General features: G+C 41.4%; 1 protein-coding gene and 2 long non-coding RNA genes across 7 annotated transcripts; all 3 read right to left on the minus strand.

The window, feature by feature from the left end:
- Window positions 1-24,474: 24,474 nt before the first annotated feature.
- On the minus strand, window positions 24,475-228,971 carry APP (amyloid beta precursor protein). 5 transcript variants are annotated; one of them, XM_062622139.1, is made up of 17 exons: window positions 228,747-228,971; window positions 192,037-192,204; window positions 166,733-166,862; window positions 135,727-135,839; window positions 134,103-134,296; window positions 117,165-117,370; window positions 106,977-107,144; window positions 92,772-92,905; window positions 84,025-84,099; window positions 82,899-83,048; window positions 72,376-72,504; window positions 70,222-70,321; window positions 53,806-54,027; window positions 47,302-47,355; window positions 36,570-36,670; window positions 33,412-33,558; window positions 24,475-25,730 (listed from the first exon to the last, which is right to left on the minus strand). In XM_062622139.1, the coding sequence occupies exons 1-17, from the start codon at window positions 228,801-228,803 to the stop codon at window positions 25,629-25,631; spliced, it is 2,250 nt and encodes a 749-aa protein (XP_062478123.1). In that variant the 5' UTR covers window positions 228,804-228,971; the 3' UTR covers window positions 24,475-25,628. The 5 variants fall into 5 exon arrangements, with proteins under 5 accessions (XP_062478123.1, XP_062478122.1, XP_062478124.1 ...); XM_062622138.1 differs by having other exon boundaries at window positions 82,899-83,057; window positions 228,747-228,970; XM_062622140.1 differs by lacking the exon at window positions 47,302-47,355 and having other exon boundaries at window positions 82,899-83,057.
- Window positions 39,200-45,059, minus strand: LOC134165405 (uncharacterized). Its single transcript, XR_009965513.1, has 2 exons — window positions 44,138-45,059; window positions 39,200-44,063 (listed from the first exon to the last, which is right to left on the minus strand). It is a non-coding gene; the product is annotated as an uncharacterized LOC134165405 (long non-coding RNA).
- A 29,877-nt stretch (window positions 228,972-258,848) lies between the features above and the next one.
- Window positions 258,849-259,661, minus strand: LOC134165406 (uncharacterized). The gene is made up of 2 exons (XR_009965514.1): window positions 259,594-259,661; window positions 258,849-259,088 (listed from the first exon to the last, which is right to left on the minus strand). It is a non-coding gene; the product is annotated as an uncharacterized LOC134165406 (long non-coding RNA).
- Between the last annotated feature and the right edge of the window lie 28,697 nt (window positions 259,662-288,358).

Consider the following 288,358-nt stretch of genomic DNA (forward strand, 5'->3'; position numbering starts at 1 on the left):
TGGTCTTTAAGGTCCCTTCCAACCCAAACCATTCTGTGGTTCTAAAGTACAATTGCTGCCACCAGAAGGACAAAAAATCCCCAAACATATCAAGCAGCCAGCCCTTCGGTATGGTAATGGCTACCTCTGGCCCCCACAACAGCTGGTTCTAAAGCTTCAGTCCTGTATAACTGAAAGAGAACTCCCCACTTCATGCAACTCTGCCCTTCAGCAAGGCTGGCTGCATCATCACACTCCAGTTTCCTCTTCCTCGTTTCATGTATGCAGAATTTACAGTAACTAATTAAAGTACAACTTTGTTTTATATTAACTGGGTAATGTTCTTGTAGAGGGAGGTCATTAGTGGCTTCCAGATTATGGGAAGTTACAATTTGGCCAGGATTCTTGGATTTCAGAAGAACTGAGGTGTTCTCCTGCACAACATGGGGCAAACTTGCTACCGGATGGCCAGAAACTTCTTTAAAATGAAGTTTTGCTCCAGTACCAGCTTTTCCCAGCTGATGTCACTCTGACAATGAATTCAAGCACACCAGACAAAAAAAAAACAGCACTCTTCATACAATCAAATGATGCTCCTGAACAGAGAGGACACTCATTCTGGGGGAGTAGGAAGGAGATGTATTAACACACTTGGTGGAGCTGAAGGCTCAGCGTGGGCACCAGGGGCCAGCTGAGCCCACAGTGTCACTCTGCAGCTGCAGCCTGGCCAAGGGAAATGGCCTGGGGCATTCCCAGGGTGATGTGGCCACCACCTGGGGCTCTGCCCTCGCTCACAGTGCCGTGTGGCAGCCTGGCCCTCACCACTTCAAGCCTGGGGCTGGGTAGAGATTCTGTCACCCAGCAGCCTGGCAATGTCTTTCCTGCAAGGAACAGGAGGGGCAGCTTGTGATTGCCGCTGGTGCTTGGCAGCTTGGCAGGGGAAGTTTCTTCTTGTTCAGATCTCAGTAGAGTCATCAGGCACTTGTATCCCAAGTCCACTATCTCCAGCCAAGAAACACATGAATAATGCTGTCAAGGGTGTGGGGAAATTGAATCCAGAAAGCAAGTAGTGATGAATACGCTCCAAGGATTTGCATGTAACTCGGTTGTATTTCACATCAGAACAAAGCCCATAAAAATCTAGGAAGATTATGTGCAAATGCACAAAGGGGCATAAAAAAAAAGAAAAGGAAAGCAAGTGGAAAAGATTTATAAAGTCAAAAGCAAGGAAACAATTCAAAATGGGTAGGCTTAGCAAGTCAGGTAAGCATAACAGAAGAGTGCCAAGTAATGGCAAGTAGCAGGATGTTTAAAAAGGGGAAAAAACCCTTCATCTTCCATAACTTTTGTCAAAACTCTCTCTTATGTTACCAAAATAAGACCATGTCACATGGCAAAATTCTCTGTGAAGATAGCCTCCTTTTTTTCCCAGTGAGGAAGATGTTTGCATTGGTTAATCCCCTAACTGGGTGCCTAAACAGCATCAAGGAGATGGGGGCTGCAGTGACAAAGCACTCTCAGGGCTCCTGGCCTGAATTTGCAGGTTCTGGCAGAACTGCACTGAAAGGTATGAACCCCTTGTTTTCACTAGGTTTGCTTGATGCTGCTTCACACCACTTTGTCACATTTGCTGCAGCTGCACCTTTGCCCTTCTGAAGCTGCCTGATTGGGGTGCCCCTCCCCAGGGTGCATGCACATCTCTCCTCCTCCCCACCACCACCTTCTGCTGCTGGCTGTCAGCACAGAGCTTTTGCCTTCCCCACTGCCGGTGAGACGTGTCCTCTGAGGCAGCAGGTAGCAAATGCAATGAATCAGCTGCAAAATGGTTATTTTCAACCCAGGCTTTTTCCACACATACAAAAATTACTCCCATCCTTTCTAAAGCAGCACTTTGGCTGTCTGCTATGACACACCCTGCAGATGGTTTGTCATGGTGTCTGAGCTTTGAGATGAATTAGAGTGAGGGTGGTTCCCAAAATAGGACTAAAATCTCAACACCTCTCCCTTCCCTAGGGACAGTATGTCAGGCAGTAGCATTGTACCAGCAAAACCACTGCAGACAGACACGAGTGCTGTCCCTCTCTTCACTTGATATGGTGATTACATCAACAACACGTTCCTCTCAATGATATTGATTTGTTCTCTGACATTTTCGGTAGCATGCTTGAAGAAGTTCAACTGAAGCAGTGCAGAAGGGGGGGAAAGAAAAGGTGTGAAGCGATGGGCCCTGCGTGCCTCCTATTTAACAGAACTCTATGTTGATGTAGCTGCTGGAGAGGCACTCCGGTTTCCCTGTGACAGTGGGTGTTGCTGCAGCTTTCTCTCTAACAACCTTGGCTTGTTCTCTCAGTCTCCTGCTGGTAAAATCCTGGGTGTTTGTGCCTGACAAGATGGATGGAGGGTATATATTCTCTTAAGTGCGTACACAAATTATAGGGAAATTAATAGACAACTGCAGTATCAATAATTTGAATGAAAAAAATTAGAACATAATCTTTACCATTCCTACTCACTTCTGCATAATTCCAGCTTTTTAATGAGCTGTTTCTAAGGATTTATGATCTTTTTACCTCTGGCTTCAAAAGTGGGGCCTTTTTTATTAAAAAATCCTTTCTGTTACACTATTGTACAACTTCTTAATGTTTTAGAACCAAGGAATGGGAAGTGGCGGTAGAAGCAAGGGACTACTCTGTGGCTGCAGCTCACACAGCAGAAGAGACACCCCTGGCCTGGCTGGCCAGTGGAGAACCGCTTCCTGAGCAAGACAAGGCCCTTGCAAAGTGCATGGGCACAGCCCTTCAACCTCCAGCAGCCTGTTCTGCCAGTGTTATTTTTCAGCTCGATCAGTTCAGTGATGCTGTCACTGAGGAGTCCCTGTAAGCTGTTGTATGGACTCAACAGAGAAGACTGCACAGGCATAGAAGCATGTACCTGCATGTGACAAGGGCCAGCCCCTGCTCAGGCACTGGCAACTATGCCCCTGGGATGAGAGGTGGCACAGGGCTGATGCTGCAAGGTGCTCCTAGCCCTGATCCCTAAAATCTTCCTTTGTCAGTTTACTGCAAGTGCTATTTTTATAGAGAAATGAAGGATCAGCCAACACTGTTACGAGATTTCAGCATGCGCAACACACAACTGCCCGCATCTCCCGAGTGCCAGCAGCTGCTAAAATTACACTTGGACTCCAGTAACTGGCCTAGCGATGTTGCTAGACAATTGGAGGGGATCCTTCTCGCCTGCAGCTTCATGAGAAGTGGTAGGTGGCTCGTTCTTAGTGTGTTGGCACCAAGTCCTACTCATGTTGTCTTAGAGGATGCCATCCTGTGGCATGTACAGCGTTTGGAAGGAAAAAAACATCTTTCTCCCCTCAAATGCTTTCTCCTGCCGTTTTTTTCCCCTCCATTTTAAACTGCGGCTAATTTTTGTTTGTTATAAAATGTCACTGCGATGGTGCCAGAGCCTATAATTCAGTGGCAGCCACTTCTTGCATTCAGAGTCAGAGCAGAAGGCTGAGTTAGTGGATACCTAGCGAGGAGTTAAAATGGGATAGCTATTTGCAGAGATTGATTCACTGAAGTGCCTCAGTAAGCAGTAATTTAAAGACACAGGAGTCTCATGTTTGTAACCACTGTAATTTAGCAAGATAGAAGGTCCCCCCTTCCTTCAACCACCATATTAGTCCTCTGTCCTGCTAAAACGATGATATTTTTAATTTTCAGAGACCTCCTACTGGTGTCTGCAATCACGCTGAACCCCAAGAGCACATCATGGATTTTCAAGAATCCTTTCTCTTGAGACAAGGAAGGCCGGCAAACCCAAACAGATGAATGTGTGCTCTCCTGACACTGCTGCTTTCTGTTGGCTCATGTCAGCAGTCTGCTACAGGATCCAGTGTCAAGCAACACCGACAGACTGAGCCATGCGTGAAGGCAGCATGCTGCAGAGAAACTGATACCAGGCGAGTTCTCACAGCATCTGTAGATTTGGGCTGCTTGTGTCGAGGTGAAGCTCATTCCCCTTCAACTCTGACTGGCTACAGGCAGCCACTAAGGCAGTAAACTGGTGTAAAATGCTGGCCTCCTCCCACAGGGAGGTAATAGATCCTTGTGGTATCTTTTGGGTTTGGGTGGGTTTTTTGCATGTGGTGACATGCAGGTATAAATTGCTGCCCTACTCAAACCTGAAATAGGAGGCAATATCCAGTCAAGGTTATCCTGATTTCCTACAGGTCTATTATTTCTGACAAATTACATGCATAAATGAAAGTCAGCAAGCCCCCTAAAGCCTTTCTGAGCCTGAAATGCTCTCTGGCAGCAGCCTGGAAACGTGACTAGGGAAAGTTCCTGAAGGCTGCAAACAGGTTTTCAGGCAGTACCAAGACACATGGCTGCAGCAACCCTCAGCTTAAGGAGGGACCTGAGCAACATGGACACCACTGGCTGCTTTTGTGCCTGGGAGCTCTGTGTCCTGCCATTCCATTATCAGCATTGAGGAAATAAAATCAGTAGTTTTGTAAATAAAAGGATGCCATCAGGAAAACCAAAGCAATTCATGGATGTCTTACCTTGTGCTGGCTGCTGCTTTTCTCTCTGTTCTTCACTCTGATGTGAAACTTGGTAGCTGTAAGGTAACCCTTATAGTGCACAAATGAGCCTTGGCTTGAACTTTCAATTACCGTTTAAATGCCTGCTGGTGCTATGCATGGGATTTAACCAAAGGTGTTAGCGAGTTGTTAATGACAGCAGCAGCCTCCAATGGGTGTTTGTGTCATTAATAAAATTGCAATGCAGTTTTTTACAATTGCTGGTTTCTGGTCACAAAAGGCCCACTCAGGACTGGAACATCAGCACTGCACTGTGACAGGTCAAGGACTACCATGTGCTGCTAGACGTTGTGAAAGGGAATTAATGCCTGATGGTAATACATCCACTTGTCTCCCCATGTTCATGATCTCCAAAGTCCCCTGCAGTTGTTAAGATACAGTGCAATTTTTTCTTTAGTGTGTATTTTAAACTCAAGTGGGTATTATGGGCTTCCTGTGAAACGCATGATTCCACATGCACACTTATCTGTGGAAACATATGAAGTGTAAAAGGGTCTGTTAAATAAACCTCATTATACATCTGTCTGGTTGAATTTATTCAGGCCTTCAGAGTGCAAGAGACATCCTGTACCTCATTTTTCTGAGTTAAAGGATAAAAGGACAGGACCAAAAAGGAAAGAAGAAACATTTCCATGTCAGCATCAATGCTGGTGGAGGTTTCAGCCAGATTAAGGTTTTTGATAACTGAACTTTTGTTCTCTGAAGATAACACATGGGTTTTGGGCTTGTCTGACTTTCCACTGACACCTCTGAGGGACACTTTTTTTTTGTTTTCCGAAAATGGAAATATTTTGCCTGAAAAACCTTCATCCAGACTTCTCAGTGGAGGAAAAGACATCTCCCACCTACGTGAGTCATTGCCAGAGAGGGAAAGTTATCTTGGGCTCACCTCTCCTGCTCCTAAACCCACTCTGCAGCAGCCAGGGTGGAAAGGATGCTGCTAATATAAAACACAAAGGCAACTCAGAGCCCTCACAGCATAAGCAACACTGAATTCTGTTGTCCAGAGGACAAGAGGAAAATCCTGGTTCTTGCAACAGCACCATTCGGTAGGACCTGGGCTGCAGCTGCTCGGCTGCTTGCAGCTTTGCCTGTGCCAAAAGCTGTGCCTGCTGAGCTTGTCCATGGGATTTTCTAAGTGTGTCTTGTCTAAGCAGAAAGAGCAGGCAATATATGGAGATGGGAAATAGGATCAAGGACTGAGAGGCCAGCAGGACACAGGAGAGGTTTGCCCCATATATATCTGAAACACATGTGTAACATACACAAAAGTAAGCCCTGGGTTCCAAGGTCTGGGGTGTGCGACCTCCTGTAGTGAAACTCAGACAAGTTCTTTTGCTTCCCTCCAGTGTTATGCTTTGTTGGAGGAATATTTTTTCCAGAGGAAGACAACACCTGATACTGCATCACCAGTTTATTAGAAGTGACGGGTGAATTACCAGGGAGGTATTTTCTGAAGCTTATTCTTTGGAGGGATTTATTTTCTTTCCAGTCTGCATAAATGCATCCCCTTGGCTGCAAAGCCAAAGCCAGTGGGCCTGAATTTTATGTCACCATATTCTGCCATAGCAAAAGAAGAATCTTTCTTAATTTGTTGTTTTAATGTCATATGATCATGGAAAGAATACCAGAAACAGTACTCACATAGGCATAAAAAACAGTTTCCCTGCCTCCCTCAGGCCTTCGCTTGCTCTGCTGAGGCTTATCTCTAACTCTGCTATAGCTTTTGCCACTTCTCTGGGGTGCTCTAAGATATAGGGAAATAGTATACATCACTCAGTATCAGAGGTAGCAGTTAGTTAGGTGATACCTTACACTCAATCCCATGTCCCCATTAGCACCTTCTGCAGTCACGCACCCTGCTCTGCCCACCCTTCAGTTGTCACAAGGACCAGTGATAAATGATAAATGATAAAATTCCACTAAACCCCAATTTTTCTGAGTGCCTTGCTAATGCTGCTCCCATGCAGGAGAAACCGTGAGGCTATTTCATGCCAAAGTGAACCCCTCTGTTAAGTACCAGGGGATAGACTACAGCTGTTCAGCCTGAGCATTTGTCGTGTGTGCTTTCACTGTACCTAAAAGCCTTCCACCACGCACAATTTCAACACATCAAGTGATGCTGCCAACACTTGTTCATACTCAGTGTCTGGCCGATGGGTCTCCAGCAAGGGGTGTTCCACAGGCTACAAACACATGAGCTTGTTTACCTCCTGGAACGCAGACAGAGGTGGAAATTTGGTGCAAAGCTTCCTGCTTCAGTAAGGCTTGTGATATTTAACTCCAGAGATCACCAGGTAAAGCTGGAGAGACCCAGGGTGTAGGAGAGCTGACTCTTGTCAATGGCAGTTACTCGTCTGTGTCGCTATTTCCTTTGTGTGTGATTGCTGGAAGCTGTCTCTCTGAAGCAGTTTAGTGAAAACTCTATTTTCAGGTGCTCCCTGCTTACCTAACAGATACATTAGCCCTCTGCAGGTCTGTCCTCACACGGTCCCATAGTGTGTCATCTTGACCCTGGGATCAGTGAATGCATTGTAGCCCACATGTTTTCCTTGACCTGCTGCCTTTTCTTAGTCAGAACATCACCCACTGCTCCTGAGCTCCCTGAAGCCTGAGCTTGCTGATACTCCTGTTTTTTTTAAACTAAAACCTAAACCATGTTAAGGGGGTCTGTTTGCTTGAGGATACTGTGCTATCCTCCCTATAGGTGAGCTAAGAGACAACAGGCTTCACTGGGTTTGCATGGCAAGGTTTTGGTAGCGGGGGTGCAACAGGAATGGCAGCTTCTGTGAGAAGCTGCCAGAAGCTATCCCTGTGTCCAATAGAGCCAATGCCAGACAGCTCCAGGATGGGCCTGCTGCTGGCGAAGATCAAGCCCATCAGCAATGGTGGTAGTGCCTCTGGGATAAAGTATTTAAGTAGGGGGGTGTTACTGCACAGGAGCAATTGCAGCCAAAGAGAGGAGTGAGAATATGTGAGAGAAACAGCTCTGCACACACCAAGGTCAGTGCAGAAGGAGGGGAGGAGATGATCCAGGCGCTGGAGCCGAGATTCCCCTGCAGCCCGTGGAGGTCCATGCTGGAGCACAGGGATGCCTGAAGGAGGCTGTGTCCCCATGGGAATCCTGTGCTGGAGCCTGTGGCCCCATGGAGAGAAGAGCAGGTTTGCTGCAGGGCTGGTAACCCTGCGGGGGGCCCACTCTGGAGCAGTCTGTGAAGAACTGTAGCCCATGGGAAGGACTCACATTGAAGAAGTTCATGGAGGGCTGTGTGCCATATGAGAGACCCCAGGCTGGAGCAGGGGAAGAGTGTGAGGAGTATCCCCTCAATGAGGAAGGAGCAGCAAAGACAACATATGATGAACTGACTGCAGCCCACATTTCTCATCCCCTGCACTGCTGGGGAGGAGGTAGATAATTCAGGAGCAAAATTGAGCAGGGGAAGAAGAGAGGGTTGGGGTAAGGAATTTTAAGATTTAGTTTTTATTTCTTATTATCCTATGCTGATTTGATTGGTAATAAATTAATTTTCCCCAAGTCAAGTCTGTTTTGCTCATGATGGTAACTGCTGAGTGATCTTCCTACCCTTATCTCGACTCACGAGACTTTATTACATTTTCTGTCCAGCTGAGGAAGGGAGTGATGGAGCAGCTTTAGTGGGCACCTGCCATCCAGCCAAGGTCAACCCACCACACAGGTACACTGCCAGCCACCCTGCCTGCCATGGGCAGTCCTGCTGAGAAGACTTAAGGGAGGGAAAACACCCTTGCATTGTGGAAAGGAAATCCCCCTTGATGTTCTATTTCCAGGGGGATGTTCCTGCAGGTTCCCTGCAAGGATGGCTCAGATGGTGCCCAGCCTGCCAGCTGTAAGAGACAGTAATGTTCACCCGACCCCAGAATTCCCCATACTGCATGATGCATGAAAAGCAGTCTACTGTGCCAGTACTTTCTGTTAAGGACAGCCCAGTGATGGTTCTCTAAACCAAGCAGCCTGCCTTTTCTATTTCAAGCCTGCTGTCATGGTCTCAAGTACAGTGCAGTTGCAACCACCAGAGCCAGCAGACCCCAGCTGTCCAGGGATGTGAGTTTGGTGAGCAATGCCCACAGGGGCTGCCTTTAAAGCAGTCATGGGGCAGCCCAAGGCAGAGCCTTCAAGGCTGTAGAGGATTTTCTTTCAAAAAAGTGTAGGAGATGCCATAATGTTTTTAACCAGTCATAGCAAACCATGGTCCTTGCATAAGTAGTAATGGTGCACGACACAATAATCTGCTATCTGCCTCCTCCCTCCCTGCCCCACATGTGGAGGGGTTTTGTAACACTGATAACCGCTGATAAAGCAATTCATAGGGAGTGTTATAAAAGGTGCTGACAGAAAAGGCATGCACAAATGTCACCTTCCTCTCCTAGATGGTGGCAGCAGGGTCTGTGGCTCTCTGTGAGATAGAGCTGAAACTGCACACACAGATGCCTGCCTGTGGGAGAAGCTCTCACCTCCAAGGTCTGTGCAAAAGGGGTGGCAGGATCCTAATTGGAAGTAGAGAGGCTGTACAGCATCAGCACCTTTGTAAGTTCCCTGGTGTTTATCCTCACACACAGGATCTTCCTTCCACGGCAGGCAGAGGCAGCGATGATCTCTGGAGCTAGGCTAAGCTTTCCTGTTCCTTTTCTGCCTTGTTTTTGCACACAATCTCTCCATTCCAGCATTACACAAATGATAGCTTTCACATTTTTTACAGATTTATTACCATAAAAGCCAAAAGAGACAAATAAATTAAACCCAGGGGCGGCTGGGCTCTCTCTGTAAGCGGGGGAGGAGTGAGTGCTGGCTGTATGGCCGCAGTGCCCAGCACAGAGGGAGGTGAGCAGAAAGCAAAGGACAAAGGAGAGAGGTAAACAGCCCAGTTTAGCATCTATCTTCATCCTCGCAGGAAAGGTTAAGGGGTATCTACAGTGTTAAGTCATAGGATTTGGTTACAGAATTTTTAAGTTAGTTTCTCAGTAATGATCAAGCCTTTTTTGGTTAGTTTTGTTTTGTTTGTTTTTCAGGAAAAAAAAAAAGAGGTATTTCAGGTAGTCTGGCAAGCTTGTTTTGATGCCTACCTCTCACTGGCACAGTTTGAGCCTACAGCTCCAGCATCCTTAACAGTGTGACCTTGTGGAGACATGAAAAGGAGAGAAATCCAAAAGACTAGTGAGGAATTCATCATCTGTAGGCTTCTTGAGCCTTCCTGTGCTTCCCTGAGGCTTCCAGCCTGCCTATCTCCTTTCAAGACTGGAAAGCTTCCCCTGACAAATCCACTGGGTAAAGCCCTAAGAGAAGATAAGACCCATCCATTGCCAGATAGCTGCAGGTAGCATCCCACTGCCTTTAGGTAGAACCAGCAAAAATAACTGTGGCTATCAAAAAGACTAAGTTATTTTTTTCATGTTCTTTTTATAAAGCTGCCTTAGTCCTACTGACTAGAAATCTTATTAGAGCATGGAGGTCCTAACTGGGATTTGAATGTTACATTACCATAATGATGGTGCAAAAAAGGTAACCCTGTATTGAAAGGCCCTTCACTGCGAGAAGGCACCTGCTGGTAGGGAGAAAGCATGTACACGTACAAACACAGGTATGAAGCAAAAGTGACAGTATAGGTGGCTTTATCACACAGGTGAGCGCTCAACAAGAAGGGTGCAAGCAAAGAAACGAGGTCTGCCTTGCCACGTCCCTGATGGCTACTTGAAGACAGATCTGTTAATCTCTGGTCTAAACTATAGCATCACAAACCCATGTGCAACAGATGAATTCAGCAGCTGCTCCCCAAACTTCAGTGCAAGCTTGCTTATTGTACATTCACAGCGATCTCCACTTTACACCCATCCACTTCAGCACCAACAGAGATCAGTCTTCCCTGCACTGTGTGGTGGCCAAGTGATCCAGGCCATGGCAATTTACCCATCTCCCTCCCTGGCTCTGTACCACTGTTCCCAGTGATACACGCCTTGGCTGTTGCAATGACAAGCTGAGACTGCATGGCATGGACTTGCTCTGCATAGAGAGGAAAAGCAAACCGTTAGCTCAGCAATGTCTGAGGCATTGCACCCTAGTGTCGATGTTAGACACTCTCCTGAATTTCCCTCACTCCCTGCACCGTTTGATTTAAATGTGATCAGTGAAGGGAACACCAACCATGCATACCCCTAACTTCTCCCTGGTCAGAGTTTATTCTATATCAGCACTGTGGTGTTATTCTTCTGTATCAGTACCCATTCCCACTCCAGAATTGCCACCTTTTGAATTTTCATGTTAATTTTCTAATGCACGTAGAGAAGGAAAAGAGAGCAGCAAAATGACCCTGCCAGTGATCTCTGCTGTCAGTTCATCTGAAATATTACCCCCACTGCTTCTCCAGTGCTAGCTGGCTGCAGAGCCCCTGAGGGAAATGGGCTTAACAGTGTAATTAAGCAGCTCCTGAGGTAGCCAGCACTGCTGAAGCTCCCGGGAGTGCAAATGCTCTCTTTGCCTCTTTCACTTTTTACAGTCACGTGGAAAAGCTTTTTATTTTTTCTCCCCCTGAAGGTTATTTGTAACATGACAAATGTGCTCCTGAATCAGATTAATGGGCCATCGCAGCCGCCCGGCATCTTAACTCTGACAGGACCAGCGGGAGATGCCATTTAAAGTGAACTTGTGAGCCCAGCTACCAGTGGCAGTCCTTCCTTTTCACTCTCCATACATTCCCAGGCACTGTATTTGGGCTGTTAGAGGGAACATCCTTGCCTGGCCCCTTTGGCATTTATTTATGGACCTGTTCTTGAAGAATTTTTCTAGCCCTGTCTTGCACCTGATGATCCTGTCTGCCCCCTTGAACTCCTGAGGCAGTGAATGAAAACTGACTGCCTGTGGTGTAAAGATGTACTTACTTTCTCCTACCTGGGACTGCTGGCCTGTGAGGTTCCGCAGGTGCCCTCAAGCTCTGGCCATGCATGAGGTGGTGGATAACAGTTCTGCATGAGGCATCACAACTTCAGAAATCTTAAGCCACACCCTGCCCCAAGGCCTCTCCAAATGATGCTTTCCTTGCTTTTTTTCCAAGCAGTTGATGAGCTTTTTATATTTCATTTGATAGAGAAGGTTGTTGGCTTGTTAGTGTTCGGAAGAGATTATGTAGCTAATGTGTGGGATGTGTAAATGCATTTTTTAAGAGGTTAAAAACAGTTTCCTGAAATGGTGGCATCTTAAGTAAGTTGTGCATATTACCTTTTCTTTTGTCTGTCTCCTTACTGAGGTTTCTGTAAGTTGCCACGTGACTATTTATGGTTTAGTTTCATCATTAATAGCCCAGGGTGTCAGGCTATCTTGTCTATACTGTTTTTTTTGTAAAGAAAGGTTGGACTAGATGATCTTTGAAGTCCTTTCCAACCTAGTATTCTATGAGGATGCTCTGATTAATGTTGAGTAACAGTGCCTTAGTCTGAAACTCTTCCTCTAATGAGCTGGACAGCCAAATGTGGATGTTTTAGACAGGCTTTATTTTCCAGATGTGTCTTGATCTGCTCAAATGAAAAAGAACTTATCTCCATCCCTGTCTCCACATCTGTGCATCACACTGCTGGGTGTAGGGTTTGCCTGTGGCTCATTCAGAGACAGGTACCAGCAGGCAAAATCATTTTGTAGTACAAGGTAAAATTGTTGTGGATCATCAGCTAGCTGGGATGTCTTGGGAATGGCAAGTCAGTCTCAGTGGTTTCTTCTCCACTTGTGTTTCTCTCTGCAAAGCTACAATCAGGGTTCCCTATGAAGGAGGAAAACCCTTCCTGGCACTTCCAGCAGTACACTGTTAGTAATCTCCAACTCTCAGTTTTCATTTTGATTATCCCTTCTTTCTGCCTTACCATTTTATATCCTTATATAAAGAAAGATGCCCACTTCACATCTATTCTGCAAAACACAGCACTTCTCTTCCTGCATTTCTAAAATGCAGGTACTACTTAGTTACAACTGGGTTATTTCTGAGTGAGCGACAGAGCAGAAGCTGTGCCTGCCTGGGACAGTTTTGGCTCTAATCTCCTCTGTGGCACCCAGGCCTGAATGCTGTGGAGCATTTGAGACTGCCTTCCCTGACTCACCCCAGAAGCTCTGTCTCCTTGCCCATGGAGGGAGCGTAGGACAGCTGGCTTTGTAACTCACACCCCAAACTGTGTGCGTTGCCATTGCTCCTCCGGTGTGACTAGCAGCATCCACACACCAGCTGTCGAACTAATCGTTTGTAGGCATAGAGGTGAAGGTGGTGTCTTACAGTCAGAATGGAAAAGAGGAAAGTGTTGTAGCTTTGCACCAACAGCTATTATTGTCAAGTGAAGCTTTCTGAGGCAGCCATCAAAAAAGCTTTAAAAAGCCCTCACTGCCTCAGGTATTTTGAGCAAAAGGTTTTAAGTAAGTGGTGCCTGTAGGAATTCCTGCTTTCTTCCTCCCTTGAACTGAACTTTTCTGTCAATAAATTTCCCTACTGGCATTCCTTTTTGGCCACCTGGTGAATGAATAATACATTTACCATTGTTTTACTAAGCCTATGGTTTTGCTAGCTGCTGTGCTCTAATTTGGTACTCTTGCTCCCAGTTTTGAATCAGAGTCCTTGTTGTAGAGCTAGTGACCCCTTCAGTTAGCACTCTTAATTACTCCACTTCACCTTGCCTCATTTTAAAACTCTTATCATGTAGCTATAACAGTTACAGGGTGAGTCCCTAAGAGCCATGATAGTCAATGAAAAGGCCACACAGAAGCAGATGCCTACACTTCAGATGGATAAAAGCAAGCAGGAGGAACCCAGAGAACAGAGAGAGATGATTTTCTCCCATTCAGACCAAGGTTATAGTTCCCTGACTGGGATCTTTACCATTTGTACTGCCACGAGACATGTCTGTAACAGCTACAGCCTCCCACATCCTACCATGCTGGCTGTCTCCTCTCTTATTTCAGTCAATGGTGATCTAGTTTAGCATGCAGTTCCTGTGAACAAATGTATAAATTCTGGGTTGAGATGAATAATTTGCTTGACTCCACTGACCTTAATGTATAGTGTAAAAGCATAAAAGCATTGAGAGACTGCACAGCCTGGACTCACAAGACTGGATAGCAGTAAGAAGACCCAATGCAGCTTTTGCTTTTTGATGGTGTGTCTGGTGAATTCAGAGGTTGGCCCTGTACACTTGTTAGATGGGGAAAGTAGTTATCATCACATTAACTACAATGAGCAAACACAGGCAAGTCCAAAAGAAAAAAAATATCTGTAATTGTCAGGCAAAAGCAAATATATGTTCCTGCGGAGCTGACTTGGGTTCAACTACTTTTAGCTCGTTCCAGATTCAAGACAGGAATAGCTGAAAAATCACTTGGCATTTTGAGGGTAGCGCTAACATTTCTTACCGAGTGGGAAGGAGGGGTAGAAAGAGAGAGGAAGACAGGAAAGACTGACTGTCTCACACTTGAAAAAGAGGCATTGTGTTGACTTGAGTAGTATGGTTAGGAACTATTGTATGCAGGTTTGCAACAACCCCCCTGAGAGCCTTCATTTCCCCCACGGACATGTCTGTTTCTCAGAGGGGGTTTAGTTCATATAATATATATCCCTTTCAGAGGACATGAGCCTGCAAAATCCATTTCAAAGGTACACCAGTGCCTGACGGAGATGTAAGGGGCCAAATCACAGAGGGTCAGAGAAGGTGTAACGCAAGGGACCCTGTTTGCTCCGTGCCTGTAGACTGAACGTTACTCAGGAGTGAGAGAGTGGAGCAGCCTAATCTTAGAGAAGGATGTCAGAAGGCAAGAATAAACCTCTTGTAAGGATGGGCAGTGGGGAAAGATCACAGAGACAAACATGGGGAGTCTCTTTGTATTGACATTACATTAACTATAATGACAAAAGCATGAGTGATTAAACATATTCCTCTGCCCTGCCATGCAATCCACTCCTGGTGATCAGTGTGTTTGTAGATCTCAACAATAACAACTATTGGCTCCATGTGCTGGATGCCATGGGAGGACTGGTACCCCATCAGTCACACAGGGCTCTCCTTCTGGCAAGGAACAGCCTCTCACAGAGCAGAGAGCCTCCCTTGAGCTAAGCTTGGGACAGAAAGGAGAAAACAGCCAGCAGGTCCAACTGTGATGGCTCTCATGGGGAGCAAAGGCCGGGAGGGTCACATTATTTCAGCAGCCTCTCCCACTTGCATTGCTCAAAGGAAGTGAGCCTGGAGGGTTGTCTCACAAACCCTGGCAGTCTTGTCCACACCAAACTGGGTAATGGTTGACTATCAGGACTTGCATGGTGAGATGCCACAGGGCAGTAGCTCCACTTCTGGTCCCAGGGTTAAGCTCCCAAAAGGTGAGATGGAGCACTGGATTCCACTCATAGCTGATGGCCTTGTCTGTGGCCACTTATACCAAGATGCTGGATGTTTGACAGGCTGCCCAAGGGTGATGCTGCCCCATGTGTCCCTAAGGCCCTGGTCATACTCAAGCACGGTGGCCACTCAGGAGGAAATCCTGTCATCCTCATCCTTTGGGAAAAAAGCATCTCAGGACAACAGGTATCAGTGTCCTCCCAGTACTACCTCAGGTCTAGACTCCCACCTTCAGCCCTTGGCCCACAGCCCCTTGCAGATCACACTGTCCAGATATGATCCAGGTAGCAGATGGAGAAGCTGGCTTTGTGGTACCACTCAGGAGCTTGTACCAGGAAAGACAGAGATTTGTTGGCATCAAGCCTTACAAAGGAAGTACAAACTGATGTGGGCAGTGACACATGGACAGAAGACAGACGAAGAAAGTGCGGTTCTTTCTGGAAGGAATGGAAAGTGAGGGAGATAGGGTTTGGTGGGGTCACTTGGCTCCTGCAAGTGCCAGACTGTACGTGCAGTTGAATTGTTTAGCCCTGAAGGCAGGATTATAGATACTCTGAAATAAACACCTTGAATTTAGGTCGTAATGGGGACGTGGGATGCCTCAGGCCCAAATGCTTTGATCAGCAGATCCACACTTATTACACTGCATTAACTGCTAAGGTAGGCTGAGCCAGATGTCACACCAGCTTTCTCTTCATCAAAAGCAGCAGCAGCATGAAGTTTTCTATGCGTCTCAGCACTCATTTCCTGCAGCACAGCTTTTATATCTCATGGTTCCCTTGCTCTCCTTTCCCGTTGCTTCAACAGCTTTGTCTAATTCAGCCCTGGAAGAACTTGCATTTATTTTGCAATACTGAGACCCAAACACTCCCCACTTTCATGAAGCCGGAGCTGAATGCTCCTAGGCTGTAAGAGATACAAAATGAAGTATGTTACTTGTTTACAGAGACAATACCTTGCCTGCTTTAAAACTTATTACGATTTTTCCTTACAGATAAGAAAATGCTAACGGTGCTTATTGAGGTCTAGTTATTAATTATTGAAGAAACACCAATTTTGGCCCAGAGTTTCCTTCAGCTGAGTGCCATCAAAGGAGATTAAAAATGGACACTTTCAAAGAGTTTACCATTCAGGCAGTCTGCAGCCAGGATGGAGAAAAATAATCTGAGCAGATTAATACACAAATCCATGGTTTTGTGTTAATGAAGCCAGTCTGTTCTTGAGTTGCGTAATAGTTTGCAGCACTGTAAAACTAAGGGAAACATTATGCAGTAGCAAAATGTTGAAAAATTTATTGTGTACACTTACAAAGTAGTTCAGTCAAAAGCATATGGAGGCATTTAAAATGCCATTTGGCTAGTACTGACTTAACAACACTGTGTGTATATTTAACATGCATTATAATTAGAGGTTCACAGAGATGCATCTACATATGTGTATGCTTAGTGTAGTTGACTATGTGATAGAGGCCTTTGACTTTAGAACATTTTCTGAGTTGTGTATTTAAATTTGTTTAATAGAATCTTATACATTTTATAAAGCTACAGAACTGTGGACCTCAATGGGCTTGCAATTACTTCAAAATAACACCTTCTGGTTTTCTTCTCAGCAAGCAAGAGAAATTGATTCATTATTAGCTGTGTTTGTATTGCCATATACTATTGGGCTAAGTATGGGGAAAAAGTGAATCTTCAGGCTTACTTCTGAGTCTAAGCCCCTGACTCTTGGTGTCTTGCCTTGCATACAGGCACTGCATTTTGAAAAGGTATGTATTTTAGGTATGCTAACTTGGCAAAATTTCCTGACACAAAATTGCTTGCTTTCGCAAGCATGTCCCCCCCCTTTTTTAAGGGCAATTTTATAGTCACAAAAGGGCAATATAATCTTCTGCTCTGTGTCAGTCTCAGCAGCATTAGGAATTTAATTTGGGCTGATGATGGACTGGACTGATCTCAGAAGCATCTCATCTTGTGCTTTAACCACAGCATCACAAGCAGGCTGTGGTCCATGTGAATGCAGCCAAGCGCTTAGAAGTGAGATGCAAGTATGCCTTCAAGGCCCTGAAATCAGGAGGCAGATAAGAAGGCATAATATATTCAAGACTCAGGATCTTGCATTGCTCAAGCACGTGTTTTGAATGCATAGGACTGCTCATGCTGCAGAACACTCCTTCTTTCAACTAAACTTGTTACAGCTCTCACATGTGGCTATGAAAGCCATATGCCAGGGCTCATGAACCTAGGCAGAAAAATAGAAGACTGATGTAGATAAAAGCTGTGCTGTTGGGATTTTTTTTTTTAACGTTTGGTTCCCAACCTTAGATGAGATTTCACAGTCAGGATAATGATTGGAAAGCCCTCTACAGCAAACCAGCAAGAAAAACTGAAGATGTGGGTATTTATTCTGTATCCTTCAGGCTTCAGAGCTCTGTCTCTGCTTCCTGCTGAAGTAGGGCAATAAATCCTTCCCAGAAAGTAGGTTTGTTTGTCTCTTCCTTTCAGAAACTGTTCAAGGTTTTATTCTTCTGCTCATAAAATACAGTTGAGGTTTTTGCCCTTGTTTGTTTTATATTAAAAAATATAAGGAAAATATGAGTGAGGCATGGCAGCTCTCTGAATGCACGTGTCTTGAGCCTCGACCAGTGACTGGGGCTTAAGTATACATTAGGTGTTCTATTGTCAGCCATCCAATAGATTTCTAATTGCGCATAGTGTTTTAACATGGCATTTCAGAAAGAAGTCCAAAATGCCACTTACCCACCTGCCACAGTACTGAGACTACTTTTCTGTCTGGAGTTCAAATTTGAAAGCTGAAACCACCTTCAATCTGCATTTATATTGTTTAGCTTAGCCATGAGCTCAGCAGCAACTTCAACTAGAATCATACCAAATCCCAATTCCCTAATGTTGCCAGAAGGCTAGAGAAGGTGGGAGTTCTGAGGAAACCGCAAAATTATCACTCTGATTTGCATTGTGTTATTTAGCCATTATGTTTAAGCATTATATTTTTTGATCCATGACATGCTCAGAATGATGATTCAGTCCTTTGGTGGGACTGGTGTATGTTCAGCCAAATTAAAGAGAGTTTATTCTCAGACATGTTGCTTGACTAAAAGTGCTGGGTTTTATTCTAATGATTCTATATCACAAACGTGATTCTGCTTTAAAATGCCAATATAAGCCAAGGCAGTAGCAGTTGTCTTGACTACACACACTCTGCTGTGATATTTGCATTATAAAGTGGGCCAAATGCCCACATCCCATCAAAGCCCCACCTTGCACTGCTGTGTTCCAGACATGCCCACCTGGACCAGGCACTGTGGATGCTACATGCTCTCCAAGGTTTGCACCAGTTACCGTACACTCAGCCACTAGCTTCTTTCAAGGAGTCCTGACACAGTGAGATGTGTGGTGAATATCTAGGAATCTCTTACACCCTTCCCCAGCCTTCTGGTTTTGGTCACCAGCAGGATGCTGGGCTTACATGGACCTTTGCTCTGAAAATGTATATTCATTTGTGTGCTTCTGCTACTCCTTATTCTTTCTATTATCTTCTGGGTGGGCTTAGGACAGCCTTGGTCATGCCAATACAGTGCAAATCAGACTTTTCTCTCTCTGTTTTGAGCCTCCACTGGTAAGTCCTACACGCTTGGGAAAGTGTCCTCAAGTTCCTACTTAGTGCACTGATTATGCAATGAAGAGAGTCAGGGTGGGGGTGTGGTTGTTTCCTGGATAAACCACAGATCATAAAGTGGGATTGGGATCATGGAGAAAATCTGTGGCTCCAAGTGTTTCCTTCTCTCACAAGAGGCTGAGTTGTTCCACTCTCTGTGGGCACGTGAACCTCTAGTGTGCCCCAGCATCAACAGATTTGAGAGAAGACAGGCTGACACCCTCTCTGCACCAGGCCAGCCAGAGCTGGGGATTCAGGGCTGTCCTTGGCAAGCAGCAAAGGGAAGCTTGGCCAGGGAAAGCAGCTCTTATTTGCTGCCTGTCATCAGCTTGCTCATCCTGACTTCCCCTTCATTTATGGGGTCTTTTAGGGATAACATCTCCCCTGGGGCATTGAATAGAGAGCTTCATTCTCTATATCTAGTTTTTATATATGCTTTTTATGTCAACCGTGTAAAATTTAGACTTTATAAAACACAGGCTATTGACTGCTAAACTATTTTGGTTAATGAATTTAGGCTGCCCACAGACTTTCATAGCAGATTTTCTAGCAACCTGGTTGCCACAACCAGCCAAGTGCCTTGGCACTGCAGGTTTTCTATGCCATAAGAAAACAAAAGACAAACTGTATTATAATTACTCTCTAAGTAAGTCATGGGCACAAATGGTATTTTAAAAAAGACTGGGGTAATGGCAGCTCAGTCTTCTGTTGCTCATTGTTTATGTCAGTTCTGGGGGGATTTTATTCTGTTACACATAAGGGGTTTCTAATGGTCATATCTGCAAAGCAGATGATGGTCATCTTTTGTAGTGCTGTGTCAGAGAGCACTGGCAGCAGACCAGGGGCTCTGTAATAACTGCCCACAAGCTAAAGTCAGTTTGGCTGTGGGTCGTCTCCCCAGATCCAGCCCTCAAAGTGCCAGTAAGCAGAGTCCCTGCAGGTGGTCATGAGGCACCGCATGTGTATGGCATGGAGCAGGATTTTAGCCCTCACTAGTGCTATGATTTTCATAGAATCACTGAATGCTTTGGGTTGGACAGGACCTTAAAGCTCACCCAGTTCCAACCCCCTGGCATGGGCAGGGACACCTTCCACTAGACCAGGTTGCTCAAAGCCCCATCCAACCTGACCTTAAACACTGCCAAGGATGGAGCAGACACAGCTTCTCTGGGCAACCTGTGCCAGGGCCTCAGCACCCTCACAGGGAAGAATTTCTTCCTAATATCTAATCTAAATATGCCCTCTGTCAGTTTAAAGCCATTACTTTTTCCTGTCCCTACCTGTGCTTGTAAAAAGCCCCTCTCCAGATTTCCTGTAGACCCCCTTTAGGCAAGTGGAAGCTGCTCAAAGGTCTCCCTGAAGCCTTCTCTTCTCCAGGCTGCACAAGGCCAGCTCTCTCAGCCTGTCTTCATAGGAGAGGTGCTCCAGCTCTTGGAGCATCCTTGTGACCCTCCTGTGGACTCGCTCCAACAGATCCATGTCCATGAACGCAGCACTGCAGGTGGGGTCTCATGAGAGCAGAGTATAGGGGAAGAATCACCTCCCTTGACCTGCTGGCAATACTTTGATGCCCAGAAAGTCAACCATATTCCTGGCTGCATGAAAAGAAGCATGACCAGCACATTCGACTGGGGTGGATCCTGTCTAGCCTAAAATGCCTGCACATTGCACATAGCCCAGCTGTGCACCTGGGGCATTAACAACCTGCGAAGGAGCAGCATGTTCAACACGGCACAGGCACAGCAGCATGGCAGCCCGAGGCACAGCCTCTAGGCAGCCCTCGGGGGGCACCCTGAGCTACCAGTTCCATGCTAGCTGGGTGTTCCTGTGACACAGTGACAAGCCGCTGTGCCAGCCATGTGCCAGAGCCACCAGCCCAAGGGCCTCAGTGGCTGCTGCCCTTGGGTGACCAGCACAACAAGCAGCAGGTCTGGCCTCCTCCTCCCCAAGGGCCAGCCAGCTCCTTCACATAACAAGGTAACCATAAAAATAAATCTAATGTTTTATAAACCAGGCTGGGGGACGAGGCTGTTCAAAGGAGGACAAACTCACCTGATTCAGTGTTTGCTTGTTCTAGGTTGTGGGGTGTTTTGCTAATTGCTTCCAAGGGGTTCTAGACATCAAATTATGTTGCCGGAGCTCAGCCCTGTCCTGACAGCCTGGCAGGGACCACTGCTGGCCATAGCTCTGGTTTGCTGCCATCTCTGGCAGGGGCTGGAGGGGTGCAGAGCTCTCTCCACAACCCCTTTTCAGAGGAGCAGCACATGGGGTAAACAGGATTTTGCCTCAACGTAATTAAATGGAAAAAGGTCCCGCACTTGAAATGCTCCCCAGAGCTAGAGCTTAGGCACAGTTAGATGGACTCAGCGTGGCGATCAGGCACTCAAAATAGCCCTAATTACCACGTCCTGTTTTGGATCAGCAGCAGAGCTGCAGCTATTTCAAGGATCTGCTTCCTGCAGGTGCTGGTCGGGCCCTGCTGAGCGGTGTCTGCCCTGTGCCAGGTATTTTTCTCTCTCTTTTATTTTTGTTATTTACTTATTAGCAGCATTTAAACAGGGTGAAGTTTTCCTTTTGATCCAGGTGATATCCTCCCTGAAACCGGGGTGGATGCTTTATCCATTGAGCTACCTTAGAGAAACAGGGTTACAAACACAGGAAGGTCTCACTGGGGAGACTAGTTCTGTTCCAAATTCAGCTTTAACTAAGAATCCCATTAAAGCCAGAATATTTTATTACTTCTGTACAGATCACAATGCTTATGTTTGGAACATTTAAGGATTTTTCTGGGTAGTCAGCCAAATAAATTTCACAGGAACGTAGGAAGTTGCAGGGAAGATTTAGAGCTTGCTGCTTCTAGGAAGAAGGTGGAAGAGAGAACTACTGGGAAGCAGTCAGAGAGAGGACCTGGCCTGGCCTGACCAAATCGAGACCTTCACTTTCAAGTGGTGGAAAAATTGCAAAGGAATGCAGCCTGGATGCTGCACACAGCATTATTTGTAACCTCTTCTCATATGTCATTAGGGTGTTTTCAATCTTGCTGCCTGGAGACATTTTAACAGCAGCTTACCCACCACTTGCAAAATCCATTAGTTCAAACAATAAAAATGAGTCCTTCGACCAGACAGCAATGGACCTAAAATTGCCCTGGTAAGTGCAGATATAGTGAGGATGGAGATTTCAGAGCTATGTGAGGATCATGGCAGAGCTAATGGAAAACAGCCACCGTGAGCTGTTCTCTGCAACGGTAACACCAGGCCTCACTTTGCTTCTACTAGACCACCCTATAGCCGAAGAACCAAGTTTAGCAGCAGGCAGGTACTGAATGCAGAGCACTGCACATAGTTTAGGGCTAGGGTGTTTTTTGGTGTGGCTCCTCTAGTAGGTGACTGATAACATCTGAAGCTTCGCCTTGGATCTGGTACTCATTGATCTGAGTAGGCCCATGCAAACCAATCAAGAGTGGGACCGCCAGCATCTTCAAAAGCCATCAGGGGTGTGAGTGGCTGAGGAGGGTGGGGGTGGTCCACATCCCTACCCGGTACCACTCTCCCTTTCCAGGGTCACCCTCACCAGCTCTGCTGACAGACCTGCAGTGTTAGCGCTCCCTAACCCCATTCTGCCGAAACAACTTTTCCCATTAAATGCATCAACACAACAGCCAGAGCTGCTTTCATTTTATTTATTCCCCACTCAGAGTAATTTCCTTGGGGCTGGAGAGGGGAGTTTTGTTTCCAGCCCATAGCTGCACACAACCTCCCTGCTTGGTTTATTACTGAAGTGGGTGATATCCAATCCATCCCACACTTGGAAGTGAGGTGCTTAGTGACTGTCCTCTGTCAGCTTTTCTACCTTATGAACCTGTCAAACTGTTTTTATTCACTTCTAACACAATCTTCCCACAATAAGGAGCTTGCATGGCTAGCGGAGGCTGATGCTATTACCTGAGAGCTGTGGTAACTGCTAGGCAGCTTTCAGGGTTGCAGCAGCCATGGGAGTGTTCCTCTTGAAGTGCCAGGAACTTTGCTCCCCACTGTGCTTTATGTGCATGTCACGGTGTGCACTTATTGCCTGTCAGGAACGTGCCTTTGCAGAGGGAATCATAACAATGGATTACTTAATCAGCGCATAAAACTCTGAGTGATTAATTAACAGGTCATCCATGAGCAGCACCACTGTCTCACTGGACAAATAACCCTGCACCAGGAAGCTTGATATCTGGGAATTTTTGTTCAAAGCACTAGCATTTTCTATAGCTGGGATTGCATGAGATTATGGTATTATCAACAGGATTTGCTCTAAAGGCCAGTGGCCCTCTGTATCTTATGGATTACAGCTCTCCTAGAAAGAATTTTCATAAAGCTCCATTAATGAGACCATGCTAAATTGAATTATGTCCTGTCTTCCGCTCAAAGTGGGATTTTAATATGATACTGGACGTGCACACAGAGAAGAGTCTTATGTATTCCTTTCTAGGGGTATGCATGACCTGTACAACAAGACCTACACAGACAGACACGGACCTAACCCTAAATATTTGTAAATTAAAAACCAATAATTTGGTTGTTCTGGATCAGTTTGGGACTCCTGCTCACCATCACTCATTATTCCGGCCCAAACAGCCCAGCTTTAAAATCAGAGATAGTAAATTCTCTGGGGACACTGGTACTCCAGGGCTCTGACCCCTTGAACTGACTTCCCCTTGATACAGCAGGGATGGGAGAGCAGAGGGAATAAACACCCGACTGGTGACAGGCAATGGGAAGCTCTGCAGTTTTTCCTGCTACTGGTTCAGAGTAGCAAGTGCCACTTCATCATCCTGCATCCTTGCAGGTGGCTTGTTAAGCTACCTGCCCTGGCTGTCTCCTTGCTGAATGACCATTCCTCCTGCTCAGCCAGCCAGCACAACTATGTCGCAGGTCAGCAGAGTTTTGTGGGAGGACATGGATGGGGAATGTAGAGTCAGTGCAACAGGGCTGGAAACTGCGGTTTTCTCTTAGCTGAGACTCAGCTGCTCACCTGAGGTGTGCAGCCTCACAGCTGCCACGCTTCATCTTCTTGTGGAGAAAAAAGCTGCAGGCAATGCTGGAGAAGAGGCTGCCACGGTTTGCAGACAAACTGAGTTAACAAGAGCCTTTCCCTGGATAGATACTGCTATCTTTATTCTACTCCTCTTTTCTAAGTCCTGGTTTATCTAACTCATTTGCTGCAGAGAAAGAATAATTACCTTGCTTTCTCATGCAACACGCATCTCCAGTTTTGCTTCATGACCCAGCCTGCAGCTGTTAGCTGACCTCCAAGCTCAACCTGAGGTGTAGAGGCCACCTTGAAGATCAACAGGTCCACTCACCCACCACAGTCTCACCTCTCAGCAGACAGGCCCTGTGGCACAGGTTGCTGTGCTGTCCCTCACCTAGAGGGACAAGCACTGAAGGAAGCTCTCAGCCATGCTTCCAACCAGCAATGAGCAGAAGGTGCCAGGCTGGGGTTTATGCACCACAGCTCACCATCAGCTCTGTCCTCTTCCTGCAGCTTTTGAGACAAACTAATGGTGGTGCTGTTCAACCCTCCCTAGGCACCTGCAGTCATGGCTCAGTACCGGGCTGGATGGTCGTGCAGCCTGCGAGGCTCTCCTCCACGTGTTCACCTATCAGGCACATTGCAGGGCATTACCTTGCCAGAAAGCTGGCAGCAGCAAAGCAGCAGCGGGGTGGAACTTGCTGACAAGTTGCTACTGGAGATGGATGGGGAGGCAGGTTAGTCATTCACACCACGCTCCTGCACGAGCAAGGGTGGCTGGTCAGCACAGAAACACACCACCACAACAGGGCTCCTCCAGGAATGTATTTATTTACATTAAAAGACTATTATACAAACTGAAAGAGAGGAAAAGGAAAAAAAAAAAAGAGAGACAACACCTTAGTGGGGCAGGAGTGCTGAAGTCAGCGCCCCTCACTCCCCACCCCATCTTGCTGCCACCTTCCTTCTGCTCTGGTCTGACTGTGAGTGCCGCAATCCTTGTAGGAAAACCCCTTCCCAACCCTCTCAATGTGAACATCCATGTTTTCTGTTTAAGTGGCTTTCAGAATCATTTTCTGCCTCCAAAGAAAACTCTTGCCCAAACTTTTTTTCTTAATTTATTTATGTAACACAGTGTAGAAAGCTATCAATTCATAAGCAATGGTTCTGTACAATCATCCTGCAGAGGATCCCTGTTAATTTTCGACCAGCAGGCACTTTCCCCCCCAAGAAGTGCTCACAATTAACAGGGATTCTTTTTAGTATTTTTTTTAGATCAAAAAGATACATGGAAAAGAAAATAAAGTTTACCTTTCAATGCCTAAAGTGTGCACATAAAACAGGCACAAAGAAACGAATGTGTATTCCCATGATTCCTACATCACTAATACAGCAGAGGCAACAATCTGTACAATAAAATGCAGCTGCAGAGGAAAGGAATTTCAGTAACTCATCTGGAATACTTTTTAAAAAATGTTGGTTTACTTTAAAATGCATAGTGATCAGAAAAAAATGCTCAGCAAAGAGAAGCAGCTAAACCCCCACAGACACAGAAAGCATCCCCCATCAAGTCTTAAAGCATATTTCAATTAGGACTTAATTTTGTCACAAATCACAAGAATAATATACAACTGGCTAAGGAGCTACATGATAAATAATTGGGAAAGAGAATCTATCCATGCACTAGTTAAATACAGCTAACCTCTTTACAGTACACAAAAAACATTCATTAATAATGTAGTGTAAAGACTGAAATGTAAAGAGAAAGAGAGAGAAAATACATTACTGATTTTATTAATTCAAGTTCAGGCATCTACTTGTGTTACAGCACAGCTGTCAAAAGGCGAGAATGAGTAAATAATAAAACAGAGTGTTTTTCTTTCTTTCCACATTATTCTATAACAGAACACCGATGGGCAGTGAAGCAATCATTCTGCTGTCCAACTCATGAGGCTGCTGTGGTGTCCTAATTCTGCATCTGTTCAAAGAACTTGTAGGTGGGATTTTCATAGCCGTTTTGCTGCATCTTGGAAAGGTGGCGCTCCTCTGGTGTCACTGCAGCATCCACCTGCCGTGAGAAGAAACCACCACCATCAGATTCTTGCTTCATTCACAACATAGCCCACATTTCCCCACGTCACAGCCATCCAGTGTACTTCATATCCTCCCCTGTACATTTGGGCAGAAAGCACTGTATGAAACACAAGACAGAGTTTGTTTGACAGGTTCTTCCCCACCCAAAAATAAGTTAGATCCTGAGCCAGCTCAGCCCAAATATCACATGAAAGTCTAAATAAAAGTCTAAAATAAGGTGGCTGGCAAGTGATAGGGATACTTCTCCACTAAACCGAGTATTAAACCTAAAATCTGGAGGCCCTTGTTTTGTCTGAAGAGACAACTGTCTCCGAAAGCTCTTCTCTCGAAGTTACACAGGACTGTGAGCAGCATCATGACAAAATCAATAGAAGGCCCTGCACCCAGCAACAAATGAGAAACCAGCAAACAGCTCTGAAGAGCAAAAGGTGTCCTTTCCAGCTTGGACAGTCACGGTTCACTTTTCAGACAGAGTAACATGCAGGAGAAGATAAGGCAAAAGGAACAATTCTGCACAACAGCTGCAGGACTTCAAAACCAGCTGACCAACTCATCAATGCCAGCTTTGGTTTCTGTTGTCTGGCTCAGGAAGCATGCAACTCCACCGACAAAAAAGGAGGTATGTTTTGCATCTCCCCACTAGTCTCTCATTATTAGGTTTCTCCCCCCCCCATGGATATATATCGGTATCTATACTTAGAACCAACAGCACCTCAAAAGAAAAGAAAAAGCCTGCTTCTTAGCTGAAGGAAGTGGCTTGAAGCTGCCTTCTGTCTGTGTTGCGCTCTCAGATTTGTGGAGGGGCTGTGATCTCAAGACCAAAAAAAAAAAATTAATTGGGAAAAATGAGGGTCACAAGGAAATGACAAAAGTAGCCAGGCACAAGGTGAGCAAAAGATCCCATTGCACTCATGGAAATAGAAATCCTCTAGCTCCAAGGCTGAGCTTGGTTCAGTTTAGTGACAAAAAGCTTGATGTGTCTGCACTGGTTTAAGTATTTCTACTTAACAAAAATTGACCTTTCTTGATTACTTGGAATGCAGGCATAAAGACAGCTCAGTCCAGACTTCTCCACTGAATACCTGTGGCAGCTCCACAAATTATTTTCTTCCTTCACTGAACATTACAGTAATACAAAACTCCATCAAATTAGAGAGGGCAAGAACAGTCTCTAAATGTTAATGAGGTATTTTACCTCTGCCTTACAAGCTCAATATCTGTTGTGTATTCAAAATCTACCATACCCTGGCTATCTTGCTAACCACCTATGAATGCAGAACTAAGCAAGCCTGCTTGTCAGCTATTTCACTTGCTATCTGGTATCTCCAGTGTTTGACAGCTCTTAAGAGAGAAGATAAAAAGCCAATTTTACCTTGTTAAAATTTAACATCAGGGAAGTGCCTAAAACTCTAGGTATGCACATTTTCCTTTGGATATGTAGTGACCTTTAGGAAAAACATCCATTTACATTTAGCATGAAAATAGCCTTTTAGATAATGGAAAGTGTATTATCTCAAGAAGCCTTACACAGCAGTCTCACTCCTATCTTTAAATAAAAAAGTAAAAGAGAAGTACCTATGTCTGATACTTATTTAAAATCTACTCTACAATATTGGAAAGAGCTTAGTGAGGACAGACCTATGACCTTTGGTAAGTTGTTTCCTGATTCCCTGGAGAAAGATTAAGGTTAAGTCCTTCCATTACTGGGACAAAGGCAGGCTGTTCAGCTTATTGAGGTTGGTTATACCACAGTAGCACTGTTCCCACAGTACCACCAGAAAATGGCTCCTGTCAGAGCCATCTTCTCTCCTGATGGTCTTTTGTCTGTTTCTGAAGAGAAGAAATAGCTCTGTGTGGCACATGTATTGGACTGCTCAGATGAACTGCTAACCCCAAATCTGATCCATTTTCATATCTGTGTCCCTTCCAAATCGCCTTGCCCATGTTTCAACTCTCAAACTGCATTTTCAATCAACACTCTTTCTTCCATCAAATCTCTTTTTCTTACACAATAATTACACATTTTTGTGAAATGCCCACCTTTAAGGGCCACATACTGCTTTTGCTTGCAAGCTGCTGTGAAACTGTAGCTGGGAGTCTTGAGCTTTCCAGCAAGCCCCTGACTCTTGCCGGCAGGAAGCAGGATGCCAGGCAGAAAGGATCACTGACCTAGGCTAACACTGTGCTGTGTTTCTGATCCTGCAATGTAACTTGACCTTTTTTGTTGTTAAAATGCTCCCATTAAAGGCTGTCTTCCCCCCCCTCCTTTTTTTTTCAAGTTGCATTTGTGTGGAGTAATTCTCTTATGCAACAAGATGCAAATCCATCTATTTCTTCACCTTCTGTGGCATGCTCTTAGGCAGTGAGATCCTGTTTATAGACAAGTCACTCTTTAAGCTGCTCTTTATAGATTTCCCTTTTTTAGACATTTGGGGGGGGGGGGGGGGCAGGACAGAACCCGTTTTTCTTTCCCTGCTCCCTCCCTCTCCAAAAGTAACAAAAGACACTTACTTTCCTGAAAGATGCAAGCTCTTCCTAGCCAGCCCACATGAATGGTGAGTGCTCAGCTTGGCTGTCTCACAATCATTGTGATCCATCAAGGACAAGAGAACCCCAGGGAATTTCACAGCCGGTTTCCTCTTCAACCTCTACACCCAAATCCCCAAGACATTCCTGTACAACAAGGTGCTCAGCAGCCAGCATACAGCTGTGCACTCGCATTTTAAAGACTTGTCCATGTCTGCCTCTGAAGCCTCACCTACGCCCAGCAGAGAAAGCAGTGGTGGGGCAGGGTGAGAAGTAGTGAGAAATGCTATTGCTGTTTGTCAGAGCACTTGTTTTCAATGTATGTCATCAGTGTAACAGCAGTAGGCCCTAACAAAACGACTAATCCCTGCCCTGAGGATCACGCAAACAATGATGTGACAATGATGCCATATGCCATCTGCTGCTGCTGGAGTTGTCACTAACTAACATGGCTGCAAAAGGAAGTACAAAGCAGGGAAAACAGCAAACGTCCGTGTAGCCTTTTTCAGCACTTACAGAAAATAAGAATACAAAGCAAGTGCACAGGAAAAAGCCACCCTTCCTTTCGTTCTTGAAGGGGCTGCTGCAGCATCAATTCAGTCCCAGTTCTTGTGCACAATACCATGCTACTGAAGCGTCTACTGCTTCTCCAAATCAAGAAGCAAGACCTTCACTATTCACAAATAAACCCACTGACAGATTCTCTTCTAGCATGAAATTAAAGCACAGTATGAAGCTCTGGGGTTGAAGAATCAGGAAACTCTGTGTATTGCCTGGGAGCATCTTCCTTTCTGGGAGGCTCTCCCACTAGTATGGGATGCAGAGGACGGGTATGCCAGAACCTGTGCTGTACTTCATATTTAAGCTCCAAACAACACAGTATTGAACTCTGTACCCAGTTAGCTTAAGCCTCCCACTCAGCACTTGTTATTGAAGGACCAGAAGACATGATAAGCACACAGCATAAACCTGCTTGTGGGAAAGAAATGGGCTAAGACAATGTTGTGGTTTAAACCTAGCCAGACAGCTCGTTCACTCACTCCCAGTGAGTGGTGCCGGGCTGAGAGCAGTCGAGGCCCGCATCCCCGCTGCGGGGGCTCTCCCCTTCCCCGCTCCCAGAGGGATGGGGAGGAGGATCGAAAGAGTGCAACTCCTACGGGTTGAGACAAGAACAGTCCAGCAACCAATGTACAACACAAATCACCACCGCTACCATCAACGACAACAACGATAAGGGAAAATAACAAGGGAAGAGAATACGATACCACCGGCCAAGAAACGAGTCCCACCTGGAAGCCTGCGTCCTTCCGGGTAACTCCCAGGTACCCCCCACCCCGGGCATGACATGCTGTGGTATGGAATACCTCTTGGGCTAGCCTGGGTCAGGTGCCCTGTCTCTGCTTCCTCATGGCTTCCCCTCCTCCCTGGCAGAGCATGAGCCTCACAAAGTCCTTGGTCAGGGTAAACATCACTTAGCAACAACTGAAAACATCGGTATTATCAGCACTGTTCCCAGGCTGAAAGTCAAAACACAGCATTGCACCAGCTACCAAGAAGGAGAAAAATTGACTGCTACTGCTAAACATAAATAAAAGAGAATCAAAGGAAGAGCAAGGCAGAAGAGACTAAGGAATTGACGAGAAACTAGAGAAACTTGGAAGAAAATCAGGGAGGAGAAAGACATTATGATAAAATATGAGGAAGGACAGTAAAATTAGGCTGAATTTTTAATGCCCTTGCACAATATTCCATATTAAACAGTTTCACTTTGATAAAACCAGTTTGTAGTGAAAGTCCAATAACCTCTGAAATGCGGCATTTATAGATGAAAGGGATTTACTGAGGCTCCTACTTGCAGTCAATTTTTTTCTTTAAATTTCCCCTTTAGCCTTCAAAATGACTAGTGCTGGTACTTCCTCTCCTTCCTGCAACTATCTGCTGCAGGGTAATCCATCTAGCCGCCAAACTACGTGTGCTATCGCTCATCCTCAATGTCGCCTTTTCTACTCCCTTTTACCCATTTTGACTCTGCCAAACTCTTCCTCATGTTCCTTACAACCTCTGTCCTAGGTATTCCTCTGCCAAACAACATGCCCTGAACCAGATTACCTCCTTGTCAGTAAATCCCTAAAGCCCTTCATCATTTTAAGAAGCTTTTTGCATCCATTATAGAGGTGACAGAACTTGAACACAGCATGTAAGAGGTGTGGGTACTCTGGTGCTGCTGAGAAGCAGTCTTGAGACTTCTCTTTTCTACAACATGATGCCTCTTGAGAAAACAGCTCGGATGGGTATATAACCTCTGTTGAGACTGTTTGTCCATCTATCCCCTTCTGCTCCATCAGCCTATGGATCTTTCACAAAGAAAATCTTAACATTGAGTCAGGAAGATGGCAATGCTGCAGAAAAATTCACATGCTGCCTCTACACACATGGGGTATATCAATAAAACAGGCAAGACATGCTGGCGGCCCTCAGAGATTCACTGAACACAATGGTAAATGGATGTTGCCTAATACACACCTGCAGATCAGACTCTTGAGAGAAGGGCTTTGGAGAGTACTACAGCAATTTTAATATCATCTCTGCTACTGCTGTGAGCCCTCCCATTGTCACCTCTCCCCACGTACTCCTGCTGGAGGTGCTGCCTCCATAACAAATGAGCTTCAAAGAGAAGATTCTCACAGAAGACAAGCTGAGACAGTAAGCCACTGTCCAGAGCACAGGAGAGGTGAGAATCTTTTGCCACCTGCTTTCATGGAGTAAGTAAACTCCTGCAGACAGCTCCTATGTGCACACATAACAGGCAATGTTCAAACCCTCAGTCAGTTATTTACTTAGTGGTGGAAGTTTTTTCCTTGAGGAAGCTGAAACACTTTGAAACATTTTTATTCTCAGTTGTGGGAGAAAATCATTATGACCCTTTTCAAAACAGGACAAATATATTCCTCCTCAGAGCTTCAAAAAAGGCTGATTTTTAATAACATCTATTGTTACAGAAATCATAGTGAAATAAGAAGCAGTACTACAGAATTGACTTTATGGAAGACAAGCATACAGGTGGAATAGGACCTCTTTTGTAATCTTGCATCCATTATCACAGAGTTAAATTCTCACAGTAACTTCTGACATGCAACAAACATGTTGGAAGATTTGTTACCATACTCTCAGCCAACCTAGATCTCACATGCAGTTATTTTTACATCAAGTGATTTTGCTCTTTCATGCTTTTTGTGCATAGCACATTAAAGGTGTGCTGCTGCTAAATAGATTAATCCTCTCTAGAACGGAACAGCTTAATTTTGAAAACATTTTATGATTAAACATTGACTGTATATGGAACTTTGGATGGATTCCCTCCCTCCCAAATAACTACTACAAAATTTTCACCAACCTAGGAAAATACAGATGTTATGCCTTTCTTGCAGGCGAGAAGCTCAGACAGTGAGGTTATGCAGTCTGCCAAGAAAGACCACAGAGCAAGTCTGGCAGAATGATGAATCCTGCCTGCCAATGCCAGACACAACGCAGCAAATCTACAAGGCAAAACCATCTACAGTGTGGTACTATAAATCGACTAATATCTTGGTACATCCACAAGCTATGGCTTTATGGTTTTATCTGTAAATTGTTTTTTATTCCCTAAGTGATAATGTCATTTTGACATGAATTACTTGTTCAGCTTGTGCATGTTATTTCTAGTCCAACATTTCCAAATTCATTGTCACAGAAGAAAGTCTGTAGGAATCCAGGATTATCTTTGCCATGCTGTTCTATCAGGTGAAGCTCACCTGAAGTTTTAAGGTGTTACTGCAGTAATGGTCTGTCTACATTCAATGCTTGATTCAGGCCTTTGGCCTAGCAAGCCTCCTGGCCTATTCTGTTGTCACTTAATTCAGCCAAAGAAGGGTCTGATGTGCAACTGCTGGCAGCAGCTATCAACTTTATCGTTTAAAACCTGTTAAAATTTTCTACAAAATGAGCTGGAAGCTTTCATACGGAAAGTTAAAGCTGAAATTCTTGTCTGCTATTTCCTGTCTCTTGGTCCAATATTCTGCTATCCACTCAAATCTCACCCCAAACAGTTGGTGCTCTTCTGACCATGTCTCTTTGGAACCTTTCAAACCACATGGGCAACCACAGCATGGATGCAGGGATGCACAAGCAGTGTGCAAAGGCTTACTCAAGTATTTTTAAGAAATATTTTTAAGACCCTGCATTGCCCCAAACAATGGAATACATGCATCAGGAAGCATGTATGTCTCTAGCAAGACATTTTGACTCAAGGTGAAATCAACATAACAAGACCTGGAAGGAAAAACACGCATCTCTAGTCCTTGCTAGCACAAATACTATTCACAAACCAGACACTCACACAGTAAACTATGCACCAATATGCAAGAGGGAAAGTTATATGAACCCCCTTCCAGTTTTCATAATTGAATTTTTCTACTTACAGAGATCTTGTCTTAAATCCAAGAAACAGATGAAGCATTTTAAGTTGCTGCAAACTGACCAAAAATTTACTTGCTAGTTTGGGAAGACACAAGGGTTTTCACTTTGAAAACCTCATATATGAGTCTATGTATTATTTGTTTCTCAAACCTATGAGTTTCAGATTAGCCATAAATTAAAAGCTGTTAGTAGCAAAAGGAAATTTTGTTTACAGAACAAAAAGTAATAAGGTATCTGTATTGGGAAAATCCTTGTCATGTACAGCACAATCCACAGAAGAGCTGCCTCAAATGTTTATTTGCAAGCTAAATACAGAATTCTCTGCATGTGAACTCCCAACAACAGTAAACCCAGATTTTTCCTCTTGTGCAGTATCTGTTCATTGCCTACTTAAATTTCCTATAAAATGAACCTTCACATTATGTGGTAATTGGTCTGGGATAATTCCAGAAGAGATATTTGTGGTTTTACACCCAACTTAATATGGTTTATATTGTGCCTGCATTTACTAAATAAGGCAATTTGATTACGCTCTGCTAGATGCAACTACTCCATCTCTGAACACGAGGCTTGCCAAAACCATGGTTTCTTCATTTGTAAATGTATTTAGAGAGAGAGCAGTGTGTTGACTGTGGTACATGTGACACCAGTTGCGCTTGGTAGTCTTTTCTTACCTCCACAACTCCATGATGAATAGATGTGTACTGCTTCTTCTTCAGCATCACCAAAGTAATGACAATGACTGTTGCTATGACAACACCTCCCACCATAAGTCCGATGATGGCACCTTTATTTGAACCCACATCTTCAGCAAAGAACACCTAAAAAGAAAAATAATGGAAGGTGGCTAATAAATAGCTCACTGAATATTTGGTTAACCTGTTCAGCAATATAAAGCCTGTTGAAGTATCAGTAATTAAACACTACTGCACGTCATTCCAGTAATTCAAAACTGGATTGCTATACCACAATGCTTTCACAGCTGGAGAAGAGCGATTTGTGAAATCTGGATTGCCTTTGGTGTAGCAGCGCGGTGACTAAGGGGAAGACTCATCTCTGTGTTTCTGCATCACACAGGTCTTAAGATAGCAGCTGCTTTTTTCTTGGGGAAGATAGTCAATATAATTGCAAAGCATATAGAGGAGTAACCATAAAGCATACAGATTTTTAACTTTTAGAATGCTAATGGTTAAAGTGCTCACAAATCTACATCTATGTGGCTTGTTTGGACCATGCTGCGTTTATTTTATCGAAGAGTAGTGAAGACCTGTAGGACAACAGTGGAACTTGCACGCAGTTGAGGGTGCAAGAAGATTCTTACACCAAAGAGACAGAGTCCAATCATGCTGATTTAAGTGATCATTAAGGGATGCTTCAAGATTTTGCAGGGTAAAGGGAGACAGGTGATGACAATGCTCATGTGAGACCTAGATGAGGTAACAGTTGTGTGAAAACACAGATCACCTGAATTATACATACTGATGACAACAAGGACAGCAAGATGCTTTACCATGCATCCAGTAAGACTGTCTTTCAGCAACAGGAGCAGGTACAAAAAATGGTGCTTGTTTTCACTGTCCTGTTTTGCATTCAAGCAATACGCTGGATTAGTTCACATCTATGCATATTTTACAAACCTTTTATCCGCCTGTCAATAGCAGCCTTTTACTATTATTATTTTTAACCAAAACGGGCAAAAAGGATTACATTCACAGAATTGTAAGACTACCTCACTCTGAAAGACTAAATACTTTGACAAGTATTTAACAAAAATGCAGAGGGAAGCAGGAAACCAGCTGAGAATTACAATCAGCTGTATAACATTTGCACTTTAAGAAACACAACCTTCCTCAGAGAGGTATTAAAGCATGCAGCATAAATATTTATATTGTTCCTAGTCATAGGCAAAAAACGTGTTTGAATAAGGTTAAGAATTCACTAGAACATGCACACAATGGACAGTGTTGGCATAAGCTGAAATGAAGTAGTAATTTTTTCTGACAATTTTACGTGCCCAGGACCAAAATTCTGTTACTGTACTATTTAGGAGAACTGTTGAAATGTCCCAGCTAATATACATGTGCAACAGAGGAAGGTCTTAAGCACTTTGAGCCATGAATACCAACTTAATGTACAGTTAAAACATGAACATCCATAAAGGAGAAAATCACCGCAATTTCAGCTCAATTCAGAAGTTTGTGTGCAAAATACAATGTGCAGCTGAATTCAAAACTATATCCTAAGGAGATCGTTTCAATAAATCCTACAGAGGAGGAAAACATAGATGAAAAAGTATTTTCTGTTTAATGCTTTTGAGTTAAAGCTAATGGAGAAAGGCGTTGGCTAGGATATAGCATGTAGTAGGCAAGCAGTACTGTGTAAGGCATCACTCACTACTTTCTCAGCGATACTGGTCTCCCTGCTCAGTTTCAACCAAAAAGGCAACCTAGAGGACAGCTTGCCAATATTTAAGTAACAGCTGTACCTATGAATAAGAAGTATGGCATAAAATGCTTTAAAAAGTTGGAAAGATCCTATTTTAAGCATAACACAGATTACCCAAGTGCAGGGATTGCAACTCATTTCCTATCAGCCACTATGGTTAAGGGCTGCTTCCAGCATCAGACTGCTCAGGATCAAACCACTTAAACATTAAAGGTTACTGCTGGGAAGTGCATATGACACTGGATCAATAACTACTGTGTGTGAAATACATTCCTGCATGTGCCTTCCCTTCAGTAAACTGAACGGATTTACTCCATCAGGATGTTTAACCCATCTGAGCAAGCATGTCAGAATTTCCCAAATTAGTGCTAATGCATTTTGGATTAGCTTGTCAAACTGGGAATTCTCAGTTCTCAGCATCAAAGAGATGGCAGAATATCTGTTCATGCAGTGATTGCCTAGTTCAAATGCAAATTTGAGTCCCACGTTAATTTTCAGCGCTACTTAGCTTTAAGAATATATTAAGAAAAAAAGCTTTCAAGTTTAATATCTGGATAATGAAAGTCATAGAACTGAAATCTCATAATGTAATATGCCTTTAAAAAAGAAGAAGTTGGAAAGGTTTGTAGTCGACATTGCTGTATGTGTTCTTCATTACTTATTAAGGGATTGAAAAAAGCTGTTAGGAAATACTTGTTCTAACTTACATTATTTTTGGTTGCTACTTTTGTGCTCATAAGAAACACAGTTCAAATGGGCAACATTTTGCTCCTACCTGCCCTTCACCTGTTAGCAATTTAATATACTTTAAGGAACAAAACACACAGATAAATCCAAGTATAATTAAGGCCAGTAGAGAATCTCCTCTTATCCCAAGCAGGCAATACTGTGAAAAGTTATGCTCCATGGAGTTCAGCCTCCTTCATGCACCACCACCACCTGTTCTGACAGTAAAGGAATCTATTCCTGAAACAGTGTCACTCTATTTCTTGCTGCATCATGCTGCGGGTCCCCACAGCACTTCTGTTCTTTAAACTTACTTACCATTCTCCTCCCTCTGTATACCTTCTCTTAAGTTACAAGACCATGATGGATGAAGGGTTTGACAAGCATTGTCCGTATGACCACATACAGTCACATGGCAGTGCAATGCAAGTACTATCAGAATTTCCTCTCACTTGAGACTTAATGGCTTTCTGTCCTCTCTGCTGACACTATTCCAAGTTTACCCTCATTTAAATGAGAACCAGAAAAATCACCATCTGTTCACTTGAAATCTTTCAGCATCCACATCACTCAGAGGAAACATGGCCATAACTGAACCTTAGTTCAAGACCAAACTGGCAACTCAAAATAGACACGTGGAAAGCACCGTTTGTTCACTCACCAGCTTCTGATGATGAACTTCATATCCTGAGTCATGTCGGAACTCCGCATCCATCTTCACTTCAGAGATCTCTTCTGTTTTAACATTGGTCAACCCAGAACCTGCATTGCACCACAATGATAATTCATTAAAGTCATTGACTGAATTACATTTTGCTCACTTCCACCATTACATGAGCAGACGGCAGTCATTCACGTGGAGGAGGTGTGGTGCAGTGTGAGAGGGAACTAGGAGGAAAGTGAGGTATATTGGATGCTTCAGTCCCACTGAGGTGACACAGAATGAGCTGGTAAAATTTCTCCTCTGTTGAATGTTCCTTAATCCACTGCAGCTATGTTGGCACAAGCATCAAAGTCTTTCAGCATGAAACAATGCAAGAACTAAGCTGCAAGGGACCAATAAAAGTCTCCTGAATTGGCTCACAGGATGCAGACAGATCTGCTCTGACAGCCTCTTTAACAATGTCAAGAAAATTTGGTATTTAGGCTGAAATCTTCTTCCTCCCTAAACTCAGGCTGATGTAAGGAAAAACAACACAGAGCCACGGTGTAAGGTGGGAACCCCAGATACGACATTTTCGTGCTTCCTGTGGGTCTGTACCTTTTATGCAAGCGGGCACAAATAAGGGTTATTAAAATGTTCAAGTTTACACAGTTCTATCTTGTTTTTGTATTTTAGACTGTTCAGAATTAACATGATTCTAGTCTCCACTTCTGTCTGAGGCATGGGCATTGTCCTTGATTAGAAGCACACTGTAAAGCAAGTAAGCAAGGCTTGCAATCATTTTTAATTGTAGATAATTTTCAGTCCATTCTCCCCTTATTGGTGTAAAGGGGAGATGCTACAGCTGTCTAACTGGAAAAACCAGGATTTTCTCCTAGAAAATAGCCTGAGGAAAAGGAACCAGCCTTAAAGCAGCTAAGCAGTACATCCTGTATGTGTGTCCTGAATGAATGTTTTGTCCTGAAAAGCTGGCTCTGGCTTATAAAGAACATATGGGTATTCATGTAGCTGGTTATTTTCCTGCTCAGTACCAGCTGATTGACATTTGCATTTCTTGGAGGTACAAACATGGCAGAATCATGGTGTTTATGAGATGTTATTTCCTCACCCTATTTAATACAATAAGAACAAACTGGCTCTAATTCCTCATCTATATTTATTTTAGCATTTTAGCACCCTGCTAAGACTTCCTTCTTAGTATTTTGGGCTGACCTTAGACTCTGACGCAGAGGAAGAACCTCTTTTTAAAATTCTCAACATTACACCTGCTCTTGTGCTCCACTGTGTCTCTGGACTCTCAATAAATTCTTGAATACTTCCATGTGCCAATGAGCTCCACAGTCTGAAGTAGCACTCAAAGAAAGAATTATTGCCCTTTTATTGCCTTTGAATGTGCAATTTCTTTTTCATTAAATGTTGATTTATTTGTGTATTATGAGTCAACAAGAACAGACCTTTCCAAGAACTTCTTTGGCCTGTACAGACAATTGAATTCAAAAGTTCTGATCTTTCTTTTCACAATAAACATGCAAAGGAGAGAACAAGAATCATCTTCATGCAGTGAAGTATTTATGGTTATTTTCCTGAGCAGTCTGCCCATAAATTCTACCTTATGTCTTTTTTTTTTTCTTTTTTAAGGAATAAAGCCCTTACTTAAAGATCTCAAATTTCTTTATTAAGCATCTGATTTTTGATGCCACATTACTGTACTGACACAAGTATACTTTAACATTTATATATGAGAGCATTTCTAAATGTAAGAACCATAAAGTACATGAGGAGTTGCAGTTTGAAAACAAACCATCATGTTCTGTCAATGAAATGCAGGAGAACATGGAGGTCAAGAAAATAAAGCCCAGGTGGTACCTGAAAAGAGGTTTAACATTCTATCGTTGAAGCAGTTATGGTTTTCCAGATTAAAATAGGAATAAAATTTACTCTCCTTTGCACATTGTTTCAAAATAGCCTCTACACCTGCATCAGTGGGAAGTGAAGAAAATGAAAACGTGTTTCTGGCTGCACGCCTCTTCAACCCTTTTTGTTTTTAGGAACAAAGGGGATAGGGAAAAACTCAACAGTAGAATAGGAGTGTCTTGCACCAATTAAACAGCTGGGAGAAAGGGCTTTCCCAGGACTTGGTTCACTGCCCAGACCTGTAGTGGCTGATGAGGCGGCCAGCTCCAAGCTGCTTGCCATCGTTCATAGCCACACTTGCTGCATCTTTGACATGCTGGCAAAAGCACCACATGGAAACTTCCCCAAGGCAAGAGCCTGGGGAATTGCACAACACTCCTGCTACAACTGGCAAATTCACTGAAGCTATAAACATTGATTAGAACATATACAACATAAATCGGTGAAGAATCAAGTTGTCTTTTGTAGAGGGAAGTCCTGCCTCCCAAACCTCCTAGAGGTCACTGGAAGAGTTAGGAAGCACATGGGAAACAGTGATTTGGCTTGGATGACAAAGATTGAAAGGGAAAGTCCTATGTGAGTTTCCATAACTGATTAAAAGACAGGAAATGAAGTGTAAATACACAGCCATTTTAAACAATGGAGGAAGGTTACCAGCAGGGTGCCACACGGATCTGTGCTGTGCTGTTTGTAAAGTGATCTGGATAAGGGAGTGAATAGTGATGTGACAAAGTTTGTTGACAAGTAAGAAAAACAGAGGATAGTCAAAGTAAAATCAGCTGCAAAGAACCGCAGAAGGATATTACAAACTCTGAGTGCACAATAAAAGGGAAATTATATTCATGTTGATATAATGTAAAGTGGTGCTCGCAGGGAAACACAACCCTGATACATACACAACAATAGGCTCTAAATTATCTCTGTTCCACTCAGGACAGAGACCTTGCAGTCACTGTGGGTAATTCTCTGTGGGCAGTTGGCTCAGTAGCAGTCAAAAAGACAAAGAGAAAGACAGGCGTAATTATGAGGGAACAGAGAAAACAGAAAACATTGTTACAGTGCTGTATAAATGATGTATCCTCATTTTAAATCTGGCCATCCATTCTGACCACCCCACCTCAAACGAAAGCAGAACTAGGAAAGATAACAATGCAGGGAGACACAGACAATCACTGGTATGGAATGGTTTCGGTACATGAAGGACTAAACAAATTTTGAGTCTTCAGACTGGAACAGACAACCCAGGGGTAACACTAGAGAGACCTACATGACTGTGAATGACGAGAAAATCTACACAAATGGTCATTCATTATTTCTTCTAAGAAATTACAGGTCATTAACATGGCTATGACACAGCAGATTAAAATTTAATGAAAGTATATATATTGGCATAATGCAAAATTGGACTGTGGAACTCGTTGGCACAAATCACAAGGATGTCAGAATTCAAAGGAACACAAGCAAAAAGAAGAATGCTCCATCCACAGTTACTAAGAACAACAGTGACAATACCATTTCCAGTCCTAGAACCTATCAAATGCTGGCTGCCAAAAGCTCAAGCTCAGTGGATGTGCCAGAAGTGTAAGGCAGACATGAAGTCTGTAAGTATCCTGTATGCACCACTGCTAGAGGCAGGATAATGGACTTGGGTACTTCTGCTCTTGGGGTCTGACCACTTTTACTAAAAGCAAGCAACAATAGCTCAGACCATATGTCTTTGTTAGCTTCCGTTAAGCAGAGTCATACGCAGGAGTTACAACACCATTTCAGGGGGCTGAACAGGTCAGGAGCCTTCACATCAATGAGTGAGTGACAGAGGGTAAATTCATCAGTAGTCTCAGCTGCTGGAAAAGTGCAGGCTCAGGCTTCCCTAAAGCCACAACTCTTTGAGGGCTGAGTTGCCCCATCTAACAGCAGCAGTTGAGCTGTACTTCCAGCATGCAGTGGGTTAAACAATCTTTTGCCTTGATATCAGGCAGAAATATTTTGCTTTGGGCCAGGTGACAAAGGTCTGGTGGCCTACTTGGCCTTACCAATCCGTAAAACCTCCAGGAGATCTGAACACAAAGTAGGACCTGCTATTAGGAAGTTAATGACTAATTAAAACTTAGTTTTGGTAGCTAGCACAGGCAAAAGGTCAGAAACAGAAAAATCTTCTGTTGCACTAACAAACTTGATGGCGATTTTTTCCTTCCTCTTATCTCCCTGTGAGTTGAGGAAAACAACTTTTAGAAGTATGACTAGGGTAAACCGGCAGTCTCCTGAAAACAACTGATTACATAGTAAGAGAAGCAGGACTGTACTGGAATCTATTAAGTACCTGGTATGAGACAAAAATATGTATCTGGGACTATAAATGCCTTTCCACCATGTTACTTTACAGAATTTAGACTTTCTATTTAACAGGCTTCTCTCTATTTCCAATTAATTCACTTTCTTGTCCTGGTGACTACATCTTTAGAGCTACATGGTAAAATCAAAGAGTTATTTTTCAGAGGTAGTTACTGAAGAAGGAACCCTCATCAGAGGTGTGTGAATCAGGTTAAGATTCAAACAGGTAAGGGCTACTACCTATACCACTCTACTCTTGTGCTGAAGACAAGCATACAAAGAAAAGTTAACTATAAGAACTTTAATTCTGACACAAAATAATGTTTTTCCACTAGCAAGTCTAAAGTACCCAAACACAAAAGCCAACCTAAGGCAGGAAAACCGAGAGCAACAGCCTCACAAATAATGATAATTATTAGTGCTTTTCCTCATGAATTACATATTATCTTTAGGGAACTGTGCTCCTAAGTACTTCAATTTAAAAATGCTACAATTCAGGTGGCAGAAATATTAACTTGCAACTCCTTAGAAAAATTGACAAAACTATTTAGCCATCAAAAACACAGGCTTAAAAGCATCTAGTAAAATCCAGCCAAATAAGCTATGATGGCACATAATTCTATTGCTGCCAATTAGCAATGTTAACTGCTTTTATACATACATGTGTACACATGCGCATGTGTGTGCACACACACACATTTCCAAACATCAAAGAGAGCAGCACATGGAAACCTTGTTGCTCCTTACCCTTAAAGGAAAAATAAATCGAAAAAAAAAACCCCATGGAGTTAAAACCTACTCATATAAAATAAAAAAAAAAGTAAGTAGCTACTTTAGTGAACACCTTATTCGTACACAGAGAGCTTTTGTGTTTGTGTAACATAAATTTAGGCTTTAAGAAGAATAAGGGTATAGAATAAATTCCAGCAAGGATGCAATTAGGTGTTCATTATCTACTACACTACTTGCTAACACTAGCAGTTAAGTAACAGCCTAGCTTTTGTTTTGCAAGGATTTGAAACAGTATTTAGCTGTGCCTATGGTTTTCCAGTTACTTTTAGAGTTAAAAATTAAACCTCCAAGTAAAGCACAGCTGAAACTACCAGACCTGGGTGGTCTCTACATAGAGAAAATGAAAGGTAGCATGTTTAAGCAACAGATGAAATGACTGCATTCAGGAAAACATTTAACTCCATGTCCATGAACTGTCTTTGAGTTATGGCAAGAACAAGAAAAGATTTGTTGAATCAAGGCCTGTTACAAGCGTAGTAAACAGCTTTATCTGGGTAAAGCTTCATCTACAATAAAAGGGTGGATGGAAAGGAATTCAGTGTTTGAACAATTACCTGGGTAGATACCTGCATGTTCTTCCAACTATTATTTCCATATGACTCTATGACTTTGTACAGGCCATTTCACTTTGAAATGAAAGAAGAATGAAGGTTATATACTCAGTTTTGCAAGGACAACCCAAATATCCTTGAGGACTAAGTACCTGTAAGACTGCATGGAACTAAAACTTCCTGGTCTTTTCTAGAAGTCCGTGAGTGGTGGTTTGCTTTAGCTTTGTGGATGACTACAGGGCTCTCAAATTGGAGAAAGCAGAACATAAGTGCAAAAAAGAATGCTACCTTTTTTTAAAAAAAGAATCTCACTGGACCTTAGTATGAGATATCCTTTCTAAGAATACCAGAGATTATTTTAAATGTGTGTAAAAATGAATAATCCAAATAAGTAAAATTTGGTAATCTTTCTGGTATGTCAATGCAGATGCTGTGCATATGCAGATAATTGCATTCACAGTTAATAACTATCTGATTTATAAAACAAAACAATCTAACAGAAAAAATCCATTAATGATTTTTACTTGGTAGCTGCAGACAACTGGTTTAAGTTAACCGTATCGAACTAATATCACTAAGAGAGGAAAAAACCCCTGGCCATTTCTGTCAAGAAAATCATAAATAATTCACTAAGCTGCTATATGCCTTCACCTCATACAGATTGCAGCAGATGTGCTAATGATTCTGCAGAACAGCTATCGGGCTCAGAGCCTCTGCAACCACATATGAAAAAAACACCCTCAGCTTTCTATATAATACAATAAAGACGGACATATAATGATTTATCAGCAGAAGGGCAAGAGACACAGAAGCAGCTTTATGTGCAATGTCTCCTCAAAACTGTTGACTGACTGCAAAAACAACCGACGAGTTGGGAGAATGTAAACCAACCCCCAAACTATACTACATGGAAGAAAGTAACACAGTTAATATAATAAAATCCTTGCATTGTGAATAGTGGTCATCCTGAGAGTGATACCATTACAGCTGCTAGTGGAATAATTACAGTTGCAACTGTGCAGCAGATGATAACATGATCAACCCTGAACAAAGCACTGGTTGTTTGCTTTATCACCTTGAATTTCATAAAATATGCTGATGCTAAGCAGCCTCCATTCTGATGCAGGTTCTCTAATCTTCACTCAGTTTCCAGAGATCAGACCTGAGGAATTAACATGAGTAAAAAGGATCTTGCTTATGAGTATTAAAAGATACTTTTGTATGTATCTTTATGTGTGTATATACATAAATATATGTATAAACTAATCTCTATATATACACACAAAGAGAGGAAAGTTAATATTAAACCTAGAATTCGGCTGCAAGAAATTAAATGTTTGTCCTGAAAAAGCAACCTCTGGGGCACAGGCGATAAGAAAACACTACTGAAAAAAGCTGTTAGAGTTAGGCTATCAAGGAAAGAGGTACTTCTATTTGAAGCTATTCCTGTGGAAGTTCTCAGGCTGGACTGAAGCTTTCTAATGTCTCCCTGTACACAGCAGTTTTTAAAGAGCAAGAAACATTATAAAGCTCTTATTTTGTGCTATATTAAAAACCAGCTCAGTGATGACTACTTAGTACATCTATTTTCCTTGCCTTTGACCTTTTTCAGGAAAGAGACAAGAAAGGGATTTAAGCATAATTCTTATTTTTGTTCCCCTATTTGTGTATTAAAAAGTAGAAGGACAGTATGTTGAAGCACTAGCCTCCTTTTTAAACAGCGGTGTGAATCATACAGCTGTTGTGTCTATACTAGGAAATGGAGGTCCCTCTGACAGTACTCTCCTCCTGGGACTGATGTAGATCAGATTCACGTTCAATCTCTGACTGCTGACAGCCAAGGTGGAGTGCAACAGAGGTAGGGGTTGGGACAACTGGCTTAGATTTTACTAAATCCTTTACACTTGGCCTTTTCCTATAAGCTTTTCTGCTTAGATTTTACTTCTTCTGGCTTAGATGTTACTAAATCCTTTACACCTGGCCCTTTCCTATAAGCTTTTCTGCTCTATGGATTGCACAACTCTACTTTTCCTGACTTTACTCACAGACTTGATTTTCTGAAGGAGAACCATGTGGTGAAATAAGAAGACCCTAGTTATCACAAACACTACTAAGAACTGAGTATTTGCTCTTCTTTTCCGTACTGTGACCAAATTATCTCTCCTGTGGGAAATGCACAAAGGTCATCTGAAAGATTTTGATCTATTAGTAAGAAAAATGTACTAATCATTGTAAGAATGTTGTATGGGTGAAAAGTGGTAAAATGAAAATGGTAAAGATTAAAAAGGGTGCTTGTTTCTATGTTTGCCATAGTCCTTTCAGAACTGACTTTCTTCAAGGGCTCCGAAAACCTACAGGATATTCACTTGTTCTTATTTCCAGGCTTGGGCTGTTGCAGGTTGACATGACACCTGTTTTTTCACCCCAAAGAACCAGGTCACCAGCCTGTTCACTTGAGCAAATCAATTAGAAGCGCAAACTGGAAAGTCAGGACTACAAAAAGGGCAAACCTTTTGGAAAAACAAGAATCTAGGCAATTAAAACAGAAAGTTACAAGCAGCTGCATGCATTAATCTGCTTCCAGGTCCCTCGTTAATGCTTTTTCATTGTAAAATAATATGCTCATTTTCCTTTCTTCTTTTTTTTTTTTTCAAAATTAGCCTCAAACCATAAGAAAAGATACAGTGACTGCAAAACCCTCAGTATCTCTTCTCCCTTTTTAACCTGTAACATAGAAGTTTTATCTATAATTAGCAAGTAAAACGAGTTTAAAGCACACAGTTTTAAACTGTCAGAATCCTTTTTGTATTTCACAGTTTAATTGAGACCTCACTTGCAGTACTGCATCCAGCCCTGGGGACCCCAACACAAGGAGGACATGGACCTGCTGGAATGAGTCCAGAGGAGGAGGCCACAAAGACACTCCAAGGAGCACCTCTCCTATGAAGACAGGCTGAGAGAGTTGGGCTGATTCAGCCTGGAGAAGAGAAGGCTCCAGGGAGACAAAATTAGGTGGACATTTATTGCCAGTATTTGTATCAGTAAGGACAAATTTGTAGAAGTCTGGACATGGTGACTAAAGGCATAGGAACTTAAGGTCTACCAACATTGAAGAGAAAATGTTTTGCTTATTGTTACATTTAGCACTATTGTAAAGAGGCAAAATCCTCATTTCACAAGCCCATGTAATACACTTTATGCTGTGAAATTCGGAATGCAGGCACAGCAGTGAGAGATTCCAGTCTCTCAGGGAAGCAAGCATTATCTCTCTGCAGAGGAATGTAGCATGCATCCTTGCCAGGCTGGAGGGGTTCAACTCTGTGCCAAAAGCAGAGAATGGGCCTTCACAGCACCTAAAATCTGTGCTAAAAGTGATAAAGGCAGCACAGGCCCCTGGACAGTACTGCTTTTGCACTTGAGCAGAGAATTGAGGAAACAACCCATGTGGTTTTCATAGTGCAAAAGTTACTGTACCTGCTGGAAATTTCAAGCCATAATGGTCACATGCTAAAATATTTTTTACCTCTCCATATGTATTATTCAGAAAGATCACTCATGACCTATGCTAGCCATACTTTCAGTATTATTTATATTACCCCAAACAACAAAGCACCCTGACAGAGCGGACTAGAACACACAATTTCACTCTGAAACTAGAGGGTGGCAGTGTGAGAAAGCCTGTTCTCTAGAGAATGGACACCAAAGGCTTCTGGCATGTGTATGTATGTGTGAGGGAATAGAAGGGAGGAAGGAATAATCTTTAGCAATAAATAAGGGCCTCATAACAGGAGATTTTTCAAGACTGAAAATTTAAAAGTTAACAGTCTCAAACTTCAATATTACAAGAAAATTCCTAGATTGAACTAATATTACAAAATTCAGATTAAACACACTCGGTTTCATTTGTGATGATATTTTCACTGCTCTTGGGGAAGAAATCTAATCCAGAAGGCAGAGATGTTCCCTGATGCCATGATTTTTGGCACCGCTGGAGAGCTAACTCCATACCTGTTTCCAGGCTCTCTTCGTGGAATGAACTAAGACTCTGAACACAAGATGTCAGACTCCTAAAACAGTGCTAGGAACACATCACCTGGCAAACCTTGATACGGGTGAGCTTTCAGAAAGGCATAAACACATTGGGAGGGTGCTGTCCATACACTATCTAACGGACATTTGTGGAGGGGAAGATGAAGGGAAAAAGAAGAAAGATTGATCAGTTTGATCTGATCTGAAGAAAAAAACATAACGATGCTGTGACACTAAAATAATTCTGACCCTAAAATACACCAATCTCATCTCACTATGTGCTATGTGCTGGAGAGCTCTTCTGAAATGAAAGGCTGCTTGCTTTCAATGGAATCTGCCATTTCAAGATAATCCTAAACAAATGCAAGAGGAAAATCAACCTAAAAAGCAAAAGAAGTTAGCATGAAAAGCACTCTTTTACTTTGAAAATCGGATTTGTCCCATTTACTTTCTCCAAACATTTGCAGCCTTACGCACCAAACTAGTCATCTGTTATTACTCTGAAATCAAGAGGAAGATACAGGTATGACAGAGGGCAAATAATCACCCTTCTCCATCTTACAATGGAATGAATAGGTGTACAGAGGTGTCCTTAGAGAATCCAGAGGGAGCATATATGTATCAATTTTTAGATACCTGGCGTTAGCCAAGAAAAATATCACAGTAAAAAACATCAATGCCCCCTGCATGAAGATATACATGAGTTCTTTATTAGCCCCAACTTCAAGAAACTGTATGTTCTACACAGAGGATTCAACATTTCTATCACACATTCCCAAATTAAAAGTACTCTCTGCACTAGGGGGTGCCACGTCTACCACCTTCTGCACCTGCCAATGCATTATTGCTAGAAGGGATGACAACTTGATAAGAGTATCAGTTCTGAGTCTCTGGGTCCCACTCCCTCTGCAAGTACACATCTAGAACATGCCTGGTACAGACAGCACTCACACAGGTTCACAGAGTTTGTGTGGGAATGCTTCCCTGGTTCAGGCACAGCATTACATTTTAAGAGAGGGTTATACAAAAGTAAAGGTAATCATTTCAGCACAAGCAGACCACATGCATGCGGGAAAAACACAGGTTAGGTAAAAGCCATGCAAGTTATATACCTGGTCGTGTGGTGAGTCCTCTGTCTGCGGCTGGGCGGGCATCAACTGGCTCAACTGGGCATGTGCAGAAAAGAAACAGAAAAGCAAACAAAAAATAAACAAAATCCCCCAAAATGATAAAGTCAACTGCTCTTCTACTGGGACAGTGCAGGAGACACTTACTGCATAGACAAAGTTACCAAAGCAACAGCTTCAGTTAATCCTGGAAATAAAAGGAAGGGATGGACATGATTTCTAAAGGAAATCACAGCTGATGTGTCAATTTTACCAAAGTTACCAAAGCAACAGCTTCAGTTAATTCTGGAAATAAAAGGAAGGGATGGACATGATTTCGAAAGGAAATCACAGCTGATGTGTCAATTTTACATTATATCCTGGTTACTGCTTAAAGTGAAAAAACATCCAAGATAAAAATTTCTGTCTGCAGAGGGAAGCTATATTCATAATGTGCAAACTTTTTCCAATTGATGATCAGATCTGGCAGCAAGAATGCACACAATGAGCTCTTGCGACTACTCTTGATCAATGCTGACTTATAAACCCACTGAACGCCAACTCCTTTTGCCTTTCAACAGGGATTCTTACAGCACTAGCCATAAGGTCTGAAAAAAGTAAAGTGGATTTTGAAAGTACGATCAATACTTCATTGCAATGTGCTCAGATTTGCAGACAGCATATTTGTCTTCCAATTTTTTACAGGGAAGCAAAAGGAAAACACCATTTTCTTCCCAATTGTGTGCCATACATAGTTTTACAAAACTCTTGTATTCCTGTACTAAGGCTTTATCAGCTGAAACTTAAGGTTGATGGAACCCACTGGCATTAACAGAAAAACAGGATTTGCAAAACTTAGGAGTTGTTTAAGTCATTACCTACTATCTCAGTTAAGTTCAAACATACTAGAGAAGTTAATTAAAACATTCAGATTTTCCCCCTCTTTTTTTGTTGTTTCTCTCTTTTGCTCCAATACTGTTGCCTTCTTCATCTACCCAAATGCTGCTGTCAGAAAGAAACTAAAATTCAGAAATAAAATATTATGTTTTACCTTAGAATTCAGAATTTTAAGAATAAGGTATTCTCATTCATTTGAATTCTTGAATTCGAGTATGAACCTTCTAATCAGCAGTAAGGAGCCACAATAACACAGGAAACCTGACAAACCACAGTTTTCAATCACTAAGAACTGCTCATCGCATTTGGCATCAAGAAATCACACAAACCTGATGATACTGCTGATTTAAGTAACAGGATTGCCCATCTTCTCAGCAAGTCTGTGTCACTTGCTTAGTGCTCCTATGGGTTTGACAAATAACCTACTATGCCTATGTGGCACCCATGTCCTTTGTACATAGGACATGACTGCAATAGCTCCTCCCTCTGGGAAAAAAAAACAGTAAGCTTTATAGTGGCTGCAGACTAAAAGTGCATCCTCGTATCTGACTTGCTTCTGTTTCCAGAAGGGCAAAATTTTCATAGGGCTTGCTGGTCTGGTGCTGCAGAGACAAGCCATCAAACCACTCTTCTTCACAGCAGTTCAGAGTGACACTAGCAGACCATGTAATTGCTTTCCTTACATACTGCTGTACAAAACCCAATTTCCATCCTTAAATAAAAACTACATTTTTGAGTACTTTCCTATTTCAGTCTTTTGCTAGGTTTTCCAATATTGTCAGCAACAACCCTCAGGTAGGTCAGCTGTAAATCTTCAGTGAAAACATCTGAATGGAAGAAATAACCAAGGTCCAACATTACTCAAACTGCTCCTGAAGAACCCTCCTCTGTCGCTCTGGTGTCTGCCTCCTCCCTAGAAGGCTAAGGGGTCTTATTTCCCTCTCGCTCTGTAACCCTACATGCCCATAGCTATGGAGAACTGGGACAGCAGGTTGTGGGTAGCAATAAAAATGGGAGAAGGTGAAAGCAGAAAAGGATGGAGGAAATTTCTGTTGTACAGTAGCACGGACCTGACCTCAGCGTAATGCAGTATTTGTGGACTCTAGTGAAAGTATTAGTAATAATTCTTCTTGCCATCTATAGTTTTGGAAGCACTCTACAGAGGAAAAGGCAAACATCATTGGCACATTTCATAACTGACACAAGAACTAAATCAACCTTCTCAACGTCACAAACCAGCTGCAGGGGAAAAACTGAAGGCAAAAGATCAGAGCAAAAGGTCTTCCAAAGCAGATCGTGATTCCAGGCACCGAAGTACAGTGTGCCCCAAGCAGCACGATACAAACAAAGGCTGATTTCTGGAGAGCTGCCACCTTTTGAATTACAGCTGCATTTCAAAACCTGCTTGCTCTTGCCCCAGTACTGACGGGCAGTTAACTCTGAAAACCTTGTCTGTGGGTTTCCTCACTGCCTCCCCTGTTGGACCACAGCACCTCTCAACAGCTGATATAGAGGGGAGAAGTTTAAACCTACTACAGCTTTCATTAACAATCGAAACTGTAAGATGTGCTCTGTATTATTATGAAAACTGCATTCATTTTGATGCTCCAGAATCGTATTTCTCTTCAACACACTTCCATGTGCACAGAAATACACAGAATTAAGACTGAAAATTTTCCAAACAGCCTCGCAATTGGTACATTATCTGCTTACACTGACTATGCAGGTTTCATACGGGCTCTACAACCCACCATGTATCTAATACTAATGCATCTCAAGAGAAAGACCATCGTTGCTTCTCTTTTCAAAAGTAAAATAAAGGTGAATCAAAAAGCTCAAATTTAGTACAAACCAGCAGATGAGGAGAGGTATATGATGCTCACCCACCAAGAAGAGTGTTGAAGGGAGTAACTGGCCCAGTCTTAAAGACAAAGACAGTATGTGTTGTCTATGGTGTAGTGCTGTGGATTCATCTCTGTGGACATTCACTGGGAAACTACAAGGAAGGAAATTCTTTCAGACAATACTGAGCTACCTACATTTTCAAGTTCTTTTTAATTTTAGACTATTTTTCACTCATTCATCAGAAAAAGCAATTTGAGTAAACTGCATAAACCTCATCCTTTTACCTAAAAAGATGCAGTTTAGAAGACTGGAAAATTTCAAATTGAGTTATGAAGCCATGAGATTATATGGCAATGTACCAATCCAATACACTAGTAGTATCCCTGGCTGAAGGCTGGGTTTAGATCATGGCCATGGCAGAAAAAAGGCATGAGAACTAATGACAAACCTAAGGTATTTTTTGTAGTTTAACTTCATCACTTGTATGCAGAATACTGGATACTCTGAAACTAAGACTTAATGGCTGCATTTCCTTCCACATTTTGGTTTAAGCATTTCCTGAATGGCTTCTTAAAAACAAGGCCTGGCACTGTGACTGTGCTGGAGGGGGTGGCATCCCAGGTCCTAACCCAGCCAGCTCCAGGATTTGTTTAGTTGCCTCTCACATGTCAATGGTCCCATTAGAAATCTGTTTTGACAGTAATGCAGATTTGCAGTGAGGTGAATGATTTACTTGGTGTGCCTGCTCAGGACTGAACTATTGCTTATCCAGTGCAGCAGCTCTTTGCAGTGAGGAAGTTGAAGCTCTCATTCTACCTAGAAACCTATCTGCGTGCTTAGCTGTTAGCACTCTGGATTTGTGTTAAGCAGAGTTTAAAACAAAGTTGCCTTCAGCTTTCATACTAGACCAAAACAGTATTAACAAATGAACGGGTAACTTGCTTGACATCTGAAACTCTGGTAGTCTCTGATATCTGCTGGACCAACCACTCAGCAGATTTCCCACATACCACCTTGTCTGTGTGGAACATGCTGTGATTTTCTTGACAGTGGTGAGCACCCTCAGCCCTCACCCAAGTAAATGGGAGCTGAGGTGTTCAGTTCTCTTACCTGTGATGGCATGCTCAGCATCTCTCAGTAGCAAGAGACTGTCACTAATACTGCAACAGTTAGTCACATTACAGTATTTGAGGTTTCCCTAGCATACTGTTTCTGAACTTACACCTTTTTTGATGAACTGTTATTTGCTAAGAAACAGGAATGACTTGCTCTGAATGACTGCATAAAATACAAAAACCTCACTGCACAAAGGGAACTTACGTGTGAAAGACTAGGCAAAAAGACCTTCAGTGGAGAGGGAAAGGAGAAAAAAGGAGAAAATTGTGTCAAGTGTTATTTCCTTCTTGCTACTTCCAAATATTATAACAAGACACACAGATGTTTTTGGAAGCAATTTAGACAAAGCCTATGATTAGACCATGGCCACAGAAGAAAACAGGCATGGGAAGCGAGGACGAATGGCACATTTAGTCCTGGGTTTCTGGAACAAAGGGGTGGGAGACAAAGACAAAGGAAAAAGACAAGGCTGTGAAATTTCCCTTTGATACTATGGGCAAGGGTGTAGAGAGGGTATCTGAAGAGAGAAAAAAGGTATTGTAGGCATGAGCACGTTAACAACGTTGTGGTCTGGGTAGTTGAAAGAGAAGGGCAATGGGAAACAAGGAGGACTTGAAGAAGTTTAAGTATTCAAATAATTTCTAGCTGTGCAGACTTAAATGCTGATAATGGTTGGCCCAATAGAATTGTTTACTGCAGTAATTTTATGACAAATACAACCCTAACATCAAAAATAAATCCCAACCTGAAACCCCAACAATTTAAAAAGTATGAAAGTTAAAAGATGTTCCCATAGTAAACATTAAGAAGTGCTGCAAGAAACCATGCAGTGCATTAAAATACACAGGATTAATAATTAAACAGTATCTTAATCAAGGCAGGAGAGGTTTTGTTTGTTATCTGATGTCATACATTTTGAAAGAACCATACTCAACATATTTGCCTCTGGGAATTCAGTGCCACACTAAAGTATGTACTTTTCATTATTAAACTCTAGGCTTTGCCAGGTTTCTGAAGGATTATACTGTGGGTATGTCTGGGTGCACCTGTCTACCCAATAACTTCTGAACTTGGTGACTGAAATCAGTACATTTTGAAAGGTGGGAGGACAGACTTCAAGAGTAATTAATCGTCATAAAGTTTCATGAAAGCAGTCAGTGGGTATAGAAACTGATGCCCTGCATGCTTCCGCTATGGGAGAAACAGCAGCCAGAGCTGTAGTGGAATACTCCCGCAGGACAGACACCACCGGCCAGCCGGGTCAGCCATCTGTACTACTCACCAGCACCTGATGCAATCCAGTCAGCTGCTCTCAGACACTCGGCACATCACTTGGTTGCAAATGCCCTGCAGACATATCTGGAGTCCTTGTCATCATTTCCTGCCTTCTGGTTCTTGCTGCTGACCAGTCCGTTTAGTTTGCACCAGCTCTCCTTCTGCGCTTTCACCTGCTTCCTACCTGTAGTGTTGACCCCCTGGCAGTCTGATTTTAGCCCCACTCCTGACCAGCCTCTCCTCCTCAAATTTTGCTTCACTGACTTGTTGACCTTTGCTCAGATACTCTTTTACTTCATCTTGGCCTTCTCTGACTCCTGGGGATGATCCACTTTGATGACAGAACTGGTTCTGACTCCACTGATTTCACCTGGCATCAACCTGAGATCTGGCAAATCAACGTCCCATGTTTCGTCTCCCAAGCACCCAGCTGCCAACAGTCACATGGTGTGCTGAGTGAGACTAACTGCCAACTAAGGCTGGTATCAAAACTCATTCTGAGAGCAGGTACAGGCTAAGCCAGTGATTTCAAGAGATTTCTGAGGGAGGTTAATGTCTGTGCAGTTCAGTTAGGAATTACAAATTTGCCTGAAAAAAGACTTCTGTAGATCCAGCCTCTGTGAATCTGCTGCTTTGCAGTAACAAACTTTCACTAATGTGATTAATTTAGCACTAATGACAGCGGAGTTGAACTGATAAATGAAAACAAACACAATGGGAGAAACCTTAACAACAGGATCGAATTCCCTGAGGTTTCTGATTAATTGGCTCTGGCACCTAAATTAACTACCAATTCCAGATTATGCATAAATTATTAAAGAAGTATGCAGCCACTTCAATAAATTAGTCCGTGAGCAACATGAAATACTCAGGAAAAAAATTTTCACTAGCTAGTTGCATTTGCGAATATGCAGGAATATTTCTGCAGTACATTCCAGACAACCAGTGTGTGTGTGGAAACAAAATAAACTCTCATGCTAGCATTGTGCAGGATGTGTAATAATTATTATACCAGCAAACAAAAAGCTTTTCTTTAACTAAAACACTGATTTCATCATGGCACAAGTCTAAAAACTTCCTGAGCTACCTTAGCTAATTGCCATGTATTTTGTAAGACTGTCACTCATAATTTCTGCTAATTTATTTTGATTTGCTTTTCAAGGAAAGTAAGCTCAACACTGAAAGCTACTAAATCTCAAATTTTAGTTAGGATTTTCTGTTCCATCGAAGGGACACAGCAGACAAGTTCTAAACTTACATCTGAGGAACTCTATCCTGCTTACATCAGAAAGACGTCAATTTTCAGGGAACAATGTGAAGAGAAACCACAAAGCTCAACTCAGAATACTCTGTGGTTTCTTCCCTTATTGTACATACCTTCATTTTCCGTATTGGCTGGAACAGAATCAACACCAAATGGATGCCATGGCTGAAGGTCATCTAGGCTGAACTCTCCATCCACTGGCAGAAGTTCAACTGTAGTCTTAGTTTCTGTCAGCGAAGGCATGAGAGCATCGTTTCCATAGCTGATTCTGGGTTCGCTGATCATATTGGCCAAAACATCATCAGAATAGTTTTGCTCTTTCTGAAGTAATTCATCTGCAAGGGAAGGGATTTTCAACACAGAAATTATCTGAAAGAGCTGGCATTTCTGAGGACGTATTTCCAATGCTTTTGAAGTAATAGTTTACTGTTACAAGATTCTGTTTTCTTATGATAAAAAAACGCATAAAGGCTTACAATAGTCAAAACTATGTGATAAGCACTGCAGCTAAGCAAGGCATTTTTTTTGCAACATGAACCAGAATTGTTCAATACTGTTTCCCACCCCCATTTCCACCAGAGATCACATGTCTGTGCTTTGCGAGTCCCTGGACTCTTCCCCACAACTTTTAAAGGAAGCACAAATCGATTCCCTTCAACTCAACATGTTGCTTTAAGTCAGCAAATGCCCACAGGAAGCAATGTCTTTGTTATTTCCCTTCCTCTTACATGCTCCCTATCAAAGCTCTTTAAATCCTAAATCACTGTAAAAGTTACTGTATGAAATTTGGCTTACAACAACAAACTGAATCTAAAGAAGCAGTTACTCTTTTAACATATATAACTTTGCCAAAATACTGAAGTAGTTCTTTGATAAAAATCTTTAGTAGGAATAGACATCTGCAGGCAAATTATTTTACAAGAAACCAGGACCTAAAGCGGTGCAGTACTATTTAGGCTGTGTATTTTTTAATTTGAAACAAGATGAGATCAAGCACTTTTAGCTCCATCAGGTGTATAGGATAGGTTGTCCAACTCATAAGTTCAGAGGCAGCGTGTGCTTCATTATTCCAACTCCCTTCTCATATCGACGTTCATCTACTCTCCATCTCCCTCTTCACTGCCAGTTTTCTGTAGGAACAACACACTATTTGGAAGTACTTTGAGGGAACTTGGTCCACAACGGCATGTTCAAGTAAGCAAGCAACCACAATGGAGATAAATAACTGCTAATAATGCACCAATGTAATTAGTAAGAAGATGTTACAGAGCTAAATTGTTCAGAATCAAAGACTGTAAAGGTTACATTACTAGGGTTTAAGTGCTTGCACACATACGCACATCCATGACAGCAGATGATACAAGAGCTTTTACTAAGAATGGCTTCTCTTCACTTGGTTAAGGGTCCCCTGACTGTCAATGCTTCACACCCCATCTGAACTCTGTAGCAATTCAGGGACAGGAGTTGCCATGCTAATGCTAAACCTTTTCTGTCACTCTGTATGGGCTTGCTTATTTCCCAGTATCAAAAGTGAGAAAGAGCATCTAAATTTCTGTACATGCCAGATCTTTTAGACCCCTCAGTAAAATCTTTTGAATGCTATGGTACAGGCATGCCTGACAGAGGGGGGGTACCCAACTCCCATCATGACACCATAATTATATCCAAGTCCCAGGAGGCTGGGAGGGATGCATACACGAAGTCTCTCTCTCAATGCTACCCAACTGGGAGGACGTCACTGCCAGCACTTGCAGGCTCCATTGTCTCTCATTCAGCTGTGGCACAGAGCACAGACATTAACCGACCCACACAATAGCTCAAATGAGGTGGACAGCTAGTACAACCAACAGATTATTATGATTGCATCCATTTTACAAGCAGGGAAACAATGGCCAAAATGAATGAGCCCATCTGATGTGATGAATCTGACACTGAACGACAGTGTGAAACTGGAAGTGCCTGGCTTAGAAACCATGCTGGAGTCCATCAGACTGAGGCAGCTGTGTCTGCACTGAGTAAATCATTCGCAAACACTGTTTCAATCTCTGAACTGCTGCTAAAAAAGTTTGCCCTAGGGTGTCTGGTTATCCACACCAGCTGGCAAAGTCCAAGACCAATTTTTCAGTGTTGATTTTGTTCCAAGTATTGATAACTACTTCAATCATCAGTTACACTAATGGAAAGCCATATAGCCTGGCTGTTACACAGCTATACAGTATTCGCTCTCCTTTTCACAGTTGCCAACTTGAATTCCCCCACCCTCCAAAAGACAATTCTCTAAACAAGGAGAGATACAGACACAGCTGCAGGCTAGGACATGCATTCAAGACTGTTTCAGGAGTTTTCTTTGTGTGGTGAATATCTTCATGGTTAGGTGCTGAAAATAGAGGGATTCTGGGCTTGCTCTTCAAAATTTCATCTCCCATCAAATCAACAGGACAAAAACTTCATGACAATCGTCCTACAATAAACTTCTTGTTGCCTGGCTTATTATCTCCTTGTAGTGTCTTACTATGTCCTACATGTCCTGCCATGGAGAAGAAAAAGGAGGATGCTGAAACTTTTTGTCCCTCTGAGAGCATGTGCTCAAAAGCAGCCATAACCTGGGGAAAAACCTTTGGGACCTTAAATCTCATTCTTGGGCTCACTGCAGGCATTTCCCAATGAGTCATCACAACTCAACAACAGCATCTAGAAAAACTGAAGTGAAACACATGTAGTGAACTAGACAGGAGGGCAATATGACTGCAAGCTCCTTTCAAGACTATTCTCTTATCCCAGAGACACACAGAGCCAAAAGCAAAGAAGGAGTAGAGGAAAAGAAAGAAAACTTATTACAGAATCTTCTGGTGGGCACTGGACTGTTACAAGCCAGTCGTCCACAATGGCCCCTAGACTGCATTTTTACTCGGAGAGCTCTGCAAAGACCACAATACTAGCAAATGTACCATGATGAATCCTAACAGAGGTGATGGGAGTCTTAGAGTGGCAAAACCCATGCTATTTTATAACTTTATCTACTTTTTATTGGCATACAACACTGTTTCCAGTGTTGAACTCTGGGGCATACTTACCCCAGCCCTGAACTGGCATAGCTATAATGACAGAAATTTAACCTATAACAGCTCCATTTATTTGTGTTTTCTTTACAAGGGGCCTGTTTACTAGATGGAAAGCTCTGCAATAACTGCTGTGTGTAAGACTCTTGAATTTACTTGAAAATCAACTTTAAAATTGGCAATTGTAATTTTGGAAGTTCTATAAAGCAATTTAAGATCTTAACCAGACTAAACAAAGTGCACCTCAAACACATCTAATTAAGACACTGTCAAAGTACATGACATAGCTTTGACACAACACCCAACTTCCTTTGTAAAACGGTATCTACATGACAGAATGCATATTGATTCAAAGACAGGTTTGAGAACCATCTCAAACTGGTACAAATGCAGAGTCTTACTGCCTCATATTCACCATCTTATCAATGACCATTCAGTCTGAACTGAACATGTGTTCTTCCCAAAGTTATGGTTGCTTTTGAACATGTGCTTTCAAAAAGACAAAATTTAAGTGTCAGCAACCTCACTATTCTTAACATCAGAGATTAACAAGTGCCTGGGTCATAGCGCTGGCCTCATTTGCAGGTGCGCAGATATTATAGCAGTTTGAAGACAGTTTAAATCATGCAAGTGCGGTATATCACAATTAGGATTCACCAAGAACATTTACACAATCATTTATTGCAGTGCATGTGATAAGAGGTAACACATTTAGATGAAGCTTTCATGATACCTACTTTATGGGCTAATTCAACATGTCACAGCTCAATCTTCAACATGATCATGTGCCTAAAGGAGCTGCACTGATGTAATGCAGTCAGGTTTTAAATAAATTTGAACATCTGCATCTGATCAGCTGTATGAATCAAAACTCCCCCAAACTGGTAAATTTGAAAACAAAGCCTCCTTAAAAGCTTAGCCTTAGTGAATACTTAAACCCAAAACATTATTTACCTCTACATCTGCATTTACATTAGAGCTCTTACATAATCTGACAGTATACCTGTAAGCCACTTATGTGGCAGCACGTCCAAATGAACAGATGTATTTCACACTCAGAAAACACTTTCATTTTCCCACAAGTCATTTCTACGGAGACGTGTTGTAAATACACAGTTTATGTAGGGAACTCCAAAATACAAAGTATTAGTAGCGCAAGTAAGGCGTTTTAGAGAAGTAACACTTAAGGGTCAAAGGACTTTCTGTTCTTGTGATGAATGCAAATTCTACAGAGTCGGAAAGGTAGTTAAGTCACTTGTATATCCTGTGGGTTTTATATATATAACTTTCTGCATCAAGCTAGAGTTCCTCCTCTGAGGTCAAAGGAGAGAACATACCTGAAAATACTATGGGTATTTCCTCCAGCTTCTGCCCAAGTTAGTGGAAATTTCAATCATGTGCTTAAATTTAATCACACTGAAGTCTGTGCCTTACCACAGAGAGTTAAGCCCCACTGAGTTTCAAGCATATTGTTATTTTAATATGCTTTGCTCAATCAAGCATGTAAATTCTTAATGTTACATACTACTGGGTGCCATAATTATAACATTATCAAGCTGCAAATCACAATTATGCGGCATTCAGTGTTGAACTCATCCATTTATACAGTACAAGTCAAATATAATTTAGAGAGCAACTCTCATGACACCTTTATTGAAAGTGACCAGCATACTGGAAGGTGTGAGTGGTTTTGCTGCCTGCACTCTTTGATGATGACAACAGAAGAGCAGTATGCTAGATAATTACTGTGAAATACTGGAAACAAGCCTAACCTGCAATGCTCAGATCCATACTGACAGAGAAACGTGACCACTCCGTCAGATTTAGGCTTTCTTCTCTTCTCCTGCCTAGCCTGTGAAATTACGCCACAGGCTGTCTTATCTAGAAACTTTTACAGTGCAGTATGTCTCTCTGGGTTAAACTGAGACCGAAAGAGGAAGAACCATCGAAAACAGTATTTCACAGTTCTTATTTTCTGTCCTTTAGAATTTTCACCATTATGGCAAGAGTAAGTAGCAGCAGTAGTTTTTCAGATTTCAGAAATTTCTTATGTGCCTCAAAATCTTGTTCAATAAGGTGAAAAAACTTTTCCTTTTTCAGCTCCTCAGGAAATAAACGTTTAAGGTATTATGAAGCAGCTCACCTAAGAAATTTTCCCTAAAGTTAGTAAAGGAATAATCATCCCATAGCCTTAGACAATACCCTGCTGCCCAAGAACCAAACTTCAGAAGAATGACACCTCTGAACTTAAGAATAGCTGCCATATTTAGAACCATACTAAAAATAACATGCTTCTGGTATTTTACAGAAGACCACAACTAGATCCCTTTCATTTCTTTCCCACTTCTTGCTGCTTCTTCGCTTCTGTCCTATGTGCATTTCAATGTTTCCCAAATTGCATTATAAAAGCAACCCAAGTTGAATCTCCTCTATAAGCAGGTACATGTAATAATGTTCCAGTTGGATTTACCTTGCAGACTATTCGTCTGAAATTACAAAAAACCCCAAGGATGTTTAACTTCTATACATAGCAACTGTCCTGCAGATAGACTGTGATATAAGCAATTTTCTGGTATTAAACAGTGTTCAAAGCTTGGATGATCCAATTCAGAAAAACATTTTCTACCATGTAACGATTAATTCCAATATGACCTAGGTGTCTTACTCATTAGGGATGGACTTTAATGCAAATTTAGTTTTGTAGAGAACTATGCAATTGCAGAGAGCTTTGAGTAAAGGTTCACGAAAATTTCCACACTGCTTCATCAAGGAAGAACCACAGCCACCCTCTCTCGTTTTTACAGCATGCTGCATGAAACTCAAGGTCTTGATATTTTGTTTAATTTTATAAGAAGGCAGCTATGACACTCTTTGCCTTCAGTGAAAGAATATCAGAATTACTACAGACCCTCAGCTACCTGACAGCTACATATATCAGTTATTAACTAAAATTAAAAATCAACACATGGCTACAGATGTGTGCACATTTATGATTTTTAAAAATTTATTGGCCAGTCTTCTGATTAATGACTGCATTCCCCCCTCAGTTCAAAGCAGGAAGTATTAAAGCAAGTTGATGGGATAAAGTTAAGTCCAAAACCAGAAGCTTGTGCCAATTAAAGACCCTGTTGAAACCCTATACCATACTCAAGAATATACATTGTATGTCATCATTCTGATCCACATAAGGGACTGTAACAAATTCACAAGGTTTAAATTTAACTCATTTAATTCCAAATTAACATATAATTAAGTGCTTTAAAATATGCTGAGGAGTCTAGATTAAAAGAAATAAACAGCTTCCCCCCCCCCAATCACTGACATTTCTGCCAGATGAATCAGCATTCATTATTCCCCCTCAGTCTTGTATGAATTAGAAAAAGCCAAGTACATTTCCATCCTAAATAAGGAGGTTACAGGGCTTGTAAATTAAACTGCCCTTCAAAAAAGTGTTTATATGAAAAACTGCTATCAAGTTTTATTACCTTATTTTCTGAAAATATACTTAATTTACTCATAAATTACTTATCAGTCTTATTTACAGATTAAAATGATCAGATTTACTTGCCAACCTTGTACTACACAGTAAAACTGAAACCTGCAGTAGAACCTAAAATTCTACCACTTTCTAACCCCTGAAAAAATGTCCATTACCCATCATTTCTGATGAAAACTTCTAAAGGTACGAATCCCACAGCAATTTTTGATGTTTACTGAACTTGGAGGCAACTGGTGAACCACTAAACAGTCCATACAAATATAAAAATCTAGACATTAATCTGTTGCACCTGAGTAACCCAGAGAGCATTTTCAATCTGAATCACTTATAATAGTTTAAATCAGAATTTACCAAAACTGAATCGTGCAGTATCTGCTCAAGATAAAATATATTTTGCCTACTTATTAAGTGCAGTTTTAGCACTTGATAGGCCAAATGTACCCTGGTTGTCAGAGTATTCTGAAGAGATGAATTTATTTAATTTAACAAATATACCCATTAAGTGGGATATGGTCTGTTTCGATGGCTTTTATGCTGCTTTCATATGCATGATCTGATAGAAGGAAACAGAACAGTGAAAGGACTGGAATCCCAGCTAGGTAGCACTATTCAGGAAACCGCATTTTTCAATTAAAGTGCGCCCCCTCAGATACTTGCCCATAGTGACGCATTTCAGACTTCAGTGTCTGGATTCCCCCAAGTAACAATTCCAGAAACTGCTGTGGGAATGACAACTGACACACTAGCTCTGTAATATATAATATATAAAGCTGTAATATATAGCTTGTGCAGACAGTCTAACTGGTTCTCACTGGACACTTAGAATCTGCTGGCATGTAAGAATTAAGATGATTACTTTGCTTCTTTCACAATCCACCACTCCTCCCTACTAGAAATATGATCTCTTAGTGACTCACAGAGAATGATGTAACTGTGTTTCCAAACCAAGTAACTGGGAAAAGAAAACCTAAATGGTCAACAGTAAAGTGAAAGCTGCTGTAGGTGTGTCTGTGCTCCCATGATTTTGGGCTGTTTCAGTACTAGTGGACATCATTAACTTGATTTAAGATGGTAAGATGACATATTTATGAATTATATTACACATATATTCAGTGCACCAAGAAGATTTTCAGTAACTAAGTGCAATGACATTTCTGTAAGTGGGCAATGTTTCACCAAGCCAGTGCCTTCCCGTCTGAATGGAAGGTATGCATTCAGGAAGTCAAGCTCATCTGAGCTAACCTGCCCCCACATCATACATGCAAGCTGGACAAGTGCAAGATGTTTTCAGACTTCTGTCATCCATCCAATAAAAGAATGACATCTTAAATTTGGCACATGATGAACTAATTTATTAGTTTCTTAAAATATAATGGTAGAAGCAATTATCAGGAAATACAAATGAGAAAGGCTGAGAGAAGTCATCCCCCCTCATAAAACAGTAAAATCAGACTTTATGACAGCTCCAGCTTTTCTTTACACTTACACCAAACATGCAACAGAGCAGGGAATCAACTAAAATACTGTTTACGAACAAATGTAACTATGAGGTAATCCTGACCTACAATGCTTTTAAAAATAAAACATATCCAGTATACTGATTTAAAACAATATACACACTCCTATATTCAACTTTTTCACACAACTGTAACCCCTCTACCAGTGGAAATAATACTCTTCAACCAGCTGCCACTGTGAGCTCAGCGTCGTCTTTTGGTCATTAACTTCCTGTGGGACCTTAAATAGCACGATAACTTGCTATTTAAAGAGAAGTGTCTATGAAAAGGTACTTCAGGCTAGAGTAACGGAAAGGATACAGAATAGACTTCAAGAAGGATCTACCAATACAGGACAGTGTTCTAGCTATCAGCTCCTGAAGAAAATCAAGGCAACACCTTTATATCTCCCCTGCTAAAGGATAGATTATTTAGAATGAAAGATTTAAATAGCCATTGAAATAGCAGATGTCCAAAAATTAAAAACAACTTTGTTTATAATCTACGAGTCCATCATTATTATCAGAAGTTCCTGGTTTTGTCGAACACATGGATCATGAGATTTTCTTACAGGTGCAAGCAAAACAGAACAGTGTTTTTCAAAACAGAGGAAAAAATAATAAAACTTCATAAGACCTTTTTATTCTGACAAAATTTCTGAAGAGGGGATGGAAAACAAGATGTCCTATCTCTTTCCGTGATGAAAAGCCACCCCAATCCAAAGTCATGTGAAGCCATTTATCCTTTTCACAATATCTGTAAGATTGGAGGAAGCTGGCTCTTTTACTGACTGAAGTCATGTTCACAGTATTTATGAGATTAAAAGAGTGCTTGTGCGCACAAAACTCAGGATTCATATCTTTTCTGAAGAACATTAGTGCCCGTGACAAGACACAATAGACCATTTAGATACAAAAGATGGGGAGGATACAAAATGCTGCTAATGAAAGCATTTGAGAACATCAACGCCAATGAAGTACATTTATATCTATTTTAATCATGTGCTATTTTCTGCCTATTTTTCTATGACAGTTAAATAATCGGGACCGAAATAAGAGATGCTTAGAAGAGGAAAACATTGTATCTATTTCCACTTTTTTTTTTTCCTTCTCCCCTATGCTGCAGCAAAGGACGTAGAGTTTTCAATCCGGAAAAGTAACTGAGGTTCTTCAGCTCTTCCAAGATCCCGAATGTCATTCAGAATTTACAAAGCAACATGAAACTGTCCTTCCATCTGGCAACTATGTTTGCCTATTAAAATACAGCACACTAAAGGAGGACAGTAAGTTAGTTGCACAAGAAGTGCTAGGTCCTGCTCCTGTACCTGGAGAATAACCATCTCATGCACCAATAAATGCTGGAAAGCAGCTCAACAGAAAAGAACCTGGGGGTCCTGGTGGACACCAAGTTGAACACATCCCATTAACACGCCCTTGCTGCAAAGATGACTAATGGTACCCAAAGCACTGCCAGCAGAAGGGAAGGGATTCTTCCCCCTCTGCTCAGTGCTGGTGAGGCCACATCTTGAGTGCTGTTCCCAGTTCTGGGCTCCCCACTATGACTTGGAACATGCTGGAGAGAGTCCACAGAGGGACTGGATCATCTCTCCTAAGAAGACAACTGGGAGAACTGGGGCTGTTCTGCCTGGAGAAGAGAATCAGGGGGATTTTATCAATGTGTACAAATACCTGAAAAGAAGGTGCAAAGAGGACACAGCCAGGCTCTCTTCAGTGGCACCCAGTGGCAGGACCATAGGCAATTGGAAGGAACTGAAACACAGGAGGTTCCCTCCGAACATTTAACGTCTGTTAAATTGGTGGCTTAGTAAAGACCATAAACTTGTGATGATTTTAAAAAAAAACAAACTAACTGAAAAAAAAAGGCTGAGGTGTGTGTATATATATTAACAAGCCAAATACTTAAAAATGTCCTGGGTGGAAGAGGTCTTCATTGCTTACTAGGTAGTCCACCTGGCCCACGCCATGTCTCCATCTATGTAAAAGCTGCTATGTGAAGCTTAACAGAGAATTCATTTGCTTTTGTGGGAGAACCCCCTACTATTTTTAACCACTGACTCTGCAATATATTTTTTAGTAGAGTTCTAACAAATCACCTATTCAACTGTGGGGAAAAAGCACCGGCAGAGCTAGTGCTGGAAGTCACTCCAGGGTACCTGTGCAAATATACTTTTGCTGAAGGCTGCTTTTGACTGCTTGTTCCAGTTGCATTGTTATCCTTATGGGCAAAAAGGGCAGAGAGGAATGGGAAGTCTGTATGATACAACACAGACACACCAATGAGTCTCTTGAAAACAAGAACGTAGGTTTTACAGTACCTTAGGGTAAGACCTGCAAATAACTGTGCTACTTCCAGAAAATCTGTTTAAAGTTTACTGAGGTATTTCTGTATGGTATAGATATACCCATCAAATCTGAATCAAGAATTTCTGCCATGGAAAAATATGTTGTTTTTAAAGCAACAAAGGCAGAAATTCAACACTTTTGGTTTGGCAAAGATGACATTCCCTTGTGTCCAAAATTGAAGATGCTCCCTCTCAAGTACCAACCTAGTGCCTGGGGCAATTGAGAAACAATTCTCTTGACCTCCAGAAAACTTAACAGGAATTGTCTAAACTTTCTCAGGTAGAGATCTTTTGTAACTAGCGCACACTGGAACTGTGGCTGTTTATCTTACCCTGGGCAAAAAGTTCAACTCCATCTGACTCCTTTATAAAAGGAAATACCAACTGGAAAGTATGGATAACCAAAACCAGAGAGGAACTGCTTTTCTTCATAAAGGAAAGTATCTAGTTTTCCAGTCCTTAGTGTGCTTCTCTGCACCTCCATCTACTGCTAGGAAGTGCCTTTATTTAGCAATCAAGTGGACCTCCCCAGTGTCTGTTCTCAAGAACAGTCAGAGCCTATGCTTACACTAGCAAGCTGTGAAGTGGAACACTGTAAATAGGGACAACAGAGACATCTGTTACCAAACTCTACTCCCATGTGAGCCAAAATGCTACTGCAGACAGAACCAGGAGGACTTACATTGACTAGATTAAGCAGGTTTGTCAACTGGTGCAAAACCAAACTGTCCTGAGGATGAACACCACTGATGGCAATTCCTCATCTTTCTCTATGCTGGTTCACTAAACTTGGTCTCTCCCAGTACAGATAGATCCTAGAGTCCTTATTCACTTACCCATGCTTCAACATCTCTGTTTTCCTTCACCAGAAAAAAAATAAAAATTAAGGCATTATAACCACTCTGATACATGACATTAATTGCATTAAACAACTGCTACCAGGACTTTTGCCGCTAGGCTAGGAAGAAGACTACAACTGCTTCCCATGAAGCAGACTAAAACCTCCACCTCCACGACCAACAAGCAATTTCAGGAATTTTATAGTGTAATGTACTGAAATTGAGTCATAATTACTGTTCCTACTTGATATAAACTATACTGTTCTGTTGATGCCATTCCAATACCCTTGGTAACCTTACAATATCCCTGTAACACGCTATTGACACGTTTAACAGACATCAACTTTGTTATTCTGACACCTTAATACAGCAATCGAGCTTCAATAAAGGTGCAGAAATTCTAAGCATCGCTTCCTGATCTTAAATATTTTTTGAAGGTAGATCTCTTCCCTTCAGCTAAATCTTCAGACAGAAAGTATAAGGAAGAGTTAGAGAAAAACGAGACACTGAGAAGTCCCATTACAGTCTGAAAGACATTGCTAATTACATACTCATAGCATTTCAAGGGAGTGGATGAAGAAAACAATCACAAAAGAAATGGCACCAAACAGGACAGACAGAGAACTGGTTTTTGCAAAGCCCCCAACAGTGTACTTCAGTTTTGGAACATAAATCCCCAAACCACAATAGCTGCTGCTTTGGACTGTCAGCCCGTGGCAAGCAGCTAATGCCCTCAAAACTTCCTAAGAAGGATACCATGGAATGAATGGAGAACAGCATCCTAATTCAACTCTTGGCAACAAATGCAGCAAGGCCATGGATTGACTAGAGGTCAAAATTAGCAGCTAGAAACAAGAAATCAACAATCAGTCTTATCAATGCTGAAGGGCTGGAACCAGCTAAGGTAGCGCTAACTTTGCCCTCCACAGATGCGGACTGGTAGGTATAGGGACCTAATGGTTCAAAAGGAAAGGTTAAAAGAAAGCAAGTCTTTGGACATCTTTAGTCTGCAGCTTATCCTATATTTACAGTTTTTTCCAAATACTTAAAAAAAAAAAAAAATCTTTGCAGGAAGTTGTGAACCAAATGTCAAGAGGCAAATCTCTCTTGCTCAGACCTCGTCATGCTAAGCTGGAGCACACAAATACTTGAAACAGCACATGACCCATGGCACACCATATGCATCTGAATGAAAGCAGTGATGTAGGGTCTGCTTGTGTTTGGCCTTTCTCCCAGGTATATAATGTGAGTGCGGCATGCAGATCATGCTGCAAAAGAACGGGATAGACACAGTGGAACAGAATAGTAAAATAACAAAAGCTTGATTTTATTTGTCAAGAGATGGATGAAATCATATTCTCTTACTTACTGCTCATCACTGAATGTTTCAGAGCTTAGTTAGGATACTCCTGCAGTAGGCAATGCTGAATATTTCATTGGTGGGGCTAGAAAACATGGAGCTGAGGACTTCAATATGGAAACAGAGCAGCAAAGACAATTAAAAATTCAGCTCACTGCCTGCCCATGTGACTGATGCACAAAGCTCTGACGTTGCTTGTGATTTAGAAACTGTGCCACTCCCAACAATAAATTGCCTTTTACATACACGGATAAGCAGTCTAATCAAATAAGGATTTAAAGCAGGATGCGCTCAAAGGAACTGATTTCTCTTAAAGCCTGCATTGCTCACTCTGAGCTACTGTACATACTAAATAGTGTACGAGAATTATCAGAGAGAAAAGGTGACTACAAATACCTAGGTAACCAAATAATCTGCCTACCTGCATTGTGCAAATAAGTATCTCTTAGATATTTTTGTGCCATTGTCCTATCTAAGGGGCATACCCCTGCCGATGAAAAACACTATTTCAACCCAAGAACTACATCGGTTGCCAAAGAGTGACCTTGTCTATAGCACATTTGCATCAGGGCCCCTTGAAAACACATTTGAAGCCAGAACGGCAAATGATCTCCTACACAAATGACCTGCTTATGCCTTCCAGACTTGTCATAACAGCCATAGTAAGAAAGACCTCTTTCTGCATGTCAATACACTGATCCCTCTTCTCCTGTCCTAACATGAATAGACAGCCACAGTCTTCTTCCTTACACATCTGGAATTTGATGCTACAGCACGTGCCTGTTACCCTAACGGGGCATTTGTACATCACACACTGGGCAAATGCTTTGCAAAACATCCTCACTTCACGCAAGTGCTGCTTTCTACCCTTAGGAGTGCTGTAGGTCTTCCTCTGTATCTGTAAACTAATCCCAAGACATCTTCTGTTTAAGCAAACAGACATCAGCTGGTGATGAGGACTACAGATGAGCTGCAGGTAAAGACTACAACTCTTTTAAATTCTACCCTAACTTCCTGCCATCATCTCTATGGAAGTTCTGAAAATAGCCAGACTCCAAAAATAGCAGACAAAAATTACAAATCTACACCCTATCTTCAGGCCCATGTATCTTTCAATGACAGACCACCACCTATTTCTCACAGATGAACCTTTGGAAGGGGACTGTCAGGAAGACATAAGGGACATATTTCTAGTACAGTACCTAAAAAAAACCCTAAATCCCAAGACCTGAGATTCAAAATTTTCAACAGCATGAAGAAATTGTGCAAAATAGGGCATAATATTTCTAGCAGTAAGAAAAATCTAGTAAAACCCCAGGATTTTATTAGATATAAGAGGATTAAACCCACAGCACAAATTCACAGGAAACTAGATGTCACTTATTTTTCTGTTCACAGAACTATTTGTTCATTTAAGGGAATAATTATGTCAGAGCTGTGTCTTCTAAACCAAAGATTATTAATTCCTCGAGGTGAAAACTGTTCATGAAGAACTCTGCAGTAAAGCATGGAACTAGAAACTGAAAGTATAATGAACAAAAAACCTGAGCTAAACCATTAGCCATCTAACTTGCATCCCAGCCTAAGAGAATAGCTATATCCAACAATGCTTCCTTATATGTAACTTATAATTCTGACACTGCGAGTGTGAGATGTTCTTACCTAGGTCATTTTTCAGCTTCTCCACTTACTCAGACTTTCTAAGTCAATGGTTCTAACAAAATGTGTTTTAATGGAAGTTGCAGTTTTTCTTGGTAATGTTATAAAGTGCAATTTTAACAGTATTTTACTTCATAGATTCTGCACCTGTAAGAGATTTGCTTTGCCATGGGTTTAGGAAGAGTACAGAAGCAAACAAAAAAAAAATCAATCATTTCAGAACAGAATTTGAAACAGATCAGTGTTCAGAGCTAGGAAGATACTGTCTCCTTTAACAGATGGCAATGACTTCAACAAACTTTCACCAAAACCAGTGTGTAAACCCCAGTATACAGGCAATGACACCATCAAGAACATTGATACTGAAAGAAAACAGGCTTTCCTCTCATTACTGAAAAATATTTTATCTAGTACAGCTCAGATCTGATAGTGCTTTCTTTAATTTTTGCCACCCCCAGTATGAGAACTTACTTTTCATTGCTTCAAACCCTGCAATGCTTTGAAGAATTCTTAGTATACAAAAAACCATAAAAACCCCTCCACAAATAAGCAACCTTAAAGTAGCGAAAAAGTACTCAAGAGACTGTAACAGACTTTTTCTTTGAGATATCTTACTTTCTGTCATCCTATTAGGAAATAATATCCCACTAACTTTAGGCTCTTCCCTCCCCCCCCCCCCCCCCCCCCCCCCCCCAATCAGTATTACATTTGAGATTTGGAGTGAGATTTTTCTAAACTGCTTAGCAGACTTTTTCTCCCATGTCACTTCAAAGCCTCTGGAATTCCCATTTCATTTCAGTATTTAGGAGGGAGAAGAAAATTTAGAATATCCTCATCAACAAACATTACCATTACTAAGAACAGATGAAATCCAAACTTCAAATAAAAAACCCAAGGGAATGATAGCAAACTGACATCTCCAGGACCTAACAGTACCAGCATGTCCTTTGCTACAGAAATATGTTTTCAAATGATCAATAAGGTGTTTTTTCTGCACAGCCACAGACGGAGACTGTTGATTGTGCCTTCTAATTGTGGAGCATAGAAAAACATGGTGAAGATTAGTTACTACTTCAGCTATCTTTTTGTTTTCTCCCAACCCCTTCCCCAACTTTGCGATCTCATTCCCAGACCTCTCAAGTAGAAGCCCATCTCCTTCCTAACCTGTGCTTTGTGCAAATGACTACCACTACTCCCTTTCCATCCCCTCCCTGCATCCTCAATGCATCCTAACCCTTACTGCAATGGCACACCTGCCTCCTTTCCTTGTGTTTTAAAGAAATCAATAATTTATTTAGTCAGCCCAAGCTGGTTATATGCGAAACTAATCCATTAACTGCCATTTGGCAGAGTATTACGTCTTGCAAAACAAACCTGTTTCAAAGACAATGACCATCCTATTTCCAGTCTTTGCATTCAGCTATGTATTATTTTTTTTTTACAGAAGCACATTAGCAACATGTGTCCAGAGCTGTGGCTGTATCTGAAATTAATACAGGCTAAGTGAAGTTGCCTTGGTGCAACAGCAGCACACAGCAAAGGCCAAATGCTGTGACAGAGGTACCTCTGTTGGAGGTACTCACAGCCAGGAGCTCTGAGTGGTAGGAAAGACCATTCTCCCTCACAGTTAATCTGCTGTGACAGCACTTGAGGAAGATGCAGCCATGGAACTGTTGCTACCTGAGTAGTCCACAGCCTCACCCATGTGCTGCTAAAAAAAAAAGGCAGGAGAGAACCATTTGACCAACTAACCAAGAACTAAATGGATGACCAGTAAGATACTGCCAAGCTGCACTGAGCAATTTCCAGCTGATACTTGCACTTTTCTCAGATGCCTGTGTCTGCAACTGATTTTTTTTTGTTGAGGCATTTCCAAAATATCTACATCAGATAATGTAAATACTTGCCATGAAAATTAAATATCCAAACCCAGGATTTGCTAAATCTCACTGTCAACAGCTGTGTCCCTTTAGCATGGAGGTTCCAAATGTAAATTAACATATTTCAGGGAAGACATTTACAACAATATGATGACGCTGCTGCACAGATTATAAAGGATATGTCTCCCAAGGATTCATTATAATTTACTTTATAATTTAAGATCATTGCCATTACTGTCCTGTTTCTCAGCTGGGACAACATACTAATACAGGAAGTAAGAAGTATTCTATGATTCTATGCTGTATTTTAGCTTTTGGTGATACTTTCTCATCAGAGAAATATTTTCCTTTTTTCTACATTAATAGTTTGCATACCGACTTCATCCTGGATCTCTTCTGCCACAGCAGGTACATTGTAGAGGAAGGAGAGAGACTGGTTCATGCGTTCATATATCACACGTAGATGTGTCATGACCTACAGAAATAAAAGTATTTTAATAAGGGGAATACTACTGTAAATGTGACATTATTACAAATTGCAAAGGTTATAGAGAACAAGACAGTTTTCACTTGTGTAAGGTATAAGATTTCAGTATGCTCTATGTACCGAAACTGTCAAATCCATTGCAAAATTCACCTCTCCTACAGCTGCTACAAAAATAGTGCTCTAGATCCTCTTCCATAGCAACTATCTGAAATCCCATGGGAATGCAGTTATTTAAACTAGGGGTCTATAGCTGCTGTGAGGGAGAGCATGTACACAAGCAGCTACTGTGGCAGAAATCCATAGCCTCATTTACCTTTTAACAACATTTATATCCGCCCATACCTGTAAGTTTTTACGTAACATGCAAACCAAGTGAGGTGCAATGATTGCTGCATCAAAATGTTTCAGCTGTTTGGGTTTTTCCTTCCTTTATCCTAATATTGCAGAAAGAAACAGCTCTCAAAAACCCTTCAATCTTCTTGGTAAAAAAACATTTGCAAGCTTTTTCAGCTGAAAACAATAATATTTTCACCCTGCATTACTGCATTATCTCATGATTACAACTCTATTGCCTCAGGTTCCTGTACACTGCTATGGGTCGAGTCATAACGTCCCATGATATATGCACCCCCAGGGTACTCTCCACAAGTATCAACTCTCTTCAGTAGAAAGGGAAATTGAGGTGCATCTTAGAAGACTGACAAGGCAAGTAAGCCTAAAAAGGAAAATGGGTTGCAGACAGCAATTTTAATGAAACAATGGCATGATTTCTTCAAATCCAAATACAGTATTTATGCTTTTGAACAAAATATTCTGTTTTCCATGTTCCACTGGAAACAATTTTCACAAAGAGATCCTTCAGTCTAAATTCCCCCAATCTTCTGACCAATTCTGGAAGCAAAGACAGTATACTCATTCCTACGAAAACATACTAAGCAATACACTGCACTTAATCAGCTTCTAATCTTCACCTGTGCTGCCACACAATTTGTAGTCTGCAGAATTTCACTGTGTTTTGTTACAAAGTAGTCTAGAGATATAGAAACCAAAAAGTCATGTTAGATGCAAAAGGACATTTAATGTTAACATTTAAGACAAGGAAAAGACAACAATCACTGCAGAAGAATGTTGGAAATGTGCATTTCTAACTCTAGAAATTTCATGACAGCACAATCTCAATGTACAGGTCTGGCTGGAGTAGATGTTTGAAAAGTCTAACATGCAAATTGTGCCATTCAGGGAGGCATATGGTTTACATTTGGTTTTTGGCAATACCAGTCAGTTCAAGAACTGTGGCTAGATCAGTGCTTCCCACTGCATCCTGCAGAGGGAACAGCAGCAGATTCAGCAGACTGCATTTTTTAATCAGATTATCCATTGTGCTTACAATTTTAATTGCTGTTTTGAAATACACCTACATCAATCTTTTTCTTTTTTCTTCTGCTTTCTCGTCCTCCATGATTTATGAAGGCAACATAAAAACTGTTCCAAAACATACACATTCAGGACTGCAGTAACATTCAGCAGTTAAAATGCCATGAACTAGAGTGTCTATTTTAAAAGAACACATTAAACTCCAGAGCACTGTAGTAATCACATTTATAGACACTGCAAGCACCTCTGCAATGACTATAGAAAGGCTGGTTGCAGTGAGACGGCTACACCACTTCTGGTTCTGCCACTTCAGCTGAGGGAAGCATAACCATGTGTGGTCACTAAATCTATTACTGACATTTCCCAGAGCGCTAATAAAGGCTCTGGGCATTAATGCTCTGGAGGGCTCCTCAGGAAATGCTCACAACTGACTCATTGTCTGGGTAGATAAAAAAGCTGTTTGTCAGTTCTCAGAAGACGTATTATACCCACCCTACTCCTACATCACTTTGCCCTGATCTTCTGGCAGAAAGCAGATTATTACTGCATGTAAAGCTGTCCACAGAATGGACTCAGGTTTGTCTGGTTTTGTTTTTTTAAATAGGTTGTCAGAAACTTCACAATGGTTATGAAGAAATACAATCCCATTAACCCTCAGTGGGGATTACCTGAGATCTGATTTGGGCAGCTTTCTTTGGGTCTACCATGCGGACATGCTCAAAGTGTTTGAGAGTATGCTGTCTGTCCTTCTGCTCAGCACGCACATACTTCTTCAGCATGTTGAATACATGACGAGGCTATGGGGAAAAAATAGGTGGGGAAAAATCAGTTTAAAGCAACACGTTTTAGTTCCTTGCATTAGAAATGTATCCCACACCAAAACCACTTGGCCAGTGGTGCCTGCAGTTAATCTTCTGAATGCATAAGGAACATTCACTCACTCAACCCATTCAGCAGAACACACCATTAAACAGTAGTTGTAGGTAAGCAGATAAGGTCCCTGGGGAGAGCGTTCAGATTTCCTCCCCAGCCATAAGGAGAAGTTTGGCTGTGGCATCTTCTCATGTAACTGCTACACTATCAGCCCAAAAGACAGCAAGTGCCATCTTAGCATGATATGTAATGGACACCCGAGATCAATTTCTTTTGGGCTTTGCTTCCGTCCTCTCCATCAGAATTTACTTCTCCTCTCCCCCAACCCCGGAAGCCCCCACGGTTCAAGCTCCCAGTTTCACAACCTTCAACACCACGAGGAAAATCCCTCCCAGAAATCTGGACACTCCATTGGAAGCATTTCAAAGATTCACCATGTATGCTCTACTATGTTAAACACTCAACCAGTATCAACATCTGTCAACTAGAGTTGACTCTGGCAACTAAAAAAGATCACAACTGGTAAATTTTATCAACAGTAAACTGAATGCACCCATAGAGATTCAAGTACAGAAAAGTAACCTGCCCAAAGCTGCACAGAAGACCAAGTGAAAAGCACTGCTCTATCTAAGCCAAAGGATAATTATCAAACTTGACTGCAAAACATAAACCATAAAACCAATCAAACAAAACCAAACCCCAACCCCTCCCAAACAAACTGAAGACACTCCTGTCACTACTGGTACGACACCAGGGAGAAAAAAAAGAGGAAAGGGACCATTTAGCTGAGGTACAGAAAGTACACATCCAGAATACATAACTGGTTGAAAAGCTGCAAGAAAAAACGGGCACCTACTTGGTTTTTCTGAACATACTCAGTTTGGGTGCCCGATTTTGTAAAAATCTTCATCTTATGTATACATTGCAGGTGATTTTTCTAGTAAAACCTATCAAAAACATGCCTTAAGGCATACAACTGAATGCAAACATAGGAAAGGTCTGTAGCTGAAGGGAACTTGAAAATATACACACAATGATAATGGAGCAGTGAAGACTAAGAAAGGTGTATTTTTCCTTACTCTCCTATGCCATACAATAATACAGTGCCAAAACAGGTAAGAATTCTCTAGCATCCAGCTAAGACATTTATTTTTAACTGAGTGTTTATGATGGATTCTCAACATTCTCCCCCCCGGATTGTGCTGTTGTGTTTGCACATCCTGCCTGGAGCTGCTGAGCAGTGAAAAGGATAAAGCTCAGGCAGGTGAGAAGAAAGGGAAAGGTGACCTTACTGTGCAGCAGATTCAAGAACGAGCAGAAGTGGTGAACAGCTGGTCTGGGCACTGGCAGGGACATAGGGAAAAGGGTGGGGAAGTGACAAGCATCACAGACTCCATGCACATCTTTCTGAAGCAGGAAGGACCGTGGATGAAGTCAAAGTTTTCTTAAAACTTATGGACAAATATAGAGCCTAACCAAATCTAACCTTTACACAAGACATGAATACTAAGCTACAGAGCTCAAAGATTTAAGAATCATTTCAGCTAAGAGAAGCAAGAGATTTTAAAATGTAAAGAAAAGTAAAGTAGAGGTTATTTGAAGATTTGTCAGACAGAAATAGAGAGATGTGAAGCTATTCCTTGCCAGAGGATTAAACTTAGTGGCTCCATGACTGAAAACTCATTCACAAGGAACATAACCCCAAGTCCCCAAAGACAAGCAACCTGGGATGAAGTTGCAAGGAACTGTGGACAAATGTTGGAAGGTAAGTAATCCTCACAACACTGGGCAATGGCCAAACTAAAGTGCCAACCACAAATCTTTACAGGAATCAAGGACAGAAGACCAGAAAGTTTTAACAACAACAATAAAATTCTGAAGGCAGAAGATGTTGTTACCTTTCCTAACAATTCAGCTTTCCTTGCCCCCAAAACACATCAAGGTAGCAGGTTAAGGCAGACTAGAGAGAATGGCTTAATTTCTATTTCTTCATGAGATATTTCAAGTGTAATGTCTAAGACCAGAAGGACACTATTTTTGTTTTCCTTTAATGTGTCTGCATTCACTGTAATATGTCAATGAAACTTTAAGAGTCACAAGTAGACATGTTAATAGGATAATAATCTTGAAAATACCTCTCATATACATGGGTAAATTTGCAACCTACCTTCAGTGACTTTTCTAACATTGAGAAATGTCCCAGACTTACTGCTATAAAGAAGAAATGGATGTGCATACCTCTAGCACGTCTGCTCAAAAAAACCCCGTGATGGCAGCAAAAACTGTAATTCAAATTTAGGACAATGCAGAAAGAATATTAAATGCAAGATGTTTCCTTACAGGGATAGAGACTTTGGTTTTTCTCAAGCAAAAAACCCCAATCAAACACTAGAAACTCCCTGCATGTAGGTATACAAGCCTAGAGAGTTTGAGTATTTTGTTTTTAAAACTAGCCATATGCACATTTTAACCCTGATGGTAACTATTGGTCTAGCGATCTCACATTGCCTAAAAGCTTGTGACATTAACAGCAAGTGATTCAAAGCTAAGAAGTCCTTGTGAAGCATTCAGTCACCCTGCACAGATGCACAAGGCTTTCCCAATCAGCAAGGCACTGCTCTACATGCCAGGTTCCTAGGGTGGATGAATAGGCATCTATGGAAACAACAGTATTCCATGAACACAATATCGAGACATGAGGTACAGATGTAATCAGGCTCCTCTGAAGTGGAAGCTGAAATGGATTATAAGTCTTAGCATACAGACTTGTTACCGCCAAAAATGTCTTTACTGTGACCTTTAGGAAACATGCCCTGCCTCTATTGTTAAGGTAATATTATACTTTACATATAGGATATTATATACTATATTATACTACATAATATAATTCTTATTATATTATAAGGTCATTCCTATACTGATCAAAAAACCTCAAAAGGTGATAGTAATCCCTTGAACTCCTGACATACACTACACCAGCTCTGCTTCCTTGCTGGAAGTCCTATTCACACTGGATCAGGTCATACCTCCAACCTTAGCAACAACTTTACAGGGCTACTGCCACACGGCTTCAGGGCTGCGGCTGAAGGTGGAATTGCCAGAGCTGGTGATGGCCAGCAAGAGCTTTCCACTGGGCTTTGCATACCTGAGTGTGGATGACCAAACAAGGACCAAGGTCTACACTGAATGCAACTTAAGAAGTAAAACACCCCAATAGTAAATTAATTGATCGTTTTTCTCCTCAATGCCTAGAACTGCAGACCTACTGCTTGCAGAGTTTTAACAGATTTTTGGATCAGCAAAAGTACCCCAAGTCCCACCTCTGTATTTTATTTCATACACATTTTCTTTTAAATGTCATTACTGAATGAACTGGTTCTGCTCAAAAATGCCACCCATGCAGGCAGTTTTTGCAGAGATACTCGCAAGCACAATTCACCCCCAAATCTGGTACACTGAACAGTGATATGAACTCTTGTGATGGTAGAGCAGAGAGGCCACAGTGAACAGTCAGGCACAAAGGTGAGGAAAGGCTCCACAGGCTGAGATGAAGACAGACCCTCTATCTAAAGCTATTATATCCACAGCCATCTATTACTTCAACCCTAGGCAGGAACCTTCATATTAAATTATAACTGAAAGTGATGCTATTATCAGCTAAATTAAGTTCCCAAGGTCTCAGCTCTGACACTGTCTTTGGCAGAAGAACAAATGGCTGACATATCCCAGGGCCAGCTTGGCACCTCTTGCTCTTCATAAATCATGTACCAATCTCCAAACTCCGTTACAAAATTCTGGGTTTAGTACTTGAAATTCTGCTGTGTGTTTTGCCAGGGAAAACTCAGTGTGTTCATGACAGTAGTCACCTTACCAAAAAACACGTCACAGAATAAGTAACTTGTATCAGCCACCAGGGGCTACCTAAACCTCATGAAATAATTCCACTACTTTCAGTTTTCTGTATTTGTTTGCCGGCTTTTTTTCAGTCTTCCTCTGAAAACAGACACAACTCCTGTTATGCCCATGTTTTTAGTTACCTTGGCTGATCCATCTAGTAAGGTGTGCAGGGGGCAACGCAAGGTAAAGCAGCGTGAATGCTACCATTACATGCTGCTTCTGACTATTTCAAGCATACGCTCTCAAGCCGTTTGCTTCCATGAGACTCATTCCAAAACTCCTCTTTCTCAGCAGATTCAAACACCTGCTGTTTTTTTTTAATCTCAAACTAAACACAGATCAATCATAGCCCTTTTATCAGCTATTGCGACAGGCCAACAGATGTACTGGTGTTTGTAGGTATTTTAGTTGTTAATTTAAAATCCTCTTTATACTAGAGAATGTTCTCAAAGTATTATTTGTTACAGTTTTTGAGAGCATGTTGGGACTAGCATGTGTTCAATACATTTGGTACAAAGTAGACAGGTCCACAGACTACACCTATGGTCTCCGTAGACTACCTAGGCTGACAATGCAGCATTAAAAAGCTAATTTTCTACCTAATTCTGTAGACAGTATACCTTGTCTCTTGTCTGGAAGGCAATGTATTCTGTAACTAATTGAATTATCTAACTATCTATCTATCCACATACACACACATACATATGCATATATATGCACCAGGGCAGAGTTAAGGACCTGTACTGCAACCCCCTGGTTTGAAAGCTTAACCAGACAGTCCAGAGAGCTGGCTAACACATTTCCAGCTGCACAAAGCGTAAGCCCAAACAAAGCAGAAAGCACTGATGGCTCTTGGCTACCTGGTGTGAGTTCCAGCCCCACTGACTCTAGTCATCCAGGGCTTTTATTTTGGGTGGCATCAGCATCAAGACAAGGTCACCCCCATAAAGGAATCATATATGAGAACTAAACTGCCCCAAAACCAGATTAAATCAAATATTATAAACAACATATAAATATGAATATATATGCATGCATATAGTGTGTCTGTTGTCCCCCCTCCCAGAACCCTATGGTGATCCTAGTCTACTGTTTCAGATTAAGGGAGTGATGAAAGTGCAATTTCACTGGGCTCAGAAAATGGAAACATCAAATGTGGTTCAGATTGCTACAAACCTAACTTAAACTCTCCTCATGGAAATCCAAAAGACTTACTTCGGAGAAACAACACAAAAATCATATTAAAACACTTCAGTGTACTTAAAATACAACTTCCTGGTTCTGTGCCAGGGAACTTCCATGGGAAATTCTGAGCTGGCTTGTCATTTTGCTCAAAATTCTCTCTAAATGGGAAAGTTTCACAATGCTATATTGTGCTATTTAATCTTGCCTTTAGAGAAAAATCAATCACCAGTCCTTTATGACTGCTGCTCCTGAAATGTGCAACAACTGCTTCTTTTCATTCATTTATTAGGAATACCTTGTATACTGTATTAGGTATATATATTTTATCTGCTGCAATATTAAATTGCAGGTCACGTTTGACACAGGAGTAGTAGTTCATTTTAGGAACATTCAAGAAAGACTAATTAGGATGAATACACAACTTTTACTCATGGGTGAGACAAAACCAAACCCCCACCCAGCTATCTTTCATGTGGAGTTAAAGATGCCTTCTACAATCTTTGCTAATTTGTAACGAAACATGTTACCCCACACAAGACAAACACATGGCTATAGTGGTACTCAAACCTTCCCTTTGCCTACCTTCCCAAGGGCTTTTCCTGGGGCAAAATCTCATTATTTGCCTTTCAGGATTTGAATTTACTCAACTTGGACAAATTATGGACAAATTTTGTTCCTGCTCATTCTTTTAAACCTTTGCATTTTAAATACAATGAACCTGCCAGAGTTTTGCAGAATTTAATACAGATATGAAATCATATCTTCTGTCTTCAATTCGCTTGTACATAAAACTACTGGCAAGCCTAGGTGTATGACCGTACCATTTTGCTCAGGCCCACAGACTGGGGAGAAAACATGGCACTGATTTTATTCACATAAAAGCCTCAGAAGCTGCTAGAAAACGGAGTTAGATGACCATGTTTCTTGAAGACTGACATGGTTTAAGAGCAGAACTGAAATCCATGCTATTTCACAAAAACCCACAAAATTAAGTGTATGTGAAAAATTCCACAGCAGTAAGTTTACGGTTTTGGAGGAGCAGAGCTAGAGGGTGGAGTATTAGAGCTGGACTGCTCTTTCCTGCTGCACAGGAGGATTTTTATCACTAGATCAGCAGCAACACTTTGGCCTGCCTCCAACTGCATATTTCCACAGCAACCTCACTGGACTCAGGAAAGGCTTAAAGCTTCCCAAACACAGAGGCACTAAGGGCCCCTCCGCAGATTCCTCTTTCATGGCCAAATAGCCAAACTGGACTAGTTTCAGCCTGCACTGTGCTCTCTTCGTATGAACAAACACTGCTTCCATAGCACAAAAGGTACCAGAATGAATTCTGAAGACAGCAACAACAGGGGAAAAAAAACTGCAACAAAAAATTCAAACAGACTGCGCACATGCTAAGGCTGACCTTAATGATCCTGCTCTGCTCAGCAACAAATTACATTTTGGTAACATAAATTACTGAAATGTAGTTTAGTTATTTCAGTAAAATAGTGCCAAATTAGAAGAGAAGCTTTTTAAAGTGATTTTAATGATATATGATCTCTTTGATCTATGTGCAAAGTACGTAGGTTAATTAACTACCTTTCAGAGTTTTCCTGTATGTTTCCTTGCTCTGAAACCCTTTATTTCACTGCTAGGAGCGGGATTTCATTCCTGCTTCTCTTTGCCCCCTGTCACTGGCTTCCCACAGGAAATGTGACTCTCATATCAACAAAGATTAAACAGGGAGATGTAAATCCAGCAAAATTTGACACACACGTGAAAGGGGGAATAGCAGCAAATTACAGAATCAATCTACTCACAGAGAATGATCTGAATTCCTCTATTTAACTTGCAAAATGAAGGGGAAAATTTCCAACTGTTTTAAAAACTACAGGCATATTGGTTCCAGCTGCCACTAATCCTTTTCTGTAGTAAGACCATAGAGCAGGATGAAACAACGCAGTATTTTGACACTGGATAGTGAACAGCTGCACCCCATTTTCAAAGGCAACACAGTGCAGAAGCACAGCTAAGCCGCATCAGGAACCAGGGATAAGGATCAAATGTGAGTTTTCTGGGCAGCCCACACGAGAGTGCTCTGAGAACAGAACAACAGTACAAATACTGGTTGTGCTCAAATCTATGTCATAATAGACTTTGGAGCTATGGAATTTTGTCTCTGCACAGTCCTTGTTTCCCTTGCTGCCCAGAGTGGTACTCTGAGACATGCCTCCAACACCAGCATTAGGCAATCGTCTGCTTAACATGTGACGAAAACCTGCAGTGGAAGTTTCTGGTCTGATACATAAGCTATGGATTCCCAGACTTCTGTAGTTTCAGGTAGGATGGCACTGAAAACAGCTGGTTTTCTAGGTGTGCACAAGAACATGACTACCCTACTGACTCAGAGCAAAAGTTCTCCTAGTTCCATACCTTGCTATCCTACAAGGAAAGCCTCATCCAAAGGAGCAAGTAAATGACGATACTGGTTCTCACACAGACAGCCTCCCTCTCTATAGCTCTGCACCTTTCGAGGCAGAGGAAGTTTCCCTTCAGCTCCCCTGAAGAGCCCACCCTTTGAACAGAAGTACCACGTAATCTGTATACATGCAGAACACAGCATTCCCAGCAAATCAGGATGTCACCACTCACAGAAAACGGTGCATCACATCCCATGATCAGTCTGATGACACCAGGAGTGCCAGACTCACTGTACTCCTAAGATAACCGATCTGCAGGCAAAGACTGGTCACGGATTACTAGACATCCAAGAGTGAAATGAAATCATGCTGCTTCAAGTGGCCTGCCAGAAGTCCAAAAAAACCTTGGAAAATGTTCAAATTCAAGTACAAGGCAATATGTCCAAGCAATTAAACAGCACATGGAAAATACTTTTTGCACACACACACGTCTATGTATGTATCTATATACACCAGACTTAGGGTGTATACAGATACACTCACTAGCTGTGTGCAGAAGACATGAACTTCAATAAAAAACTCTAACTTATTTTTCAATTTAAACCCAAATCCGGTCCTTACAACACCTGAGGAAGAGACTCCATGGCTTTAAATATGCAGAATCTAGTTTTATAGTAAACATACTAATAGCAAAACATGTAATTTGAAGCAGGCTTTTAAAAATATTTGGGGGCAACTCCAGAAAAACCTCCCTTTTGTAAGATTACTTAAAAAGTCACCAGTAAGTTACGACTTGCTCTTCCAAAGACAACACCGTTGAATCAGATGTACTTTTAGTGTACTAGGGAACTGCCAGAGAGAAATTCAGCTAGAATATCAGAGTTGAATTTTCCATTACTCCCCATTTTCTCTTTGTTTAGGCAGCCAAAGTTTGGATTCACAGTGTATTCACATTTCTGGCTCCATATCCTGCAAAGCAGTCAGTAGAGTGGATTCATTCATTAGGCTGTTCAGCTATCATCGATCACTGTTCAAGTTTCACCCTCTACCCCACAATAAATCCAGACAAATCTTACTGCTGAATTCAAGGTCAGGTTTTTTCCTGTGCTTTGGCACACATCTGACCAGCAGTTCAGAGGCACATGCCTGCACTGTCAGTAACTACAGAACACACAACCAAAAAATGCTGAGGCAAGGACAGTACCATCAACATGACTGGCAAAAGAACCATTTAAAGATGTTATTATTTAAACTTTTCACCCCCATTAGTCTTGAGATAAGTCCCCATTTGGTAGCAACACCAGCTGATGTTACCACCACGCTTCTGCTGTTATATGTGGTCCCCATCTTCACCTTCCACAACCTCAGATACCTGCAGAACCAAGCTGTCAGCCTGATCCACACACAACTTTGCCCAGGATACATTTCCGGCAGGATTACATTTGCGTAAGGCTCAATGTCACAGCAACGTAAGGCTCAATGTCACAGCAACAGCTGATGGCTGAAGCCAGATGTGAAATCCTACCTCAGCTGAACCACCCAAAACCACACTGCAAGAAAGCAAACTCGACCGGCGCTCAGTCTATGCACTCACCTCATGTCACTCTCAGTTCTGAGCCGCAGGCTCCAGTTTCCTGAAGGAAGCTGCACCGCAGCCTGTAACTCTAATCCGTCTGCTAGTGAGCCCAAGCTCTTCACTACCTTTCTCACAGCCAGAGCTTACAATATGCATCTTGTACTCAGAGCAAACATCCTCCTCTAACAACTTAATAGACTAGCTTAGTTTTCCACAAATTATTGTGTCGCAAAATACAGATTAACTCTTAACAGAAATACTCTGAAGTCTCCCCATGACACACCTAAGTAAAAGATTTTTCTTTTATTTAGCACACACAGTAAAACCAAGAGTTTTGCACTATGGGGTGGAGAAAAGAGTTTGATGATGACAAAGAACCAAGGTGATTATCACTTTTCCATGCTCACTAAATATGCAGATCCCTCTGCAGAAGGAAATTCATTTAAAACATATAATTTTACCAGGTTAGCCTTATTGAAGTAACTCCCTGCGAGGCCAAATTCAGGATCTAACGGCTACATCTTACACTGCTGACCCCAAAGCCTTTTAGTAACATGGCAGTTTTTCCACCTAGGAAGTAACTCGAGGCAAGAGGTATATAAAACATTTGACTTGTCTTCCCCGGTATTTTGTGCAGATTCTGTTCTGGAGGTCACAGATCAGTTATTCTGGTATTGAATACAAACATTACAGATACAGAGATTCTACTCAATACACATTCTCAGCTTGGTGTTTACACATAGCAATAGCCATCACTGCATCCAACACAGACAATCCTGAATTGCGACTGTGCTGTCTTCATGCCACCCAACAATCCTCAAACAATCTTTCATCACACACATTTCAACAGTTCAACAAACAAAACAGAAAATCACAACCACCCTCACCCTTAAGCTCCATCTTGACATGACGAAGTATCCTATTGGGCATCACCTGGAGGGATACTTCATCATCCTTCTGCAGAATCTGTGAACAGCTACAATTTCTGACAACCAAATCACTTCGACATTATCTGCTTCAGTGTATTTATGGATGTATCTACCTACCTATAGGCATGTAGGGGTGCGTGTGCTTGTGCCTACATTTATGAACACAGTCTGAACTTTCAAACTAGCTGACTGCTGTAGTAGCTTTTGCATGGGGAACACGCACTCACTGCTCCACAGCTGGACTGTACTTGGGCACACTTTATTTTTCCCCAGGATGACTACAGGGATTTTGACACAGCTGACACAGCGTGTGGTACTGCACTCACTCTGGGTGGGACAGTCTGCAGGGCTGTGATATAGTTCTCCAGGGCAATGCGGCGACGGTCATTCAGCATGGCTTCCACCCGTGCCATATGAGTCTCCACCAGCTGCTGTCTTTCGTTTGCTGCTTCTTGTTCCAGTGATTCCACTTTCTCCTGGAAATGCTGAAAAAAACATCCATCACAACAGGAACAGCGAAGACATCAGGAGAGAACAGCGGGCATGAACACCTCCATCTGCAAATCACCAAGATCTTTCCCCATGTCAGCCTAGCTTGGCTCCCAGGAACTCTCCACTGAAGGCACTTTTTACTGATTTCAGGGGGAACTGCTAATGCGCTCTATTTCTTAACACCCAGCCATATTTTATTACTCTAATAAAATAATCCTGACATGTTCAGCACAACCACCAGTGAATCCTTCATTTGCCCCTCACCTCCAAGACAGTGATTCAATGCTAGAGAATTGTGCCTAAAGGAGGGTGGAGTTTGCCTACAAGGAAGAAAAAAAGAGTCGAAACTTATTCCAATAAAGGAAAAGACTGACTGGGTAAAATGCACAGAGAGCAAAGCTGTGGGATCTGATGTGTGAAGCAATCCTGTTCTGAGCACCACTTTTTATAGTTTTGCACTGAAATCGTTCTAGCAGTACTGAGTAACACAGGCACTGTGAGATTTAAGGAGTATCTGGCTTGTCAGAATTTTTGATTTATAGCATCATTTTGGATAAAGTACTTCTTGGCTGAGGGTTTCTTTCAGATAAAACTGATGGTGATTCCTTCCTTAAATTACATTTTCCATCTCTGCTTTAAGCTTAGGTCCTGCAGCTTCTAAGACTTTGTCATGGACTAAATTCTGAAAGGGGCCCATGGGAACTGACTTGTCAGTTCTCACTGAAAGCAAATCTGAATTCAAGAGAAATTTACACCTTTGTGCAGTTAAACTATGCCCTGCACTGATGTTCCAGGGACTGGCTGCAAAGTGAAAGGCACCCAGCAGCCACTAACAGCTGGAAACAAAAACAGCAATATTAAATCCCCATAGAAATAGGTTTCAAAGTTGTATCACACCCAGCACCACCCGCATTTTAACTGTGACCCCAGCTGATAAGGTTGTGGTGCATTTTCCTTTACCTGGATAACAGCTTTCTTGTCAGCCTTTGGCAAGTTCTTAGCTTGGCGTTCTGCCTCTTCCCACTCTCTCATGACCTAACGAACAAAACAAGAAGTGTGACTTTCCCATTTTCCTCTCTTGTCTCAGGGCTTAGCAACAGCCAAGCACAGCAGCTCAACAGTCATCTTTTTATATTCCTCTCCTCCTTTTATCTCTACAAAAAGTGGTTATAACATTTCACAAAGGTATGATCCTTTTATTAAACTAAACAAAGAGGCACTTCTGCGTCTGAACATCGTGCCAAGCTCTCACAACTCCAATGTGAAACAGCCACTCTTCAAGCGAGGGAAATGGAGGTAACTATTGATGAATACACAACCCCCTTTTCATCTCAGACTGAAAGGAAACCACATCCATCTACTGTACATATTTGGTCAAAATGAGTGCGTATCAACTTGTTCTAACAGACACGTTTTTGGTACCACAAAAATGCTTAGATTTTTTCAGATTACACTGGCCTTTGAGTAGGACAGATCGAGAATTACATGCAATTTGTGCTAGTCTGTCCAGAAATAAGTGTCCCACATTTCAGGAACTGAATATATTTATATCTCGGGTACAACACTGACAGAAAAATTATGTAGGAGAACTTTCAGTAGCATTCCTTTCAGCAATGCGAGAGGCCACATCCTCTGGTAACATAGGGCAGTATTTCAATAGTCAGGGAATGAGATATTCTTAACTTGCTGTCCATGACATCTGAAACCTTCTCTGGTCTTTCTCAGGGACTTTATTCATCTCACACCTAAACAGCAATCTCCTCAGATAACACATTTTATGCAGGAACAATTGGTCTCATCAAATGCAATGCACACAAGTGACTTGTTTTTTGCAGGATTAGCACAATGTCAAGAGATGACAAGAAATACAGAAGCAATAACTCAGAATGTGCATTTTCTTTCTTTGTCACAAAACCCACACTTTCATCCTGTTCACTAGAAATAGCCAAATGCACACTTTCTAAAGTAGATTTTGGTAAAGCTCAGTCTGCACGCATGACTGAAATTTTACCAAGACTAGTATCAAGAGGCAGGGCAAGTTAGACCTGCTGTCTCTCATATGTGCAAGTTGAGCCTCTACCACTTGACTCCTGTCTCAGGCTCTCCAGCTCTCCCACATACTGCACACTGCTGACCAGGTTCCTTGAGGGACAGACTGGAGAGCACTGATGGTGACTCAGGGTATCTGCTTGAGCCTGTGCCTTAGAAAACAAAGAACCAAGCCTGGGCTCAAAGAAGACTTTTACAAGTCCCAATCCTTGAAACACAATCCCCTCTCAGTCCTATGTAGATTAACCAGCATACAGACACCTACGTTCAAGACCGACTCTATGGGATTTTGTTGCCAAGTTTTCATCTTTCTCTTAACCCTGCCATGTATTTCAAGACAGCAATAAATCAGTTATAGTAAAAATAGGTCAACTCAACGTCAGTGAAATTATTTATCCATAAGAGATTCTGGCCTCAGTAACAGCCCAAGAGAGTGGGGACACATATTTTGGAAAGTTAATGTGATGCTGAAAAGTCTAAAGTGAGAAATTGTTTTTCCTGCTTCTGGTATCCAGGAGGAGAATGGTTAGCAGCTGTGAGCACAAAGGCCTGAAGTCAAGTTTTGACATCAGTCTTTTACTGGGAACTGTAAACTGAAACTTAAGTCCCAAGAATCGCACTGCAACCTATATGAACTGGCAGCCTAGAAGTACCTCTTCAATTTGTATTATCTTTTCATTGGACAAATACACACTGACGTACAAATTGCATCCAAGCTCTAAGGAGCTAGGAAACCAAAGTTTACAATGGGACATGAAAATTCATTTGCAAGGGGTTGTAGCAAGCAGCTGAGGTGAGGAAGAGAACATGATGTACTGCGCACTGAAGTTACAGATTGCCCTACCACCAGTTACTTTCCCACTACTTGGGCACAGGAGATTTCACTGCTTCCCCAACAAAGCAGTACTCGAGGACATGAACTGGCGTAATAGAGAGATCCTGCTGTGTTCTGGTAAAAGCGTATTGAATACACAGCAGCACTCTAAGCATAAGTGATAATATTAAGTTAGGTATTCACCTCTTTATATATATGCTTAGGCCATATGACTCTGGTGGCTGAGAAAATTCATGTATACAGACAGCACCTTTCTAGAGAGCTGACGTGTCACTGGTGCCAAGATGTGAGCACTACAGAAGACCCAGCAATTATGGCATTAATTCAAGTAATAAACTACAGTGACAGAAGTATTGGCCTAGGTTAGCAACTTTCTGATTTTCTTCTCCCTCTTCCTTCATGTCTTCAAATCACATCTCTGACATCTGCCTAATACTCTTTTTCACTCTGAATGAGCAGTTGATGGGTTTTCAGAACAACAGTTCCCTTGCTGTCCTTATCCCCCAGACTAACCCTCTGCTAACCCACACTGTGAAAACAAGTACTGTGGGTAATGTGATAAGGCGACCTTTGGCTAGATCAGGTGTCTCTGCTCATTTTATTTCTCTAAACCTTTTAAGGCATGTAAGGCAAGATGACAAACTGACAACATACACAGCTAGTTGGGAAGGATGTAAATTACGGGCTTCAGAGTTCAGCTCTGGTGCAATGAGAGTGAATGGCTTGTGAAAAATACAGGACAACATGGCTGTTTTCAGAAACAATATCCAGCGTAAAGATTGCTGTTCTTTGAGTGCCGATTTTTGCAACTGAGAAGACTTCAATAGTTGAAAGCATCTCTGCCATGCTAAGTAACTGAACATACAGCTTCCCTACAGTTATCTATGGGTAGCCATGCTACCACCCAGAGAAAACTTCTGCCCTCACTGAAGATCACAGCTTTAAAGAATTCTGAGTGACTAAGAAATATGCCATAGCACTCTAGGGATACAAAGAGCAAGGAAGGTAAAAAAAATCCCCAGATATGCATGGGCAGAAAGAGGCTGAACTTGGCCTCTATGCACTCATAAACCTACTCTCCTTCACTGACAGCACAGACCTATCAAGCCATACAGATTTATGGCTCTTCAAGGCTTGGTGGATTCACGTGGGGAAAATGACAACTTCTGGTTGAGATTTAAGAAGCAAGCCATTTCAAAGTCAGACTTGTTCAGAACTCAGGACTTACTGCCTGGCAGACATTCTTTTGAAACTGGGCTGCAGAAGACAGCAAGAGGGAAAAAGGAAGCATGAAAAATGTCATTCATTATTAAGAGAGATGCTAAGTACACAAATCTCATTATATTGAAAACAGCAGAATTTGCTCCCACAGAAGCATATCTGCAAGAGAAGAATTTATGACAGACACTTGAGTTACAGCAATCAGACCAGCAGAGGAGCTTGCCTGAAGGTTTGCTTAGTTAGAAGGTCAAAGTCATGCCAATAAGATGCTTAACATTTGTCAAGGGCTTCTGTTCCACACTCAAGTCTTGGCCCTTTTTTCTGGTAATAACACCATTAAACCTCTCCCAAGAGCCCTGACTGTAACTGAGAGGGGCGTTCCTACTAACCTGAAGATTTTAAGGAAGGAAAGAGACCTCCCACAAACAGTAATAGAGATGGTGGGATCTGGGGAATGCATGGACCAGTATTAATTAACGTATTTGTCAAGGACATGAACAGTGGGATTGCATATATCCTGTGGATGATACCAATCTGAGTGATGTGGTTGATCCTCTAGAGGGAAGGAATGTCATCCAGAGGAACCTGAACAGACTTAAGATGCAAGCCTGTACAAACTTCATCAAGTTCAACAAGGCCGAATGCAAGGCCCTGCCCCTGGGTCAGGGCAATCCCAGGCACAATCACAGGCTGGGTAATGAGTGGATTGAGAGCAGCCCTGAGGAGCAGGTCCTAAGGGTACTGGTGGATGAAAACCAGAATGAGACAGCAGTGTGTGCTTGCAGCCCAGAAAGCCAGCCATATGCTGGGCTGCATCAAAAGACGTGTGACCAGCAAGTCCAGGAAGTGATTCTCCCCCTCCACCCTGCTCTCATGAGACCCCACCTGCAGTGCTGTGTTCAGCTCTGGGGCACCCAACACAAGAAGAATGTAGACCTGCTTGAACAAGTCAAGAGAAGGCCACAAAGATGCTCAGAGCACCTCTCATATGGAAACAAGAGAGTTGGGCTTGTGGAGCCTGTAGAGGACAAGGCTCCAAGGAGACCTTAGAGCAGCTTCCAGTGCCTAAAAAGGGCCTACCGGAAATCTGAAGAGGGACTTTTTACAAGAACATGAAGTGACAGAACAAGGGGGAATGGCTTTAAACTGAGAAAGGGTAGATTTCGATTATGTGTTAGAAGCTGTGGCTGTCCCATCCCTGGCAGTGTTCAAGACCAGGCTGGACGCGGCTTTGTGCAACCTGGAAAGCATTCCTGCTCATGGCAGGGAGGTTGAAACTAGATGATCTTAAAGGTCCCTTCCAACTCAAACTATTCTGTGATTCTATGGTGCCAGGGACACTAAAAAACAGCTGAAGACCTCTCTGGGATGTTAAACTAGTGGCATGCAATGGTCCAAAAAAAGTCTTGGATTTAACACCAGCCCAACTGAGGCTGGCTGGGGACTGCAGTATTTGCAGATGCTTACTTTGGAAATGAACTTCCAAGAAGCAAGACTATTCTAGGAGACAAGGCATCATTAAATTCCTATAATAAGTAGTGTACTTACTATGATTCCTAAAATATTGTAAACAGCCAGAGGATAAGTAAATTTACGACACGAGATAAATTTAAGACATGTTCTTTAGTCATGAGATGTTTGAGGAAAGAAATGGATAAATGATATTGCTCCTCTGAGCAAAGTTCAATACCTGGTTCCACCAGGCTATTTAGGAGCAACTATTAAGTGAGGGAGCTGTACAGGAGTTAAAAGACTAGAAAGAGGTAAAGGGGAATCACACCAAAACAGGAAACAAGAATCACAGCATCCTGCAATCAGTTAGCATAATTTCTTCCTTGTTTGCTATTCTCTGACATGTACATTTAAAGGTTACACATGCATGGCTGAATGGCTATCTTGTTTGCATGGGAATGTAGCTTTGCTGTTATCTGGAGTTGCATTAATAATTCCTGGGGAAAGCTTAAAATTGTATGCTAGTACAATTCTCTGCCTAGAAAAGTTTATGAGCCTTGCTGCTCCAGGTGCAGCGTAGTTATAAAGACAGAAAAACTTTCATGGTCTGTAGTCTAAAGGGACGGACACATACGAGCAGAAGGGATTAGAACAGACTGAACCAGAAGAGCATCAGGTCATCGTATAAAAACAGCAGAGACTCCCCTGCCTGTGTGAATATCTTAATGCGCAAGAAAAAGAAATACAGGTTGTCTGAATTTCATGGTAAACAAAGGGAAATCTCAGAAGAGTATCTGCATTTGTCCTGGTGACATGTTTAGGTTAAAATGTTTAATTTTGATTTATTTTTTCAATGATAAACTTCCGTGCTTCTTAGGTGATTACATTTTATATGCGAACTAGAATGCATCTGGTTTCTTTTTTATTGATTGGCTGTTGCAAAGTAAAGTGTGCATTGAATCAAACACTGTTTCAATACTAGCTGCTTTATTAAAGAAATACCTGTATTTTGTGAACAAACCAATTTACTTCAGATTATTACATTTACCAAGATGAAAGCGTTGAAAGAACTGGACTTCGAGCTAAAAATAAAATAAAACAAATATTCAGTGCAGGTGGAGCACTTGGATACTGACTCTCACTTGTTAAGTTTAGGGTTTGTTGTTGTTTTTTGTTTTTTGAGAAAAACACTGACAGCAAAACTTACTGATTTAATTTACTTATCACTGTTCTCTGTTTTTAACATAGCAAGAAACAGCTTCAGATTAATTTTTCATTAACTATGTATTAAAACATACCTGATTATAAAGAAAATGTAAAAAGCAGTCTTTAAGTAAATTGCTAGAAAAGGACACCAATGATATGGGACACAGAGATACCAGTTCATGTGAAGAAACACTGAATGTAAACTAGTTGGCTTTTCTACTTCCCCGTAAGATCGTACATTTTTTAAACATTTGAAATGTTAACCAGGAGAGCTAGTTTGGCACTATACAAAACATTCATGGAAGGGAAAACTAACTTTTAAAAACTTAAGCTAACTCTCTCCTACAAAGCTCTGCAGGGCTTCTGCGTATTTCAAGATATATGTACTTTAAGATGTGATTTCATAAGCAGCATAAGCAAATTAAAGATCAAAGATCTTTCATTCTTGATGTCCCTATCGTGCTGCTGCTTCCCAGCATCATGCCGAAGTGGCCACAGTTGATTATTTTTATGTGTTTTTTGGAAGAACAGCACTGCAGTGAGATGAGAGAGCTGACCTACCTCACCCTGCAGCTGCACACTCATTAGCACTGCCAGAAAGGATGGCTGGGAACATTCTAACAAGGGCAGAGCACAGGCAGCACCAACGTGATCTTCAGTCAAACCCCTGAACCACAGCCTTCATTTCTGCGCGTAGTAAAATGTGCAGTGCATTTACCCACGAGTTTTCTGAGGCTATGGCTCAGTGCTTTTCCCAGTTTATTCTTTTAGTCTCAAGCACTGATGCTGTGGGGTCTCTCTGCATGATAATTTCTGGGTGCCTGTGCACTTGGTTAGCTATTTTTCACAAGCCATCATCTCTGCAGAAAGCAGAAAATAAGTGGTTCACCCAAATACTGCCCTTAATTACTCACATGGACCTTTACATATTGGGATTTTGGAGACAAACCTGAAACTGTGGTGAGAATTTGAGGACTGTTACAGGGAAACCTGCCTTTTGCACTGAGTTGTCCTTTGCTTTCAAGCCACCCACCCCTACAGTGTCTTTGATAAAAAGGGCTATTTCAAGGGGAGGCAATAACGCGGTGATGACTGCATTACCTGCCAACCCTCTGCATGCCTAGCCTCCCTGCCAGGCAGGATGCCTGCCTTTTTTATCCTCCCAATTTCCAGCTTACTCTCAAACTGCAGGCACACAGAAGCCTGTTACAAAGAAGACTGGAATGATACGCTCCCTGAGAGAGCACCTACCTTGCAAGCCACAGCTCACCATGCTCACCTCCATCCAGATTCACTCCGCAGCCTCAGGCCAGCTCTGAGCTGGGTGCTGCATGCACCCACACTCGGCAACACTTGCACCTTGGCCACTGGTTGTTTTAATGAAGTTCTTCAATCATCCAGAGGAAAGGAAATGATAGCACTTTAAGGCTGAGTTAGGCTGGTTCAGCCTGGAGAACAGAAAGCTCAGGGGAGACCTCCTAGCAGTTTTCCAGTACCTAAAGGGGGCCTAACAAGAAAGCTGGAGAAGGAGTTTTTACAAAAGTGACAGAACAAGGGGGAACAGCTGTAAACTGACAGAGGGTAGATTTAGATTAGATATTAGGAAGAAATTCTTTACCATGCAGGTGGTGAGACACTGGCACAGGTTGCCCAGAGAAGCTGTGGCTGCCCCATCCCAGGCAGTGTTCAAAGACAGGTTGGATGGGGCTTTGAGCAACCTGGTCTAGTGGAAGGTGTCCCTGCCCATGGCAGGAGGGTTGGAACTGGATGAGCTTTAAGGGCCCTTCCAACCAAAACCATTCTATGATTCCATTTTCTCTATTTAAGGAGACAGCTTTCTTCTGCTACATTTCCCAAGTGGAGGCAGATGAAAAGCACCTATCTTCCTTTCTATTAAGTGTCATATTCTCAGTATGTGATTTGTGCTGACCATATGACTGCTTCAGGTAAGATGCCCTGCCCTACTTATTAGAAAAGTGCCAGGCATAGCTGTAATGCCAACAGAGTGGGACTTACACTAACGGCTTCGTTTCAGGCTTACTCTAACATTTGAGCACAGAGCTAAAGGTTAATGTGTCAGAAACACTGAAAATTCAACAGGGAAACAAAGTTACAATGAAAAACTATAAAAGCTATAGTAAAATACCTACACAGATATATGCAGCACATCTGAATTGTACTAAATTCATTTTGGTGGTTGTTCCATCCTTAAAAAATATGCACCACAGGCTTTCCTCTAAGCCTCTTATATTTTTTCTTTGTTATTAGAGCATAACTGTGAAATTTTTTTATTGGCATTGCTATTATTTCTCAGAGAGTGGATAGCTCATCTCTTAGTGTTCAATAGGATTAAAAACTGTATGGTTTCAGGCTACACAAATCTTTTTGGTTGAATGAAAGAAAAGGGTTGATTAAGCTGGATTTTAATTCAGTTCAAAAGAACTATTTTTTCCTCTTTTCTTTGGCTTTAGATGCATTTCATGTTACCCTGAGGCTCAAGACCATTAGATGAACATATGCGATCGTAAGTTACCCCAGGGCCTCACCATGTATGCGTATACACAGAAGATGAACCTAATAACAAGCTGCAGCAAAGATGACTAATAAAATGGTCAAGTTCTTCACTTAGAAACAAGAATCATCTCACAAACCAAACATTCTTCCACAAAGATGAGAGCAATTTTTATCAGACTTTTCTTCCCTTTTTACCAGCACAAGTATCTGCGGTGATTTATGATCACAGCTGCCACTCAACCACAAATGTGTGTCCCAAGCAGCCGAATTCCTAGGTAAGAGTCAGAAAAGCAGTAAATGGTGTATTTACAGCATTGCAAATAAGCAGGCCAGCTGGCTGAAGCCTTGGGAAGTAAGAAGATGAAGGATTGCAAGCATCTTATGACTCTACAGACAAAACTCTCTCTTTTAGGAAGAAATCTCCCCTTACCTGAGACATCCTTTCACGATGCTTAGCTTCGAGTCTCTCCTTGGCTTTCTGGAAATGGGCATGTTCATTCTCATCTCCAGGTGTCTCCAAGTATTTGTCAACAGCATCAGGAGTGCTAGCAGCTGTGGTAGGGACTGAGGTGGAATTTTGAGGCAGGGAGAGGGAAGGGAGGGGGAAAAAAAAACCAGAATTTCGACTTTAGTACAGGTAAAACTTTACTTGGACCAATCACGAAACATCTGTTCTAATTTCCTTGGAATAAATCCAATCCATTAACCTCAGAGGAAGATTTAAAAATGTGGTTTAAGTGGATATGTTACACATAGCAAATATATATAAATATACAAGGAATTCACCCGCCCTCTTTTATATACCAGGAGAACTCCACAGAGAACAGGTCAGAAACTGCAGCCAAAGCCAAAATTCCAAGCAAAAAAAGACTGGCAATGACAAGTACATAAGCCATCAAAAAGCCCTTTGCAAAGCTATACACTTTGTATATTAGTTTATTTTTAAAAGATAAACTGCAATAACACACACGGAGTGAAATGCAAATATGTTTAAAGCACCTATGGACCCCATGGTACGGTAATGAAATGCCTCAAATCCTCCCCTTAGTGACAGTTTGGTCTCACAAACATTTATTTGTAACAAATTTGATTAAGAAAACCCCTCATGGATACTGGAAATAATCAGCAACCGTTCACTAACCGCCAACCATTCCTGTCGGATAATTAGGCAATACCTATCACACTATTAGTGGAAAGATTTGTGTCTGGGGTAATTCAAGCGAAGCGAGCAACAGCTCCCTCACTACACAGTGACGTCCAATGACCCCTGCATTAACTAGAGTAAGAGTTCTGTTGTAGGGCCATAACAACCATTTAAAAAACTCTCCAGCTATTTCATGTGAACTAGACTGCTCCTAAATATTTTCTTATATAATTAATTTCATATTCCTGGTCACATTTACTTCAATAATTGCAAAGTTAGTCTAAAAAGTCTGACAAACAAAGGCTGTACAAATAGCTGTGCAGGATTTTTGGTTTTAAATACATTTGACTTCATGTACTATGGTTAACTTTACATTTTAGTAAATAGACCAAAACAGGTAGAGAAAACCCAGAACTCTCCCACACCTCAAACACTTCTCAATGTCTTCAGCAAAAGCAAACTTCAATTTGAAGGTCAGACTGAGTAATAACAACAACAGTATTTATATCTGACTACTTTCCTTAAAACAAGCGGAAATATAAACACACGTAAGCTAAATTATTTAATGAGAAATAAAAAAATCAGGTTTGAAGTACAACATGTTAGTCCCAATGAAATACATCCTCAAATTTTAAGAAAAACTTAACCCAAAATCCAAACTTTCCCTCAAATTTTACTTTAGAAGTACAATCCCCAAAGCAAAACAAAATAGCCCCCAAATGAACAGAAAGCCTTTGGCTGCATTTGAGGTATTTCTGTATGTTCTCTGCAATAGGTATGAATGGTTTTGTCTGCTGTTGGTGTAGATTGCACAATGGATTTTGGAAGTTACTCACTGGATCAAAAGGAGAGGCCCTGTTTATCTCAAAATAAACAAAAATCTACCAGCAACCAAAAAAATTCCAATTCACAAGTCCTAGGCAGTGTAAAATTTCACACACCCCCCACTATTTTCAGATTTGGTTCAGAAATATTTCATGTCAAACTTACATATTGTAAACTTTGTCACTGAAGTACTGTAACAATCAAGCAAGGAACAACTCAGCTTCCTGACAAGTCACAAAAATGACAATAATGGAATGCAACGCTGCATGTTTTCAGTGGTTTCGCTTACAACTTCAGACCATTTGAAGTCTCTGATACTGTTAAAAGCATAAAAAATTTCTTTCTTTTTAAATATTGAATGATAACAACCCATCTACAATGATAATGTGGTTTGTTCAGGGGTGTAGTGCTGCCTGCAAAAAGGCTACATCCAGTGACAGCACATTCCAAACCAAACCACCCAAATTTCGGACTGAAAGTGAAAACATTTCTGTAATGCTCAGAAGTATTTCCATATATGTTCACCTTTTAATCTCTGAAGCACCAACTGAATCTTTATTATCTTTATTAACGAGTATTTACAGTTAAGTGTAGTTCATTTTAATTCTGTTTAGAAAATGAAAAGAAAATTTATTTCAAAGCAGAAAATTTAAGTGTCAGACTGAGCAAAGGCCATCCCCTAACAAGCTCCTGTTTCCTGACAGGGGTTCACCAAACACCCCCAGGCAGGAGCAGTGAATGCTCTTCTGCAATGTTTAACTGACCTTGCTGGCATTTTCCTTCCATGACTCTTAATTTTATCCCCCAATCCCTAGACACCTCCCTGAAAATTGCATGAGATTTAACATTCACAATACGGTGTGGCAATGAGTTCCACAGTTTCATCAGCTCAATGTGAGGAGCATTCCTCTCTGCTTACACCTTCCTTTTGCTGCCTCTGCAGGACACAGCATGGTTTATCATGTTCAGATGGAATGGGGAAGAGCTCTAGTGCATTTGCTACTCTCCACCACCTTTTACAGTTTATTTTTTTTTTTTCAAAACTTAAGCCTGTACAAATGTGAGTGGAAAGAAGTGATGATCTAAATAAGTGTCCAATAAATTATGCAAATTTAACCTTTAATTTATTGAACTGGAAAAAAGGTCACCAGCATTTGCAATGGGATCACTTAAGCCACCTGTACATTTAAGGTCTGATTTTCCAAAGCTCTTGTCTCACACACATGGCCTTTACAGCTAGGTTTTCAGACAGTTCCCTTTCTTCCCACTGGGATGCTTGCTGCTGCATTTCTGAATGGGTGAGAATAGCGGGCGCTGAGAACTGGAAAACCTGATTTCAGTGCCTGGTGCTGAGGATGTCACAGCACTAAGGCCTCTTCGAAAGCTGTGCAAACCCGTATCAAACAGTGAGTAGGCATTAAAGGCCACAGACTTGGGTGCCTAAGGCAGCCAGGCTGTGTCCAGGAGCATGGGAAAGGATGCAGTGAGTACACTGATATCTGACTTCAAACTGCTATCTCTCAAGCCAAGCTGAAGAGGGGAAAGCTACCAAAGAGCAATACTGCATAGGAGGAGAAAGCTGCTATCCCTGACCTGGTGCAAACGGCTAGTGTAATGCCACATGTGGCTCTCCACTATATGCTCTCAAAGAGAAAGAAGGCTTCGAAACAGGCATGTGGGCTCATGGGAGCTTGGGGAACCTGCCTCATGGTAAGAAGCTCAATCAGTTACACTCACCCACCAGGGAGCACACTACTAATTTGATTTAGAAAATCTCTGCTGAGAAAAGATTTTTGACAATAGCTTTATCAGAAAGAAGCAACTAAGGTCTGATGGTCGGAAACCAAAGCTAAGCAGAAAATAAGCTGGCAATCCAGACCAGAAATAAGCCACCCACTTTCGCAGTACATGCAATTAAGTATTTGAACTGCTTAGGCAAATATATGCCCATTTGCCCAAAAGCATCCTTGAAAACATCTTGCTTCAGCATCTCCTTCCAAAACCTAGCCAATGAACAAGTGGGAAAGCAAAGAGTAAAATGGGTGCTTTCTCCCAGCCTGCTTGCTGCTCACAAGAATCTGCAGCCTGATCTCGTTTTATGACCCCATCCGCTCTTAGAAGGAGGTTTCATTTTCTATGCATTGCTTGTTTTATTAGGTAAGTCATTCTAGTATGGTATGATAACTGATAAAAAAGTGTGTTTAAACAGGTGTGGAAGAAATGCAGTATCAGATGACATTTTCTTCACACTTGCATTCATTTTACCTGTCAATTCCCAAACAGTTGTGGGTGGGGTTTTTATTTTTTATTAAGATTTAAAATCCTAACCTTCCTGGAGACACAGGTTCAATAATATGGCCAAATTATACTTTACATTTTTTGCTATTTAACAGCGATTTTTAATAATCAAAAGACCAGGGAAAAAATAAAAAGGAAGAAAAATGCAACAATAGGCCCCCAGATCCTCTTCCATGGTTTTGCATAAAAATAAATAAACCATATCAGCATCTCCAGTGGAAAAAAAAACCAACACAGTATCAGTGGCCTCTCACCAATCTCATACAAAGTAAAAGGATTAGTAGATGCCCTTTTCCTGAACGAGACTGGCTGTAGCATATAAGATGGGAAACCATTTGAAACGAGAGCATTACCCAACTACAGTTTAGTATTCAGTGGATACATTCATTGCCTCTAAATTCCACATATACAACTGCCTCATTAATGAAGGATTAAAATCAAAGCTTTCAGTTGTTGACTAAGATCACAGCTAATTATAGCACTTCTGGCAATCACAAGTGCATATGGAGTATCTTTAGAAAGAAGGACTTCTATTATTGCTACTGCTACCTTATGAAATAAGCTGTTTTTACAAGATGGTATCCCCATTCTTTTGTGAGTAAGCTACTCTGCTTACAGCAGGGTGGCAAAATGAGTGAACAGAATTAAACAATGGGAAATGAAAATAACTATTCCCTTTTTATTACAAAACAGACAAGTTACCAGCTGAATGATACGAGACGAATGAAGGCTGGAAAAGGTTTATGTAAGATTGTAGCAAATTGTTGGAGCAATCCCAGGCACAGCTACAGGTTGGGCAGAGAAGAGATTCAGAGCAGCCCTGTGGAGAAGGACTTGGGGGTGCTGGTTGATGAGAAAATGAACATGAGCCGGCTTCAGTGTGTGCTCGCAGCCCAGAAAGCCAACCGCATCCTGGGCTGCATCAAAAGAAGCGTGACCAGAAGTTCAAAGGACATGATACTCCCCCTCTACTCTGCTCTCATGAGACCTCACTTGGAGTACTGTGTGCAGTTCTGGTGTCCTCAACACAAAAAGGACATGGAACTGTTGGAACAAGTCCAGAGGAGGGCCACGAGGATGATCAGGGAGCTGCAGCACCAGCCATATGAAGACAGGCTGAGAAAGTTCAGCCTGGAGAAGAGAAGGCTGCACGGAGACCTCATAGCAGCCTTCCAGTATCTGAAGGGGGCCTATAAGGATGCTGGGGAGGGACTATTCATTAGGAACTCTAGTGACAGGACAAGGGATAACAGTTTAAAACTTAAACAGGGGAAGTTTAGATTGGATATAAGGAAGAAGTTCTTTACTGTGAGGGTGGTGAGGCAGTGGAATGGGCTGCCCAGGAAGTTGTGAATGCTCCATCCCTGGCGGTGTTCAAGGCCAGGTTGGACGAAGCCTTGGGTGGCATGGTTTAGTGTGAGGCGTCCGTGCCCATGGCAGGGGGGTGGAACTAGATGATCTTAAGGTCCTTTCCAACCCTAACTATTCTATGATTCTAAATTACCACAATTTTAAACACAAGGAAATGGATGTACCAGGACAGTTTTTACATAAGAAGTTTTAAAGTTTAAGATGATTTAATTACTTGGAGAAAAATGTGTGCCCAACTGATATGCTTTCTAGTAGAGATCAATACTGTAGCACGGAACAGTAACTGTATTCACGTACTACATATAATACACTGCATTAGACAACTACTCTCATTCCTAGCACTGTGAGCTGCATGACTAGCAGGCTACCATTCCTTTTCACTTTTAATTACTTTCTTTTCATACATGCTTTGACCAAGACTACTTTCCGAACCTTGTCTAAAACTGAAGAATAAATGGGAGGACAGAGTTCCTCTCAGAGTCAACAGCACCACGGAGACCGCGTGAGAATGAAAGTCAGACATGTCCCCAGTTTTATCATTTTACCTGTAAGTAGCAGGTTACTGCTGCTGGTTTCTTTTTCGGGTTTTGGTGACCAAACAGACAGCACTGCTGTGCTCCAAGGTTTGGCATCACCCACCTGGGTTGGCAGGAATTCTGGGAGCCAGACCTTTCACCTCATGGCTCATCAGCACACCTCCCTTCTTGGAAGCTAACTGCACAGCAGTGAACTGTGCTCATAAAGATCAGAGCGTGGCACTCCTGTCCTTCAGCCACTCAACTCCAAATGCCCATTCTCTAATTTTCAGCAAAGATGCTCAATAATGTGAACTCCCTTTAAGTTACTGATGGATATTAAGGCTCATCCATTTCAACTACATATTTATCACTCAGCCTGACCACACAGCCACTCAGCTGGGTTTTACTTATCTTCCACATTTACTTTATCCTCGTATTTTGACAATTATCTTTAAGACACCGAAAAAAGTCTTTGCAAGTAAAGTCTTCACCATAACAACTGAAGAATTCTGACTACAATGGTAGGGACTCTGAAAGCACAAAACATGGACTAATGGCCAGATCAAATATATTCTGTCAGAAAAAGATAGCATGCACATTGGTATTGACTTAAGAAAAAAACATCCCCTGTAACAGCAGTGGTTGTATGCTCAGGGATCATGTCTGAAGCAGTAAAAAGAATTGCCAGTTCTGAGACTTGACTTTTCCACCTTCAATTTCAAGCTGCCTCTTAGCTCCCAAATTCTGATAAATTAGATGAATGTTCCTAAAGCAGATCAGAAAGTACATTGTTTAAAAATGTCCACTAGTTTAATTGAAAGAGATTGCAGACACAGGTGACATGAACAGAGTTAACACATGAAAGAGAACTCAAGTGTTCCAGAGGGATGCTCTTTCCTTTCTTGTCATCAAGTTCCAGAGTAAAAAAAAAACCCAACTGCGGTTAGACCTGACTAAAGAAGTACAGCAAAAAGTGTCTACAATAATACATTACATTAATAAAATTCCTAGTGCTTGAAATTATCAGTACTCTAAATTTTGTATATGAAAACATTTGCATCTTTTTCCCGTTGAGCCTTAAAGTTTACCCAATTGCTTTTTAAACAGGCCCAGTCCAACACTGTCTCCATATGTGGTTCAAGGGTGAAATGTAAGTGCAAATCTATATAGATGAAGAAACTGCTGAAACAGAAATTAGTCACTTGCTTCCACTAAAGATGGTAGTAAAAATTAACAATTTCAGTAGATATTAGAACACATCCCGTTTCATGTCCTAGGCACTGAATGATGTTGTCCAGCACTCACAATGAGTGAAGAACTGCAAAAATGCTTTTCTTAAGATTTCACCTACACTATTTGAAGCCGGCTTCAACTTTACTGAAATGTATAATACAGCTGAGCTTTTATGCTAGAGAAAATTAAACCCAGCAAATACAGGCAATTCATGCTGGAGATAATGGGAGAGGGACACATTCAAGTCAAGTCTTGAGAGGTAATGCCCCTTACTGCTAATTTTGGGAAACAGTAGGACAACTGAATATAAAGAGCCTTTGTGATGAAGCAACAGGTTGTTCTAATGTGACTGGCTTTGGCAAATGTGCAATAACTTGGGGGTTTTAATTCATTCAAATTTGTAGTTCTTATGCAAAATGTTTCCTTGCAATATCACTACTTATGAAGGCAGACTTTTAGGATTTGAAATGCCATCACTAGAATTCTGCATTTTAAATTACGCCTCCTGTAGTATCTCCATGACAAGTTAGTACTGTAGCTATCTGCTGCAATGAATATTTTCCAGCACTAAGTACATTGTCAAAAAACTCGATGTCCAGATGCACATACTCTAGATGTGGCCTGGTTTCTGTCTCTGAGACTCCTACATGACTTCAAGCTCAAGCTGGCTCTGTGGTTGTACAGATAAAGTGAGCCATCACCCAGTAAGTAAGACTAAGGATTAAAATGTGCTACCTAACAATAAATTTGGTATACTTTACCATTCTGCCTACAGGAATGCACTGCTGTTCTTTAATCTGTTACACACACTCTGGAAGTGGGCATGCAAGTTTAGGTGCCAAAACACTTACTTCCTGCTAACTGGGGAGATGTCAAGATCCCTAACAAGTAACAAATGGACAAAGCAAATTATTGACAATGGGAGTATCATCTCATAAGCTGCTGCTTTTAAAAGATACAGCTCATTTGCCTTACCTCTGAAGAGAAATTAAACTGGACACTGCAAAATGCTAGGTCATGAATTTTCCCCTCACTTAAGAGGGAGGTTGTGAATGCTCCATCCCTGGCAGTGTTCAAGGCCAGGTTGGATGAAGCCTTGGGTGGTATGGTGTAGTGTGAGGTGTCCCTGCCCATGGCAGGGGGGGTGGAACTAGATGATCTTAAGGTCCTTTCCAACCCTAACTATTCTATGATTCTAAAAGCATGATCCGGAAACACACTGAGACTGATCTCATCAATTATCAGGGATGGACGGATACTAACCTGTAGGGAAGCTGAAGTTAGACTGTATGAAAAGCAGTGTCTTCTCCCTGTTAGTATAAGCCTTGTGCACAATTTTAATCCATATTTAAGTTGCTGTGAAATTTCACCTATATTATGAAATTGTAGCTTTTATTGTGTTTCTTCCATTTGAAATTGAAATAAAGTATCTGACACTTAAAAATCACCAAAAGATACAGCAAGTTTGTACGTTTACAACATTTAACCTAGAGAAGAAATACTGTTCTACCTAAATTCAAAGACTGTGACAGTGCTCCAGAATGATGGGAGATAAAATAAAGCGTGTTAACATTTAAGCTTACGATTAGGTTTATAGGGTTTACACAAGGAAGGAGGGAACAGACAATACTGAACCCTGTCGGTTCCCTCTTTGGATAGCCACAGGAATTCAGTACAATGATAAAGCCCCCTATTTTATAAAAAGTCATTTTAATGATACATCAAAGTTTACAAAAATTGACTGTGCCACCAGAGTACAGTTCACTCCCACTTTGGATGCAAAACAAATGAAAACTCGGTGGCACGAATTCATTCCACTCTGCTCTGAAAGCACCCTGAGACCTGTAGGACCTGCTGGGAGAGCTTTCTCCTATGCAACAGCTGACAAATGAAGAACATCTAAGAGAATGAATGATCTCAGCTTGGAAGTTCCTTGTGTCCCCAAGTTAAGGCTTGAACATCAATGTAATTTCAAAATAGTGCTTACTAAAATAATCTGGTCTTTTTTAGCTCCTTCTATAGTTTTAAGGATGTTTCACAAGCAACAATTAAGAGACAGGAGAAACAAGTCATACAACAGATTACTTCTTAGTGTGACAATAGGACAGAAATCATTCCTTCAATAACAGCATATTGTGCTTTACTTCCAGTTGGCAACTGAGTACCACACAGCTGCTTGCTTGCTTCCCTCTCCCCTTCCCCATGAGATGGGGAGGAGAATCAGAGAAAGGTAAAACCTGCAGGTTGAGATAAGAACAATTTTAGTAATTGTAAAGTAAAATATAATAATTATAGAAAGAATGGTAACAGGAGAAAGAGAGAGGAATAAAACCCAAGAAAGACAAATGATGCACAATTACTCACAACCCGCCGACTGATACCCAGCCCAACCCCAACAGTGATTGGTTGCTTCTGGGCAACACCCCCAGTTTATACACTGGGCATGACATGCTGTGGTATGGAATACCCCTTTGGATAGCCTGGGTCAGGTGTCCTGTCTCTGTTGCCTCCTGGCTTCTTGTGCCCCTCCTCACTGGCAGGGCATAAGAGGCTGAAAAGCCCTTGATCAGAGTAAGTGATACTTAATGACAACTAAAAACATTGGCGTGTTATCAGCGCTGTTCTCAGACTAGAGCCAAAACACAGCTCTGCACCAGCTACTAAGAAAAAAAATTACCTATCCCATCCGAAAACAGGACACATCAATTTATCATCTTCTGCTTATTCTTGTCAATATGCACCAATTCTGAGATCATTAAATTCAAATTAACTGCCTGATAGATCCTAATGATTTCAAAGAAGTCATTATGGCCAGTCACACAATAGAAGCTTGAGTCCTTATATTGAATAGAAACTTCAGATAGTATTGAACATCCTTATTAAAAATCAATAGAGAGCGAGCATGTGGTCTGGCAGGCTGAAGGAATCAGTAACAAGATCCTTAGAGCCTTCTACTTCTGGGCAATTACATTTCAATTCCCATGTAGCTGGGTGATGAATGGAAAAACCTGACAGTAGCAGCTCCTACCCAACAGACATGATTTTTGTCAGACCTCAGAGAACTGGACAAATTCATTGACAGTGTAGACAGTTTAAGGCTTAGAGTGACCGGACAGACCCACCTCTTCAGATCAAAGCAAAGAGACTTCAGTAAGGAAGCAGAATAAAACATGATTTTTTTTTTCTTTTCTGTTGATGGTGTGTTCAGGATATTAGTATTCAGTGTTCAGAGTATATGAGTATTTCTAACAACAGAACATCCTCAGGTCTTGGTTCCATCCAATTTCAATGCATTACATGAAAAATAAAATCACATCCCACCCTTTCATCCTTTGCCCACTATTTAGAAGAAATGCAACTGCTATCCACAACTTTGTATTACTCTGTGTAAAATCTAACTAGTTTTTCCTGCAAAGCAAAGAACAGCTAGACAAAGGAAATACATGCTTTTAGCATCCATCTTGTCTCCTGCTTAAGAGAGGCTCCCTTTTTTTTTTTATCTAGCACACAAGGGAGCAACAATAATGTGAATACTGGAGAGAAAAGGAATAAAGAATGGAATAAATAAGTAAGTATGAATGGGGGGGAGGCACAAAGATCAAACAGAAAGATTAAGTTAAGGGTGAAGCGTGACAGAAACTCTTCTCCACCATTTTTCTCTTCTTCTGCATGACTGGGGTGAGTGAGGGTGGCGCCTGTGCTACAATCAGATGAAAAAACCTCTTTCAGCAATATTTGACCAGTACCAAAGACAGGATGTCACTGAAGTGCTAAAATATATAGTATTCAGCACTTTAACTACTTTCATTACCATTTCTATTCAGCAAAATGATGAAGAATAAGGAGGAACATCATGGTGATACTGAGACAGTAGATGAAACCCGAAGAAAACAAAGTTATTTTTATTTTCTTCTTTTCCAATGATAGAAATAACAGGTGTGTACAAGGTACAGAACAGATTGAAATATCACGAAAATACAGGAACAAAAATGTAACTAAAGTAGCTAGAAAAATGTACCCTATAGATGCAAATGTCTGAGAAACTACTGAAGGAAAAAAAAAAAACAAACAAAAGAAACTGGAAACAGGAAAAAGCCCTCTGGGAGATCTATTTTAAAAGGCAAGACCAACTCTTCCTTTCCTCAAAGCCAGTTGTGCAAATGAAGCCAAGCAGCTCAAGTACTCAACCTAACTCCATTTTCCCTAAGGAGAAAATGACTCAAACCAAATAATGGGAACCCCGAAGTAAACCAAGATAACTATGGAAAGAATACAAATGGTAATGTTCTTGGCATTGTTTCACTGAACTGAACCTAAGGAAAAACAAAATGAAACAAAACAAACTTCCATGAGATAGAGAAGACTCTGCAGGGCTTATCTCAATATCCTAATGAATATGACACACAGCAAATTCAGAATTTCTGGTTCCACACACTGCAAGAGAATTGCCACTTTTAGAAGAGAAGATTGTTTCTCCTCCCAAACAGCATAAGCTGAACAACTGCTGCTGCCAAGAGACAGGTCTTAAGAAGGAAGACAATTTATTTCCAACTTTCATTTAATCCATAATATTCTTTTTAAGATCATGGCTGAGGTCACCCCTTTTAGCAGAGCATTTCCTGCAAAAAGATCACTAGGTTGACTGGAAGTGTAACACAATAAACTCTGCTGGCTTGCTGTTACAAGCAGTCAGTGCTATGACTTCACCTACAACCTGTGTATGAAAGACAACACCATTGCATTATCAAAGTGAAAAATGGGAATCTCACCCCTCCAAGTTTTACCGTGTAGAGTATAATTCTCATGAAGTCTGTTTTCTGATGTGACTGATCTTTTAGTCAGCAACACCCTTCCCTATGTGTAATAACTCTGCAGCACTATACAAGCCAGAAATGAAACTCTCAGATTTGAAGTGGTGGGTAACTACAGCTCTGTATGCAACATACACAGTCTTTGGAGATCTCCGAGTCTGCATACAGTCCCACTGCAGAATTTGGAGAAAGAGATGCATTCACATGGCTCAGCTTGAAGGGCAGGAGACAAAACATGCTGTAAAAACTGGATGTTCAACAAAATTGCAATCTTGCAAGAGTCCAGATCTACAAGTCCTTATTTATGCTGCTGTCCAGCCTTCAGAAAAATACATGTTTTAGTAATGCTGACAAAGGCAGTAATAATTCTTAATTCCTACCAGCTATGTGAAAAGGCTGACTTTTTTAGTCTTACCTTGTTGGACACAAAACATAAGGATGAAGCATCCCGTCCCATGTCCCCCCCCCGCCTTTTTTTCCCGTTTCTGGGGAAAGGAACAGGCACTGTCACAAGAGGAGTACTATCAGAGATAGGTGATGCTCATTTGCTTCATATAGACCAAGGCAAGCACCTCTGTGCAAGCAGATCGTGTTCAGTCCTGTCATTCTTCCTCTGCTAAATGAGACTACTTCCAGGTGCAAAGCAGCAAAAGGTTCTGTTTCTCAGCTGTTTTCCGTTAATTAGTTTTGACGGCCATCATCATGTCTGGATCCAATCACCACTTACGCATGATAATCACCCATGTGTGACTGAAAAAAGTAACTGCCCTTTACAAATTCTCTGTTGGCTGTAACAGTAAAGAATAAACACAGCCTCACCTTGGTCACCTGAAACTAAATGTACAAGAGCTGAAGCAGAGTCTAGGCTTATTGTTCAACATCTCTCTTGCTGCAGTGCTTTTTCTATGATTCCAATCTGCATCAGCCAGCTATTTTCAGTTTATTTTTCTTTCCTCCTTCCACATCTACAATATCAACTGCTCGTCAATATCACATACCTTGCATTTTTCATGGCATAAATACTGCTTCTTTAAAATACTCTTTTTTTCTACTACAGCCCTAATTTGTTATGAAGTCCCAGTTTTTCTTGCCTGTCATAGGGCACGCAATCAGATACAAACCACATTTTGCATCTGGCAATGTCTCACCTTCCACAGAAAATGGCTCAAAATTTCATTCTTTAGCAAATATATTACAGACCTCACTCCAATCTACTGCAAAGTTCTTTCTCTCTTCACTACATCTTCTGTCTTGTTGCAAAATCTGGTCACTACCTAGGAGGCATCCCCCATACTCACATTGTGCTAGTTTTTCTCTATGTCCCTCCATGGAGCTGTGCAAAGAACAGCTTTAAAAAGATGCCAAGATGAAATGCAGCTGGAGCACCAGAGCAGTAATTCTGCCTCCATGTCTGCGCCTGCTCTAAAAAAATACAGGTTGGCTCCTTTGCCGAGCACACACAGTACACCTCGCTAGGGCACTGCATGTGTTTGTCTGCATTTTTATGCCTTCTACTTACTGCAAACATTCCTAGACACAGATCAGAAAATATTTTGCTAAAAGGAACCCCAACATGGAACTTCTGCTCTGCTCCTCTGTGCCCTGTGAGCTGGCAGGGCAGTGAGATATGAACTCACTACTTCATGTGTCAGATGTAAATTGCAGCCAATACTCTCCCAAGAGTACATGCTGCTAAGGCAGACAGCAGGGGAGTGGTACCAGTGGTTCCCAAACCAAAACCCAGCTGATAAATTCAGCATCTGATTCATCAGCTTCAATACTCTGTGATGGAGAAAGCCATCCTTCTCAAACCGAAATTCACAGTGCAAACACTCTTTCTTCAGGGAAAATGATCATTAAAATATATGGCATGTTAAAGTAAGTGGGAGGTGATTCGCATCCATGTGCATCCTCAGGGAAACCTAAAAAAATCAATGTTATTTTTCCCGTTCTTGCTGCAAACACACACAAAGTATTCAATCAAACTGGAATGAAAAAACCTCAAAACGAACATTCTGTTATTTTAATGATTTAGCTTTGATTAAAAAAGGTCAGTTAATACATGGAAATACACTGTAAAATCTATGAGCTATTTTTAAACTTACCTGTGGCTTATCTAATGTCTGTGTTGCTTCCTGCACATGCACTGCACATGCCCACACAGACATACACAAAATGTCAGTACGCTTTGACAGAAAATTAAGAGAAGGTGAATGCGAAGGTCTTGACTAAGGAAGTGTTAAGCTTTTAGCTAACTACTTGCAAACCCCCATCTACAGCACCAAGAAGACACCCACTACCATGCTGGGTTAGTGAGAGGCTACTGAGGATCTACTGGTGAGCAGAGGCTTTGGACAGACCGCGGCCAGGGGTTAGTGCAAGTCCAGGCCCACTCCTGCACAGCAGGAGCAGGGGAGGCACGGAGGGGCACTTACTGACGCTGCCACAGACCGCCATGCAGTACTCCTCGGAGTCAAAGTTGTTTCGGTTCCCACCGCAGCCGCCGTAAAGGAAGGGTGCGCACTTTCCTTCGGCCATGTCAAAGTACCAGCGGGAGATCATCGCGCGGCAGGGACCAGTCTTGGCTTGCTCAGAGCACACCTCTAGTCACAGGAGACCCGGAGGAACCACATTTAGCATGCAATTGGTATTGCTTTGGATTCTTAATTAGGTACCTTTCAATGTCCACGCACACAAGCGAGGAAGGAGATGCACCAAGGTGGTGTTCTGGGGAACAGCAAACCCTTCCCAAGAAAACCACCCCAGAGACAATTCTGAACTGACTCAGATTGGTGCTAAGTCACCTTAGCTTGCCTATATTTTTATGGTTTTAGCTACTTCATCTGCATGCAGTGAGGGGTGTTGCCCTGAAACAAGCTCCAGCATGGTAGCAATGGTGGAACTGTAAGCTTCACCTGCTTCCAGGCCAGAGGGGTACAAACACTGCCTGTTCATGGGGTGTGTCTATGGCCCCAGGCAGATTCATACCCAAGCAGCACACTCAGTGCTAGAAGGGTGTCACCCGTCTGGAAGCGGAACATCTGAAAGCACATGAAGCCGTATTTTCATTTGTTGTTTTTTAGCTACATACTCCCTCCCTGCCCAGCCTGAGAAGTTTCCTACCTTATACAAAAGAAAAAACAAACCCCAAATATTTATGAGTTATAGAGGAAAATAAATTCTCTTCAGACACCTATTTATATACTGTCATTACTGAAGAAACTCCCTCTTGCAAGCTGCCTTCACAGGGTTTTTAATTCACAGTTCGAATATATATTCACATATATAAAATTGCTGCCATAGCTTTAACTCATTCACCGTAGGAAATCTCATCCCTAGTAAATATATACTGGGTAAAAAATTAAAATGGTCTGCGTCTGTGTTCACTGTGAGCTGCCACAGCCTCTGCCTATATCCTGCAACACAAGAAAACCTGAGGGAAGAACCAAACCACATAAATTAAAGGAAGACAAAGCAAATCCTGCCTGCAATTTGGAATTCAGCCAATTACACACGTAAACGTATAGCCCTTTACCAATAATGTTCCAAACAGACAAAACCAGTTTTATCTTTCAATGTGCTGTATAAGTCGTTTCCAATCTACATAACGTTCGACACCAGCACACCTCTCATTTGCTTTCATCACACGCACTGCATTGGCAGAAAACCCCCTATGTTCAACTACAGGCTTTTAAATTCCCTGCATCTATTTGAGTTTTGTGGAAGGCAGATACCTAAGGGTTGAAAGGTATGAAGAAATATCAGTGCATTAGCACTGAAAATCCCCTGCATGCTCATCACCTCTTAGATGCTGGCTACAAAGAATCATGCTTTTCAGAGTCTGTCCTGATACATCTCTTCACTCTCTCCAGGAGCACAGCTATTTATAAATGTCAGTACGCTTTGACAGAAAATTAAGAGAAGGTGAATGCGAAGGTCTTGACTAAGGAAGTGTTAAGCTTTTAGCTAACTACTTGCAAACCCCCATCTACAGCACCAAGAAGACACCCACTACCATGCTGGGTTAGCTGTTCAATTGTCATGGGCAGTCAGTGTATACCTATAATTCCTTAAATAAATAATAAAGGTGTAATTTGACATGTGTTTAACATATTCACATATCATATCTGTAAATAATGTCAAGAATCAATTTCAGAGAGCATGCATTTGGTCTAAGAGAAACAGAACCAAGTGTATGCAACCATCAAAAATGTGCTACAAACATTCCAATTCTGGACCAAGTAATTAGGGGGGAAGAACAGCAGAGGGTGAAGGAGTACTATTTTTTTTCTTTAAGAAAAAACATAAGGAGAATATTTACTTGTAGATGACACTAATTACAATTAGTTGAATATTACCATATGATTAACTATATATATAGCACATTCAGTATACAAGTGTTTCTTCCTATTTATTTTAAATCAAATCCAGCCCTGCTGTCCTATTATCCTGTCAAATCTTGACACAAAGCTAACTTTGCACAGCCTTGGAAGAGCTGCCACATGTCAATTAAAAATGAATAGTGACTCTTGACATTAAAGAGACAGGTATAATCAAGAGAATTTTTGCTGACAGGAAATGTCATCTTAAAAACCACAAAGGTCTCAACAACCCAGTCTTTCTTGGCTAATACTGTGCACGGGCTGAGCTCTACTCACACTGTTAGCGCCTTCTAGGTTTCCCCCAAAATACCAGTTCTGCTATAAAGACTAATTTATTTCATTTTAGACTGTTCAGTGTTATCAGTATGTTAACAGTTCACAGATTTAATCTGAAATTTTCTATAGGTATCTCTCTCACAGAAAGAGCAGCAGATATTTTTTGCATGAGCAGAAGCAAAGGTAATTGTCCATCAAGTAACAGATGCTAGTGATAACACAGAATTGTGTCTTTGGAAACTGCAGTAATTTATACACATGAAGTTGCACTAGAACAAGCGTTTCCGGTAACGGGGTAAAAAGAGTGAGCCTGAAGCACTGCAGCCCAGTGCTGCGGCCAGGGACCTGCCTCTACCTCCCACCAGGCTGGTGGTGAGTGACAGTGCAGGGCAGTGAAGGGACTTTAGTCCCCTCCAGCTGACACAGGCAACCAACCGTATGATACTGGTGACACCTAAATGGTTATTATTTATCACAGAGAGAAATGGTCTACTGCCATAAACAGTTTATGACCTAAATGAAGATTAAACAAGAGATAGGAAAAATGCTCTAGGTTACTGTTTCCTTATTGCTCTGTTTGAGGGAAATGTTGCTGGCCCAGTCTAGGAAACTTCTCACTGCTGTTATCCATTTCCCAGTGTCACCACCACCATCCACCACTTGTGGATGTCTCCGTGGTCAGCCCAGAGAGGCATTCCTTCACCCCTGCTTTGGGGTGAAGGTACATTTTTAAATCAGCTTCCATGCCTGGAAACTGGTCCCATTGCTCCTGCTGGTGGGCCAGCTGCTCCTCCCATGCCTCTACATCACCTCCACATCACCTGTCCTTACGGAAGAAAACCACCACATTAATCCTCACCTGTACCACGTCATCTGAGAAGATGGGGAAATGATGTGTAGAGATGGGAAATTCAACAGGTTTTCTTGGGCTTTTAAATCAAACATCATTTCCCCTTCCACTGCCACCAAGTGTAGCAACTAATGCCTATGACAGATGAGCTACAGTATTTTCACAGATATTAGCAGCAGGCAGGCATCATATACTGCTAAATAATTCGTAAAAAAGTTAAAAACTGTCTTTGCTTTATACATTACTCTTGTTGCTGAAAACTGATTAAAAGATGAGTTACTTTTTACTACTGCGTAATTCAGTTTTACTTAGGGTATTTATTTAGGGTATTTTAATACCACAAAAATTTGCATGCAGTACAGCATTAATGGTGAGAGCTCTGTTTTGTTTAAGGAACTTGCTCACTCTTCCCCCTCCAAAGATGCATTTTTGCTTTTGGATCCATGAAACTGGATAAAATTAAAGAGGACAAGCCTTTGCCACAACCCATGTTCATAAGCAGTCTAAATTCTGTTTTCAGACACAGTTTTAAAACTGTCCTTCTTAAATACTAAAATTTCCCTCATCTTCTCTGTGCCACAAACCAAAGATTACAGTTGTTGATATCTTCCTTCTCTGAAACCCCAGATATGGCATATTATTTCTGAGATATCAGGAAAGTATAATTCAACTTTCCTCATTCCAAGCTTCTTGTACTTATACCAGCCTCTTGATGCAAAAGGAGTTGTTTCTAACCAAGCAGGTAGATCATTCTCTGAATGACAGTGCTGTTTGCAAAGCTTTTTGATTTACTTTTAAATTAACAGTTAAAATGATATCCTGAAAACTAATCAGTTACACTAAACATTGGTACTGACTGTGTTATTTTTTCTTTGAAAAGCGCAGTCTTCAGCGCTCCAGGAAACACAGAGTCTTAAAGCACGTGGACATTGATTTACAGTGCCTATACACAAAGTACTTCCATAAACACTCATTTACCAAAATGCTGTAAGTAGACCTAATTAGAATTTATGTGCAAACACTTTAGATATTTTTGATGATCAATTTTTACAAAGGCAAACATGAAATATGGTTCTGAATGGCATTTTAGAGGTTTTCATTACCATATAAATTGTTTGGGTTGATTTTTTTTTTTTTTTTTTTACTGTTCCTTGAAGAAAACCAATTTTAAATCAAAGTGAAATTATAATAGCTTTATTTCAAAATCTCAGCTCCATGCTCTTTTCCCCTCATGAGTAACACTCTGTGAACATCAACATTTTCATTAGAGGAATCTGAAATAAAATTTAAACTTCTAATGGGGGGAAGGGGGGGAGAATTAAAGCTACATTTACATACCTCTATTGCTGCAAGTATCAGGGTTGCTCAGTATTTTCTTTAGGATTTGAATTTATTTACATGATGGTGAGAACTAAGCTCATTTAAATGCTGGCACAATTAGTCCCAAACCTTAAACCTTAAATTAAATTTGAAGATATTTAAGGAAAAAAGGACAAACAGGAGGAGACAGACTACCAGGTCTGGCCTGTCTTGGAAGTTGGGTCCTCTGTTGAGTTTATACCTCTGAAAATCCTCTTAACGCTACAGCAGAAAGATACCATCATGTGGACTTATAAATAATACAAGTTCTTTAATTTAGCCACAGTAATTATATATAATATTACAACCAGAGTAATTCTGGCTTCCGTGTCTTCAGGAACTGAGAGCTATAGTTTGGGGATATTAATACACATGTATCTGTATTAGTCTCCATTTTCTAACTAGCTGAGAAAAATGAGACATCAGTAAATGCACTGCTTTAATTTTAGTTATACTGTTCATGTTCCAAAAAGGCACAATACTGTTTTCCTCAATGAATTAATCAAAAGGAAATATTTAAAGATAATTGCACTGAAACAAAGCTTCCTCATTCTGAATATATGGTTAGAAGAGGCAGCCAAATTTTAGTTTCAGTATTCAAAGACAAAAGCTAATTTCAGAAGGGGTTTCTGGAATTAGGAGAAGACAGCTGTGAAGCTGGCATATACTGTAGGAATAAAGTTGGTGCACAAGCTACACAACTGCTAAAATACTTCCTACACAGAAAGTTAAAAAAGCAAAATGATGACTTTTAAATGCAACACTGAAGAACAGCTCTTCCAAAACTGTTAAATACCCTAAAATTGTAATTTCCATTCTGTGCAATTAAGATTCAGTTTCTCTGTCTAATGTTTATTCTTCATCTACTGGAAGGGGATATTTGAAATACAACAAAAAAATTAATTGTATACTTGGCTAGAATACAAAGCCTTGTAATTTTGAAGTGGAACAAAGACATGAAAATACATTTTCTATTTACTTGTGCACAAAACAACTACATTTTAAAGGAAGGTGCCATGTAGTTATCACTGATGGATAGAACCCCAGCTTGATTTTAAATATATGCCAATAAAATGTCATGACTTTATGTGTATTTTAGAAAAGATAATCATTCCTACATATCATGATTATGCTAACATGGCAAGACAGTGAATATGACGATTAGCCCAAAAGTGCATTCCAGTCTTTTTTACAGAGCAAACCAACACATTCAATATAGTAAAATGGTATTTTCTCTAGGGATACAGATTCTTGGGGGATCTCTTTTGGCAGGATATGTTTCAAATGAAACCACTCTCCAACCTTATGTAAAACATCACTATTACTGTGTTTAGTACTTCAGTACTTTGCCCTTGACCCAAAATAGTAGTACTACATTGCAGTCCATCAACAAGATTACTACATCATAAAAAGAAATTCTTCCAATGGCAATATATCTTGAAGTATTATATCAGGGTGGAACAGCAGAGCTTTAAATTATAATGCCTAATTAAAAGCTATCGGTTACTTTAATGCAGATGCATTAGGTTAAGTTTATCAGCTCTTGTCCGTATGTTACAGTAGGTTATCATTCTTAATGAAGATCTCCTAACAAAACCATAGTAGAGTTATAGTGTGTACTAGCCATATAACAACCTATCGATGTCTTCATAATATGGAATACAATCAGAAATTATCACTTTCCAACTACAGAGTACTCCGTAGCCTTGAAGCAAATGAAGAACAAGAAGGAACTACTACTTTAAAAGAAAGATAGTAACCTTTCGAACAAGAAAGTGGGGCAAAGCTACAGAGATGAAAAAAAGCCCAATCAATCTAGCATATGTTACTAATATTATCCCAAAATTTACAGTTAACAGGTCTAGTAATCAGGGTTAACCTCCCTTGCTTTAGAATAGATGGTCACTGTCACTAAATGGATTTAAAGTCTTTTAGACCTAAAAGTCTTCAGCTAAAAAACTCCACATGAGATCAATAAAGCTAAGAGCTACCATACAAACATCAGGCTGCTTTTCTCTTGCTAGGAAACTACCATATGGTCTGCTGCTTGCAACTCCAGATTGTAAACAGTTAAAATGTCACATCAAGCAGCACTGCTTAAATTTTTGCATAACTGTTTAAAGAAACCCAGCCGAATTAGAGAAAGCAAAACCAACTGCTAAAGAACAACACTATATGCTACATGAGGCAGTCGGGCTCATGCTGCTGAATCCCCCTGCACCTGCTGACAGGTATGCAAAGAAGCTACCAATTGTTTTCTGCCAGGCTGCTGCGCTGACCCCACTGCTCTCCCTAAATGAGACCTGATTGACTGCTATGTTGACAGGAAGCACTAAGCTGAAATCACTTTTTTGTTGTTGTACGCCAGGAGAGACTGATTTTTCTTGTCACCTACTGTGCTGAAGGAGAGCAGAAACAACATCACAAACAATTGCAGATGACGGAAGAGCAGTGCTCCTGCTTGCTTTGGTCATGTGCTAGAACCACCACCTGGAGCCTGGATGCTTCAGGAGCAGCTCTGCAACACCCGTGACACTGCAGCAGTGACGGCAGGTATCAAACTGCTCCCTTGCTTAAATCCTGGCCAGCAGAGAGTCACTTCCTTGCTCCACATGGAGACAAAAGTAAAGAGTCACATTTTCCTGCAGGGCTTCATAAATGAGCCACAATTAGGGGCACAATTTCACAGATTAGGTGATAACGTCTCCCAGGAACTAAGGTGAAAATGTACATTTGACATTAATTCCACTGTCTGGATCCCTGGATCCACAATTGGCTGGATTTAACATCTGAAACCCAGCAGGAGCGTATCTGAAAGTTTAAACTCCATATGAAACAGAAAGTAAAGATGGTCTCTCACAAAAGGTAGGAAAGTGCATACTGGCAAATACTGTCCTATGGAAAGTATATTCACATTTTTGATAAATACTATAGCTCATAGAAATATGGTTGTTGAAGAAACTATCTTCCTGCCAATGACCTCTCTCATTCTCTAGGCAAGACTAACTTCCTTTTCACTGAAAATAAGTTTGTAAGTCGTTCTACGATTGCTATTTTAATCACAATTCATTAAAATACGCAAGGAAATAAAACTGCCTAACAAATTGATTCTTTAATAGCTCAAGTGTCCTTAAAGCATAACATTACATTTATGTTTTCCAATTATTTATGGTTGAGGGCAATCATCCCACTGATCTGGGGGAGAAAGCGCTCAGTACAGCCCACAGTTAGATCCTAATTTATGGGTTGGTTTAGAACAGTTGCTCCTTGCTGATTTCACATATGAAAAACAACTCCTCTCAAAGTGGGCAAAACCACTGTCTGAGCTCTTTAACGCTAATGACAATGTTAGTTACAGCTTCATAAAGCATGTATAAAACTGGCTGTAAAGTACCTGTGAACAGCATCCTAGGCTGCATTTTATGAACTGCACTGACTAATGCTTGGGAAAAGTAGCCTGAATGGAGCTCATGTCCACAGGAATGAAGGTCCAACACGTAAACTCATCTGAAGAGGCTTTCAAGGTGTCTCCATAGTATGGACCACTTCTTAGTATGTGTATCACCTACAAGGTACCTCTGCCTCTTATATTTGTACTGACTGTGACGAACTTTTCTGTGTGCAACAGCATGACAACAGCAGATGCTCACCACAGAAGTTCCTATGCTGGATCTGCTGGCTGCATCAGGAGGGTGGGACCCTGTAGGAAGCTTTCTCTCAAGTGCAGCAAGGGAAGCAAAAGCAAGGGCCAAAGCTCTATGTTATCCGGACACTTTTACATTTACAAATAAACAAACATTTTGTAATAGTGCAACTCTGTCAGACACCAATTACATACTTGGGGACAGTCTCTGCAATCCTGCTCTCCAGGAGGGCTGGAGGTCAGAAAGCCCAAAGGGCTGTGACACAACTGCACCAAAAACTTGTGCTGGTAACAGGCTGCCCTCACCTCACTTGCAGCAACTTGTATTCCAATCAGTCATGCAAGGTGGGAAATAACATGGGAAATTCTATACTTGGGAAAAACAGGGCAATAGCATTTCATTATCAGCTAGCGAGTGTGTATGTTTCTAAAGGACTTTAAAGGGTGGCTTCAATACTTGCCTCATCTCTTTTGTATTTTAGATTCCTATTATTACACACTACTTTCCTGAAGGCTAAACATCTTAACCTGTTTGAAACGTCAACCTCAGTAAAGAACACGTACTACCTAATTCGTCCTCATTTCCACTCATCCAAAATCCCATTAATGTCAAGTGTACTTCTTTTTTTTTTCCCTCTCAATATGCAGCGAGAACAGGGCGTTTTATCCCCAGGTGGTGAAAGCTCACATATGGAAATATATTTAATTGGTTTAAAGATTTAAACATAATCTCCTCCCGCCCCCTCCTCACTGAAATGGCTCTCCAACAACTGAGCAAAGCACTCAATACTGTTATATAAGGCAGAAATGCAGAAGACTATGTTACCACCCCTTAGAAAGAACCAGTTGCAACTAATTTTAGCAAAGCATTAGGGCTTTTGATTAGCAAGCTTATCTGCACGGAGACTTGAACAGAAGAAACTAAAGGACATAATGCTGCTTTTTCCAAAGCACTCCTATGGCACTCTGCTGTCCCCAGCATGTGTGATGAATTGTAGCCATCAGTCCTCTGCTCCATACCTGTTCTGCCATATACTGGCACCAGGATTCAAGAGAAAAGGACACTGCCACACATAAAATGGGGGACCCTTCTGGCACTTCAGTCCCAAGCATCCCTAGATGCAAGGGATGCAAAAGCAAAGGGAGAGGAAAGGAGCCAGGCCAGAAGTTTTCTGCCTCCTTTCATGAATGCCCCAACCACTGCCATTTTTCCTCTCCCTCCTGCATATCCCAACTCCTTTCTTTTCAGCTGTAGCCTTTCATCTCATTTTCTGCCATTATCTCCAGCACTGACTGGTAGAAAAATTGGCATATATCTTACCAAGATTTACATCATATCAAATTGTAGTTACTAAAATTGAAACATAAGGATAATTCATTCAAATACGTAACAGAAGAAATGTGGCATTTAAAAATATTATGTTGCTATATTGTCTATGGACTACAGTAAAATTCAAAATTTAAAATGCAGTTAACTACAAAAGATAATGAAAAACAATTTTAGAAATAAAGAGCTCTCTCTCACTTCACTTTTTCCTTTTTTTGGCAACTCATTCCTATTTCCTCCTCCCCCCACCACTACAGCTCACTAGTTAGGTTCACGTTTCTGCGTAATTATTTCTAAATTCCTGCAAATTTACTGCATTACTAGTTCATGGAGAAATACGGAAACGAGTATGTAAAAGAAATCACACAAAATGACTAACCACTGCTGTTCATGTAAGACACCAAACCAGCTAGTGCTACCTCCTGCTTTGAGCTGACGCTCCCCATCCTGCAACCCACGCACATAACCCACACACATACTTTCCCTGTGTTGTTTGTTACATATGGCAGTCAAATTTTATTTAATATTGTTTTAAAACAAAAACAACTCTTCTGCTTCCATACACATCATACACAACAGCCACACTTCATACACAGACACCTCTAAAGAATACCTGTAACGAGAAAGGGGAGGGGATTCAATGTGCAAATTACAGAAGACAAAGCATAGTAACAATGCTGTAACTTAGGATATTTTGCTGTTTGGAACATTTTTTGTCATAAAGGGCAAGCATGCAAAACAGCAGGATCAGTTTTCCAGTCCCAAGCAAAATGCCCACGAATTTACCTCTGACAACCTCTTCCACAGACTCTGTAGTTGTGGTGGTAGTTGTTGCAATACTGGTAGTTCTTTCAGTTGCCTCCTCATACTCTTCCTCTGTCTCTTCTTCAATTTCATCACCATCATCATCATCGTCATCAGCATCTTCATCTTCCACAACGGTTAGCTCTTCATCTTCCTCTGCTCCTTGTTCTTCTGCTACCTTATCATCACTAAATGAAGAAAAAGATAATGACGTGTCAGCAACAAAATTATTTCAACATTTTAATCAGAAACTCTGCAAGGACAAGAAGTTACCTGTTTGTCTATCCTCCTTCTCTTTAAATAAAACAGAAAGAATCAGGGACTCTGGAATATCCCAACAAGTAAGAAATCACAAATGCTAAAAATCCCCCCAAAGTCATCATAAGCAATGCAGTGAGAAAATTAGGAAGACGGAAGACTGGAGGTCCTCCTTTTGCACAGGGATAGGAAAAGAATCCCCATCAGCAACACTGTGTTTTGACAGCTAAATAACACTCCAGCTTCTTTTGCTTATTTTGAAAGATGCTCACATTAGCTCAAAATGCACAGCGAAACAAGAGCTCCTCAGGACTCAAACAGGAGCCATCTTACACAGAGGCTCGCTGTGGACTACTTGTATGCCTTTCATGGAGGACTACCAAGTGTTGAAACAACCTGAAACTGTCCACACTGACTGCTGAGTTTTTGTTCTATTCTTAAGTGTTCTGTGTGAATGGAAAAGCATACAGGACACACTATGCAATTCCTACACGCAAAGAATTGGCACTGCGCACAGAGCTGTCTGTTTTCACAAAGGACAGGACAGAGACAGTGGACGTGCGATGCAACTGATACTTAGCTGACTGTTGACAGTTTTTCATCTTTGAGGTTTTGTCTCCAGCACAAGCAGCTCAGCCCAGATTTCTGCACTCCCAACACTGCATTGATGTGTAGGGCCTCCATAAAAAGACCCATGGTACCAACCTGCATTACGACGGCAACACGTGCACCACTACAAGGAAACCTCAAACTACTGGCCTAAATGTTATTATCCATCACAGTGCTTCAAATTCATATATTCGCCTAAAATCCTCAGGACTTTTAACTGGTCTTGGATGAGAGGAGGAACAGTGAAGTTGACTAAGTTTTTATGTTTCTTATAAAGAATTTCACCTTTTTATGAGTATGAAATAAACACTATATGGACACCTCTCAACTGCAAGAATGAGGTGGATTTGCAATGTCCAGTAGCTATTTCTGATCTCCAGGCTTCTAGTCTTGGCTAATTACAGACAACTAAACTAGGCATACGGAGTGTAAAATCCAGATTTTGATCTCGAGCATCAGCGACTATACGCCTTTCAACATTAAAGAAAGCTGCTCTCTGTATTTCTCTCACAAACATGGCATGCTTTAAGAAAAAGCACAATTATTTTTCCTCTCCCTTTCATGTGAATGATCATTCTCAGATATCGGCCAAGCTCATAAAAGTTTAAAAAGGACAACAAAAACAATATAATGAAACAAAGGAAAGTCAATTAGTCACATGGAAAGCCACTTCAAAAGTAATTAGTATGTGTTCATCAAATATCCGTTTTTAGCTACACAAAAGCAACAAACTCGGCTATGTCAGTCCACAGTGTTTTGCTGAGAAATTCTCAGCATCAAGGCTAAGATTTAATTTTTTCCTTTCCCTTTTTTCACTTTTTTGAGGGGGAGTGTCACGGTGAAAGGCGCAGGATGAAAGATGACAGATTTCTGTGTGCACTGGCTGGCTGCGCCTGCCATTATAGCAGTCCCTGGTTTCCTCTCCAGTAACTTACCATAAGTAAATGCTTGAAGGACAGCCCTCACCTGCATCCTCTTTATGACTTTCTGCTTGCTGAAGAGCTAGACATCTGAGAACTTAAAAAAACCCATAAGTGATGGAAGACTACATCAGTTTATGGGATCAGGCTCCTGAAAATATTCTAAAAAGCCAGCACAAAAATGTACTAGAATATTCTTTCTACTATTTTGATCACTCCTAGAAAAACTATTCTGCCAGCAACATATTCTGCAAGACTCCATCACAAGGGTAGTAGCTTAAAAAAAGCTTAAAAGAAAAAAAAAAGGAACAATAAAAACAAAAGAGAAGTGGTTTTGCCTTAGATTTAGGTACCTAAATGGAAGTGAAAGACTTGCTATATACTTAGAGAATTAAGATGTCTGAAATTAGGCTTTAGAAGGTCATTTCCCTATTTAACAGGTTTTTTTTAGGATCTCATTGTACAGAAGTGTGAAGCTCTACTCAGGTTCTAAAGAAGCACTCCACGCTTTCTCTAAAAATAATTATTTTTCCATCTGTCTACTTTATTTTTATTTATACAAAGATGAGTTAGTCTCCTCCCCTACTAGTAGTGTCTTCCAAAGACAAGGGGACAGGGAGATGACATGCTTTATGCTCTCTTAACAAGTTTCTTCTTGAATACCAGAAACTAACCAGACTAGCATTATTCTGATGGTTTAATCATGCTCAGCTATACCGCACAGTGTAACAGACCAAATAGCATAAATATGCAAGTCAGGGACGTACCCTAGAAAAGCCTGACAGTAACAACAAAAACAACTTTACTTTAGATACCAAGGCTACCCACTAAGTCATGCACTCCTAAGCCTATCACAGCAACCACGCTCTGCAGTGGAAAGAGAAGATGACCACGTCTTCTCAAGAGGCCATGGTTACGGCAGGCATGAGAAAACCAACAATGCCAAGCAGTTCCTTTTGCAGCACTCCTCAGGGGTCCAAGGCCATAGGGAAGGAGCAGGTCTCCCAGCATTTGCCTGTTATCAGAGGACTCTGAGCCTCAAGCTTGATACAGGTTTAGTATAAACAACACTACATATTGATGTTCCCCTGTTGCAAACAAAGACAGCGGGTAAATTTCACATACTTTTAGTGTTAGCAAAGGTACTACATCTTGTAAGAAACATGAAAAAATATGCTTGCTTTTGCTTCCTTGGATTTAACCACTGTTGTCATCCCAGCTCATCTTCACAGAGCACACGTGAGAGGGATGACAGAGAACAACAAAGAGGGAATGAACTTTACTACAAGATCGAGAACAAAGCATCAACTTTTCAAATGGGGACAAAACTCTTCAGTGCTGCACAGTCTGCAGGACTGTTTCTCCCTGTCATGCTAAATGCTCAGGTACCATTCACATTACTCAATTTGCACCACCGCAGTGTTGTTTCCCAGACAATGCATCTAACTTCTGCACACCTTTCACCTCGCTAACCACCATTTCAAACAAACACTTACTACCAAATGAATGTGGATACTGACATTTCCCTTAGAAGTCTGTGAGTTTTATTTAATACACGTAGCAGGTGTGTTTATTTCCTGGTATTATTATTGCATTTTACCTTCTTCAGTAAACAAGTATGACTCGGTCTGTTTTTTCTTGGAACCATGACACCTTGACACTTTTTTCTATATTCCCTTGACACTGTCCCAGCCAGGGTTTTATTAGCACCACAGACTGCAGCGTCTCGTTCACAAGAAACTGTTGACATTTTGCCTTCGCACAGTGGTGCCAGTGACAGGACTGTTCAAAGGCTGCTCAAAAAAATACCTGATACACTGACAAGTAAAAGCTGTATTATCACCATCTGAAATTGCCAATTAGTCATTTGTCAGGTGAGCAGCTCCAGAGAGGAGCCTTCAACCCCAGAGCGGGGGGAAACCCTGCATCCAGGAGCCTCAGTTCTGCATGGCGAGAGCCACTGAGGGAGCCTCCAGTCCTCGCCAGGCCTTGCCCAGGAGCAGACAGCTCTGCTGAGGCGAGCAGGGACTCACAGGGCCCTGGCACAGGGTGCCCGGAGAAGCTGTGGGTGCTCCATCCCTGGCAGTGTTCAAGGCCAGGTTGGACACAGGGGCTTGGAGCAACCTGCTCTAGTGGAAGGTGTTCTTGCCCATGGCAGCAGGTTGGAACCGGATGAGCTTTAAAGTCCCTTTCAGTCCAAACCATTTTATGATTCTACATCTGATGCCACAGACACCCCTGGGTTTCAGGCAGCCTTAAGAAGTCACTGATTCCACTGACTCCAACAGAAACAACTGACCACTCCAGTGGGTGTATTTCTGGTTTTAAAACATGTAAAACTGTACAGCTCCTGCTAATATGCACCTAAGTGCATAGTTACAAGCAATGTTTAAATTATGGATCTGTAGTGTGTATCTAAAAACTTCCTTTTCATAATCCTTCATAGTCACTTCAGTGAGAGCTGGCAGCAATTTATTCCCTTCACTCAGAAGCATGCATCGTTCTGCTACTTTGTGAAGGTAAAGGTGAAGGAGAGGTAAAGTGAAGAAAAGCAAACTGTACTACCTCTTGCTGTTCAAGAAGTAAGAAAACATTAGTAAATTAAAATTTCCCTTCTGTATTCCAATAACCTGCAACAGAGATGGGCAGGACGCAAATGACAAGAATGATGAGTCTTCTTTCTAATGGTGTTTCAGAACTCATAGAGCCACAGCATAAACTACATTTTAAGAAGAGGCTTTTGTCTTCAGCTATTAACTTCAGACAAAAACATGGCAACTCTTCCAATTTAGGGTAAAATATAACTATGGACTGATTACTTTTATTGGGAAGCAGATCACGTTTTTCTGCACTAAATGCTCATCCACTTGGATGTATTTAAACTGTGATTTTGCCAAGTAACAAGCAAAAACATATACTCTATCAGTGTTTGAAAAAGGTGCTCCAGACAGATGTTTTAATATCTGGAAAGATTAGCATTCCCTACACTTTGCAACTGTATTTTATCACAAATAGATTCCATCTGGACTGTGTTTTTTACCAACCACCAAGCCTGAACAAATAGCTGGGGAAAAGCTAATTCAAGAGAGGAACCAAATCAACAGTAAGTAGCAACAAGCTGCTGCCTGCCTACAGAGAGCAAAGCCACATACGGTGGCTCTAGACAGCTTCACTGCAGAAGCAATTGCTGCACATAAGTTGCAGCCTGAGCTCTTTCACCCTAACAGGCCAAACTGATGGTAATTCATACATCCATAACCTTTACTACTGCAGGTGCCATCATCCCAGTTTCCAGTCTCTTATGCTTCAGGTTCCCAAAGGCACAAAAACCCCCACCCCTCAACAGCCTCTACAGCATATCAAAATGAACTCCAGGAAACCTGTGATGGGACTGGATTGCCAAGTATTCAGCCTGGGTCTAGCTTTGCTTCCAGAAATGATTAATGATGAAAACAGATATATATATATTATTCCCCATTTATAGTAAAGCTCCAGAGCACAAAGTTCTTTAACTGTGGGACCGGAAATGGGCAGACTCAACTGTGAACCTCTATATGCCTTAAGAGCCAATGCCTTAAAGAAAAAAACAAAAACACAAAGCAAAATACAAGAGCAGGACACATGCTTGGAATCCAAACAAGAAGATTAATGCATTTGAGATTGCCTCATTACCAGGCTTTTGATTAAGGGCAAATTGGAAAGCTAACAGGCAAGTAACCAAATTCTCCCTCAACAGCTCTGCACATCGGAGGCCTGGTTATTTTCCACCTAACATTTTTTCCAAACCTTGCACGCTAGAAAAAGTTCTGACCAAAGGATGAGATTTCTCCAGAACCTGGTCTGATCCCAGCACTGCACTCCTTGAACGATGTCCCTAACTAAACATATGAGTCAACACAGGAACTACTTAAAGCTAAACCCTAAGCCAACAGTGCACTTTGGCACATGAGCACTCACCTCACTGTACTTTCTCTTATTTAACTTTGGCACACCAGCCCACTTCAAGACAAAGCTGAGCATAATAGCTATGTGAAACTGAGTAATGTAAACAAGAACTAACAAAGTAATTTTGCACAGCATAGAAAGAGGAAAGAAAGTCAAAATAAAGTTGACTCGGTTTTGTGAGATTAGGCACAGAGCCAGGAAAGAAAAGCGTTGTGCCAGACCTCCAGTCTATGTAACTGATCTTTTAAATGGCCTATTGGCATCAAAGTCTGGAAGATTACAGTGATCTACAGAACTGAAAAAGTCTGAGCTACAAGATACCTCAGCTGTTTCTGGTCTGTGTGTTAAGCAACTACAAAAGCACAAATTGCTTAAGAACTGCCTCAGTTATTTTCATTAGGGCTGGATTATACTAGGTTAGTAAATCAGGTATCTCACAACAGGAAATAATGTGATATTCAGACACACATAAACACCTCCTAAGAGACAGTTAAACTTTTAAAAACTCACACAGCCACCCTCCATTGCATGGCTAGTCAGGACAAGCAATTCATGTTGCCTAGTATTTTTCATACATTCATTTTGTCACTTCTAAGCATTTTCCTATTTCTTTTCCTTCTCTGGGGAGGTTGGAAATATGTTTATTTTCACATTTCCTAATAGAAAAAGCAAATAAGCTATTTCAAAAAGCGCTACATAGGCTGCTTTTCAGTTCTTAGACCTTACCCAACAACTGAATTATGTGCTTTGGACTACCTCTCTGCTTTTACAGTATTTAACCTTTTATACAGAAAAAATACAAAAAAATGTGCCTGGTTTCATTAACGTTGACAGAAAACAAGAAAAGTCGCACTAAAAATCTTTCAATTCAATTTTTAAATAGAACATTTACAAAAAACCAAATATGTGTTCCTTGTCCTACTGCCTCTGACAGGTACAGTTATTTTTAGCCCCCACGCTTAAACAAGAAGGTATACTTTATACTGTCAGAAACTTCTTTCCACAGCTGATCTGCTCAAAAAGATGAGCGCACAAGGTGGCGTGTAACATTTGATCTCATGTTTCACACAAGGTACCTGTTGCCTGATACGCAGGAATACTTTTTTCAAAACTGACCTAGTTTTCTCTTGGAAACAAAGCCCTTCCTGGTGCCACTGCTCTGACAGTTTTCTTTGGAAGATGGAGGATTCAGCAAGAGGTATGAGAGGACAGAGTAATAATGTATTTAATCCATGTTCTTTTTCACTTTGATTATTTTTGCTGAAGATAAAAACTCTGAAAGTAAACACAACCGCAAGTACATAAAATCACGCTCTGTGAACCTGGTGACAATGAATAAATACCGAATTCAAAATCCCAACATCAGACATGCATTAAGACTGAATGTGATGGAAGAGGGCAGACTAAAGGTCACTTGTGCAGCCCTATTTCAACCAGCTCAAGGATCACTAGAAAAAGCTCTGTTATAACATATTTGTTTCCACAAAACTTCTACTGTGTTTGGAAGGGAGTATTCAGTGCCTCTTTGTCCAGCCTGCTATCCTACAGCTCATCTGAGGCAGCCAGTGTGAACTCTGTACCAAACCAAGTACTTGCCATGTTTGTGGAATTCATCATCTTGGTACGCTCACACAATGATGACTGGGTAAAACTGGAATAACAACTTTGTTTTGCAATTGGGAAAGCAAACAAAAGACATACCAGAAGCATGTAGTAACTCTGGGTGTTCAGGACACTGAATAAGATTTTTCAGAGAATATGCCATCTTCAACTTTTTAAATACAGCTGCCAGCAGCTGTTAGAGGCCAGGACTTCTACAGAGCAGATTATGTCCACTCATGCAGCCAATAAGAGGCATCTTTTGTCCCAAGTGTTTTATGGCAGCCACAGCATGCTAAGCCTAGTAGAAGACTTTCATGGCAGAAGCAAGCATCGATCCAGTTCTCCAGGTCAACATTTTACTGTTTTAACCTTTTCTTATTCACGTAGGTCAAAAATGAGTGTTATTCTCTTTCATCAGCAGTGATCAAAATAGAAATCCCATGTGAATAAATGGCTTGTTATTATGCAACCAAAGCCAAAATACTTGCATTCAAGAGCTGAAATCTTTTCTATCAAAAAAAGAAAAAATTCAACAAACCTATATGGTTTTGCTGTTCCACGCATTCAAAGTGTGCAGCCTTAGTTAGAAGGCAGAGGAAAAAAACCTACTTACTACAGAAAATGCCTTTTTATGTTTTTTTTTGTTTGTTTTTTTTTTTTTTTCTACTACACTATGCTGTTAATAGCACAGCCTCATGAGAGGTGGAATAATTTAGATTTCCACAAACCACCCCAATGCTGTGCTCTTATTTCTAGAACATGAATATCACTGAAATGTAAAACAGCAGCAGGAATTGCTGGTTAACTTCATGGAGGGATACCCAGAATGCATCCACCAGTGCACAGTCACGCTGATGTGACAGTATGTGTTGAAAAACCCAGCTGTAAATTTCTCACTTCCCTTTTTTTTTTCCATGCCTTGTAAGTAGTATAGAGCTTGAAATGGGCTGCATATATCATGATGTCACAAGAACTTAGAACATCTCACAGACACAAACCTTTCTCTCCCATACTTCAGTCAACACAAATCACTGCAAGTGATGACTTAAAAATTTTGCTCATAAAATTTTTGCCTATTACTTAAGGAAAACACGGCAGCTGATGGCTCTTTTGTGAGGTCAAAAAAAAGGGAACCCTTCTCTGTGAGTTAACCTTCTACTAAATGTTCAAGTTTGATGCCATTAACCTCCTGAAACCAGCTTAACATTCACTGGAGTCATATGAGCAGCCTGCACAGCTAGCAAACTGCTTTCACCAGGGGTCATGAAAGCCTGGCTGTCTTCTCCTCATCACCTCCTCAATTACATTCATTCTCTCCACCCATATCCTCATCCGTCACTTCAGTTAATGCTTTATACTCAAATGGTGATTGGATTTGCCGGCTCAGCAGTGCTGTAATTACCTCTCACAGCAATGCGATTTCATCAATTCCATTCTAACTTTACTTGTTCCAAGAAGAAATCCAACACTTTGGTCTTTCTAAAATCATTAATGCTTGTGTTTCTATCATAACCTCCACATTAAAAAAGGTTAAAAAATGTTATTAAAAATACATGATGAACTGCGTATTAAGTAACAGCCAACATGAGACACAAAACAAACTGATGTAAGAATATGAGGTACAATATGCTAATAGCATATAAAACCTGTGAATAAGACAGAATACTTGGAGTTATTCAACAGAAGCAACATTATCCCTACATTTGGTGATGGCTTAGTTTAATTTATAAAGAAAAGCAATTAGGTTTTATCATTAAAATACTTAAGAATTCAGTTTCTCTAACAAACCAATTTAGTGATGGACAAATCTTTTACTGCAAAATTCACCTGTTCCAGTAACTGGTGTTAATCTATACTGAAGGCAAACTGCAGAGGAGGGAAAAAAGCAAGAAAAACTTACCAAGTTTGTAATTCCTGGTGTTCATTTGAGGGCACTGGCTTGCAATTAGGAACAATTTGTATTAGGACAACTGATGAGAACACTGCCCCTGGCTGCACCCCTTCCTGCTCCTGTGTCACGGACGACTGAGCTCCCCACCAAGCAGACCCTGAACCACTGCAATAGCACACCATTACTGGCACAAGGTTCAGTGTTCCTTACATTTCCAGAGGTTATGAACAGACTGCAGCTCAGTCAGCACAACATGGGAAAAGTGCACTCTTTTTAGCCATCCAAATGCAAGTCATTTCCTGCTTCTAAGTCAGAACCTGCAGTACAGACTCTTCGTCCAGCTTCACTTCTGGTTCAGCTTTAACAGTTCAAGTGCTGGGAATCAGGGGGTGGATTTATTTTTTAAAAGAATCATTTAGGAGATTCCCACTGGAGCATTTCTCATTGAAATATTAGAAACTGACTTTCCAATTTAATGAAAAAGCTTACATCAACAAGAACTCGTTGTTAAAGATGAGTAACAAGATGGCTTGAAAACAGATGAACACTCTACAGAGACAAAATTTTAATTTTCTTTTTGCTCCACTAAGCATGTTTCCAATGAAGAATTTAGCCTCAGCATCTTCCTTTTTGATTCATCAGTAACTCTTTTTTTTTTAGCTTTAGAATAGTCAAAACATCAAAAGGACTCCAGATATCCCATTTCTACTTTTTTTGGACAAATCTTCTAATTAAGGCTTGGATTTTTGACTCAGTGCTGGCAAGACAATATTAACAGTAAGACCAATAGAAGAGGAGGAGGGAATGGTCAAGAAACACAATGTCACTACATACTAGATGCAAGTATGAGGAAATAAACAACAACTGAAGAATTTAAGTTGTGAGAACCTCAGAAAGATGTGCCTCATGTGCCTCCTGCCTCATTTCTTCAACACCACCACTTCATATCATGACAAGACTCAGGGCCTGACCCTTCCTCAGCAGTGTAGAACTTCCCGACCACATGGGGACTGACACCCCAAGGTCCACATGGCCGAAGCAGGGGCTTACTCCGGGTGTCAGAAATGCGACCTCCCTGCAGGTGTAATTAAGGAAATGACCCCCAACTCCTGACAGCCAACACTAATCATATGGTCAAAACTCTGTTCATTCAGATGGGATGTCCATCCCACCTGTGGATGCAACACAGAAACCTATCTTCAAAATGGGAAGAGACAATACATACCAACATCATACAATACATATCCTTTTTCCCTCCATGTTCAAGCTGCCTTTCTTTCTTCTTTGTAGCTCAAACACCAAAGAGACCAGATTACCCATCAGAGCAATAGATAAGGAAGATTACAGCATTTTGTTTAGTTCTCTTAATCTTTCTGTTTAGTTAATATGCAATGGCCAAAAATACACTCGGGTCAAACAATTCCTTAAAGACTTTTCTTTCATGCTGTATTTCCAAATACATCTTCTTGGGAGGAAGAGGTAAGTAGGGTAAAAATAAGGGTGACAGGAACACAAGGAGATGTAATCAGGAGAGATGGAGCAAGAGGGTTTCACATTTGGGACAGCCCTTTTTTGATGAACACTGAAGAACAGCCCCGCTGGGTTTACCATCTACCTGCTTTACTCGCATTCACAATTAAAACATCAGCAGGTCTCTAACTCTTGCCTACATTAAATCCCCACTGCTCTGGCATGCAGAAACCCAAAGAGAATTAAGCAGTAGGAAAAGGAAAGAGAATTTCCCATGTATAGAAATGACTAAACCCCATTAAAGTTGGCTTTCAAAATTCTTATACTGACTCTTGTATACTACCAAATTTATTTGCTTATGTGTCACAATTTAGACTTCAGCATTTTTCATAAATATGTGGCACAGACAGACACCCAATTGCCTGTCTGCCTACTTTGTGTCAAGGCAGTAGTGTGACACACCACAAGGACTCGGTGTGCTGCTTTATCAGGCCAAGGCACTGACCATGGCCAATTTAAACACACCTTGTGACAGCCTGATTTAAGGAGAACACTCTGGGGAATTTCAATTGTAACTAATTTGATGTTGAGGTTAACCTACAGACATTCCTGAAGTGAAAACACTAGGCAAAACGTGTATTGACATCTTTACACCACTGAAGGCACAGATAAAAACAGAAAAAGAGCTAGAGAGTGAAAGAAATGAGTTGTATGCTTCCCACATGTCAAGTGAGGATCTTTAACAAATTACTCAGCAAAACAGTTCTGTTGGGCCCCTGTGACTCCTCTTCCCCAAACACTAGAATAAGACTGATAATTACAAGCATAAGGACTCACCTGGAAATAATTCAGTATAACAGGCACATATACAACACTGCTTTCACCATTAGAAAGAACTGACAAGTTTTAAAAGCCTTTCAGGATTTCTTTGATTAGAGTTGGAGGAGGAAATTAAGAAAAAAGTAAGTTTTCCCAGGTACCATTGACAAAAAACCCTAAGCTCTTTATGCAGTCAAAAACCATACAGCACTTTAACTACTTTTTTTTTTTTTCCAACATCTGGGAGATGAGCACTCATCTTTAAACTCAGTCTGGTACAGGGTTGCAAAAAACAGAGAACATGATTACCATGCTATGCAGCACAGATTTATTTTAGTTTTACTTCACAAGACGCCTAATTATAAGCACAAAGTGACTGCACCCTTTTGTATTATTTATTGTAGTAAAAAACCTACCGTATTAACTATTCTATAAAACAATCACTTGGCAGAAGTTTATGAGGAAATGTAAACCAAACTCTTATAAAATACACTACTCCCTGTAACGTGACATTTGCAACACTATCCAATTTTTACATCAGCCCCAACATACATTTTATACAACAAACAGACAAAATTAATTTGGCCTAACCTGCTGAGGGAGCAACAATGGGAACTGAAACCTCCTATTTTAGACCTTGAAAATATGTTCAGATTGCCCAGGAAAATGAGACTCGGCTAAAGTTAAGGCATTATCTTCTTTTTGCTCCTGAGCTATCGGACTTATTTGATATAACCCTCAACAGTAAGACTTATCATGCCTCAGTTTTCCTGCTGTGAAAGAAGGAAAATGACCACAGCCTGTTTCCCTGGTGGTAAGGAAAGCCTGGGAGGTCTCTCACACAGTGAGAGGACAGGCACGTATGAAACAGATGTAGACAAACCCTGGAAATTTCCAGCTTGGCCATCACTCCTAAAGATGTTCAACCTTGGACACCAAGGACACCAAAGCTTCCAGCAAGTGCCCATGTCCAGGCAGGAGGGCCACCAGGCTGTGCTGAGTCTCAAGGACAGCCAGAGCTTGCAGGTCACTTGACTGAGCTGTAGCTATGCAGGGAGTTCTGCAGCTATATTGAAACCAGCACCTGTGTCTGGCTGCCCCTCAGGCAGTCTTCAAGGTAAATTTTAATTAAAGGTGGGGATAACAAAGAACACCACTACTGAAAAGTACTCGTGACCTCTTAGTCAGTTAATGCTTTTTCAGGACAAGCATGACATGATGCAATTTCAAAAGCATGGGCAGATTCTACCTGTTGGTCTCAGGAACAAAAAAGGGGTATATTATACCGTCAAAAAAATACAGCCTCCCTCCTTCCCCCAGGTGCTACAAACAAGCCACACCACGAGGCAAGCCACATCCTTTTATGCCCAGACCAAGGTGGTGGTCAGACACCAGGTAGGAAGAATGTCTGCCTATGACGGCACCACAGCTCAAGCTCCCTCCACCTGCCCCTGATGGCACAGATATAAGGTGCTGCTGAGCTTTGTTTTCTCCTGTGCAGAAGGAAATACCCGTGACAAAATGAAAAAGAAAACACAGTCCTCCAGAGACAAGTGTTGGGGGTAAAAACACAACACAGTCTGGAAAAAGGCGTTTACAAAATGAAGGCTGCAGTGTAGTTTCCTCTAAATAGTCAGAATCTTAAATGCAAGTATTTAAAATTCAGATCTGAATAGTCTGAGATACAAAGTCACTTCAAAATACATCACCTGCATTTGTTGGCTTCTGCTTTGTCACAACCAGACTTTTGAGAAACAAGGATATAATCATTTGCTTTTCAGGTTGGCACCTCCACTTCAAACACCTTCACTTTGACTTGGGCATCTCAAAGCAGTCACAGCCCTTTGAAGGCTCACATAACAAGGCACACAGCAGTCACCCTGCTGCTACCCACTGATGGGGAGCTGGTTTGTGCACAGCGTTTTTCAGTGTCGTTTGACGGAGATGGGAGCATGAAGCAGCCAGCCTGGAGGTTTCACTCCCTGGGAGTAGTACTGGGCAAGGGCAAGGTGAAAGACAAATCGCATCTGGCTGTGGAGAAGGCTCCAGACGTGAGAAACAAGGAATGTGAAAATATGGAATCTTGCAGCTGAGGTAATTTATAGAAGACTGGTTTCTACTTATGCGCAAGGAGTGGGTTATGTTCTAGCTGGCCCACCTGGAGATTCTACATACTGAAGACACAGAGATATGCATGGCAAAAGCATCTATAAGGCCTTATTTGTACGATAGAACCAAACCTGGATTTTAATGAAACAAAAAAAAAACCCAGAAAAGTAATTACTGAAGTACTCACATGGTACTGACAACTGATTTTAGCCAGAAAAAGTGCCTTCTGATTAGAAACTGCCAAAAAAGGTCAATCCCGTAACTGCTGCAACAGAAATGCTGTGGAATTCCCACCACAAATCTGTGGCAGATTAACAGCATGAAATCCTTCCCCTAAAGATAAGATAGTATCTTCTAATTTTCACATATTGGCACAAATAAAAGTGCTTTCCATTACTTGCAGCAAAATGCCAAAAATGGCAGAGCAAATTCAAGTATTCCCCAGGATTAGTGAGTGCCCCGCTCCCTAAAACACACAGCATGATTTGGAATGCTCCCAGTGTGCTTTAAAAGCCATCAACTGGAAGACACTGACAATTTGCACCTTGCTGATCGAACCCCAGTACAAGCTATTGCTGAATGAGGAAAATACTTTGATGGTGTTTTGCCCAACTGATCTACTAACAACATACCCACTCCCTGCTCAGACAGAGGCTCCATGAAGAACCTAAACTCCTCTGACAGGGTTTTACTTCAGAGCTGCTAAGCAGTGGCACTAGCTTTAGCCAGTGCACAAGCTACCAGCACCTTCTCTTCCTTTCATACAGTGTCACGCTGAGGACGTATTTACACAGAAAGGGATGTTGAACTCTTTGAAGGCTTCAAGACAAAGCAAACATCGTCAGTGTGAGATCATCCATGCAAGGTGAAAAATATGGACTTTAGTAAGCACTTGAAACAGAGGTGCACAGCATATTGTGAATTTAGCGTTAGGTAAGTGTCCCCCTACTTCTCACTTCCTTTTTGCCTTACAATCAGCTTAGGACTAAGGCATATATATATTTACATTCACACAAACATATGGTCATACATATATGAATATACACACACAGAATCTTAACTACCACCCACTGCTGCATAAAAAAATGAGTAATTATTTTTTTTTTTTCATATGACTAAATTGCAAGAGTATTTCTGGCACCAGTACACATGGTTAAAATGAAGTTGGGAAGCTGAAAAGACAGCAAGAAATATGAGTTAGTCAGTGTAAAAGACCTGCAAATTGCTTGGCTCTTCATCTGCAGCTGAAGTGCCCTATAAAAGGATCTTTTAATTTTCCTTTTGCATGCACTTCTATGGGAGGAGAAAAAAAAAAAAATCAAAAATCAAAAAATCAGTATTTGCTTGGAGCTTCAGAAATAGATTCAAATGCAATTACAGCTTCTATTCCTAGAGGATACAAAATTTATGAAGTTATTCTTGAACTCATCTCTTCAGATACTAAACTGCTTTATGAGGAATAAAATGGGCTAGAGTAGTAAATTAAACATTCAGTGACAAATATGAAAAAGACAGAAATGGGCTGTCATACAAACAGAGGTATTCTATATATACCCTTGTGAACTCTTATTTAAAATATTTCAGGAATTTTTGATCAAATATATGAAAGAAAAGCTTTTTATCTATGTATTTTATATATATAGCTATAAATATATATAGATAAGACATTTAATAGGTATATAAGACACTATCTTTTGTATGTACATATATATACATATATGATACATACATATACATACATATATAAATATATACACACACATACATATATATATATATGATGAAAAAAGGCAAATTTGCCTCAATTAGAACAAGGTCTGCACTCAGTTCTTATGTGTTCCAATCAATATCTAAATGAAATATACAGAAGTGACAAAGCAACAATCCAAAGGCCGTGAAATGGTTATAAATTGTGACACTTTGACAGCTGTTGGAAGCACAAGGCAGAAAAAAGCCTGAAGGTGTCAAGGTGGAAGATGCAATGTTGCTTGATGCCGGTTTCTTGCATCAAGAAGTCCTGACCATCCACTCCAATTTATGAGAGAAAACTGGAAATTACAGTGTGGAAATACGTATTTTAATTAAATTTATTCTGTTATCTACAAAGAACTCTTCCCTGAACATTTGGTAATGCTTTCTCAGGAAAGATTTAGATGCCCACCATGACACAGTTTCTAATTTTTCACTGTTTTAATGTCATCTATTTGCACCAAGTTACAGCAATTCAATCTCTGTCCTTCATCTCTACACTGTTCCTGAACTTGTTTCCATCTGGATTATTTATTAACTTTCCACATTATTCACTTGATTCAGTCCTCATTTATTTTCAGGGCTCTCCCTGAAACCACTAGTAATCAGCCTGAACTTCTGGATTTTGTATATTATCTGTAAAAGATGCAGTATCATAAACTAGGAAGTAGAAACACTGCATTAGCACAGTATGAAGTGACAGAAGTCTAGGGAGCATAAACAGAATTGGAATGTAGATCTTAGTTTTATAAAGGAAAGCATCTTAAGAGTTGTTTGAATTCAGCTGCAAGAATGTAACACTATACTCTGTTCTCCTAAGTGCTGTCTAACACGCTCAAAAGAGTAGTATGAAAAGGCTTTGACAGCACCAGACCACTCAGTTAAACACAGTCATAACCTGTATTTGGCTCAAAATTAGCCTATGTGCATGGGGGATGTTAAAGGGTGAAGACAAGCATGGTATTTTCCCATTCACTGCTGTCTTGAAAACTCCATACTCCATCTTCACAGCAGCGTATTAGTGAATCTGTCGGAAGGTAGATATTAAAACAGATTTTCTTTTAAATCACATTTAGAAAGTAACTGTCAGCAGAAAAATATTCTTACAGTAATAACGGCACATGGTTAATACCTATTATGAATGAAGATGTTTCAAAACCTCCAACAGTTCTGTTGGCTGAATACCTGAATATGTTGGCTGAGTACCCTGGACTGCAAATGAAGCATCTTAAGAGTACAGCACTTATCATTTAGTTGTCAGAAAGTATGCACTTAAGCATTTTTGTTACTAATATGGCAATATTTCTCATTGAAAAAAATGATGAGGGCATCAAAAGCACATGAATGATATTAACAAAAAGCTTATTAGCAAAAAGCTGGTCTGTAGCAAGTAAAAAATAAAATGAGAACACTGATGTTTTCTACCACTGTAGCTGCCAGTTCACTTACAAGGAGCAGTGACTCTTACACACAGAGGTCTTTTAGACAGATTTTTGGCATTTTAATAGGATGATAATAACAAGTTGAAGGATAGAAAGTCACTCTAACCTTCCATCTGCATAGTCTGCATCGGCACCTCCCCACCAGACATCTGAATCATCATCTTCGGCATCAGCTGAATCAAGATTGTCGCTTTCCTCTGCTAACGGGCAGCAAACAAACTCCACGCCACGAAACTTGTCAATTCCACAGGGCAGCAGCATGCCATAGTCATGCAGATTCATACTCTTCTCACTACAGGACTATAGAAAATAGAAAGCAAACAGCAACAATTTTTTCATGTAAGAAGCTAGAAAAAATGTCACAGATCTTAAGAAAATGTAAGGGGTCGTGTACTGCCCTAGGAATTGGAAGCTGGTGAACTGCATGGTCTCTGGATTTTGAGAAACAATTTAGGATAGCCATGTATGCATTCACTACCTGCATGTTAAGTAGTTCCCTGCCTTTATCCACATGACCACTGTAAGCAACAAGCTCTCCCTTTCCCTGCCCTTTAACCTTTCCCATTATAGGAAGACTTGTCTCCTCCCATATACAAATCAACACCCTCTTGTGTAAAATCCTCACAGGCTCTGCCCCATAAACAGCAAACCTAAAGGCAGAATATTGTTTAATTTGATGTATTAATCCTGATCCTGATGTATTAATGCTACTGAACAGATCACTGCAAGACAGGTTAACATTTAAAATGCCTATCATACTGGAAACACACTTTATCTGCTCTGACAGCTTCTAGCCTTGCTTGGAAATCAGTAATGCATAATTATACCTTAAAGAAATTGTGATGTAGGACAGAAAGATGTAGTGATATAGGACAGATGAAAAAAGGAAAATAGTTCAATGGTGCACAGTGATAGTGTTCTTCAGTGCTATGCCATTCCAAATTTGCATATACTTAAGACTAGGATTTGCCTGCACGAAGCTTGGTGCCTTCAATACTTCATTTGAGGAACAACAGTATGATTCAAGCAAAAACTGAAAATCTGAAAAGCTTCTGAGTACATTTCAATTTTGATCTCCAGAAGGTGGGATAACACACAAACCAAGAGGTTCCAATTAAGAGCAGCCAGAAATCTTGTAGCTCATCCCCATTCTTACTCCTAAAACCTCTCTGCATAAGGACAAAAAAAATGTCCAAACGCATTAGCAGCAATAACATTAGGTTTATTTCTGTTTTCAGTAAATCACTGGTGATTTGTAAAAACTGTGCTTGGCTGCAATATGCGTTCAGCTAGTCCTATATGTTATCAGCTCTCTTACCCTTTTACACTGAATTTCATATATCACATTCTTTAAAGCCTGTTTCATCTCTGTGAAGCAGCTGGCATACCAATATCCATACTGAGGACAATGATAAAGGCAAAGCCCAGGCATTAGTAATCAATCTTCAGCTCCAGAGCAGCACTAACACAAGAAGCCAAAGGAGGCAGAAAACATGGTGGGTTTGTGAGTGGACGTGAATTAAAAAATCCAGTGCTATGAAACAGGGTCAGTGTTCCAAGTGTCAGAGTTAAATATCCAGTAGTGGTCTGGTGTGTTCAGGAGACTGCCTTACAAAGCAGAACAAAATACCATTCGCTCAAACATTCATCACAGTTTTTAAACTCATCCTCAAAAAAGTGATACAGCTCTAAAGAAGGAAGGTGGGAAATATGAAAACAGATGAATATACCTCTTTTGCAACAGTGTGCCAGTGCAGGTGAGTTTCACACACATCCATCCTTTCCTGGTGAAGGAATTTGCACTTGTCTGGTACAAGAAGAGCATCACTCACAAACTCGCCCACTGAAAGAAAAACAAACCCAAAAATGTTAGTTTTGTTTCCAGTACCTCATCTTGTTAAACCTTTAGCCAGACACAGGGCAGCTTCCATGAATGAGTGGCAGGGTCTGTTAGCAGAGAATGGAACAATTTCTAAATGGTGCTTCTGCTACTCCCTTCTTTAAACCTTCCATTTCAAAGTAGCTCCTGTCTTTGATCTCAGTGATGTATTACATAATGAAAACTTTATGATATCCAGTGTGAAACTTGCAGGACCCACTGAAGACATATATGCCGTGCAACATGAAGTTAGGTGCTGATGGACCCAGCTCCTGGAAGGGGAGTGCAGGGACAGGGAGAGACAATTACATTTTGCACCCGAGTAGAGGTAGGGAGAGGTCTTTAAGTGTTTTGAAATACTTAGTTTTTCCACACAAAATGAATATGACACCAACACATTATTTTAAACAAGCTGAGAGTATTTCTACTAAATTACAGCATGAACAGCAGTACAGTCCACTTAGCTATTTTAGTTGATGCAGCCTCTTTATTGCAACCTCATTTCATCAGCCAGACAGACTAAGGTTAGTCCAGAAGGCTGATGAGCGAGTGGAGCTCATTAGCCAGAGAACAAGGTGATTCATGGATCACCTGAGTATCTGGACAGGTTGAAATGGGGGGAAAAAGGCTCTTTACCAAGGACACAACGGACTAAAGAGATTGTGCTGTCTTCAGCAGTAGATCAAAAATTTATACAGTAATGAAAAATACAATGCTCACAGCTTTAGTACTGACAAGTAAGAAGAAACTCAGCTGATAAGTAACACAATTTATTGGACTAAAATCACCATAATTCTGTATAATTCTGGCATTGCAATGAAATAACCTCCAACACCTTTGAAGATTTTTCTTTTTTTTAAATGAAAAATTACAGAATACCTTCAAGACATCGATACACTGAATGAACACTAGATTTGGAAAGCAGGTGACTCAGCTGGCAGAAATCATCAGCTCCCTGAAGCACGTTTTATCCATAACCTCCAAAAAACTGCTGCCTCTGTGTGTTAAATGAATGAACCAAGGTGGCCAGTGCCTGCATGGTTGCAGTAAAGGTTAATTAATCAAAGTAAGATGACTACGAGTTTACTGTTTCAGCAGTGGGCCATCTCAGGAAGCTGATGAAGTGGCCCTTGAGGCTTAACAAAGTTTAAAAAATAACCAATACCCAATGCACTGGGACAAAGCTGGGTTCAGCAAGTACTTGTATATACCTCTGCGAATCACCAAGATGTGTATTTCACACGGAATTCCTTGCTAAAGTTCAGTGCTTTTGATCTGAAGCATTTAAAAGCCAGTCAGTTAGTTCACTAGGATAAAAAAGATTCTGTAAACTTTATCCTCCAGTGACAAGAAATGGCTGCAAATTATTAACAGAAATAGCTTCTAAAGGTTCCAAAATAAACTTGCAAAAGTAGTGGGTTAAAACACTTTCCTGTAACCCAAAATACAAAATCTGCAGCTTCTGTTAACAAAGTATCTGCTGCCAGTGATATCACACCCAAATCTTGCCCTGAAATTTGAATAAATTTGCAAGGCTTTTTTAGCTGCACTTGTCTTTGCAGGGGACCATCCTGCCGCACCCGAAGTCAGTCAGCACGTAAGTAACTGGCAATTGCTACTGCTTCAATTTAGTCAAGTACCTGAGCACTAAGCAAGCACATGGGTGTTTTGCTGAAGACACACAGAGTACGTTGACTGATCTCCTGGGACGCAAGACTGCATACAGAATTGCAGCTACACTTTTCTGGCTGTTCAGGCATGCAAAACATTCAGTCTTTAAGGCAAACATATCTATAAAACAAACAAACAAAACAGATTCCTGGAGTGCATTTTACTCCAGCAAACTACATCCAGTTTCAGAGGTGTCCTGGGTTCAGCAGTAGCAGTCATTTTTCTCCTTCTTGGTAGTAGCTGGTGCAGTGCTGTGTTTTGACTTTCAGCCTGGGAACAGAGCTGATAACAATGATGTTTTGGTTTGGCCAAGGACTTTGTGAGCCTCATGCTCTGCCTGGGAGGAGGGGAAGCCGGGAGGAAGCAGAGACAGGACACCTGACCCAAACTGACCAAAGAAGTATTCCATACCACAGCACATCATGCCCAGGATGTAACTGAGAGTTACTCGGAAGGGCTGGGAGACTGCAGGGTTGGAGGAGGTATCGGTCGGTGCTTGGTTGGCCTTGGGGGGGGGGAACACGACAACAAGTTATCAGTTGGCTGGTGGTGAGTTGATGTATTCTCTTCCCTTGTTATTTCCTTTATCATTATTATCATTGGTGGTAGCAGTAGTGATTTGTGTTATACCTTAGTTACTAAACTGTTCTTATCTCAACCCGTGGGAGTTGCATTCTTTTCGATTCTCTTCTCTGTCCCTCTGGGAGCAGGGGGAGGGCAAGAAAGGGGGGGAAGTGAGCGAACGAGTTACCTGACTGGGTTTAAACCACGACAGTTCTTTTTGGCGCCCAACGTGGGGCACGAGGGGTTGAGATAACGACAGATCTGACTGGACTAATAGTCACTCGTCACAATGCTGATTTATTGGCTCTCAGAGTTGTTCCTCTTGATCTCACAGTTTCAGAATGCAGTACATTACTTTCAGCCGGTATTTGCTGTGTTAGTGTTTATCAAGTGCGGGGCTTGGGCTAAGGTTCTTGTCTCACTGTGCTTTATGGCAGTGGCTTGTAACCCGGGCGGGCTCCAGCAGCAGGGCGGGACGGACGTGGCCGTGGACTTGTACCTGGCCGTCCGGCTGCTCTTCACCGTCCTGGCCCTCGCCCTTGCCTCTGTCTTGGTGAGGCTGCGGGGAGCCGAGGGGGAGCAGCCCCGGGAGCTGGCGGCAGCTGAACCGGCCCGGGAGAGCGGCCCCGGGGAGCAAGCAGGAGCGGGGCTGGAGGCCGTGAGGGGACGGCTGCCGGTGGAGGAGGTCAGGGTCGTCGAGGAGCGGAAGGCGGCAGCTGCAGAGCAGCGGGAGAAGGCGGTGGAGGAGCCGAGCCCCGCGACGGCCGAGAGCATTCCCCAGCAGCCGCCCGCCGAGCCCCAGGAGGACGCAGGAGACCACGCAGCATTTCCCAGCAAGGCAGAGGAGGAAGAGCTGGACTCAGGAAAAGAGAAGCTGGCGGTGGGAGAGCCGGCAAGCACAGCAGCTACACCAGCCCCAGTGACAAGCACAGCAGCTACACCAGCCCCAGTGACAAGTACAGCAGCATCGTCTGAGAGTTCTGAAGGTTTTGAATGGCCTTTGGGTATCCTTGGGACCTGCCTGCTGATTGTGATGGGGATCAGCATGTTGGCACACATACAGGCTGTGTTTTACCCACAACCATTTTGTCTGATCTCAAAAGTTAAGCAGAGTCAGGTTTGGGTCTTGTCTGGGGTTAGACGACGATGCAGAGGGACCAAGAGATTTTCCCCAAGGCTGGACAGTCATGAGTGGCAGGGCATGTGGGACAGTATGGGCGAGTATATTGTTCACTGGGCCCCTACAGTACTTTGGAAGCATCGGAGATGGAAGGCAGCTGTATGGAGTCCCCAGCAGCAAGCTGCAGAAACTGCTGAAGGGGACAGTGAATTATTTTGAGCCTGGTGGGCCCATGGCACTTCAGGCCACCAGAGCAGAGATGCAGCACAGAGATGGACTCATGATCAAGGGGTGGACTTAGCAATGGACACTATTGCCCAGGTTATTCACGAGTGTGAACACTGCACCCAGCCTCTCCTGCTCTAAAAGACTGTTACAAGAGATGGAGCCCAACATCATGGACCGAATGGACTCAGCAGGTTTATAGGGATTGGTCCATGCACTAAGAAATGACCTCTTTCTCTGTGTGTGTGTATGTGGATGTATATATATATATATATATATATATGTATCTGTAAGAGCGATATTGAAAATGTGGGATCTGAGCATGACGTGAATGGTATGGAATAAGGGGTGGATAATGTCCTGGGTTCAGCAGTAGCAGTCATTTTTCTCCTTCTTGGTAGCTGGTGCAGTGCAGTGTTTTGACTTTCAGCCTGGGAACAGAGCTGATAACAAGAGTGTTTTGGTTTGGCCAAGGACTTTGTGAGCCTCATGCTCTGCCAGGGAGGAGGGGAAGCCAGGAGGAAGCAGAGACAGGACACTTGATCCAAACTGACCAAAGAGGTATTCCATACCACAGCACGTCATGCCCAGGATGTAACTGGGAGTTAGCCGGAAGGGCCGGGACTGCAGGGCTGGAGGAGGCATCGGTCAATGCCTGGTTGGCCTTGGGGGGGGAGGGCGAGTTATCGGTTGGCTGGTGATGAGGTGTTGTATTCTCTTCCCTTGTTATTTCCTTTATTATTGTTATTATTGGTGGTAGCAGTAGTGATTTGTGTTACTGGGCTGTTAGTTACTGGGTTGTTCTTATCTCAACCCATGGGAGTTGCATTCTTTTCGATTCTCCTCTCCGTCCCTCTGGGAGTAGGGGGAGGGCAAGAAGGCGGGAAGTGAGTGAACAAGCTGTCTGGCTGGGTTTAAACCACCACAAGAGGCTGTGCACACAAGCATGTGTGTGAGCTGGCATCGCCTATCTGACTTCTGACTCACACAGGCACACAAGTCCAAATGTGTACACATGCAACAGATAACCTCTGAATGAAGCTACTGCATTGACCTTAACTCCCTGCAGTATCATCAGAATATTGTGTGCCTGAAGTTAGAATGCAATTAATGGTATACCTCATCACTGACAAAAATAACCCCATGTCATTTTGGCCAAAGTAACGAATACAGATGTACCACTGAGTTACAGCCACCAAATGCAAGATGGAAAGCTGCATGTCCAAACTTCTGGGCAATGCAGCCTGGGCTGTGGTGTCATTAAACAGGATGCATGAGTGTGTAAGTAAATTTAAAAACAAAACAAAAAAAAAACCCTCACAAAAAAAAAAAAACCACCAAAAAAACCCAGAACACCCCCAACACATACACTCCCCCCCAAAAAAACAACCTAAAAAAAGATCCCCAAACCACCTAAACAACAAAAACTTCCCACTTTCTTGAATGGCTGTACACTAAAGAAACACAAGACATTTGGATATAATTGAATGTAGAGTATTAGATTTGACTTTTATACACAAAATGTGTATCTGCTTTATAGAATCAGATTCCTTGAAAATAAGGTAACAGCATCCCAACAGCAGCCCAAATTCTCATTTCAAATGAGGCTCCATTTTGCAACCACTTTCTGAATTTCAGACAAATAAGCAATCCATTGGATCAAATTCCCCTATGGTTTTCAGAAGGAAAGAAGGAGCTGGGGAGAAGGGTGGTTGTTTAATCTAACCACTTCTTTATACAGAATTCTAATAAATTATTCAGGGTTGTGAACATCTGGGCAGCAGCAATCACTTGCAACTTTGCATGTGACACCTTCTGCCTTCAATTCAATTTTTTATTACAAATAAAATCTAATTCTACCCATTATTTACACATGCAAAGAGTTCATGCACTGGAAACTTTATTCATTCATTTCATTATAATTGTTACTAAAGGTTAACGCAAAGCTTTGAACTTTTGTTCTATTTTGGTTGTTGCTTTAAATAATTCAATGTTCACGTGGCAGTTCGATGAACTAAACTGAATTTACTTGACAACTGCAACATTTATTTTGCCTGGGCTAGTCTAATAGAAACACAAATCCAGCAGAAAGAAGCATGTCAAACACTTTTGATTTGCATAGAAGCTTCTACCTGTGTCATTCCAGTGCACATTTAACTTTCAATGCTGCTGAATCCTAAGACTTTGGAGATTCTTTGCTTTCTTCAACAAGTAACCCACAGCATACACAGGGGGAACAACCAATCCCGTGCCTCCTAAGAGGAGAGGGCAATGTGCACAGCTCCAAAAATAAGGAAGATTTAAAGTAGTACTTCTGTTTGCCAGTATAAGCCATGACTGAGGTAACTGTGCATTTTTCTTGGCTGATGAATCATCCCAGCCCAGCACTGGTTGTAATTTCACTGTCAGGTGCTGAGATCACTACACATAATTCAACTCCAATATTATTTTTTATTCCAGTACAGCAACATACCAACTTGCACCCCACCACACTGTCCTTCACACCCTGTCTGTGAGGCTCAAGTTGGAGGAGCATTTCCCTAGGTAGCGGCACTGCCTTAAAAGCCTCCCTGGCCCCATGCTGCCTCCTGGTCCTTACCAGTACCTTACCACCACTGCCCTATCCAGCCACCAGTGCACTATGGCTAAACCACAACCATGCCAGGGATGGAAGGGTCTACAAAATTTGTACCAAACCCACACCATGCATTACCACCACCACTGGCACTACTTCTGTTGGTCTTACATTTATCACTTTTTCCTGTACTCTTCTGCCTTCTTCAGCATCTCTTGTATTTGATTACAGCTGTACATCTGTGCTCTGCTGAGGTACTCCAATAATAAACCACCATGGCACAATTTGTCTTGTGGTGAACTCATAAATCAATAAACTCCCTCAAGTGATCCAACACACAAGTGTAAGAACTACTTGTTTTCCAGTACCTGTTTACCCACTCTTGCAGGGAAGGGCTGGACAAAACCAGACTTCCCTGGCTTGCGGGTTTCTAACCCGTCTGGCAAAAACAGTCCTGAAGGGGAATTCTGGACAGAGATCACTTTACCACATCAAAAAACACCATCCTGTGCCCACCATTCACTTAGCTGAAGGCTGACAATCCATTGCTTGCCCTTTTGATAAGTTCCTAGTTGCTAACTCAAACCTGCACCTTCTTTTACTGCACAGCAGTAAAACATGAATTGTGCTAACACAGTAAGTCACAGTTTAATTTCATTTTATAATTCTCATTATTTGTTTCCTAATGTCAGTAATCCCCTTCCTGATGCTCAATTCTTCACTGCATTTGTAGCATACTTCTTCATATCACCCCATCCTGGTGTATTACAAGAGGGCAGCAGTTTACATTTTTCAAAGACAGTTTTGCTAAAGGTTATGATGCTACATTTTACTATTAAATAATTCTATTTTGGTCAAGCACGTCCTATTCTCTGAAAATACTCTTGGAACAACAGGTTTTGGGCTGTAAGACCAGAAGTTCTGGTTCAGAAATGTCATTTTTCAACACAGCAAAGACTAAGATTCTTGATGTAATGCTTTTCTATCTCTAGCAAGAATTAATATTATAGTGAAGGCAACTGATCATACACTCTTTTAAATCTTCTCTAGGAAGAAAAAGACTCATCAAGTGGGCACACTCATAAAATGACTAAGTTACCTGTTTAATGGCAGGTACAGTATCAGTGAAAAGTAATTAAATATAAAAATACTGTATCCTGAGAGAGAGACAGTCCTGATCATCAGACTTTCCATGCACTGCATAAACCAGATGGGATGTGAGAATCCATCCACCATTGCACAGAAAAAGATTCGATAATAAAGGTAAATAAACCAAAATCCATGACATTGGATGGATGCAGATGGTTAGGACCCCAACCTACAAACAAGCATGTGCAAATTATATTCCGAGGAGTACTTTCAAACAAAGCCTGTGCTAAATTTTGCATGAGGCAGCACACACACTGAGGCTCTAGGACTCGAGGCTTCATTTTCTGTGTCAACAATAAGAACAAGGCTCTTGCTAAGCATGTACAAAGCTCAAGTGCTTGCACCACGCATATTTGAGAACATTCAGAGATGTGTCTTTTCACTGTGACTTCACATAGATTACCCCGAGCCATCACGCGCTCAGCACAGTGCAGCAAGGAGCAGGTCAGCCCTGCGCCTTTCCCTGTCCCTGGCTTTGCTCTGCTCTGCTCCCCAAGCACAAGAGCTCAGCTCCCCACAACATCTCTGCTAGTTCTTGTGCCTACCCAACATTTAGTTATTACATATTATGTTACACATATATTATTACATTTATGTAAGCAGCCATACAGCTTTAGTGCTTTTATTAAAGGTGATGTTTATGTAAGTCTTTCCATATGATGCTTGCTTTTATTTATAACATTGGTAATTAAAAGTTCACTGCAATCTGCATCAGAGTGCAAGCCAAACACATTGGCTTCCAGTGCAAAGAAGCAACATTTTATTGAAAAATGCTTTTCCTTTTCTTTAGAAGTCCAGAAAAGCTGAGAAGATGCAAAGCACCTACAGATGCTTTATGTTTTTCATTTCTCAGTAAAATGATTCAGTAACATACAGAACCAGTGTAGTTCACTATTTTATACTTGTTATCTACAGATCAAGAGGGAGAGGCTGTGCCTATCAAAAGCCAATCTGAATGAGGGTTTGCTGCCATTCCAAACTCTCTGGGCATAGATACCTGCCCTGGCCCACAGCACTGCTTTCCTCTGAACTTGGGCATGAGATATGTTAAGCTGGATCTTAAATTAAAGATCTTCAGTCTAGTTTACAGGATTTTAACACCCTCAACAATGGTTTTGTAGATTTCTCCACTTTCAAATTTAATTTTAAATGAAAGTTCAAAAGAAGCAGTATTCAGGAAGTATGTAAAAGCACCCACAAAAGATAATTTCTACCTATACTGTTACCTATGAAGAGCTGCCAATATTAATACCAGTACCCACTCAGGTATCAAATACCACCCTAGTGTATGTCATCCCCCTGTAATTTACAAGCATTGAGAGCAGCGTAGAACAATGCTGAACCCTACCCCAGGTACTCACTAGTGAAAGTCACACTTCAAGGGAGCTTGGACATGGGGACACCAGCAGGGAGGTGGAGGGACTGGTTTTGCACCAAAACCCTGCAAGCCTTAAAAGCTCAAACCCACCTTCCTCAACCCCATCCCAAACACCAAGGTTAGAGGCCTCTACCTAGCCCCCATCCATCAGCCAAGAGAAAGGCATGGTGGCGCTGATAAAACATGGATCTGTGGCCTGGCAGCTTGGATCATCTATATTTTTCTGTTGAGTAACTGGCTTCACTCTTGCCCATAAGACTGTGCCCAAAAGAGAGCTCTGTAAAAAACCTGTCCCTACTCCACTGTTCTATCTGAAACCTATAGCATGAATTTCAGTAAAAGACCCATGGCATGGCAGATGGACAACAACGCAGACCCCCACATTTGAAGGGCAGGAGGCACAAGTGACAGCACAATCTGCACAGCCACCTCTGGCTGGAACAGCAGCTCTTCCATCTTCCAGAGACTCGGCTGAAACCAACACCAGTCCCATTAACTTGTCTCTGTATCAATCCTTTTGTCTTCATAAAGTTCCAAGAAGTTATTTGCCATAACTATAGCTGGGGTTTTTATTATTTTTTGGAGCAAAACCATCCACTATGTTTTAAGCATCTAAAATAAGGCCAATGGTTCTCCAGACATTTTTGCACCACCAAAGCAAGTGCCTATTGCTTTAGTATTTTTCTGCTTCAAAGCAGCCCTTGAATATCCTTGTATTCCTGCTTGCAAAGAAACTTGAAAATGTAAAGAGTACACCCTCTAAAAAGTGGTTTATTGTTCTGTTACTTGGCAAACATAGAGACAAATACACCCTGATGCAAGTACTCTCAAGTAAACCACCTTTACTATTGACAACATTTAGCCATTTATTAGGCTACAAAATTCAACTATTTGGGCTGAGCAAAGCTCTTCTATTAGATTAAAAACTGAATGGCAATTCTAGCTGTACTACATCTTAGCACCTTGATGCTCCTAGAGCCATTCTGAGAAAACGATTACAGTACTTTTCACAAACATATGACCTTACTTGGGACATAAGATCAAAGTAAAAGAAAAGCCACTATAATGAACCCACTGACATGGAGTGCTACTGTTGATATATCATGTGCTCTACTGTGATTATGGGAAAGCCCAAATAGCTCACACAAAATTCTGGAGTTGAAGGGCTAAAATCCCTTATGTACATTTGTCTGAATGAAAATAATGAATAAGCCTGTATTTCATGGTTTTTATTATGTCTTCATTTTCATAAGACACCGTACATAAAAAGGGGCTATTCTCAAACCTTTCTCTTCATTCCTTTGTAGCTCTTTGATCATAGACATAAATGGACTTTCTGCTCACTTCGCTACTTATTTGCCTGACAGAATTTTCTGTCTTACTTTCCAGGCAAGAACACAAGCATCATTCAGATTTGACGCATTATGCCAGTAACAGATACATCTGTTTACACGCAATAAGATTCAAATATACATCATCACACATTCTGGCATCTTTATAGACAAAGCATATAAACATTCCTCAAAGGTCTGCTGTACCTCCACGGTTCACTGAAGCATGAAGTTCATTTACTTCTTTTTTCCACTTGTCATTCCTATCTTCAAGGAACAATCTTGCTGAGAGTACAGTAAGGTGCCTTTTCTGTCCCTCTCTTACTCATTAATGCAATATAACAGAACTGTGCTTAAAGCCCATTACCCAAGCATCATGGGTTATGCCATTACGGGTTATGCTGGGATTCTTCCTCCTGCCCCATCTTCCTAAAAAGCCCACAAAGTAAAAAAACATACTCCCAGAATTTACCAGTGTGATCAGCAAGAAAGGTCCCCCAAAACAGACTATCTGAAGGGTTTTCCCTTCAGTTTACTTTCCCTATGCACCAATCACTCACACTAGCAAACTTTTTTTCTCCACACCACAAGTCAGAATGCTGCCTCTTGAACATGATTTCTGAGAAACAGGCCCAAAAGCAGGCTGCAAAGTCGAGCTTGGGAGGTTGACAAAACTCAGGATTGAGTTGCTCTCCCTCCCAATTCCTCAGTGCACTGGTTATATCTGCAAAGCTTCTGGCAGAAATTAAGAGTATTAGCTGCATACATAGCCCCCTCCCTTCCAATTATACAATCCTCCCTAGTTTCTTGGAAATAGTTAGGAAACTGCATGAATAAAGTCTAGAAATGTCATTCTGGATAGCTTCACTGTCCTGCCTTAGTCACAGAGCTCCTAAGTGATACTGCCCAAGTAAACACCTTTTCTCCTCCTCCTGCACCGTGCTTAATTGCTTATTGCTTCCTTCGCCTCTCTTCTCTACAGCCCCAACAGACTTTCCAGATAGACTTTTCACTTCGACTCCATCATTGCAGGAGCCCTGTTCGATATATCTGTATCGGGACATGATCAGCTGCTCTGGAGAGCTGGCAAATGCACTGGGGATAGGAATCTCGCTGCTTACAGCGGGAAACAAGATTATAAAGTGAAGGATGTCACCTGTGGGTGCTTGCCACAGGGTAATTTGGTGGGGTATTTCAGTGTTTTTTGGAGCAGAGGGGTTATGTGGGGGGAATTCAAGGTCCCAGTCTAAACTAACAGCAGTATATCTAGCTAAAACAGATTTTCCACAGTGCTATAAAAAGAACAGGCAATGAAAATCTGGAAGGTGCTGGAAGCCAAGGTAAGTCAGACAAGGCTGATTCTATGTACAGCATAACAGAGGGAACACTACTGGGTTCCTCAAACTGGAGGGAAAGAATAACCCAAGAACTGATTGGAAATTATTTGATGTACAAACAACAGTTGGTAAAATTCACAGAAATGAATAATCCTGAAGAAAGAATACTGGAAAACTCTAAGGAACAAACTTGAAATGTGAAAGGCTTAATTAGACCATTTGTGAACAATTAGTGAGATTCTGTCAAGAATACCGGGACAGTGGACATTATTTCAAGTATCCTGGGCCACAACTGAGTAAGGAGAAAAAAAATCAGGAGGGAAATAGGAAGTGATACTTTCAATGACAACAGCACTTTTACTCCACAAGGAAGTATGTGCAGGCTGTTTATGCAGAACTGTCGGAAAGATGCAGTTATATGCCTGCCATTACATGCCAGCTGCCATTCTTTTTGGCAAACATCCTGTCTCTGTGTAGCTTTTTACAGCAAGCTGCAGTGAAACAAACACAGAAATGTTGTTCCTCAAAGACCGACCAACTCAGTCTGGAAAGGAACTGCAGGGGCAAAAGATAAGAGTATCTTGAACTACCTGTGCCCCTGAAAGTTTGCATGGAAAACAACGCCCCAAATGTTTTTTTTTTTCCATAAACATTTCTCCTCGAAAACAGTTGATTTTTTTTTCTCTTCCACACTGAAGTGCACACATCCTTGTCAAGTACCAAAAGCAATGTGTGGGGTGCAGGGAATAGGAAATGAAAGAGAATGGAAAACCAAAATATTTCTGCCCCCCCCCCCCCCCCCGAGGACCTATTACCAGAATGATGCTGCAGAAGAGCCTCCCCGAATTTGCAAATGCTTCTTTTAGTAAGGTAAGATTCCCTTAGTAAAAGCAGCATTGGTTTTAACTGTTTTCAATCTGTATGCTAAATGATTTATCTCAAGAAGGAACGTCGTCAACCATTCCCAGGTCTATTCAAGGCAACACTGACTCTCCTCTATACTCAGCAAGATTTTAATGAAGCTGGTTTTCCAAAAATATCAAAGGAGAAGAAAAAGTTAGTGGCTTTTAAAAACTAAAACCATTCCTAAGAACCTTTTCAGAAATTATTAGCAAAACTGCATACCATGATTTGATAAATAAAGATGACAGATACTGCAGGGCCCATTTTAACGCTCTTCCTTATGTTTAACTATAAATATCAAGTATAACTTAATATTTCTCAAAAGTGGATTTAACATTCCAAATCTTAAGCAACCATATCTCTGTGAATCTTATTTTTCCCCCATCTGTCTTGATTTTTTTCCACGCTATAAGATGGGTGAATTGCAAACAGATTATGCTTTATAAATGCTACCAAAAGCATGATTTTTAACACTCCAGCTATTAACATCATGTTCTGCTGCTGCTGAGATGCATGACAAGCTGCACGTCAGTTGCCACTGTTTCTGCTCACTCTCTCACAGCAGGCAGCAGATATGTTTTGCAGCAAGATCTGCAAGTGCAAATCTCCAAGCAGTTTAAACTCATGCCTCCCTTCTGGCTGAAGTGACACTTCATGCACTTCATTAGGCAAGACATGCTTGGAAAACAGGCTCTGATATGGAAACAGCATACAGGAAAAAGTAATTGGATTAATTCATTAATAACTTATGTATGCATACTAGTGACTTGCTAAAGACACCTATCAAACAGTAAAATGGCATAAAGGTAAGATGCTTGGAAACGATTCAGCACAACTGGGACCAGTAATCCCACTGCTTTTTGCATTATTATACAACGAGATCTTGGGCAATTCTTAGTAACTGTGGTAAAGCATCAGGAATCAGGAGTAAGGCTAGCAAAGGTCCCACTAGTCACTGATGTCTAAGAGGGAGTAATGACCATAAGCTTACACATAGGTAGGAAGAATGAAAATCCTACAGATGCCTTGAAGGTTTGTCCATTTCAAATGCTAGGAGTCCAATGAGGAATATAAAACATTTCAAACAAGGGAATGTTGTTAAAATAAAACACTTTAAACAAGAAAATCTTACTTCAGTAAGATTTTAGGTCTGGTTTATTTGTTTGGTAGGTCATTTGTCCATCCATCCTTCCTCCCAAACACCTTCACACTGCACATTTCTGTATTAAAAAAAAAATATTCTTTTTACTTCAGCAGTAATTTAATTAAGTTGTTGCTCACTCTCTCTCTTCTGGCAAAGAACAGAAATCACTGTGAAATCGAGTTCAGTCAGTAATTGTTTCTTCAATGCCATCTTGTGCAAAGGCTCTGATGAGTGAATAAATACCCCCATAAATAGCAGCTGAAGATCACCTTAGCAAAAAATATGTTGCTGATTATTAACTACCTAAGCCATCACTTTCCATAATACTGCTGAGCCCTAAATATTCTATTTGCCAAGACCAACCTTCCACTCAAATTGTCACCACTTCTGGGCAAATGACTTTGCTGTATTACCAGCCAACACACTTACCAGCAGAGCTGCCGTTCAGAAAGGCTGGAGGAGTGAGCTGATAGGAAACTCAACACCAAGTCCTGCCCCTGGGAAGGAATAAGCTGTTGGAATAATACAGGCTAGGGAGGAACTCTGCAGAAAAGTCTCAGCTGGGTCCAAGAGCAAGTGGAGCACAAGCATGTTCTGACAGCAAAGATGGCCAGTGGTGTCCTGGGCTGTACAAACAGAAGCATATATAGTAGATTGAAGGAAGTGACTAACCCCTTGTACTTTGCACTCTTTAGACTGTATGCAGGATACTGTGTCCACTTCAGGACATTCCAGTACAAGAAAGATACTGATGAAAAGGAGTGAGTTCAACAGGGGACTACTGAGGAGACCAGAAAACTTGGCCTATGAGAAGAGACTGAGGGAGTAGGGCTTGTTCACCCTGGAGAAGAAATAGCTTCAAGGGAGTTAGTATCTGCCTAATCATACCCATGAAGACATCATGAAGACACAGTGGGCTGCTTCACAGCATTGCACTGCAGGAAGAGAGAGTGGCCATAGTTTGAAACAGGAGAGATCCCAAATAGATAAACTTGTGGAGGAATAATCACAAGTATAATTAAATATAAGGAAAAAGCTGCCAAGAGAGGTTGCAGAATCTATTCTTGCAGGTTCTCAAGATCACACCAGACAAAGCCCTGAGTAGCTGGTTAAAATTCAGTATCAGCCCTGCCTCCAGCAGTAAATTGGACTCTGAAAAGTTTAGAAGCCACTTCCATCATAAATGACCCCATGATTCTATCCATACCTTAAATCTCCCCTTATGCCAGCAACAAATCAAAGTAGCAACAACCCTTGACTTCATTTCAGTCACACTGGCCTTCAAAACATCATTATTTCTACACCCATCGTGTGACGTACTGCTTGGGTTTTTGAAGCTGTTGCAAACTACAGTATCATCAAGAAAGCGGTGCCTTGTCTAGTTCACAGGCACCTACACACACTCTGTATGAGCATGTAAGTTTAACTGAATGGTTTGTTCTCCTGTTATCTATCCAAACAAGGGGGATAGCAGAGTCAGTTTCATGGGCAGACAAAATGAGAGGCCCACACTCAGGAGTCGGGCGGAGGTGGGGAGGAAGGTGCTTCTAGGCACCAGTGTCCCAAACAGATACTATCTACTCATAACCAGCACCAAAGAGGAATGTTTGGTCACAAGTGGTGTGGCACATAGGACAAAACGCAGCGAAGACATCATTCATACTTTCTCCTGCAGACTTGCAACTGACAACCAGAGGATTTTTGGGCAGTGAACATCTTCAGAGACACCCTGCATATCACTGGAAGAGGGGAGGGGGACCTCAGTGTGCTCAGGAGGCTCAGAAGGGCATCCTCCCACTTCTCAGATGCTCATAACTAAACTTAGCATGCACTCTGCTGAGTCCAGCTATTTTAGAGCACATTTTTCTTAAGAATAATAATGTACAAAAACCTGCTGCAAATTGATTCTGTTGTAACAGACCAAATAACAGTAATTGTACGCAGCCAATTGCTCATATGTAATAAAAATGGCATTAGAGTTGAAATTACAGCTTCAATTTTTATTAGAATTTAAGTTACTCGTGAAACACCTTGACACAGGAGACATTTTATAAATTTTGAGAGCTGTTACATAACTGAAAATTGAAATAAAAATTTGCAGCTGCCTACCTACCATTGTAAAGCTTAACAGAAGGAAAGGTATATGAGACTTCAGTATTACTCCTTTATGATATGCCAAATCAACTTGGGAGATCACTGTTGGCTAATGAAGGAGAACAAATGAAGTACTAAAAAGGCTCTTGGTAAGCTACATGAAAAAAAATGTTAGCTTAAGATTCAATCAGGTTTTAATCTAAAAACCTTGCTTCCCAAACTAATTGACAAAGTGACACATCAAAATGGTTATGATTTACAGAATGGAGCAAAAGGGCATGTGGAGGCGAAGTTCACACTGTAACCAGACTGAAGGCTAGCTTCCCCATGCCCAAACTCTGAAATGTGAAAAGAAACATTAAAGTTTGATGACATCAGTGCTCTATGACAATACAGCAATGACTGTGATTCACACATGCTATGTTTTCTATTTGCAGTGTCAACTCAGTATATAAGAGTATTAAACCCAACATAACTACAGAAAACCCCCCTCTGTAGTTAAATGGCCATTCATGAGTACAGGAGCTTGCATTTTGCAAAGACTGTGCATAGTGTAAATGCTATTTTACACTGGCTTAGGCCAACCCAGGTCACTGTTTCTCTCAAAAAAAAGGGTGGCTCTATGCTCTCACAGATAGCTATTGGCCTCCCTATGACACTGCAGGCACCATGAGATGGAAACCCTGTCCAAAAGACTTCATTTCTTCCCAGACTAAAGGAAATGTATGTAATTCAATTCAAGCTTAGTGAGATCACAAAACAGATGTAAAAAAATTGCCTGGTATGCAGGGAGCTGAATTTGAGGTTGATTACAGAGCTTACAAGGGATTTCACGGTAAGAAGGAAATACTCCTGAAGGTTGTTCTCCAAAAAGAAAACTATGCACACACACAAAAGTCCACATTATGCGAAGGGAACGATCTTGCCTATCCCATATTTAGAACAGACTGAATAAACAAATCCAAGAGAACAGGTAAAAGGAAACAGTTCTGGTTGTAAGCTCATGTGCATGCTGTTGATCATTTTTCATTTGTACTGAAAGGTGAAATTGCAGGCTTTTCACCGACAGCGCAGGATGCTCCTCTGTGTTAAGTATCATCAACATGGTAAGATAGTCCTTTTCCCAAAGGGTTTGTAATCTCTGTTGGGTGGACTGGTTCCAAACAGCTGTAGTCACAGGGAGCTGATTGTAAATAGTCATCTTCTAACAGATTAGGAACAGTCATGAGGGGAAGGGAATGACTTGACAAAATATCATCTATTCAGAAATTGTGTCTTAGGTTAAACTGCAATATAAAGGTATAAAACCACATCATATATAAGACCAACTCAACAGCCCAGGGGATAATAAAAGCCTGTCTCCTCTGAAGTATGGAGGATCAGAGTTCCTAAGGAGCAGAAACTGCTGATGTATTCACCCAAGTACCTTCTGGAAAAAGTAATAGAAGCCAGTATTATTACAGAGCCAAAATTAATTTGTGTTACCAAAATTAATTTTGATATCGAATTGTTATAATTTGATTTTCAGTTGACCTAGTTGCAATGATCTAATAGGGAAAAATGGGGTAATTTAAATATTTTGCACATCAAGAACTTGCTGACAAAGCCATTGGGACTTAAAGATCAAACATATTAAAGCAGAAAGTAAATAACTTCCAATAATCACAACTGTCATTCATTATCCCTAGTACAGGCTTTTGCTACCTTCTGATATTTCAAACTAAACAATTAGGAAGCATATTTAATGGCCAGGTTTGAGTACAGAACTAAGATACAACTCCTTCCTATCAAGCCTGAAGTTTTTAGGCACACACAAAAAAATTCCTGGGTGGAAAACAACAACAAAAATTCAGGGGATTAAGAAGAAAGGTTATGACTGTAAATAATCTTTTTTTTAAGCATACTCATTATGGTCTAGTAAAACTGAAGTACTTTGCATTAGCTCCAGGTTCACATATTTAACTGGAGCAAATTGCCCTTTAAGCTTCCTTAGTGATCATTAATAATTTCCAAGTGATTCTGAACAATCTTAAAAAACGTATTATTTATGAAGCTGAAGGTCAGTAAGAAAGCTCAAAATGTCTGAATAAAGTTTAAATTCACAGTGAGAGCAAAATGCAGAACTGCTCATATATTCACTAATACGGATGAAACCACTCATGAGGAAAGACCATACTGTAATCAGTAACCCAGTACCAATTCTTTAAGCTAATGGAGTATTAAAGCTATTAGCTTTACTTTTGCTAACAAGCAGGTTGTGGCTATTGTTAAGTATTATGCTGGTATGTTCTACACATAAGCAGATCAAGAAGTTTAAAAACCAAACTGGCCACGCACAACCTCTTTGCAGAATCAGTTTTCACTTCCATCACTTTGTAACTCCCCTACACTGGCTTGTTTCTTCAGTTTTAGCCCAATAAAGCTGCAAGGTGAGAAGAGCAGAGTACAGTCCCATTCAAATAAAATCAATGCAAGCTGTCTCATGGAGAGGAAATGAATAAATGTAAGCATAGGATTAAAAAGCCCCAAACATCCAGACAATCCCATTAGATGCTTGCTTTGGTAAGTGAATGCCAGTGCATTCCTACTCCTGAGTACTGTAGCTGTTCTTCCTTTAAGCCTCCTGTAACAACAGACTTGAGTAAACTACAGAAACTAGTGATACCCCTATACCAACAGGCCAGAGAAGATCGGCAGGCAAGATGATGGTAGGAAGTAACAGGTCACTTTGGAGGGGCAGAGTACTTTTCCATCAGCAGCAGGACCTGGCTTCCAGAGGCTGAGCTGGCGGTTCCTTGAACCGCCCAACCCATCCTGACCACTTACCCCTGCCACAGCTTTTGTCCTTTCAGAGCACAAAAAAATCTTACACAGTCAAAATGGTTCCTTAAAAAACATACACTACTGCTCCACTTCTTATGGAAGAGGGGTGGGATGGAGGGCTGCTAGTTGTAGTCTAATCAGCTCTTGGGTTTTGGGGCTGTTGACAAATCATGTGTCCAAATTTGAAGAGCTTCAAGAAAAGCAAACTTTAAAAACAACAAACAAAAAAACACCAACAAAACCAACACATACAAACCAAACCAAACAATATCCCCTATCTCCCCATCAAACTCATCAAAAGCAAGAACTGAAAGAATTCAGGACAATTCTATTAAAAACAACAAAACACCAAATGCGACTAGATGAGAAAGTTCTTGAGTTTCTGTTGCTACCTACCCCACAACACAGCATACTAAAAATAGCTTGCTTTTCAATTTCAAAGAGAATCTGCTGTCTACATGGATTCATCAAAACCTGAATCCCTAGATGGTAAATGGATACTTCATTCTCACAGACTGCAAGAAAACAAACCCCCACATTTCACCACAAAATGTCTCGTGTTACACTGTAGTTTTTAACACTGATCACAAGTGTAAGGTTTCATGTGAGGGAGAATGGAGCCCAAAGGGAATTTCTGCTTGCATGATAAAGATGCCCGTGCTTGTGCAGAAGGGACTGGAAGTATTGAAGCATGTTTGACCTTCAAATGTCAGCATGTTCATCTTGCAAAGACTTTGGATGTTTACACAAGCATGAAGTGCTGTAACTCTTCCCTAGAGACCCACTCTGAGCTCAGCAATCCATCAAGCGGGAATATGGGTGGTGTCACCCCAGCATAGCTCTGTGGACACAGCCCTGTAGCCCTTGAATACCAGCTTGCCATTTCCTGGGAAAGCTGCTGGGTCCAACACAAGGCTGTATCTCTCCTTCACCCCAAGGCTGTCACAGATGAGGTCTGATGAATGAACCGAGCAACTTCCAGCAGTTCAAGCACAGCCCTATAATGCTGCCATGCCTCCCCCCCCCCCTTGCCAGTTATGGATAGTTTATCGTTTGAGGGCAGATAAACACTGTGGCACGGCGCTGTCACATCGTAAGTACTAGGTCTATTGGTCCTCTTTACCTGATGGGCAAAGTGCCCTAAATGAGAAATACTTTGCTGAAAAATAACCAAGCTTTTTCCGACACTTACTGAAAGTCATTTTGCTTACAGTTTTCCAAGGTTACAGATGAACTTTCTGACACAAGCTTCCTCCCAGTGGCAGGCTATCCACTCAGGATGAGAATGTAAGGGCATATTTATAAACAGGTGTTTAAGGTCTTTCAATGAGGGACAAAACACTTCACAGAAAGCCACTTCAATCATTAAATACAGGGTTTTTCCTCTCTAAATTAAAGAGACAAATATGGACATTAATTTCTACCAGCACTCTGACAACAAAAACCTAATATATATACTGTTGGTTATAGCATGTTTGTTGGTGTGGTTAAAAAGCTTAGAACCATTTTACTGTTCTACTTAAACCCCCTCCATTTTTCTTGAACAGTAATTCTGATGTCTTGATGGAAGTATTGCAACAAAGAAAAAATACCAAAGCTAGAAACCACTTCAGGACTTAAACTCAAAGTGGCAGAGCTTAAATGAAAAGTCACCTCTAAATTACATGAGCACAATAATACTGCTGAAAGTAATGAAAGAAACAACGTGGACACAACATACAACTCAAGGTGCATCGTAGAGAGGCTGCTGACAACCTGGAAGCATAACCAATTTAATGTTCCATTCAATGAGAGGTGATTCGGCTGTTCCCAGACCCGAGGGCACTCTAGAAGCAGTAACAGACATATTCAAAGACAAAACCCCAAAGGAACTGTACCCAGCATTCCCAAAGAATTCAGTCATTTGCTTCTGCACAAAGGAATGATCAAGTGGCATCACTACCTTGCTTGTTATTTCCTGCCTACATGGCAGAGAGGACGGTGAAGCCTCAGTCAAGAAATGTGTATTTTAAGAGCATGTCACAAGCCTAATCCACTTTTCCAACAAGATTTTGGAACTGTGGTTTCAATAACATTGCTCATAACAAAAAGACTCCTTCCCTAAAATTCTGCCCACTCCTGCAGCTTTTTCTCCTTTGGATTTCAAAACCCATTTTATTCAGTTGTAATGTTGGGTTTGATGCACTGGAAGAACAACGCTAGCATTTTAAAAAGACACGACAATGTTCTTCTATCCAGCCTACAAGATAATGAACTTCAAATAAAAGAAAAAATCTTCAACTCATCCTATGTTCACAGCCACACATGGGATAGAAATAGTGGAGAGGGAAAAAACATTTTAAGGATTTAAGGGGGGGGGGGTGTTGTGGTTTATGTTAAAAAAAAAATAAATATTCAATGTAGCTGTAAGAAAATACGGAATCACAGACCTGCATTTTTCACTGTAAAGGGTAAATAGAAGACCATTTACAATAATAATCAGATACCACAAAAGCGAAAACCAACAACCATTTTTGTTACACAAAGTCATCTTAGTTTAGCTAGCCTTAAGTAGAATATCGCACAGCAGGTAGGTCAGCAATAGGATCTTCCTTCAACAGAAACGAAGCAACATTCAAAACAACTGTCAGCCTGTCTGTAATAGTTGTAATTGAGAACACTTCAATAAGGTAAATCTGTTGAAAACAAAACATAAAATAGAAGGAAAGTTGAGGCAATTACCCCTTTATTCACATCTGATGAAGTCCTGGCAGGTGTGCACAAACACCTTACTGCTCAGAACCCAGAGCATGTTTTTGCTGTGACAAGAGGGGATTTTTCTCAAGTGCTTGTCATGGTTTAACTCAGTCAGCTGAACATCACACACAGCTGCTCACTCACCCCCCTGCAGTGGGATAGGGAGAGAACTGGGGGGAAAAAAAAAAAAAATTTGTAAAATTTGTGCATCGAGATAAAGATGGTTTAATAGGACAAGAACAGAAGGGAAAATACTACCAGTAGTAATAATACAAGAACTAGAATATTCAAGTGATGCAAAATGCAGTTGCTCATCACCTGCCAAGTGATGCCCAGCCAGTTCCCAAGTAGCACTCCCCAGTCAGCATTGCTCCTTGTTTATATGTCAAGCATGATGTTGGGGACAGCTGTCCCAGCTATTTCCCCTCCCAACTCCTTGTGCACCCCCTGCCTGCATGCTGCTGGGGTGGGTGAGAAACAGAAAAGTCCTTAGTTTAGTGTGTAAACACTGCTAAGAAACAACTAAATCATCAGTGTATTATCAACATGATTCTCATAATAAATCAGCTACTAGGAAGAAAATTATCCCAGCCAAAACCAGGAGAGTCCTACCTTGCCTTTGTGCTACACCAAACTGATCTCGCTGATCCCAGGAAGGATCACAGGGTCCCGCTATCTGCCTGGCTCAGGTAGCATCAAAGTGACATTTGAAATGAGACGATAAGAGATGCAGAGCTGACGAAGGGCAGGGAAGGGGATGCAAGTAAGACTAACTTGGATAGTAGATGCTGAGAGGAAGCAGGAGAGGACATGCTGAGGAGACGGATGCCTAGCTAGGAAGAGGATTACTCAGAAGGAAAGGAGAGGTAGAGAAACATCAGTGCCTGGGGGGAGGAGACCTAAGTAGAATGGTAATGACAAGACAGTAGCGCCTGGTCAGCCAAAGAAGAGAGCAAGGCTGGAAAACCTGGAGTGAGAGAGACTTGGCAACAAAAGCAGCACATGGACAAAAGCAGCCCTCTGAGATACAGAAAAACAGAGGAGCAGGTTAGAAAGGATGGGGGTAAGCACTCTTTCCCACATAATTATGAGAACACGTATCTCAGTTCAAAAAACCACCAACTTTTAGCTCAAATGGTCCACAGCAGGTACCCTCAACACAACATCAATAAAGGGTGTAAAGTGTCGAGGAGCAGACAAGAGTACTTCCTCAAGACAATGTCTCACCCCCACATCCACCAATGCAAGACTAAGGTTCCCAACACCTCATGAGTGAGCCTGCAGTGAACTGTCCTGTTGGGCTTTGAACCTTCACAGGCTCACAGCAGGCACCAGACACTGTGGCAGGAAGATGAGCAGCTTGTACACACAATGTGCAACAAAATCTATAACTATGCAACGCCTTCTGTTTGCCTGGGGCCTGAAGCCTGCTAGTCTCACCTGATAACCTGAGGTCTCATATGGTGAATGACCATTACTCATCCATCCTTTCCAAGCTACTCATGACTTCTCAAAGGCATTTCAGAGCCTCCAGACATCTTCCTTTCTACACTGGAAAGACTGTGTTATTTCTTCTATAGAAGCCATGTCATTCTTCAAGCACTCACTATTGCTCTAAATTCTTCAGTTTCTATTATACACTTATGAGGAAGGCCAGAACTGCACACAGTGTTCACAAATACAGGGAAGTCTGCAACTGACCCAGTCGTACAGTTATGTTCTACATCTTGTTCCCCATCCCTTTCCTAATAAACTCTAACACTGTTTTTTTGACATTAATGAATTCATGTTTTCACAGGGCTATTAATAGCCAAGGTATCAGTCTTGAGAAGTTAGAGGCTAATCACAGTATCACTGTATACACGGAGATAAATTTATTTTGTGCTTCATCCATGTACATTGCCTTTACTACATCAGTTTTCACCTGCCATTTTACCTTCAGGCAAAGACTCATCTGAAATTCTTCATACTTTGCCTTTATTAATTCTAACTTGAGTAACTTAGTGTCATCATTAAATTGGCCACTTATTTAGCCTCTTTTCTAAATCACAAAGACTTTAAATGTCACAGGCACAAGATCTGATCTCTTGAGATTCTACTGGTGACCTTTCTCAACCTTGAGGACAGACCATTAATTCCTGCCTTTTTAAAATCTTTCTTCTTATTTAGCCACATAAGAGTTTTCTCTTCTATTCCATGGTAGATTAATTTCTTTAATAGTTTCTGGTAATGGACCTTGTTAAATTTCTTTCGGAAAAATCAAAGTAGACACACTATCCATTTGCTTACTCCCTTAAAAAAAAAAAACCAAAACTGAAAGAGCTTCTTGCACTGTATCATACTCCCTGACAAGTCCAATATCCCTATGCCTATTCCAGCACTTCAAAAAACACACACACACACCCCCCAAATAAGCTTATTGAAATGCATATCCAGGCTCTTCCCCAGCATCTTTTAGAAATACCCAGTGATTCCCATCGCTGACTCTTCCTTTGCAGTTAAAAACTATCAAATCTGTTTGAAACATTCAATCCTCCTTGGAGACCAGAACATATTTAGCATGAAGATCTTACCACTGCTCTCAGTTAGGTGATAGAAATCTGTGGGAAGATGCTTCAAATGTAAACCAATTTAATGACATCTGGTAACATGTACACTTCCTTTCTCTCCCTCTCCCCATATTTCCTTCTTAGAAGGGTAAGCAAATAATAACACGCTTTAATTAGCAGAATCCTCCCATTGCAAAATTAAGTACTTTAAGTTGAAGGAAATACCAAAAAAAAAAAAAAAAAAGATTAATCAGATCTGTGACACCTCAAAGCTGCTCAGATTGAAAGTTCCGGGTTTGTCTGTTCCAAAAGCTGGATGCATACAATGAACAAGCTATGGGATTTATGTGGTTTCATGTGTTACTTACAGGTTGTGTGCCTGTGAATGCACACATCTATCAAAATCAGATAAACCCGATGTGCTTCATAAAGAATCCTGTGCATAAGTGCACACACACATGAATGCTATTTCAAGCATTTCACAATTTGGAGCCTGACTACCAATAGATACTTTGGGTTTTGAAGCTTCTCCCAGCCTTTCAACTATAAACTAGGGATGATGCTCCTCATAAGGAGCATTTATAACCTCCTCATAAGGGTTATAAAACTAAACCTGTGGGTCCAAAGTCCTTGGGTAAGGTTAGAGAGATTTCTAAAAGGAAAATTACTTTTGCCTTCAGGCAGGATTCGAGTGGTGAGCAGTAACTAAGGCTGCAGGAGAGGCCAAGCTAGAAGGTCAGAAGGGAACACCTCATGGCCCATTCATGTGCACACAGTCAAACAGGGCAGGCAGATGGGGCTGCCCTGAAACTGCGGCCTCCCTGGTACATCTTGCACAGGAAGGGTCAAACTACAGTTAGGAGGCAACCTTAGCTTCCCTTCTTTCCTAATTTTTGAGCTCTTTTTAACCTTACTAATATTCTTTCAGTCCTACTTTTTGTGCTTAACTGATTTTATATAAAGCACTGAAGTGTACACACCACTTGTTCTGGCTTCCTTTGTCTACTGTAAGGGACAAATATACTCCTCATTTTCAGTGTGTACCTGTAAGTAGTATTTTTTATTGTGTTATGAGTAGCTCGGCAGACCTGTCACATTCAAGATCTCAAAAAGTGTTTGTGTTGTGACCAGTTCCACAAATCCTTTTCTTATTAAAACCTTACTGCAGTCACCAAACAAGTAAAACATACACCCTATAAATACACAGAAACATACAAGCTTAGATTTATTTCCTTTTTATGGGCTTACAAAAAAATTTTTTATATTTACCCTTAATCATATATAAAGGCATATTCTGGCCACCACCAGAATGCTAATTTTGCTGTATTTCTTCACTTCAGGGTTTCTATGCCTTCAGCTAGGATTTGGCTGAATCAACAGCTGAGCTGATGTTTGGCTCCAGTGAGGAGGTGGAAAACTCCAGAAACAGATCCATGACTGCCTGAGGAAGTTTTCGTGCTCCTGATGGGTGATCTCATTCAGGATTTCTCTGCCCACTCCCCACCTCTTCCTCCAAGCAGATGATATTTTGCCCCCTTAAACATGCAAAAGGCCACTGTAACAGTTCGTACAGTCCTGCTCTGCAAAGAAGGTAGTTGGAAAGACTCAGTTATAAAACATGAGGCAACACAGCTGCTTAGAGCTACAATAAAAAGATAAACTCACTATTGTTTGCATGCATGATCAGTAACCCAACTGATGCTTAACAGCCACTTTCTTCTCTATTACAGAAGCTGACCATAAAATTTGAGCCAGCGTTCAGGTATAATAGAAAACCATTTCTATTCAATGAAGCATATCATATCGGCGCATGCTCTTAATTACAGTGCTGCATATAAGCACACTTAACACACTTAAAGAACTGAGGCCCTAAGAGCTTTCCCGAGTTATCTCAGCCATGAGGATGCAGAAACAGGAAAAATCCCTATTGTTGACACAACAGCAAAGAGCTACCAGCCTGCAGCCAAGCATGGGTTTGGAGCTGGGCAGGGCCCTGGCTAGGGACCAGCTGCCAAGGCTTTGCAGCAGTGGAAGGAAGACAGTGTGTTAGCAGACCTCATTATCCCTGCAGCACTTCAGCTTCACGAAGATGTGTGTGTGCCTAGCCTGAGCGGGCAGGGCTTTCTCATCTGCCCACCAGCACTGTACCAAAAACACCACTAGCAGGCAGGAACGCTGTCTGCGAGGGAGCAAAGAGAGATGGAACACTTTCCCCAATGAAAAGCTTCACCTTTCACTGTGCCTAGGATTTCTCTACCTGTGTCCTACCCACTAAGCCATTCAGATTGTCAGTATTTTTGGAGATCTTTCCTTCCCGTCAGCTACCACTGTCAGAAAAAACAGACACGATGGAGTCGTGTAGGCTGAAACTAACTGCGTTTCTGTGTTTTAGGAACAGCGCGGTGTGAGGCCTGTCTCCATCACTGACATGGCTAAGCAGAGACTGAGGCAAGCTGAAGGCACGCAGCTAAACTAGCAGGGACAGGAGAACTCCGAGACAATTATTTAATGTCATAGTGTTGATTAGGCAAATTCCGTTATGTTGAACGGAAAAGCCGAAGTACCCAGAAGAGAAGCTCTGCCACTGCAGCCAGAAATAGGTGCACTGCACTGAGAGAGGGAACGAATAGAAGTGAAAAACAGGCAAGTAATGTCATGTAGTAGAAGAAAACAGCATTTCACATGCTTATGTGAAAAAATCCCAGTTAAAATGCCAAGTGACCTACAAGATAAACCAAAAGAACTGACAATTACATATATCTCTATTTCTCTATTTAAATGATTCATTCCAGGCATAACCTCAGTGTTTTCTTTGTTATTATTGGCTAGGAATGTGTATCAAAACTTTGGTATGCCCTTCGTTCTGACATCAACAAGTGGTTAACTTTACAAGCTGTTAAGAGTAATAAAGCCTGACAAGTTAATAAATATTTTCAAGATGTCTTTGTTAAAACTAGGACACAAAAGCCAGCTTTTCACTGCATAAATGAACAGCAAAATATACTTGTCATATAACCTAATCCACTTGTTTATGAACAAAAGATTGCAAGTAATCACATTTTGATTGACAGAGGCTACATACATAATGATATTCCAATACATCTGGATCCTTCAGACACTGCCTGAATACAGTGCTTAGCAGCATACATTAACAGGATAATGAAAGAGAGTCACATGTGAGTATACAAGCAAGCACTTTACTCAGCCCAGTTAATCAGTGCCCCTGTAACTTCCCTTTACCCCAGCTCACAGTTGTTTGCTCCCCATGCTCACACACTGATCCACAGACATCTGCCTAACTTAGCTTTTCCTCTGTCCGGGGTTCCAGTGCACAATGAGCAGCTAGGCTCGGGTGTATTTCACCAACAGTAAATGAAACACCACCTATTCAGAAGTGTAACCATACATTTATCCAAGGCATTCAAAGAATCAGAACACTGGGAGAAGGATGCCTGTTCCCACTGCCAGCCAGGAACACAGAGTGAATTACCTCATTTCACAGTCCACACTGCGCAAATTTGCCAGCTGCTTTTCCTCAGGCAAGAAGTGAAGGGAGGAAAGAGCAAACTAGAACTGCTTTTTGCCCGCACTGCCCCAACACAGGCAGAAATCCTGCCTCCATGCTGCAACGGGTGACAGATCTTCCTCCAACATTAACAAGGCCAGGTTCGCAGCCAGAACATTTTTCAAGGCCAGTTTCCATACAGCGAAGTGGAAATCCTGGGCTTCTTGGCACTACCTGATGAAACCCTGCAGCCGTGCCCCACAGCAAGCTTACTATCACTATTTTGGAGGGCTTGTCTTAAAAACACCTGCTTTTTGCATACTGAGGGTGTGAGGATGCCAGCGCCTGCGCTCAGCACCATGCCAAGGAAGTGCTGCAGATCTTCACTCTTCCACCAGTACATCTCATGGCTCGTCATCATTCCCTGAGCACCAAAACACATTTGTGGCTGTAGGTCAAACAGCACTCTCCTCACTCAAATAGCATAATTTAACCCTTTACTCTTCGTATTAGTAAAAACATCCTACCTCCAAAAAAAACCAAACCAACCTCAAACCCCAGATTTTTTGTTCCCCTGAAGACAGAGGTCTGACACTGTCATTCAAGAGACCAAATTTCCACCTAGATTCCCATTTCTATCATAAGATGGCTAACAGAGCTTTGATTCATAACAAGCACACACTGGAAGATGTCATTTTCTAAAATCAGGAAGATAAAAATAAAGACGGTTTTAAGTCAAACACTTACAGCATTTTCAGAAAAGTAACTAAAATTTACCCAACAATTTTCTTTTCACAAGAAGCTTTCCCTCTTCAATGAGCTGAAACTGTGCAGTAATCCCCCGTGTTCCAGGAAGCATGCAGTGAATATACCAGTAAATCATATTTATTGCACAGAACATTTTCTAGAAGCTGACAGTTTTAAGAACATTGCAAAGCCATGCACAAAGGCACCAAATCTTATCTTAAAATTAAATTAAACCAGATGCTTTTCTTCTTTGGGTTCAATTAGAATATTTTTAGGGGTGTTTTTATGTGGTAACTGCAAAGACCCATGGCTGACTCAAACAAGAAGCTTTCATTCTGCCTTATTCCTGTGAGGGTGGTGAGGCACTGGAACGGGTTGCCCATGGAAGCTGTGAATGCTCCATCCCTGGCGGTGTCCAAGGCCAGGCTGGACAGAGCCTTGGGTAACACGGTTTAGCATGAGGTGCCCCTGCCCATGGCAGAGGGGTTGGAACTTGATGATCTTAAGGTCCTTTCCAACCCAAATGTTTCTGTGATTCTATGATTCTATTTAAATTACTTTTTCTATGCTTTAGTTGCACACACTTAAGAAAATAAAATACGAAGCTGTGTAATCTAATAAATCTGATCAATATTACTAAAGTATACTGCTACAAATAGCTGCAGTAACTACCATCATGCACAAGTCTCAGAGAAAAATATTCATGAAGCAGCCAAGTGCTGTAGCGATATGCTCTCTACATGTCTCAGAAAGCCTCGGCTGAAAACTGGTATGCAAATGGACTGTGAAGATGCTCTGGCCTGAAAGCAGACACATTTCTGTCACTCGCTGTTTCTCACCTCTGTGGAAAGCAAATGTCAAGATGGATAAAACTATAAGCTGACTCCAGATCCTGGAAGCAACTGTCACAGCCAAGTGAAATTTATAAGCCTCAACCCTGCAATGAGCTGCCCACTGCCAAACTCCCTTCTGGCATCTTAATTCTGACCAGAGTCCATGGATTTAACCGTGGTCTGGCATGAGGGGGCTGCTTGCACTAAAATTACTGAGGAACGGGCACTGCTAGTGCCCAACTTCTGAAATTGCCCACTAGCAGCTACCACACGCAGCACTGACAGCAACATTAAACTTCTTGAAAATGTATCTTTTAACACTGAAGAAGTACTAACCGGAGACAGATATAGAAAAAAAAAATTAACCTCTCAGAACTCCTTAACTCCATAACACATAGAATTTAGGAAAAATATTCCAAGGTAGACATAATACTGCTTATGGTGATAATTAATATAATCAGTATCCTCTTACTGAGCTGTTAGCGCAGGCTACAAGATTAGTTACCACCCCCAAAAAAGCCAACATGATATTGTATAAAATTATTAAAAAGATAACCTGTCAAATACCTTGAATACTCCAGGTCCCCTGACGTATAAGGGACTCAGAGTATTTAAGGTATCTGACCACAACTTTCAGACTACAGAAAAATCAAAGTAATAAATCAAAAGGGTAACTGGCCAACAGGAAAATTAAATGAACAGTCTTCATTAAAAACCCCAAACAACACTTTTTTTCCCCATCCTCCAAGACTTCTGCTCTTTCCAAAGGATCTGTTCACCTCATGACCAGCTTCACCACTATGAAAGCAGTAAGCCAACAGGAAAAGAGAACATGGGCTGCTCGCAACAGATGAACACCCACTGCTGCATACTGAGCAAGCCTGACTTCGCATGATGGGCTGTACTCCCAGCCTCATGTGTGGGAAAATGACCCACTCCTCCAGCCTCCTCCTCTAATAAACTTTCACCACATGCAAGGAAGTCTAACTTTAACCATACACAACAAGCAGAGGGCTGGTTGGTTGATGGACACATGACAGATAACAGCCTGTTTACCATTGTTCCTCCAGTGGAAGTAATTATGTGGCTACATCCCACCCCACCCCCCCCCCCCCCAGTAAACTCTTGGAAACATGGGTATCTAAGGCTTTTGTTTCTGTTAGTTTTACTGTAGTCATGGTCAAAAGATGAATGGCAGCATAGGAGAAGGATGACAAACACAAAGAGGGAGGCACAACTGCAGAAGCTCAATTATGAGGACATTACACAATGGAGGGGAGGCAGTTAAAATAGCATATAGGAGCTAAAGGCAAAGCATTAATGGACATGAGGTGCTTAAATGCCTAAATATTTTGCCTCCAGCAAACAAAGCCTACCTTGCTACCTAAGACAGCACACATGACACTGAACTGATAGCTTTTCATTCAAAACCACAACTCCGGAAAGACAAGTCCAGTTCCTCACTCCTGCAGGGAACTGCACATAGAGGACTATCATAAATTTATGAACTTCCTTCTAAATTACTAGACTTCTTATTCCTTTTGCAAGACAACTGTTGGAGCACCTTACTCTTACCTAAACTTCCTTGTAATTTCCAGATTAAATTTATTCATGGGCAATTTATATTCATTTGCTCTTGTGATGACATTGCCTTTCATCTTAATTAGATGCTAAGTTCTCCAGGGCACTGACCAAATCTGCATAAGTAAGCACGTAGCTGCGTGGGGCTTAGTTGCTGGCTGGGGTTAAACCACAACAGAGACCAATTACTAGATGTTCAAAAGATAATGTGGGTGGGGAGGGGGAGGAAGGTATTTATTTAGGGAAACCGTAATGGTTTATAAGCAAAAAGACAGTAAACTAGGTGCACACATGCATGTCTTCACTGGAGAAAAAGAGGGGAAATGACAAACACCGCGTAATAAGCAGAAATCTGGTTTGCAGTCATTCATGAATATAGTATCAGGAAGAGCAGGCACATTTTCTCTCCAGTTAATTCAGTTCCAAAGGACTGAAAAACTGGGCGAAACCCACCTCAGAGAAGATGACAGCACAGAGGTATAAAAGACATATATGTAGATTCTCTATATTTTTCATGAACAGACCAAAAAGTAAAAAAAAAACAAAAAAAAAACCCACACAGAGCAAGACAGACTGAAACTCAGTCACTCACCCAAACACCTGTAGGGAACCACAATATGCGGGTGACTATTGCACTGCTTCCATCCCCTCTTGCACCAGTTCTGGATAGTAACGGGCTGGTTGGCTTCAACAACATTGGTGATTTGTAATTCGGGGTAAACCTAGCATTAGAAGAGTAAAAAAGACAAATGTTATCACAGGTATGCACTCTGGGTCATGCAATACTGTTACACATTTGGAACATGGATATCACAATACAATATTCTCTTTTCCTATCGTCTCCCTCTTCTGCTAAGTAACATTTTTACTTCATGGTGTATGTGCACTTACCTGGAAAACTGGTGTGCTTGTTCATCATCTGAGCTGTCAGCTCAGAATACTATGGTGGTCAACAGCTGGTTGTCAAAACGTAACTTGCTTAAGGTAGAGATCACATTTGCTTAAGCTAGAGATCAGCTAAACAGATTTTACAGTTGACTAAGATACCCTCTCCTCCATGTCTAGGCTGTTGCTCTCCTTGGAAAACTCCATATACTGTGCCTAATCTCCATGCATCTAAAATTAACAGCATATTTATTTTACTACAATAATTTTAGCAAGTATCATAATACTATCTCACTGCAGTCTGTGTACTATTAACAGCCTGTTGAATCAGTTTTTCATATTTAGGTTTATATCACCTATATAAACCTATCCCCAACTTACTTAAAATGCCGAGATCAAAATCCTGTCTGCTTTTAATACTGCAATGCTCTTCTATGTCCACAACCATGCCACCAGCAAACTGGATGACGTATTTATTGGCAAGCCACAGCTTCAATCAAGCCACGTATTTGTTTTTTATGTCCCTCAGTCCCTTTATCCCTTTTCTAATTTTACTGTCAGTAAGGGCTTATCTGGCCTCTTTTGTCAAGAAGAGGTCTGAGCTACTGACCTTTTGCACAGATCCACCTCCCTGTCACCTTCTACACGTGCATTTTGGTTCCCTGAGACACTGTCTGAACACTACGCTGTGGTTCATGCTGTGAAGAATTTCAGAGCATGCAAAACACATTCCTTATGGATAAAACTTAATGGGAATATGTGCTCCTGGGGCACACCTAGCAGATAGATAGTCCATGCCACAGCAGGCTAGAGCTAACTAAAGTGAAGCCTGCACAGTGCCCCCAGCATGGAGGCTCAGCCGCTGCTGCTTCACTCCCAGCTCGCACTGCACCACAGCAGTTGCTAACACAGCCTATGGCTCTCGCTTTTGAGTTTTCAAATCGGCAGTCTATCTGCCCTAACATCATACTCAGAAGGTACTAGTTTTCCTTTGCCTTTCCCCAAGCAATCCTTACCAATTTCCAAGTATGTCAGATCTGAGGATTTAGGTGGACTGAAAACTACAGTCTACTTATACCTACCAGTGGAAAAGACAGAAACAGAAACAAGCCTGAGGAAAAATAAGTAATTGGAGATGGTCTAAAAACACCCTGTAGAAAAAGGAACATGACTCCAGCTAAAGAGAGCTGGGCTGAGATTTGGTGAATTTTGGGATTCTAAACCCAATGCTTGGAAAATCACCCTGCGAAACTTAGGAGCAGTGCCCTGAGGAAAAAGGATTTATCTCCATCACCTATCTCCCCCAAGCTCACAGCATCCCAGCGGGTACTTCCCTGACCGAAGACTTAAAATTTAATTGTGGCAAAAATGAAGGATGCAGACTATTGAACTGCAGCTTGTTTCAAACTTTAAAAGACACGAATAAACAACAGTACAGCCTTTTCAGATTTGAGGTCAGTAGTCTTTGAATGAACATGGACTGGGTCACAGGCATGGTAACAAAAGAAAGTAATCACAGCATAATTTGAAACACTTAGGTCAAGCTTCTTACTTCCATTAAAAGACAGGAGGGCACTAAAATAATTGTAAAATTGAACTATATTAACAGCTTAATAGACAAAACAAGGCCAGGCACAGTGACAATGCCAAGAAAATTACTATAGAAAGAAACACTATGAAACAATGCTTATACTAAAGAGACTGAATGCCAACCTTGCTTTCTATTACAAAACAGCATTTTTTAGACAGATATCTCTTGCTTTGCGTTAAGTACTTCACAGAAGCCATCTGATACGTTTTTTTTGCCAGCTTTAACAGCACACTCAGCTCACTACAATTAGCGTGCAGAGGTTTCAGACAGCAACCTACATTAACCCAGCACACAAGACACAGTTCACTTTAAGAAAGCCCACAGAGTAGAACTCAGAACTTAAGAGTGAAAGTTTCCTGCACTCAGAAGACTGCAGCTTTGCTTTGCTCTTTTTGTCAGCAGGTGACATGGGCTGATGGTCATTGTCCACATTACAAATATATCACCATTTTTACAGTACTTGTATAAAGCAGAGGAGCTTGCTGCTCCCTCTGCTCCACCACTGCTTCAAATACTGAACTCTGAACTGGAACAGCAAGGCTCCAAATTCAAGGAAAGCTCTCCTTTCCTCTTCAATCTCTTTTCTCTTGGGTCCCCTCAGCTCCACCAAACATGCTCATGCCCCTGACTCTTGTCACAGCACTGCCAAAATGGATTAGGAGGTCACCATGACGAGGAAATTTCACACCTCAGCTACTGTATAAATATTACTCCACAGGGCATCGTGGCTGCCTGAAGAGCTAACAAGCCAAGATGCAAGAAAATCAGATCCTTCTCTGATGCCTTTAGCATCATCATGCGGCACTCTTCCAAGTTCTTATGCCTGCAGACATCACATCTGAGTAATTACAGCCCACAGCTACGTAATACTGCATGCTGTCACAAACTACACACTTGATGTATCACTGTGTCACTGAGACGTTCTCATCAGAGACATTTTAACGTTGCTTGGGGTTAAGCAGCACTTGTCACGTACAGAGAAAGCAAATGCCTTAAGTGAAGATAACTAAAAAAAAGAAAAAAATGTCACAAAGTTTTGACTGGAATGTTAAAAAAATGAAATTAAGGAAAAAAAACACCTCAAAGCAATTTATGCATCCACAGGAACATGGAGGTAGCTTTAAAATGACAGAAAATAGGATTCTGATCTGTGAGAATAAAGACATACTTGGTTGCTTTCCTAAGGAGAACTCTACTGTAGAACCTTACTGAAACAATAGGATTGTGAGGGGAGAGGGGGAAATCAGTGTTTTATTTTTTACATTTGCCAAACCCACCTTTTTGGGCTCTGGTTAGTACAGTGGACCAAATTCTAGTAGTTAACAGAATTTGTCAAGAGCACACAGGGGCGAAGACATACAAAGAACCCTCCTCTTCTGTTTCTACATCAGTTACTAAACTCCTAATTTCTTTTGACAGCTCGCACAAAGCTCTGTCCACCCTTCACAAGAGAAAACAGGCTTTGGATTTCATTATCAGTAGGTTAATGCCAGCAGCGTGCACGCACTGAGGAAAGCTCCCTTCACTAGACTTATGTAAGGTATTTGCTCTGAATTGAAGTAGGACCTACTTAGTGGCACAGAAAAATGAGTCTCTCATTTATTTTTAGTGTCCCTAATGAGCCACTGGTCCTTCTAGAGTTAGGGCAAGCAAGAATAGGAAGCTACAGGAGATCCAAACTTCCACCGTTATTGTAACTTGCTTGCAGAGTAATTCCTTTAGTATATTTCAAAGGAAACAGTGGAAGAAACAGAGGTCAACATAATCTAAAACTTTTAACTGTCAACCAAGTTATACCTAGATCTTAAATCTACTTCCATTTTCATTACTAAGCTTCCCCTATTACACTGACTTCAGAAACAAACATCTAAAAAGCCTCTGCACTCTGACTACTTAGTATTTAGTGTAATCTTGTTTACGTTCTCGTTTACCACTACCAAGCCTGGTGACAAACGGATTTAGGACTCAAACGCAGATATGCTTAAGGAAAGAAAGGGCATTTTAATCTGTCTGCATACAAAGGTGTTGATAGAGTGGTGACAGTGCTACAATAAACTAGTCGAGTATGTGTTACCTAACAGGAGAACAAATCTAGGAAAACCAAAAAGATACAACTGAGGAAACCATTAAAACAAAGCAGCGTACACGCAGCCACCACCACAACCACCCCCGCCACCTGCGGACCGAAGACCAGCCGGGAGACCTTCTGGCACAGCCAACACAGGCGGGTGCACACACCAGGAATGCCAGGCACACACATAGGGTGGGGAGACCATTTCAGGAAAGTCCAGCTGGGCCAGAGGATGACAGTCACCAGTATGCTATGGGCAAGAGGCAAGCATTGCTCGCAGGTGCATGGGGCGGCGAGGCCCTCCTGGAATACCAGGCCCAGTGCATGGGGGACACAGCTCAGGGGGACTTGGATGAGGATGAGCTGAAGAGCAGTGAGGAGATCACATATCCTGCGCAGAAGGACCCAACTCCACAGGCAGTCCATTTAGTATGGCCAAGCTTGGCTGAAGCTTACAAACACCTTCGTAAATTTAAAACTTGTGAGTGTCTTGATTTACTACACTTGTTTGAGGGTGGAAGGGAGCTCTGGAGGTCTCCTGGCCCTACTCCTCTGCTCAAAAGCTGGTTGCTCAGGACTGTGTCCAGACAACTCTTATGTATCTCCAGGATGGAGACTCCACAGCCTCTCAGGGTAATCCTTCACCAGGGCTCAAACACCAGCATTAAACTCAACTGAGATCTCTGAGCAATACTTTTTTTTTATTCAATCCCTGATATATGATTATACAAGTAGGCTTTTCTCTACACATTCATAAACACACAGCAAATGAACTCTGTACATCTTGATGCGATCCTGAAGTAATGGTTGAGCATAATCATGAGGCATAGTCATCTCTGAAACTAAATGACATTTACATACAAAACCATAGTATTTCACCTCTCGGTATTATTCATTATACCTCTCATCATCTAGAGTAACTACAACCATTCAGGATATTGCTTCTTTTATCATACATTCAAATAAATTTCTGAAAGGTTTACAAGGTTAGCTCGTGACTAGGGGTTTAGTGGAGCTACTTCAATTTACTGATCCATTTTTTTCTTACACAATTAGAATAACAATAGAAATATGTAAATATAAAACATGCAGTACTATTATAATGTATATGGATGGAATCAGTGATACAGATTTATTCTTATTTCTGCTTGAACTTAAGGATCTTTTCCTCTATATTCCAAAAGCAGAATCATCCTAGGGAAGAGACCAAGATTCATCTTCAGAACAAATGATCCAAGTTACTAATGGAGTATGAAACACATACATCCACACACTTGCAAATACACAGAAGTACATGCACTCATGCACTCCTTGTAAAATACAGGGTAGTGTTCACTTAACACGAAATACAAAAAAAAAAAGGAAGAAAGAAACATTCTTTTCGAGTAAAGAACGTAAGGCATAATCAGGAACTGGTGTCCACCTTTGCCATCAATTTGGAATGGCAGAGATCCTGGGCAACAGGCAAAACCAAACTTTTTAATTTTAAGGTGCAAAATTAACATGTAATGAATTGCCATTTTTTATTTAAACACCTCCATTTTTTTCTCCAAAGTGCATACCACATCAGTTTGAATGCTGTTCCAAATCAGAGATGTGTTTTAGTTTAACTGCACCAAATCCTGTATCAGTTTGAAGTGGACATATTTTTCTTACTATAATTTCCTTCTACCCTCTTTCCTTATCCTTCAGTTGTTTGCTGTACCTAGCCATGACATCCTGGCTTAAATCAGATCACACATTTGGTTTCTAGATCTTCTTTGACCATAAGCTTCAGCACCTGGCACAGGAAGACTTTGAAACCAGCCTGAATTCAGTTATAACGCTCAACTCCTACTCTCCCAATGACAAGAGTCTGCTCAGTCTCTCTGCAACGTGCCACTGATGGACTGGTGCTAATGCACTCCAGAGCTGACAGATATTTACAAGCTGCCATTCTGCTTGAAACCTGTCTCAGACAGTCAGTGACAGTATCTGTATTAAAAACTAAATGCAAGACTGACTAGCAAGGAATGCTCATATAGATAAAATAAATGAAGAAATTACTGTTGCAAACAGTCAGAAACTAATTAGGGTGGCTTTAGCAGTTGCACCTTTAACAACTTGAATCATCTGAATGACTTGATTTACTTAAAGAAAGGGGAAGATAAGCAAACTAGGATACACTTTGGATTACATCCAGACTCTCCCTCCTACTCTTGTCCCCTACATTCCCAACCAAACAAGCTGGTCTGTGAGCAAGTTTACTTCCAACTGGACTATGAAACTTTGTACTACGAATATTCTATACTTACACTATCCATGCTACTTTAAGAATGAGAACTGTTCACAGAAATTATCAGACGAGTCACTTTATAAAAACAGACACAGGTAACTATTTATCGCTGTACTTTAAGAGATTTTTCTTTACCACTTCAGTGAAGTAGTCAGTGGACAGCTACTGTGAGCACAAAATACCCACAAGTGTTTAGGAAGACTGTGGTCTTAAAATGGTTTGTGGAAAACATCCTTTGACAGCAAGCACATCTGAAGGACAGCTAAATAATGCTTCAACTATGAAAAAAGCCTTCCGTTCCAGATTAACAAACTGTAGCTGGATCAAAACTATTTCTGTTTCTTTCTGGAGTGTATCTTCAAGTAAATAAATAAAACCCTTCTGAAGGGTTTTCCTTTCAGAGGGCAGAAAGCAACCTACATGTTCAAAACACAGAAAGAAACAGAAGAACAGCTCCTTCCCAGTGTTTTACATTGGTATGTTACTGAAGAGCAGCAGCGAGCCTACACGCTGAACTCATTCTCAAGTGTTTGGCATGTCCACACAGAGAACACAGTAATTGTTCCTGTGGGTACATGCACAATGTCTCTGCAAGCCTTCCAATCCATCGGTTCAGGAGCAGCGATGCTGCAGAGTCCCAGCTGTCCTGGATCAGCTGCAGCAGTAGTGGCATCACATGAGCAGCAATGACACAAGCACCGCCAACCCTGAATGAAATGCCCTGTTCTCAGTGTTGCAGCCCTGTATCTGGAAAATAGACAGCTATACACAGGTTCCAGTTATTATACGTCTCATGTCAAAATATTCTAGTTTATTACTAGTTTTTACGAACACTTTTCTACATTACTGTAGAGGGTCTCGGCATAAGGTAATTTTCAATCTTTATTCAGTAAGATTTAAAACCCAATTGGGACTAGGGAAGCAAGAATTTTTAAAGAGTGGTGGTGTGGGATTTTGTTTGGGATTTGTTTTGCTGTTGTTGGTGTTCGCTTGGTTGGGTTTTGTGTTGGTTTTGTTGTTATTGTTGTTACTTAGTGCTGCAAAGTCATGTAATTTAAAGACTAAAAATTATGTCAAACTAAAAACCTCTATGAAAAAAAGATGAGCCTTACAAAGTCTTGTGGAAATAAATACTCTCCCTTAAGCTCTCATTTATAAATGAGGAAAAATCAATCACTGTATTGCACACACAACATATGCAGCACACAACACAGGCAATGAATGTTTGTTACCTTTATGATTCCTCCCATTTCAACCAGCTATCCTAATTTTTTGCCTGTTTCTTCAGGAACTGCTGGCCCCAGCTATGATTTTTAACCCTTGCTTCCTGTGCACCTGCTCTAGCCATAACTCTTGGTTAGGCCTGCAGGCTAACCAGGCGAAACAGCAGCCACTGTAACCCTAAACCACAGTAACCTCTGGTACATCAGCTCTGCAGTCCTCTTGCACAAACACAGAGATTTTAGAGGCACAGGCACAACCCTTGCACTGAATTATAGAATCATAGAATAGTTAGGGTTGAAAAGGACCTTAAGATCATCTAGTTCCAACCCCCCCTGCCATGGGCAAGGACACCTTCCACTAAACCATGACACCCAAGGCTCTGTCCAACCTGGCCTTGAACACCACCAGGGATGGAAAATTCACCACTTCCCTAAGCAACCCATTCCATTGCCTCACTGCCAAGCAAGGCGGAGGGTGGAAGTCATGAAACCTTTAGAAAGACTGACACACCAACACAAAAAAAAACATGCTATGTGTGGTCCTTGATCAGAGTTAACAACTAGCACAAGGGTGTTTTATCAGCACTGTCAGACTAAAGCCAAAACACAGCACTGCACCAGCTTCTAGGAAGGAGAAAAAAACTAAAAATAACTGTTGCAGCTGAACCCAGGACATTCTGGCACTGACAGTGGTAGAAACGCAAGCTGGTTTTGGTACAGTGGCCAGCTGGGTTGGTTCATCCACACGAAGTTTCACATGTACACAATCTCTTCTCTTAAAAATCCCTATGTGCCTTAACCTGGAATTTCATGGAAGACTGCCACTTACCTTGTAATTAAAGCATTCAGAAAATCTGCCAGATGTGTGATAACCTACTCAACCTAATTCATGCACAGAGCCCTGTGACTTCACTCAGACTTAACTGAACGCTTGCACACTGGCTTTCTCTGAGTGCTTTCCTCTGCACACAAGCAAGACAGAAAACTATGAAAGCAGAAGTAAAGCTGCATGGTCAAGCACATTTCAAGTCCTTCATTTTATAACACAAGTATGTTTGCATGCAGTAAGGAAACCAAACCAAAAACTTAGCTCTGCCAGGCAAAATCCACTTACCATATCAGGAGTCTAAAGTCTCTTCTGTGTAATTATGAAGCATATCCAGCTCCTCATACTGTAAAACCTCAGAGTAAACACAGGTAGACTTATGGTCTCTTCTAAACTGCTTCCCTGTCCACCTTAAGCACTTACTGGTTTAAATGCAATGAGCACTTCTAGCTCTTTGTAGCAGAAATTTTTACTCGCAGGGAGACAGCAAGGCCCGCTTTGTCTTGCCACCATACGCCTGTTCACAATTTTACTCCACTTGAGCACAAACACAGAAAATGAGATTACATCTGCCTGTTACTCTGTGGCACTGCCAGAAGCAATTAACAGTTTGGGGTTTGGAGGGTTCTACTTTGTCCTTTTTTGTTTGCTTGTACCTTCGTATTTTTTAGTTAAAGTTCTGCAGGAATAAGATTAAGTATTAGAGCAGTGAGATGGAATAATATCTAATGAAGTTAACAGGATATTTTTATCACGTACAAAGGATATGGACTCCTGTTTTCCCAAGAGGGAAATAACAAGCAGCCAGGATTAAAGATAGATAGATAGAAAGACAGATAGACAGATATTAAATAAATAAAAATCTCTTTTAGTCATGATAGAAGATTTCATCCACCCCATTCCTTCTTTATGGATTTAAGGGTTGCCTGAAGCACTGTGTCCCCCTAATCAAGGAAGATGGGACAGTGTAAGCAGCTAGAGAACTTGGGTCAGGATTTCCATATTCTTCTGCAGGCTGCCATCTCTCCAACAGCGCACGTCAGTGGGAGGAACGTAAGGCACAAGGAAGGAGCGTCAATACACACTGACATCAATATACAAACTGACAGTGATCTGTTCAAGGCAACCGATATACAGTTTTACACAGGTGTTTAAACAAAACTGTGCTGGCTACAGTACCAGCATCCAAGGGACTGCAACAAAGGCTCAGCTACCTGATGTTGGACTATTCTTCTAAAAAAATGCAAACATTAAAAAAAAAAACACACCCCACACAAACCACAACAAACAATAAACATCACCACAACAATAACAAAACCCCCAAACGTCTGACCTGTCATTGTATTTTCATTATGAAAATGAAACACCATGTCACCTCAGGCATGACAGCGTTTCAAGGGCCAGCAGGGAAAGAAACAGATTTTGTACCAGCAATTTCTGCCTAAACCTGGGGTGCAATTCTAAAGGTATGAAATTAAACAATTTAATAGCTTTTTGAAAATCACTACATGTGGAAAGCTGCAATTTCCATTTCCCTGGGTTTTGAAAGAAATAATCAATAAATATGGGCTATAATACACATTTTAAATCATCAGATTATCTACCTGAACTAGTTTCAAGAGCTTCACCTAACGAAACTTCCCACCTGTCTGTCAAACAGGAACATTATGTGACTGTAACTAAGTTGTTAGTTATGCTCTTCGAGTACTACACAGCACAAAATATACCTAAGCAGTAGCATAAAAGCTGTAAAACTATAATTGGAAAAGAAATAAAATAATTGTCCTCTATTCAATAATTTCCAACTTCCACTGCTTACAAGATTACCTACTTTATGACAAAGTTGTATTTGGAGCCATGCAAGGACTGTCACAAAGTAACAGGCGTGGGAACTCACTTTTAATAATCTAATTAATTTATGCATTGTTGAGTTTACTGGGGAAATAGCCAAAGGGTAATTTATTAATCTAAGAGCCTAGATTCAGTTGTACGCATGCCCCAAGAGACAAACGCGGCTGTGAGTTCCCTTTTCATGAAATCAGCTTCAGGCTCTAGTACAAAGAATGCGAAGTGATAACGTAAGGTCGTATTCTGAAACTGCTGTTGTACTCTGTTATCCAGAATACAAGGAAACCATGCATGGTTTAGTTCTGTAGTGAAAGGAATACAGGAAAAGTCTGGGAAATCTGCAAGTTAGAAACAGACTACCTGATGTTCTGAAATACAACTTGACCTTAAAAATAATAATAAAAAGTTGAACATGAAGAATGAAGCTAAAGGGAGCACATCTGTAGAAACATTCAGATCAGTTACATTTCTTGTTTGTGAATGGCAGAGGAATGTGCATTCCATTTTATATTTCCCTGCCTTGGTTCTTCAAGAAAGGATACCTATAGCGATTATGTCAGTAGCTCTAGGATGATACTGCACTTTTTTTTCCTCTTAAATCAAGCAGCAATATTTTTCATTAATTCTTGTGCTTGTGCATGAAATACACATTATATAGACTACAGCTTTAAAATACAAACACAGTATATTTAGTATTCAAGTTCTTTCTCAGAACAGTTGGTCCACAGTAGTCAACTGCCTCACCACTATCGTGCACAGATATAGTTATTCTGCCTGCAAACTGCTCTCTTAGGACAGCAACCTAGAGAATACATGTCTGAAGATAAATCAGGTATTTCTTACTTCCATTAGCAATATTAACTATATATCAGATTAAATGAAGTTCATAGTCAAAGCTCATCTACAGAAACTGTCTCTTAGGCATTTTCTAAAGCCTTATCTACTCAAGGGACCCACAATTTGGAGCCACTACCAAGACAGAAATTAATTTAGTCTTTAACATTTCACATGTGTCTGCTTCAAATAGAAGACTATAAAATAACAATGTTCCAAAACTCAAGACAATAAATTTCAGTACTGCAGTCTGAATGTTGAATAAGCTGCACGCATGTACTTCAGCCTGATTAGATCCACATGGACTTATTCAATATTTTAGTTTACACTTGCATTATTAATCTGGAACAGTTTTCCAGTGTGAAAGCAATGGAAACCTGAGCAGGTGACACAAGGAAGAAAATCTCCTGAGAAAGCAGCTTGTACATACGTGGTGCAAATTCTGCTCTATATGGAACAGGATCTACTGCTCATGTCTTTGGTAACACACACGGAGCATTACTTGATGTCCAATAGGGTATTAGTAAATTTTCATTAGCCATTAGAAGTACTATGGCTCTCCAGATCCCTTAGAATTAACTTTTACTCGTAAACTGCACTTGACAGAAGAGAAGAAGGGAATGGAGAGGGATGTAACAACTGCCACCTGCAAATGTCTTTGTAAGAAAGCTTAGACTGGTTGGTGCTTCATTTCCACCTAAGTTGGACTGAAAACCAAACTAATCCCAATTTTCTGCTAAATACTGTAGCTGCTAAAGAAATAAGCTGCCACCTTGAGTCCATGGAGGATGTCCATGTGGGTATTTAACAGGAGAACCTCTCAACCACCTCCCCTTTTGAGAACAAGAGCTTTCAGCCAATGATCCTTCAGATGAAGTTGTGCCCTGGAGTCTACAGGTTTTGAAAGCAAAGCAAGAAATGAAGCATGCATCATCATCTGTGCTTTACTATATAGTGAAGCCCTACCATCCTTCTTCCCCAACAGACTTCCAATCTGTCGGACACCATGTGCACACTGGAGCAACGCTGGTAGTGACAGACTGAGATCTGAAATAGAAGGACACCTGTATCGTCTCCCAGGGCAATTCAGCTGCAGAACACTCAGTCTGCACTCTTTATTAGTAAAATCACAGCACCTTATTACTGTTTTTTCAGAATGAAAACCAATGTAGCAGAAAACCCCCCTCTGCTGCTACATTACCACAAGAGACCCACCTGGCTTGGTTTATTTTCCAGCAGCAAGAACACATGAGGTGGAGCTCAGAGCCCCTCAGACCCACACTCCACCACTGCATATTTTCAGCAAGCCCCACTACTCACAGGCTCCAACATCTTCCAACAGCAGAGAAGAAAACAGGGATCAAAGCTTTTGAGTAATCTTTTTACGTAACAGGTAACGAACATTGCTGTAGAGCTGGCTATTGAACCTCACAGACATGGGAATGGTTCTGACAAAAGCTGACAAATCTTAAGCATGTATATAAGCACCAAGTCTAGATGTACACAACACTCCCAGTCATTGGGTTGTCTATAGGCATCTGTGCCTTTAACAGAAGCAGCTCAGAAGTGTGTAAATCAAAGAACAAACTTAGTGCTCCATCCCCCACCAAAAAAGCTAAACATTCTCTTGCCAGCCGCCTTCTTCCTGCAGTCTGTTCCCATACAGATGGTAAAACGTTTTTCGAGGCCTTGTACTGCATGCTCCACTGAAGTCAATGGGAACCCTGACACCGACTTCTCTAACAGAAAGACTGAATCCACCAACGCAAAAAAAAAAGCCAGAAAAGTGAAAAGCTTTTTTTGCTCTTTGGCTTTCCTTCTCCTACAAAAGAACAATCTCAAAAGGATTAGGAAGGTTGCCAGATGGAGAAACCAGAAGCGCTTCAAATTGCTCCCAATGACTCAACTGACCACAGTGATGTTAATCCCTAGAGAACAACACTGCTGTGGCATAATATTAAGTCCAACTAGATCCAACAAAACTTCCACACCAATATATGTAAGACCTTATTCTCCAGCAGAAATGGGACGTGCATTTGAAGGTGCTCAAAAGCAAGATGGGTAAAGGGAGCGTTAGTTTATACTTAAAAAATCCAAGTTGATTATGAATCCCTGAGACGCGCTGATCCTGAATTTTTTCAGGACAGAGTAGGAAGGGATGTAATCCTGCATCTGTTTTCCAATCCAAAATGCTGCACAGCCAGAACATGCCCATGCACATATCCTTCTGCGCCATGCCTCTCGCCAGCAGGTCTCCCAACCCTCTCACACCATGGGTGAGCATCCAAGAGCAGAGAGCAACCATCTCAGCCAGACACTGTCATAAAGTCAAAAGGGCAAATCTCAATCCACGTACTATGTGAATCAAGCTATACTAGCTCAAGCATGTACAAATGAAACATGATATTTAAAAAATGATGTCTACTTCACATGAGTAAGTGTTAACAGGTTACCGAAAGCATGACACAGCTATCTGCCAAGCTGTAACTCCTACCCTGGGTGACCTGCTGTTACTAGAAATCTGAACCACGCTACCTCAAGTAAGGTGGTCCTAAAGCATGATACAAAAACAGCTTCTACCATCTCTGAGTACATGAGGGTGGAATAAGTTAAATACTACTATCATTTTTAAGAGCTTAGCACCAACTTTCTGAACTTCATATACCTCAAGCTTATAGGAGACTTTTGAAGGGGACAGCAATGAGGTGTGCAATAGGATTTAATTTCAGTTGAAGCTTGTACCCCATTCTCACAGGGACACAATCTCCAAAGAAATACAAAGACATGACCATAGAAAATGCTCTACTGTGTTAAAAAAACTTAGGCTTCAGACTGCAAATTCAGTCATTCCTGACTGCTGGCACTCAAGTTGGTTTCCTGTCTTGCTGATTGTTATTTTTAAGATACACTGGAAAAATGGCATGGTAGCATTAAAAACCAGGAAAGAAAGCATGACCCTGGTTGAATATGCTTTAACAAAGCCAATGGAGAGAGCAGGTCTGCATATAGCATCGGTCCTCTTTCTGCCTGAGCTTTTCATTATCCCCATGCTGGACATTAGTGCCCCTTGCACAGATGAAGATTAGGTTCCTTTAACAGGCTCCTACCAGGCAGCCACACAAAAACCTTTCACAAAGTAAACAGTATATGAAAACCTTCAGTTACCTCACTCTAACTGCTGGTAGGGGGAAACAAAAAATTAAAAGGGGGGGGGGGGAAGGGGAAGAAAGAAAAGAAAAAGAATAGAACATTTTAGTATGATGCAGATTAACATTTCCAATTCTGAAGCTAAGAAAACAGAAGCTACAAATGCCCAGAAGAGGACACCACATGCTGAGTACACTGACTTATAAAAGGTGCTGATGGAATCTACCAGAGTCCACTATCATTTCTTCTTGTTCACTGTGTAAGAATTCCCCAATTAATCAGTTGCTTGAGGCAACTAATTAACATGCAACTGTTGTGGCTGCATCCAACCAAGCACCTCAAACCCAGCATATTCTGCACAGGAGAGCCAGACAAAGGCATCAAGGAAAGAATAACAAGGAGCTTCAAGTACCATTTGACAAGTACTATCAAACTCAACCTTTGGCATCATGCTCTTCATCATCAAAAATGTTTCCTATAACAGTATTTAACAAATTGGCACCATGAACAGCAGCTCAGTAGAAAAAAAATTGTATTTCTTTTTAATATTAACTGCTACATGAACAATTCTATTTGGAGTCATCAGGGTAATCCCAACTCAGGTAGCAGTAACACAATCTGGTGATTTTTGTTCTTACATGATCCTCCAACTTGACAATTCCTTAAAATCCAAAAAGAACTTTAATAGTAAAAGCAAGTATGATAATTTATCATATGCCTCTCACTTTTGTTTCAGAGCAAGACCGGCAAACAATACGTTAAGTTATATTAAATTAATTGAATCTGTGGCACCCTTTCTCCAACAGGAACTAAGTTCACTGAACTGGACCAAGTAAAAATAAGTAAATCAAGTCTGACCTTTCCATCAAGTACTTCCCGATGGAAAGGATTTTCAAGCTGATGAAGAAACAAAAAACCCTTAACACTCTGTGCTGCATTGGCTCATTCTGTGAGAGAGATTACTTCTTACTTTGCAGAACTGCACCTACGCTTCTGTTGAAACTTCAGGAGATGAAAAAAAGCAGATCAAAGCTTTAAAAGCTCTTATCTCCAGGATTATGTTATGATGCAATCTACTTTATTACTGCGCTCTGTGGCTTAGCAGTTTCTGTTGTTCAGCAGAGTAACTGCTTCAGAGATAAGCATTAATTTCTTTAGTACTCATGAAAGTGAGACATTAAACTAAACTGCAGTTCTTTCTCCAATGGAGAATTTAAGCAGCAAAGTCAATGTAAGGATTTACACAGACTTCAAATAGCTCTGTATCAAACTCCTAGTGCAGAGCAAGCACTTCTGCATCAATATTGCCACACCCCTGTGGCAACCACCACACTGACCCTCTAAAGCCCTGTAAGTCAGCCCAGAGCTTCTCCCTCTTCTATGACATGGCAACAGTGTGATAAATACATCCCATTAATTTGCAAATATCTAATCCACTTCTGCATTACGTTTAAGACAGGATTTATGTTTGCTAAAAAGCAACAAAGAACCCTAATCTTAGAAAACAGCACAAGACTGATGCTCCTGAGAACAGCCCACTCCACCTCTAGTTGCAAAACCATGGAAGAAGCAAAAACAACAACAAAACAAGCAGCAGTTAGGACTCTACATTTGATAAGGAGGGTCCATATCCTTTTTGTCAAAATACTTATGGCAGGCCTGTGGAAGTAGAGTTTACCATGTGATCCAAGAAAACTCCATTTCAGATCAGATAATCACCACAAGGATATTGCATATGTCAAATATCTCAGTCTTTCATTCATCCATCAGTTCTTTTCTGTCCTTCCTGCTGTCATTATCCTGACTAAAAATACCAGCCTTGTTCACATTTCTTCATTTTCACCTGGCTTCTTTTCTCTCCTTTTCTGCACACATTCTGGTATTTTGAATCTGTTTGTTCTCCACTAATGGCCCTACTGCTGCCCAAAATTAAATCACGGAGCCACATTTGCATCTCTAACATGTGGCCTGTTCTTCATTACAGGCTTGATTTGACATCTGTCTTCTAGACCTTATAACATACTTCCCCCCCCCCCCCCCTTTAAATTGCTCCTGTTGTCTTTGTCTTATCGCCAGAGAAAACTTGCTGGGGAAATTTTGGGATTAACTGGATGTGTTCTTCTGAAAACACATAAAGCCAAGAGACAAAAAGATGCAGTGCCTTCAAAAACACCTAAAAAGCTTCTCCTTCTCCAGCTGTTCAAACACTACAGCAAAGCCATCCTCTGGTCAGCTGTCATAAGAAGTCCTGCTTTCCCCTTCCACCTCCTTTGGTGAGCTGGGTTAAGAAAGAAACTCACGTTTTTTTTCTGTTTGTTTGCGGGGTTTAGCTTTGCACAGTTCAGCTCCCTAAATGTCCTCACTGCAAGATCAGACATATGCTAAAATCTGGCAGAGAAGAAATGAGGAGGAAGAGGAAAGAAAACTGACTCTTTCTGCAACAGCATGTACTGCTTAAACTCAACACTTCTGCTAAACAGCTCTGTAGCAGCACTCCTCTTAGTTTGGTAAGAAACTCTAAAATTAGCTCACATAATATGACTGTCTCATAAGAGAGACTGTTCCTGCAACAGATCTTAAGCTACAACAGCTCAGGATGCTGAAGCTGAAAGTATGCAGAAGTGGGGACACTGAGGAAATTCAAAACTGGTTGAATATGGAAGACTTCTTAGTCTTCCATGTTGCTCTGAACCCCAAACCACAGCAGTGCTCTTCATGTGAAATGCCTGGGGTAAAAGAATGAAACCATGATAGGAACACATCACACCGCTGCTCAACAGAGAGGCTCTGATCCATACTGACACCAGCATCTTAACAGCCATCTTCCAGACTTCAGCAAGTAATCACATATTAGCATATCCACTAATGAGTTCTCGGCAATAGCTCAAAATGCGAGTTTCTATGACAATCTCCTCTAAAACACCAAAAAAAAAAGTATACACATATTAACTTACAAGATATTACAAGTTCAGCTTTAAGAAGATCAGTCTTATTCTATCCTCTTAGGTTCCTTGTTTAGAAGCATAAATGTTATTCCTTGGATGATCCCTTCTGATTTTTTTATTCCTCTTTGATGGTGTACACTGAATTGCCAAGCTGTGTGGGAACTTGGACAAGCAACATAAGCTGCAACACTTCACAGATGTTTAAAGAAATGATCATCAAAATAATTTTTTTAATTTTTTTTTTTTTTTTTAAAAAGTCTGTAATTGGCTCAAAGAAGGAAAAGCAAAATACTAAAGGATCTTGATAGTGCCTCAAAACATTATAGTTTCCCATATGCAACCCAAAGTTAAATTTACAAAGAAGTCATTTATTGAGCACAACTCTCTGGCAGAGCTCTCTTTCCAGGCCAAATGGAAGAAAGGAGTAATAATGAATGGAGGACATGAGATGTTTTATAAATGCCTATGAAGACATATGACTTACGACAAGAACCAAATTAAAGTGCCTTGGTTTATATTCTAATGGAAACCTTGTGCAGTTTCTTCAAACTGGAATTGGGACATCTTGCACATCATTACATTTCCATGGGGTCAGTGCTCTTCCGACCTACACTGGTATTTATAGAAAAAGAAACTAAGCTAGCAAGAAAAAAATGTGTATCAGATCGTATTTTCTCATATCCAGATTAACAGAAGAAAAAAATTAAACATGGTATTGTCATTACCACACAAGTAATTTTCTTTTTTCTCTCCTGTTAATATATGTAACCGTTACCAGTACCCACAAAATACAAAGCTGATGTTTTAACAGATACAGTGATGCATCCTCTAAACACTTTCTAGCAGAAGCTCCTGTCTTAGCTAAAGAGAAGGAGTCTTTCTCTTTCCCTAGCAAGGGCTTACCCTAAGGTCTCACCCTCCTCAAATAAAAGAAAATAAAGGCTAAAATTCTGTTTAAACTCATTAAAAAAAACCATGTTATATGTATACAAAATGGGAAAAGGTGGATGAAGCCATCAATAGTTGGCCAGATATTCAGAAACATCTTCATAATTATAATTAAAATTAATCGACAACCACCTAGAACAATTTTTTGTAAATCTAGAAAAACAATATCAGTGGAATTTTTTAGCCAGAGGTATTCAGTCTTTGGAAGATTAAAGCAAGCACTCAGTACAGCACTACCTAATAATTTTAATAGGATAAAAGCTGACCAGATGATTATGCTGCCATATGAATTACAAAGTGGTGGTAATAAGCTGCCTGGGGAAAAAAAAGTGAATGTTCTAGAAATCAAGAAGTATTTCTCCCATCCAATCTAGCAGCACTGCCCTGCTATGAATTCAAGCAAGCATCACCTTCCAGACAACTTCAAAGCTACACAGCACAAGAAGCTGTCTTTACTTTTTTATTTTTGCCTACAGAACTGGCAATTGAAGCTATCTATGCGTGTTATGTCCTTTTACTTGCAAGGACAGACTTCTGAACATGAACCTATTCTGTGTGACCAATCTGGACAGATAGCCCACTAACCGCCACTAATAAGCTTCACATGCACTGTTACAGTGAAATCAACACATCTGTAGTCATTATTTCTGATTTCCATATATTTCAGAGTACATGGACACAGGTGAAACGGGAGAGCTAAAAAAGCAAGGGGTGGGGGGAAAAAGGAGAAAAAAGAAACCTGCCCACTTCTTCCCCTGCAAAAAAAGAAAACCCCTAGAATCAAGTACCACTACCACCACAATACCAGAAGAAAAAGCAGTAAGACAAAGTATACTCCCTATTCACACATACACACAGTCCTGCACAGAGACTTTTTGTGTCTTTCACTGTTTCAGCTCTTTCTGGTCTTATATGTAACAGCTGTACATTTATAATACATTTTTCTTTCCTTAAGAGAATCATCACACTTCATGCCTAATATCTCTTGGGCTTATAATATTATTTACTAAACGACAGCTGCTACCAGTCCATCACAGAGCTACATAGCATAAGATGTTTGGGAGATGTATCTGTAAAGGAAACAGCAGACAACTTACGATGATAACTGTGTGTCAGAGGGAAAAAAGAATGGAGAAACACAGCCAGTAAAGATCCGCTGTGTTGCCCCCACCAAGTGCAGGAGAGGTAACAACTCTACAGACTTCCTCCAAAGCTACACAGCCCTCTCAGAAGTTTCTTAGGCTCCAATAAGGCCAAGCACTGGACCAGCTGAGCTTTGCTCCCTTCCCTTTGAATGCAGAGAGACTTGTGCAAACACGATTAGCTGGTCCTTCTGTAACCTTGAGGAGCAAAGCCAGAAGCACAGAGCACAGCAAGTTGATGACAATGTAAAACATTTTCTTCCTGTCTTTTTTTATCTCCAATTTAGCAGATTTCTTTTGACATCTTCATCACATGCTATATCATTGTCTGCTAGCTCAACTATGAACCAAAAAAGGCAATAGGACTACCATGCATACAGCCTTTACATTCATGTATTTTAAAGGACAGAAGGAATAATTGCATTCCTGGCACAAACACTGTGCTGGTGGAACCCGCAGATTAAGTTGAACCATTCACCTAGTCCATCATGTCTGCAAAATTCAAATTTAATCTAGAGGAAAATGCAGCATCGCAGCTTCATTAAACACTGCAGCACACACTTGCTTAAATAAATATTTATGCGATCCTTGCCTATTTTCACCCTTCTTCCCCCCTCCACCTCAAAGCAGAAGCAGCCTCCTTCCACAAGAAAAAAAAAAGTGCTGTTTCAAAAAGAGCTGGAAAACTAATCATGAAAGCAGCAACACACTAAGATCCTCATGTTTTTTATTTCTTAGAGACATGCAAAAAAAGGTCTGTGTAGGGAGAAAATGAGAGGGGACCCTTTTTATTTCATTCATGAAAGGCAGGCATTATCTTGTAACATATGCTCCAAGTTTCATTAGCCACTTGATTTGAAATGTATTTAAATGGTACACTACAGTCTGGGCTCAAAAGCCCAGCCTTCTTTTTCAAGAGGGTTCTATGGTGAGCATATTAAGGGTAAATATACCACCAAGCAGCAGACCCTGCATTTCCAAAATCTAAGCCTCCATTGAAGCAAATGAGAGTTAAGCAGTGGCAGACAGAATGAACTAATTCAACTTGTGCTGTCGACCAAAAGCTACATAAAAAAAACCCCTCAATAATCAATGCCAAAAGTGCTAATATACTCTTCACCTGAACTTTTAAGCATGACTGTACACGTCTCAGAATATACCAACACACATTTCTCTTGAAAATGTCATTTGTTTTTCAGGACAATCTGTGCTGCCAAAAATCTGTATGTTTTCCATGACGTTTCATTAAATGGATCATTTTCCTCAGAGCAAAATGTATGGCTTTTCAGGCTGCTGAATTTAGAGTGGTACAGGTTTACAATTGATTTTGTTCTTCAATACAATGGCTATTTGGTTTGAGAAACTAGAAAGAGCACATTATGCAGCCTTGATAAAAACAACATACTAGGATGAAAATGACAAGGTAACATGGAGAGAAACCATTATCAAAGCAGCAAGACCATTTTCATCACATCTCAAATTCTCAGAAGATCAAATTATTTTTTTTCCTTTTTATAACATCAGCATCCCTGGTAGTTCAGCAAGCCTTTAACAAACCTTCAGAAGCTCTCAACAAGGACAAAGACTGGAGAAGGAGGGAACTGCTCCCATTAGTCCTGCCTGAGTCTGCCTGACATGGGCCCAGGGCAACAAGAGTAAAAGGATTATTGAAAATGGTGGTGGTAGGGAGCCAAGCAAGTAAGTAAAAACGAAGATAGGGAAGTCATTCGATGGCCTTTTCGACCCACCTACAAAACAGGGGACTTGAGGACTGCTTTGAAGCTGGGGGTTGTGGGGTGAGTTAATTTCAAGGCCTTATTATGGTCACATTCCAGCTTGTGCTGGATCTGCCTAAGAAGTGGCTTCATGTTTAGGCAAAGTTCCTGGTAAAACCCATGGCATAAACACAGAATATTTGATAAAAATGACAAGAGGGTAATTTTAAAAAGTATTATGCTTAGAGATTAGAAATGTCAACACTCTTCTGTCAACAGCTATAATGAATTACCTGTTATCTGAATTTACCCTACTATTTTCTGCTCTACGTAATACAAAGATGCAATTAGGAGTATAGCAGCATTCATTATTAATTCTTCTCTTTTTCCTTTCTGGGGAGGACTTTAATAAATACACATTCAGTGAAAAAATGCTTGTGGATATCAGGGGCACTTAGAAAGAAAGTGGACAAAAGAAATCAAGCAGTCATGATATGGTTTTAGAAATGCCAGATGTAACACCTGCCAGAGCAAGCATACACCCTACATCTGTAAGTTATTCTAAGCATTAAAAAAAACTAAGACCAACCCGAAACGGAACAGCTCCACGCATATTTAAAATGCTAATGAGCACCTCCAAACTAAACTGAGTAGGGAAAAAAAATGTATTAGACAAAATGATTTTTTTTGCCAGCTGTATTGTTTTTACAATTCATTTTGGACACCAAGCTCAGCACAGATGGCAAAATGATTTCAGTCCTTCAAGGAACTCATATAATGTATCCTAATTGCTAGACATAAAATTTAGACCACAGGAGTTGTTCAAAACTGCTAATGTAATAAAATATACACCGGTTTGTTCCTTCTGAGCACTCATTCTGTTTAAACAGGGAAATGAGCACACCTAAATTAACCTCCTAACTCTGCATATTCACATGACTCTGAAAACACACTTTGCCAAAGGGCAAGCTCCAGATCAGTTTCATGAAAACTGTTCAGCAAGACAAGGAGCTGCTTGAAATGCACTTTCCTTCAACCGTAATACGCCACTCCAGTGCTTTAATATGTATGGGTGGGGGCAACGGGCTTCTTCCACAAAACAAGAAAGAGCAAACTCCAGGTGCAGTGGTCCCTACCTATTTTATGGCATCAGCTAATCATCCATCAGGGGCTGTTAGGATGAAACCTTCCCCAAGGGGCTGGTTATCCAGCAATCAAGTATGGTAGGGTTTTTCCAACATCCCTCCAAAACAGCTGGTACTGCAATGTCAGCAGCAGGACTATACTGACTGATGGCCTGATGTGAAGCATCAGCTACACTCACACCACATTAATGATTTTGGCACACATGCAGTTGTAACCACTCCCTTTACACTAAAGCAATGTTGCATGGGCATGATCTGCAAGATTCAAGTCCTGCAGCAACTCATGCCGTTTTACTTTTCAGCACAGGTACAATTAATATGAAGGCATGCTAGCTAGTCTGACGTTAGAAAAACCACTAGCAAACAGTACTTCTGTAACCATCATCTCATTCCACCTAAGAAAGCTTGATTAGCTTGTATTTAAATTAAAAAGAAGAAAAGCCATCAGCTTTGGCTGAGCTCTGGAGAATGCGCAGGTATGAAGGCAGACGAGATGATGTACTGTGCTTCCACAACCACTTATTCAGCAGCAGAGTTTAACTGAGGTCAAAGAAGTTAGAAGGCAGCGTTCAAGTATCTCCACTTCCTTTCAAATTAGTAACATACAGTCTGAGCTTTATCATCTTTAAACCGTGTGATGTTTTGTCCAAATATAAATTCAGACAGTTCCTGTGCTGCACTGAGCTCCCACTCAAAATGAAGCAAAGCAACAACAAGCCATATAAACCTTTAAAACATGTAGGTGGTTCTGCTTATTCCCCATTCCTTCCTTTCTGCCCTTGCAATGCTCCTCAACTGCTACTTTCTACATCAAGACTTCAAAATCCACCTACGCTGGCAATGGACGAGGAGAGGCAACAAAGGCAATCTCAAGAAAAAATACAAGGCTCCTGGTACATCTCTGTAGGAGAAATTTAAGTCCTTCTGTACTCCATGCACCTTCCAGACCAGTGCTCTGCCCACCACCCAGGCATCCGGCCTTGCGTCCTACAGCCAGTTGCTGGCATGCATGGGGGAAAGACAGGGCAGAAGAGCCAGGACACCAGCAGTTTCCCACCAAGAAGCAGGAAGCATACTGGTAAGCACAGCAAAGAAAGGTTGTCTGTTTTTTTTTTTACCCAGATTCCTATGTTTTATAGCACACCACAGCAGAGCTGATCACTTCAGGTTAATGAAAGTACACTGCTTTATCACACACTGATTTTAGCTAATCAATATGATTATGTGTAAGATGTCCACCCCATTTTTAGGGAGTAAACCTGCTAGCACCTTGCCCCACAACAGGGCAGAACACCCTAAGCTGTGCTTTTAACTGTAGCTAAAGAGAATATCTGAAGTTGTGACATGATCATATAATAAGCAGAAGAACTTTCGAGTACCCAAATCAAGGCTACCACCACAACGGAGTTTCAAAATTTACCCTTAAAAACACACATAACAAAGGTCTCTGTTTCTCAAGTCAGGAGAAAAATTTGAGACTGGCAAAAAAAAAAAAACAACCTCTGGTTAAAGTGACCTGGAGAGGTCACCAGACCTTCCTCTACTCCAGGCAGGGCTTACCTCTAAGCCAGACCAATTTGCTCAGGCCCTTGCCCAGTTCAGCTCTCCTAGTCTCCAAGGGTGGGGACTGTACAGCCTGCTTGGGTGCCTGTGCCACCACATGGCCACTCTCATGGCAAAGACATTTTTCCTCACATGAAGTCAAAAAAATATTTTCCTTATTACTCCCTTTGTAATCTAACAGTATGAGGCTGCTACCTTCTGACTGCTTTTGCTTTCCTCTTCCCTCTTTTTAAGAGGGGTTTTTGAGTTTGTTTGGGTGTGGGAGGGTTTTTTTGTTTGGGTTTTTTTTAAATGCCACCCACAATTCCAAAATGGGCTGACATCCAGCTGAGATTTACAGTTCTAAGGCCTCATTCTGGAGCCCTTCCCTACCAGTGGTATTTGTAACTGAATTGCCAAGTTACTGAGCTATTCATGCCTTAAAACCTCCCAAACTTCCTACTCTTAATTCCTGTAAATTCATGTATTTCTTTCTATAACTTTAAATAGAGCCTTATTACCCTATGGACATTTATTAACTGCTTCTCTATTTCCATCTTCTTACTCTTTTCCTCACCTTCAGAAATTTCACTACACATAAATTAACTTTATATAAATCAGACAACAGAAGGCCCGCAGAAACCTCCAAAACCTTACTAGTAGGTTACCTTTGGTATTTTTGTCAGTGGTAAACAGAAGTATTAATTTCACAAAGTAATACTCAGTAAAAAGACAAAGCTACTGGTGAAAAATAATTTTAGTAACCATTACAACATTAAAATAAATGTTCTAGACCATAAAGCCCAAACCTGGGAAAAAAAACTAATAAAATACTGCAAGAAACAGAAGGAACAATCAATGGGTAAAAGACGGGAATAAAGATGCTAAGAGAGCAGAGATCCTAAGCATGAATTATATTGCTTTCTAAAGAGGCATTTTCACAGGAATTGATTTGACATTTAGGAAGCATTGTAGCTACTGCCATGGCAATAAGCAATAGCCCCTGCTTTAAAAGAAAATATAATAAAAAACAGAGGTGGTACAAAAAGACATAAGGACTAAAGCAACTCAAGCCATGCCCTTTTGTTTCATAGCATGAAATCCACATTTTCTTTTCACATTGTCACACACACTGGTACGAGGTTATCATGGTATCACAGCATGGAGACAAAACAAAATTAGATCCACAATCTGTTCTTAGGACATAAGGGAGTGGTAATAAGTTTCTGCTCTGAAATATGAAATCAATCATTGTGACTTCATCTGTAGGGCAGGCTTTATCTATTAAGAAAACCTGAATGGTTCAGTGCGCAGCAGAGACCAGTAACTCTGGACTGCCCCAGTGGATTTCAGTATCATGGCAGGATGACAGAAGACATGTTACAGCTGACTCTTTCAAGATCAGCCCAGAAAGAACAAAGGCATTTTAAAGAACAAACTGTCACCTCAGCTTTATTCAAAATACTTTGTAAGAAGCTCACTCTGCATATACTATACAAAAATTATCCCCCATGGGTAGAAGACACAGGGACAGAATTGTCCAATAATAGTCCCTGTAATTCCCCCAGCAACCACTTTTTGAAGCTGTTTAACAGGTTCTAGAGAAAGCTTCTTTAAAAAGGACAAAAGACAACGGAGTAGGAGAGAAAAAGGAAAACAGACAGGGAATGTCCCTACAGACTTGGCTCTCCAGCACACCCCTGCAGCTTAGTGCTTTAGAAGAAGAACCACCGCAGCTGTTTTCGAGGATGGGACTTACTTCCTGGCAGTACTGGAGGATCCCTTCCTTTGTCCCAATGCAGGTCTTGGTGCCAGAGGGGTCTGACTCCCACTTTCCATTCTGCACGTTCATGTGCATGTTGAGTTTCCCACAGAACATGGCAATCTGGGGCTCTGCCAGCAGCCCAGCGTTTCCATCAGCTGGCACCTGCAAGAAGAAGAAGAAATGACAAAAAGTTTAATTCCACACCTGACATTTCAGTCTATTCAAAGCAGAAACAGCTCAAGCAAGCCTGAACCAAACCCTAGGCTTACCCACCCATGGCAGCAAAGGCTGAAACTGTTTGATTCACGCAGGTTTGAGAAGCATTAATGCAGTCTTCATACGAATCCAGAACACAATACTGATCCTGCCCCTCTACTCTGCTCTTGTGAGACCTCACTTGGAATACTGTGTGCAGTTCTGGTGTCCTCAACATAGAAAGGACATGGAACTGTTGGAACAAGTCCAGGGGAGGGTAACGAGGATGATCAGGGGACTGGAGCACCTCCCGTGTGAAGTCAGGCTGAGGAAGTTGGGGCTGTTCAGCCTGGAGAAGAGAAGGCTGCGTGGAGACCTCATAGCAGCCTTCCAGTATCTGAAGGGGGGCTATAGGGATGCTGGAGAGGGACTCTTCATCAGGGACTGTAGTGACAGGACAAGGGGTAACGGGTTAAAACTTAAACAGGGGAAGTTTAGATTGGATATAAGGAAGAAATTCTTTCCTGTTAGGGTGGTGAGGCACTGGAATGGGTTGCCCAGGGAGGTTGTAAATGCTCCATCCCTGGTGGTTTTCAAGGCCAGGTTGGACAGCGCCTTGGGTGGCATGGTTTAGTGTGAGGTGTCCCTGCCCATGGCAGGGGGGTTGGAACTAGATGATCTTAAGGTCCTTTCCTAACTATTCTATGATTCTAACACAGATTTTAAAGCTGTAACCAAACTGTTGCCCAAATATAGTCACCTTGTCAACTTGGTTAAACACACAACAACGATCATTCTTGAAGCATGATTATAGAATTTTATTTTCCACATGTATTCAGTGTACTGAGAGGAAGAGTTCACTAACAATTAACAAAAAAGTAACAAGTTTTCCCCAAGAGCTTCCTAAAAAAACCCCACAATGTATCTTTTTTCCAGTGTTTAGCACACAGGCTGTTATCTTATCATGCCTTATAAAGACCATGGGTTAAAAGCAGCAGTTTCCAAGTGAGATTTGTCTCAACTGAATCTTAAAATGCAGTGGCTGGGATGGTATCAAAATGGGACTGCTAAAGGTCTAGCTCACAGCCAAATATTACAGACTGTCATCTACTCAAACAAGCATTAAAACACCCAGGTTGATGACAGGCTACCCTACAGTGCTCTTGCTCATCTCCTTTGGGCACGCTCCCTGCAACACCCTGACTCAGCACCACCCAGCTGCCTTCCCCCTTTAAATGCCCCATCTTCTGGGGTACAGAGCCAAACATCAGAGATGCCCTCAACTACTTCCCAATTACATGCACTTCTGGAATATCTGTGAGCTTCCCACCTTATAATATGTATTTAGAAACCACCTTAACACTCCTCCCCCCACAAACCTCAACACTGGTTTAAATCCCTCCCATGGGACTGCAGCATTAAGGCAAACAAGTCAAGAGTTCTCTCTTTCAGCCTTCTGCTCTCTCATGTAGCCAACCTCAGAAGGTATAAGCTGAAAGTACTCGCTTCAGTTTTACCATCTGAGAAAACACAACACAAAGATAAATCTCCTCTTCAAGCTAAATTCCTCAAGAGAGGAGTCCATGGCTCTCCATTGCCCCATATGCCCCAAAGGCAAGCATGTCACACTTGAGGTACAGCAGAATATGCAATTAGGTTTAAATATCTATTTTTAACTTTTAATCTTTATAGCTAGAAGGCTTCTCAAGGGGAAAATCAGAAACATTTTAAAAATTAATGAAAAACTGAAGAAACAGAATTACTGTCTCACACGAGGTATGCAAACCCTGCATCTTCAGTTTCCCTACTCTTTACTTAAACAAACACAAAACAGCTTCATGAATAATAAAATCACACCAAGAAACATTGCAGTCAACATCTAACTACCCTATTAGCTTAGCATTGTTAGTTAAAATGCCACAATTAAGACAAGTTGGGTTTTTGTTTTCCTTTTTATTTTTCTTTTTTTTAGAAAACAACATTAATTTTCCTGCCCTCAGGAACACTTATATTGGCACAGATTTCCCTTTACTATCTCAATTTTTCTTCTCCAGTGGAAGGAGTAAGCACTGTATGATTTAACAGTCAACCATCACTGTCCTTCCACTGGGTAATTAGAGAGTTTTCCAGTAACCAGGATGACACCTTGTCTGGCTTGCTTTAATTAGTGAAACTATCACTGGCTTACTCCCTCTAACATCTTCAGAAACTGGAGAACATATCAAACTTGACACATCTGTATCAAACACTTGCAAAAAAATCCCCCAAATTAATGATTTTCTTTCTTTATAGATGCACCACAACCCTATCAAAACTTCAATAAAAATAGAAGCGCGTCATTCCACAGGTGACGTGTGTGAATGTGAAATCTACTCACAGTCAGCTCTTCCACCTGAGATCTCTATTAAATTAATAGTACAGTAGGAGATCTACTTATCTTTTTTCACTCAAAATCTTAAACTGTAATTTCATGGAGACCTTCCCTAGTGGCTTTGTAATAGGGAACTTTTGATTATTTTCTGCCTTACCCAAGGAAGCTAAGAAGGCACCTAAAAGTGGCAGAAAACAAAGGGACTATTTACTTAAGAGTGGTATCAATTTAGCTCTAACAATATGACAACCTGTGACTGTCTACTTACAATCTCATTCCCTTCAAAAATCACATAACATCTCCCAGCTTAATGACATTACCAGCACAAGTCATGATCACATGGAGCTTTCTACATTTTGAGCTGGCAGGGTCACACTGATGAACTGCTCTGCGTAGCACTTCTTTATATTGATTAGGACAGCTAAATGTTTCTAATCATAAAGAAATATTGGAGCAATTAATACACACTGTCAACAGAACTAAACATTTAGATCACAGGATGATTTAGGTTGCAAAAGACGTCTGAGATCATTGAGTCCAACAGTAAACCTAACACTGCCAAGTTAAACCAAACTGAAAGCCAAAAATAAAAGGTTAAACTTAGTTGATTTCAAGAGAGGATTCTAGTCTGCATAAATTATTGATAAGGTAAAACCTAATGAACTATTACTGACTTTAACAGAGACATCCAGCAGCAGTTTTATCATAAAGAGGACTGAACAACAGTATTTTGGGAGATAGTGGGGAGGAAGTAGCACTTTAAGAATACATGCACTTCAAAAGACAAGTTAACAACTCAACAAATGGCAGGAGAGTAAGATAAAACTAAATGTGGTAATTTGTCCCATACATGCTGCCATAATATTCTTAAACACGCAAATTCACGAATCACTGGTCATATCAAAAGGTATATCCAGCTTAAATAAGCAACCTGGTGAAGAATTTTATGTATCATTCACATTTTCTTCACAGCCAGTGGTTTAATTCATTTACATTCATTTTCTGACAAGAAAAATCATCTGCATTACAATGCAATTAAATAATCTAGAGCACTGATCTACACAGATAAGCAGCTTTTATCCAGTAATGCTGAATAACATAAAGCTACAGTCCGGTTTGTTACAATAATGCCTATAGTGGCAAATCTCTCCTTGACTAATCCTAAAGCTCTTGGGCAGATTAGTCTCCCAAAGAATAACTCATGCAACACAAATGACATTAACAGCAACTATTTCCTTTACTAGTATTCTGCAAAAGTAAAAATCTCCAAGCTTATTAACAAAACTGTAATCACATATTATTTTTGTCTATTTTGCATATGACCTCAAAGAAGTAGCATGTGCTTCTTCCAAGCCTCTTGGCAAATCATTAAATAACAGTAGGACCAATTAGCATGTCGGCTCACAGTGACCCCAAAGTTATGCTTTGGTTTTCACAGTATATCCAGTTTGTAAATAAAATGCTACTCATCACTTCTACACAACATCTGGATCACAGATCTATTTGTAGCATGGGAACTACCTGAATTTTAAAAATGGCAACTAATGCATTCTGAAAGATTACCTCAATCGATTGTACACTATTTAGAGCTCTGTATACACTAGCCTAGTATGTCACAAGATGTTGAGGTACCAGCTTGACATTTTTTATAGAGGAAACAAAATTATTAAGTTGTTATGCATCTTTTAATTATTAACTTTCAAAAGTGTAGCGAGGGTACACATTTGGAAAGAAAGGATCCACAGCCGTGCTAATGCTCAATGCTGACAGCAGGCTCTCCCTTAAAGAGTGTTTCAGCATCGCAGGGGCCTGTCGTTCAGCTGACAGATTCATTTCACCTCCAGTTGTGCACACCATCCTGCGTGCTCTTCTGCCACATCTCCTTCTTATGAGCAGTTACATGCTAAAGCATTTAAAATGTTATTTGACAGTAATGAAAATTAAAATACCTTTCACGTACAGGTTCTTGGCATTTTGCCTACTCTCAAAGAGAAAGCATAGTTAAGAACTCATCCTATAGGTGGGGATATTAAAAAAAGGAAAACCAGTCGACACTAAAGACTAGGATCAGAAGACAACTCCGTAAGAGAAAGCCTATCAGATATAACTGCTTATTGGTTATAACTGCTTTGAATAAGGAAAGAAGACGGACATAATCCAGCTGTTTTCCCAACAGACTGTGTCAATTAAATAGTTTAGAACAAAAGAAGGTTAAGTCCTGGAAAATACACCTGAATGACTTTGTTTAATTACTGGAGCACATCTTTGAAAACAGAAGTTTCATGGTATTTTTCTGATTCTTTTGAGAGGGAAAACAATCATTCCAAGTACTTGTTTGATATCAAAATATCAAACTAAATACAAGAAAACCCACCATGTAAGCATTAAGAGATTAGTATGTAGGGAATCTGTTTCCTTCCCATGCTAAATTATAGTACAGAGGTACCGCTGCTTTCCCATTTTCAGCCCTGGTAATTTAACACATTTGAGTAGAGGTGCAAAGGGTCTTTAGTACCTCCATGCACTCCACATCCATAAGGCGTGCTGGATGCCATTTATACAGTTTCTGAGACACTCAAAAAGGATTTTGGTAGCAGAATACAGAGGACTGAAAGAAGTTTACCTAATTACAAAACTTACAAAGGAACAGTCTACCTTATCAAAGTGTGAGAGTTTTTTTTAACTCATTACCATTTAATTTTAACATCAAAGAGCTTTTTCCTATCAAACACCATTATTTCAGACAGAAAGCATAGCCCTCTCTCCATCGACTCTCTGTGTCACTGCTTTCTGCAGTTACAAAAGTAATTAGTGTATTCACTAATAGCTTTTCATAATCCCTATTTCAACAACAAGCATTGTTTGTTTTTTTTCACAACTAAGGCTATATTCAGAAAACATAGGCTGCAAGGTTTTACCCTCAAGAGGTTTTCCATAGAGACTAAAGTAACACAACTGCACTCCAGATAGCTCCACTATTAACTTATAATTAAGGACTACAACATAATATGAAAATAAGCACCAGACCTTGTATGTGCTATTATTAAACATCGAAACATAAAAAAACATTCCCCAGTGGTCCCTAAGACGGCTACCATGATTTAGGTTGTTTTATCCTGCAAACACTAACCTGAATCTACTTTTGTAAGCCTTCAAAGCGTATTTAACCTGTATTAATTGCTTCATTTGCAGTTACTTTCAAGGTGAGGACATTCTGTAACAACCTCCACACTCAAGAACAAATGTCCTCCTTATTTTAGGAAGTGATTAAAATAATCCTTCACTGCTTTCCATTTTTAATGCTAACACCAGTTCTAAACATTCAACCAACAAGTCGGTGACTACAGTTTTTAGGTTTAATAACTTCTGCTGACAATAAAAATCAAACAGGGGCTCAAAATTTGTGAAGCATTAAGCATACTCAAGTAACACGCCACCCTTCCAAACCATGCCTGTACTTCATCCAAACTTTTATACCACATTCATGTTGAAATTTGAGGTTTCTCACTAACTGCAGCAGCACCAATTTGTGTGCAAAGCAGTTTGCCTCCTCTATGGCTATTAACAAAACAGAATTCTATCTTTGAAGCGGAGCTGCTCATAGCTATTTTCTCATATAAAGAGTGGCCCTAAAACTACAGGTACTGAGTGTAAAAGGAGTCTCTGCTTGGCCTCATACACTCGGTGAGGAAAACGGCCGATAACCCTGTTAACCCCAGTGGGAAGACCAAGTTTCTTCCACTGGACTATGTCTGGTCTGCCGCACCCTACAAGTGAAGATCACTCCTCAATTCCAGAAGTCTATAGCTCAAAGCAGGCAAATGTCATGCTAATACAGGCTCATGTCACCAGACACAAATCCACGGCTTCTTGCCCGGTGGTTAACCATTCACTTTAGAGAAGAGTGTAAGAGAATACAGACTTTCAGCCTTCCAATTTAAGCCATAAAATGCTAGTTCTGCTCCTAGTTTTATTAGGTACCTAGACAGAACACAAATGCTTTAAAGTCTATTTATATTTAGAATCCTGCTCACATACATAAATTAAAAAAAAAAACAAACAAAAAACAACTCTTCTGCTTATAAATACAATCAGGACAAAGAAAAAAAGGAAAAAAAATAAAGCACTCAAATTAGAAAGGGAGGAAATATCTAATTATTGTCTCCCCACAGCTTTAAGATGGCTGTCTCAAAACCAAGAAAAAATTTCCATCGCTCTGCTTCTCCTTGGAGACGAACTGTGTCGCAAGAGGTTGTCAAAATCAACATGAATAATTCAGAAACAGGGTTTTATTGTATAACGTTAATATACAAACAGCAACAGCAATTATTGTTGTCAACAGCCTATTGAAACAGGCCAAAAAGAAAAAAAAAAATTACTGGTTGCTCAGTACAGTTGCTCCCTTCTGAAGACAAAGGTTTCTGGCAAACAGTAATGTCCCTAAACTACAGAAATCCCCAAGAAGATCCAGATCTGCTTTACAAAATGCCATCAGATTTGAAGAAGCTTAAGCACTCTGTAAACTAAAAAGCACCTGAAATTTGGTTGAGAAACAAAAATCTCCGCTGAAAAGCTCCTGGAAAATCAGAGATGTTTATGTGCCCTATTTGACCCAAGAGTAAATACTTGTATGCAGTCCTCCTGGCATGCTATCAACCCAATACCAATGCTAAAAGGGCATCACAACAGCACACTGCCCACTTCTCCACAGCAGCTCAAGGATGGCATGCTCTACAAATATATTAAAAGCAAATCTGTCTCAAGGCTACAGAGAAAGCAATAGTTTTATCAGAACTACCTTCTGGCAGATGACCACTGTCCCCACCCATACCATTTACATATGCTGTATTTATTCCATACGTCTTAGTTTTAACACTTCCCTCAGGTCACATTCCAAGCACTGGTAGCATGCTACCTGAACCCAGGGCTCGGGCATCAGTCTACCCTGGAATCAAAACAAGTTCCAAAATCAAACCAAAAATCAGCCAGGACTAAGCACTGAGCATTCAAAGATATCTCATGAAGCAACTGGGAGGTGGAGTGCTCCCCTCCCCAAAGGGCTGAGCAATCCAGAAACCAAGTGTTTACACGAGATACCTGTAAGACTTCAGCAGCAATTTTGCTATCGTATCTATAACAAAGAACAGACCTGCATACAAGTGCGAGCACACACCCAAGAGAGGCAGGATTTCCCCAGCCTGGGCCCCTGCACAGCCTGTCCAGCTTCACCATGAAAACGTTTCCATGCTCCCAAGAGGACTCTGAAAAACTATAATTCAGCTACAAAAAACAGCATCTGGTCAAAAATGTGAGGAAAGTATCAGCCAGGGAGCAGGGTGGGAAATCAAGATTTTGCAAGGAAAATTAAGAGTGTATTAAGTAGTTTTTTTGGTTGGATTTATGGTTTTGGGTTTGTTTTGTTTTTTAAACAAAAAGCCCCTCAATTGAGATGCTGAAGCAATCTAGTTATTTACATGGCTATATAATGTGCTGACTAATAGCAGCAGAGTAAATAACAAACAAAAAAACCACAAACAAAACCAAACAAAACTCACACAAAATTAGAAAACACACGAATTCCTGTTGGAATTAAATATCCTCCATCATCTAACTTGGGAAAAAAAAGAAGGAAAAAAATGGAATCCAGCAAGTGTGCAACTTTGACAAGAGGTGTTTAATAACACCAATATATATATGACAAGTGTTATGATTTCTTTTGGTATGTCCAGCAATGCAGAAATTTTATGATACTGCCTTTAAATGTCATCACCTGAAAGCCCGTCATTACCCCAAAACAAACACAGTATTTTTTTTTAAAGAACCAAATTGAGGTTTTCAACTGAAATAATTCAGTACAAACCATGTAATTCCAGCATTTTATTTTCTACTCCAACACTCAGAGCCACTATCACTTACTTTATCTTAAATAAACATATCAAGTATAAGAAAAAAGTATATTTCACAGCGACACAACAGGCTACAGAACTATTCCAAGCTCAGTAATAGCTTTTGGGATCCTATTATACCCATGAAACTTACTCATGTAAAATTGAAATTACATGGCAAGAGCAAGTACACAAGAGTTATAAATAAGGTCTAATTTTCATTTATGTTAAAGCATCTTTTTTCTTACGAAAGAGTGAATTATGTGAAATGGAAAATTACCATACGCAGAGCCAGACTCCAACCCATGAAACAAATTTAAGTTGTATCTGTCAGGTCAAAAATTGAGGAACAATCTAGTTCAATTTGATAAGCAAGTTAATATTTGAGCAATGTCAGCTTCTCAAATTAAACACATCACTCAAATGTCAGTGCTATCTAAATTACTGACTTATTTTTAAACAGAATAGCACTCCTCACTTTTCAGAAATTCATGCAAAGTAGCTGTTGACTTTAAGATGGCTTCGCATCTCATTCATCACATTTCCAGTTCCTCATTCACTTATGCATCTCAAGGAAAAAGAAGTCTTCCATACAACATCTTTGCTGCATTTTTACACTGTTTATTTTGTCAACTTTTCCTGCTAAAACTGGGCTGCAAAGGATAGTTTGTAAAGAGGACGTTATTCCATTTGAGAGATACTTGCATCTTACCCCTATTCCATAAAATTTGTTAGTACTCAACCTGTCACAGAATCGTATCTTTCATTTAGAAGGATTTTGAAGAAGAAAGAAAGGAAATAAGTTATTTAAATTACTCCTTCAGCACTGTTTTTATTCTTTTTAGGTTCTATATGGGATGCCATCAGGACACAGCAGCAGACTTTGTTTACAGCCCACTCCCATTTTAAAGGGCTCCGTTTAAATGCTTGGCCTTGTAACTTTCTAAATAAGTAATAATAAACTTAAAAAAACATGCCCAGTATGAAAACCACAATACTCTAATTACACTTCCAAGCTTGACTCTTCTATGACTAATTTATTACACAATAATAAAAAACATCCTGTATTTTTGACACTATAGTAATTAGACAAAGTGAGTTAAAGTACACAAGGCACCCAAGTTTTCCTGAAAAACCGCCTTAAGGGATACCAGATTTTTCCAGATTTGGAAAATCCTGCAGGCTTCATCATTTTCCTGCTGCAGAAAGACAACAATGAAATACTGAACTAATTACTCCAAAGCCGCAGAATTATTACTGCAGTGGAGGAAATATACAGTGCATTTTGTAAGCTCCTCCAAGAAGGAACAGAAGCTGAAACCCGTCTGCTCAGCAGATTTTTCTTCTGTTACAGTCTGACTGAACAAACCCTTACCTACCCGAGCAGAAATTCACGACCAGAAGAGCTGATGTTTTGTTTGTGAAACAGGACCTCCACCCTTCATCAACTGAATTTCAAAGGAAGCTCTGAGGTTGACACTTTACTGTCATTATTTATTTTGCATACAGATCATTATCTGCCCTCAGCACAGAGGCACAACCTACATCAACAAATTAACTGCTTAGTTTAGCAGACCACATTGCTTATGTTATTCTTCAAACTATGTAGAATGGCATCCTCCTCTGCTGCCATTTGGCTGAACTACAAATATCTGAACAGAGCCATGTGAGAAGTCTGATGTAACTCACTAGTTTTAACATGAAGCACGCTTCAGCTATTTTACACTGTTACAGCAGTCCATACATATGCCAAAGGTCACTCTCATATTAATCTGATGCAGAACTGTTCTTTGCCCAGTCATCAAGCCTGTGAGTCACAGTCTTCTCTGAAAGTTGTCCCACTGGATGGCTTACTACTATTACTATTATCAATTTCATTCCACAAATAATGTGGAGATGAATTAACAAGGTATTTCTGGCATTTGCTGACTTTAACCACTAGTGTTTAGCAAGTTGAGGACTCTCTGACTGCTACAAGGAAGAGTACGTCCATAAGAACCTTCCTAAGGTATTATTTACCCTACCCAAGATGCCAACACATCTCTAATTAGACAAACCTTTTTTAGCTCACAAAAATACCAATGTGAGCAAGCCAAAAGGAACTAATACGTCAACACTAGGATTAAACAACATAGCGAATTACCTGGATTACTTTCCAAACACATACAGAAGCCTGATACTAGTTGCTACATGGCAAAGTCAAATAGATGGCTGACAGATTTGGATTCATTCTGAGTTGAACAGAAGGTCCAGTCCTTCAACCCTCCCTCCATAAATGTGTATGAAATTCTACCTCCTCACAACAGCAATAGTGATAAGGTAATTAATACAGCATTACTAGACGTGCCATGCTGAAACAAATCCTGCCCTGGATCTCTTTTCAGGGTATTTGAATCACCCACTACTAAATAAAAAATAAAATAATTAAACAAACAAACACCACCACCCAGGAGCCAGGAGTCTTAATCTTATCGGAAATAATAAACCAAAGGAGTTACTGGCTTGACCATGCAAGCCAGTTATTCTATAAAACACAACTCCTCAGCTTGAAGAACTAAATAAAACAACCCAAAAATCAGACTTAAGGGAATTCAGTCAGACTTAAATCAATTTCCAATGACATAGGAAAGAGAACTGGATAATTGGAATCTGGATATCTGGAAAGAATCAGATAACTGTGAGAAGTCAACAACTTTTCAAAATCCATTATGCAACTCAAGTTGACAAAAAAAAAAAAGGGGGAAAAAAAAAAAAAAGCAAAATACCCCCCCCCCCCCCCAACTAATAGGTAGGAAGCAAAAATACCCCCCCCCCCCACAAACTAATAGGTAGGAAGCACTACAGAACAGGAGCCAACTGCCCCATACATGAAGGCCAATGCTACAGAAGCACATGAATTTTTCCGAGTCACGCATTTAAATTTCCAAACCCTACCTGTGGGGTATCTTCGAGTACCTGTTCTTTGGGTCTAAAAAAAATGTACATTTAGAGACACAGCCTTCATCTGAATTCTTCCGCAGATGGTCTTTACAAAGAAACCTTTCTGATTTCACAGAAAAGAAAGCATGTTCTGATGTTCTCTCTCTTTCCTATTCACAATATGTATCACCACCATGGGTTCTGGATTTCTAATCTTACCAAGCACTACAGTGGGGGGAGGATTAGATCCTATAAATTCAAGGACTTTCTTCCAGTTATTATCACAACTTTCTGATAATGCAGCAGTAGGTATCGCATACAAGCTTACCTATGCAAAACTTTGAAACATGAGAAAAATTGTGCCAGACAGCTCTCACTCTTCCATGAGGACATGCTGTTATTATACTTAACAGAAGCTCACACAAATGTTTCACATGCAGGCAAGGATAGAGAAAGTAAGTGACTGAAGAGGTGGACTAGACGCCAAAATTCAGAATGGGAGTTTTGGGGGGTTTAAACTATACTAAAGATCCCGTGTGTCCTCTGGTAGGTCTGCTCACTAATAGCAACTGCTCTCCATCTTGACAACAGTGAGAACAGGAGAGAGATTCTCACAGACATTTGATTTGGAGGCTTATGAACATCCTTAAAGACTACTATAAATTCATAGTAATTGAATTTAAAGTTGTATGAAAGAGGTCAAGATCAACTCTGAGGCACTTTCAGATCATCAAATAATGCAGATGAGATTGTTCATTGTTAATTATTGTTATCAGATGAGAGAACTGGTCCAAATAAAACAACATAATAAAGATGAAGTGCTGTTTCCTTACAAATAAGCTAAAACCCCCAAAGCATTAGCCCGTTCCTAAGGGAATAAAAAAAAAAATAATCTTCAGTTTCTTTAATCATGTTGAAACCACATACTTCAAGACAAAAATGCTCATTTTTCAATACTGCCATTATATTACTGGTATTTTGAACACAAATCCTTCAAAGAGTACAGATTTTTTGTCTTTTGAATGAATAATCTGGAAGATTAATACAGCATCTTGCTTTGTAAAACTCATCAGATGTAGTATTGTTTCTTCATTTGTGACGATTATCATCGGGATGATACACTTTCCCAACTCCCACTGTTTTACTGAGATATAATAAATTTTTATTGAGATATAATAAGAGTGTGTGAAAGATGTCACACACTCTCCATTGACAGAGGGGAAGAAAAACTTTTCTGTAGTACAGCTCCAGGCTCTGTAACCAAATAAAAGTCCTACTGAACACTTAGGATGCCTCATAACGGAAGTACAAGCAACCTTATTTCTATTCACTAACAGAAAAACAAGCAAGATGGCTGTCAACTTCTATTTGAGTCTAGCTAGGTCAAAATGTGCAGTGAAAGCAGAAATAATGTTTATTTTACTTCACTTGCTGCAATGCTTAAGGACTCTAAGTAGGGATGCTGATGCCTCATCAGGAATTTGACCAGAGTACTAGATGTACACAAGCTATCCATGATCCGCACAGTGTGGCAACACATAACAGTATTTCCTCTCCAGTCCTCTCCACAGATTTGCAGATATTAAAAATTCTTTATGACCTACACTGACAAAACAGTTGCCCCAAGCTGCAACAGTCTCTTTTCTGAATGTTTTTTCCTCTTCTGAACAATATGATCTCTGAAAGCTGCACACACTTGTTTTCACACACTCAATCTCAGAGCAAGAAACCTTTAAATCTGGTATGTCTTTTACAAATGGTTTCTCTTGTCATGCTGAGAGGATGAAAGAAACTGTACTACTAAAAATACAACACAAAATACAGCTGACATCAGGTATCACCTTAAAACTCTGCTCTCATTCCATGTAAAGGCTAAGATATTCTAGAGTGGCCAACAGCTGCCTATTTCCCACCTTCAGAAGACTCCCTTCATGTTCTCCTTCCCATCTCCAGCCCCATTCAGTTGGTGAAACAAGCAGCAGCTCAGAATATGAGCTGCAATTATTTTGGTAGAATTCCTTGAAAATGCCAATGGGAAAGTACGAAAAGAGTAAAAAGATCACAGAATGGTTTAGGTTGGACCGGACCTCAAAGATCATCTGGTTCCAAGTGCACTGCTATGGGCAGGGAGTGCATCACAGAGCTCAAATGTCCAAGCAGGTAGTTTTCCAGCTTCATGTTAGCCTTGACATTATCTCAAGCACTACCTTCATACAGTAAGCCACCAAGGATTGCTTAGTGCTTGCAACCCAAACTAGCTGAAAAGGTCAGACTTGCACTGGAGCTTAGGATCCTTCTCAGTGGTAACCACCACCTTCCAGCAAGAAACAAGCTCAACACTGATCTACAGGCAAGCAGCCTTCCCACAGCTCTCCCCTTCCTACCCATGAACTCAGGAAGGCAGGCATGGCTTCCCAGTGTTTGCTGAGATATCAAGAGGCTTCAACTTAACACAGCACAGCAGCATAGTGTTCAGACCCAGAAATCCTGGCAACAGGAGAGGATACACAGCCCTCTTACTTGTGCCCAGCCCAGGCTTAGCCACGCATTCATCATCACCTTTAGTCTGCAGTGATTAAGTACTCCACACAATGCATGACCTGAAACTGAAAATACAGCAATTCCTAGTATTACGCTCGCAGGATGTACATGCATACCAATACCAACGGGCATTCATGGTATAGCTCTGTATTGGCAAAATCAGCAACAACCACATTACTTTGGAAACTGTGTAACTTTTAAGAGCCCCTCAAGTCATTCCAACCAACAGCATGGTTTTCCTTTCTGCTGACATGGTCACCAACAATATCTTTCATCCTCACTCTCTGGCGTCAGCCAGTGTACATTACATGGTTCTTCCCTCTGCTAATGTAATAGAGACTATCATCCATTAACACCAGCATTGTTTTTTTATTTGCATTGTTATAAACATGAGGAAAGCTGAAGCTGTTTCAAGGTAACCAAGAATACCACCAGAAGTTTAGCTTCAGATATATTTTGTTACATAAAGGCAGAAAATAAACATCAAACCTAAACTAACGAAATGAGGCGAAGAAGCAGTACAGTAACAGTGAAAGAATACTAGTATTTCAGACAAGCCATAGGAATAACCAGTCTATGTACTTCCTTTAGACGCACTCACTGCAATCTTTAGCACAGACCTCAAGCAGTCTCTTGGTCTCATGCACTGATCTCTGAACAGATCAAATTCCTGAAGGAAGGCTCAGTACCTACTGTGGGCGCCTATAGAGACTTACTTCCCTTAAAAAATGTACATACTTTTATATAAAACATCCTATTATTTTCAAACATGAAAAGCATACAAAGTAATTCATCACATGAAACAGACATAACAAGTGTTTTAATTCGCATTAATATAACACAAAGATTTTGAAAAGTGAACTCAGTTGTGTCAAATCACAATAAAAATAACATTTTTTACATTTCAGAAGTAAATTACAGCAATGAACTCAACCCTGGCTCCAAGGAGCACTAAGTATTGGTAAAATATCACACAGGGATTTTTCCTCCCCTCACCATTTCCTGACCTTGGCAAACATCTGTTCACTTTATCAAGTTCCAAATGCAAACTACTGTGAAAATTTTGGTTCTTCTACAACAATTTCTCAGCTTTCAACAGAAAGAGTTATTGTTTTCACCAGGTGTGTCCTTACACATTCATAGTGAGCAGAATTCCATATCCATGCCTTTCAACATCTCAGCAAATCTTCAGAATGTTTGTCTGTTAAGTTCAGAGTCTACAACACACACTTCTTCCCACACTGTATAGCAGAATAAATTAAATGAAGGTTTGTTTTAAATGTCATGCCATCAGCTCTTAAACCTTTCCAAGCAAGTACGGATTTCATACCATTTTCTGATGTTTGCAAGGTTTCAGGGCAGTTGTGTCACCAGGCCTTTTTGGCTTGTTTTCACAAGACTTGGAAAACTCTCTTCTTCATACAAATACTATGTTCTATGTCTAGCTCAGGCAACCTCCTCATTTCTTAGACACAAGCTGTCCAAACATGCATCTACCCACTCTTGATCAGCAACTTTTCATTAAAATCTGTCAAAAGCGACTAGCCTGAATAAGCAGACACTGTAAATCCATTTCAACAACCACACAACAGATGCATATGATTACACATACAGCAACATCTGAAGCATGAAAAAGCTGACTGATCACCTGCACCAGGGCTTGCATGAAAAAAACAAGGTACAGAAACAGCAATATGAAGATGTTTTCAGAAGCAGCTGTAAAGGAGGAAGAAAACCACCAGTGAGTTTCTCTTCTAGGTTCAGGACCATTCAGGTCACCGGCAAAGTACTGCTGCATTGAGGGAAACGGAAGACGCTTCAGTAAGAGATATCCAAACAACCTTCTGAACCATTGAAAACCCACCACTGCCATTGAAGAGAAGACTGAATTAAAGACCTGCAAGGGTTTAGACCACACTTTCTGTGGTTGTGTTGTACCACCCCAACTAGGCTGAAAATCTGGGTCAGAGCTGTGAGGTGGACATACCTAGAAACGTTCCTACAGTAAGATCCCCTCAAAGGATGTCTTTCCCGCTCCCCCAAAACAACACTGTATTTCATTAAATACATTAGTACCCATTTTTAAAAGTCCAGATAACACCAAGTGTTAGGATCACTGGAGAGGACAGCGCAGTGCAGACAGTACATAGCGCCTGCAAGGCACACAGCCATGCAGGGCTCACCCCGCCCTCCAAGGAGGAACATCCCTTGGGGATGCAGCTACACCAGCAGAATGCATAAACTCTCAGATGGTATTTCACAGTACAGTAAGCACATTACTCTGCTTTATCCAGTAAGGTGGCAAGCTTGTTAAAAGTTATCAGTGCCCTCGCCCCACTGTGACTTGCCCCAAGGTGGCACTGCTTGACTCAAACACAGCACAAAACTTTAACCAGATGGGTTGAAAAATCCTAAAAACTTGTTTCTGTAAATCTAGATTTGGGGATATGGAACTATTTTTACTGTACTATCTGTATATTAAACTTTCTGCAAAGTCTTTTCAGAAAGACAAAGTTAAGACACAAATTACTACTGCTAAAATTTTATGTGAAGCAGACTGGAGAGTTAACAGCAAACTACTATAAAAAGCAAACAGCCCAAATCAAATTTTATTTATCAAATAGCTTCTCCAGACCACCATTCAAGCACTCTTTCCCTCATTCTTTATTCTGCTGAAAACAGCACATGGCTACAAAACCTGCATTGTTCCAGCTGCCATTCAGACTCACAAATCCCAGGTCTCCAACGCAACACAAATCAACACAAGCATTCATTTTTGGAATGGACTAGTGTTACATGGTTGACATTTTCATTCTGAACCTGCACATACAATTTCTTTACTACTTCATCATATAATAAGAAAGCACACGCGCAAAGCAAAGGTAAGTTCTTCCTCTCTCTTTGCACAGCACAGTTTACACGGGACAGAAAGTAGAGTCGCTACCACAAGACTTGTCTTCCCTTGCCATTAGTAAAATGGGATCAGCTGTAATAAAAATACTCCCTACAGTTCCCCTCAGAAGAAACCACTACAGGGTTTCCTTGGAGAGGAAATGCAGTAAGGAGAAGGGGGACATGACTGAAGGGATGTCAGAGGAGAGGAAGAGAAAGGATGCCCACTTTCTTTCTTTTAGCCCACTCCACTTTCAAGGCTTTCCCAGGCAGTTCTGCTGAATTTTGAATGATGGAAATGTAAGATTACAGCATCACAGAAAGTACTTGCTATTAGTCAATCTGAAATACCCCATTCAGCTTTGGAAAACATCTGTTATGGACAAACAGACTGAGGCAGAGCAAACACAAAGACAGTATCAATTTAAATGTCTACCAAGCTTCAAGGAATACCAAAATAAGTGCAGAACGTGGAATGAAGCTGGCTGTCAGGAGCCAGTTTCAGGAACTATAATTGGACTCTGTGACAAAAATAGTTCATTTATATTCTATTCAATTTTCTTTTTTTCACATCAACCTTCACAATCAAGAGATCCGAAAGAAACATCACATTTTCATCAATACGGATGTATGTCTGCATTAATTCAACTATCAAAGCTGACCTTAATACAATTAACAAAAATAATTTCCTTCCTAAACGGATCATCTTGTTTTCAAAAATTCATTGAGGCCATGAAACTAAACCCAGTTTGAAATTGCCAGCAATTAAATCCTTGCTTTAAACTGTAAAGAAAAGGCGTATCTCACACAAAACTGCTCTACAAAACATCCACCAAAAAAATTATTAAAAATATTAATTTATTTCCTGGATCTGCAGTCTCCCTCCACATCACCCTTACCTGATGAAAGAAAGTTACTTTAACAAGGATAGAATCACAGAACGGTTTGGGTTGGAAGGGACTTGGTTCCAACCCCCCTGCCATGGCACGGACACCTTCCACTAGACCAGGTTGCTCAAAGCCCTCTCCAACCTGGCCTTGAACACTGCCAGGGGTGGGGCATCCACAACTTCTCTGAGCAACCTGTGACAGTGTCTCACCACTCTCACAGGGAAGAATTTCTTCCTAATATGACCTAAATCTCTCCTCTATCACTTTAAAGCCATTTCCCTCGTCCTGTCACTACAGGCCCTTTAAGAGTCTCCACCTTTTTTGTAGGCCTCCCTTTAGGTACTGGAAAACTGCTATAAAGTCTTTGCGGAGTCTTCTCCAGGCTGAACAAGCCCAACTCTCTCATCTGGTCTTCACAGGAAAGGTGTTTCAGCCTTCTGAGCACCTCAGTAGCCCTCCTCCAGACTTGCTCCAGCAAGTCCATGTCCTTCTTATGTTGAGGGCTCCAGAGCTGAACACAATACTCCAAACAAACAATAAAGCCCTTGTTCTTATTTAATAACTTGCTATTTGATTATTATTATTAAATAATAACAAACCTGAAGAATCAAAGGCAATTATTACTCCTTAGAAAAACTGGTACACATGCTGCCTAGAATACCCATCTCTGACCTTAGGGCAAGGATGAGGGGAGGAAAACAGGCAGACAAAAAGGAAAATTAAAATAGACAGCCTTTTATTTTTCTGCACAATCAAGACTGCTGCAATATACACAACAGCACAGCAGTGACAACTCCACCCCATACACTAGCTAAATCCACTCGACAATACAGACCTCTAGCCAGTTTGCCAACGACATAAGTTAAAGAGTAAAAGGTGGAATTATCTTCTCACAAACAAAACAAACTAACCTCAGCGCAGCGTCCCAAACAAACCCACAAGGCAAAGTGCAAAATGCTCCTTGCCCAACCAGATCAACACACTGGTTGGAGTATCCATTGCTTCCCTGGAGCAGAACAATGCTTGCTCGCAAAACTAGGTGCCACTGAAGCTACAGAAACCACCTATAAACCAAAACACTCGTCTTAAGACAGACCAATTCCAAGCAGATTTTCCGCTGACTTCTTGTTTTGAAGAACGATGTCACCTGTTAGACAATCCCAGGGACTGTTAGCTTCTTAAGTCAGGATGGTGATGAACTGGACCACAAACTCAGTCGGGCAGCTTCCTCTTCTGCTACCAGCACATGAAGGACTGAGACAACCCTTTCTGAGCTACCACAGCAACACTGTATGCATGGATCACGTGGAATTTTTTTTATTACAGAAATGTTATCCCATTTTCTAATTCTCCATTCAATTTATCACAAACAAATTACAAAAGGCAGAAAATAAACCTGTCTGTGGTCAGGCAGGCATCAAAACACTCAGTGCAAGCCACACGATGCAAACGTAACAAGATCACGCAGGGCGCCATTGGATCCGGTCGCACCGAGACCAAATCGATTGAGGCAACTGCAAGTGCCCAAGCTGGCAGTACACAAGACTGAGCAGCCACAGCAGAGCAACACACTGCACGAGTCTGTGCAAAGCCCATCTGTCAGCAAAAACTACATATAGCAGTGGCCTAATTAACACCAACTTGCAATGAGGACAACACATAGAAGAACAAACAAGTATGCTTCACACACTGAAAACACAACCTGAAATAGTTCAGAATCTGAAAACGGAGGCAAAAGCCAAAGCAACAAAGCAAGCTAACCTCTGTGCCTCTTTACAACATGATACCACCCTGCCTGACCCCCCAGGGATCCAGCCAGGTGCTTGCCTGCTTTCAGCATTAAAGAGTTAAGACATCTCCCTCTAAGACAGGCAGATCATTTGACTTTTCATCTCATCCTAATTCAAGAATGGTAACTTGACATTTGCTTTTGTCAGCCACCTCCACACATTTCCCCTCTGCTGCCAACTTCACACACTGCAACAGTAACTTCAGCAAACATCTGAAAACCACGAATAAAAGTAATGCTTAGGTGAGAACATTACTGCATCCATCAAGGCTTATTAGATTACTGAAAAATACTGCTTGCTTTCTGCAAAAGAAAAGCCTAACGCTCAGATGCAAGCTGCCATATGGAGCTGTTCATCTTCATATTCTTACAGCTCCAATCTTATCTCCTTTCTAAGGCCCTGACACACAGCAGAGCCCAGCCTTGCAGCATCTCTGTCATCCCAATTCATATACAATTACAGGTAAGACAGAACATCTCTTCCAGCAATAACAATGACGGTGGAAGACACTGCAAATCAGTGCAAATCAGTCTAGAGATGCTTGCATGCTGTACACATTCAGTTCCTGCAAGTACGTATCAGTATTATCTGAGCTGCTACACTTCACCTTTGACTTTATTACTGCAAAGGTCAACTTTAGGATAGTATTAGCATGTTGAATCTAATGTACTGTTTATTAAGGGGAGGTGCGTTAGATAACCCTAAGCTTACATTTTCCACTCAAGTGAGCAAATACAAATTCAGAGACACCAATGAGCCCTGTGCATCTGACCCTCTCCTCAGATAGGTGCTCTACAGCTGGCCGTAATTAGCATTAGTTATTTTTAGTATGCATACATGTCAACACACAAGCACAAACACTGTTCGCAACTCCAACAGCCTGCAGTGCCACCTCAAGACTGATTTTCACCTACCATAGGCTTTTTATTTCCACCCTATGGTCATCACCCCATTTAGCAAAGGTCGTCTTGCTTTCACATCTCTGAAGCTGTTAACATCTTCACACCAAATAGGATTTATAAATTTATAAACAAAAAAAAAAAAACAAGAAAACCTGAGCTAGCCTCTGTATTTTAAGTGAGCAATAATTTCTTTTAATTTTATTAGAGAGTCCACATAATCAGTAATTAGGAAAAAAATCCAACCAAAACCACACACACCCCTACAGGTTGGGCATCCAGTTCTGCCAGCTTTAGCCTAGATATAAACATAACATACAAACCACATCAAAACATTCTTAAAACATCCACTTCACAGCCAGAACGAAAGCATTCAGCTACCGCAAAGGACGCAGGAACCTGTTCCTTGCTCCTTTAAATGATGAACACAACAAACCCCTCGAGGTTAGGAAGGGATGCCTGGGGAGCCTGGGTCCCAGCCACATGCCGGCTCAGCACATTTCCTCAGTGCCAATGCATTTGCAACAGCGGATGTGACAGCGCCCTTGCCGCCCTCAGAGGAATGTGCTTTTAGATTACATGGAGTCACTGAAGTGCTTTGGAAGAGATGCGGATTGTTTTAACCGGTCATTCCCAAACGGGCACTTTTTTTTTCCCTTATAAAAAGGGGAGAGGTGCAAAAAAAAAAAACAAAAAAAAACCCCACAAAACAACATCTGCAAGATGAACTTTTCTGTTTACAAACACTATTTAAGACCATATCCCTCATCCCCTTCATTAGGAGCCTTAGAAGGACAGTGATGTGTACTCACAACTTCTGACCAACAGACATGGCAACCCCAGTGCCTTTATATTAGATGGGTGACACAACAGGCATCAACTCCTTGTATTACAATCACCAGTCACAAAGAAATTTCTGAAGCAGTTTGATATATTTTCTTTTTAGCATGTGCTGTTGCATTTCTGACTATGGTTCAGTAACTACACTACCCTAAGACAAACTAAGTGTCCCTACAAGCTGCCATGGCTGGAAGACGTTGTCCCTCCCACCACTGCTGCAGCTGAGACTACATTAAACACAGAAAGGACCTGCAAAGTAGAACAGCTGTGCTTCTACCAGTCCTCAGTGCATTTCCCTTCCAATCACACCTAGTCCAGCCATGTGGCACGGGCACCCATGAGGGGCCAGCATGTTTCAGGCGTGTTTCTGAAGAACATCTTCTAGTTGGGTTCCACCATGAAGAAGCCAGCATGCTCCAAGGTGACGCTGCAGCACAGCACCAAGCCCAGTAAGTCAACCCATCAGCCCCACCTTGCTCATGGTTGCGATTTGAACATAAATACTAATATAGGCACAGAATAAAGGCACCAACTTTAATCAAAAGGGAACACCAAAATCAGACTCACCAAGTTTCTTGAAGCCAAACTGCTGCACCAACTCACCCTGTATTGTAACACAAACCTATTCCATTCTCTATACTTGCTGTGGTATCTTCCCCTTCAAGGCTTAACATGTCTTTTCAATGGAGTTTCTCAACTGATAGCAGCACATGTCAGATAGCCAAACAAGGCTCATCATGACTGCTTCCACCTCCCAAGAGGCTCTAACGTAGGTGCACAAAATGTACCTAGTCCAAAATAGCTAGGGTTCTGGATGCTGGTCTTTTTTCTTCACTTACTTTTACAAAGTTATTAGAAATAGCTGAGACACCAATCAGACCTGCTGGCAAACTGACAACTAGTGCCATGTAGTATAAACTCATTCAGAACTGGTAGGGACAGGGAGGCAGTCTCCCTCAAAACCGTAGCAACTGTTCAACTGTATCAGGAGGGCCTCAGCTCCTAAAGGTACGGGCGAAGCTGACAAAAAGATGCAGCCAGTAGGGGAGCTGTAGTACCCTGCCAAAGCCTACTCTGGTCCTGCATCAATTCCCCAGGAGAAGGGAATCAGTAGATACTCACCCACCCCCACTTCTAAAGAACATCATTTTAAGAGCTAATTTTCATTGAGAGAAAATTGTTTCCTTCTGACACCTCAGAAAAATTATCTGTGTGGGAACTGTATGTGCTCGCACACAGAGAAGGGAAAACAACAATCCAAGTCAAGCACACCCACTCGCTAACGCAAACCAAAATCTGCAGCAAAAGGCAGAAACTCCATCTCTGCACAGGGCACAAGAGAGGTGCTTCTGCCATGGCATAAAGCAGAAACCTGTGGCTCGCACCACAGCTCTGACGACGAGGACTGAAGAAGGGAGGCAGACCAGGGAGCAGAGGTGGCAGGCACAGCAGAGATGGTGCAGCCATGCCAAGCAGACAAAAACACGAGTTAGTAAAACTTTCCAGCACCAAAGCCAACAGAGGCATGCACTGCACTTCACTTTCCTAGTGATAAAATCACATGCTTTGGTTGTAATAATTAATGCATCTTTCCCATCTCCTCCCATCATTAAGAACCAGGAAGAGAGAGAAATCCACCCTGAGATATAGGTGTGTCCACTAAACCAGCGCTAACACAGTATTTGCTCTATGTGTACCTTCAAGTACAACAGGGCTATATATTACAGTTTCAGGCAACCAACCCACGTCTACAAAATTAAACTAGCATATTTCTTCACACAAGTCATAACACTGCTTGCATTAGCATGGAAACCAACTACAAAATTAAAACTTTACTGAATATTGAGGGGACAGCACAGGCTTGCTGAGATGAGGCATTTTCATTCCAAATAAGAGCCTCTCCTTCATCAATACTGCATTTTTAGCTACGTTTAAACAAAACTTCATTTTTCCACAAGTGAGCAATTTCTCAAAAATTCCCAGCTGCCTGTTGCAAGTGCCAACAATCCAGCAATTATGATAAGCATTTCTGAACACCTAATCAAAACAATGCAAGCTGTAGAACTGCATTATTTATTCTGCAGACACATATTCATAACCAGCGCGCTGCCTCTGAAAACAAAGCTATTATATCCTTTCCATTTTGGGGTTGGTTTTTTTTTTGTTCTTTTTTTTTTTTTTTAAGGTGTATTGAAACTCATGCAATTAACTTGTCAAGTGCTGGTTTACAAGCCACCTGCCCATTACTGTTATTTGTAAGGGAATACAGCTTGCTTGCACCCTTATACTAAATCTAGGCATTGCACATAACTCACACCACATACTGTACATAAAACTGGCTAAGACCAAAACCAAAAAGACCAGTATTTACTATTCTGAGCACCAGAAACATCTTAATACAATACATGTGATCACAAAGATGGGAGAATCAGTCTGGGAGGGTTCAAGAATAAAGTATGTCAGAGGGGCAGCTACCCCTCTGGCAAAAAACACACACCAAAAACGCACTCTAAAAGAACACCACAAAACAAACAAAAAGAAAAATCATTTGCTTTGGTTATGGGTTTGTTTTTTTTTTAAAACTAAGGAATTTTTGAAGTATCATTTCAGGTCTGAGAGGAAAAGACAAAGGGGAGGGTAAGTTTCTAAGCAGACTAAAACAAACCAGTAGCACAGATTTGTACAAATATGTTTAAAAAGACATGCAAAGTCTCAGTTTAGCTCTATACATGTTCAACCCCTACTGCATTTCTACACTCTTTGCATCTTCTGCTCCTGACACTCAACATTTCCACTGCAGAGATAAACCCTCTGAAAGACATGAGTGTATAACCAGAATAACAGACTTGCAATCAGTGAAACCCACCCATTACCAAACCTCCAATTTAAACAAATTTTCCAAAGTAATATTTCCAAGAACAAAACCCATAATTTTAAAAGAAGTACTTCAGAAAGCTGTATCCTCCCCACTGTCCTAAAGGAAATTTAAAAATGGCACACAGCAAAGCATCTTTTATGGATCTGAAGAGCCACATCCCAACAAGGTAGGCAGGCTACCCAAAACCTGTGTACCCTTCCTGCCTCAGATGCATTTTCTCCTTTCAAAGCACAAGCAGAACAACAAAGGGGATGTGGTACACACAATTCAAAACCTTTAATGTTCTCGACACTGTACCAATTTAGATGCCATAAGTGATTCAACTACATAGGGCTGAAAACGCAGAGGCACTTCCCAGAGGAAGTTTTATGTGCTTTTTCATAACATGTAATTAGAGCCATGGGAATGGCTGGCTGAAAAAAACAGCCCCTTCCTTTTCTGAACATTTTGATTAAAAAAACAAAATCCCCATCAGTTCTGGATTTTTGTACCACCTGGTTTAGCAAAGGAACCTGGTATCCTACAATATACATTGTTAATTCAAAGCAAGCGGTAGAAGACTGAATCTGCAAGTTATACATTAACAGAATTTATAGGCATTTTAATTAAGTGCTAAACCACAAGAAGATTAATTAGTAATTGTAAAGCTTTCTCCCTGCTCTTGCACTTGATTCTTGTAAGAGATTCACTAGCTCTCAAAAAACACTCCTGAAGTTGTTTATTGCCTCTTCCCATTAACTCAAGAAAACTATTAAGTCACAAACCACAGGGCAGCATACAAGGTCTTCCTGTTTTTCCTCCCTTGCAGATCACCTTCAGGCAGACCAACAGTTTGGCTGCTGACATGATTAAAAGCAGCCTTTGAATTAGGAAACCTGTGACACCATTATGGTTCTTGAAGTAAGATAGCTAGACTAACAGCTGGGGGTGGCATTTCTTTGGGGTGTTTTTTACTGGGTTTTGTTTTTTTTTTCTTCCTAGATAAACCTTATACTGCACTGTTTCTCCTGAAACAAGAATTAAAACTGTTAGAGCAAGACAAAAGCAGCTGAATACCAAAAAAGACCTGACAGACACAGCACTGACCCAAAGACATATTTAACATGAATTACAAAAGCATTTATTGATGGCATAATAAGAACAGGAATTTTCACGCGCGTGGAAGACACTCAAAAGCCCTGGAGGGACAGCTCCTGACAACACCCATCCATCAGCCAGGATGGGCAGGAGAGCTGCAGAGAAGAAGCCCCAGAATTGCAGTGCTGGGCAAAGGGAGGGAGAACCTAAGAGGTGTCTGTACACACTCTTCTGGAATGGGCAAAGTAAAGGCAAGAATTCAAAGCAAATCTTAAGACTTCAGACAAGCACAGGCTGAACAAAACAAATGGTGCTCTGACGGAGTGGCGAGATAAGCAGAGACACCCACAGTCACTTCAATTTTCTTTCATCTCCCTCTATGAGCGCATACCTTGCCAGAAGCCTAATTCCAGGGAAAGCTCTCGGCAAGGGTACCATACTGAAAATTAACTTGTAGATTTCTGATGTGCTTAATTCCTTACCCAAATCATTCTCTGTAACTAAAAAGCAGTAAGTAATGGACAAAACCAAAGTTTGCACTCCGGCTTAAATGCAGCATTCCCGAGGGCTCACATGGCATTTTACATCAGCCTCAGCTGTCACAGAAACACTGGGGAGCTATCACTCCTAAGATACATTATTTAGTGATGATCCTCCCAAGGTTTTTGCCTTTTGCAGGCTCAGCCATTTAAAAAATGAGAAGGCTTGAAAATGCATTAAAAGTATTCCTTTATCTGTTAAGGTCACTTACACCTCAAGCCAACTCCTTAAAAATTGTTTCTTTTAAAATTTCTGTTTTGGAACACCACAGAGCTGGGCTAATGCATGAAGCAAAGACGTAAGCAGATACAATCCAAACTTGCTTGGCACTACCCAGCAGCATGAGAAATAGCCCCAACCAGCCCAGCCTGCTGATGTCCAGCTCCAACCCCTTTTGTTTCAGCAGGACTGATAAAATCCCTATACCTTTCAAAGGGCTCAGAAAGCTTATCACTTACCTTTTATCACAACTTAACACTAAGAACAGACACTTTCCAATTGTTTCTTTGAATAGTTCTGCAAATAGTAAGGCACTTATCTGTGAAATCCCAAACCATACTAAGCAGCTCACAACAGGTTTAAATAAAATAAGTAAAACAAGTTTAATGCTTATAATTAGATTTTGGTAACACCAAAACTCTTATCCTAAAATCAACAAGCAAATAACTTATGCTGTATTTGCAAACAGTGTTACTGTCTACAAAATCTTGCTGGACTGGACACTGCTGTATTCCCCCCTTGGGGTGCATGCTTAAAGGCATGGGAAGCTCCCCATAGGTATGGAATTTAAATCCCACAATCTGAACAGAGAACATCTGATCTGACCTCCTGCACATCCCAAGCTATTACATTTCTCTTGTTCACCATGATTAAGCCCAACATCTTGTATTTACTTCTTTGGTAAAAATTAGTTGCACAGTCTTCACATCTGGAGCCAAAAACATGCGTTTCCCTTCTCAGCTTGCCCCAAGCCCATACTGTCAAAAACAGGTCCCCAGTTTCCTATCTAAGTGCCTTCAAGACAGCAGTACATGGCATGCCTTTCCTTGCCCGATACCTCCTTTCTGTGAAAGCAACTAAAGCGTGCTCTTCCTTCTGACAAATTACAGATCGTTTTTCTCATCTGGTTTTACCTCCGGAGATGGAATTTAAAAACTCTTCCCTCCCCCCAGTTATTACCTTTATCCGTCAGAGCAACAGAGTAATTCCTGTCCCAGCCTTCTCTTTTGTGAGCCCTTCTTAGAGAGGATGGGCTCAGCTCCCCAAGCCCACATCTAGCACACAGCAGGGTAACATCAAATCTATGCTAATTTTATCTAAACTTGCCCCACAGCAAAGCCTGCTGCTCAGTTGCAGGGTGGCAAGGGGGCAGGAGATGCAGGCAGAGGAGGAGCCCAGGGCAGGGGGAACAGCAGGATGCACTGCTGGCTTCACCCAACAATAATTCTTCCCATGGCCCATTTTCCATACAGGCTCCAGGCCTCAACATCCCTCATTAAAATGAGATGGCCACTGAATTACTAGCCTTGATGTCAAACACCAGTTTTACAACAACAGAAGACTCCTACCTGCTACCGTTGAGTCCCACAAGTCAACTGCTCCATTTAAGTCACATTTTGCCTTTCTACTTATAAAAGGAGTACATAACAGCCTTTCGTTACTCGGAAGTTTTAAGGGACAGATTTAATTAAAGCTTTCTTCCTCTTACCAGTTAAGAGATACAATTTCCTTAAAACACATTACAAACATGCATGCATGCATGCATGCATTTATATTCAAGCATGTGCAGCCCCACACAAACAGAAGAGATTGATTCAGCGAGCCAAGCAGCGTATGTCAGCTTCAGTCTGCAGAGCCTGGGTCTTGACCTTCAGTATTTCTGCCCATCACCCACAGAAGTTCTGTTAGATTTAAACAGGAACTTAGCAATTTAGAATTTGTATTGTAACTATATATTAATCTAAAGCTGTTTGACAAATCCTAAGTCTCATTTAAATAAATTTTCAGAAATAGTTTAGATTGTGATTTCAAAGTAAAACTGCCGTGATTTTACCCTGCTGTTCATCAGAGATTACATTTTCTCTCCAACCTCAGCTGTTTATCGGCTTTTCCTGCAAACACCTTCAGAAAGGCATTAGCTCTTCTGCCCAAAGGAAAACCCCCCTTAAATTCGTTAAGCACTTAACAAAGCCTGTCAGCTATGGCAAGGCAAGAGCTGATCACAGGAGGCCAACACACACATGGGTACCATAACCCTCCCTCCCTGAGCTCACAGTAGGAACTGCCCATAATGGGCGTCTACCCCTCTCATGCTGACCCATCTCGTCTTGGCCATTCACCAAAACAAAACAGCTTGTAACTCAACCAGGCAAGTCCCAGTTTTTATCAGAGATGTCACCTCAGCCTAGATTCAAACAGGCTTGACAGGCTAGAGCAGTAGAATGTGAAACGCTTCAACATCTCAGAGATGCGGTCACAGCTATGAAGAACACTTTGCACGTGGCAACTGGCTTTTCAGGCATTAACGCTAGCAGGAAAATGAAAACAAGATCCTCACAACTTATATCACCACTATGAGAAACAAAAGAACTGAACGCCAAAGTAGAAATGAATCTAATCAAAAGTGAAAGAGACTGCCACTGCCCAGGTCCCTTTGGGGACCTTCAGAAGTCTTTAAAACTCCCTCAAACACACCACTTACTCTGGTTCCCTTATTTGGTCTTTGACTTTTCAGGCTTTACAACTCCAGAGCTGCAGAAGAACACCAAAAAAGCTTCAAAACAACCCAAAAGCTACATGCTACATGTCTAGATGCTTGCCAATGCTATGCATGCACAAAACCCCCTTATTTCCATACTCAACAATTAAAACTATCACCAATCAACATTTAGTACATTTAGGTTTACAACATCTATAAACAAACAAGCCCAAACTAACAAATGCAATTTTAAAGCCACTACCTTTTAGCTGCATTGTTTTCTTCTTTTCCCCAGTTTCTCTTCCCTTAGATAATACTGTATTTTTCACTGTTTATGAGAACAAATTTACAGGCATTTTATGGGATGCATATTAAAAAGAAGGGGTCTTTTTTCGAAGGAAAACCAAACAACTGGAAGTCATGACTTCATTTACAGGGATGCTGGGGAGGGACTCTTCATTAGAGACTGTAGTGACAGGACAAGGGGTAACGGGTTCAAACTTAAACAGGGGAAGTTTAGATTGGATATAAGGAAGAAATTCTTTCCTGTTAGGGTGGTGAGGCACTGGAATGGGTTGCCCAGGGAGGTTGTGAATGCTCCATCCCTGGCAGTGTTCAAGACCAGGTTGGACGAGGCCTTGGGTGATATGATTTAGCGTAAGGTGTCTCTGCCCACGGCAGGGGGGTTGGAACTAGATGATCTTAAGGTCCTTTCCAACCCTAACGATTCTATGATTCTACAAGGAGCTTTGAAAATTAACTACAACAGAATCAAACCTTTAACCATTATACATCAAAAAAATCCCTCCCTCCATGTTTTCAGGTAAGACATAGGGAACAAATGTCCTTATGTTTCCAAGCTACCTTTCAAACGATGAGAAAGAAGAATGCTTTAAAACTACTGTATCAGCTCAGTAATCTCTATTTGCGATCCAAAGCTAAAACTACAAATAAATTTACTCAACTAAGCATAGAAAGAAGAACAAGTTAGCCATTTGTCTCAAAACTGAATTATGGTATCTGACAAAGCAAGGGCGGGAGGGAGGATATCAGCCCTTTGCAGAAATCATAATTTAGAGAAAAAAAACACAACGTTATAAGGATTAGAGCTCTCAGAATAAGCAACCTCTACTTCAAAAATGTGCTGATAAGGTAGGAGAAGGTTTGCCACAGGAACAAAGACGATGTGACAGTATAACCGGGAGACCGGGAATAACTCCAAAATCCTGCCCCATCTCTACTTTTTTGTTGTTTTGGTTTTCTTTTCTATGTGTGTCCATTGGATACCACTACTAAATTTTCAAGGTGAATGAGGCAACTTGCACCTTCACTACCAAAAACACCCCAAATTAATTGTGCATTTCAAATCTGTTAGCACCAAATAACTGTATTACCTGAATTTGGGCTGTGTATCTCTAAACTTCTCCTTCATAGTTTGAAAAATCTTGAAGTCCAATATTAATACAGTTCCCAAACAATGCACGGTTTTGCTCACTCTGCCCCCTGAACCCATCTGGGACTCCTATTAAACATGCACTTTGTTCTACTGATTGCAATTCCAAACAGAAATTACGTGAAGCATACAAACTGTCATACTGGATCACACTGGTAGCTGCTCTGAAAAGGAGCAATTTTAAATGCCTTTACTAACAGGTAAAGCCAGGTTTGCCCCATTCCTGTCACATTATCTACTGTGGTTGAATAGATAAGCTCTGCTCTAGGGGAAGACAGACTAGAAAAGGACAAATAGAGAATTTGTATCTGGATTAGCTCAAAATGGGTCAGTGGAAACCGAACAGTTATCCATCCCTGAATGAAGCCCCTTAGGGATTTCCACCTTTTGCAGCAACTTAATATTAACCTTCAGCAATCTGGAACTAAAGAAGGGTTAGCTGTGAGAAGACTGCTCATACCCTGCAGCAGGTTACAAGAGGGAAGCTAGCGGACTAACACCTTAATTAAATGCTATTATATAGACTTCAGCAAACACGGTTTTAGAGGTTCACGGTCTTCCCCAAAGCAGCTCCTTGCTCTTTCAGCTGAGCTAGTTCGATTGTTTGTGCCCATTTTCCAGCTTGGGTCTCTGAAGCATCTGCCAAAAGATGACATCTATCAAAGAAAGTACAGCTTATTTCGTTCAATGTGGCATAAGATGACATAAGATAAAACCAGCCTAGAGATGGGTCAAAGAGCATTGAAAAGACTGAGCTTACATAGTGGTGGCCATTGGTGAAAGCAGGAAGAGCAGCTTTCAGCAGCCACCTCCAGAGCTAGGCAGGCTGACTGCTGAACAGGAGTGTTTAACTACCACTTGAAAAGAGCAGCCAGGTAACAAAAAACACGTCCTGGTTCATATGCTCCTCTGTTTAAAGCTCAGCTGTCCCACAGTCCATGGTATGCCATCAGTTCACTAGAAGGTTTGCTTCTTTTGGACAGCCTTGTAAATCATCACAATCTACAACTACCTTTTAAGTCCTCAAGATCAAGTTCTCCTGAACTTGCTGGGAGGGCCATCAAGAAATCAAAAGCCAGAAGTCCTCCTTCTCAGAAGAAACCACAGCACTTAAAAAGCTGTTACACTGGGAGCTACAATAAAGAAACCAGCAATACCTGTATCTATCGCTCTCCTGTTTCTATTAATCAAAGGAGGGCAAGAAGCCTAAAACACGCAACTATAGAAGAGCAGTGTCCTTATCGCCAGTAGCTGGTTTAAGGTTTTCCCCCTTTCTAAAAAGCATCACTTATTCTAGTATCTTTGCATCCATGCTTATCATCTGGAAAGCATGTTTTCCGCACCAATGCAAGATAATGGCATTAATTATATTAATTAAATTTAACTAATTAAATTAAAATGCAGACTGTATCACCCCTTACCCATATTTCCATCAGGTGAACTTTGGATTTGTACTTATTTGAATCATTGTTAAGCATGTGTTCACAACATGCAGTGTGTCAAAACAATCCTATATCCTCCACATAGCAAGGAGCTTGAGGTATGGCGTTATATTTTTTACTAAGCACTCATATATACACACACACACATTAATTGTCTTTACAATCAATCCCCCTTTATTTCATTTCTCTTTTGTTAAATGACTAAATTCTCACAAGGACAGGAAGCTATTTTTGGTATACTGGAGGCATCTCCAGAGCTTTTGGAATCTACAACAGAGCACACCAAGACTTAATAATCAGGCTGGTCCCTAAACGTTATTTTTAAATGAAAATTAATGAAAAAAGATGACAAATATCCAGGTTTCAGAACCAATGTCATGCTATAATCAAGGGCAGAAAAGTGACTTATTTAGAGCTGAAGACTCAAAACCACACACCAGCCATTACTGGCTGATACTGTCAGCTGGTCTGGTATCACCAAAAGGGATGGAAAATTTGTTTTCAAACATTAACTGTAGGTATTTCTAAAGGACAATCAGGGAAGGAGGACAGATTCTAGATCAAGTTGTGGGAACAAAGCCTCATCAAAAGACTTCATTCAGTTATAAACAAAACCAAAAAGCAGGTCAGGGTGAAAGTTTAACTTCTATTAAGAGGAGTCCCTTGCCTCCAAATTATTCCAGGCCCAAACTTGTTACCAACACTGCTCTTGGCAATCCTCAGCCTAGAGGCAACTGCTGTAAACTCTCATTGCGAGAGCATGCTCTAACAGTTAACCAAGCTTACAGGAAGTCATTCAGTATTTTCAATTTGCTTTACTTCTAATCTCCTTACACCACAGGATTTTTTTTCAAAATCCCCAGACTTTAAATCTAATAACACACAGCTCTAGACGTACGTGTTAAAACCACACCAGAGAGCTCACCTAACTTCAATGAACCTATTACCATATACAGATCCAATTATGTTTTTATCAGGAGCAGTCTAGAACTTCATCTCTTCATTATCTGGATATAAGCAGATATATAAGTAACTACTGGTTGAATACATCCTATACACTAATGTATATACACAGACGTACACATACAGTGATTTTAATGCCATACATTAATTACGTAAATATATCAGGGATTTCAATTTACATTTTCATACATTATATAAACACAGGTGATTTTAATGCATTATGTGTATACATACACACAGACCTTTGACAGATACAAACACTTTTTTATTAAACCCAAATAAAATTTTTTTGACTCCTGGATATTACATACATTTTTTAGAAGATGCGACATGTCAAAACAACACTTGCTCAAAGAATTCAGGATTAAGGATGCAAATTAAGCCTAAGAGACACTGCGTTAAAAATAAACAAGTAACAGCTTGGAGACATGTTTAAATGCAAAGGTGAACCAACCAAACATGGATGAGGCAGGGTGCCCAGCAAGCACGCACAGGCTCTGTTCTTGGAGCTCTGTTTTCAAGACACAACTGCAGAAAGCCCAGAGCAGCCTGGTCTGATCTCAGAGCTGGCCCTGCTTTGGGCGGGTGTTTGGACCAGAGATCTCCTGCGATCCTACCTAGAAATTTCTTAATCAAGTCTCCACATCCAACAGCCTGTGTTAATTATTTTTTAATTATTAAAAAAAAAAAAGAAAGAAATTATTCTGCTCAGAAAAACAGCTGCCAATTCATCAAGCAGTGACATGAAGTTAAAATGTTCTTCAGCTATTTTGCTAAGCTTTGTATTGGAAAAGAACTGCCAATCAAAAGAAATTGTCATCCCTCTTTTTCATACAACTTACAAACCAAGCTGTTTATTATCCTTTACAGTCTATTAAATGCATGCAAAGGGAAGTCATGAAAAGCCATCAAAGATGATCTATACTTCTTGTAGGTTTGCCACACAATGCAACTCCAATCAATTACAACTGATTAAGAAAGATCACTTGCATCTGTCATAGAAATGGCTCATGGGAAAAAATGGAAATAAGAATCTGTCAGCTCCCTCATGTTTTCATGTGTTTTGTGAAGCAGCACAACAGCTGATCACCCACCCCCCCCACCCTGAAAACACATTTGGAGAGAAAACGAGTCTCAAAATCATCTGTTGCTTGTTAATCAAACAAAAGGCAAATGAGGGAGCAAAGGAGATGCTGCATTTTTCATTCAGCTCATTTATTCACCTGCCAAGGGTTCCGATGGTGCATCAGGACCCACAGAGCCTGCCCTGCCCCACTGACGCATGCAGCCACCCATACCAGCACAGCAGCATTTTAAACAGGCAGCACAAAAACGGACCCTCCAACAGACGCAAAGGCTTTACCAGGGGAATTTGGGAACAGAACCAATGGGAAGAGAAACTAACAGCCTGTAATGGAAGGCAAGGAAAGGCTTCATTCCCCTTCCCATGTTACAAAGTCATTTCTTAAAGTCTGCTTGAAAACTAAACAATGAAGAAAGAAGTATACAGGGTGTTCCGCTTAAAGAAAAAAAAATAAGAACCTATAAAGCACTACATTATCCATTAAAAAAAAAAAAAAACAACTGTCAGGCAATGTAATTTTTATCAACTAACCTTCTGAGAGCCAGCCTGCATGATATCAATGCGTTAACTTGATTTCCATCAGCTGGTAAAAGAGTCTCACTTACAAACATGGAGCTAGAGCAGCAAGCAGAGCAGGCATGGCAGAAATCCCAATAATCAATAATTAGAAGAACGTGGATCATTAACGTAAATTCACATGGATAATTACTGTCAATTTATCTATTGAAATCAGGCAATAAATGGAAAGATACTAAATGGAAAAACAGCTACTGAAAAATCCAAGTTTTGAAAATTGAGAGCTCTCAGCTAATGGATGTCCTAACCCCAGTAAGTATGAGTCACCTGAGTGGCAGAAGCAGCATGCTAAGCAACCACAACATCACCACAGCATCACTAAGGAGTATTTCCTTTAAAGCTGCATAAATAAATATTAATCTCCCTGCAATTTTAGAAAGGAATTCTTCATGTGTAATATAGAAAGAATTTGTTTTGTTCCCACTTTCCCTCCTCCTTATACCATTCCCTGTAACTGTAAAAGCAAAGTGCAGGTTCTTTCTTGCTTTCCGCAAAGCATTTGTTAAAATGTCAGGGAAAATGTTTCATTTCAGAAGATCTAAAGAGAATCTAACTCAAACATCAGTCTCACACTTGAGTATAAGAAGACAATTCCAGTGCAGTAAATGTACGTACACAATTCCTATTATGAAATACCTTTTTATTACAAAAACACTTCCCAAAACATCAACCTTTGAGTGTCAAAACTGACAAATGCTGGTCACAAGACAACCAGACCCTAAACCTACCCAGCTACCAAACATTAAAAAAACCCACCACAAACAAAATAGGATAAATGCAAAGCTTCAGATGTTTCATGTGGAATGACAGAACAAGATTGAAAGCTGTTGCAAAAACATCAGTGCTCACTGAAGCAAATGCTTCAAGGCGAAAGATGTCTCTGAATATTCTGGATTATCAGAGGCTGACACCATTGCAGAGGTCTCCAAGTACAGAATCTCCTTTGAACGGTTTTGGTGCAAAATCCAAGCCCCCTTTCTTGTGAGCACCTTTACAGTGGCAATGCCTACATCCCTATCTGTAAGGCCAGGGTGACAGGGACCCAACAGAAACACCCATCCCTCCGCGGTCTATCCTGACACACAGTCTCAATAGTAAAACCACATTTTTCACTTCACTTGCGCAACCAAGGCAGAGATTTCCTTCTGTTGCACTCAGACAACAAATGGTTGCATCAAGCTGATAAAAACCAAATGAGTTTTGGAACTGGAAGCTTTAAACCTCTGCACATCTTTACAACTGCTCAGCTTGATAAACACTGCTCAGTACTGGCAAGAACACTCAGCGAAGCAAGAGCCTGTGGCTGGCAGCCTTGGCACTGGGCATGGAGAGCCAGGATGAAGAGCTGTCTCCTCTTGTGTGTCAGGTACCAAGGCACCTCCCGGGAGGGGCACCTGAGCCACAGGGCTGCATCCCCCTCCCTAGGGGAGGGCACAGGCTTCAGGCTTCGCTTCCTGTCTCAAGGTTGGCATTCACCTCACTTCTCCCATCCCCTTGAGCCCCCAGATGCAGAAGTAGGGGTTAACACTAGAGAAGGGCAAAAACTGAGGTCTCAAGACCAAGGTCTGGCAACCAGGGACGAAAAGATCCCAGAAGATAACTCTCCTCTCCCACACCTTTTTGCGTGGAGGAACATCGACACCACCCATACCGGCTCCCCTTTAAGGTCGGGACTTGCGCACCTCACCAGGATGCTCCCGGCTCCCCTTTCCCCGGCAGGAACCGCGGTGCGCTGGCACCCCCGGCCGGAGGAGCGGTACTGGAAACCCCTCCCACCCCCAGCCCTACACTGAGGGACCCCGGTCGGAGGGTGGAGGCAGGCCAGGGCGCGCAGGGGCGGCCGCGGAAGGGCGCGGGCTTCTGGCGTCCGCAGCGCGCACAGCGGCGCGTCTCTGCTGCACTGCAGAGGCGCCATCTTCTCGCGGCTCCGCGCCGCCCGGCACCGGCCCGCGGGGGGAGGAGAAGGAGCAGAGGGGAAGAAGGGGAACACGGCACGGCTCGGCCCCGGCCACCGCCCCCTTCCCACGCAGCCCCGCGCCGCACAGGCAGGGCCCCTGCGCCAGCCCGCGGGGATCTCCCCACTGCCGCCGCACACACCTGCCTGCGGGTGCGCCATGGGGGAGGCGCTGCCCTGCCCTCCTCCCCCGGCAGCACCCCCGCAGCCCGGCTCTGCGTCCCGCGGCTCCTGCCCCGCAAGGGGATGCCGCCAGGTGCCCCGCCCGCAGCGCTCCCACACGCAGGGGAAGTTTCCCTTCCCAGCCCCCGGCGGAGGAACCCTCTCGGCGGAGCCAGCGTCTCCGCGGGGCGCGCTCGCCCCTTCCCCCACCCTGCCCGTCGGCTGGAGCCGACGCCCCGACCCCCGCCCGCCGCGCCAAGCGGCTCCACGGGCGGGGGCCGAAGTTAACGGGGGAGCGCCCGGCAGCCGGACAACGAAGGGAGCCGGCCCCGGCAGCAGGGACGGAGCCGGCCGCTCACAGCCCGCCGCGGACATGCGTGGCGGGGGGCGGCTGGTGCCAGTCCCGGGCTCTCCAAGCCCACTTCCTCCTCGCCGCCCCGCTCGGCGGGAGCACCCCTATTGTTCGGTGGCAGGAGGGCGACGGCAGCCAGGAAAGAAGCCCCCCCCCCCCGCCCGGCTGCCTGAAGGTGCTGGAGAACCTCGCCCTCCCCGCCCCGGCTGAGCCCCCGGCGCAGAGGCGGCTGCGGGAAGACAAAGCGTCGGAGGAGGAGGACGGCGGGGAAGCCCCCGCCCGGCCGCCCCCTGCCCCGCTTACCTCGAGAGCCCGAGCGGCGCCGGAGGCCAGCAACAGGAGGGCTAAGTGGGGCAGCATCGCGGCGGCCGGGAGGGGGGAGGAAGGGAAAGAGGGAGGCCGGCCGGCGAGAGACGGCAGGGTCCGGCTGTAAATCCGCGGGGCCGCACCGCTGCCGGGAAGAGCAACTGAGCTGCGGGGGCACCAGCCGAGCGGCGCGGCGGGGCCGGTCAGCTGATGGTCCGGACCGCCCCCGAGCGGGCGGTGCGGTGCGGTGCGGCCCGGCCCGGCTCTCCCCGCCCCGCGGAGACCCCTAGCGGCGGCGCCCGGGCGGAGCAGCGCTTGGGGCGGCCCTCAGCGCCGGCGGGCCGGGAGCGGCCCCACCTTTCTCCTCCGGACCACCGCGCCGTGGCCCCCGTGCCCGGCCACCGTGGGGTTAGGCCTGAGCAGCAAGGCGGCTCCGCAGGCCTGGGCCCGGCGGCTCGGTGCGGCCTCGGGCTGGCTCCTAGGCTAGCCTTAAAGCATTGGAGGGGTTGCCCTCGTAGCGGTAGTTCGCAGGTGCAGAGTCCTTCTTGGCTGCCTGGGTACCATCGATAACCGTTTTAAAGCCACCACACCGCCCTGCCCACTGCTGCTGCAGGAGGGCCCCCGCAGGAGTCCCGGGGCTTCGGTGCGCCATCACCCCTCTGTAGTGTTGTGTACAGGAATGCAACCGCCATGGTTGCAGGGCGTCCACGAAAAAAAAAAACAAAAAAAACCACCAAATCCAAACAGCTAGGTGATTTGGAGGCTATTTAACAAGTTCTGGCTTTCCTGGCAAGGCCACACACCAGCCTGGGGTCTTCAGTCGCTATCCAGGTGGAGGTGATGAGCAAGCACAGGTGGGCTGTACCTGAAGTGCCAGAAGCCTAAGCCTCATGTTTGACAGCGTAGGGAGGCAGCTGTGGTCCCCATGGCATTCCTTTGCCCACTGCTAATTGCAAGATCAATGCTAAATTTGTGGGACTGCTATCGGTAACAAAGGCACATGGGAGCATCGGCAGAGCAGAGATTTATTGTACTTGAAGGAGAAAGAAATAAAGCTAAAATGTAGGGCTTTTGTCAGACAGCTTGTAATCAAGAGGCCAAAGCAAACTACTTTCTTGGCTTCTCAAGTATTGGTATAGTAAAGCTGTAAGGAGAGCTGAAAATGAGTATTAGGAGAGTTTCATGTTGAAACAGCTGCTATTGTATCCGGAATTCAGTGTGACACCACCTGACCGATTCTGCCTATGACTGGTGGACTCCATGGCAGCATCTCTGCTCCCACCAGGGCTCCAAAGGTGGCAGCTAGTGGACCCACGCTGTAATAGGGACCTGCACCCAGGCCACGTAAGCGGCAGGAGGTCGGCATCTCCGCAGCATATGGCTCAGATCAGAAGCCTGGACTCTGTTGTCACTGCCACTCACACTCATCTTCTGTTGCGGTCAGAACTGGAATCCACCAAGGCTCTTGGCAAAAGCTGCACCGGATGCAGACAGGTGCTCACATACCAGGGGAGAGCAACCTGAGTTGCTGTGTGCAGGCAGGCTGCAACATGCTGAGGGAAACCCTATTACACTATGTTTTGTCCCCATAGCCAGGCCCTATACAGTTAGAAGACTGTTCTTAGACCAGTATGAATCTTCTCATCCAAGTGAACAAACCAGCGATGTATGAAGGCTTTGGGGAACTGCTCGTCATGCTTACTGAATTCGAGACATCTCTGACAGGCAGATAACAGATGAGGCTCCTCCCTCCCCTCCAGACATACAGATCTGAAATATATCCAGCAAGTGCAATTGGTAGGTGCTTTTAAGAAACACACTTCAATGACACAACACAACCTATAAATTAAAATGAGTTAAACAGCAACAGTGGCGGGTTTATCTGTAATAATGTAATACTGTTCTGATTCTTGGGATAATGATCACATGGCTTTGAGGGTTAGGGAAGGATTTGCTGTGCACGATTCTAACTGGTTGGCTTCTACACTCAGCCACTGGAAAGGCAGTGCCGTGGTTGCAGATAACCAACATCCTGCTGAAGCTGATGGAGGTGATTCAAAACCAATTCTTCCCAGAAACAATGGAAGCAATCAGAAGGAAGCTTTCTCCAAATTCGGGGGGGGGGGGAGGATATAAAAATAAAAAATTAGGCTTTCAAATGGGATAGATGGAAGACCAAAATAGATTCATATAGCCCTTTTGTTGTAAGTTGGCTTGGTAGATCTTTGTAGTCACTTCCTTCTAGTGCTAAAATCAAACATTATTTCCACTGCTGCTTCTCTGGATGAGCCAAGCCTGATTCTTTCCTCACAGTGGGCAGACTGGAGGTCCTTTCTCCCCAGTGGCTGGGAGTGGGGCAGTCAAGTGGGATTGCACACACTGGGGGAGAGCAGGGAAGTTCAAATGAAAAGGTAGAGAAAGGCAAATGTACTGGAAGACATCTGTAAGATAGGTGTTTCCATTTACAGCCAATAAAAACTAGTGACAATATCCAAAATCCAGTGACAATATTTGAAATCCAGTGACAATATTTGCTAAGATTTCATGAAGCTAACCATGCTGAAAGGTCATAACTAAAGACTCTTCTGAAAGCTGTTTGTGAGGTGTACAAAATTTGGAGATGACCTGCTGGTAGGAAATAAAGCAGAGATTGTGTCCTATTTTCCATGTTCTCTTTTCAGGATCTCTACAGAAGGTCCAATACACTTTTTTCCTTGCTTTCCCTACTTGTCATCTCAGCACAGAAATTCAGTCTTACCAGGCCTTGGAAGCTGTCCCAGCTGGCATCCAGTGAAGCCCGCTACCACCTCACAACCAGGTGAACAATGGAAATGGTCTTTCCAAGGATGAGAGCAGCACAGGTTGGATCACAGCATGATGGGACTTTTGAATCTAATAAAATGCTTTCAGCTTGTAATCCCAAACTTTGATCAGATGTGATTTTCTCTTTAATTGCTGAGCTTTGTTATTCAGTCTTAATCTGATAACTTTCAAAGTGATGAGCAAGTATGCATGTCAATTTTCATTTTTTGACCACTTCTATACTCGGCCTGTGTATGTGCAAATGATGTTTAATATTATTTTACAGCCTTTCTGTTTTAATATATTACCTATATAGAAATATTGTTCAGCCTTACAGTTTTCTCATTGAACACTCATGAAGCAAGTGGACCTTATCCACAAATGCTGATATTACTCTGCAATAGGCAATAAAACACCTCAGCCTGCTTCATAACCTAATAAATTCCAGTGGTAAATAAGTGAAGAGGCATTTCACCTATGTTTTGTTGGCACACTCACCAAAGCAGCACATTGTCGGGTCAGATGTATATTTTGTCCTGAAAAGAGTCCTTTCTTTTGGTGGAGAGAGAGACATTTTTAAATTCTCCAGCCCCCCTCCCAAAACAATGTCTCATTGAAGGTGTTTTGGGGGGAAACAAAAGCAGTATCGCAACCCTTGGAACATGCTTTAGTTACTTTTACACAATAAACCTGCCCCTTCCATGGATCTCCCAGCAGAGAGCTGTAATGGAAGGATTCATGCATGTTTTCTGAAGGGGGACAGGCAGCCTGTGGCATGGACACAATGACAGCATTGTCAGATATCTGCAAGTAAGTGCAAGTGGTTTTGTAGAATACATGTAATTTACCGATGTTCACTGAATTTCCGATGGTGGATGCTTATTTCATGCACATCAACAAAATTAGTGTTATTAGTCCGATTCTCAGGTGTATTTTTCTTAGTAAGGATGATTCCTCAGACAGATTCTTTCAGTACAATGCTACAGCCAGTACTTTAATGGAGATTTCTCCACTTGCTCTCAACTCTGAGGAGAGGGCTCCAAGTTGGCAAACTTGAGTTTTGATTCAGACTTTGATGCTGACTCACTGTCTCCTTCTGGAGTTGCTTCACTTCAGCGCTCACCATTTTCTTTGCTGGGGATAACACATTTTCCCTGCCTTTGTGATTCATAGAGGGAGCAGAAAAAAAGCACTAGGGTTAGTGTTTCTGAGAGAACCTCTGCAGGTTAAAGGCTTGGATCCTACTGAGGTGGCGCCTTCTGTGTTAGTCCCAGTTAAGGAGTTTTTCTGTACTCTGAACACTACTACAGCATAAATTGCCATATTTATTTCAGACAATTCCAGCAGGAATTTGTATTTCCAGATAGTATGGAATTAATTTTAATGGGAAACCTTTAGATATTGTGCTACACCTTGAACCACTGCAGGTATAATTAATCTGCTCACTGTCATGCAAGTGTCCTCTAGAGACATTTTATTCCTTTGGAGTCAGTCCGCAGCCCTGAGAAAGAGACTCTCTAAATATTAATCCGAAATAGGAAGGGAGAGATTCTACCTAATCAACCCTCCACAAGTGCATGCTGTTAGCAATGACAATGACAATAGATGTGGATATGATTTCAAATAGTGAACAGTTGATCCTTGTCTGAATTCTGCAAAGCGCTGTCAGGTTTTGGCTTTTACCCGTGTAGTACACAGTTAGGTAGGCAGTAGCCATAGCGACCTACTCAAATGCAAATGATTTGTTCTGCATAGCACAGAAGTATTAAGAGTAGATGGTATCTACTGGAGCAGGTACACAATACAAATGGCAAAGCCAAGTGACTAATGAAATCACAGTCCAGAATCCCAGGAGTGCTCAGCTGAGGAAATGAAATGGAGATGCAAACAACAGTAATTGCTCCAGTGATTAGGGTGTGAGCATACATGGCCATCATTCCTTACCAAACAGATTGAGTGTTATTACAGCTTCTCCCTTCATTGACAGAAGCTGCTGTTGCTTGCTGATGGTGGCTGCTTCTTCATTTGATTCTGTACTCCTGATGTTGTGCACCCAATTACTACATAATGCATATATTCCTAGCAGAATCAGGGCTAAACATTTAACATTCCTTTTTTTTTTTTGTTCACCCCTTCACGCACTGAATCTTCCTAGATACTTTTGGCCTCATGCCTTGTGGTCAATTTACCAGTAAAGTATTGCAGGCACAGGCTTTCTGGTGGTGTTTTTCCTTACCGTCCTATATGCAAACAACTCAATACTAACATGCTTTTCCCAACAAATAAAAAAGTCACCCTACAGTACAACAAGCCAATTTTTTTTAAGGCAAGTCTTGTTTAGCACTGCTCAGAGGACAGTCAGCACTTCTGAAAGGCTAAAGCAGGCCCTTGGGAGCATCTAACTCCACAGGAACTCCAGAGCAACTATTCAAATGATAGTTAGCTATTTGCACCCCTGTAACTGAAAGTTACAATGTGCTTTTTGCATGTTATGAAGGCCACCAGATGAAATGGTTATGGTGCTCTCAGCCGCTTTTCAGCAGCTTGTTCTACTGTGATTTGTATTCCCAGATAAAACATCATTGCAGTTTGTGGTGTGAATACCCCAAATCATTAATATTTCACAAAAATAGAGGCAACTAACAGGATGTATTTGATTTCTCTCAATATCTGAGTGCACTACTAAGCTTTTTAAGCACTATTCAGACGTCATTAAATCTTTTTTTTTCTTTTTTTTTTTCTCTGTTAAAGATTTACTTAGTATTTTTGTCCCCTCCTGTGCTTACCTGGTGCTTTGCCCATCTCTCCACAGACACAGCTCTAGAGCTTTGTCCACAGCTTCCTCTCCATGGGATCTAGCTCTTCTGCAGCTTTGCCAAGAGCTGTCCTGCTGTTTTACATGTGTCCAGCCCTCCCCAAAGACCAGGACTTCCTGAACACCCCTCCCAGCTTTTGGGTTCTTGTTACCTCCTCTTCCATAGTATGAGATTGACCATATTAACACATACCTGATTTCCCTTACAGACTTTGTACATGAGAGAAGGGTGTGGCTGATAAATCAACTAACTGCACAGTTATTAAACAAGTCTTGGTATTTTTGAATTCCAGGCCACACAAGCCTTCCATGGTTATTTGAATGGATCCCAAGATAAAAAAGAGGTTGCTAGCTGAGTAAAAGGAGCTGTTTGTACAGTCAGACACGGTGCTTTGTTTCAACACTGTCTTGGAACTAAAATAAGAAACAAACAGGAAATTCGGCAGATGGTGTATGTGTGTATATATATACATAAAATACATCTTCGATTCTAAGTTCAGTTAACTGAAGACGTTTGTACAGAATGAGAAAATACATTGTTATTTTGATTCTTTCAGCATAGTGCCCCAGATCCTAAAATACCTGCTAATTGCTAACACAGCAGGTTGAGATGCTCAAAGACCCAAAGGCAATGCTTGACTCGATTTTGAAGGTGTCAGCTAGTTTGCAGTGGTGAAATTAAAACCAATAAATTTAAGAACAGTAGTGGACCCAACTTAATGCAGAGCATCTGTTTGTCAAGAAATTTCAATGAAAGCATCCCTGTTCCTCAACTTGCTTATAGGAGGCTTAACTCGCCACATGAACTAGCCTTTCCTCAACTGTTCCTGAAGAAAAAAAAATATACTAGGTTTTCTTAAGGCTGTGAAAAGCTGAAGCAGTCAAGAGAGGCTGTTCAGAGGAAGTGTAGTCTGAGGCCTTTACGTTATAAAATGGCAAATTTAGCTGGAACACAACTCCACTGTTACTCGGCAGGTGATAAGGAAGTCTGTGAAGCCATAAGCCTGCGCCTCAAATGTGAACAAAAACACCAAATCCAAGAAACTCTTACATGGGTACAATGATTTCAGCAGTAGCCACAGGTTTCTGTCATGTCGTTCCCTATACAGCTATTTGAGAAACTAAAAGCATTACCTGAAAGACTATGGCTCCAGCTGGAGGGATGGAAATGTGAGCTATAAACAACAGTGATGCTGCTGTAGCCCCAGATGCTCTCTCTGTAAACAACTGGGGCTTTCACTCTGACAAATGGCATCACCCTCCACAGTGCTGATATATTTGCATTCCCAGTGCCATGCTGCAGCAGCATTTGTGGTAGGAGAAGTGGGAGGCAGAGGCTAAAGTGTGCATTTGTAACTCGCCGTTTGTAAATTCATATTAGTAGACTGTGAAAGAGTGTCATGGAATAGCCTGTGCAGAAGGCCTGTTCTTGTTACAAAAATCTGGTATTTTTTTCAAGATCTGCAGTTCAAGCCAAGTTGTAGACCTGAAAATAAAGGGAAAATGTGCTTTAAATTAAAAGTAATGCTTCTTGTTGGCTTCCTATATTATTACATGCTGCAGAGATTTCTCATGCCTCCTATGGTTATCATCCAGAGGTGAATTTATTTTGCAGAATAAAATGCAAGAATGGGGAAGAGGAGGAAGCTTCAAAATATTACAGACTTTGCTGAGCCCTGTTATGGACCCTCACTGCAGCTGTAATTCACATTTGCCAGGCGGGCTGACTCAGTGTCCTCAGAAATTTGCACTGAGGCATTTTCCCATATATTAGCTGATGCTGAAAATAATGTGGCTAGGCTAATATGCACACAGGATCAGATTACTTGGTGAGACAGTTGATATCATTCTGGGACAAGGACCGGTATCATCTCACATGGCCTTGGAAACTGGCTGTAGGGTGGCTATCAGCACATGGGTATCACAAACTGTTATTACAAAGCATATTGCGCAGTGCAGCTATGCAGATTAGGTGATCATCAAAATATAAATGAACTCTTCCGAGAGATTAGTTTCTGTAGAGTCTCATAGTAAGACCGAAATCACTGATGAGAGGCCAGGAGCATAATAAAGCAGCTGCACAACAGTACAGGAACAGACATGCTCAGTCCATCTAGGAATTGCAACCATCTTTTATAAAATACTCACAGTATTAGAAGCATGAAAGTTTGATCACCAGCCCATAAATCAGTGACTGCAGGAGCTTTGTAATGGATGGTTTTGTGCTGAAGAAGGAGGTGGGGGGCAATTGCAGTGAAGAACCGCAGTCTGTTCTGTATACAAGAATAATGCCATTCTTAGATATTCTGCGTTTTGTAATCACCCTGCAATTCCTCTCAGTAAAAGGATTTTAAAATATTTCTACAAGTTGATTTGGCATACATCTGCCTTATTCCTTTATGCGCACACACACGAAATAATAAAGAAAAAAGGACCTATCTTTCCCTCACTTACAGCCAAGACACAAAACATACTGGGAGTAGGACAGTAAATGAAATTTCCCTCTCCAAAGCAGAATTTGTGACAGGCACTCACTGGTTCCATTGAAAAAGGCTATAAAACTAGACTTTGTGTACTGGCAAGCTAAAGCAAGGCTCTTCTCATCAGCTGTTAACACAGTATCCCAACCTGCTCATGCTGGATACAGAGGGCTTGTATATGCTGTGCCTTCTGCCTCAGCAGCCAGCAGGGTTGGAGGGCTGCAGGGCTGCCCCTTATCTGCCTTCAGGCTGAGGCCCAGGCACCCAGCACCTGCGCAGCTCACACAGTGTGGTTGTTCATGCACCCGTCAGCAGAGGCGTGAACATCAAAATATTCATTGTAACAGAGATGCTGACATTATTCTTTGCATTTTTTTAATGAGCTACTAGTGAAGCATTGAAAGTGATGTGGCAGCTTTTATATTAGCACGGAAACACGCAAAGTTAAAGAGGATCAGTATCATGTTAGACATTTCAAGAACCATCTGTTTTTTTCATGATAGCAACAAAGAACAGAAGAGAGAACAGACTCTGACACCTATGTCTGAAGCCTATCTTTGTGCATAAAGACCTCCCCACAAACTAACTCTGGGTTCAGTTTACTGTGAGCTACTGCTCTATGCAATCATAGAGGGAATCAGATTAAGCTGTAAAAGCTAAAATCCAGTTAAAGCTCACTACATTCTGTTTTCAAAAGCACTTAGTTCGGATCTGACTTCATTTAATTTAAAGCCACTTTTGAAAATGTGAGAAATGACTCTAAAATCACTGAGGTTATTTCAAATAAATCACCTGACATATCTTACTTACACATTCATTACCCCAAGTAGAGCCTCAATTGTTTTTCCAATTATAAAACAAAACCGCATGTTTTAAGAGGTGGCAGGCAGTTGTACAGCACAGCTGAGGTGGCAAATATAGCTGTCATTTGCTCTGAGTTTTGAACATAATACATTCAGGAAACCTCATACAAATTCAATTTCCGGAGACAGAAGAGAAATTCTTACGGCAGAGTAAATAAATGAAAAGTTCTACTAGAATTAGCAGATTAGCAAAACATAATGTACAAGTATTTCTATCATAATAGCTGTACAGTATATCTGCTAAACCATGGCTATAAACCTAAATGTATTGACAATAATAAACAGATATAAATGCTGATGTGCAGCCTCTGAGGTAGCAAATTAAAAAAAAATATTTGCAGGTAATTAAGCAGATAAATCAAATATTAATGGGTCCAATAGTTAATCTGTTCCATTTGGCTTATGCTTTTTACACCAAATGTAGTAGAGCTCTTACTGTCACACTATGAAAGTAACTATTCCTTCACCCTCCTCCTGGCTTAAACATTATATCTCTGCCCAGAAATTATTTCTATACATGAGTATATTAAATATATATATCATATACACATATAAATATTTATAACATGATACACTCACTATGGTGTATTTTTTAGCTAAAGATCTGTTAAGGTAGTTATTGATCTAGATCTATAAATCTAGATGAGAAAAGCAGCCCTGACCCCCATTAATCATGTGGGCTGGTGGCAGCAACACATTAGCCTTGCTGCATGTTGGTGACATTCAGAACTGAGTCGTCACTGATCACTTAATCTCATGAAAAATGTTTAAGAAAGCAGGACATTTCTTGTACTTACTACATGCTTGCAGGCTGACCCAGGTCTCATCATGATCAACAAAAGCCTTTTTATTAACTAGCAGATACCAGATAAAATTTGGAGAGAACAATCCTACAGTCTCCAGTTCATGTAAAAAAAAAATACCGAAGATACTCTGATGCAATTCCACAGCCATTTAAACCAGCCCGTGTGAGGGTAACTGATCTCTGCTTTCAGCCTGGCTTTTCCACCTTCTGTCTTACTCCAGCACCCGCATGTAGGTAATGAGTCCATTCAGAACTGATTTGGCTGAAACACAGTTTGGTGGTTTTTTTGTGAGATTTGTTTGTACAGTCATCTCAGCCTATATAGGCTTAAACTATCACTGGAACCACAGGTTCATTCTTCAGGACACATCCTGAACCTAGTGTGAAAAAGACACTAAAAATCAGTGTGCTTACATTACCAAAATATGTATGTCCATGTACATGTACATGTCTATGAATATAGATATATAGGCATAAATAGGAATTACTATGAGTAAAGATACATTTTTCTGCTCTTGCAGAAGTGCATCAGCTACTGTGTTTAGGTCGGATGTTAATGGTATGTTGCTCAAGCTCAAATATAATTACCTAAATTCCTTCAGATATCTGCATTAAAAAATAAAAAAAAAGGAAAGGACTTATGTGTAGCAGCAAGGATACAAATGGCTGGTGTATTTCCAACACATTTCAGATAAACTTTGAGAGCTACATAATATGTCATAACAGTAGTCTGAATTAAGCAGCAACATCCGTAGGAAGTAGTTGACTTACTCTGTGCTATGTCTCTGCCTGTGCAGAGAAGGGACCCATGTTAAGGAGAAAATATGGACTGAAAATACAGTGGTATATTTAATTAAATGTTTTGACTTAATTTGTTCAGGATTATACATGGGCAGCGCTTAGCCAAAATGATGCTAAAGTTGTGTTTTTCAAAACTGTTCAGAGTTGACATAGTTCTACTCCCAGGTAAAAATCAGTAGAAGTTTTATTGCTGACTTCCACAGAATAGAAGCCAACATTGAGCACTTCTGAAAATAGCTTTCCATCTGTATATTTATTTAAATGAATAGTAGAAATGGGAACTGAAAAGGTCAGGCTTTTAATTTTGAAAGTTAAAGTTAAATATAGGTTACTACACTAGAAACTAAAACACAAGAAACACAAGTCAAACTTTAACACTTTTTGCTCTCATTAATAGAATTGGAAGGAATGGATGTCAAACAGCTCCACTGCCCCAGTGACACAGCCCCAGGATTTCTGAGCTTATTAGACACCATTGACTCTCTACTAATAGCCTTTCATGCTTCCAGTGGGCAGATGAGGACTCTAACAGAGCCATTTAGAAGTAAGTCCTGGGTAGTCAGAGGCTCCCTAAAAGAAATTATTGTATCAGCCAAGGCAGTCAACCCCACTCTTTTCTATGTTCAGGTAGATTTCTACTTCCCATTTTCTCAAAATGGTCCTTTTCTTTTGCTGCTGAATATGGTTGCTTTCTGCAAAAGAATATCTCTGTGACAAATAGCTGTTGGCATTGAGCCATTACAGCATTTACTGTAGTCAATATATAACATATGAATAATCCTATTGACTGCGGCGAGGCTCTTGGAAGTCTTGGAGGCTCAGTTCTGAAGTGGTGAGGTGCAGGAAGGAGTAGCTGTGCAACACTTCCCTCAGGAAGTAGTAAGAAGAAGCTGTGTCTAAGGGAGGTGGTTCTTTATCTTGTCTAGGGACTGAGACAGCTTGAAGCAGCTCTGCAACCAACACTAGTTTCTCTTGCTTTCAAGTTCTAAGTAGGCAAAACTCCAAACCAAAGACCCCAAAGGCAGTGCCAGATAGACCCAGGAAATCTTCTCAGTAACATCTAAGTAACAAAAGCCAATTACAGTCACAGCCTCCTGATTTATGATTCTTAAGCTTAAAATACACCAGGCAATAGAGGAAATAACAGCTTTTATTTTTTCTTTATCTTTTACTTTTTTTCAATCATAGCTTTACATTTAAGTATTGCTTTGGTTTTGTTTTGGTGTTTGGTTTGGGGTTTTGTTGTTTATTTTTTGGTTGCTTTTCTTCAGTGGGAAGTGTCTGTTGAAGTTCACCTCTTGCAAATAAGAGAAAAGTCCGGAGACTGAGATTCTATCCTTAAGTTTTCATTGGGTCTTGATGGTAGAAGAAAGATACTCAGTGACATTTGAGGCATGGGAGGTCAAACTGGGTCTCTATTCCACCCAAAATCCAATTGTTATTGTCTATTGCTTTTGCAGCTATTTTTTAATGTGTTGCAGACCAACAATCAGCTACTTACAAAAGCAATGTTGTCTCTGTTTATATTTGGGATGTATATTCCTATTCAAATTTTGGTAAGACATTTTCTGATTTTACTTGGGGTTGTTTTTTGCCCTGTGTAATCTCTGAGTTCGTGCATTCAAACATGCATTTAAACACAAGATTATTCAAAGTCATGAATGTCTGGCATGTTTTAAGAGTTGTTTTTTTTCTGATCAGAGGTTTGAAATCGTTGGTGTACTTTGTTATATTACCCAATTCAGATCTAAGTACATCTTTTACTGATTTGCCAACCCAGGTGGCACCTCCAGTATTATGTTTTGATCTGGTTTTCTTCTTTTCTTTAAATAGATCTTTAAGTCAAGATCTCAGGAAGTCAAGAAAAGAGGAAATAGTATTAAAGATGAGATAAGCTTACCTTCCATGGCACTCAGAGCTTGATGATCCCACATTTCGAGCATTTTTGCTTGTATTTTTAATCTCAGCATATTAGAGAAGCTCATTCAAATATCAAGGTCTGCAGAATGGAATTAGTTTTGTCATTATTTTTCCTTTGTTTTTTAGATGCTGTAGAGAACTAATAATGCTTTCAGGTTTGTGCTAATAATTGTTCTCTAAAACCAAAGTCCAGAAAGCTTTACATCTAATGCTTCACATAGAATATTTCTGCCCTGTGATCAGTTTAAAGTTGACTTAATTCAAGTTGAAACTATCCTAGTCAAAGATGTTAGATCTAGAAGAGATAACACCAATGAAAACATGCAAAAGAAAGTATAAGGATGAAATAAGAATATTGGTGCAGATTTTAGTCACTCTGATTTTCCACAGAACATTTTATCAAGTTCTAGAACTTGTCCCTCAACCCAGCGTATCTTAAAAGTTACCTCAGTGCTCCTTGAGGTTGGGGTTGAAGCCTGTGTTTGACAATCCTGCTTCATCCTCAGCAGCGTTCTGCCATTTGAGTACCCCTATGTTTAGGCGGAGACACAGATCTCAGAGGCTGCTATGAATTTGTTGATGGAGACTCTTCAGACGCTCATGAGACTTCATTCCAAGTTCTAGAAGAATTTCTCTCACCTGTCCTCATTACTGTGTAGCAACCAGTAACACATTTGCACACACGTTCCTAAAACCCCACAGTGCCAGCACAGTTTGCAGCCTGCAGAAAGAATCACATTTTGATATTGTCACTTGTCCTAAAAAAAGCAGCATATAAACACATAAAAGTAGAAAAAAAAGGTGTCTTTCACAAAAAAAAGCCTTTGCTGCTTCTAATTGCTGTCATTGGAATCACAAGTGAGCACATTTACTGACCTCTGTTGACTAGGTAGCAGTGCTATGCACACCTCTTCATCACAGATTGCTTATCTATGCATGTCATTTCTGGTCATATCATAGAGTGGTTTTCAGTGTTTTGGAGGGTGTACTTTCCTTATGTCTCCTTTAATGTGCAGTAAATTATGAGCAGAGCTGGAAACTTCTGCATAGCTAGATCTACAACACAATCTGTTGTTGTTTCAGGATGTGATTTAAGAGAAGTTCGGCTCCTCTAGTCTCATGCGCACATCTGCCAAAATATTCAAGTAAATTGCATTAGGAATGATGTCATACTATCATACAATATAATAATGAAAGTGGCTGATTATGTTGTCTACTATAAAGAGCTGGGTCTTTATAGTAGACAAAGGAGATTTAACGCCTTTTAAGGAAAAAAAAAAGACTATCTGAAGTAATGACCTTTAAAAATTATTTGTCAAGTAAGAAAACATTGGAGCATATCTTTTTAGACTCAATTATCTCAATATTCAAAAAGAAAAGAGCTTATCAAACTGAGCAGACCCTCCCTTTTTCAGAACACCATATTTGAAGGTAATCTTGTACATCAATTTCCTTAGAAAGAAACAGTCATAAAGGTAACAAGCCAAAAATATCCACTACAAAAAAGATGCCTAAGCACACACTGAGAGTTAAAATCAAAGAAACTTAATGCTGTATGAGCCAGTAAACATCAAAGGAAGGTATGATAGAGTCATGCCAATAAATTGGTAGTGATGCAAGAGTTTTATGAGCCTTGGCAGTCCTGTTGGTCTAGCCATTTTTTTGCAGGCATAACAAACAGAAGATACTATCTCTTACTGTTACTGAGATATGATTTAGAGTGATCTGACTTTTTTTTTTTCCTTTGAGGCAGGCTGAGTTCACAATAAAGCAAGTGCTGTGTTGAGTTAAATAACAGAAGGGAACAGAAAACCAGAAACAAGCCAAGAAGCATGAATGTATTTCACAACTAACGAATCTTTAAAAATCAGTGCTTTGAACAGTGCTCCTTCTTTCTAGATATTCCCACGTACAGTCAATTGGATATAATTCTGTAAATCATATTTTGCTGTGTTTCTAAAAGTTGTGCATATAAAAATAAATCAGAAAGGACAAATGCAGTTGATGAAAAAGATGGGGTTTTATCAATAAAAGTGAAAATGCCAAATCTAAAGTGCTATGGGGTACCTTTGTTTTGCCATTGGTATTGGCATCCAGAGATTTGTGGAGGCATTTCTGACTGCTTGTTTAGACACTGGAGAGCAAACACAATCATTTTTGTGAAGAGAAGTGCAGCCAAATAAGAAGTGACTGAGTCAACCAAAAGAATGTCATCTCAGAGTTTCGATTCAGGAAAGTAATTAAGGAAGTGTACAACTCCAAGCACTTGAATAAACCCACTGAAAAGAACAGCATCTGCTCACAAGTCGGTGTCTATCTGTGAGCAATGAAACAATGAGCTTTACTGGGCTCAGTAAGACTGTCTGTTGGAGGAGAGGCAGTTAAATCCCTCTTCCCCTTCCAGAGCGTGTAAAAATACAACTGTTTTGGTAAAAGTTCCCCTAAGCTCCTGCAGTTAATAAACCAATGTAACATTTTTGAAATTTTTATAAGGAACTCTCCTGATAAAACTGTTAAAGCTACACAGCTGATCAAGTTACTGGGTTTATTTATATCAGCAGCATCACTGAAATGATCCCGCAGAGTTTTTAGCATCAATTGCAAAGTCCAGCTGAAACCCTGAGGTTACCGTCCTGGAAAATGGAAGTTGTGGGTGGATGGTCTTCATCCAGTCTGATCATAGATCTTTGTCTATTTGGCAAGTCTCTATTTGAGGAATCACCATCTGTACCATAAAACTTTGCTGTGGTTGAGTGTTGAAGAGGAAACTGATCTTTTAGGGCATTCTAAAAATGGGCCTATTTCATTATTCCTGTCAGTACATAATAAATTCTTCTGAAGAATGTAAATGTTTTATAGGTTGATTCAGTACCTGAATGACACACTTAATGAATTGCTGACTTCAAAGTACATCCAAAGTCCAATATTAAGAGGGTTTTTTTAAGGTTACAAGGGACAGAAGTAGAGTTGTGGAGTCTACTGGTGTCATACGCATGATGGCAGGGATACTTTTCACTCTGTCAGGTTCTGACATGCATTCTTTTTGAAGGCAATTATTGATTTTCTGCCTCCACAAGAAGAAATGATGCAAAAACACCCTCCCGACTTGAGAATACAAATAATGGCTTTATGAAAGAAAGAAACCCCCAATCTTGCCTTTTTAGAAATGGTTATATGTTAAAATGGGAATGGGAAAGGAAATAATGGTGCAAGTGCTTTTTACAGAAAGAAGCGCTGCCCTGAAGTAACACTGTGCATTACTTAACTTGCCTGTGGAAGACTTTGACATTATCAAATGGGGCAAACCAAAGTTAGTTATGATATCATTTGCTGTAGGTAGATGTTAAGAGTTTGTGCTTAATGTGCTCGCTGTCTCCGTGCTTAATGTGCTCGCTGTCTCTCTGACATCACACAAGTGATAATCATCTTTGCTGTGGACAGTAACTTTGGAAATGAAACAAAATGGCTGAATAAGTATGGAGCAATAAAATGTATATTTTACATTTTATAATGTATAAAAATGTCTGTCATAAGGATTTATAAGTATGGCAGTTGCACAGTGTTTTAAGATGAATTGTGTCTGTTCCTTGCTGTGGGCTTTGTGTACCAGTCTCATCTCAGTTGCAGCTTGAAAATGAGCAAGAAAAAATGAACAAGAAATCAAGTTTTGACTCTGCAGATTTGTATGTTTGAGGCAGTAGCATTTTACATTAATGGAAGCATTTGTCTTTTAATATAGTAGATTATATTTTTTCACTTTTTCTTGCTTCCATCTGTATAACCAAAAATATGGGAAGTATCTAGGGGAAAAAGTATTCCAACTGAAAGAGAGTATTTGAGTATTGAAAAGATTTGAGTATTGACAGAGCATTTGAGTATTATGGTTTTGGTTTGTTGTTTTTTTTTTTGCCAGTAGCCGTTAAGGCCAATATGGTTTTATAATATGAGATATTTGCCTACTCTTGGCATATAATTTAGAGCCTTTATACCCAAGAAAGACAATAATTAGGAGCAAGCAGAAGTTTGAAATCAGAAGGAAGTTGAGAAATTGAGATGGAAAATGAAATGCAGATGGGGGAAAGCACATAAGAGAGACAGAATAGGTGGGAGGAGTAAATGAGAAGAAATAAAAAAATATAAACAGCAGGAATAAAAACTGGAAGGGCAAAGAGAAGGAAAACATAGGGTGGAGAAATCCAGATGGTATGGAAAATTAAATGACCTCTTTTTCCTTAAAGCTTTCCTTTCAGGTTAGGATAGAAGAACACCAGCAAAAAAATGGATGAAATTTGTGCCTTTTTCAGATTTCACTGAGGAAAGAAGTTCCCACGCTATTTTAGCAACACTCTCAAACACTAAATTTACTTTAAAATATTTCCCTGCCCTTTGCTCCTGAAGAAAATGTCAGCTGAGAAGGAAAAAAAAAAAGCTTCATCCTAAACTACTGGTAGTCAGGAAGTGTAAAAGTAACAGGGATGACTCATATTGTGTACATCAGGCACACTGAAAACAGAAGACGGGAACAGAAAAATGAGTGTCTTGTGTTCTATTTGAAGTGTTTTAAATCTGTAGTTTATAAAACAGCAGGTGGGAATAGGTGTCTAGAGATAACTAGCCAATGGATATAATGCCAAGGGATTTTCTTTTTTTTCTTTTTTTCTCAAATCACATATTGCTTCAAGGGTAAAATACAACTATTTTGGTACAGAGGGCCACAAACCCCACCAATAAAAATTTCCAGACCTCAAACCGTTAGAAAACGAACTGGCTGCTACCTCTCTCCTGGACATGGAAGTTTTTCTTTTCCAGGCAAATACTAAATTTCTTATCTACTACAGGGCAATACTTCTTTCTCATACAAATGCCCAAAACAGTGGGATTTATACCACTTTTGTTCTGAGAAAAAATGGCATATCTAGGTTTTAGGGCTGGTCATAGAGAAACACATATTAGCCAGTGAAAGAGTAGGTAGATCTCTGGGGGTGATCCTGAACCACAGGAAAACAGCATCTGAAGCAACAGTAAGGCTATCCAACTTGTTTGCATTTACCACTTCAGATTAGACCATTAGATCATAGACCATTATTTACTGATTGTTTTTTCACATAAGAGGCAGTCCCAGGAGCAGCACCTCAGCCAACAGGGGTATACCAGTTCAGGACAGATCTGTCCATCCTGGTCCTACGCCACTTTCTTTGTGCTATGCTATAGATGAAGTCAGCGTGTTATTGCATCCACACTTTGTCAAGCACTGTCCTGAAATAAGTGCTCCTTAAAAGCAAGGAGAGCTAGCACACTCACTGAGTGAATTCATTTACATCTGCTTGTGTTCAACCTTACCTATTTGGTGAGTCCCCAAATGAAAATAACCATAGAATAATTTATGCTAGAAGGGACATGTTGACCACACACTCAGTTGAATTGCCCACGTTGTAAATAAAGCCATTAACAGTCTTGGCCATGGTATTGACCCCTGAGGCATGCTACTAGTAATCAGCTGCCAGCTGGCCTTTGTACTGCTGATTACCACCCTTCAAGCCCAGCAGTCCAGCCAAATTTCTACCCACTTTATTGTCCACTTATGCAGTCCAGATCTCACCGATTTGGCAGCAAGAATACTGTAGGAAATAGTGTCAAAGGTCTTGCTAAAGTCGAGGTATAGAACACCCTCTCACCCACTGCTCTCCCTTTCATCACACAGCCAGTGATCTCGTCACAGAGACCAGGAAGGCTGGTCAGGCATGATAACAAAATACTTCTTCTTCAAATAATCTTTGGTTCTTCTCTTCTTCTGGGGTGCACACTGAAAAGAATAACATGCAAATCTGCCCAGTAAATGTGCATGGAATGCATTATTATGTATACATCACTGCAACACCCAACGTCTCAAATTCAAACCCTGGGTGCTATTATAGAGAGATGAAAGAATACTATCTTTGCTCAAAGAGAATTTACACTCAAAGACCAAACCTTAACATAAATGACTCGTGATTTCCTGTTACCTGTGTAATACTATTTCTCTTGGGAATGACTGTTCAAGGCGTTGGTTTCTAATAAAAGGTAGTTGTTTAAGAGTCACCTTATGATTTTATCTAAGAATTCACGAAGCTAAAAACCTCAAAAAGAATTATCAAAAGATACATTTCCACTGTGTATTACAATCAAGGGTATAGTGTTACATGTTTTTGCATGGTAAACATTGTTAGACAACAGAGACTTGTACTTGGGAGACTAAGGCTTCAGCTTCAGCTAGAGATGCTTGCCCAAGCTTTCTAAAACACCTACTAGCAGTGTTTTAGAGAAAAACAGATTGTTAATCTGTACGATAGATGTGTTCTGCCCTCTGATGAATACAGATCATTACCATTACTAATCAAGGATGATCTTCAGAGTACAAGTAATGATTGCTTTTTGTAGAGGTTGTCATTGGCTCCACTGACTTATAGAGAACTCAGCAGCTACATGAGAGCTGAAAGTCCACTGCAAATCCATTGTAGTTGGAAAATTAATGTAAGATAGCAAAAAAACAACAATAAAAAAGGTTATTTCTTTCATTCTCGTCCAGTTCAGTCAGAGAACACCCAAATTACAGCAAACCCTTTAGAGAAAATGAAATAAACTGATATCAGATAACTTACCTCTAAAAATTATCTTGGACGTCAACAACAGAAGTGGACATGAAAATCTTTGAGTTTTCATGGACACTAAAGTACCGCAAAGAAATTTTGTATCCAATTCCAGAAGAAATGTTTCCTGGTTTGTTTTGTCCAAATCATTCCTTACTCACACAAGTTTTGGCTAAGTTGAATTTCAATGACTTTCAATCACACCTCATTCTAACTTAAAAGTTTCATATCATACTGTCTCTGTTGCTAGAGCTCAGGAGATGTCAGGATGGACTGAAAGCAGTCTGAATCCATTCATAAGCCTTGACACATTTATACGCAAACAGGAATAGGCCAAACTCCAGCATGTTCTGAAAACTGTGACATTCAGCACACTTGGTTCATCCCAGCTCTCTGTCATGCAGGCTGGACAGTCGAAGCATAGCACTGGCTTCAACATAGCATAACTCCCTACCAGTGGACGTTCTGGTTTAAAACCTTTCCTGGAGCTGGGAGCATGCGCCGCGTCTCAGCTGCAGCCACAGGAACTGTAGAGAGGGCCTGGCAGGTTCCAGCCCCCTCAGGCCCCTCCAATGTGCTGGATGATCACACACAACTTCCCAGCCTCCTTTTAAGCATGGTGATGCAACTGGACCGCTTGCAAGAGCTGAATGCAGGGCTTTGCCAAATAGAGACAACTTCATGAGCAAAAAGAGGGGGTTCTGTGCTGATTTGAGGGGGAACTGGGTTGAAGCTTTTTTAGTTTTCAAAAAAAGGACAAATAGTAAAGGTGTGGATGCCCCATCCCTGTAAGTGTTCAAGGCCAGGCTGGATGGGGTTTTGAGCAACTTGGTCTAGTAGAAGGTGTCCCTACCCATGGCAGGGGGTTGGAACTACATTAGTTTTAAGGCCCCTTCCAATCCAAACCATTCTAGGATTTTATGACAAGTGACTGTGCTAAAATAAGGGAGCGATGACAGATCAGATCATTGGTTTTCCTTGGAAAATTTTGGAAATTCAGTTTGCAAAATCATAATCTAGAGGTACACATCAAACAAATTCAGTTCTTCTGGTGACAAAATTCAAGAAGCAGGATATACTGAATCAGGCCTTTTCCTGGGCTATACCTCAAATAAAACACTTTTAAGCCTGTTGTAATAGGGAGAAATATGAAATATTATTCTCTGTCAACAATGACTAGAAACAAAACACTGCAAGCACAGTGCAGATGGTTAAGAGATTCTCATGTAATGCAGTCTTATGTAAAAGTGTCCTCCTCTGTCCTCCAGCATCAACAGGAAACAGTTTCGTGTCCTTCAGCATGGCTTGAAAATACATTTTCATTATACTACCCTGTGTTGGTGCTTTTAGATTTAAATCGTATGCAAAGCTGAGTGCTCTATGATGATTAGGAGAATTTTCCTTTGAGTCTGTAGGTTCACTTCATTCCAGAACAGGAAGCTGGTTTATTTACTTGCTTAATACAGCATCAGCATGATGAGCAGGATAGCTTTCTAGCTGCAAATGAAAAGGTTTGGAGATTAGCACTTTCCCCCAATGGATGTTATGGCTCATATACCAAAGAGCCCTGAATGGAGATGCTGGAGATGTTTCAGGCCTTAAAACTGTAAAACTATGTGTTAACCCAGATGAGTCTCGTATTTTATTACTACAGATAAAACATACAATTTAATTAAACGTGCACCTATAAAATGTAAGGTTCAGTTAACTCTCAGCTTTATTATAATACAACCTCCATAGGTAACTAATGGTAATGTTATGTAAAGAATGAATAGCTTTTCAAGTCATAAAACACCTTGGAGCTATGTTGTTTTCTCAATTTAGAACAGCTCCAATTTCAAGCTCAGTTTCTGTTCACATCGTCACTTAACCCTTCATTTTCTATGCTCTTCCTCACTTGTCTATACAGTTTATCTTTAGACAATGCAATAGATCAATTACCACAGCTGTTTTCTGTATCATAGATTTAAGGCAATTTCAATCTGTATACATCCAAATCCAGGGCTGAATTTTAAATAGGGAGACACAGTATTTAAAAGAATGCATATACACTGTTACAGTCAGAACATCAGAGCAGCAGACAGTGAAAGTAAATTTGGGTATGCTATTTGCCTGAGTGCATATTTGAAAGTCCAAGGAATTAAGTCACAGGACATTATTTTCTTATGTGTAACCAGATGCCTCAGGGATTCATCTTTTACTTTAGTACCCAGTGATTTATTTTATATCAACAAGTCTGAGTAGGGTGCTTTTCATCCTGATGCTGATGTGACTTTTAACTTCTGTTGTAAAAATAAAATCTAAAGCATTGCTGCTGTGCAAATATATATTCATATCCACTTTGCAAGGTCAAGAGATCCATTCTTCAGCTGGGATAAAGAGAATAAAATGAAAATGTTACACTTGTTTTGCATTAAAATCAATGGATAAACCATCCAAGATCTTAGACCATGTACCTCAGTTACCCTGCTGAATGAGAAAAGTGGCCAGTACTTTATCTCTATACTGACTCATGGAAGGTGGCAAATGCCCTGTGGGGGTGGTTGAAGCAGTGGAAGCAGAGCAACTGGCAACGCAGAGGTAAACCCATCTGGGCTGCTGCACTGTGGAAAGATATTGCTGCCAGGGTGCAGAACCTGGTGGTGAAGGTACGTCATGTAGATGCCCATGTACCCAAGAGTCGGGCCACTGAGGAACGCCAGAACAACCAACAAGTGGATAAAGCGGCTAAGATTGAAGTGGCTCAGATGGACTTAGATTGGCAACATAAGGGGGAATTATTTTTGGGCTGGTGGGCCCATGACACTTCAGGCCATCAGGGCAGAGATGCAACATATAGATGGGCCTGTGATCGAGGGGTGGACTTAACAATGGACACTATTGCCCAGGTTATTCATGAGTGTGAAACATGTGCTGCAATTAAACAAGCCAAGCGGTTAAAGCCTCTTTGGTATGGAGGACGATGGTTGAAGTATAAATATGGGGAGGCCTGGCAGATTGACTATATCACACTGCCACCAACCCGCCAAGGCAAGTGCCATGTGCTTACCATGGTGGAAGCAACCACCGGGTGGCTGGAAACATACGCCGTGCCCCATGCCACTGCCCGGAACACTATCCTGGGCCTTGAGAAACAGATTTTGTGGCGACACAGCACCCCAGAGAGAATTGAGTCAGACAATGGGACTCATTTCCGGAATAACCTTATAGATATTTGGGCCAAAGAGCATGGCATTGAGTGGGTATATCACATCCCCTACCATGCACCAGCCTCTGGGAAAATCGAACGGTACAATGGGCTGTTAAAAACTACACTGAGAGCAATGGGTGGGGGAACTTTCAAGCATTGGGATACACACTTACCAAAGGCCACCTGGTTGGTCAACACCAGAGGATCTGCCAACAGGGCTGGCCCAGCCCAGTCAGAACTGTTACATATTGTAGAAGGGGACAAAGTTCCCGTGGTGCATATGAAGAATTTGCTGGGGAAGACAGTCTGGGTTATTCCTGCTTCAGGTAAAGGCAAACCCATTCGTGGGATTGCTTTTGCTCAGGGACCCAGATATACTTGGTGGGTAGTGTGGGAAGATGGGGAAGTCTGATGTGTACCTCAAGGGGATTTGATTTTAGGGGAAAACAGCCACTGAACTTAATTCTATGCTATTGCCTGCTATGTAGCACTTCTATAGCTCACCAACTAGATGCCCTCAGGTCACCAGCGACTGACCCTGACTTCCTTCTGACTCTCATCCCAACAAAGAATGAACTTTGACAAAACCAGATGAGCTCAGCAGTGACCCGACGAGTTTTGTGGTGTCATCAGCAGGCAACAACCCAACACTGCACGCTGTCTGTCCTGTTCTGAAAGGCTGTTACAAAAGATGGAGCCTGACATCATGGACCGAATGGACTCAGCAGCTTTATAGGGACTAGTTCACGCAGTAGGGAATGATATCTCTCTCTTTGTGTGCGTGTGTGTATATATATATATGTATATATATGAGACAAGAGTGATGGCATATTGAAAAGTGTGGGATCTGAGCATGACATGAATGGTATGGGTGGGTACTGTCCTGGGTTCAGCAGTAGCAGTCATTTTTTCTCCTTCTTAGTAGCTGGTGCAGTGCTGTGTTTTTGACTTTCAGCCTGGAACAGTGCTGATAACACCGATGTTTTTAGTTACTGCTCAGTAATGTTTAGTCTGACCAAGGACTTTGTGAGTCTCATGCTCTGCCAGGGAGGAGGTGAAGCTGGGAGGAAGCATAGACAGGACACCTGACCCAAACTAGCCAAAGAGGTATTCCATACCACAGCATGTCATGCCCAGTATATAAACTGGGGGCAGTTACCAGGGAGGGCGAGATCACTACTCGGGTCAGGCTGGGTATCGGTCAGAGGGTGGTGAGCGGTTGTATTCTCTTCCCCTGTTATTTCCCTTATCATTATTATTATTGGTGGTAGCAGTAGTGATTTGTGTTATACCTTAGTTACGAAACTGTTCTTATCTCAACCCGTGGGAGTTATGTTCTTTCAATTCTCCTCCCTATCCATCTGGGAGCAGGGGGAGGAAGAAGCGGGGAGTGAGCACGTGGCTGTGTGGTTCTGAGTTACTAGTTGTGCTTAAAACACGACATGCAGGTACCATACATTTAGAGTACCTTTCTTGAAAACAAGATGCGTTTCTGTCCCAAAGACATTGCTTTTTTTTTTTTTTGTTGAGACAGCCTTAGAATATCCCTTTTTCAGATGGTTATTCTTCAGCCATTTCTTCTCAGAAGAGCAATATTTCAACTTCAATAAATAATATTGGAGGGAATTTTTTGACAAAACAAGTTAGCTCAAATTCTCCCAAGTTCAGCTGGGCATACTGAACACCATGTTTTCTGTAAAACAGGAACGAAACAAAAGCAACTCCTCTCCTTGAGGCAGTGAGTAGTACATTGGATGACTAGAGCAATTTATGCTGTGCAGCGTTTTGTCTGATTCTGGATGCTTCCTTTGTGTATTCGGTAGGCAGTATCTCTGAAGCACACCTTTCTTCCTTCACTTTTCTTACCAGTGCTTTCCCCCTCATGCCAGGCTGGTTTGCAGAAACCCTAAGCAGATGATCAGCTAAGAGCTACAAGTGCTAAGAGCAACAGAAACAGAAAGTTTAGGTAACGCAGCACAGAAATACCAGGCTTTGGGAGAGGAGAGCAAGGGCAGTTGGAGAACATGGTGCCCTGTCTCTGTAGGGTTTGTGGTAGTCCCCTCTCCCACAGCTTTCTTGCTCAGACCAAGTCAGGGAACTCCACACTGTGCATCACTATGGAGCACCAGTGTAACACCAGGGGCCTTATCGCCCATAGCAAAGCTCAGTGATGGTCTTAACATTCCCTTCAGAAGAGTTACTGCTGTCCAAACACATGCATGGTACGAATCCTCTCCTGCCCCGTTTGGAGCTCACACTCTGAGAGCTGGTGTCATCCTCACACCCCTGACTTCATAATTTGTTCTGGTTTAGGGAGGTTATTCTGACATGTAGCAAGGCTGCCTAAAGTTATGCCTCTCCCTTTGTGTCATGCAGAAGTGAGCCACAGTAGAGACCTAAGGCAGTTGTGGAACTGGCCCTTTGTCCAGATTTAATAATTACAACATCATTCATGCCTTTGGCTTTTAGACATTCATTTGTTTCTTGCTGGTTTACAACATTTTTTGCAAGTGGAATAATAGCTCATGAAATAACGCTTTTCTGCAGCCCCTCAGATTTCTAGTTAATGAACAAATTTAAGTCAATCAGGAGTAGACTTAATACAGTTCACATGAAAAGAGGGAGATTACTGCATTAATAAGAAGATTTTAATTGGCATTTGATAGATGTTAAAGGAAACACATTCCAAGGCTATATTGACTGCATTATTTTTTCTACTCTTTAGTAAGACCAGTTGTCAGGTTACCTGCCTTGTGACAAGAATAAAAATCTGGAGCTTTACAGTATGGGAATTCATCATTCCTTAACAGCTACCCAGAAGGCACATCAGAATCTTTCCCCAATGAAATTCATTGGCCAATTACAAAAGTCACATCTAGAACCATAAAGAAATTAAAAATCCCCAAACTTTTGTTATAAATTGAAAAAAGTCTCATGAAAATTTCCACTGAATTTTGGGTAGTGGAAAAAAATGTGACCACAAGACCTGCTTTCTCTGTCCATGCTTTATAAATGTTTAATTTCAAACTTGTGAGAACACCTTTTATTGATTTATTTTCCCTATGGTGTGCCTTCCAAACCAACCACAAGCACAGGGTTAGGGAAACAACTGTAGTATTGGATAAAAATCAGTGTTTTCCTTGCCCTCTGCTTCCTGCTCCTCACCTGGCCCTTTCTATCTGCTGCTTTCCTAGCAGCACAGGTGATGGGGGAATTAAAATCAACTGGAATGAAGGGCAGATAGATTTTTCCACCCAAACAGAAAACAATTTGTTAGAATGATCCCAAAGGAGAAAAGAAATCCATGTGAAAAGCAATCTCTTCTCCCTCAGTGTTCCACATGGAGAAACAACATTTTCAGCCAACTCAGTCCTAGCACATTTGCATGTATATATTTAGAAACAGGCACAACATTTGATCTCCTGCAGCCGCCTGCTATACAGAGCTTCAGGTTTAGGTTAGAGAGGTAGTAAGGCACAGCATTTATGAACATTTATGAACAGGTAGCACCTGCAATGATCATAACTATTTATTTAAGGAAGAGGGAACATCTTACGCTGTGGTTAAATGGGATGGCAGAATGGGATGGCAGAATTTGGCTCAGGCTTTTGTTTGAATGTCAGTATTATTCTAAAGTTATTCCGTTTTACCACAATTTGGTGGTTTATTTCTATGATTGAAAATTAAAGACACACACTTGTTTTCATAGGAGCCGAGAAGGCTAACACTGAAGCCTTCTCCAAATCTTCACGCTTTTAGAATAGGGGCAAACTTGCTCTTATCTGTGTGGTGCCCAGTGAACACAGTTTATACCCATCCTTACTGACGGGCCATCTGACTAATGTTTTTTATTTATTTTACAAAGAAAAACTAAATCCTCTTTTCTTTTGGACAGAACCTGACCAGAAAGAAAGTGATCTTATATTTTATATTTTATGAAACCTCTATCACAAAGCTCACAAAATTCACCATAAAAATGCCTTCTTGGTGCTTTCATCCTGATCTCAACAGCTCTGTGTTGTACTAGAATTTTCTTCTTGCTCAATTCTCAATGATCTTCTTGCTCAATTCTCTTACATGCAGAAGGACAACCAGGATACTGTTTGAAGGCAACCATTTTCAGCAAGACTTCCTCAAACAGTTATAGAGGACCTAATGAGGTCATACTCAAAAGAACTGCATCTGTCCCTGCTATGCCTTTGAGATATACATTGGGTACTTCATAAACATTTGCATGAAGAGGCAGGCAGCGAGTCTGGTATTGTAAAATCATTTACTGGAAGTGTGAGGATATAAAGCCTTTCTAGCATCATCTCTTCTATTTGGTCCATAACAGAGATGTGCAAAAGCTAGGTTTATTTTCATTGAACAGTGAGAGAAGCAAAAGGTGACATGCACATATAGTTCAGATAAATTTTCAGATCTTTAAATCTTTGCTTTACAGGAATTAGAATCTTCCACAGTACATTTCACCTCATTCAAAACATGCAACTTTACTCCATTTGAATTCCTAGACTGGCAGGGGTGGTCCCCCTGACTCTGTATTACCCAGAAGCACAGGGTTAGAGCATTCAGAGAGAAATTAGAGGCTCTGGAGGCAAAAGCAACACTACTATTACTTTCAGATTTGTGAGTTTAGCTCATCAGTTTTCCATTTCTACCCCTCCTTCATCCTGCCCCAAGCAAACTATGTTTATTTGGCTATAACACACAGCTCATTTGGGATAACAAAACCCAGGTATTTCACCAGACTTATTCCTTACTGGAAAACATTCAGCACCTTCTGGAGAGCAGTGTGCGAAGAGGGGCCTCCTTGTCAGACTCAGCATGGAATGCTCAGATGCAGAAGTAAAAATACTAAATTCCCTGATTTTATGGCTGCAGGTCAGCTTAAAGATTAGGAGATGGCAAATGCAACATCTGCCTCAGTTTATGTTCCCAGTACTGGCTAGAGCAAAATAAAAATAGGAAGCAGCAGAGGAAGAAACAGCACAAATTTAGGCACATGGGAAGAACTGCAATCCCATGCCCAGGGAGGGCATGAGCCATACACTTTTAAGGAGGTTCACAACAGTTTTGATGACTCCAGTTCCAGCAGGAGTTTCCCCCAGGACCTCAGCACAGTCTTTCTGGAAACAGTCTGCACAGGAAGGGCAAATGCTGCCCGCAGGGCTGTTGGGCAGCTCCGCCTTCGCTGTTTCTGAACATCCCTCCTCAGGGTACTCCTGCCTGCACTACCTCATTCCTGTTTGTCACCTGGGCTGAACAGAAAACAGATGTAGCAGCTGCAGGCTTTCCCCTGGCAGCCTGGGTCTCCTCATTACCCCACAGCGTGGCAGTGGCAGAGGCGGCCGTCCTGCTCGGATAATGATACGGGACCTCAACATGCAGCGGCAGCATGGTCCAACAACCCCAGGGCTGTGCTGTGCTGGAGCAGGAACCACGGTTTACTTCAGGGGTAGACTCAGGAGAGGCTTTCCTGGTCCTGCCTGACATCCTTTCTGACCCCCGTCCTGATGGGATGCAAGGCTTTAAATGGCTATGAGCCAGCACCTGGGGACCACAGTCTGGGCAAAGGCAAAGAGCAGGGACCTCAGGACCCAGGTCTCTTCTTGGAGGCACTCAAGCCAAAGTAGCCTTTAATAATTTAACAGAACAGCAAAGACGTTATCAGAGCTATCTTTCTAAATCCATCGTTCCCTGCTTTCTGCTCTTTGGGTGTGTATCCACGCATACATCACGCTACCAGTAACCACAAAGCAATTACTTTCTGCCCATCAGTATTAGCAACACACCTCCACGTAACAGCACTTATCTCTTGTCTGTGAGACATCTCAAATGATTACATTCCTAGAATGCTTTGCCAAGTAAATCTATGAAATAGATGATGTCCTGGCTAAGGGTTTCTAGATGAGAAACACTGACCTTCATTATTTTTCATGGAAAATGTATGGCAGACCTAGTCTGAAAACTTAAAGTCCTGTGGCTATGCTACAAGGCAGCAGTTTTGGATTGGAGTGCTGGCAATAAATAGAAAGTTACCTCCAAGGCCTGAGCAGCAGCTAAACTATTGTAAAGGCAAGTTTCAATTCATTAAAACAAAATTTTGAGTAGAAAAGTAAATTTTGCAGCTGCTAACAAGCATTGATTTTTCTAGAAGTTTTTCTTGGGTTGAGAATAAAAAAGCACTTAAGAACAAAAGTCAACAGTGACATTTTTCTTAATTTTATGTATCAGTGCATTTATATTAATGACTGAGACATTCTAGTCTCATGTAAGCAGTATGAAATTAATTCTCTTGCTGTTTCCATACAACGGCTTGGGTTGGAAGGGACCTTAAAACTCATCTCATTCCAACCCTCTGCCAATGGAAGGGACATCTTCCACTCAAAAAGGTTGCTCAACGCCCCATCCAACCTGGCCTTGAATGCTGTCAGGGATGGGGCAGCCACAGCTTCTCTGGGCGACCTGTGCCAGGGCCTCACCACCCTCTTCCAGTTTAAAACCATTACCCCCTATCCTGTCCCTACCTGCCCTTGTAAAAAGCCCCTCTTCAGCTTTCTTGTAGGTGCCTTTTAAGCACCAGAAGCTGCTCTAAGTTCTCCCTGAAGCCTTCTTTTCTCCAGGCTGAACAAGCCCAGCTCTCTCAGCCTGCCTTCACAGGAGAGGTGCTCCAGCCCTTTGAGCATCTTTGTGGCCTCCTCTGGGCTCATTCAAACAGGTCCACTTCCCTCTTGTGTTTGGGGACCCAGAGCTGAATGCAGCACTGCAGGTGGGGTCTCACAAGAGCAGAGTAGAGGGGCAGGATGACGTCCCTCGACCTGCTGGCCACACTGCTTTTGATGAAGATTTTTTCAGTTCCTCCTAGTTATGTGCCAACATCCCAGAAACATACTTCTCCCTTTACCGTCTCACATGATGCTGAGTGTCCACAACAAAATAACACTAAGAGCAGTTTCAGGGTTGTTTTGCTTGCAAGCTTCTTCCAGAATCCTCCACTGTCCCTTTTTAACTACATTTCTAACCTTTATAAAAACAAAACACTGAGGATACTAAATCTTTACCAGACTACCTGTAGGAAAACACCAATATTTCATAGTATACATGACAAATACTTGGTACATCTCAGCACAAAGCTGCTCCTGCTGCAAGCACTCATCAGCTTTCGCTGAGAATATCAACATGGGGACTATCAAATCCAAAAGCTTATTTGAGCCCCTGGAAGGTATTTTGCCAAAAGGCGTTAAGGCTCTAATGGTTAAAACAGATTTAACCATGTTGTAAATCACTTGCAGCACACTGTATTGACCACAGAGCAGGGACAATGATTGCCAACAAGACAAAATACAAAGTGAAATAACATTTACCATTTTGGCTTTTTTTTCTGAATAGTATTGTGAAGTTTAAGAGGATTTTTACTCAGGAGATTGAAGAGAATGTACTGCCTATTGGTTATAATCAGGGCCCCATGGTAATCATGGTGTTTATTAGGATATGGTAAAGAAACCATGCTCAAGTCCATGAAGACAATACCCATGTATAATACAAAACAGGAATGTGACCACCCGGTAAGTTGTAAGGTAGTAGCAATTAAACAAACACATGTAGGAGAAAAGTCTACCTCTTTAAAACTCACTGGGTCAAATGCCTTACTGATAGAACTTTATTAAGATCAACTGAGTCTTATCATGCATGGAGCAGTTTAACAGAAATTATGAGGAAAAATTAGGTGCCTTTTTAAAAAAAACAAGCAACAAAACAAAGGGGTTTTGTCTCTCCAAAGTAACGAATGAGCAGTTTTAGAATGAGAAAAGCTTATTCTTTTTTTCATTGAATGAATAGGAAACAGATTAATTCTGAGAGCTCGTCACGATACAACCTGCTTGTTTATGCTTCAGAGACCCTGCATCCAAAGGATCCTTGATGAGCTCTTGTTACGCAGCTTATCCACTCCAGTGTAATCCATGATCAAAGCTAAACAGAGGTGTTTGCTTGCAGTCTAGCTGCATTGAAGGTACTCAGCTAGAAACCACCCTCCTAGTGTGAAACGTTACAATCCATAATGAATCATTTCAGTAATGTGATCATGAGTTATTGATCATGAGTTACATCATAATAATTCTATGCCCAACATCTGAAAATTTAGGTCATGAGAAAATAAAAGTGAAGTCAGAGAGTGAGGAGCTGAGCAGCTACTCAGACTCACTTTCCTTTCTTAAGGCAAAACCAAACAGCTTCATGAATGCTGGAAAGATGTAGCATAAAAAAGCTATTGTATGACTTATCATTGTATGATGCTCATCACAAGTGTGAGCAATTTCTTAATAAGCAGTGAGAAATCAGATCAATGCTAGTACGAATCCAACAGCTGCACCAACCATAAAATTTCTGTACCTTGCATGGCATATCATTCAGCAGAACAAACAAATTCTGATGTATACAGTCCTTAAAGGTGTTATATTTCAGCCCATCTGCTAGTGCAAGAGAGCATACATGGGGACAGAGGTGTTTTCCTTCTTCCTTCAGTACACTGGTTACTTACAGAGACTGTAGGACACATGGTAGGTAGGAGTCTCTTCTGAGCTTTTTCATCCTTGTCCTCCACAGATATAGTACACACAAATCAGAGATTATGAGGAGACCCATGCTGATCCAAACCTTGAGCAACAGGAAGATAAAGGCAAGCTGGGAAAACCATGTGTCACAGGTGGTAGCATCAATCCAATTGACCTGCACTCTTCAATTCCTAAACTATTAGTATTAATAATTTATAAGTATCAAATGAAATTGTTATTTGCAAAGTCTTTTTTCCAGTTAAGCAAGTTAATACATCAATGAATTAGCAAACAGAAGGAAACAGAAAATAAATTATAATATCATATTTGTATTTACATTAAATGGTCACTTGTATTAATGTTTATAGCTGGTTTCTCTGAGGGCAACATCCTATGATTCATTATTCATCAATATTAATGAACCTTTTGTCCTTTAATTTTGATAGAGTTTGTCCACAACATAACTTGAGTACAATTTTTGAAGGACGTTTTGAGAATATCAAGGAGCTGAAGCAGGAAAAGACCACTGACAAGGGAAGAGTACATTAGAGAAGATGTGTCCCTATGCATATAAAGAAATCATACGGTTAAATTCCATTTTAACTGCCATTTTACTGCCATTAAATTAACCACAAAGTCAATCCTTACTAGCACCTCCTGAAACCCATACTCCAACATACACTCTCAGAAAGCACCTGACAACCATGTGTTAAAGAGACTGTAGTAGTGGCTGCATCCTTGGTAGAAGGATGCTGCTGCTATCCTTCGTTATATAAAATGCCAAAACTCCCATTCTGCTGGGGCCTGTTCAGCCTGCTTACTTCAAGAGAATGGTCTTACCACCAGGATAATGGCTGTCATCTGTAGGAGAAGAAAAGAAAAACCTCCATCCATAGTGATTTTCAAGACCCAAATGCAGAAAGCCCTGAGCAGCCTGGCCTGATCCCAAAGCTCATCCTGCTTTGAGCAGGAGCTTGAGCCAGAGGCTTCCTGAGCACCCTTCCCACTCAAGGGATTCCATGAAAAGGAAGCACAGCAACAAGAAGCCATAATCCTTATCCCTTTTGCTGAAACTGTGAAGGATCTGAGAAGGCAAATCATATGAGTACCTACATGTCCAAAATAGTCATTGCAGAGAAAATGAGGACACCCCACTTCCCTGTTCCAGTGTATGTTACCAAAGACATGCCACACTCAGCAGTTAGTACTTACAACAGAAGACACAAAAACTTTTCTGGAGTGATGCTTTAGAAGAGAAAACAATCCTTGATCTATTCTTGAAAAGAAACAAAAGTATTAAGCACAGATACTGACTTGGGATCCTAACTGGAGGAAGACATGGAGCCACAGGTAAAATACAGAGCCCTAAAAAGGCAGAATTTATGATATGTCCTTATCCTCATATTCTTTAAGATTACATTTAGACAGAATATAGGCTGACAAGCTGCATAGTTTCTGAATCCCTTCTGTGGTACTCGGCTATTCCCACTGCAGCTTGTGAGAAGCCAACACATAACCACTACTCCACTTAGGCCAAGTGCCTAGGAATTCACTGTAGCAGGGTCCCAGTTGTGGGAATACTGCGGTCTCACTGCTTTACAACAAAACAAAGATCAAATTAAAAAAACCCCAACCTATGTTCCTTCCTATCTCTTGCAAAAGTGAGGATTTTATGCAAAACTGCATAGGTAAGTAGGAACAGAAGGTTTATAATCCTAATTTTAGGTTGCATAAAATAGCTTTTAGGTAGTTAAATTACATTCTGAAGTGCCAAATATTGCTACGTTTTTCTTATACAAAGGCTGTTTAATTGGATTCCCTGAGCTACAGTAGCCTAGCTCTGGAGTCAAAGGTGACTGCTGTTAGAACATCAGAAGGTAAAGCATTTTTTCTATATAATATATAGTACCTCAGTGATGTTTTTGGTGGAATGAGATATAAAAGGACCTATTTAACTGACTTGTATGATGTCTAATAGATAAAGCTAGAGAAATTCAGGCAAAAAAAAAAAAGCACATCTCACTTGATGAAGGGTATTTATTCTCTATCCAATGAATCTGTAAATCAACATCATTAACTGTTTAGAAACTGTTCAGGCAGAAAGTAAGGGTTTGATGCAAAAAACCATTTCATGAAGTTATGGACACAGCTCTGCAAGATGGCAAATTATTCCTGTAATGCTTTCCAGGGCATTAGTCATTTTGCTAGCAGCAGTGCTACCACCACTGGGCCACTACCATTAAAACCCACACGAAACAGAACTTCAATAGAAACCAGTAGTCAGGCCTTTTCTTAACAGACTGATCTGTTTTTCAGAACCTAATCTGTGAAACAAATAGATAAAATTCCCTCTTATTTGATCCTTTCTAAAGCCTCCTTTCCTCATAAGGGGTCCATTCCCATTCACTCCATGAACATCTCCAAATAGATCTCCTAGCCAAGGAGTAAAAATATCCCTTCTCTTTACTTTGTGTCCTCTTTTTTCTTATGGGGCTGTGTGCTGGCTTTTTAATTGAGATCCAGGCTCGCTGCAGATGGCCACCTTTGTTCCATAAACGTTTGTCTGGGCAGCCTCTCTTTATTCACAGCTTCAGGTAAGTTCATCTCCATTAGTAGATATTAAACCACAAACAGGAACTTTAACAACTGTTTTATGGATTTCGTGCCTCTAAAATAGCCTTTAGTAGTCTTTAAGCATAATTCGACACTTTTCTTGGTGTTCTTGGTGTGCTAAGATTAAATACTGAGTTTGGGACAGAATTCTGTCCCTTGCAGAGAATTCTGTGTCTTAATATCTTTGTAAAATCAGAGAATTCTGTGTCTTAATATCTTTGTAAAATCATCACTGTGTAAGTATCAAAGACATCAAAGCTCGCAGTCGTGTTTGATTCAGGGTAAGACCATTGCTCTCTGAAAGCTCTTCTATGCTAGGATGGGACATTATGACAGTAAGAAAAATTCTTTAACATTATCACAGCATTGGGACTCAGGAATCATTCATTTGTACTTAACTTGAAGAACTCGGCCTGTTTGCTTCCATTTCCTAGTGTGAAAATTGGAGATACTTTGTACAGACTTTCATATTCTGCTACTAAATGCAGTCTGCAATGCTTCATTTTATTCTTTTCTGTTCCCATTTTCTTCAAGAGTACTTCTTGCTGTCCTGTTTCATCTGAATATAGAAAAGCTGTAATTCCAAATAAGTGGCTATGCTTTGAGTTTCCTAGTTCACATAGCATAAGGGAAAAGTTAGAGACCTCTTGAATATACCTTGCTTAAAGCTGTTAGAGTTACAGGTCCTAGACAATACACAATTTTAGGATAAAAGTCCACAGTAGAGATTTCTCAGGATGTAGATAAATACATATCTTTTTTTCAGTAGTGGACTGAGGTGGCTTCAAGTCTTTCCATCTCCACTGTCAGCTCTTGCTTGTACATCGTGGTTTATCACCATCCGAGATAAATCTATGCAATATGAGATTATGTTGTAATCCTGATAAGCACAGCAATTCACTTTTTATATTAAAAAAGTGCCCTTTCTGGTGCTGGTCTGCAATCAGTTGCAATGGCATGCCTGAAAGGGCAGTCAAAGGGAGCATACAGGGCAAGTGAGGGCTTAAGCCTCTTAAAACTGCTTTGCCCCTAGAGAAGGTGCAGTTTCAGAAGACATGATTCAGTCTCAACACCTCACATATTGTGTCTCCAATGCTATGATTCAGCTGAAAACATATAGAGTAGGAAGGTAAAATCAGAGTTGAGAAATGTCCAGTTCAGTAACTGTGTTTACAGTAGATGCCAGCCACCTCGCTTTATACCCATTTCTGTATATCAGTATAGCTGCTGATTTAGTGAAGTAATGAAACCATGCCTAATTTTAAGCATGTGAGGAGTCCCATTGGGTTCAAAGAGATTATTCATATGCTGAAGTACATTGCTGAATCAGTGCTGAAATGAAAATAGTTACATAATTACAGGATTATATGAACATAGAGTTGCAAATCTGAGAGAGAAAAAGAGAAAGGCTAATTTACAGGATGGTGGGAACATTTAATTGCAGTTTAGACATGGAAGAATATCCACCACCATAAATGACGACACAAAACAGCATGTCTTTTACAAGCACTGTGGCATCTTTAACTTGCAAGGCTTAAACTGTTAACCCAAGCAGGTGTATGAATAGCACAGTGCTGCAAACAAATTTGCACATACAGCCTTTGTATATTCCATTCTGTACCTGTACACTTATATACGTGAAAATATCTGCTTTTCAACACCGACAGGTTTTCCCTCTAACCCAACACCATTTTCCCCACTCTGTATTACTCAGGCAGTAACTGTATTATTTTACAAGCTATTCTATTATCCCAGCTATAGGAGCAGAAATCTCTGCCTCTAACAGACTACTGGCCTATATTGCTTTTTTAAAATCATCTATCACTGATTAAACTCAGCATCTATGTCCAAATACACAGGCTTTGGGGACTTATCATCCAGAATAGGATTCAGAGCTAAACATTAAATCTACCAATGGTAGAAGGCAAACCTGCCTTGCAAGTACGGATTATCTCATGTTGCAGTGGAGGGTGACCTGAGTGCCTCCACTGCCCACAACATCCTTCTCTTATAGTTTTTCACTTTTTCTTCCTACAGCAAAGGACAAGTTCTCTACTGCAGCTGGCAACATAATGTGTTCAGGCAAAACCTTCACAGGAGCTGCCTCAGGGCAACATAATCTCCATGATGGGTGGGTGAATGTATCATCTTCTGGCCCAATATAAGATGCCCTGTTAGCTTTTCAGAGCCTAAATGTGGTTTAAAGTTCAGAACAGAAAACCTTTGTGTGTCCAAATCCTGTCCCCCTCTGAATTTCACATCACTCAATTGTGACTAGAGAGAGGTTTCTCCCTCTCTTCTGTTATAACACTCTGGTGTTACAAGCAGCTTCTGAAGGGAGATGTCTACAGTTATCCACTGGAAGAATGGGCCTGGCCTATCTTCTAAGTTATCTAGCTGGCCACATGCTATTCTCAGTCACATCTAGCTAAATCAGTGAGGTTGCATCAATGTAAGACTACATTCTGACCTTAGCTGTGCTGTTGTGCACACCCAGCTTCCTCAGCTGAATAGCTGGAGACTATGGACAAGGTTAGTAATGTCTAATAATATTAATGAAACTGGAAGCTGTAACTCTATATAACAAGTTTGTGAGGTGTTGTTCACATGGCTTTTTCCTTCCTCTAAATTTCTTACCACTGACTGCTACCATTCAATGAGATGATACAGCAATTTTTCAAGGGGTGGCAGCTCAGATGTGGACAGGCCACAGCTCTGCTTTGCAAATCAATACAGCTTGGAATAAATCTCAATAATCCATGTCTGTGTGAGGGTAGAATAAGAATGGCAAAGCCCACAGCAAAAATCTAATACATTAGGAGGAAGTAATTGAGACGCCCCTTAGTCTGTTTAGTTAGCAGGCAGAACAAGTCTGGGGTGGTTTTATGAGAATGCTTGATGTGTGATGCTTATTTTTATTTGTTCTTCAATTCCATTGAGTGCTCCTTCTAAAAGAACACAGGGCTATCAAAACAGCCCAAAACAAAAGCCAGTAACAACTTCACAATAAGGACTTAAAAACCATGTCAGTGTTAAATATACTTGCAGAAAATCTTGGTAGTGTCAAGACATAACATGCCTTACAAAATGGCTTCCCAAACCTATAAACTTGCATAAATACAAGCAAAGATCACCAAGATCAACTGAGGTTGGGACAACAGTTTTCTGTGGTAAAAGAGAAATACTCTAAGCTTGCTGATACGATATGCTATACTTTGTGCTTTACCTGTCAGAAAACCATAGTGTCAGTTTTCCATCATTTAAATCAGAGTTTCTGCAGGACAAAAGCCTGATTTGAGAAGACAGAAACAATTTACTGGGTTTCAGAGCACAAACCTGGCACTGAAAGTTGTGCTTTCATAGTCTTTGTTACACTATTGTGACTTCAGTACTTGGTATCCTCTGTTCCAGAGATGGAGGATCATATTCATAGCTGGGAGTTTCTGTAGTGACAGACTCATGACTGTGCTGTAAGAGTAAATCCCTGTGCTCAGTACTCTGTCTTCACCTCACTGTATCATGTACAAATAGATGATCAACAGTGCACTTAATGTAGCCGATGTAACCCCAATATGATATGTAGCTTTGGACACTTATCTCTGTTGAAGCGTATTTTTGTTCAGGTATGTGAGAAAAGGTTTCCCAGCTATCCCTGGTAGACTTTAACTCCTGAAAAATTATGTAAGTTTGAGCATCTGCATATAGGTGACTTTTTGCTGTTTCTCCCCCCCGCCCCATTCCCCTCCTCTAAACAGCGCAAAGTGCTTGGTTCTGTTGTGAGTCAATTGCCTATTACGCTTGCAAAAGCCAGGCTCTAGCAGCAGGAGTTTCTCGGCAGGGAGGACTGTGGCTGTGGAGGGCCACTCAGCCCAGGCCTTCTGCCAAAGCCCCGCAGCAGCTCTCTGAAGCAGCCGGGGGTTTCTCCCAGGCACCTATGAACCCATAACCAAGATCTTTATCTGCTTACATGTTAAGCTTGCACCAGAACCAAGAAGTCTTAAAGCAGCCCAACCTCCACAGAAACAAGCACTGGGGGAGCGCAAAGGCAGGGGTTTTCAATTCCTAATCATCTGATACTCTCCCTGACAGAAACACAGCGGCAGCGCTCTCATTGTGGTTACAGGAATCACTACTCAAGCAGCTGGCAAAAGAAACAAAACGGCATTGTCTGGTCAGTCAGGAAGCAAGGGGGGGGGGAAGATCAATGGTAGCTAACCTCCTGAGCTCAAGTTTAAAGCCCTGAACAACAGTCCCCTGGAGCCTGAGGTCTGCAAGCACTGGGTAAAATTAAACAAGGAAAACCAGTTCACTTGGATTCATTCAGTCAAGCAGTTTCTTTGACAAAATTTGTAATGCTGATGATTCGTGAAAAAAAAGGGAAATCCATGATTTAATGAGCTTCACTTAAGTAACTGTGATTTTCACATCATGAAGCCAAGTGTACTGTATCTTCATAGGTGGCCTCTGATGTCAAATACTGCCTTAGGCCAGTGTCACTGTTCTGCTATCCCAGAAAAGTTCATCCCAGGAAAAGCCTTAGCAGCTTGGTGTTTTGAAGGCGAATTTCAAAGGGGTTTTGCTTTTTTTTCCTAATTATTTTCCAAAAGTTAAAAGCATGCTAGGTCTTTATGCAATAAGAAAACACACCCTCTTAATCTTTTGATTTCTTCTTTCTGCTGCAGTTTCTTAAAATGACTGAAGCAGTGGTTTCAACAAAAATTGAGAAATCACAAACAAATCTCTCAAAACTGTATATGTTAAGCCAAGAATATGTGCAAACATCATAATCTTGCAATTTCTCTTGTTTATTTCAGTAAACTCTGATTAAAGCTTCTTACATGGTTTAAATAATCAGCTAAAACAGTTGTGGAAGAGTCCTCGTTCCTTTGTGCGGTCAAATATACTAGAAGTCATTTCTATGACAAAAGTGTTAGTTGAAAGAAGAAAAGGAAATTCACTACTTGAAAATTTCCTGCTCTAACTTGGAAATACCCTTCATCATGGAAATGCCCATCATCAAACATCAACAACATGATTACAGAGCATCAAAGGTTCAACATAAATTACCTTCCTCCTGCCTAAGAGTTGGGTTTTCTGCTCTGGGATTAGGAGAAATTGGTTTTAGGGGAAAAAACAAAACTAAACAAAACCCAACCAAAAAAAAAACAAACAGTTAAACTTTGTGAAAAGGCTGGTATTTCCATTTTTGGTGATCTTCCTTCCAGCTCATGAGAATGAGCTTGCGGAACACCGACTGCGAAAGCATTTAACTGATTATAAGTGAAACCCTCCTGACTTTGCAATTACCTTTGATTAGCAAAGGGCACTTAAGGAAATATGATCACAACCTTTGGCTAGAAATCTCCTTGAGATTTCAGCATGAGAGAAGTGAGCACCAGGAGCTGAAGGGTAGCAAGGAAAAGTGCTGCTAAAAAAAAGTAATAAATCATAGAATCACAGAATGGTTTGGGTTGGAAGGGAACTTAAAGCTCATCCAGTTCCAACCCCACGCCATGGGCAGGGATACCTTCCCCTAGATCAGGTTGCTCAAAGCCCTGCCCAACCTGGCCTTGAACGCTGCCAGGGATGGGGCAGCCACAGCTTCTCTGGGCAACCTCTGCCAGTGTCTTGCCACCCTCATAGTGAAGGATTTCTTCCTAATATCTATTCTAAATCTCCCCTCTTGTACTGTCACTACATGTCCCTTGTAAAAGTCCTTCTCCAGATTTCTTGTAGGCCCCCTTTAGGTACTGGAAGCTGCTCTGAGATCTCCCCAGAGTCTTCTCCAGGCTGAACAAGCCCAACTCTCTCAGCTTGTCTCCGTAGGAGAGGTGCTCCAGTCCCCCTGAGCATCTTCATGGCCTCCTCTGGACTTGCTTTGGACAGGTCCAAATCCTTCTTATGTTGCGGTTTCCAGAGCTGAACGCAGCACTGCAGGTGAGGTCTCACCAGAGCAGAGGGACAGAATCACCTCCCTCAACCTGTTGGTCACACTTCTTTAGATGCGGCCCAGCATACAGTGGCTTTCTGGGCTGCAAGCACACGCTGCTGGGTCATTTCCAGGAGGATCTGCTTCACGATCTCGCCAGGCACCAAGGTGAGATGGACCGGCCTATAGATCCTTGGGTCTTCTTTTTTATCCTTTGCAAAAATTGAGATTTCATTTCCCACTTTCCAGTCAGTGGGAACTTCACTGGATTGACACAGCTTCTCAAATATGATGGATAATGGCTTGGCAACTTCATCTGCTGTTTCCCTCAGGATCTGTGGATGCATCTCATCAGGTCTCTGGACTTGTGCTCCTTTAAGTTCCTTAGATGGTCTCAAATCTGATCTTCTCCTACGGTGGGCAGTTCTTCCTCCCAGTTCCCACCTTTGCCTTCTGCAGCTTGGGCAGCGTGGCTGGAGCACTTCCCAATGAAGACCAAGGCAAAAAATATCATCAAGTACCTCATCCTTCTCCATGTCCAGATAACTAGGTCTCCCATATGGCCAGAGAGGGCCTGCGTTTTCCCTAGTCTTCCTTTTATCACCAATGTACCTATAGGACCTTTTCTTGTTGCCCTTGACATCCCTGGCCAGATTACATTCTGTGTGAGGTTTAGCTTTCCTAACCTGATTCCTTGCTGCTCAGGTAATTTCTCTGTATTCCTCCCAGACATCCTGTCCTTGCTGCCACCCTCTTCCAGGAGGAAGTAGGCTTCCTTTCTGTATCTGAGTTTGCCCAGGAGAAACTTTTTCATTCATGCAGGCCTCCTGGCATTCCTGCCTAACTTCTTTGTTGGGATGCATCACTCCTGAGCTTGCGGGAGGTGATACTTGAATATTTTTTACCAGCTCTCTTGGGCCCCTCTTCCCGTGGTACTCTACCAAGCAGATCCTTCAAGAGGGGAAAGCCTGCTCTCCTGAAGTCCAGGGTAGTGAGCTTGCTGTGCACCTTCCTCACTGCCTTAAGGATCTTGAACTCCATTATTTCATGGTCTCTGCATCCAAGGCTGCCCTTGAGCTTCACACTCCCCACCAGCCTCTGCCTGTTGGTGAGAACAAGGTCCAGTACAGCCCCTCTCCTTGTTGGCTCCTCTATCAGTTGGAGAAGGAAGTTATCATCAGTAAACTCCAGGAACCTCCTGGATTGCTGGTGCCCTGCTGTGTTGTCCTTCCACCAGATATTAGGGTGGTTGAAGTCCCCCATGAAGACCAGGGCTTGTAAACATGAGGCTGCTCCTATCTGTCTATAGAGGGCCTCATCTGCTCGATCCTCCTGGTTGGGCAGCCTGTAGCAGACCCCCACTGTAATATTCCCTGTCCCTGCTCTCCCTTTAACGCTGACCCACAGTGTCACAGTCAGCTCCTCATCCATCTCCAGGCAGAGCTCCACACGCTCCAACCAGCTATTGACACAGAGGGTGACACTTGCTTCTTGCTCCCTGCCTGTCCTTCCTGAAAAGCCTGTATCCTTCACAACACTCCAGTCACAGGATGTGCCCCACCACATCTCCATGATGCCAATAATATCATAGCGCTGTTAGTCCTTATAGTTATGCTAATGTAATATTACTCCTTATAGTACTTTTAAATTTGTAGGCTGTAGGTAGGCTGGTTTTCTCATTTATTTTTTTATATCTATTTTAAGAGATTAAAATCTTCATGAAATAAAGCCTGATGAGAAGTAAATAAAGCCCTTTATCATCAGGCTACATCCTGTCTCCTTAATCATACATCTATTTCCAGTATATGCCTGTCAAAGATCAGCTGCTATCTCAGGAGATAAAAAACCCAGGCTCCCAAAGCCAGCACGGAGGGGCTGATCTTGCAGGTTCTCTATATCTGTGGTCTCCACGGGGTTTTCATGCCCAGCTTCAAGTGATGGATTAACCACAGTTGCTGCAGGGTGGTGGCAGACCAGGCATCAACGCCCTGCAACATCGCAGAGCAGTATCCCAGGGCAAGCACAATCTGAGTATTTCCCAGACAGAACAGATGAAGCTTGTGACAAAGTTCCCCTCGGCACGGTACATGTCAGCAGCCAGGAGCTCTCCCTCTGGCAATTCGCAGAGTCCATCTTTCCTTGTTTATGACAAGCTATCAGCATTCTTCTGGCCTTGTGTTATATTTGGCAGTGTGGCAGCATCTTCGGGAGATCCAGTGAAACTCCAGCCACATCTAGTCCGAAAACAGATGGTGCGTAAAATACCATAAAGTCTCTTATGAACACACTGACAGGCCATGCCGCAGGGCCCTGTGAGCAGCAGGTGAGAGCTGTGAAGGATCTTTATGTTCCAGCCGGAGACTGATCGAAGTTATTCCCTTGAGCGTGCAGACCTCTGGTTTTCAGAGGAAGCCAAGGCTCTGTAGGATAAGGGGAAAGGCTGAAGCTTCTTCTAACTGTCCCTGATAGCATTTCATCAGGGACACTGTTCACATCCTCGTCTTTCAGGGCAAGTGATAAAATCTATAGGTAAAAGAATACAGTATATGGCAGAGTAGAGATTACACACTGCTATAACACATTTCTGTTCTAGGTCAGTTTTATCATGTGCTTTAGGCTTTCCTCCCCAGCCCCCACCCCAAAGCCCAATTCTCTGAATCTTCCACAGTTCTCTCCTCGCTTCTTGCTTCTATCTGTCCACATGTTGAAGCAGCTTTGCTATTGGCAGAAAGCAACATTCCTCAATAATCCGTTTAACCTGGCATTTCATTTAGGTAGATCTTCCAACGGCTCACTCATGCAAGAGTCAGGTCTGTCTCTCAAAACGTGGGAGAGATCTGTTACTGCATTGAGTTTCCTTGCAAAATTATAGCATGATTTATAGTTAAGTTTTTTAATGACTACTGTTTCTTAGGCATGGGAGAAATTACAGAATTAAGGACGTGAGCAATGTTTCCTTGGCTCATTGACAGTAAAACTAGGCTGAGCATTTACATATCAAGGAATAGTGTGGATTCCATACTTATTTACAACACAGTAAATTGATATTATCTAATCACTATTACTACTTAGAACACCTATGGATTTTGGAAGCCTTATGCTCTCCTACAGATAGATTAACAGTTTATTGGGCAAGGAACTGGAGTATTTGAGAGTGAAACATCTGACTCCAGCAAAGTCAGCGAAAGTTGTAGAATGGAGTAGGAGTTCTTTGGACAGCCAAAGTTTTACTCTTCTTTGTACATCCATTAGTACAGACCAGGAAAGCATCAAAGCCAGCCTAACTCCACAGTCATATATCAACACAGGGCAGTCCTGTCCAAGCACAACACAAATAGGAACATCCTGCAGACATGGCTAGAAAGCAAAATATTGCACAGGAGTGCCACAAGATCCCTGAAGTGGCACTCACAGAAGTTCAGTCAGGTTTCTTTAAGATACAGGATTACAGGTCTGGAGATCTTCCTTTCAATGGCTGACTCGTACAGATTGCCAGGAATGTTAAGACACAAACATCCCCTTTAGTTCTTCAGCTTTCCTCACGACAGATTGCCAGGAATGTTAAGACACAAACATCCCCTTTAGTTCTTCAGCTTTCCTCACTACAGCTGCCACAAACACACTACACCTCACAAGCACACTGGAAAACTAGACCTGATTTTGTCAGGCATGTGCTGGTCACAGAACCACACTGGTTCCACAGAACACTGGTTCCACTATGTGTGTTGGCAAGTTAGACCGTGCAAGCTGAAAATGTGTGACATGGCTTTTTCCTCCCTCAAAAGTACCCAGCAAGTGTCAGCCCTAATTCCATGCAAATCAGATTTTAATTTGTTGCAGTTTGTAAAGAGTTAATAGTTAAGCCAAGAGAAACAAACACTGAGAAACAACAACACTATTATGGCTACATTACATCCTTTAACACACTCCTTAGGACCCTGAGTGTACATATTTGAAGGAATAATTTTCAGACCATTAAGTACAATGCCTTCCCAAAGAAAACATTCTTGCCTGATCACTTCTAGAAATAGCTGATATCTCAGGCTATGAAAGCAAATTGTTATGGATCAAACTAAAGTAGGATTTGAAAACAGTCCAGCCAGGCTAGTGAAAAGGCTATGTATAATTCACCCTCATTCTGAGCTGAAGGGTTTTTTTCTTTTGATTGAAAAGTCTGTGCTCCTTAGCAAGGAGGTATCAACGAATCAGAAATGCCAAATGCAGAACAGTTCCTTGAATTTATAAAGGTTTTCTCTGCAACACATTAGGTGTAAAGTGGTATGCAAAATCACATCAGCTTGTGCAAGACTGTTCACCATTCTGAGCCTTTATTTACATTATGGTGTTTGGGAAAAATCCGGTAGATTAAAAAATGAGAAGGGTTAACACAGAAATCAAACACTTCTTTTAGGTGTTGTTTTATAGGCTTACTCCTCTCTTGAGTCTTATGAGCACTGCTGAGTTATGAGAAGAGCTGGATTATGATTTTATTCTTTTCCTCTCCCTCAGTGTTTCCCCTTCCCCCCAGAATCGTTTTATCTGCAATGAGAATTCATGTCAGAAAGCCCTCAGCAAAGCTAACATTTTCAAAACATGCAGTTTTGGACCCTGCAAGGCCTTCAGCAGGCATCTCACTTTCCTGCTAAGCACAGGAGGAAAGCTGTAGACATGGTCACTGGGAAGATTAATGTTCTGAGAGATGTATTTTTTTTTAAAGAGGAATAAGGTAAGATATCAGCCCGTATTTTGTAGATTTGGTGCAACTACTAAGATAAACCAAATGAAAGCTTATTGCACCATATGCTTAAAATAAAGAACTCAGTATTAAGAAAACTTGCTATTATTTCAACTTAGAAAGCACATCCATCTCTACCACTGCGCTCTATGCATGCATATGCAAGACAGATTTAATCAGTGGCTGAAGTCATACTGTGTCAGAAACACTAAAGTAATACATATATTAGGTCTCATGGATGTAGCAGAGGTTCGTTTTTCTGGGGAGCTATTTATAACACCTTATAATGAAGGTAAGAAGGTCCCTTCTCTGCAATCATACAGATATTCCTTCAGAAGGATTAAATCCTTTGAATTACAACTTGGAAACGCTGAGCTCTGCTGTGAGCTTGATGGCAAGCCTGGCTCTGAATACAGTGTTTTTGTATCTCAATGGAATAGCTACACCAGTCACATTTGTAACTCTGGCTGCCTTTAGGGTTTCACAGAGTTGGCTTTGTGTTTCCATTAAACAGAAGCTGTGGGTTTCTAGGTGCCTGACAGCCACTTGAAAGTCAATTTGTAGTTGTTTATGCCTGTTTCACTAGAACTGCTCCTCATGGTATTAGCCAAGGGGACAGCAGCAAACATGTAGCACAACATTTCAAGTGACCCATGAAAGGGAGGCAATGGGGAGTTTTACAGGCTGTTACAAGCAATCCTGCATTTCCACTTGGCAGGACTTGGACACACACAGAGGAATTCATTTGGATGCAGGCAAAAATCACCAAGAGCTGGACTGACTTAGGATTCCTTGGAAGATCATAAGAATACAGTGGTGCTCTGGATTTATTCCTAAGGTTCAGTCTGTTTTGCCCCAGTACTTACTGTATTTCAACACTTACACATTATTCTCCTTACACTTGTCTAGTCACCCCTATTTTACATTTACTTCATTTTATCTTTTAGGGATGGCTTAAACCCAGCAGCTCTGCCTCTTCCCCTGCCTGTAAATTAAACCTCTATAGCTAAAACTGATTTTATCTTCAAAGTTTATGTATCATATCCTTTTTGTTCTCCAGGAAGACACTGCTGTTGTCAGGTATGGGGTGACACTATATTCAGTTCCTGTTATCATGAGACTTGATGCTTGTAAAACTTACCGCAAAATCCATTTTGCTTGTTGCCAAAAGAATACAGTCCAGTATACAAGCTGGCTTTTATTTGAAGTTACATTTATGGTCTATATGGTATGAAGTTAAACTTAAAAAGGAATACTAAAAACAGATGTAATGATTCCTCTGAGATTATAGAGAGGCCAAAAACCACCTAAGGTAAGAAGCAAGGATTCACCAATTCACTTTATAAAGTCAAACTGACAATTAAGAACAAATTATTCTTGCTTGAAATTATCCAAGCACATTATCTGTATTTCGTGCCTTTTAATATCACACACAGAGTCCATGTGGGACACCATAAAACTGTGACCCAACAGTGGGGAGGAGATAATTCTGTATATTAAGAGATGAATGTCTCAAAACAGTATTAAATACACTTAAATGCATGTGGACCATCTTGAACCCATCAGACTACAAGCCCTACCAGCTCTAACTATATCCAAGTTGGAGGGACCAGAAGAATCTGCTGAACTGTAGTGCACACCCCACTTACATCCCATGTTTATTGTGTGTTAGACTTCAGCATAGATCACTGGGAAGAGTTGTGTGTGTTCATGAGGACAAGAACAACCCCTCAGTGCTCACTCACCTCTCCCCAACCCCCCATTTTAATTTGGGATTAAGGCTTGAGGGTGAACCACAGAGCACAGCTATACCACTGTATCAATACAGTTTTAGTCTGCCCCTAGTTAAAAATATAACAACACATCAAAGTCACTGAATCTCCTCCTCCTATCACCTCCCACACAATATGTTTACCAAACTAAAATAGGACAAGATCTTATGCTGGAGAGACAGAAGCAAGCTTTTGCATACAACAAGAATATCCCACATGGATTAACATGAAATAGAAGTACATTTAATGTAACACTGTGGTACACACAATGAAAGAGAATGCAGATCGGCCATTAATTAGCCATCTTTTATCATTCCTGAAGACAGCATCAGTTGAAGCCTGGAGTAACAGCTCAACAGTATATCAAAATGAGCATCACATATGCCATGCTCAATTTCTGCCCCATTTGTTGAATTACCTCAACTCAGAATCCAGACATTACAGTAGCAAACCTCACCATCTCCTTTCCAGCTACTGGAAGTTTGGCAGCAAACAAGACAGTAGCATTAATTCCTGAGTGAAAAGTCATACCAAGGTGAAGGAATACGATCACAGTGTTGCCAAACTTGATCTTGGGAGTATTCAAAGGCAGACTTTTATCTATAGAAATATATCTGTTCTCCAAGATGGACTCAGACTGTCTAAATTAAACTGCTTTTAATATGCTTCTAGAAGATCCAGCCTCTAAGATAATTTTGAGGAATTTCTTATCTTGCATGTAACGTGTCATTTCCTTTAATGACTGTCCTACTACAGGGTTGGTCTTTCCTCTAGCCGCTTGCAATTGTAAGTATTCTTCAATATTTAATGGTGCTTTCAGCTTAATCCAATATTTTCTCTTTTTCAAAAGCCTCATTGGCACTGATAGGATAAACTTGAAGTTCAGATTCAAAGTCTTATGGTTGGAGGTGAAAAAATTAGGAAAGAATTCCACAGTGCCTGGTAAACATCCAAGCACACACTTGGAGTAGGTGCCCAAGTCTCCTTAAAGTCTGTTTCTCTGTAGATAATAGAACAGAACCTTTTGTAGTCAAGTCCCTCAAGCCAGCATACTGGCTGCTTCTGTTCCCCTTCCAAGACAACACGTCAGGAAGCACATTTAATAAAGACATCATGCAAGCTTTGCATTTAGAAAGTCTTCTTGAAACCATCCTTTGCATGCACTGAGAGCCAGAGCCATGTAACAAGACTTCTTTAACCAGTGTCTGGGAAAACAGCCACCACGCACTCACACCCCCCACCCTAAAACTGTGATGCTATACACTTATTCAGCACAAAGATGTAATGTTGGAAACGTCTTTTTAGAGAAGAACAGATTTTTTCCTCCAGCTATACAGAAGAATCCTTAGTTTTTATTCTAGGACAGAACTGAGAATCACAATACACATATTTTTAAATCTAGCTATAATTATCAGCACTGTGCATAGAAGGCATTTAAAGAGTTTATCCCCATTTATTTAAGTACTCCAACGGGTATTTGCATTGCAGTAATTTTTTTGCCTTTTTCACTGAGTCACACAGGATTGATTGACAATTGTTAGAAGTGAAATATCTACATTTATGTATTTTATGCTTATGTATTGTGTGGGCTTTGGCTGGGATAGAGTTAATTTTCTTCATAGTATCTGGTATGGGGCTGTGGTTTGGATTTGTGCTAGAAACAGTGTTGATAAAACAGGGATGTTTTAACTGTTGCTGAGCAGTGCTTACACAGAGCCAAGGCTTTTTCTGCTTCTCACCCCACCCCACCCCACCCCACCAATGAGTAGTCTGGGGGTGCACAAGAAGCAGGGATGGGACACAGCTGTGATGCTGTCCTCTCCCAACTGACCCAAGGGATATTCCACACCACCATGCTCAGCATGTAAAGCTGGGGAAGAAGAAGGGGGAAGCATTTGGAGTGATGGCATTTGTCTTCCCAAGTAACCATTACATGCGATGGAGCGCTGCTGTCCTGGAGATGGCTGAGCACCTGCTGATGGGGAGCGGAGAATGAATTCCTTGTTTTGCTTTGCCTGCATGCACAGCTTTTGCTTTACCTACTAAACTGTCTTTATTTCAACTCACAAGTTTTCTCACTTTTATCCTTCCAATTCTCTCCCTGGTCCTGCTGGGGGGAGGGGGGGAGAGGGGGAGTGAATGAGCAGCTGTGTGGGGCTTAGTTGACAGTCAGGGTTAAATCTCAAGACATCCCACAGCAAGTAAGAGACTGGACTGGGCTCATGATTAAAGCTGGTTAATGTTCTGCGCAACCGATCCTTCTTCAAGATGATTTCTGATTAGAAAGAAATACATTTGAATTAATCCAGTCTTTCTCTCTCAATTTAGTACCCAAGAAATGTCATTAGCAAGGTCTGAAAGGGAAATGCTCAACACAGTTGCATGGAAGTAAAACACCACCTTGAACCAGAAAGCATCCCAAAATGATGACCAGAAAGCAGCAGAGGCACCTCAGAGGGTACAGAGGCTGCATCCAGCAGTTCCAGACAGCCAGGTAAGTGATGATTCATTTTGCCCATCTCCTGCTACCCCCACATGCTGGGGAGCAGCAGGCAGCCAGGGCTGATGCCAGAGAATGGCAGCAGCCCTGACAGGGAGGCAGAAGAGGCAGCCAAATGAGAAAGCCTGCAGGACCTGAGTCACATTTCTTGCTGCTTCTCCAGCAGGCAGCAGGGATCACTCCTAACAGGGCTCTTGTGAGTCAGGGTGCCTCCACGGGGCTGCCATTGCCTCATCCTCCTCCTGCACCTCTGTACTTGCATGTGCTGGCAGCACTTTGACAGTAATAAGATGAATTCTGTTAGCTGCTCACACATTTTCCAGGACAGCCACTCTTTCCCAACCAGTACAGAAACCTCAGTCGGTGTGAATTTCATGTCTCTGGAAGATTTACCTCCTGTTAATATGAGCTACATCCTAAACTCATATATTCCAGTAGTCATTTACAGAACTCTCTGGACCAAGAGCCATTTCTCAATAAGGAGAGGAAAGATACAGTCTTACAGTACACTGTACCAAACACAGTCTGGTACTTTTGAGGTGTTTTAGAAGAAGTTTGGCTGTTTATGAAACAATTTACATTGAGAATATCCAGCATCTTTAATGAAATACTTGGTATTTCTCCTAACTGATCTTATAATTAGATCTCATACTTACATGAAATAAAGTTCAAACCACTAACCAATAAGCATAAATTAAATCCATTGTGATAAATGCCGGTTGACACAGGGATGTGTCTTATTTGCCTTCAGGGGCGATGCCCCAAAATACAAACTTTTCTTGTATTTATCTTTCTCTTATTCATGGGTAAGCCTCACTATGAAACAGCAGTTTTTCCTCCAGAGTGAATAAAGTTATTATCAACACCTTTTCTACTTGAATTAACTTGCTATTGCCTCTAGAATTATAAGGCTGAGGATTAAACCCAAGAATTGGCTGTCCCTCTTTAATCTAATACATATCAGCAGAAGCACAAAACAGAAGCCATCATGCAATAACTGGCTTCCTGAAACACAGCAGATTTGAAATCCTTACACCAGCTCCTGGCTGATCAGAAGAATAATAAATGGAAGAGGCAAGGGTTCCTTCACTGCTACTCTTAATAAATACAGTATTTAAAATACGTAACTTCAGAAACGTGTTCATGTTTCATCCTTTAAACCCAAACAACAATTCCTTTTATTATGAAGAGATCAAGCGTTCAAGAAATGAAGTGCCAGGAAATGAATCGAGAGTTTATTTTAGTAGATTCATTGTTACCTGCAGACACAGACTAAGCAAACATTTCCTTCAGCAACGAAGTCAATAGCAGCCTTTCCAGCTGTTCTAATGACTGCCTTTTTTGACATCTCAGTTGATAGTTGCCAGCTCCATATTAGTTTGTTGAACTGACACCCACACAGCAACAGAGAAAACTGAGACAGTGTTAATTTTAATATCCACGCTCTTCAGAGGCAAGCAGTTCCCTCACATATTCATGGTATAATTAAGAAGTTATATCATTATCAGACAAGGAACTGAACTGCTCAGCACTTCAGAGATCCATAAGGCAAAGGCTGGCAATGGCTGAGGATTCAGCCCTGTTTAGGGCTGCAGCTCCCTGCTGCAGCCCACGAACTGCCTGCAATAGGGTATAGCACTGATGCTCTGCAGAATTGTGCCACACAGTAGGTATTCACTTACAAAAAATGAGCTGTGACTTTACTAAGGCTGCTTAGGGGCAATACCGGGCAGCTGAAGAACTAAGAAATCTTCCTGCCACATGTTTTGAGAGGTACTACTGGATTTGTTCCACAGTCATTCCTCCCTCTGATTTAGTTTGCTCTCATTTTTATCGCTAGCTTTGTTTACATCAGAAATACTGAAGCATGAAAATGGAGTTACAGAAAATGGTACTGACAATAAACCCCTTCAGTTTTCCTGTTCCTTGAACAACGTCTTCCCCATACATACTGGGGAGGGAGCAGACTTCATATTTACCTTCTGGATCTTCCTGGCAGAGGAGTGTGCTGGCAAGTGATTCACCTCAGTGAGGATTTTCCTGTCCACTGGAATTACTGTGCTGCTGTGATGGGAGAACATTTATTCATGCACCTTCCCTTCCCCCTTCCAGGATTTTTACACACTCACACACAAAGGTACATGTTTGCTCACATGCATATATGTCTCCTTTCCAACCCTAACTATTCTATGGTTTCTATGTGTAAATACATGCTTACACACAGAGCAGGTCTTGTTTCTGTGTCACTAAAGCAAACAATTCTGTCATGCCTCAGAAAACAAAAGCTGGCAAGCATTTTTTGTTCTGAAATGAAATGAATGGCTTGCCATACCACTGGGAAAAAAAAGAAGTCTTAACAGATACCACAAAGTGCACGTCTGAGGAGCCTCAGGAACAGAGGTGTTATCATCAGGGTGTGACTCGTGTCTCAGCAAAGGGTCAGATTTAAAAACCAGTTCTTGCTTTCTTGAAACAGGAATTGGACACTCAAGAACTCCACCAGTCTGGAGCTCTTGCAGTTACTGTGGTGCCAGAGAATGACCACAATTTACAGATACATGCACCCCCCACCCCCCAAAACTGATTTCATTGCAGTCACAACAGTAGAGCTCAATGGACGTTACCCAGAGTTATAGGGCCTACTAAGAACAACTCCTGAATTTGCTGTAATTCCTTAGGGCTTAAAGTTTTTTTGTCTGCATTGAAACAGCCAAGAGATTTACATTGCTTTTCTTGTCTCTCACTTGAGATTTCAAGAGCTGCAGATCTTTCATCACGGCATATAACCCACTAACATGCAGGGGAGACCAGGGGATTACCCCTCTCTGCTAACCATAGTGTTGTAAGTATAGATCAATAACAAAGCCACAAGCATGCAATACCATTTGGCTACCCTCAGCCTAACCTACCTGCTACTTCAGAAGATGTATGGCTCCACCTCTCCTAGGTCATCTCCACCAGCCCTACAATGCTCTTCCAAGGAGCCTGAAGAATCTAGAACACCCTGAGGACTGGTATTTAACCAACTGAAGCTCACCCCAGGTGTTTAGACTACACATTTTATTGAGGATCCACCAGCAGGCAGTGAGGAGAATAAGGTGTCTTTAGTGGGTGATTAATTTAGCTTAACAGTTATCTAACAGCTACTCTGTAATAGGCAGATTTTTCTTCAGAAGCTCAGAGTCTCAGATAGCCTAAACAAGGCATACTTTAAAAGAGATGTGCCAACACTTTGTATGAGAGTCAGTAAATTTCATGTTTATCTACCTTAAAGCAAGAGAGGGGGGAAAGGAGGAAAAAGAAAAGCCTGAGTAAAAAAAACCCAGACCCTCAAGAAGCAGGGTATGCTTCCTTTTCAGATAATCCTTCTTTTTTATAGGCAGCATTGTCCTCTTTCTAGCAAAGTATTTAAGCCAGAGACCAATGATGGAGTAGGCTGTCAGATATCCAATACACATAATCACTTCTATGGTCTGGTTTCCCTTCTCATCAATATAGCTTAGGCAACATGACAGATGTAGCTTTTATTTGTTTTCTTGTTTACTTTAATGGCACCAGGGTGAGTTGCTGCCTGGATGAAGGCCATTTCATTGGCCTTTAAAAAAAAAACAAACAACAGGGATGTAAATTGACAGTGGCCAGAACAAAAGGCGGGAACCAATCATTCTGCTACCAAATACCAAATGGTATTTTTGGTAGCATGCATCCCTGGGTACGTAAACCTCAACATTTTCAAACAAAGTAAAGAAACAAAGATACTTGTTTGCTCAGTGCATAATATATATAAATATACATATTAACATACCAGAGAAAGGACCTGCCATGGACCCAAATTCTATGGCAATTTTTGAAATCAAAGCCAATATGCATAGGTTGGTGGTGTACTACTGAATCAAATCTATCCATGACTACCCCTGGCTCTGGGGTCAGGAGCCATGGAGCACCGCGAGCCCAGCTCCCTCAAGCAGCCTGGCTGCAGGCAGGCTGTCCATGGGCTCCCTGGTCCATCGTGCATCTGATCATTGTACCCAGGAACTGTTCACTGGGGCTGGTGTGAGGCTCAGCACCCCTCTGGCCAACACACTGAAGGAAAGATTGAGGAGGTGAAGAGGATTCAAACCACAAGCACTGAGCCTTGGTGCTGGCAGGGCTGCTCCCCAGAAGAGCCAGGCATCCACAGCAGGTACAAGGAAGCTGTTGCAGGAGCATCTGAAAATAGAGCGGCGAGATTTTCCTGAGGAAGATGAAGATTCAGTTGTGAAAATGGTAGAGAGCTGTATGCTGGGGAAACAGGAGGTTCTCCACATCCTGAGACTCAACTGGGTGTTATCCAAAACCTGCACCAGTATTCAGACATGCAGCTTTGGCTACAACTGAAAGGGAGCCAGCAAAAAAAGACCACAGATACTGTTCAGAGATGACAAATGAGATAAAATAGATGAAGTTTTGCATGAAATCTGTGAACTGGGCTGAAGAAAGACCCACTTTTCTCTTCAACGTTTTCTAGAAGTCCTAGGATCTCAAGGACACCTTGGGTTGTTTAAACACTTTTCATGAGTCTTTCTACAGCTGCTTCTCTGGTTTAACATTAATAATCCCATGGATGTTGAACTCTTGCTGATCTGAACACAAGGGTACTAATCTAAGCCCACGAAAGGTTTTCGTATGTGTGAGCTGTACCAACTGATCTTTTTGTGACTGAGACTAGAATTTGGGGATAAATGCTATTAGACTAAAGACGTGCTGTAAGTATTTAACAGAGCCAAAGTTTTATGTAACCAAGGAATGGGTAACAAAGAGCCAGTGTTATTTTACAATACTTTATCCAAGAACTCACAGAAACTTCTTTACTTCCAAAACATCAATTCTGCAGTTTCCCATGAAGAGGATGTCTTCTTTTGCTATAAATGTGAAATCTTATTCAGAAAAGAGGCCCGCTTATTTATTTAGAGAGGCAATACAAAGCAAAGGCTCACCATAAGAGCTCTTGGTTTCTTGGGCTGCTTATTTAAAACAAGGCTTACAGATAAAGCAAGAACATAAAAATACCTATGTTTGGAGTACAACTTCAGGGAGGACAGAGAACAGCAGGATCACTTCTAATGGTATTCCCTCTTTATACATGCCTTTGAAAATGTAGTAAAGATATCCTGTATCCTCTCTCTTTCTTGAGGAGCTGAGGGAACCATTTTGGATCAATGATGTTTCTCAGATTTGTTACATTCCTTAGTAAGTAAGCTGAGACACAGAAAAGTATTCACCATGATACCACTCTCTTAGGTTCAAAATGATTTATCACATAATCATTTATGGCTAAAAAAAAAAATTAGATGCCGAAGCTAAATCATCTTGTATATAGCATTGTGAATATAAACGGACACTTTGATCATAGCTGACACAATGGATTGTCTCTCCGAGAATAATTTGGATATTAGACTCAAGTGTGCTTGCCCGCCATCATGACTATAATAAGTTAAGCTACTTAAATACGATTAGCTTCTGAAATGGATTTTACTGAATCAGTGGAGAGGGGAGAAAATGAGAAAATAAAGTTTTCTTTACTGCTGAGTACTACAAATGCTGAGCGTCACTTTGGCTGCACAAATTGAGGTTTGTCTTGTTTTAATTTATTGCACAGGACAGATGTCACACAAACACTGTCTTCTCTTCAGGCAGCAGTTTAAATGATAGTGTATAAGAAGCTCAAATTTAGATTCCGTTTATGAGAAAATAGCTCACACAGTATGTCAGCTCTACCAGAGGCGTTGTACAGAGATTAAAGACTGTTAAGAGTCAAGGCTGCTGAGTTGTGCTAACAAGTTCCATGTTGTCTGGATCCACACAGATAAATATGAGACCTTTTGTCTCTTGTTCAGTATGAACTAGGATCTTGTTTGCCTGCCTTTCTGTAGAGAGGTCAAGAGCCATGGCTATCTTTGCTTCCCCAAAGAAGCAACCTGCTCTTCATGACAAGTTATAGTGCAAGGTTCAGCCTGATGTGATTTCAGAGAGTTCAGACATGAAATTTCTGTAATGTAAAGAGAAACAAAAGACCTTAAGGTTGATAATGAGAAAAAAACCAGGAGGAACATTATTAACTATATCTACTTCCATTAGCAGCAGCGGTATTAATTAATGTTGCAAAATCAAGAAATTGATCTTATTAAGAAGTTGCATTAAATGGTAGCATAAATTCAGTGTAAACAATCTCTTATTCAGCTGGGGTTTTAGTGGTTTAACTTTCACGCAGCATAAACATACAAACAAGTCATTATGTTCAGGTTAGTGAGGACCTAAAAGAGAAGGAAGAAATTGGCTTCTTCCCTAGTGTTACCTGGAAGGTAGCTTTAGCATGGACAGGATGGGGCAGATCTTTACTGGAAAAGCATTTAGCTGTAAGGGATGTCAGCTGGGCTGTGTGTGGTTGTGCAGGTCAGACCCCGGTTCCTGCAGTCAGGAATGATGAAACACTTTTTTTTTGGAGTGAAAACATTCCTGAGAAAGGCAAGAACACAAACTGGTTGAATCCCAGGGAAGCAAGTTTTAATGCAACTGTGAGTCGAGTTTTACTTAGAATTAACTTCTGGAGTTATTCTGGAGTTATTGTTATGATTAAGCTGTGTGGAGAATTACACCAATTAAATGGAATAGACTGTAAGAGAGAACTTTCCTGTTGCAGTGTTTTACCTGGGGCTGTTCATGGCACGAGCATTTCAAGCAGTTACAAACCTTCTAAAAATCTGTATTTATTTGTTAATTCTTTCAGTCTCATTTTCAGTTGTGGGCAAACGGGAGGTCAGGGATACATGGATACATACTACTGAAAAGCTTCTAGGAAAACACCAAGTGTGTCCCTCTGGGAAAGAGAGATGTCAACACTGTGTTTTTACCAAGACAGATATGATTATTGCAGTTCTGTTTGCATAGTTTTATTGGAGATTCTTTTGATAATCATAATAGATGAAGAAATGATGGCCTTCCACCGAAAGCTAGGGAAACATAAAAAAACTTATTTATCACTGCATTAAAGGAATTCACTGTTCAAGAGGTGTCTGCAAGCTGACCTCCCACCTCTTTGAACCTGATTTGGTTGGAGAGAAACAGAAAAACAGTGGCGCTTGAAAACTCAAAACTGCACTGCAAAAATCTGCTTTGATGTCAACATGGACCTTCAGCTGCCATTGCCACAGTTAGATGTTTTAGAAGTACTGATTTTCTTATATCAATGATAAAATGTTGAGAGTCTTTGTCCAGAGAGTGCTTAGTGGCTTTTTCTTTTTTCAAAGTTAAGCACATTATCTCACCTGTTTCAGAACATTTTTCTGCCAGAGAACCCATACGATATTAGATTGCTGTGAGTGTGACTGCCTGCCAAGTCTCCTTTGTCTCTTCACTATTCAAAGTGACACAAATGTAGGAAACTGCAGTCTGAATAGCTGTGCTTACAGCAACCCATTTCCCTCAACAAAGAGAACAACAGTCATAGAATCACAGAATAGTTAGGGTTGGAAAGGACCTTAAGATCATCTAGTTCCAACCCCCCTGCCGTGGGCAGGGACACCTTATGCTAAATCATATCACCCAAGGCCTCGTCCAACCTGGTCTTGAACACCACCAGGGATGGAGCATTCACAACCTCCCTGAGCAACCCATTCCAGTGCCTCACCACCCTAACAGGAAAGAATTTCCTTCTTAGATCCAATCTAAACTTCCCCTGTTTAAGTTTTAACCCATTACCCTGTGTCCTGTCACTACAGTCCCTAATGAAGAGTCCCTCCCCAGCATCCCTATAGGCCCCCTTCAGATACTGGAAGGCTGCTATGAGGTCTCCACGCAGCCTTCTCTTCTCCAGGCTGAACAGCCCCAACTTCCTCAGCCTGACTTCACACGGGAGGTGCTCCAGTCCCCTGATCATCCTCGTGGCCCTCCCCTGGACTTGTTCCAACAGTTCCATGTCCTTTCTATGTTGAGGACACCGGAACAGCACACAATACTCCAGGTGAGGTCTTACGAGAGCAGAGGAGAGGGGCAGGATCACCTCCTTCGACCTGCTGGTCACGCTCCTTTTGATGCAGCCCAGGATACCGTTGGCTTTCTGGGCTGCAAGTGCACACTGAAGCCAGCTCATGCTCATTTTCTCATCGACCAACACCCCCAAGTCCTTCTCCGCAGGGCTGCTTTGAATCTCTTCTCTGTCCAACCTGTAGCTCTGCCTGGGATTGCTCCTACCCAGGCGAAGGACCTTGCACTTGGCATGGTTAAACTTCATGAGACTGGCATCAGCCCACCTCACAAGTGTGTCGAGGTGCCTCTGGATGGCATTCCTTCCCTCCAGGGTATCAACCGAACCACACAGCTTGGTGTCATCGGCAAACTTGCTGAGGGCGCACTCAATCCCACTGTCCATGTCAGCGACGAAGATGTTAAACAAGACCGGTCCCAACACCGATCCCTGAGGGACGCCACTCGTTACTGGTCTCCAGCTGGACACTGAGCCATTGACCACAACTCTTTGTGTGCAGCCAGCCAGCCAGTTCTTTATCCACCGAGTGGTCCATCCATCAAATCGATGTCGCTCCAATTTAGAGACAAGGATGTCGTGTGGGACAGTGTCAAACGCTTTACACAAGTCCAGGTAGATGACATCAACTGCTCTACCCCTGTCCATCAGTTCTGTAGCCCCATCATAGAAGGCCACCAAATTGGTCAGGCGGGATTTCCCCTTAGTGAAGCCATGCTGGCTGTCACCAAGCACCTTGTTGATTTTCATGTGCCTTAGCATGCCTTCCAGGAGAATCTGCTCCAAGATTTTGCCAGGCACAGAGGTGAGAGTGACTGGTCTGTAATTCCCCGGGTCATCCATTTTCCCCTTCTTGAAAATGGGGGTTATATTTCCCTTTTTCCAGTCGTCGGGAACTTTCACTGACTGCCATGATTTCTCAAATATGATGGCTAGAGGCTTTGCAACTTCATTTGCCAGCTCCTTCAGGACCCCCGGATGGATCTCATCAGGACCCATGGACTTGTGCGCATTCAGATTTTTAAGATGGCCTCGAACCAGTTCCTCTCCTACAGTGGGCCCAAGGTCTTCATTCTCACAGTCCCTGCATCTGTCTTCCAAGACTTGGGTGGTTTTGTCAGAGCCTTTGCCAGTGAAGACTGAGGCAAAGAAGTCATTCAGTACCTCAGCCTTCTCCAAATCCTGTGTAGCCAGCTCTCCCGAGAGCTTCCTGAGGCGGCCTACGTTCTCCCTAGTCTGTTTTTTATTTGCTATGCACTTGTAGAATCCCTTCCTGCTATCTTTAATACCTCTAGCTAAGTTTAATTCTAACTGGGCCTTAGCTTTCCTAACCTGGTCCCTAGCTTCCCGGGCAACATCCCTGTACTCTTCCCATGCCACCTGTCCTTGCTTCCACTTATTATAAGCCTCTTTTTTCATTTGAATTTTCCTTAGGAGCTCCTTATCCATCCAAGGAGGTCTCCTGGCCCTCCTGCTGCACTTCCTTCTGGTTGGGATGTAAGACTCCTGAGCTTGTAGCAGGTGATCCTTGAATATCAACCAACAGTCTTGGGCCCCCCTGCCCTCTAGGGCTGTATCCCATGGAACCTTCCTAAGCAGGTTCCTGAAGAGGCCAAAGTCTGCTTTTTTGAAGTCCAGGGCAGTGAGCTTGCTGCACGCTCTTCTCACTGTCCTGAGGATCTCAAATTTGAGCATCTCATGATCGCTGCATCCAAGGCTGCCCTGGAGAGTCACATTTGCAACGAGCCCTTCCCTGTTGGTGAGCACGAGATCAAGCACGGCACCTCTCCTTGTTGTCTCCTCTATTACTTGCAGAAGGAAGTTGTCTTCTACACAATCGAGGAACCTCCTGGAATGCTTGTGCCAGGCCGTACCGTCCTTCCAACAGATGTCAGGGTGGTTGAAGTCACCCATGAGAACAAGGGCCTGCGAGCACGAGGCTTTTTCTATCTGTCTATGGAGTGCTTCATCCGCAGGTTCTCCTTGATCAGGCGGTCTGTAACAGATCTCCACAGTAATGTCTCCCATAGCTATATTCCCTTTAACCCTGACCCACAAACTCTCTGTGGACTGCTCACCTGTCCCCAGACAGAGTTCCATACTCTCCAGCCTATCCCTAACATAAAGGGCAACTCCCCCTCCCCGCCTGCCAGGCCTGTCTTTTCTAACAAGCCTGTAACCTTCCATTCCAACACTCCAGTCATAGGAGCCATCCCACCATGTTTCTGTGATGCCTATTATATCATACCCCCGTAGACGTGCCCACATCTCTAATTCCTCTTGTTTGTTCCCCATGCTACGGACATTTGTATAGAGGCATCTGAGCCAAGCTCCAACTGAAGCTGGCTCATTGGCTGGAGCGGCTGGGATATCTCTACATTGCTCCAAGCATTTATTATAGGTGCTGGCAACTGTCTGGGTGTGTTGGAATGAAATGATGCCCCCCCTTCCCCAACACATCTAGTTTGAAGCCTCCTTGTCCAGTCTGGCAAGCCTCCTACCAAAACTGCTCTTTCCCTTCTTTATCAGACCAGCTCCACCAGCCCCCACTAGACCTGGCCCACAAACTCGGGTCCCCTGTTCAAGGCACCCAAACCCCTGACTACGACACCACCCTTTAAACATTTATTAACCTGGCTAATCCTCCTAGGTTTTTTTAGGTCCTCCCCTTTATCCTGGAGAATTGATGAAAGACTTTCTGAGCTCCAGAGCCCCTAACCTCCTCCCCCAGGGCTCTGTAGTCCTTCTTTATGTTCCCCAGGCTACTACTATCTATATCCCTAGCACCCACATGTATCACCAGGAGTGGGTAATAGTCTGTGGGACTTACTAGAGCAGGCAGCCTCTCTGCCACATCCCTGATCCGTGCACCCGGTAGGCAACACATCTCCCTCGAGACGGGGTCTGGATGGCAGACGAGTGCTTCTGTCCCTTTCAGTGTAAAGTCCCCTACTACCATGACCCGCCGCTTTTTCCTAGCAGCACCAGTAGAGATCTTCTTTAGCAGTGCATCAGCCGGTTGTTTCTGGCTCGAGTGCGCTTCCTCATTAGCCCCCTGCAGGACAGCAAAGCAGTTCTGCGTGGAGACAGGGGATTTAGGGAGAAGCCCCTTGCTTTTGGTTGTCCTTTTCCTTCTTTTTTTTTCTTTTTTTTTTTCTTTTTTTTTTTTGTCACTAATTCCCA

The sequence above is a fragment of the Pezoporus occidentalis genome, unplaced genomic scaffold (genome assembly GCF_034315485.1).
Source record: "Pezoporus occidentalis ecotype Australia unplaced genomic scaffold, CSIRO_AGI_Poc_V1 ctg24, whole genome shotgun sequence".
NCBI lineage: Eukaryota > Metazoa > Chordata > Aves > Psittaciformes > Psittacidae > Pezoporus > Pezoporus occidentalis.

Excerpts from the sequence above, each read along its gene's own strand:
- APP (XM_062622138.1), bottom strand. The coding sequence starts at position 228,803 with ATGCTGCCCCACTTAGCCCTCCTGTTGCTGGCCTCCGGCGCCGCTCGG. Across the intron at positions 83,058-84,024 it reads ACAAGAAAGCTGTTATCCAG|CATTTCCAGGAGAAAGTGGA; the intron begins GTAAAGGAAAAT and ends TGTTTTTTTCAG. Across the intron at positions 54,028-70,221 it reads AGAGATCCAGGATGAAGTCG|ATGAATTACTTCAGAAAGAG; the intron begins GTATGCAAACTA and ends CTTCCCTTGCAG.